Below are 288358 nucleotides of genomic sequence, written 5' to 3'. Positions count from 1 at the left end.
TTTCTCCTTGGCAGGCTCATTGCCTTTTCTAAGCCTCAGTGTATTCCACGGAATGGGATAGAATGAGAATTGCCGCCTCTGAGGGTTGCACTGAACATTCTGTGTGATGATGTATGCAAAGCCCTTAGACAGGGGCTGCCAAGAGACACATCCTCCATAAATGACCTGGGATCTGTCCTGGCTGCACACAAGCTTTTAAATTCCCACACATTGTAGGAGAGCCTAGTGTTTTGAAGTCCTTTGTGTTTGGACCATGGTAAACAGGGTAGGAGAAAGTTGCGTTACCAAAGTCCCCAAAGAAGGCTGAGTGGAAGAAGGACTAGGTCTTGGATCATGGGTTTTCCCTGCCACCATCCCCCCCAGTCCCATCCTTATTCTGAGTGCTGGCCACCAAGTGACCAGCATAGACCCTCCACAAGTGAGGCAGCCTCGAGCACTGACTGGGGCCAGCCTGGGAGCTGGAGCCAGGACTTTCCTGAGGGAGTATGAATTGGAGTGGGGGTGGGGGTGGGCTGAACCAGGTCTCCCTGAATTTGGGGGTAGCTGTAGCTGAGGGAGGAGCTTCCCAGGTGGCACTAGCGGTAAAGAGCCCGCCTCCCAATGTAGGAGATATAGGAGATGTGAGTTCGATTTCTGAATCAGGAAGGTCCCCTGGAGAAGGGCATGGCAACCCATTCCAATTTTCTTGCCTGGAGAATCTCATGAATGGAGGAGCCTGGCAGGCTACGGCCCATGGGGTCACAGAGTCAGACACGCCTGAGTGACATAGCATGCATGCACACACATGGCTGAGGGTGACTACAGGGATGTGACCACCATTCTATCTAGAGAGGCCAGTAAATAAACTTGAGGATGATTCTGAAAGGGTTAGAACCACTAGCAAAGAGAGCTGGCAAACATCTGCTTCTCCCAGATGAGCTTCCTTCTGGAACTTAGTAAGACATGCACACCTGCCCCAGAAGACAAAAGTACCCATGGGCCACCAGAGGCCTCAGGGTGGAGAACACTCAGAGCCTGAGAGAAATCATTTGAGGTGCTGGAGGGACCTGGCCAAGGTTAAGTGACAACCAGGACACTAAGTCCAGTCCCTTGCCAAGTGAGTGTCTAGGTGGGGCAGGGCCCATGCCCAGGGTGAGAGTATGTGGTGATGTCCAGAACTTCCCCCAGCTGGCTGGACCTTTGGGACTGCACCAGTGCTGGCCAGCTGGGTGGCCTGTTGGAGGATGGCTGGGAAGCAGCCTGCCGGCTTCCTGCTGGTCCATAACCTTGTGTGCCCCTGCCTGGGCCCCTTCTCTCCAGGGCTGTTACCCTCACACTGAGCGAGGGGTCCTCTGTGCCTGGGCTTCACTTAGGATGCATAGAGAGGGACTATGCCAGAGCTAGAAACTACAGCAGCCCCAGACCCTGGCTAATGGAGGCGGTCTTGAAATGGATGTTTTTTCTTTTTGGCTAAATTAACATTTGGCATTTCAGGGTGCTGGCCCCACGCCCGGCCACTCTGGCCTTCTGCCTGTCAGCTCCTTTGAGGCTATTTTTGCCATTCACTTATTTATTAACTATTATTGCTCCCCAGGACAGATGGGCGTGCGTGCATGCGTGCACACACACACAGATTCTCTGTCTCACACACACACACAAACACACACACACTCTTCAACCCAGAGCCCATTGGAAAAACCATCCTGCACCCATCAGGTTAAGCATGGGAGGCAAAAGAGGGAAATGATAGTCTGTCTGAGTCAGGGTAGAGGAAGGGCTGTGGGATGATGTGAACCAGTGGCCTCCCCATGCTCATCACTCCCCAGAAACACCTCTTCTCCCAAAGCATCTCCATTCCTGTCCTCTCACCCATAGGGGTGTTCAGCCCTGGGAAGGGGCCATGTGTGTGAGAAGGCTGTGGGTCCTGCGTGAGCCATCTTTCCAGAGAAACCAGCAGGAAGACCTGGGAAATCTAAGGGTCCCTTGCTAGGGTGCAGGAGGGCCCAGCTTCCTTCTTAAAGAAGGCCTGTTCCTCTGCCCTGCCCCACCAAACCCTCACCTTCCAGAGGAGGGGATCTTGGCTTCTGCCTTCAGAGAGCTCCAAGCCTCCTGGGGACAAACCTGGGCTCTGGTCATCAGATGAACAGGCCCCACTGAGAGCATGGAGCATCAGGAGGAACAGGTCCCACCTGAGGGGCAGTGTGCACTCGGCCCTGACCGTCATTCTCTCCCTCTGAGAGCAGGTTGTTAGAGCAGGTGCCGGCCCCGCCAGCCACACAGACCTGCGTGCGGGGCACCGTGTGTGGTACAAGTGAGCAGTGTGAGATGATCCCCACATTTATATCCAGACTCTGTGCCTCAGGGCAGCTCACCTGCTCTGAGGTTGGAGCCCCAGCTGTGCTCCTGGGGCTCCCCAGAACCAGCGTGGCACCAATGGGAGAAAAGAATGAGCAGGGACCCTCCTGCTTCCAGAGGCTGCCCTGGGGCCTTTTCTGGGCCTTGGTTTGCACCTGTGAGAATTGGGAATGCTGCTTCTGCCACCTCCAAGGCAGGGAGCAAGGGGCTCAGGGGCTGGAGTGGTGGCGACCAGGCCTGAGTCCCAGCATGGCTCCCTCTTTCTCCCACTTGGCTGGCCAACCCACCCTACCCTCCCTAGGGTGTGTGCTGTCTACTTTCCTTATGCCCTCAGGAAGACACCACACTCCTGGACTAGAGACTTACTGCACAGGGACCACCAACTGCCGGGCTATGTCCTGTGGAGCTTTTCTGCTGTGGGACTCAATGCCATCCCTTTTCAGACTCAGGGAACTCCTTGTGGGCAGAGGGCCCCTTCCATCATCAGACTGAGAGTGAGGGCAGGGGCTGCATTTCCTCGACTGAGGCTAGGAGCTCCTGAGGACAAGGACCACGTCTCCCTCTTCAGACTGGGAGCCCCCTGAGGGCAGAGACCGAGTCTGTCCCCACCGGACTGGGAGCTCCCTGAGGGCAGAAGGTACTACCACTTCCTTCAGATTGGGAGCTCCCTGAGGATGGGATCAGGACCCACACTTGGTCCTGGGTGCCTGGAAAACTTGAAAAGAGGGTAGAATGCTGGGGGCCACAAGGCTGTAGCTGGGGACGTGGAAGATGAGAAGCTCCCCAACTCCCTACAGGAAGTCCAAACCAAGAAATCCATCTCCTTAATCAGGAGCCTCCTTCCACTTCCCCTTCTCTCCAGGGGTGCGGTAGGGATGGGTTTTATAGCTGGGGTGGGGGTGGGGGTGGCAGAATTTCACAAGCCTAAGAGTCAGTTGAGCACTGAAGGTTTGTGCTAATAAGCTCATGGAGTGAGTCCGGGTGGCAGGTGAGGGTGTGGGATGGGTGGGCACTCAGGGAGGGCTGGCCTGGGGCCCCTGGTGGTCTCAAGACTAAGTGTCCTCTTGAGCTGTTGCCTTGTGTGACCCTCTTCTGAGCCAAGGGCCAGTGCAGCCCTGGTAATTGGCCTGTCCCCTCCCTCTGAGGTGCAGGGAAGTGTCATCTCCTGTCTTCAAGGTCAGCGCTGATGTTTCTCCCCGGGAGGCAAGGCTGGAGAGTCCTGTCTGGTCTGTGCATCCAGATTGTGCTGGCCCCTGACAGACTGTGATGTATCTGTCCTTCTCCCCTACTTGAGAGGGACCGTCTCATTAATTGGTGTGTTCACCTCTCTCCTGGACTCAACCCTTGGACTCTTCTGGAGTGCGGTGATTTCTCAGGGCTCCCAGCAGCCCAAGAAGGGGGACCAAGCCTGCCGTTGGTGGGCCCCACCTGGAAGCCATTGTCACAAGGTCTGGAAAGAGGTGGGCCCTCCTGGGTAGCTCTACCACCTACCTGTATACAAGTTACCCTGGATGAGTGACCCTCAGTGTCTCCATGTGACCACCTGAGGCTGTTGCTGTCTGATGAGTGGCACTGTACACTCCTCTGTATAAAACACCCTGCCCTTCCCCACTGCCCCGGAAATCCCACAGACAGACTGGGAGAGGAGGTGCGTCACCGCGATGTGGAGCTCCTCTGGCCACCGAGCCGCCCTGACTTTCCCATGGTCTTGTGTACTTCAACTTTTGGCCGCTTTAACTACTCCTCTAAATCGAGGCTCAGCTCTGGTGCTGCTTTGCTGGAAGAAGTTGGAGAGAGTGTGGCCGTATTAGGAGCTGAACAAAACCCTTAGAGGGCCCCTTTCTGCCAGGGAGGAAGCTGGCAGTCCCAAGCCTGAGTGGTTTTCTGCTCCCAGTAAAGACTACAGTAATATGAGCTAATGTCTGTGCTGTCCCCGGAATAGCCAGGGAAGAAACCTGGAGTAATATGATTAGTACAACAGTAATAATAACAGCAACAACATCGATGAGCACACACAGTTACAGAGAAGGCTGAGACTTGAAGATCTGGCTCCAGGCCAGGGCTGTGGTGAGTGTACCAGGGATGGTGTATCAGGATGTGTACCAGGATAGTTGAAGGCAGCAGATTTCCGGTTTTCATGCTCAACTCTTTTACCCACAGCTTTCCCCTATTAAATAAAAAGCCTTCTGGACAAACCATTAAGTCCCTTCCACTACAGCACAGTATGGTCTTGTGCCCTTCTAGGGGGCAGATGGCAAGGTCCCAGAAAGGGAGGCAGTGGGGCTCCATTTGTTTCATGTGTCCCCAGCCCCCTGTTCTTCACACCCACATAGAACTCCCACCTATGCATGGCCCCCACTGCAGGCCTGTCTGCCCTGTTGAGTGGCAACTTGAGCTCAGGTGCAGGGGGCAACTGCCCTGGGAGAACTCCGTCCATGGCTCAATCTGATTTACAGAGTGGACTGCACCCAGGTTTTGGATTTAGAACAAGGTGTCATAGTGAGATGGTATCTGTGTTACCCAGAACTGGTGCAATGCTTACATTGTATGATACAATTATGATCGTGCAACGGCTAGGGATCACCTGCATTAGAATCCTGGCTTTGTTATGCATAAACTCTGTGACCTTGGGGGAAGTTCTGTAACTTCTCTGGGCCTCAGCTTTCTCATCAGGAAGTAGAGATAATAAAGCTAATTTCATGCTTATCCATGCGTATAGTGGTATGTGGTACATGGTAAACCCACCAAGGGTCAGTTCTTTTTTAGTTACTATTCTTTCAGCAGGAACAATAGCCATACCTTCAGCAGCTCCCACCCTTGGGTTCTGTTATGTGTTGAATTGTCTTCTGAAAAGATGTTGAAGTTCTGATTCACAGTACCTTTGACTTTATTTGGAAATAGGGTCTTTACAGATAGTCTGCAGTCTGTGGGGTTGCAAAGAGTCGGACACAACTAAGCAACTGAACTGAACAGATAATCAAGTTAGATGAGGTCGTTAGGGAAGGTCTTTATCCAGTGTGACTGGTGTCCTTAGGAACAAGGGGAAATTTGGACCTAGAGGTGGACATCCATTGAGGGAAGATGACCTGAAGACACAGGGAAAGTGCCGTCTACAAGCCCGGAATGTCTGAAGCTGCTGGAAGTTGGGAGGGGTCCTGAAAGAGAGCCTCCCTCGCCACTCTCAGAGGCGCCCACCTGCTGATTTCTTGATCTTGGGCTCCTGGCCACTAGAACTATGAGACAATTATTTTTGTCATTTGAGCTACTCAGTTTGTGGTACCTTGTCAAGGCAGCCCTGGGAAATGAAGGCAGGGTCTGATGGGGGTGTGGCCCATGGCCTCCCACTGCTCCCCTGAACTGCCTGCCACCCCCAGGGGAGAAGAATGAAGGGGGATGGGAGTGAGCAGGGCAGGGTCCAAGCCTGCCGTGAGGCTTCAGCTGGCTCTGGGCCTCTGGCGTCCTTCTCAGATGACCTGGGCTTTTGGCCATGCAGCTAAATGGAGCTGGAGCCATTTATAGGGTCTGGGGTCCACATAGCCCATCCTCCACCTCCCGCCCTGCCTTCCTGCCTCTTGTGTCCACTTCTGGGAGCACTCCCTACCTCACCCCCTGCTCCAGGCAGGAGGAAATGGAGAAAGCAGACAATAATCCCTGGAGAGGACAAGCCAAAGTGGGCTGTGAGTCTGAACATCTCTGCCTCTCTCCTGCCCGTCTCCTGGAACTTCAGCTCTGATCTCCGTGTGAAATGGTCTATCTCTCTGGGTTCTATCTGTGTGTGTGTGTGTGACAGAGTGTGTGTACCAAGAACATCCCTCATTCTGCTTCTGTGGCCTCTTGACCACGACTCATACGCGTAGTCAGGCTTCCCTGGCCAGAGAAGACCTGTCCCCGGCAGGTGATGCCGGCTCCTGAGGCAGTAGCCAGCACCAGGACCCTCTGAGGCACGCCTTGGCAGCTCTCCCCTGCTTGCTGTCTCCAGAGAATGGGCTATGCTCATCATCTGGGGGAACAGGCAGGTCTGTGTGTCTGTCGGCATGGCATGGGGATCCAGCGATGGGGAAGATGCCGGCCTTGTCCTCCGGGAGCTTGTCATTTATGCAGGGCGGAGGGGCGGGTAGGTGTCTAAGACAAGCACAGAATAACTCTTAAACCAGGGGAATAAAGCAAAGAGCATGAAGAAGTGCATGCTGAGAGTCAAGGTGGGGGGCTGGGGAGGAGGGGACCCTCAGCACAGGCAGTTAGGATGTCCTGTCCCGTGGGTGGGGGGGAACCACAGGGAGGGGGCACTTCACGAAGGAGCCTCTGAGGCCTCAGCATTGCTGCAGGAGGCAGTGAGGAGGCACAGGCCTGGGAGCTGGAGGGACAGGTGTGTCTGGTATAGAATCTTCCCAGTGACCCACGTGCAGGGTCCTGGGTCAGGTGGGAAGTGGGGCCTCACAGGCTGTCTCATGTAGCCACATAGCATGTCAGAGGTGCTGGGGTTGTGGGCACAGGTATGTGGTTTAGGTCACACCTTAGAAAGGGGGTGGACAGGGAGAGTGCATGGGGTGGGGAGCATGTAGCCGGGGGCGCCCTGGAAAGGGGTGAAGTGGGGCTGAGAGACCGTGATGAGGCCTGAGGTGAGGGAACAGAGTGGGAGAGGAAAGAAGGGGTGAAGGGAAGACTTCTCTCTTGGAAGACTGACAGGATTCGGCAAGTGAGGAAGTGGTGGCCAGGAGGATGAGACAGTGTAAGAGAATGGTGTCGTCATTCAACGAGAAGTGGGTGGGTACTGCCCCCAGGCCTTGGGTGTGTGGAGGAAGGGGCTCTGTGCCATCCATCTGTGCCTGGGGTCGGCACTGGGCCCTCTGGTGCAGTGGTGGGCAGGTCTCTGGGGAATCACTGTGGGGCAAGGGGGATGGAGGGAGCACAGCCAAGCAGTGAGGTGGGATCCTGGGTGAACAGGTGCCACTGGCCTTTGCAGGAAAGAGTGACCAGCTTGGGTCCTGGCTCCTGGGGCCCTGGGTGTTTGTAACTCAGACCTGCCAGTGGGCCCAGTGACCAGGGCTCCCCAGGAAATGGGCCCACTCTGATTCCTGAGCATGGCTATCTCCTTGCTCACAAAAGAGTTGGTGGCCATGGCTAATCCAGGGTCTTACCGTGCTAGAGGACTGCTCTGGAACTTCCTCCAGCATGCTTCAGGCACCTCAAGTCATCTTAGCCCACAGGTCTTCATTTGTATCATTTTTCTGAACTTTGCTTCATGGAATTCTAGGTGGAAAGAACTTTCACAATCATCTCCAACTCTCTTATTTTCAGTGGAACAGAGGCCCAGAGAGATGAGGTGACCACCCAAGGTCACAGGGCTAGTCCATGGCTGATTTTGCAGCTGTTGTTTAGTCACTCAGTTGTGTCCAACTCTTTGCGATTCCATGGACTATAAACTACCAGGTTCCTCTGTCCATGGGATTCCCCAGACAAGAATACTGGAGTGGGTTGCATTCCCTTCTCCAGGGGATCTTAGTGACCCAAGGATCAATCCCAAAACTCTTGGATTGCAGGTGGATCATTTACCACTGAGCCACCAGGGAAGCCCATGGCTGATTAGATGCATATAAATTGTTTGGGATTTAGACATGCCTTCTGACTTGAGGTACTGTCCTCTTTCCCATGTCGCTTCCTTTATTTATAGATTTTTGGCCTCTTCCAAGTCAGAAGATACGTGTTCATCTCTAGCACTCAGCAAACTGGACACAATAAAAATTTGTTGCCTGAATGAAAGAAGGACAGTGCTTAGTAGTGTAAGTTGCTCAGTTGTGTCTGACTCTTTGTGTCCCCATGGACTGAAGCCCACCAGGTTCCTCTGGTCATGGAATTCTCCAGGCAAGAATACTGGAATGGGTTGCCATTTCCTTCTCCAGGGAAACTTCCCAACCCAGGGGTCAAACCTGGGACTCCTGGGGCTCCTGCCTGCATTGCAGGCAGATTCTTTACTGTCTGAGCTACAGGGAAGTCCAAGTGCATATATTTGTTCAGTTAGGGGGTGGCATGGGAAAGGGCTTAAGGAAGTGTCCTTTCTGGGGACCTGGCTGGTTCTGGCTGGCTTGGCCATCAAGCAGTGGTTTCTTTCACTGCCGGGAGGGGAGCCTGAGAAGAGGACTGAGGAAGAGAGGGTTACATTGTTACAACTCCTTGTCTTCCCTGGTAAGGCAGACCCATTGCAGCCTTTTCATGCCTCCTGGCCCAGATTGTGCATGGTGGGTTGAGAAGGGAGGAGGGAACCTGTGCCTTTGAAAGTGCTAGGCAACCAAGGGCACTTGAGCCATACAGGTATGCTCACTGGGTCACATGGAAACACTGTGTGCTTTTAGGGTTCATGTCTCTGAGGGAAAGTCAGTTTGGGCTGCCCTAACAAAATGCCACAGACTTGCTTTAAACAAGGCATCTATTTTTTCACAGTTCTAGAGGCTGGAACTCCAAGATCAAGGTGCCAACAGATTTGGTTTCTGGTGAGAACAGTTTTCCTGGCTTGCAGACAGCTGCCTTGCTGCTGGGTTCTCACATGGCCATCCGTTTATGTGTGAGCTTGGAGTGGGAAAGATCTCACATAATCTCTTCCTCTAGCTAAATGGGCACTAGCCCTACTGGATGAGGGCGCTACCTTTATGACCTCATTTAATATTAGATACTGCCCTAAGACCCTATCTCCAAGTACAGTCACACTGTGGGGTGAGGGGGACCTGTCAATTTTGGAGAACCTAATTCAGTCCATACAGAGAGGGTTTGCATCTTTCTCAATGTCAGGATGCCCTGTCTGTGGGTGTGAAAGACCTGATTGGTAGGAAATTTACTCAAATCTCAAAGTCTCTACAAGTTTCTATGAGATAGTAGTCACATACTGCCATTTACCTCAGATGAGGGGGCAGAGCCCCAGAGCCCCTTGTCTTTAGAGCTCCCTCTCCTCCTTCCCAAACAGATTGGGGTCAGGGAAGGCCCTTGGGAGGCTGGCTAGGCCACCTCTCTGTGGGGAAACCTGGTGTATTCCCCAATCCAACTGGAAAGAATGCCCTAATGATAAAAGTTCCAGAGAAGGAGTTTCTTGAGAGCTTGTTTGGAGGTTCTAGCAGGCAAGCCCAGCTACTCATACATCCTTGACTGAAGACCAGTCTTCCTCTGTTGGGGATGGTCATTCTCTTCAACCGAGTGGGCAGCTTCCGTAGGGACACACATGGAGTGGTGAGGGAGGAAGGGGACACTAGCCTAACCAGCCAGATCAGCTGAATCAACCCTGGTGGTCAATGGGGTGACAAATGTCTCAACCAGATCACCCTCACATCCGAGGAGGAGATTCTTGCCATTGACTCTTTGGAGGAAGAGGCTGGAAGTGAGTCCTAAAGAACGAAATCTCAGAGAGCTGTTGAGGGGGAAGTGACCTGCCCAAGAAGACAGTGGGTCCTGGACAGCACCACCCTCTGCAGGAAACAGCATCGTTGCTTCCAGTCCCCCTGCACCATCTTTTCCTTCCTCCTATCCCTCTGGTTCCTTTTCCCCGAGCCCTCCCTGAGCACCTCACCTGGGTCTTGCATTATAACTTCCTGCCCCTGGGTGGGGCCTTTGTCCCAGGTTTTCAGATACAACCATGACAAAGTAGAGAGAATAACCATGAGTTTCCATAGACCCATCGTTCAGATTCAACGATTGGCATGATTTTTCCCTCATTTATTCCCCGCTCTTGCTGAAGTCTGTTAAAGCAAATTCTAGCCATCATGTGCATATAACCTGTATATGCTTAGTCTTTTGGGGGAAGAAAAAGAAAGTGTGTCTGAGTTTTTGATTTCTGCCTCTCTGTCCCATCCAGGTCAGTCGACAGTGCCCTCATCACTCAGTTTCTTTGCTGTGAATTTTTCCCAAGGGTGTGGTGTCGGGTAAAATAAAGGAGAACTTAAAAAGAACAACAATGTAGTAAGAAGGTGTGCCAGATTGAACCGGAGGCCTGGGTTTTGTAATTAAGCTGCCTTCTCCCTGGTTGGGGCTCCTCCTGAAGGCCACAGAGGCGCTGTGGGATGTACCTCCCCCTCTCTCTGGTCGCAGGAGAAGTAATCATTTTGTAAATGGCCCCGCAGATACTGAAGAGAGTCTCTTAGTCCTCCCGGGGCTGCCATCACCTCTGGGAGGACAAGTGGCCCAGCTCAGAAAGAATCTGGGTCGCTTTATCTTGTACCATGAAGATCTCCCCAGGGTTCTGGTAAGAAGTGGCCCGACCAGCGAGACCCCAGGCATGCTGGCATGTGGCCTGGAGGTGCATTAGTGGGTGGCGGGGCCATGGAGAGGCGGGTTAAGGCTCTGTCCAGGGCTGGTTCCACCCTGTCCCCTGGTCCCTGGCTGAGTCAAAGGAAGTTTAATGGTTGCGTCTCATTCCTCTCTAACAAATGAATTTCTCTCCCTCTCTTGGCAACCAAACCATGTTTACAGAAAATATCAGAGTCTAGAATAAACAGTTCCTGTCAGACTCAAGGGCCAATGGGGACCATGGGAGGACCTATGGATCTCCTCCCTGGTGACTGTGAGGGGGCTGCAGGACCCGCCATGGCTCACCCCTCAGCTCCTCTCTCTGGGGGTCCCAGAGGCTGGTGTCAGGGAAGCTTTGGAGTTAGACAGCCCCACATTCAAATCCTGCTTCCTGCCTTGGTTACCCCTGGGACCTTGGTCTGGCTACCTAGCCTTGCAGAGGCTGTTTCCTCATTTGTAAATCCTCATAAGGGTTGCTTTAAAGATGAGTTGCAAGTCAAACCCCTAGTTCAGAACTGGTCCTCCTCAAAAATGATGCTTTGTCTTCCCTCTGATCTGGAGCTCCCGTGTCCCTCTGGCATTCCATAGTGGACACAGAAAATCCTTGGCGAAAAGTGAAAATCATTGTTGGTACAGTTTCTGAGGAGCACTTCCCATACATTATCTCATTGGGGTGTCAGTGAAATAGAAATTATCATCATTCCCACTTTGCAGATTTGAAAATTGAGGTTCAGAGAGTCTAAGAAAGTTGTACAAAGTTGCACAGTAAGTGTGGGGGTTGGACGTGGATGTGACACAGGCTAGTGGGTGAAATTGGTGTGGAGTGGCCCAAGGGCTAGGATTGTCCACCCAGGAGCAGAGAAGGCTGGGGGTGGAATGAGAAGTTGTTCAGACCTTTGAAGATTCAGTGTCCTCTCAAGACCGTTTTCACTAACCCATCCTGGGTAGATCCTCTGGCAGATTGTACACCTTTGCTGCTGCTGCTGCTAAGTCACTTCAGTCGTGTCCGACTCTGTGCGACCCCATAGACGGCAGCCCACCAGGCTCCTGTCCCTGGAATTCTCCAGGCAAGAACACTGGAGTGGGCTGCCATTTCCTTCTCCAGTGCATGAAAGTGAAAAGTGAAAGTGAAGTACCTTTAGCAGGCAACATACTGTCTGGACCACTTTTTTTTTCTTTTTTAAGATTTTTTTGGGGCAAGGAATGTGGACCATTTTAAAAGTCTTTAATTTGTTACAGTATTGTTTCTGTTTTATGTTTTGGTTTTTTGGCCCCAAGGTATGTGGGATCTAAGTTCCCCCACTGGGATCGAACTTGCACTCCCTGCATTGGAAGGTGAAGTCTTAATAACCACTAGACCACCAGGGAAGTCCCTGCCTGGACCACTCTTCAATCTCCCTCCTTTTTTTCCTCTTTGTGTATTGTTTTCTTTGAACCAGAGCCCACAGGGACCTTGGGGGTCACCTCCTCAGCTCTGTCTGAAAGTGAGGCTATATGCACAGAGGTGAAATGTCCTGCCCAGGGGCACACATCTCTTACAAAAGGTGCTAGTGGTAAAGAAGCCACTTGCCAATGCAGGAGACACCAGCGATGTGGGTTCAGTCCCTGGGTTGGGAAGATTCCCTGGAGTAGGAAATAGCAACCCATTCCACTGTTCTTGCCTGGAAAACCTCATGGAGAGAGGAGCCCGGTAGGCTAATAGCCCATGGGGTTGTAAAGAGTCGGTACACAGTCCCCGGTGGGGCTGGGACTCCCAGACCTCAGTTTTTGCTGCTTATACGCTCCTTTGGGCAGATCCTGGGTTTCTGTCTCATGCACCCGGCACAATCATGTTTAATAAATACTGATTGAACAAATCAAAGGGGAAGGGAACTGCTTCCTGTGTTCTTTCTGAGATGAAACAGAAGATGCCTCAAGTTGCAGCCAGAGGCATTTAGGTTAGACTGACAGTGAGCTCAGGCAGGTCCGCTTCCTGTGGTGGCCCTGCTGTTCGCGTCTCTGGAGGCTATGGACTCAGTGGCCTCCTCTGCTGAGAGCCGTACCAGTTTGGGTTTGTTTGGTAGAATTCAAGGCAGGTCTGGGTACAGAGTTGATTCCTGATCTGGTCTCCCAACTTCAGGCCTCAAGCTTCTGAGCAGAGGCCCTCCCCACATGCATTTTTCTTGGGTTCTGTTCCACAAATTCTATCTGGGAGGGAGTGTCTCTCTCCCTCCTTGGACGGAGATCAGAGGCCTCCCAGGCACGGACAACCTTGCTCGGGCCCCAGCCCACCCATGGGCCTGAGCTCATGGCTCTGGGATCTCATCAGGGACGGGAAGTGCTCCCGCTGCCTGAGATTAGGGTTCAGGGAAATGTGACGCGTCTTAGGCACGCTCAGTGCCTGCCTTTGGAAAGGTCACTGCTTAAGAAAACAGCCAGGTCCTGGGTTTGGCCCATCTGCCGGGAAGCAGGGTCTGCAGTGCCTCTCCCATAAGCTGGCAGCACTTCTCAGATGAGACGGGAAAATAGAATAGGCAAGAGAGGCTCATCGTCTCCTGGACCAGCCCGTGTCGTGAAGTCTGCTGACACTGAGGACATATGTTGCTGGGGGAACCATGACTTCTCACGAATCTGGGTTTCACCAGAAGATAGAGTCCATGGCTGAGCTCTGATGCTCACTCTGGAGGCTGTTCTGGGCATCTGTACCTGGCGCGTGACGGTCCCCAGCCTTTGTGATGGGCATGTTCGTGGACGGGCTATTTAGGGCACTCGTTGGCGGAACGTGTGACCATGACTGCCCTTTTTGTTTGTGTGTTTTGTTTTTAGCCCGAGGAAGGATCCAGATGTTTCTAGTTCTCCAGCTGTCTTTTGTGGTAAAGCTGACGACTAGAGATAGAAAATGAAGGATGTTGCGGGTGGGGGTCGGTGGTCCCAGAGCCTACCACATAACATAAGCAGCTGATAATTTGTCTTCCCTGGGGGGCTCAGAGTGCCTTTGCTCTGGACTCCCACCTTCAGCCTGACTGTCCAGCACAGCCCCCTCTTAGGTTTGTGTTTTTACCTTCTCTCAGAGCTCTCTGCCACTGGCTCTGGAATTGCCATCTTCCTTCCCTTATCATGTCAGCCCACGAACCATTCCTGGGGCCCTGGCCCCTTTGGGAATCACTCTTTAAGAAGTACCTGGATGTTGGGGAACATTGTAGTTGCATATTTGGCATTTCTTTGGAGTAAGAGACACACAAAGACAGTCCCATTAGGTGTTTTTTTTTGTCCCTCTGGTCCTGTCTCTCCCATCCCCCCATCCTAAGGGTGGTCTGGTGGCAGGAATCTGAACTAAGACAGAGTGCCCAGGCTGGGCCCAGTAGAGCCCATAGGGGAAGATGCTTTCTCTCCTCCGTGACGTTCTCCTTTGGTCAGGAAGCCTCCCAGAGGTCTGGTCTCCTTCCCTCCTGTTGTCTCTTCTGACCCTCCCCTGTGTGAGGTGGAGGAAGATTTTTGTGAGCGGAGGCCTTGTCGGCACCTTGCAGACAGGCGGGCAGGTGTCCTGAGCTCCTGGCTTGGTGTTCCAAGGCTGTGCTGGCCGTGCGGAGAGGGCGTGCTCCAGACGGTGGGAAGTTCTGTTTGGGTAGGTTTGGCAAGCGGGCCCACAGGCTGCAGGGACAGGAACTAGGCCGTGTGTGGGGAAGGGTGGTGAAGGCTGCAGCTGTCCACCTGGGACTCTGTTGTGCAGTCAGCAGGGACTGAAAGCCACACAGGGGCCCCTTCACCTGTATTGACATGTCAGCGCAGCTGTCCCTTTATGTTGAGCCCTTTGGGGGCAGGCTCAGCAGCCTGGGTCCCCAGGCTGAGCTAGCCTCAGAGTGTGAGCTCAGGAGCAGCTTAACTCCCTCCCCGCTTTGCTTTTAGGACTTGGACTCAGTTCTGGGGGCGGAGCAGGGTTGGCTGGCTGTAATGCACCTCTGGCTGGTGGGTCTTCAGCCCAGGGATGGGGGTCAGGTGAGGAGAGAGGGTAGTCGCTGGCACCCTGGACTGGGCTCAGGCCTTTGTCCTCTGTCCCCTCGGGGCTGGGTCAGTGTCTGTTGTCTCTGAGTGTTTCTGTCTCAGGCTGGGAACTCTGAGGGCATGGCCTCAGAATATGATTCCTTGCCCCTTCCCAGGTGCCCAGGACAGGGCCCCTAGCACAGTCACCTGACTGCTCGGACAGCAATGGGAGAAGGTTGGTCGCTAGCCGGCATCCACTTGCTCCATGCTTATTTAAGGCTCTGCTTTCTCTTCTGAACCTGGAAGGATTCCATTCAATCTTCCAAACATCTGTTTTGCTTGGTCAGCCCTCTGCAAGGGGACCCCGTGATGGACAGCAGGCTCTCCTCGAAGCCAGCGCTTATCACTGGCAGGCCAGGGCAGAACGCTGGGAGAGGGGCCACAAGGCAGGAAAGAGGAGCTTTCTGACAAATAGAGCCAGGAAGGTCATGAAGGTCAGGCTTGGTGGCGAAAGGCATAATTTGACAAATTGAGAATGTTGTACTGCTGCTGGTTTGGAGGTGAACAGGAGCCAGAATGGCCAGTGCTATAGAATTTGAGCTTTACCTAGTAGGTGACCATTAGCTACTGAAGGTGTTTACATAAAGGATGGCTGATGGTGGTGATGAGAGTAAGAGCTCCCATTACTGAGCCTTTCCTCCTGTGCTTTTTGTTGTTTTGTGCTTTGATTTCATCCTCACTGCGGCCCTCTAAGGAGGGTATTGTTACTCTGGTTTTCCAGAAAACCGAGTCTCAAAGGTCATCCATCTAGCAGGCGGTGGAAGTGTGATTGCCAAGCCAGATCAGGTACAGGGTGTGGCCAAGGGCCTTGAAATATGGGAGCATGAGCTGACAACTCGGAGGTGAGGGTGGTCCCAGGCTGCTCCCTCCAGGAGAAGGAGGGGGAGAAGGGGAGGAGCACTCTTTCACAGGGCGGAGATGCCCTGGAAGGGAGTCTTTGTGAGCTGTTTCCTGGGGAGCTCTAGAAAGGAAACTCCCAGTCACCCTGCCGCCCTTAAGAGTGATGAGCTGTGTTCCCACCCCCATCCCTCCGTCCCTCCCTCCCACAGCCTCCCAGCTCTGGAGGGGACCCTGGGGGCAGATGGGGGCTTCCCACGGAGCTGATAGGTTACCAGCCCTGGGCCCTGTGGGGAGAACAGAGGAAGATCCCTGTGCCCCCTCCTGTGTGGGGACCTTGAGACGATGGGGCCACTGTCCTGGGGTGGGGGATTGGGTGTGGGAGGGGCTATGGAAAAAGCTGGGCGGCTGCAGCAGACAGATTTATGATGGCTGTCCCTTTAGGTGTTTGCTTTTCCCAAGCCAGTGGGCTGGTGAAGAGAGGGAAAGTTAATCTATATCCAGGTGATGGATTAGTTCCTCTAAAGCCAGGAAACTTTCTCAGCTGGGGCCTGGGGGTTAGGCGGGGCCAGGCCAGGAAAGGGTGTCTTTCTGGGGCAGTTTCTGCGTTGTTAAGGAAGGAGGTGCCAGGGAAGCAGTACTTTAATCACCTGGAGGGCTTGTGGGCAAGGGAGCGGTGTGTGGAGGGGCTCACCCCAGAGTTTCCAGGATGGGGTGCAAGAATTCACATTTCTAGCCAGTTCCCAGATGATGCTGCTGCTATTGGATTAGGGATCCCACTTTGAGAACCGTGGTGCTAGACACTGAAATGAGAGTTTATGATGACTCTTCACTCACCCCACCTTGCTCCTTGGACAAGTTTGTGGTTGGGAACTTGCCTTCTCCACCTGAGAAATCCACATCCTACCTTGAGGCCCTGACTCAAAGGATACCTTCCCCCATGGCCAGACTGAGCTCCACGTGTGCTGGGCCATCTGTCTTCACTTTCACATTCTGCTGGTTTTACAGTACTGTTGAACATTCCCTCAGCACCGGGAGTCCCTCTCACTAATTCCCAGCCCCTGTGGTGCTTCAAATAGGGCCAGGCACATAGAGGAACTGGGATCAGTGGGTCTGGTGAACCTGGGAGGTTGTCATGATTAGGTCATTCTCAAAACCAGGAAGTCGAAGTTCACATGGGGAGGGCATTGCACAGAGGCCTTCTACGCTGGTTAGGGGCAAATCAGAGCTAGAACCTGGCTTCCCGGACTCCTACTATTTGCTCTCTGTATAGACAATTTGACCAAAACAGTTTCATAAGCTTAGAACATCAGCTGGTTCTCAGGTCTCTTCTGTATCTACAGAGATGCATTGTGTGTATGTAATTGCAGTCTGCATAGCTAGAATTTTGTGGCTGCTTTTTTTTTTTTAATTAACATTTTGCATACTAATTTTCTTCCTGAGTGTATAGACGAAATGTCTTTCGTGTGATGGCCTTACATCATCTCATTTAATTCTCACAGCAATACTGAGGGTAGTATTGTGACTGTATTCATGGGATAGACTTTCCCATGGAGGTGATGTTCTCTGGTTTGCTCAGTGCTTTCCAAGCATCATGAACATGGAATTGGTTTTTGGAGTTTTCACTGTAGGCCCAGGGCTCTTTGTACGTCCGGGACCACCTTTTATATTTCTTTTTATGTGCCCACTCTATACTGTGTATCACGGATGAATTATCTGATCTGATTCTTTTTTAAAAAACTGAGGTGAAATTCACATAATATGAAATTAAGCATTTTAAAGTGTACAATTCAGTAGCATTTAGTACGTTCATCGTGCCTTACAATAATGAGCTCTGTCTAGTCTGAAACATTTTTGTTACCCCCTAAAAACCTCATAGTCATTAGAAGTCGTTCCTAATTCTCCCCTTCCCTCAGTCCTTGGCAACAACCTGTCTGCTTTCTGTCTCCATGGATTTACCTATTCCGGATATTTCATGTAAATGGAATCATGCAATATGTGTCTTTTTTTGTGTCTGGCTTCTTTCACTTAGTATAATGTCTTGTGGTTCACCCACGTTATAGCATATATCATGTACATTGTTCCTGTTTGTGGCTGAATAATATTCATTTGCAAGGATATATCACATTTTGTTTATCCAACCACATTCTTTTTGGTAACCAGGGAGATCCAAGAGCTAATGTTCGATATTGGAGTGTGATGCTAATGTTTGAGAAGAGAGGGGGTGTAGGAGAGCAGTTTATCAATGAGGGCTACATGGGACATGGGGGGAGTGGTTGGGGGTGTTGAGAAGGTTGGAGGTAAGAGATGAGACTGGGTCTGGGCCCTTGAGAGGCCGAGCTGGAAGATCAGAGTGCTAAAGGTTGGCAGGGAGGGGCAGCTGAGGGGGTGTCATATTCCTAGAAGAGAGGAGCAGTTAGTTCAGGGAAACGTGTGGCTGAATTCCAAGGATGTCCCCAAGCCTGCATGTGAATGGCTTCAAGTGGGAGAATTTTGATCCAAAACCAAGGCATGACCTGATGCCCAGATGGAAAAGGTCCTGGATTTCCTGGGAAACAGAAGCAATAGCTGGGACCTGGCTTGCAGGCGGGTGTTCGAGTGACTGGCTGGCTGAGCCTGGCGTCATTGTGTCCTGGAGAGGAGCAGGGCCTTATAAGGAGCCTGGCTGGGCGGAGTTGTGGGAATGCCAGGTTGCTCAACCCCAAGTCACCGGAGTGCCCTTGTCCCTCCCAGCATTATAGTAATCAATGTTCATTAGACCATTGTTTGTACCATTTGGGTGATCATGGGAGAAATGGAAAGGGAAGAGCCCCAAGTCTCAAAGCACAGTTTCAGAAGGATAGAAAATCCCTTTCCTTTCCTTCTCACTCCCTTGAACTCAAATGAGACACCACTTTGTTGGTCATTGGCACCAGACAACTATCTTTGTAACTGACTGGAGGACTATAGGGTGAGCATTTAAAATGTACGTGTTATTATCCAGGTATGGTGAGGTTGAAAGAGCAGGAGACGTTTGCCTTTGAAAAGAGAGTTTCTTACAGGCCCTGAGAGTTGAGGGTGCCATACCCCGGGAGGGCCACACAGGGATGCCCGGGGGTCTTTTAGGAAGTAGGGTGATGAGAAATGTGGGCAAGAGCCTCAACCGTGGTTTCTGCAGGAAAGAATGGATGAGGCAGTGTCAGCAGGCTTCAAATTGGCTAGTTTGAATGATGTCAGCAGGTTCTGGTGCACAGGACTGTCCGAGTTACCCGTTGTCTGTCCCTGGGGTGATTTAGTGCAGGGGAGTGGTGTGAGAGTGTAAGAACTTGATAAAGGAGGTGGTTGGGGGTAGGGCTTTTGACTCCTCAGTTTGCATGTGGAAGCAAGTCATTTACTATCTCTAGGAACTGACTAGGTCCCAAAGTATGAAAGTATCCCCTGCATGCCTAGGGTAATGACCCCAGAACTTAACCTGGAAGTAAAAAATTTAGTATAATCTAAAGAGCATATTCTTTTTAAACTTCCCCAATAAAAGTTAGATTTAGAATATGTGTGTGTGTATATATATATATATATATGTATTGCAATATTTATATACAAATAGATAACAGAAACAGATACAATATTGAATTTACATTTTGTGTTGGTCATCTTACAAAAAAAAACCCTAATAAACTTTTTGGCCAACCCAATATTTGATGCCATGTTACACACAGACTTTTTATTTTAACATTGCAAACTTTAGTACTTGATTATATCTCTCATTAATAATTCAAATTTTAAATATGACCAGCATCATTGCCATCTTGCCTTTGTATAATAAGACCCAGACTGCTTCAGTATAAATGAATTTATTGCAACACCCAGCCATACGTTATTTTGCTGCGCTTTCTTTGGAGAAGACAAAGTAAAATCATGCAGAGTGTGGATTGTTTTGGTCCTTAGGTATTAAGCATCTCTGGGAGCAAATAAAAAAGTATTAAAAATAAATAAAAATGCAAAAAAAGAGAAAAGAAATACAGAAGAATAAAAAGTTATGATTGGTACAATTAGGAACCACAGGACTGTGTTCACAGCATAGTCTGGCTCAGGTCTGGCATGGGCGCGTCTCCCCTCATCCCCTGCTCTCCTCCTTGCCTCTCTTAGCTCCAGGTCCTAGAGAAGAGAACAAAGTTGGAGTCTTCTCCTCCACCTGGATGGACTCTTGGAAGCATTTGCCTTCCAGGAAGAAGGAAGAAGAGGACTTGGAAGATGTCCACACTCTGGCCCGAGATGACTGGTGTCTGCCTGTCCATCTCTGTCAGTTCCAGGCTGATGCTCAGAGCCTTGAGCAGAGATGCAGGGAGGAGTGTGCAGGGTGGGGCCACTGAGGGCCTGGGTCTCACCACAAAATCAAGGCCACGGCAGCAGGAGGGCAGGACTGGAAGCTGGCGCTGGTTGGACCTCAGGCCTTCACCAGGCAGCTCTGCTTTCAGATGCCGTTCTGGGCAGTCAGCGCAGCAGTCATGGGTCCCATTTCTGGTGGTCCTGGCGTGCTTGTCGCACCGCCCCCTTCTGTCATCTCTGTGTTGTCCCAGCAGCACCCTCCACGTCAGAGAGCATCGGTCTAAGTCTCTTTGTAGTGCATAGGAAGATGGAGGCTCAAAGGAGGCCAGAGTTGGGCGGGGGGGCTCAAACCCCAAAGTGGACACATTTACCAGGCCCTTCAGACAGGGTTTCTCTTTGAAAGCCAGTTGAAGATGGAGTGTAAAAAGATGGAATAAGACAGAAATCTGTCAGCCACCTTCCCTTGCAGCCAGGGGCACTCATGCCCAGACAAGTCCAGGTTCAGCTTGACTCCTCCAGGGAGCCCTGGTTTTGTGACTCTCCTACAATGCTTGCTCATCTGGTCTGAAAAATCCCCTCGAGCTGAACTCAATGGCTCTGGTGACACCCACGCAGCCCACAGAGCTGCTAGGAGCCCTGGTCTGATGGGGGTGGAGGATCCCACTTTCCTGAGCTGCCTTCCCACCCAGGAGGTCTGTGCTAGTGTTTGTTCTGGGCGTAGTACATGTTCTTCCCTCCAGAACACAGCTGGAAAGACAGGGCAAGGCAGGAAGCAGGCCCTAAACACAGGCGGGGGACGTAGGCTGACTGCTGGCCTTCTGGCCACATCCCTCTGACCTCTTTGGAGTTTGAAGTTTGGATGGGGGTTGGTGAGGCAAGGGCCGAAGATACCAGGAGGTCCTCTGCTTGATGTTCAGAACGGACCGACAGCTCCAAAGTGACCATGTCCTTCCCCTGGGTCTGAAAGGACAGTGTTTTTCCAAGGTCAGAAGCTAGAGGAAGAGGAACCTGACTTCATTAGGGTCTTGTGTTATCAGCACTCAGGTGCTTGGCAGTGCTTGTTCAACCAGCCATTCATGCTATACTTTGAAGTCCCTTTCTGGGACTTCTCTGGTGATCCAGTAGCTGAGACTCTGCACTCCCAATGCAGGGGGCCCAGTTTGATCCCTGGTCAGGGAACTGGATCCCACATGTCGCAATTTAAAAAAAAAAGAAACATCCAACATACAACAACGAAGGTCAAAGATCCCACCTGCCACAGCTGAGATCCGGCACAGCCGAATAAATAAGTAAAATATTTTTAAAAATAAATAAAAGCCCCCTCTCGAAGCCGGCAGCAGCGGCTCTCTGCTTGGCCTGGACAGGCTTGTGACTCAGACACAGTGCTGGTGTGCTGCTCTTGCTGGCACTTTGCAGTTGGCTGTTCCGCTTCATTTGGTGTTTCCTGGGGTGGGCATGTCTCTGTCCTTCCTTGCTGTGTTTCCAATGCTTCGAAAGGAGTGGGTTTTACTTCTTTCTTTCCAAACTCCAGCTGTTGGCTAAGTCAGGAGGGTGAACCCCTTCACATAGCTGACTCTATTTAGGCAGCGTGTGACAAGGTGGTGGGAGAGAGAATCCTTCCTGGCTGGGGTGTGTGTCAGAGGAGACCTCACGGAGGAGGGACTGTAGGTGGGTATGGATTCCACAGAGAAATGGGATCAAAAGCAGAAGGATAGAAAGAGGAATGTGGCAAGAGCACATAAGAAGGGATTTGTGTGAGGAGAGGCCCTGTGGGCTGGGAAAGACTGGTTCAGAGGTTCATTCTTAATCTCGTGGACAGTGGGAACCCTCTGGGAAGCTTTTGATTGATGTGGCTGGTTCATTCATCTGGTGGTGGTATGGGGGTGGGTTGGGAGGAGGAGAAGGTGGCGTCCTTAGGTAGAGGGAACTGAGAATGGGTTCCTCACTGCACTGGGACACTGCCTGAGTTCTTCCTCCTAGTGATTCTGATAGCTGAATGTTACTACCACCCCCATCTCACTGACAAGACATCTGGACATGGGTCATATCTTCTGTAGGTGGTGGAACCATGATTCAAAACCAGGTCCTCTAGCTCTAAATGTGTGCTCTTCATGTTAGTTAAGACTCAGCAGGACATGGAGGCCCTGGGAAAGAAATCTTTTGATTTCGTTGTTCATCGCATCAGTGCTTTAATGATTTGTTTTTTTATTGCCAGTCTTTAATTAGATAATAAATATAAGTACATCTTCCCTGCCTAAAAGGAAAAACTAGAGTTGTGACTAGAATCCCATTTGAACACTTTTCCCAACCATGGTCCTGTGAACTACTCTGCCTTAGAATGGAGTGCTTGGAAGACACCCTTGTTTGCATTACAAGGCCCCCTCTTGCCTTCTAACATCCTGCCAGCATTGTCAATCAGCCTGTCACCGGGCTTACCAGCAGTCCAGTGCTGTCAGGCAGCCAGATTGGATCCCAAGAATAGTAACTTTGGATTGGAGCCATGCTCTGCAGCCCTAGCATTCCACATCTAGGCCTGGCCCAAGCCGTATGTTTGGAGAGTGGAGCGTTGTCCTCCTTGCCATCAGCCTTAAAAGGCCCTGCTTGTGGTCCAGGCATCCCTCGTGTCCCTTGATAACCAGTTGTGATTCTGCCTTCTCTTTAATTTATCTGAACCTTCCACAAGCCTGTTCTGTCCTCAGCCTATCTCAGCTTTTAGAGAGATGGAGGCCAGGAATTCCCATGCAGCTTGTAGAATGTGCTTCTTTCTCATATCCTAACCATGCTTCTTTAAGCCCAGGTAGCGCTAGTAGTAAAGAACCTGCCTGCCAAATCAGGAGACATAAGAGACATGGGTTTAATCCCTGGGTGGGGAAGATCCCCTGGAGGAGGGCGTGGCAACCCACTCTAGTATTCTTGCCTAGAGAATCCCGTGGACAGAGGAGCCTGGTGGGCTATGGTCCCATAAGGTCCCAAAGAATCAGACATGACTGAAACAACTTAATACACACCCTATCCCCATTTAGCACTGGTCTTGGAGGAGCTGATACACAGAAAACCTGCCTTTTCAGCCCTTGTCTACTTGGCAGCTTTCCCCTCAGGGCCCACTCCAGCCCAGCAAGGCCTTTTCTGAGGCATTGCCTACGGATTCCAGGGCAGGGGCAGGCACTGTATGATCATCTGGGGTCATCTCAGCCTCCTGATGTGTTTCTAAGGCCCTCTCTGAGACAGGCCACGATCTCTAGGTTGGTTTGGTTAGAGCCACACATCTCAGCAGGGGCCCGGGAGAACAGCTGGAAAGTTTGGGAGCAAGTTATTCCTGCCATGAAGAATGCTGACAACAGAGAGAGAGAGATCAGAGCTCAAGTTGAACCCAGCTTTCTTCCCCACCCGCTCAGGAAAGTTGCCTTGATCTTAACCACCGTTTGTTTCAATGAAATCTTATATAGGTCTCCCTGGGAAAAACAGTTAATGGTCACTTAGGTTTCCATCTCCCATTCCTCTGCCCAGCTCCCCTACCTTGACCCCAGCCACCAATTGGACGGCAAGGAGCACAGATGGAAAACCATCTGCTCTGGGCTATAGAGTCAGACATATGCTTGTTTTTACCCTAAGTGCCAATGGCCACGAAATGCTCTTTATTTTAAAGTAGAGGGATGGGATAGGGACAGTTGTTCCCACCAGCATGTGAATTTTGCTGGTCCCTGGTCTCACGGTCTTTTGCTTTTCATTTGGAGGAGTCCTCAGGTGCTGGGTTTTTCCTTGACCAACCCAGGCATGTGCCTGGGCTTAGCATCCAAGCCCTCCCTCCCCATCTACCTGATCTATCCACCAATTGGAGTCAGGAGTATCTGCAGTTTAGTTCAGTTCAGTTGCTCAGTCATGTCTGACTCTTTGCAACCCCATGAACCGCAGCACGCCAGGCCTCCCTGTCAATCACTAACTCCCAGAGTCCACCCAAACCCATGTCTATCAAGTCAGTGATGCCATCCAACCATCTCATCCTCTGTCATCCCCTTCTTCTCCTGCCCTCAATCTTTCCCAGCATCAGGGCCTTTTCAAATGAGTCAGCTCTTCACATCAGGTGGCCAAAGTATTGGAGTTTCAGCTTCAACATCACTCCTTCCAATGAATACCCAGGACTGATTTCCTTTAGGATGGACTGGTTGCATCTCCTTGCAGTCCAAGGGACTCTCAAGAGTCTTCACAGTTCAAAAGTACTCTTGGGGAACTTCAAATCAGGACCCTTGTTGTGTGTTTTTTCCCCAAAATTATTTATGTACCTTCGGAAAATGAGAAAAGAAGAAAAAAAAAAAAAAAAACGAACACCCCTATTCCCATTGCTCTATAAATAGTCACTGTTGGCTTTATGGTGAATTTCCTTTGAGTTTTTGTGAACATATAGGTGTTGAACCCTATATAAGGATACACAGCTTCTTTTTTTGAAAAATTTAATTGCAACTATACAGTACTAGCCTTTTAGTACCCTGCTTTTTTTAAACATGTGGCCAAAAGCACATTCTGTTTTTTCAAATAATTGCATAATGTTTTATTAGATGAATTTGCTATATCATAGTTTCACCATTCTCCTACTATTAGACTTTAGCTCCTTTAGTATTTTAGTGTCATAAGTAGTGCTGAGTTGAAGGTCCGTGCACATAAAGCTTTTTGCTTATTTAGGATTATTTCCTTAGGATTCTCAGAAATGGAATTACTGGGTCAAAGAGTTTGAACATTTCTAAGGCTCTTGACACATATTACCAAATTTCTGTACAAAAGGATCTAGCCAGTTGGCATTCCCAATAGCAGGGTAAGCGGGTGACTATCCAGCTGCTTCTCGAACATCCAGCTCCTTTGTTACAGATGAGGAAACCGAAGTGCAGAGACATGAAAGGAATGGTGATCCAGGGTCACACAGTTCCTTGAGAACAGAGGTGATTCCGGAATCGAGGCCTGCAGGCTCTCACTTTAGACATCTTCAACTGTCCTCATTGCCTTCTTCTGTTTTTATAATGTTTCCTTTCCTTTTTCTGAGTTGTGTCTCAGTCTTTCCTATGGAGGCAAGGAGAGCATGTAATTCTGCTGCTTCTGAACCATATGCACTGCCCTTCCTGCATGTGTGAAGTGGAAGGTGTCTGGGTGTCAAGGATTTGGGGTCCTAGTCCTGACACCACCTTTGCACACTTGACTACCCACCCCCACCCCCCGCAACCTCTGTTCCCTTACTTCTTTTCCGGGGCTGTCAGTTCATGACCTTTCCTCTTCACAGAATCAGTATGCAAAAAGTATCACAGTACAGTAAGGAACAATCCAAATGAAACATGCTATTATGATTATGGTTTATTCTGGAAGTATTCCTGGGATAGGAGAATTCGGCATTAGGAAACTAAAGGTCTAAATTAATTAACTCACTTGTAATACCAGTTTGTTCTAGAGAGAATATGAAGCATCTGTCAGACTATACATGAAGATACATGAAACTAAAAAAAGTGACCCTGTACAACAAAGTGCATGAAGTTAACAATACCATACTGTACACTTCTAATGTTGAAAAGGTTGCTTTCATGTTAACGATATTTTTACCACATTATGCAATATGGAGATGGAGGGGGGAAAAAAAACCTGAGACATGGGGACAGTTCAAAGGAACACTCATTACACCTTACAGAACTAAAAGATACAGACCAGTAAGGACAGCCAGAGCTCCCTAGACTGTTACTCTCCAGTAGGTACATAATGTTAGCTGCATGTGTAATTTAAAATTTTCCCAGGAGCCACATTTTTAGAAAATGAAAAGAAACAGGGAATTCTCTGGTTGTCCAATGGTTAGGACTCTGTGCTTTCACTGTGAGGGCCTAGGTTCAATCCCTGGTTGGGGAACTAAGATTCCACAAGCTGTGTGGTGAGGCCAAAAAAAGAAAAGAAACAGGTAAACTTATGGTAGCACTATATTTGATGTAACCCAACAAAGCCAAAGTATAATTTTAATATTTAGCCAGTGTGGAAAACTATCAAGATATTTTACATCTTTATGAAGTCTATGAAGTTAGTGTCTATATTATACTTATATTACATCTCATTTTATATGTCATTTTAGACTCATCACATTTCAAGTGGTCAATAGCCACATGCAACTTGTGGACAGCTCAGCCACACAACATTTCTAGCACTGCAGAAATTTCCAGTGGATAGCACTGCTCTACACTTTCATCCTCCACGTTGCTTTGGAAGCTTTGGCTGCAATGTAGAGAAGCCCATGAGGAGCTGAGGCCTGGGGGAGGTGGAGGGATGACCAGCCCCCCAGACCTGTCCCTGCAGAACTCTAATGCAATAGCTGTGGTGCTTGTCTTGTGAGTACCTAGTAATGGAGGAAGACTTGTGGGCCCTCTGGGGGCTCCCAACTAACAGGGGGATATTTCAGCCTAATGAAAGAGGAGGATCCCCCCTGAGGAGTTTGCAATGAAGTTAGAAATTTGGAACCTACAATCAAATGGTCATTTATAGGAACATCATGGTAGATGCAAGTATCTACAGTGACAGAACACAGCGTGGCTTGTTGAAGGAGGGGAAATGTGAGCCAGGATGCAAGGATGTGGTGGGAGGGGGATAATGGCATAAGCAGAGAAAACGTGGCAGGAATAAGAGAATTGAGACAGAGAAGAAATGGGTGTGGCTGTTTTCAGAGAGGAGGGTCTGGATTTGGGGTTGAGTGTGTGGGGGTGTAAATACTGTAAAGGTTTAGACATGAACTGATAAGCTGGGGCAGGCTATTTTAGGTGCTTGAGCTGAAGGGTGATTGGATAAAAGTGGAATTTGAAGAAGATTATCCTGGTGGCAGTGGCCATGAGTGTGATTGTTTGAAGCAGGGCAGACTGGCCTGGAATCTGGACCAGAGGTGACAAGTGGATAGAGGGTGTGGTGATGATGGATGGGTAAGGCATATTTGGATCCATCCTTGCAAAATCTCAGAGAACTGAGCACCTCCCAGTGTCCCTGTGTCACCTCAGCCTGGGAATCCCTGAAGCAGGCCCCCAGACCATGTGATGGCCTGAGCGGGGGTTATACACTGGCCTCTTCCATTACTCTAGCCGGGGAATGTGGGTCTCAGCTGAGGGGCAGGTAAAGCCCCTGATTTTGGTGGGAAAGGGGCTTTGCTTGAGGTCAGTCAGGGGCCTCTTTGCTGATGAGACCCACTCTCCAGGTGCTGGGAGAGCTGGTTGCCATGGCAATGGGCACAGGTTGGCAAGTGCTATGAGGAGGAGGGCAGCAGACAGCTGCTTGGGTGCTACGGGGCTGAGGAGGTGGGCACCCAGACAAGGCGGTGTCTGAATGCCAAGAATACCTTTGAGTGGTTTGTTGGTGCCCAATAGTCAGCTAGACTTTGAGACAGGAGGATTAACCCCTAAACTTTCCTTCTTCCTCTTCTCATGTCCCCTCTTCTTCACTCTCCATAGTGGCCTCTGCTGTGTCTCCTGCACATACCCCCTTCACGTACCCTCTTTCTTGTTTAAGCCCTAAGATCAAACAGTTGAGCCAGAGATACACTTGACTGAGGCCCCCTTTTCTTCATCCCTCTTACTCTCTGGTTTAAAAAGCCCATCACTTAAGATCAGAGGGGAAAAAATGGTACAGAGTGGGAAAGAAGGTCATTCCCACAGAACAGAAGAAGGGGTTTAAGCTAGACATCAGGAAGAACTTCCAGACCTGAAGATTAAGTGCTGGAATGGCTGCATCAGTTGTTCCTTTCTATGGCAGTCTCAGCATAGGGGAGACTCCTGCTTGGTCACGTAGGAGAAAAGAGGGGCCTAGTGACCCTAGATGTTTCTGTGCCTGTCCCCCACCATGCCGCAGCAAAGAGTAAGGAAAAAGTCAGTTAGGCAAGGCACAGAGGGAGTTGTTGGCAGGGCCCCCTTCCCTTCCACCTAGTTCCACCCATTCTCAGGAACACCAGAAGAGAAACAAATTTAGCCCTTCTATTTTTTTAGAGTTTATGGAGAAAAATTTAGCATAAAACCTTTCTTGGGCAAGAAGGAATTCCTTCCCAGCTGGACCTCCTTTTGTCCTTCCCCCATTCTGGGAGATCATGTCCTCCATGCGTTTCCCCAAAGAGGTGGGAAGTCATGTGTATGAGGGTGCCTGTGGGCATGCACGCCTGTGTATGATCCACAAAGCAGGGCCCCGATCTGTTGTGGTGTGGACATGGGTCTTCAAGTCCAACAAAAGTCTAATGGACACTCATTGGGTGCTGAGTGTGCTGTCAGCTGTGGGGGACCAAACAAGCTGCGTTCTGTCTGCACACGGCTTACCGTCTAGCAGAGCAGGGGAGGCGGGTGTGCAAGCAGGTCCCATCAACACGGGATAGGAAAGAGCTCCGGGAAAGCCCAGGCCAGGGCCTGCGAGGGTGATGGTGAGGAGGACTTCAAGGGCTGGTAGGACTTTGCTGGGAGAGAGGTGGCAGGCTGTGTGAGGGAACACTGCAGGCCCTGTGGGGGTGGGTGGTATGGTTAGGGAAGAGGAGACTTGGGTGGGAGCGTGGGTATATTGGGGGCGGTAAGCCCTCTGGGGCCTCAGTAGACCCCAGTTTGGGGGTTACTTCATACCCATGTGGCCCGTTTGTCAGATGACTGGCCCAGGGGATGCTGAGATTCTCCTGGACACTGGGCACTGGCCTGATGGATCCTTTGAGTGGGGATAAGTCTAAGTCATGGCTTGGGGCTTGGGGAGCCCCTCTGCTCACAAGGCTACTCAAAGTGGGGAGGTCCAAAGGGTAACTCACTTAAAAAGTGAAGTTTGCCCAGTAAACCCCTTCTCTCCAGAACCCTTGGGGAGTAGGCCATTTCTAGATAATTAAGTATTTATGCTGACATTTATTATTATAACTATTTCTGATGAACTCTTCCTAAAATATGTATAATTCTTTGTCCTCTCCTTAAATAGTCACTGATGTAATATAACCTTTTCTGGGTGACTCGAACCATCATTGTGTAAGTTAATTATCGTCTTCTGCTCTAGTACAGGGCAGGCCTGCTTAGGGACTGCAGGAATGTTTGCTCCTACATGAAATAGTCTAAGTACTGGATAAGTTTTTGAATAACTTATTCATACTTGAGAAATCATTTTCTGTCTTCTTCTTTCTTGGTGAATAGACTGTCACTTGTCACTTCTCAAAATTATCACGGTGCCTTCCCAAGCAACTCTTCACCTCTCCCACCCCCTTCCCACCCCACTTCTAATTGACTATTTCCAAACTGCATGAGCTTGGCAAATACATTATTAGAATTTGTGGACGCTAACAGTTATCAGGGACTTAGTGATAACCTGAGATTTTCCCTTATGGGTAAAGTTCATGAATGTGAATACATAGTCTAAGTAACATCTGTTTTGTCCCATGTAGGGTGTCTTTGGGGCTATTTCTGGGTTCTCAGCTGTGCTACATAACAGCAGTCCCCAACCTTTTTGGTACCAGGGACCAGTTTCATGGAAGACAATTTTTCCATGGAGTTGGGGTGGGTAGGTAGGGGGTGGGGGGGTGGTTTGGGGATGATTCAAGCACATTATATTTATTGTGCACTTTATTTCTAGAATCTAGTGCCGCCTCTGATCTGACAGGAGGCAGAGCTCCGGTGGTAATGGTGAGTGGCCACAGGGACAGATGAAACCTTGCTTCTTGCCTGCTGCTCACATCCTGCTGTGTGGCCCGGTTCCTAACAGGCCACAGACTGGTACTGTCTCATGGCCCGGATGTTGGGAACCTCTGCTATAGAAGGCTAGTGTAAATATGCATTCTTTTAATTCATTCAAAAACAATTAGGGACCTCCTTGCTGGTCCAGTGGTTAAGAATCCTATGGCCAATGCAGGGGTCAAGGGTTCAATCCCTGGTCCAGGAACTAAGATCCCACATGCCATGGGAGAACTAAGCTGGTGTACTGCAACTGCTGAGCCTGCATGCTGTAGAGCCTGTGTTCCACAACAAGAGAAGCCACCGCAGTGAGAAGCAATTAGAGAGTAGCCCCGCTGACCCCAACGAAGACCCTGCACAGCCAATAAATAAATAAAAATGAACTGTCTTTAAAAAAAAACAAACAACTATAAGATCCCTGGAAGGGAACAGAAAGCAGTTGATTGCTTAAGTATTGGAGGAAACATCCTTTATCATATCTGATTTGGGTGAGAAAAAAATAATTTTAATTAAGAGAATAAAGAAAAGGTATATACCTTTTAAAGTTAGAAAAGTAAATTTAAAACACTACCATCTTAAAATTAGCTATTGCTATTGTAATCATCTCTGAGGGGCCTCAGCAACCAGGGCTGGAGGGAAGCAAGGGAAATTGGGAATGGGCCAGCCCAGGCCTGGGGCTGGTGTGGAGGTGGAAGGTGGGTGTCCAGAAGGCTCAAGTTTATGACAACAGTAGCTGCCAGTCAGTGAGCACCTGGCCAGGCCAACTCAAATTGGCACTTTGCTTATGCTGTCTGGTTTTCATATGATACCACCCCCTAGGAGCTAACATTCTTGTCCTGATTGTACACGGGGGCTCAGAGAAGAGGACTCATGTGCTCACAACCGCCAGCTCTAAGAAAGTTCTCTTAGAACTCAGCTCTAAGAGAAACAGCTTGTTCAAGGTGCATGTTGGTGCAGTGGGGTAGGGAGTGGTTCAGTTGGAAGCAGCATGGGTTTCTGTACCTGGTTACTCACTTGTCTGCCTGGTGTGGCCTGATTACAGGACCTGAGTCTTCCTACTGGATTCCATTGTCCAGGCCCAGAGCATTTAGAGCCACGTGTCAGGGATTGAAACTGCGTCTCTTATGTCTCCTGCATTGGCAGGCGGATTCTTTACTGCTAGCGCCACCTGGGCTAGCAGTAAAGAATCTTCCTGCCAATGCAGGAGACATAAGAGACGCAGTTTCAATCCCTGAGTCTGGAAGATCCCCTGCAGAAGAGCATGGCAACCCACTCCAGTATTCTTGCCTGGAGAATCCCATGGACAGAGGAGCTTGGAGGGTTACAGCCCATAGGGTTGCAAAGAGTCAGTCACGACTGAAGTGACTGAGCACGCACGCACGTCCTTTGAGCCACTTGGGGTGGGGGAGACTGGTGGCCTCCACCCCTTCCACACACGCACACACACAAAGAATTCGTCCTATTCAGGCTGGGGGGTGGGATAGGTAAGGACAGTGCGTGTGCATGTGTGTGTGTGTGAGAGAGAGAAGCAGAGACAGAATGATGCAGAGCAGAGTAACAACACCTTCCTCTGCCTGGAGATCAAGAGGCCTGGCTTCAGACTCTACTTGGCCACTCCTCCTGGCTAACAGACCTTAGGCCAGCCTGGTGGCTCTGGGCCTTGGGCCGCCAGTCACGAGCTGAGAAAGTTGGAAGTGATTTCTTGGTCTGTAACTCTGCGGATTTTGAGAACCTCAAGGAGCATGCCCTTCTGTGATACCTGCAGACACTAGCCTGTCTCCACCATTCCTCAGACTTTCTAAAAACTCAACAGATTTTATCCTACCTGGAACTCACAGAATTTTCCACTCAGGTTTCTCTGAGGAAAAAAAATCTTTATTGCATGCATAGCTTTCTTTCTCTGATCATAAAAGCTATATATATCCTTTGAAGAAGTCTGGAACATAAAAAAAATGTATAGAGGAGAAAATGTAAAATCCCCCTTAGTTCTGCCACATTTTGATATTTCCTTCTGATCATTTAAAACCTAAATTAGTATAATACAGGATATACCATTCTGTAACTTGCTTCCCGCACTCCTGTCTCTACATAGTGCATCTTTCTTCATTATGTAAAGCAAATTAGACATGAGGAGGAGGCTTTTGTTGGGCTGGCTGCCCTTCAGCAGCCTGTGTCAATGACCGTGCTTCTGAGTCCTCTGGAAACCCGTGGCCCTACCCTTAGCCTCAGAGCCCTGGTCAATCAAGGAAGCCGTGACAGAGGTGCCATGGCGGGCACTGTGGGTGCCCCAGGACCTGGCCAGCCATCAGCCTGCAGGGCTCTGGGGCAAAACCATCATAGTCTGCATTATGAGTGGCACCCCCTGCGTTGTGCAGTGAGAGGTTGCACCAAAGCCGGAGAGACTGCCTGTGTCACCCCTGTGAGTTAATAGGAGCCCTGGGCCCTGGAAATGGCTCAGCACATTTCACGGGGTGAAGTTATTTTGGTTGTGTTTCCATCCTGTGGCATTTGGACCCTGGGAAGGGGAGCGGGTAGGGGCTGGGCTGAAGCAAGGAGACCAGGGACAGTCCTGGGGGTGTGTTGCTTCTTCTCAGCCTCATGGGTTGGGTGGGGGCCACCTCTCAGGAGGGACATGCCCATTGTCCTCCTCAGCCCCAGGGTCTCTCCCTCCTTCTGTGTGGGAAGTCATAAATTGTAATTTATAGCCTCTCTTTCCCAAGAGATGATCTTTCACTTTATTTTGTCCGAGCTGCACTTGCTGTCCCCTGTACGGCCCTCACGGACATCTGGAAGTGTTTAGACAGTCTGTGGTCATCACGCAGTGGTCCTGCGAACTGGCTGGGGAGGGTGGGTTTGGCCTAGTTCAGTGGCCCAGCGGCTTCACGGGTGGCAGGCACTTTGAAATTCTCAGAGTGTAGCTTGCTTTTCGCATCTCAGACCCACACACTTTTGCTTCCTTTCCTGTCCATCTTCTCCCATCCTACTCACCTGGAGGGATCAGTGTACCTGCACATCCTTCAAGCTTCCGGGCACTGCTGGCCAGTCTGTCTGGGCAGCTGGTCCCCATGTGCAGGTGTGCTGGGCAGCCCCCAAGCCCCTGGAGGGTCGATGGGAAGTGTACTGGCCCCCACCCAAAGCTGGGTCAGCACAAAGTGCTTCAGTGTTTGTTTCTGATTTTCCAGAGTCATTCCAAGGGAGGTCTCTCCATCTCGAAATGTCCCCTTCATGCCCTGAGTCTCTGTTAGCAGGACTGAAAGTTGAACAAGTACCCTATTCTCAGGTAGAGATTTTGGGGGACAAAGACAGACCACAGAGGTGAACCTTCATGGATACAAACTCCAGCCTGCTGTCTTGAGCAGATGAAGGGGTGAGAAGGAGCAGGACAACTCCATTCCATGGATGGGACTGGGTGGCCTCACTTTGATGGCCCAGGACCACCACCAGGGGGGTGGTGAGGAAGGTGTTTCACCCACTTCCATGGGAGTCTAAGCCCAGCTCTCATTCCTTACTTCATGGCACCTCTTATTTCTCTGAAGCAACTGTTCATCCTCCTTTGTGTCTCAGCCTCTTGGAAAAAATCTAAGGAAAGCTATTCACCTTCCCTGCAGGGAATTGTACCATTTGAGGGAGACCTGTACTCCTGAAGACCACTCCTGAAGCCTCGGGGTAGAGCCCTGCTAACCAGATCTCACAGGGAAGCTGACTCTCATGGCCCATTCCACCAGCATGCATGGGGGAACGGGCTTGAGGATGCGGTGGGAGACCTTGAGAGCAAGCGCTAGACTGACGCCCAGCTGGGTGATCAAGTGGATTCTGAAGTCTGCTCTGCCTCTGCCACAATGACAGCACTCAGGGACCACCAGCTCCCTCTTCTCTCCCCACTTTTCTTCAAGCAGCGAAAAAGTCAGGCTTGGCTGTAAGCGTGCCTGCTAGGGATGAGTGGTAGGCAGTGGAGTCTGTTTTCTGATCTGATGGTTCAAAGTGTCTGTTCAACTTCCCAGCTGGAGCCCGAAGCTGGAATCTTGGTGGCTCAGGGATTGGCAGCCACCCTCACCCCTATCACCAAGGGCCACCTTGGTGGCCTGCTCTGTGCTGATGCCCAGCTATGTGCCAGAACCACTCCCCAGACCCTCCCATGGCTCTGCCCTCAGCGTACACTCGCCCACCCTGGCTCTGCTCTTGAGGAAGCATGCAGGCTGTTTTGGACATCTGTGTACACTCCATGCAATTAGGTTCTAATCGTATGCACTTCACACTAGAGTTTATCCTGCTCTGAGTCATGGACTGAGAAGCACTTATTCTGGGAGAGTTGATTGACCCTGTGGTCAGCGAGGGGGAAAGTTACAGGGTTTTCTAACCTCAGGGTCAGTGTCCCTCACATCTGTTTGTCACATGCCTCTCTGCATGTGGTGCTCTGCTGGGGGCATCACCAAAAACAAGAAGCAGATGCGGGCCTATGCTGGACTAGAAGTTCCCAGCCGGGGTGTGCAGGGCGTATGGGGACGGGGGTGGGGAGTGGTTCGCTGTCTTTTGTGAAAACTCTCCACTTGCCAGTGAACCCTACTGGTATTGGGAAAAAGGAACAGGCTGTAAATCTTGGCCCCGAGGAAACTCTTCAAGCTGTGTTCCTAATTCTGAACCAGTTCCCCCTCCCTCCAGGGCCAGAATTTCTTGCAAGGATTTTCTAATGAGGTTCACAGTTTTATTCATATCCTCTTCGCCAGAGTTGCCAGGCGGAACCCTTCCCACTGTCTGTCTCTGACTTCTGGTCCTGTACCACCACCAAGCCCTCATTGTTTCTGGATGTACTTCCTGCCTCACTGAGGACCCCTCAACCCCTGTCCCTGTCTGTCTCAGCTACCTCCTGGGTACCCTTCCCAGCCTCTCGGAGTCAGCCCTGACCTTCTCCTGCCCACAGTGCTCGCTGCACTAGCCAGGCCTCTGTTACATCTCTTTTGGCCCCCTCCCTCCCTCCCTCCATCACTCCTGGCATTGTTTGGCCCCTCCTCCCTCCGATGCTGAGTGAGAACACAGGTTCTCCTGCATCAAACCCATCCTGTCTCTTCCAGGCTTGCCTCCACCTCATATGTTTTTTCTCCTCTTCATCACCACCAGCCCTCTCAACAGGGTAGTTCTCCTTGAACCCGGAAATCCCCACCTGCCACCCACGATGAGAACAGCCATTGCTGTTCACGCTGGGGTTCCTTGGCTACCGTGCAGTTGAGCCCCCTCAGCCACTGGTCTCCTGCCTCTCCTCAGCCTGGCCCTGCCTCCTTCCTGGCGCTCCAGGTTCTCCTCTCTGCCTGCTCCCACTCCATCTCCTGTCTTCGCCCCTGGTCTCTCTTTCCACCTTAAGCGTTGAAGTGTTTCCCAGGCTCCACAAAAAGCTCCCTTCTTCCGGCTGATCTTGCGCTCCTTCGTGATTCAGTTAGTTGTCTGCCATACCTATCCCTTTGGCCCAGGTATTTCTGGAGATCCACTCTCAGATTTCAAGCTGTCTGTTGCTCCCAGGCTCTTCATCCCAGGGAACATCAAAAACCCATCGTGTGCACAGCCTGATCCATCTACCCCACTTCCTTGGCAAGGCTAGCTTCTCTTCCACCTCTCTTCTCTGTCTTGTGTTCTGGCATCAGCATTCCTTGTTGCTCAGTTAAAAACTGGGAGTTATCCTCGGCCACTCTTCGCCTCCCACTTTCACCTGTAGCTGGTCACCTGGTGCTGACTGTTGGAACTCTGAAAACTCTCTCTCTGTGCCTCTACTTCCTGCATCCCCTCCCAGCCTGCCCTGGTTGGCCCCTAGCATCTCCCGTCTACATCATTGCAACAGCCTTTTAACTGGGTCCCCTGACTCAGCTCTTTCCCTCATTTGTTCACCTTCCGCATAGCTGTAATGTTGCACTTCCGTAACTTCAGGACTGAGCACATCGCTTCCAGGCCATTCTGGCTCTGCATGTGGCTTCCCTCTCCCCATCTGCCCCTCACAGCTGCCTCTCCAAGCTTTCTTGGAAGGCTTTCAGTCCCTACAAGTGCTTCCGACTTATCTTGCATTTCAGAACCCAAGTCAAACATCACCTCCTCCAGGAAGCCTTCCTGGGCCACACCCCAACTTGCAGGCATGAGCTCTTTTTTTTTTCTCTCCCTGGGGCCCCTCTGTGACCTCCTGGTTTTGCCTTTCTCCTCCTAGAGAAAGACACACCCAGTCTCAGGATGTGTGTGTCTCAAGATCAGAGATCAGCCTTTATTTATTGCTGATTTCTCCAGCTCTAGCAGAGTGCCTGGCCTGCCGCTGGCCTCAATACATGTTTGTCTAATTAATGTTGTATGAAGATACATTCTCTCTTACATATGCTAATAAACCTTTTTAAAGGAGGTTACTGTGTCACTTGGTTTGAATGTCTCATATTTGTGACAGGCCTGTGCTGAGATGAATGTCCTCCTCAGCTTCTCGAAGGATTCCTCGGCTGTGTTCAGGCTTCTCTCTGCAGGCTATTGGATTTGCCTATTTTTTTTTATTCTTACCGCCGTTTGCATGTCGTTTACCTTCAGCCTCCTCCATGTTTGTCACATCCTGGTCAATTAACACATACTTCCAGAATGGTGTGTGTTTGTGTGCATGCACACGCTTGGTCATGTCCAACTCTTTGCAACTCCATGGACTGTAGCCCGCTCGGCTCCTCTGTCCATGGAATTTTCCAGGCAAGAATACTAGAGTGAGTTGCCATTTCCTTCTCCAGGGGATCTTCCCAATCCAGGAATCAAACCTGCATCTCTTGTGTCTCCTGCTTTGGCAGGTGGATTCTTTACCAACTGCACCAGCTGGAAAGCCCATCCAGAGTGATAAATTTGGTCAAACTGATTTTTCCCCCCTGGCTAGCTTCCCCAAACCCAGATGTTTTCTGGAAATGTAGAAGAGGTCTCAGAATCCAAGCTCATTTGAATAACAATATAGTATCATATGGTCTGAAATAGTACCAAGGAGATACAGGTATTGAAAATAAAATCACCTAATGCATTTTAAAACCTGATTCCAGTGATTTTCAGATTATTCATGGGGATACCTCACACCTCACAAACACAAATAACTAAATTTTACATATGCATATGTGTATCTCCACCCTATTTCTGTAGGTTGTATATATATTTTAATTTTGTGGGTTCTGGTCTGTTGACTCTAGGACCTAGCCTAGAGCCTGGCTGATGTCTACTCAATTTTTGTTGAATGAACGAATAAACAGATGAACAGACTAGAGCTTGAAGGAGTATGTTTTCTGTTTGAAGGTACAGCAATTTCTCATGGATCCTAACGCTGGGCAGTGCTGGGTGACACTTCTCGCTGTCTCCTTTCTCTGTCTGGAGTGGCCTTTTCTGCTGACTCATGACCTTCGGTCACTTATGTGGTGTTGCAAAAACCTAGCTGGGCCCCTTCTAGAAGTCACAGGCAGAGGTGGCTGGCAGGCAATGTGGGAAGAAAGTTTCTGGCTGGATGGCATCACCGACTTGATAGGTATGAGTCTGAGTAAATTCCGGGAGTTTGTGATGGACAGGGAGGCCTGGCATGCTGCAATTCATGGGGTCGCAAAGAGTCGGACACGACTGAGAGACTGAACTGAACTGAAAAGAAAAGGAAGGTGGTCAGAATTCTTGAAGGTCCTTAGAGCTACCCAAAGAGGTAGCAGATTAAAAAAAAAAAAAAAAAAAGAGGTAGCAGATTTAGGCCCAGTGCTCAGGAGCCTTAGGGGGTCAAAGTATGGTGTTCATATAATTTAGCATTAAAACCAGGCTCCTTTTGGCAGTGAAAGGGAAAGGGAGGAGCACTGTGAATAATTTGCCCAGGACTGTCCTGGACAAATCAGAACAGAAGGTCTCCCGAATGGAAGGCAGGCCTGCTCTAGGAGCCCTGTGGTTCCATCCACAGGGCGCCGATGCAGGCTGGTCATCATGGGAAGTTGAGAGGCTGGGGTGGGAGTTGGGATCCTGTGGGGGTCCTTCTCTGAAACTCAGGGTCCTGACAAATGTTGGCAGGTCTCCCCTTTCACCCTGTGCACACCTCTGTCTCACCAGCTAGGTCTCCAGAAAGTAGAGGAGTCATGATTTCTGGCTCAGACACTGTGTATCTGGCTGGAGCTAAGTGGGACTTATTTATAAAAGGTTTTAGTAAAATAAGCCTTTTGGCTGTATTGACGTTCCCTCTCTTTCCTTTCTCCACTGCTTCCCTCCCCCGCCTCTTTCTCTCTCTCTCTCTCACACACACACACACAGATTATAGCCCTGGTTGTGAGTGTGTGTATGTGTGTTTGTATCTGCAATGAACATTTTTTGCCCCTAGAAGGAGTGGAGTGTGATGCAGGCTCCAGGGTGACCTCCGCAGGAAGGGCAGATAGCCTGGCTCCAGCGGCTCACTTGTTTGTTTGTTTACCGGGGGTGTGGTGGGGTGTGGAGCGTAAGGAGGGGGCGCTGTGTTCACATTGTTCAGAGACATCTGCTGTTTGCAGTAACTTGCCAGCCAGGCAGAGCTGCTGGGGTGGCTGGCTTTGCAGTGTTGCCTGTAAATATTATGACTTCGAGGACCAGGGTGGGGTCCCATCAACTGACTTCAAGGAGACCGAAGGGCTGGCCCTGCACTTGGTGGCTGCATCCCTGAGGTCTCATGTCCCCTCCTTCTCAGAGCTGAGGCTCACAGAAGGAGTGGTGGCTTTAGGAGCAGCAAGAAGGCCAAGATAGCTACTAATGGCCTCTGGGCTCCTCAGATTAGAAACGTTGGGGTTCAGGGACTGTCCCAGAGTTGAGCGTCAGAGTAGGCGGTGGGGAGAGATGTCCCCAGGTGTCCCTGGGCTTCGGGTCAGTTCCTGTGGCTTTAATAGGGAGGAGGCAAAGAAGGAACAATTTCTCAGGCAGTAAATTTAAATGGCCCCTGGAGCCTGGTTCTGGGGTCAGAGAAAGGGGAGTGCATGTGACGGTGGACAGGCTTTACTGGGATACACCTGGCTTCAAGTCCTAGCTCTGGTTCTTACCCACTGTATACCCTGAGGCAAGGCTCTCAGCATCTCTGAGCCCGGGGCGATGTATGGAGAGTCACAGCAGGTGCTGGTGCAAATACAGCTGGTGTTGTCAAGGCCATCGAAGCCGCCCCTTGTCCACAGGCAGGCCACACTGGGCCCTGCTAATGACACTTCCGTGATGTAGTCGAGCTCTGGGACCAGACTCCGGGACTCCGTGTTTTAGATTTCCCTTGGTGGGACGGCTCATCTTCAAATGCGACCAAATTCCTTGATAACACGTACTGTTGAGCCATCCTGCTCAGTTCTCAGAGGAGACAGCTGGTCCCATCTGCAGCTGCGGGCTAAAGGCTGTTTATTATTAAATCTCCCTCAGGATCTTTTCTTGGGTTCTAGCCACCTCAGGCCCTCTGACCTGGGAATCATAAGGCTGCGATATCTGGTGGGGCCTTACTAGGTTCAGAGCTGCAGGGAGTAAAGAATCCGTGGATTCCCTCCCTCTTACAAGACAGGAAGGGGCATTTCCAAGGCCTGCGGGGAGGAAGGGTGTGTGCTCGGGCGCCTGTGTGTACATGGACATGTGTACATGTTCACTGGAGCGGATGCATGTACATGTGCATGGACATATGTGTGCGTGTGTATTTGCATGCCCTCTTGGGTGGTCCTGTAGTGTATGTCTCTTAGCTGACTTTCACAGGGGCCGGTGCACGGGGAGCTGCAGCTGCTGCTGTGGAGCCTAAAATTAGCCCCATGGGCGGGCACTTTTCCATCTGGTTTTCCTCTCCCTGAAGAGCTTGTCCATCTCAGGAAGGTGGGAGCCTGGAGCTCAGCTGGGCAGCTCCTCCCCACCTCACCCCGGTTTGGGGGCAGAACTCCGAGCATTGCAGACTTCCCCAACGACCAGAAGAATCACTCTCTCCCCTCTCGGCCTTGACCAATGGCTGGTAAAGCCCAGGAGCCACACGGACCCATTTCACATCCCTGTGGCAGCCGCAGGGCAGCCGCTGGGCTGGGCTGCGGAGGGGACAGAGGCCCCCACCTTCCCTTCTGTCACATGCTGTGGCCATGCCTGGCCCTGACGTGGCTTTACGGAAGCCCATGGTCCTGGAGGCAGAACCAGGGTCCCTGGACGCCTCTCCCTTTGACTGCCTTTCCCTTTGCACTTTCCACCTCTGCACAAAACCACCTCTCCTCAGCAAGAGACCTCCCGTGTGTGTCTGCGCCTGAGCATCCCTCACAGAGCGTCAGTGGGGGACGAAGCAGACCTGGAGCACCGCCTGCCCTCTCCAGGACAGGGGTGACGCTCGGCCCCCTTGGTGCACGGTGGTCAGTGTCACCAGGTAGCAGCATCAGACCTTGGGGTGGTGAGGAGGCAGCGGAGGGCGCTGAGGGGAGGGCAGGGGCCCAGGGTAGATTCCAGATGCCATCGAGCCTTCTACCCTCATGCTTTTTTCCTTTTTTTGTGTGTGTGGCAAAATATAAATAACATAAATTTTATCAATTTTAACCAAATTTCTGTACAATTGAGTGTCACTAAACACATTCACCATGTGGTAAAGCTATCACCTGCTTCCGTTTCCAGACCTTTTCCCATACTAAGCAAGAAACTATGTACATATTAAACAGTAATTCCTCATTCGTCCCAATCCAGCCCTGGTAACCTTTATACTACTTACTGTCTTTATGAATTCTATTTTAGATACCTCATTTAAGTTTAATCATACAATACTTGTACTTTTGTGTCTGCCTTGGTTCACTTAATGTAATGTCCTCAAGGTTCATCCATGGTAAAGCATCTGTCAGAATTTCATCCCTTCTTAAGGAATATTGCATTATGTATATACCACATTTTATTTATCCATTCATTCATCCCTGTATATTTGAGATGTTTCCACCTTTTGGATATTGTGAATAATGATGCTGTGAACATAGGTGTACAGATAGCTATTCTATTCAATTTGGGGGGTATATACCCAGAGGTTGAATGGCTGGATCCAGTAGTAGTTCTTTGTTAAGTTTTTTGAGGAACTGCCATACTAGTTTCCACAGTGACTGTATATTTTACATTCCCACCAGTAACACACAAGAGTTCCAGTTTTTCCACATCCTCACCAACACCCTATGCTTTTTAAAGGCTGGATTAAGAGCAGTCCAGCTTGGGGACATAGGATGGATATGACTTAAGAGGACTTTTCTGGCTTGAAAGGGATGTTTGGTCCTCTGTTTGGGGAAGGATATCTGAGGTAAGTGTGTCCTGTGCACAAATGAAAGTAGAAGGACTGTTTTCTTCAGTTACTCAGTTGACTAATATCTCGCTCATTCATGTGGTTTGGGATTGCAGTGCAACAACCGAGTTGCTGCAAATCAGTCTGCATGCATGTTGAGTCATTTCAGTCGTGTCTGATTCTTTGCGACCCCATGGACTGTAGCCCTCCAAGCCTCTCTGGTCATGGGATTCTCCCGGCAAGAATACTGGAGTGGGTTGCCATTCCCTTCTCCAGGGGGATCTTCCTGGGTCACCTGGGGTCAAATCTGGGTCTCCTGCATTGCAGGCAGATTCTTTACCATTTGAGTCACCAGGGAAGCCCTGAAATCAGTCTACTTAAAAGCAAAGGGAAGGATATTCAAAGGTCACAAAAAGGGAAAAGGAAAGATGCTATATAAGATGGAGAGGGGATACATGTAAAAGTCCTTTGAGTAAATAAAGAGTAAATGATTAGGATGGGGGAAGATAAATTTTATAAATGGCCCCAAAAGCCATTGGAATGCTTGTTGAATGATGAATATAATAAATATTAATATAAAAGCCTAAAGAAGAGTGTCCTGTGCAGGGGGAATAGCCAGAGCAAAGGCCCTGGGGTTGGAATGCGCCTGGTCAACAAGGGAAGGAGAGGGTGCAGACTGTAAGGGAGCTTAAGACCACCGTCATGATTTGGCCCTTCATTTTACTCTGAGTGGGATGAGAGCTCTATTTATTGGCACTGTTAGTACCTTATGTTATAGTAACTCATTTAATCCTCAGGCCAGCCTGGAAGGTGTCCCCATTTCACAGGAGAGGAGATTGAGGCACAGTCAGGTCCTTGCCGTGAGTAGAGAGGAAACACCAAGGGAGGGGGCACCATGCTGTTTGCACTTCTCCTGGGGGAAGGACAGGATCTGAGGAGAGCCCATGGAAGAGACCCCAGGCCTGGCGTTGTGGGTGTGTGCTCACCCAAATTTGGGGGAGGTGGCTTCCCACAGGGCATCCTGACTCTATGAGAGGGAGCCAACAGTGTTCACTGTAACAAAGAGGGCAGTTTGTAGCACATGGTTTAGGTTGGTAAGTGAGCTGACAAAACTCACCTAGGTGTCACCTTCTATATCTGCACTCCCTGCTCTGGGGGCCAGGATCCACAATCCCCTGAATGCTGCTCAGAGTTGGGCCTTGGTTGACAGGACCAGAATCAAGTTGAGGGCAGAGGGTAGTACGGTCATTTTCCACCCACCTCTACTCAGCTTGTTCCCCATTTCCATGGCTCCTTATAAATGTTTGTGGTTGATAATCATACTGAGGCATTGATAGTTGTAACTGGGACTTTTCTGGCTTATTTTTTTTCCTGGGAAACCAAAATGTACTCAAGCCTGGATTTATTTTGAGAAGAGAGGCGAGGGAAGTCCCTAATTACTTCTAATTAGGGAAGTAGCCCTAACTAGGAGAGTCTGGCCTATTGATGGGAGGGGAAGTCCAGACCCAGAGATGGCTGGCTATGTCCTTTGGGATTAAAAGGTCCTAGACTTGAATTCTCACCCTGCATTTAATATTTCGTCTACATATCCTTGGGTTGGGGCTTCCCTGGTGACTCAGATGGTAAAGAATCTGCCTGCAATGCGGGAGACCCAGGTTTGATCCCTGGGTCAGGAAGATACCCTGGAAAAGGGAATGGCTACCCACTCCAGTACTCTTGCCTGAAGAATTCCATGGACAGAGGAGCCTGACGGCTACAGTCCATGAGGTCACAAAGAGTTGAATACAGTGGAAGCGACTAATACTTTCACTTTTATCCTTGGGTTGAGCTTTGGTTTCTCCTTTGAGTCTCAGTTTCCTCTTCTGCAAAAATGAGGATGGTCTGTTCAAGTTGATGTAAGGACCTGCAGGTGAGATACCTAACAGGAAGGAGAAATGCAATTCTGGAAATGCTTTTAGTCTAGAGTCTCTTTGCTGCTCAGACAAAGTCTGCTCAAAAGTTGACAGAGCCTTCGGTTGGGTTTCTCAGCTTTGCAGTTGTCACTCACCCCCACTCCCTGCTCCACTCTGAAGTCCCTATGTCTCTGAGCCCCCACGAAGCGACCCTGCCCTCACCCACACGCCCTTCCCACACTCTGTGCTGTCACAGAGCCCTGCTGACAGCCTCCATTGTCTACGTCACCCACTCTCTTCTCACACCTTCTCTCCCCCTTGCCTTCGCCCCCACTTCTGAGGCCCCCACCCCCCTAGGCTGCAATTGCTGTTCAGGATCCTCTCAAAGTTCCTGCAAACCCACCTACTCTATGGGCCTGAAGATGCTCACCTCCTGCCCTATGTCAGTTCATTTCTTACCTCATATGACTCCGGCTTGAGACTCGGTGCTGTTTCAAACAGGCAGAGAGGACTGCCTCACAAGTCTTCCAGGAGGGGAGCTGATGGGAGGTCTCACCCCAGGGAAGCCAAAGCGTGCCCCAGGCTCAGTCTCAAGGGGTCTCAAACATGCCCCCCCCAACACTTCTCATCCTGTCTATCAACCCCACCCTTCAACACCAGAACCTTTGCCTGCAAAAGACCAGGCACTAAGGTAAAGTGGTCCTTACCCTTAGTAAGGGCACAAGTGGTCCTGTGCCCCTCAGCTGGAGATGGTGAAATATCTGTGAGCAGGTGGGTGGGTGGAGCATGTAGAAAAGTAAACATTTGCACCTGATGCTCTTTCTAAGGACCACGGGACAATAGCCAATACCAGGAATTCACTTCACTTGGAGAATTTCAGCCTGAATTCCTGGAAACGGAGTTGCACACTCTGAAAATGAGAGTGTAGGACAGGGCATTGACAACACGGGCCTTTTTGCAGAGTCAGAGGACAGCAAAGAGAAGGAGCTGGCCTGGAGCTTTAGAGGACTGTCTCTGTTTATAGCAACTGATGTCATTTTCACCTGAACATCAGTCCTCACCTCCTCTCTTGAGTCTGTAACTAACCCTCAGCTGTGATGGGGGGATTTGGTGCTGAGTGTCTCCATTTTACCTTTGGGGAAACAAAAGCATGAAGAGACACAGCTAAGACCTTTGGCCAATCAGAGCAAGCCACATCTCCAGCAGTGACAGGAGTAGGAGCCTTCCATCTCAACATGGTAGTGAGACTTCCCTTGAGTGGCATCAGGCTGCCCTCCTGCAGGACAGGGCCAGCTGGACCTTCTGGAACCTCCGAGCAGTGAGGTCAGAGTGGTCGGAGCAGGAGGGCATGGTCTCAGTATCACCTTGGCCCTTCTCTGCAACTTCACACCAGTCTGGAGGACCACCTGCTGATCTCTGCCTGGGACTCCATGCTCTAGGAAACTGGACTCCTGGTCAGCATGTCATCTCAGGACAGGAGGCTTTGTTCTCCCAGCAGGGACATGGGACCACTGGGTCAGTGGTGGCTGCAGGACTCTTCAGGACTGTGGACTAAAGTAGCTCTAGGTAGGGTCACACAGCAGTGTGGAAACGTGCTCTCCACATCATTCTCTTTTATGGGTACTTGGTAAGGCTGTGTACCTGAGTCCTCCCTCACTGTTAATTCAAGGCCATGTGTCTGAATTGCCCCCAGCGGAATGTGGGTGAAAGCCAATTACACCTCGATGCATACAACTTCCAGACCTGGTCTATGAAAAGTCCAGTGCCTTCCCTTCTCCCTTTCCACAGGGACCTGATACGAACCCTCCACATGGTCCAGATCACATTTCTGGATGATAGTCCTGCATCACTTTTCTTATGAGCCAGAACTCAACTTTTATGGAGCTAAGTGCCAGAGTTGTCAGGGCGTATTTGTTCCTGAAGCAGGAACCTATTCCAACACAGCAGCACATTAGATTCAAGGAAACTGGGACTTCTCTTGTGGTCCAGTGGTCAAGAATATACCTTCCAATTCCAGGGATGTGGGTTCAATTCCTGGTTGGGAAACTAAGATCCCACATGCTGCAGGGAAACTAAACCTGCATGCTAAACTACTGAGCCTGCACACTCTGGAGCCCACATGCTACAACTAGAGAGAAGCCTGCCACAGTGAAAGATCCCGACTGTGGCAACAAAGATCCCACATGCTGCAGCTAAGACCCGACGCAGCCAAATAAATAAATTTTTTAAAAGAGTTATAGTTGTGCTATACTGCTACCTCAAAGTGTGGTCTTAGGCACTGAATCCATGCCCTCATATGAAAAAGTAGAGCGCCAAGCCCTCTTGAGTTCTGAAATTTGGTGAGGCTGTGAAGATCAGAGTTGAGTAAACATACTGGAGAAGGAAGGATTGATTCCTGGGCTTGGGGTGGAGTCAGGGCAGTTGGCTGCTTTGCCCAAGTTGTTTCTCAGCTTTGTTCTTGAGTGGAGTTACAGGTGGCTCTAACTTTTGAGAATGCCCAGCACATTACTGGTTTGATTTTCTTGTCCATTCATTTATCCACTCATTCATGCAAAATTCCTTGAGCATTTAGTATATGCTGCCACCTTGCTAGGTGCTGCTGTTTTGCTAGTGAGCAGGTGGGGCTCTCCGTCTAGGAGGGAGGTTGTACACTGATGAGAAATCACACTGGTAATGGTGAAATTACCATACTCACCACAAAAGGGAGAGAGGCATGGACTATGGTAGCTGTTGGGGGCTGTCACTTTGGGAAATCAGAAAAGGCTTTTCAGAGGGATTGGCTATTTGGCTGCAGTCTAAAAGAAAAGTAGGAGGTAATGAGGTAAGGAGGGGTGGGAATGGGGCTTTCTTGGGAGAGGGACCAGTGTATGCAGAAGCCCTGTGGCTGAATGGAGTGGAATTGAACTCACAGTAGTGATGGCAAGAGATGATGTGAGATGAGGCTGGAGATGCAGGAAGAGGCAGATGACACAAGCCCAGGGAGCTGAGTTAGGAGGTTAGCTTTTACTCCAAGAGACTTGGAAGTTATCAAAGTTTGAAGTGGGAGAGGATGTGTAGTTTACATGATCAGATTTGTGTTTTGAAAAGATCATCTTGGCTGCTGTGTACAACTCCAGTTCTTGTCTGCTCTGTGCTTGTCAGATGGAGGTGGACAGGTGTGTGTGTTTGTGTGGGGGAGCATGCGTACGATTTTAGAACGCCTGCAGTCCAAGGTTGCCTGCTGCTTGCTGGGGCATGTCTCTCCCCTGGCCTGCCCTAGCCCAGATCAGATGCATGGTGTTCCATGCATGAAACACCAGAGGATGAAACTTCCCCAGGGGATGGCAGGAATTCACCAGATGCAGATCCTAATTCTGAGAAGAATGCTGGTGAAGAAAGGAACTATTGTCTAAAATTAGGCTTTGGGAATATTTTAGTGAAATTTCTTCCTGCTCTTTCCTTGCTGAGGGCTTAGCTCTGGTTCCTTCCTCCTGCTTGCCTAGACCTCTCTTCTCCAGCCTGTCTTCATCCACTTAGCTCAGCCACCCCCTCTGCTCTAGGGTTAAGGTTGAGGGGTTCATTGTTACTTTTTTTTATTTTTAATTTTTTTGCTATACCGTGTAGCTTGTAGGATCTTAGGTCTCCCGACGAGGGATTAAACCTGAACCCTGGCAGTGAAAGCACTGTCCTAACCACTGGACAACCAGGGAATTCCCCATTGTTGCCTATTTAAGACCTTTCTGGGCATCCAAATAGTGGGCAGACTGGCTATTGGCTGATTATGATTTTCTCTTAGCAGGTGTCCCCTCCTCCTAATGAGACATTTCTCAGGAATATGTAGCCTGGACTGGGAGGCACCAGGCAGAGAGAACTTAGAGTCCTCAGATGAAGTTCTGATTTCTCTTATGGAAATGCCAAGACCTACAGCCTGCCCCTGGACCCCTTAGCTTAACCGTGACCACCTTGGCTACAGTCTTGGCATTTCCACGCTTTTCAATCCTGTGGGCCCCCGGACAAAAGAGCACTTTAGCCACAGTCCTGCTGAGACAGGCAGAACTGCCAAGCAGTCCTTGAGTCTCCCCTCCCCCCACTGCAGCCCCTTGCCCTGGAGAGCAGACAGATTGTGAAATTCCAGGTCTGCTGCACACATGCCCCCAAACAGCCATGAAAAAACTCAGCTTTTGGTTTAAAACCCCCATATCACCATCGCCACCATGACTCCCACCACCACTCTGAAGGCTTGCATGGAGCCCAGCTGTGGGACTGTGTGTCCCTAAGAACCTCCAGGACAGATGCTTATGTGGACAAGAGAGCAAGGTGTTCTCTTCTCAGAGTTAAACGAGGCCTTTGAAATCACCCTCCCAGCCTTGCAGCTATCTACCTGCTGGGCCAGTGCCCTGTCCAGCTTCCTCAGATGCCTGAATGCCCAGCACACAGTGGCCCCTGTTAACACTGGAGGGTGAAATCAGCTCTTAGAATGGCTGGCCTGCCAGAAGCCTCAGGTCCCTCTGACCCCTCATGTATTCTTGGGGCAAACTTGTAGCTGCTGACATTCCTTCTCAAGAAAGCAAGATGGTGCCTGCTGACCTTGGTTTGTAAATATCCGTTCTCCAGATTTCTCTGAAAACTGGGAGCCAGAGTGGCCTGTCTGACATGGGTGGCTGAAACCAGAGCAGGATAGGCTGGGTTGTTGAGGTGATGTCTTGACACTTAACTGTCAGGGCCCAGAGTCTCCAGGAAGGACACCCTGTGGAAAGCCCTCTTGGCTGAGATTACTGGCAGTGGGACCTGGGAAAGCTCAGCGCCTGGTTTATCTCTGTTTGTCGTCCACTGAGGAAAAATGAGAGTGTGCTTCCTTCTTGGAGGCAGAGCTGTTTATATCTGTAGGATCTTGACACATGCATGCATGCTTTCACACATAGAGACTTGGAAATATTAAGTCCCCCACTTTGGACTCTGTGGCAGCGAACAGACACTAAGCAGATCCTGTCTGTTTCCCCTGGGAACAGATATACTTCCCTGGAGAAGGGACATGGTAGGGTGTAGGTTTGTCACTGAGACAGGGCCTGAGGAGGGAATGAGGGATGGTCGGTGCTCCTGTCCCTGGAGGGTGACCTGTGAAGACCTGGGCTGCAGGTGAAGGTTAGGCTAGGTGGGAGAAGAACTTCACAAGGAGAGACACGTCGGTGTCCACTCTGTGGACAGTTCATAAATTCTTCATACTGGATTCATCATCTGCCCTATACCTTGTGCCTTTCTTAACTTTCCTTCTCTGGCAAGCGTCCCCTAAATATCTGAGTCTCCCTGGGGCTTGGGATGAGTTGGTCCCAAATTTTGTCAGTACTTTCCTCATGGAATCTCCTGAATTTAACTCCTCTCCAGCCTCATTCCTATCTTTAAACTCGTAATGCAACAGGATTCCTGCCCTGGAGGCCCAGGCTCCCAGTGGATGCTGTGGCTTCTTCCTTTTGCCATCTCCAAGCCTCTTGGCAACTGCAGACAATGTATTCTTCCTTCTTGGGGGCCAGGGAGCATAGCAGTTAGGCCATGTCCTAGCTGTGTAGACTTGGGCGTGTTGCTTAACGTTGCCATGCCTCACAAGTTTCCTTGTCTGTTAAATGGGAATTCTAATTGTACCCAACTCATTGGATTGTCCAGAGAATGAAAGGAGGATATATCTGCACGTTGTAGTCATTCAGTAGACAGGAATTGTTGCTAAAGATCATTTCACCAACCATCATGGCTTCTTAAGGCTTGTGATCCCAAGACAAGCTTCCGATCCTGGTAGACGTTTACTTCTGAGCCACAGCTGGCTGCATTGTTATACCTGTCACTCTCTGATCCTGCTAGGTAGTCCCTTCACTGCCTCAGCCATGCCAGGATTTTTCCAGGACTGTCACTTACTTCCATCTGAAACTTTCACCTTCCCACCCAAACCTCACCACTTCCTTGAGCCCGTCTTGGCCTCTGTGACCCACAGAGGTGTTTGTAGTCTGAACCCAGCCATCTTGCTCTCCATCACTTATTCCTGTGATTGCCGTGAAGATGGGGGCCTCATCTTGAATGTCCCCAGCCTGTCTCATGGGGCCAGCCTGTCTCCTCCCCTAATATGGAGACCTGGGAGTTGATCCTAAAGATCAGTAGAAACTTCTCCATCAATTATATGGAAGTCCTATCCTGATTTGATAGGAGCCCAAAGGTCAAGAGCTATATTCTAAGCTTCCTAAGTGACCATGCAGATGCAGTGGGATTGGACTCCGGCCCAGGTCCTGTGCACCCTCAGGCCTGAGCCTCTGTTACCTGTGGGGGAGGGAGGATCTTGGCTTCTTGGCCAAATTCCACAGCTCAGCAAGCGGCAGTGATAAGAGCTGGGACCAGCCCTGTAGTGGTCTGTTTTGACAGGGCAATTTAGCTTATGTGACTTGCTAGCACTTGAGGTGCTCACCAGAACTGCCGCCCCAGTTGCCTCCCCAGGGCCGTTTATGGTCGGCAGAGGGGGGTCACTGCTGTGAGACCGTGGGGTGGGGTGGGGAGAACTTGTCCCCCTCAGCCCTCATTCTTCCAGTCCCATTCTGGCTCCTGGAGCAGCCCCAGCTGAGACTGGTTGACTCCAAGAGAGTTCTCTGTGCCTCTGGGTGTTCATCCAGTTAGCTCCATTAAGCAAGGAAGCCAGAGGCATGGATAATACCAAACAGCAGAGGATTTCTAAATGCATTTGATAGTTTGGAATGCGTTGGATGATTTGTAGCAGACTTCCTCTCTTAATTATTTTGGGCTCATGCTGAGGTCAGATCAATCTGTATTCCTTGTGTACGTATTGCTGCCTGGAAATGGCCATGGTGAGGGTGAGCCAGTCTTTCCTTAATGTGTTTGCCCATTCACCTACTCACCCCGCATTTCTCGAGGACCTGTAGTGTGCTAAGCATGCTGTGGGGTGCTGAGGCTCTGAACGATGTAATCCCTGTGCCCCGAGAGCAGCCTGGCTGACCCTGGGTAGTGGACTGCTGTGGATGATTCATTCCCACAGTGGATGAGGACCTGAACTGACCTGGAGAGAACAGGTGGCCGAGTGGTGCAGTGTCCACCTTTCTGAGCACCTCTGCCCCCTCCTCTGCTTGTCAGGCTTCAGGCTGCTGGGGTCTAAGGTGGCTTTGTTAGACTTTGCTTTCTGCTGCAGCTGTGGCCCTCCTTGAGAAAGTGGAGTTGACAAACATCCAAGCTTGCTGAGCTGAGTTATTAGGGGAGTGGCCCTTTGCATCACATAGGGCACACCCCCGGCTTCCTTTCCACAGCAGCTGCCTTGTGCAGACCTTGAACCGCAGAGGACTGTCAGGTGGCTCTGCTGCCAGCCACAAGCCTGGTCAGGCTTTCTTGCCTCTCTGCTGGCGTGGGGCAGGGCTTTGGGGGGGTTAGTGGTGGGGAGACAGGCTGCTGTGTTCCTCTCTTCTCTCATTCTCACGCTCTGTCACTCCAGGCACATGCATGTGGCCAGGGAATGGAGAGCATCTGGTGTTGCTGGCTCGGGTTCCCCTCCAGAATTCTTTCCGAGGACTCAGTCTCTCTCCATGCACCTCTGAGTCTCGGGAAGGACTCTGCTTCCCTCAGATGGAGAGGAGAAAGGACTCTTCTGGCCCCTCTCATCCAGCCACACTCAGGATGGGAGTGCCATTCGGGGCTTGGTATCCTATCTCACAGGGCATCGTGACACTTCTCCAGATCCCAGGGCGGTCCCAAGAAACGTCCTGTCTGCCCGTGTTCTGGGGACAGGGCAGAGTGCCGCTGCTGGGTGTCTGGGGAAAGGTGAGGAGGACCAGCCAGGACAGAGCTGGGGCTGAAGTGGGTGTGAGCAGCGGGGACTCAGAGGGCTTGGTGTTCTAGCAGGGAGCATGGGGGTGAACCGAGGCAAGAGAAGAGGTGTTGTGTTGGTGTGGCAGCTCACCTTTCAAGGCTCCCAGATGAGCCCTGGGACAGAAAGACAGAGGGTCTGCAGGAGGAGCTTGTCTGCTGGTGATGCTGGGGTATCAGGGTCCCCTGCAGGACCGGGCAAGGGCTGAGCTTGAGTTCACTTTTTTCTACCAACTCAAATCATTTTTTGAAGAAAGAAAAGAACTTGGATTATAAAAGAAGAGGAATAAGAATGTCTATGTGTATAACTGAGTCATTTTGCTGTACACTGGAGATTGGTACAACATTGTAAATCAACTGTACTTTAATGAAAAAATTAATAAAATTAAATTAGAAGAGAAGGAAGGAAAAGGGCTCAAAGATGAGAAGGGAACCGCTGGGCCGGGTGTCCCAGGCCCTCTTTCTAGCCTCATTACAGACCTGGGAGACCTTGCTGCCTGTCTGAAACCCCTCATTCTTACCCAAATCTGGCTGAGGAGCAGCCCAAGGTCCAGCTCCTTCTGAGACAAGGCCCTCAGGCTTCTTCCACTTTCCTGTACTTTGCTGTGTGGAAGTGCTGAGGGGACATCAGACTGGAAGCTGAGATTCCAATGCTTGTGCTGGTCCCGGCCTGGCAGTTTGCCAAGAGCCCCATGAGAAGAGAAGCTTTGGTCTTTGCTTTCACTACCCGTCAAGGCCTGTCATCTCCAGGCTAGAGCCTGCAGAGGCCACTGGCCTGAAGAGGGGAGCCCCCTTGTCCAGCGTGGATGGTTCCCCATCTTTGGAGGCCTCTGCCCCCAGGCCCATGCCCGGTCCTCCAGGCGTGGTTGAGAGAAGCCAGGCTGCCTGTGCGCAGGGTCCCAGGGCTCCAGACAAACCCTCAGGGAGTTGGTCATGTGTCACTTTCCCTGGGAGATGCTCTGGGAAATGCTCCCAGCCGCGTTCTTGGTGCTTCAACATGCCTGACAAACGCTGATCCTTGTTCTAGCCTCCCTTCCCCACTCCCCACCCGGGGACTGGGCATAGATTAGTTGGGGTTCTCAGTTTCTTGCTTTCACTGTAAAAAGAATAATTGCTTTTCAGACATTTTACTATTATTGCACAATTTAGTCTATCAATAGTCCTTGAGTAGTAGATAGTTTCTCCCTGTGTTCTAGGAGAAGAATCTGAAGCTGACTAAGGTGACATGACTCAGTCCACACCACTCATCTCATAATAACCTAAGCTGGGACCTGAACCCAGGTCTTCTGACACCAGGTCCCATGTCCCTCACCCCCCCCCCCCCATACCACACATGCTTCATCCCTTGAGATAATGCAGAGCCCATTTATTCTTTCCTCTGGGCCTCCATCTCCCAGCTTGAGGAGTGCAGCCACTCTACTTCCTTCCGACCTTGAGAATCCAGCCAGTCTGTCTGCTTTGCCTCTGGTCTTGTTTCTGGGCTCGGGCCCAGTACTTGTCAGGACCACTGCTTCGGAAGCCTTCCACTGTTTTTGAAGTGGTCTTCCCACTTTCACACCTCCTGCCGCATCCTGCCTTCCCTCATCTTCCGTGCTCTGCATGTTGTGGTTTCTCCCTTCTGTGCTGGACGAAGTGATGCGAGAGGAGGGGGAAGGATGGGATCAGGCTGCCAGTGGATGTTCCAGTCTAGAAACATCTGCTGTTTGCGGGTATGTTAGTGTAACAGAGAGCCGCCAGGATGCAGTCACTTTTAGAAGATGAGCGTTTCTTTCTCTGTCTCAGGTAGTTGTCCCAAAGTGACCCACTCTGGTCCATCCCATGAGGTTGTCCCACTACCCACAAGGCCGTTATCCTCATCTGTATGTCAAAGCTGGGTTGGGGAGCTGTCCATGTTCAGCCCAGAAGATAGTAAATAAAGTGCTGGTCCAGGTGGGACAAGGGGCTTATCTGATGATGGAGAGGGAAATGGCATGGAAGTTGCACACATCGCTCTGTTCACATCCCTTTGACCTGAGCATAGTCACATGACCACACCTGACTGCAAGGGTGGCTGGGAAATACTCTAGCTGGGCAGCCTTATATCCAGCTACTGTGCAGTGTTTTGGTAAAGGGAGAGAATGAATTTAGGTGGACAACTAACAGTCTCTGTCATGATCTTTGAAACTATTTTTAAATATAATTTTTATTGGAGTATAGTTGATTTACAAGGTTGTACTAGTTTCTGCAGTACTGCAAAGTGAGTCAGTTATACATACACATCTACTTACTCTTTTCAGATTCTTTCCCCACATAGGTCATTACAGAGTGTTGAGAAGCATTCCCTGTGCTCTGTAGTAGGTGCTTGCTAGTAAACTGCTTTACATACAGTAGTGTGTGTCTGTCAATTCCAGTCTCCCAAGTTATCCCTCCCACCCCTCTTTTCCCACCAGGTAGCCATACGTTTGTTTTCTACATCTGTAACTCTATTTCTGTTTTGTAAATAAGGTCATTTGCACCATTTTTTTTAGATGCCGCATATTAATTTGAATGATATCATATGATATTTGTCTTTCTCTGGCTGACTTCACTCAGTATGGCCATCTCTAGGTCCTTCCATGTTGCTGCAAATGTAAAATTATTTTTTAATTAAAAAGTTAACTGTTTACTCTAAAGGGACATGGTGGGAGGTTGTAGTGTGATCATCTATAGTCTACCAGATGGCCCTCGAGCTGAAAGTATGTTTTTAGGAGTTGGGGGGTGGGGTGGTCAGTCTGCAGGTGGATACTTGCTGCCTTCTTCCCACTGGGTGGGGGGAGCTTTTTATAGGCTTGCATCGGTAATGGTTGAGTTTAATTGCTCACCCTCTGCACTCAGATCATGTCTCATGGGGAAGGAGTCTTAACTCTTTTGTCCCAAGAATTGGGCTCTTGGTGCCAGCCCTTCTTGGTGGGACAGCTGGGAGTCAGCATCGCCTGGGGCCAACTCTTGGTTTTCTCTCGGGGAGGCTGTCATGTCACAGAGAAGGCCCCTGAGTCCTAGGATGTCAGGGTCCTTACAAAGCAGCTGAGAGACACAGGGTCATGTTCTTCTGGTTTACGTAAGAAGAAACCTCAGGGGACCCAGCAGACTTGCTGAGGCGGCCCAGCCTGTGAGGAGAAGGGCTGGCCCCGCAGCAGTCCAGGTCCTGGCTCTTCATCAAGCCTCATTTCCACATTATCTCATTTCTCCTCCCAGGTTCCGCCTCCAGGGCTTCCCCAGTGATCTGATCAAGGCGGGCCAGCCAGGCAGGGACCCACCAAGAAGACACCCAAGTCTCCTGGGTCCCAGCCTGACAGAGCTGTCCAGCCACTCACAGGGACATGTAGACTTGCCTCCTCTGGTAGAAACCATCTCCAAGCCCTTCGCAGCCACGGCAGTTAGTGCCACATTTGTCTATCTTTCTTGGTCTTGTTTGTGTTTTGTTTAATTCTAACTCAGGCCTTTGCGTTCCCGTGGGTAGGGGTGTTGTAAACTCCTCTTCCACCTTGTGCCTGTTGCTCAGTGTCAGAGGCAAAGACTGGGAGTCTGAACTGTCTTCTGACATGAGCTGGGATAGTCAAGGCCTTGAAAGTGCCCCACAGCCTTCAGTGTGCTGTTCACCCATTTATTCATTTAGCAATCATTTACTGGTACCTTTTTTGTGTCAGCCTCTGCCCTGGAGGACGAGGATGTACTGGTGTGCAGAAGGAGGCATGGCCAGTCCTGGGAGGGCTGTCATCTAGTTCTCGCCCCTCCTGGCTACTCAGGGCATTGCTAGACCAACTTGTATTGCTTTACACCTGTAACATGTTTGCATCAATAAAATCAGCAGGCATTTTAGAGTTATCTGCAGAAGTTCTGTGACTTGCCCAAAGTCACAAAGCTAGCACCTGGGTCCCCTGACTCCCAGTAAAGCACTCCTTCCGTGGTATCTCCTTGCCTGTCATTCCAGGCAACCTCTGGGGTAACCCCTGGAGCTGCCTGAAATCCCTGCTGCGGGATCTGGCTGAGCTGGGCAAGCCAGTGGCTTGTTCTGAACAGCCACAGGGTGACCTTCCATCCTGGGTCATTCACAGGGTGCCCAGGCCTTCCACACAGATAGACATAGCCCCATACTTGTTCTGTACCCAAACCGAGGTTAGGTAAGCGGCTTGTTGGCAATTCCAGTTTCTCTTTGGCGTTTCTTTCTTCCTTCCAAATTCAGCAGACCTAAAATGGGGCCCTGGATGTGAGGATTGGAGGTGAGGACAGGCGGTGGGTGGGGAAGTTGGGGGGGGGAAAGTCACACTTCACCTGTGTGGGGTAGAAAGCTGATCTCAGTATTGGGGGAGGGGGTGCTCTTTTCCCGCCCCTGGATCCGATTCCAGCATTTTGTCAGCCCCTTCCCTCCACCTCCACAGCCCGGCGTCATCCTCAGCTGTCACCAGTGCTCACCTAGAACAATGAAAGCTTGTCTGACTTTCCTGGAAGGGGGAGGACAATGCTGAGGGTGGAGGAACTTGGGGAGGTGGGGCTGGATAATTGTTCTCCAAGATGAGATTTTTGGAGGAGAGAAAGTTCATTTGCACTCAGATTATAAATAAACTTCTAGCCCACAAAACTTCTTGCCAGGCCACAGAGCAAACTCTCTCTTACCTTGGAGGTCAGAGACCTGCATGACAAGCAGTTTATGGGTGGCAAAGCCCCACCCAGCTTCTATAGAAAGCTTTGCCAAGGCATGCCCACCAAGCCAGCCTGTCCATCACACCTGACCCCACTGCCACAACTCACATCCTTGCTTTGTGTGGGAACATATTTGTGTCTCCACGCTGCTTTGCACATGTGATTTCCCACAGCTTGGGGGGTGTGTGGGAGGGGTCCTTGCCTGGCCTAGATTCTGAAGGACTCTGGCCTCCTCTGGGATCCCCCACAGATTCAGCCTGGGTCAGACAGGAGAGTTGTGTATGACTTACAGGTGTGACTGGCTGTCTTAAAGCTGTGGCTTCCATGCTGAAGTGTTGGGCATTTTACTGCATTTCAGGAGAACGTGGGACAGAACATCTGAAATCAGATTTCCCAGAAAATCCTGCATGTGGCATCTCCATTCACAGTGCTCAGGATGGCTATGCTGCCAGAGTGCCCCAGGCCACAGCCACTCCATGGACTGTCCCAGTTGGCAGAGACAGTGGCCATCACCCATTGACACTCCAGCTTTATAGACAAGGAAGCTGAGGTCCATAGAGGAAAACTGACTTGCTTAGAGCCATAGTGCTTTTAATTTTTTTTTTTTTTTTTTTTGCAAATCCAGGAAGAGAACTTAGCTGCTGAAATCCCTAGTCCTTTCTTTACACCGTGCTACCTCTCGACATTCACTCATTGTTCTTAGGCTGCTCTCTCTTCCCATGGTTTTATTTATTTATTTTTATTATCTGTTTGACTGTGCTGGGTCTTAGCCGCAGCACATGGGATCTTCAATCTTTGTTGTTAGCATGTGGGTTCTTTAGTTGCAGCATGTGGGATCTAATTTCCTGACCAGGGATCAAATGCAGGCCCCTGGCATTGGGCATGCTGAGTCTTAGTCACTGGACCATCAGGGAAGTCCCCTCCCCATGGTTTTAAATTCATATACTTTCCCAAAGCTCCCAAGTTTCATGACATGATACAAGCATTGACATCCTATCTTAATATAACCTTTTTTTAAAAAAGATTTTTTATTGGTGTACTGTTGATTTACAATATTGTGTCAGTTTCAGTATACACAGTAAAGTGAATCACCTATATGTGTGTTAAACATATATTCACTCTTTTTTAGATTTTTTTCCCTATATGTGTGCTCGGTCACTCAGTTGTGTCTGACTCTTTGTGACCCTCTGGGCTGTAGCCCACCAGGATCCTCTGTCCATGGAATTTTTCAGACAAGAATCCTGGAGCAGGTTGCCATTTCCTAATCTTTGGATCTTCCCAACCCAGGGACTGAAATCTGGGAAGCCCCTATACTACACTATATCTTAGCCAATAATAGGCCATTACAGAGTATTGAGTAAAGTTCCCTGTGCTACACAGTAGGTTCTTATTAATTATCTTTATTTTATACATAGAATGTGTTTATTTTATACATAGAATGTGTTTATGTCAATCCCAATGTCCTAATTTATTCTCCCCCTTACCTCTTGGTGTAATACCTCAGTTTGTACCTAAGACCCCGTGTGAAAGCTTCCAGTCCCTTGGGATCTTATGGTTGAGTCTCAGCCCCTAGAAACCCTCTCCTTTTCTCCTATGGATGTCATACTCCCAAAAGCCAGAGGGAGTGGTTGTCATGGGCACACCATCTGAAGTCTGCTCTGAGCCTGGTAGATGAACAAATCTGAGTCTTTGGAAAGTGACCCCCTAAAGGGCAGGGAGGGAGGCCAGTCCCTCTGTGACCCAAAGGTGGGGCTCTAGGTCAGTTCAAGTGTCGAGTTCCAAACAGCAGTTGGGTAGTCTGCAGATCAGCCTGTGGTCTCTCCCACGTCTGCTGTGCCGCCAGCCCCTATTGCTTTGCTTCCCTTTGTTCTACAGATGTGCTGTCCAACAGAAATATAATGAGAGCCACATATGTAATTTTAATTTTTCCAGTCACCAAAAAAGTTTATTTTTAAATGGGTGAAATTAATTTTAATAATGTATTTTTACTTCACCCAGTATCTCAAGAAAATCATTTCAACAGGTAATTAAAATAAAAAATTATTTCAGACTGGTGTGTATTGCTCAGTCATGTTTGACTATTTGCGACCCCATGGACCATGGAATTCTCCAGGCCAGAATAACTGGAGTGGGCAGCCGTTCCCTTCTCCAGGGGATCTTCCCCACCCAGGGATCGAACCCAGGTCTCCTGCATTGTAGGCGGATTCTTTACCATCTGAGCCACCAGGGAAATTTTGCACTCACAGCACACCTCAGTTCAGATGAGTCACATTTGCAGTGCTCACAGCCACGTGCAGCTGGGGGCTGCCAGTGTGAATGGCGCTGTCCTGCAGCTCAATAGATTCCTGTCCTCCTTGTGTTGTCATCCTCTCCTCCCTCTGCCTTTGGGTAAATCAAATTCTCTCTCCTTTCCCTTCACTCTGTGCTCTCTCCTAAGCATCCTAAGAGTCACCTTCTCAGCCCCTATGACTTGAAGTGAAGTGAAAGTTGCTTAGTCTTGTCTGACTCTTTGCAACCCTGTGGACCATAGCCCGCCAGGCTCATCTCTCCATAGGATTCTCCAGGCAAGAATACTGGAGTGGGTTGCCATTCACTTCTCCGGGGGATTTTACCAGGGATTGAACCTGGGTCTCCTACATTGCAGACAGATTTTTTACTATCTGAGCCACCAGGGAAAACCCTTTGCAGCCAGGACCCCTATTCTATCCTGTCTCCCTCAGAGGTCATGCATGGGGCCCTGAAGACCTTGGACTCATAGTGCCTCATCCACCTCTTCCACAAACTCTTCCAGTTTAATGACTCCCTTCCAGTTAGCTTTGGTGACACCACCTCACTCACTCCACTCACTGTGCAAATTTGCATTCCCCTGGAGAGCCATTCCTGGTCCATGCTTGCTTGGGACCTCCCAACACACTGCTCCCCCTTCCCTTTTCAGGCCCCCAGCCCCTCTGAGACCCTGGTCCTTCTCATCTGTGGCATTCCCCACCTCTCTCTCACACTGCGAGGCTTGTGGAGATCTTAGTTTCTTGACCAGGGATTGAACCCATGCCTCCTGCAGTGGAAGCATGGAGTCATAACCACTGGACCACCACGGAATTCCCATCCCCACCTCTTTAGTGGTCTCTCCACCACTTGCACCTTGCCCTTGACTACTTCTTTCCCAGCTGTCCAATTATTCTTCCCCAACTACAGCTCTGACCACGTTTCCCTGTTGACAGCCCACAGCATTAGAGATTGTAAGAACAGGGGAACATGCTTATGCTATAATGTTGAGTGAAAAAAAGCAGGTCTCCAAATTATAGAAACAGTAAGATCTCAGTTTTACAAAAGCAAAAACAAAAAACTGTGAGTAGATTATAGAGGAAGGAAGTGAGGAAGCAGACAACATTGGTTGTCTTTGGGGGTAGTAAATTGATTTTTTTTCCTATGATTTTGAAATTTTCTCTAATGAATGCACACTTTATAAATTGAAAAATTAACACACTTTTTATTTTGGGAAATGCAGCCACCAAGAGGTTTCAGTGCTTCCTGGATTATGTGCCAGCTCCTTACCCTGACATGGATGTCCTTTGTGATAAAGCTGTGAACCCCACCATGCCTCAGTTCCCCCTGAGGGCTCTGTCCCAGTCAGGGGTGACTTCTTCTCATTCCCCAGACAGCCTTGCACTTTCCTCTCTCCACCCCTTAACTCAGGTTGTTTCTGCCTCCTGGATGCACCTCTGCTATCATGCTGGTTGCCCAGATCCTGCCCACACCCCAAGCTCCATCTCCAGGACTAGCCTTCCTAGTTCCCACTGCCCAGACATGACTTCTTTTTCTTTTCCTGTTTGACTTATTCTGGCTGGTTGTGTAGGCATCTGAATTCTCATCTCTTCTATTTAGAAAAGAAGTTCCTTCATCCTGCCATGCTCAGAGTAAACCATGTATGTTTTTCCTCTTTTTAAAATAAACATATCACTTTTCTCTTTTAAGATTCATACACACGGTGAAAAGTAGGAAACTATTCAATGATCTAAAGAAAAAAGTAAAAAATACCTATAATCCCACTACCTAGAGACATCCTACCACTATTAACATACATATAGTTTGAGATTGGGATCATGCTGAATTTGCCATTCTGTATTCTCTTCTTATACCATGTGACATTGTATTTTGAAAACCTCCCCGTGATGTTGAATCTTCTTCAAATGAAACATTTGAAAGGCCTTGACATATTCCAGGGTATCAAAACATCATAATTTATTTAACTATCCTCTAGTTGTTCAACATTTAACCGTTCCCCATTTTTAAATTTTCTAATTATCCTTGGCTGTAAAACCCTGCCCGAGCTCCTGTGTCTCTGCAGCACAGATTCCTGAGAGGAGACTGAATCTGGGTCATGGAGTGTGAACATTTTTAAAGCTCTTCATACACATGACCAAAATGCTTTCCAGAAGGATTGTGTCTTCACATCCCCACTTAGGTACAGGAGGGTGCCTGTTCTATTGCATTCTTGCCAACATTATTACCACAAAAAAATGCTTTGCTGGTTTAATGGGCAAATATTGTTTTCATTTTGTATTTTGTTGCCTATTGGTGAGGTTCACGTATCTCATATCATATCATGTGTTTATGTCATTTGTAATTTTACTTCTTGGAAAAGCTTCTTCATCTACATTATCTATTTTTTCTGTTGAATTTTCCCAACCCAGGGATTAACCCAAATTTTACTTATTCTTCGTTAATTTATAAGCCAGTTCATATATCAATAGTAAGAGTATTGTGTGCTCTGCCATATTTGTTGAGTGTTTGTGGAACTAACTTGGGGTTAGTGACTGCAAAACCTGCAAAGTTTGTGTCCTCCCAGCTGCTTCTGTGCATGTACTTGCCTCCGCCACCAGATGTGGTGTCCTGGAGGCCAGGGGCTGGGTGACCGGAGTCCAGGTTCCCCAATGCCCTGACACTGTGCTCTGCACTGGGTCCTCAGTCAGTAATTTTTTAACGAATTAAGGGAATGTCCTGCTCAAGCAAGTACTGTTACACGAAAGCTGCTTTTTTTCCTCTGGCTATGTGCATAAGGTCTGGGCGTTTCCTAGGAGTCAGTAACCAAAGGTGACAAAAATAAAGTTTACAGTGTGGCCATTTCTCTCTAAGAGCACAGCTGTTCAAGTTACAGAGTAAACTACCTCACTCATTATTGTCACTGTTTGTTCTGAATTTTAAGGGAATCTAAATCACAACGTAATACCACTTCACCCCCACTAGGATGGCCATAATAAAAAAGATAGACACAGCAAGTGCTGGGGAGGGTGTGGAGCATCATCAGCCATTGCTGACAGAAATATCAAAGGTGCAGCCCCTTTGGAAAACAGTTGGGCAGCTCCTCAAAATATGTAACATAGAGTTACCGTGTGACCCAGTGTCTTAGTCCATCCAGGCTGCTATAACAAAATAGCAATACTGTAGCCTGAGTGGCTTAAACAACATTTATTTCTCACATTCTGGAGCCTGGGAAATCCAGATTCAAGTCACCAGGGTCTGGTGAGAGCCCACTTCCTGGGTCATAGATGGTCATTTTCTCACTGTGTCCTCACATGGTGGAAGGAGATTAGAAAACTCTATGAGGTCACTTTTGTAAGGGTGCTAATCTGACTCATGAGTGTGCCACCCTCATGACCTAATCACCTTCCCAAAACCCCACGTCCCCAAACCATCACATTGGGTGTTAGCATTTTAACATAAGCATTTAGGAGAAGGGGACATGAACATAACAGCCCATAACATCTAGCAATTCCACTCGTAGGTATATGCTCAAGAGAACTGAAAACATATATAGAAACTGTACATGGATGTTCATAGCAGCATTATTCATAACAGTCAAAAAGTAGATACAACTCAAATGCCTATAACTGATGAAAGAATAAACAAAACGTGGCATACCTGTACTGTAAACTATTACTTGGCCATAGAAAGGAATGAAGTACTGATACATGCTAACCAGAAGAATCCTGAAAGTATTATGCTATTTGAAAACAGCTAGACACAGAAGGCTATTACATGATACCATTTATATGAATGTCTAGAACAGGCAAGTCCATCAAGACAGAAAATAAATTAGTAGTTGACAGGAGCTCGGGGCGGGGGTGGAGGTAGAGGTGGGGAATAGGCAATGATTAATGGGTGTGGGATTTCTTTAAGGGATGTTAATAACGTTCTGGAATTAGTGGTGAAGGCTGCACAACCTTGAGAATACATTAAAAGCTACTGAATTGTATACTCTAAAAGGATGAATTCTTTGGCCAGAGAGTCCCCAACCTCTGGGATCTAATGTCTGATGATCTGAAGTGGAGCTGATGTAATAACAATAGAAATAAAGTGCACAATAAATGTAACGTGCTTATTAAATCATCCTGAAACCATTCCCTCAGCCTCCGGTTTGTGGAAAAATTGTCTTCCACAAAACCGGTCCCTGGTACCAAAAAGGTTGGAGACTGCTCTCGTGTGGTATATGATCTCTACCAATGAAAAAATAATTAAAGAAAGCTCTGCTGGAGTAAGAATTGATCTTATTAAGACAGGCGATGGGCCGTTCTCACTCACAGTGGCGAGTTCCTTGGATAGAGCTGGGTTAGAGGCAGTGGCTGTGTGTAGGTCCCTAATCAGCAGCATGTTATGTGACCAGGATCTATAAAGAAGGCCTAAGGCACCTAGGAAGAGGGTGAAAGAAAGTTGAGTGTTCCTTTATTAAATAGAATCAAACAAAAGTGGACCTAAATTAAGTTGGGATAAATAACCTCTTAGTACAGTAGAACAGGACATGCTCTGAACTCAGAATGAGAATCTGATTGAGTTCTGCTGCCATCCTGCTGAGCGGCCGAGGCTCCTGCCTCGAGACTTAGTTCCTGCATTAGCAGGAGGAGGTGATACCACCCAACTTGCTTCTCTTAGAAGGATGCAGTGAGGATGCAATGAAATATGACCTGTGAAGGTGTTTTGAAGGTTGTAAATTGCTGCACCTAATCATTCTTAGATACATGTCCTATTTTAGTCTACTTTGTCTTTTCTAAATATGGATTAAGCAGATGCTAATTATTAATTTGTTTTTAGTAATAATAAAAGTATATTAAATAAACAATATACTTTTGGAATCATACTGTAGATTGGTGATTTCCAGAGGCAGTAAGTAGCCCTTATGATAGGAGTAGTAAGAAGAAGGGGGAATGTGGCCCATGATGAGACTTGTAGAATCTTAATATCAACACAAGAGTCTGGGCTTTATATTACTGGTGGGCATTTGATCAGAAAAGTGTCTTGATATAAGGGGATATGATGATCTCTGACATAGAGGATAGTTGCAGAGAGGATTCCAGTCTGAGTAAGATTGACAAGCGCCAGGCAGCTTTATCCTAGCTGGAATGGAGAGGAGAAAGGGGTGCCACCTGGGCAGAACCCCTAATAGGAATGAAGAGAGCAGAGAGCCTGGTTTTGCTTGTCCAGAGCCGCTGAGATGGACCAGCCACCTCCATGAAACAGGACCTCATCACAAAAGCCCCCAGGCAGAGATAATGTGGCTTTGATGGCAAAAAAAAAAAAAAAAAGCATACAGCAATCTTTATTCTTTGTAAAGGAAAAATTTTTAAAGGTGCATCACTATGATGAAAAAAGTTAAAATATATATTATTTTTTAAAGTCATTTAGCCTCTAGTCATGCTTGGTACAGTATACAAGGAGCCCTGCTGATATGCCTTCTGAGTATATATATTTTAAGATTATCCTTCTTTGATTTATTTTGTATCATAATGGGTTTCCACTGAGGTCCCCCAAGCTTCCCACCAGCACCGTTCAGGAGGAATGAAATCTGGGGCAGGAGGAACCCTTCTGTCTTGTCAGCTCCTTTTATTGGGGAGTTATTTGGTTGCTAGTTTTGTGTGTTTGTAAACAGAAAAAGGACTAGAACAGAAAGGATCCTGCCTGTCTTTAGCATGGAGTCCCAGTCACCCTTGCAGAGTACTGCGGAGCTGGTCCTCAGCCCCTAGGGACTCTGAGGTGCTCTTGCCCCTTGTGTCCAGGTGGGTGGATTTGAACAATCAGATCCCAACTTTGGCTTGCACTTAAGTGAGGTGATTTCAGACCCTGATGTGAAGAGGAAGCACTGTTGTCTGTCTGTGCAGGAGCCTCTGAGAGTGGGAGAGGATCTGGAAGAGGGAGTGGGGTGGAGAGGAAGCTGGGTCACCCTTAGTGTGCAAGGGCTCGGCCAGTTCTGGGGGGTGTCAGAGCTCGGGGAGGACAGGTTGGAAAAGTCTCCCTGGTAAGGTTGCCAGTGAAAATATGGTCGCTCAGTTAAACTTGAATTTCAGATACATAATTTTTTACTATAAGTATGCTCCCACTAAGGACTTCCTTGTAACTCAAATGGTCAAGAGTCTGCCAGCAATGCAGGAGACCAGGGTTCTATCCCTGGGGTGGGACAATCCCCTGGAGAAGGTAATGGCAAGCCACTCCAGTATTATTGCCTGGAGAATCCCATGGACAGAGGGATCTGGCAGGCTATAGTCTGTGGGGTTGCAAAGAGTCAGACACTACTGAGCAACTAACACACATGTTCCCACTATCGCACAGGACATACTTTTAAAAAAACCTATTGTTTATCTGAAATTCAAATATAACTGAACATCTTGGCCCCTCGCCCCATTCACCTAATCTGGCTCCCTGGGGAATTCTGGTTCTCTATCTCCTTAACCCCCATTAGATAACCCTGTGAACTACCTTGCAAGGCAACAGCTGACCTGTCCAGAACAGAACCCGTGCAAAATAGTAGATTGTGAAGAGGTCCTCCTAGCTTATTTTCTTCTGTTCCAAACCAGTTCATTCCTCATTCCTCTTTGCCTCTAACCTTTCTCAGTACTAGCAAACAGCAAGCCTATGGCAATGGGCCCGTGGGGTCCCCTGAATACTCAAGGGAGAAGAGGCAGCAGGCATGGCAGTGCCCAAGGCAAGCTGCTGGGAGCCCTTTCAGGCCTCAGCACAGCGACGCTGCACACCCTGAGCAGTAACTTCACTCGTGGCCAAATCAAGCCTGCAGCCTGCAGACAGGAGAGATTGGGTTTCTGAAGTGCTGGGGATTTAGGAATGCCAGTGGACTTGTAAATATGCACAGGCACCTCCTCTGGGTTTCCACTTGGAGACCAGAATTCCAAACATTCCCCTCTCCTGGGGTTTCTCCTGGTGTGGTCCTGGGACCTCCCAGACCCAAACCATCTGCAGGGCTGGTTTTAAAAGCAGATGCTGAGGCCAGTGTAAGGCCTGAGGTTTGTTGTATTGTCAGGTGTCCCTGTTACTCCATCTGGTATGATGTAGGTATCCCTTCACACACACACACACACACACACACACACACGTCTCTTTCATGTGGTTGGACATGTCCTGTGAAGTGTGCACAGGGAAAAGCAACAAACCCTTAATTAGGCCTTGTTTACCTGTTGTTGTGACTGATACCTGTTATTATTTACTCGTTAAGTATTTTGCATAAGCATGTATGAAGGGGCTCAATATTTGATCATCTTTGTTAGTGGAGAAGAAAGCTGGTTAGCATTTAATTAGGACCCTCCTGCCTGAGGTGTGAGATCATTTTTAAGGTACAAACTCCTTTCTGGAAGACTGGAAGCAGAATTCCATCAGCTTTTACTGAAGCTTTCTCTTCATTCATAACCTTTGCGTCTGCACAGGGATCTTAGCATCTATTAAGACCTGGCACACAGGTTCTCGCCTTTTTGGTGGGTGTAGGTGTGTTTGATGTATTAATCTCTTATGTTTTCACTCTCAGGTCCAGTTTGCCAAAATAACCCTCTCCAGCAGGCCTTTCTGAAGGCCTCTCTAACACCCCACGCTCTCTTCTTGCTCACCCCATTGTATGATTAGTCAATGGGAGAGAGGAACACTGAGGCATGCTAAGCTCAGCTGAGCCATTTGGACCCTACTGGGTTACAGCACATCGTTTTACCTGGATTTACACCCTCTGTTGCTATTGGCCTTCTGGCTGCAGGAAGAGTCCGATTACAGCAAGAGAGGCCAGGAGGATTGATGCCGAGATATGCAGAGGCCAGCTGATAATTACTTCGAGGGTCATGTCTCAAAAGAGACTCTGGTTCCTCTTTTTGGCCTCAGAGAGGAAAAGCTGCCCTTTCCCTGTCCAGCCGGCAACTCATGTTCTCTCTGCTAGTCCCTCCTGGACTTTTACTCTTGTTCTTTTTTTCCCCTGCTGGCTCAGTGGTAAAGAATCCAGCTGCTAATGCAGGAGACGTGGGTTCAATCCCTGGGTTGGAAAGATTCCCTGGAGGAGGAAATGGCAACCCACTCCAGTATTCATGCCTGGAAAATCTCATGGACAGAGTAGCCAGGTGGTCTACAGTCCATGGTGTCTCAAGAGTCAGACAGTTTAGCAATTAAATAATAACAATTTGCATATAGTAGAATTTGGCTCCTCTGGTGTACACACACACACACACACACACGCACACACACACATGCTCAGTCGTGTCTGACTCTTTGCAACCCAGTAGGCTGTAGCCTGCCAGGCTTCTCTGTCCATGGGATTTCCTAGGCAAGAATACTGGAGTGGGTTGCCATTTCTCACTCCAGGGGATCTTCCAGACCCAGGGTAGAACATGTGTCTCTTGTGTCTCTTGCAGTGTTAGGCAGATTACCACTGTGCCACCTGAGAAGCCCTCTCTGGTGTATCATTCTTTGGATTTGACAAAGTATATGGATGTGTAAGCACCAACACAATCATGGTATGTAACAGTCCCATCACCCCGAAAGATCTCCTCTAGCTGCCCCTTTTAGTCAAACTCGCCCCTCCCCCTGGCAACCACTGATCTGTTTTCAGCCCCTGAAGTTTTGCCTTTTCCAGAATGCCAAATAAATGGAGTCATTTACAGTATGTAGCCTTTTGAGTGTGGCTTCTTTCACTCAGCATAATTAACTTAAGATTCATCCATGTTATTATGTGCTATCACGAGATTGTTCCATTTGAACATAACTTTGCATGTGATTTGGGCAGATACTAGAAGTGAGCTTGCTGGTCAAGTGTATGTATGAGAAATACCAGACTGTTTCCGAAATGGCTGTACCATTTTTCGTTCCTACTAGCAAGGTATGAGAGTTCCAGCTGCTACACACTCTTATCAGTACCAGTGTTGGCAGTTCTTTCTTCTTTTCATTTTATAAAAATATTTATTTTTATTTATTACTTATTTCTGTGCACTCTGTGCTCTGAGAAAAACTGGCAAAACAGGGCTTCATATAGTTAGATCTTTTTAGGAGACGATTTTATGAGTCCCAATTCTTGCATATTCTATACCTAGAGAAACACTGAAAAGTGAAAGTGAAGTTGCTCCATTGTGTCCGACTCTTTGTGACCCCAAGGACTGTAGCCTACGAGGTTCCTCCATCCATGGAATTTTCCAGGCAAGAGTACTGGAGTGGGTTGATGTTTCCTTCTCCAGGGGATCTTCCCGACCCAGGGATTGAACCCTGGTCTCCAGCATTGCAAGCAGACGATTTTACCATCTGAGCTACCAGGAAGCTCAGAGAAACACTGACATAATTAATGGTGACATCTGCTTTGGCTATTAAGGAGAATTTTACAATTAAAAGTCAAAATAGAGTAGCTATGGTTCAGATATCCAAGGAAATAACTAGGTGATACTATGGGTGTAATTTCAGACTAGACCTTGTATTTCTAAACACTTGAGTTTTCTGAGTGTTAGGCTTGGATGCCACAAAACATTCTCAAAACAATGTCTGCTGACAGCTAGCAACTACAGCCTTACTTTTTATAGAACTAGGCAACTGGCTACCTAGCTACAAGTCTCCCTGAAGTGCCTGGTCCAGACTGGGTTTCAGACCTATGCTTCTGTAAAGAAATGAGATTTATTCTGTCAGTTAAAATTCCAGTTGTCATTCCTCCAGGTACTTCTAATTCTGTTACACCAAAATGGCAAACCAAGGGATTGAGATTTTAATCATACAAGACTCGGATCTAGAACTTGGAACTCAGAAATACTTCCAATTCTGTGTCTATTCTCCAAACTGAGGCAGTCTTATGCCCCATTTTAACAGGAAGTTATCAGAGTCCTGGGCTTCCCTGGTGGCTCAGATAGTAAAGAATCTACCTGCAATGTGGGAGACCTGAGTTTGATCCCTGGGTTGGGAAGGTCCCCTGGAGGAGGGCATGGCAGTCCACTCCAGTATTCTTGCCTGGAGAACCCCATGGACAGAGGAGCCTGGCGGGCTACAGTTCAGGGGGTTGCAAAGAGTCAGACACGACTGAGCAGCAAAGCACATTATTTATTTGGCTGCTTTTGGTCTTAGTTGTGGCACACGGGATCTTTGTTGCATCATGAGGGATCTTCTATTGAGGTGTGCAGACTCTCTAGTTTTGGCACGTGGGCTCAGCAGTTACGGCATGTGGGCTTAGTTGCTCTGAGGCTTTTGAGATCTTAGTTCCCGACCAGGGATCAAACCCATGTCTCCTACATTGCAAGGCAAATTTTTAACCACTGGACCACCAGGGACATCCTTATTTTCATTTTTTAAATTTAATTTTATTTTAACCATTTTAATAGTGTTTAGTAGTATCTCATTTTTTTTATTTGCATTTCCTTAATGGCTAATGATTTCCATCTTTCTCTGTATTTGCCATCCTTATATCTTCTTGGTAAATTGTCTACTTAAATATTTTGCTCTTTTAAAAAGTGGTTTGAGGATTTTTTTATTTTTGATTTGACAGCTCTTTGTGAATTTTGGTTACAAGTCTTTTAATCAGATATGTGATCTACAAATAAAATTTTCCATTCTATGGCTTGTCTTTTCATTTTCTTAACAGTGTCTTTTGAAGGCAAATGTTCTTAATTTTGATGATGTCTAATTTACCAATTTATCTTTTCTTTTATGAATCATGTTTTGCTGTGGTATATAAGAAATTTTTGCCTAATCCAAAGTCTTATGTTTTCTTCTGGAAGTTTAGTAGTTTTAGGTTTTACATTTAGGCCTATGAACTGTTCTGAATAAATTTTTGTAATGTTTTGTGAGATTTGAGTTAATCATATGGATATTCAATTGTTCTAGCACCATTTGCTGCAAAAGATTATCCTTCTCCATTTAGTTGCCTTTGTATATTTGTCAAAAATATATAACACCTTTATTTAGGTGTGATAGATGATTTGCAGGCATTCTCCCCCATTCTATGGGTTGTCTTTTCACTTTCCTAATGGTTCCTTTTGAAGCACAAGTCTTCTTAATTTTGATAAAGTGCAATTTATCTTTTCTTCTTTTATCATGTGTGCTTTTGATGTAATGTCTAAGAAATCACTGCCTAATCCTAGGTCATTAAGATGTATTCCTATGTTTTCTTCTCAAAGTTTATAGTTATAGCTTTCATATTTAGGTCTTTGGTCCATTTTGAGTTAATTTTGTATATAGTATGTGGTAGAGTCTCCTATCTCATATGGGATAGCAAGTTTGCTGAAAAGACTATTCTTTTCCCATTGACTTGTCTTGGTATCCTAGTCAAAACCCAGCAAGTCATAAACATAAGGATTTATTTCTGGACTCTCAATTCTGTTGCACTGATCTATATTTCTTTTGTTAGAACAGTACTGCACCAGTTTAATTACTGTAGCTTTATAGTAAGTCTTGAACTTGAGTAGTATAAATCTTCCAACTTGGTTCATCTTCTTCAAAATTATTTTGGCTATGCTAGGTGCTCTCTCCAGGGATACTCTGTCTCATGTCTGCCAGCCTCACCAAACATGCCCCTCACCCCAAGCCCAGGTCTCCCAGAGATCTCTCCTTGCCCTGTGCCCCCCTCTACTCCCTTTTGCTTGGCATGATTCAGTTTCTGCTTCCCGTTGCTGGCTCTCTGTCAGTCATGACCACTTAGCTCTTCAACTGGACTGTAAGCTTCTGTATATCCGAAGTCTTTTTTGCTTGTAACAAACTGGTTGGATTTTTCTCTGTGACGTGTTTATATGAAATGACAGTGGTAGGATTCTGGGGTGAATGGGGTTGGAGTTGGGGGTTATGAGTCATCAGCCGAGTTGATAGGACTGGTGATGAGTCTGCCCCCTCCCTGGAGGCTCCTCAGGGAGGTGTCTGGGGGTGTCCAGGAGGAGCTCGAGGGGGGTCCACAGTGTCTTTCAGCCAGAACACTAGAGTCTATCGTGCAGTTGAAGACGGAGCAAGACAGAGATGGGAAAGGAAAGGTCTCTTTGTGTGTCGACTGGGGACAGACATGGTATGGGTCGTCTCCAGGGAAAGATGGCACTGCCTCCAGCCTGGAGCCTACATGGCTGTGGGCCTGAGAGCCTGGGTGGAAGTCAGGGCCACCTCGGAGGGTGGGTGAGGTGGGGAAAGCCTTCAGGTAGAAGGCAGAGCAGCGCCAAGGACAGGACTTCTACATCCAGAGAAAAAGAGGACCCTGGAAGAAGCGTGTGGGAGCTGCTGCCGATCACTGCCTGGCAACTGAAGTCTCAAGGGGAGGCTCTTTGGGATCCAAATGGATAAGTGAACTGGAGATCAATGCAGGGCTCCCACTGAGGATAGGGTGGAACCACAGCAAAAGGCGAAGGCCCAGCCGTGCTCCCCTGCAGCAGTTGGGACTAAGAACTATATATTTGGAGGGAGAGACTGAAGCCTAGAAAGCTGAGCCTGTGTGGCTTCTGTCTGATGTGGCCTGAGTCAAGGGCAGGACCAGAATCCCTTCATGCGGACTACCCAGGAATTGTACCTGCCAAGAGCAGTTTTGGCCAAACACCACCTTTTGTTGTTCAGTTGCTCAGTTGTGTCAGACTCTTTGCAACCCCGTGGACCACAGCAACCCAGGAGTCCCTGTTCTTCACTATCTCCTGGAGATTGCTCAGACTCATGTCCTTTGAGTCAGTGATGCAATCCAACCATCTCATTCTCTGTCATCCTCGTTTCCTCCTGCATTCAATCTTTCCCAGCATCAGGATCTTTTCCAATGAGTTGGCTCTTCGCATCAGGTGGCCAGAGTATTGGAGCTTCAGCTTTAGCATCAGTCCTTCCAGTGAATATTATGGGTCAATTTCCTTTAGGATTGACTGGTTTGATCTCCTTGCTGTCCAAGGGACCAGATCTGGAATGTGCTTTGCCAACTAGCTTTTGTGGGTTGTGTTGTGTTTTCCCTTATTTTTTCAGTGAGTATTGCTTTCAAAAGAACTCCAGCCTTATCTCTGTGACCTGATGACAATGGTGTCTCTCTGCACACATCTCTGACAACACAGAGATGGGTGTCTGTGTGGAGTGGGGGTGAAGGAGGATGTCCAGCAACTGGTGTGTTGGGGGGAGGGTCATCAGGAGGCTCTGGTGCTGAAGTAGAGAAGGAGATGAGACCTGTGTGGACCCTGATCCCCGCTGGCTGGGGGCCTCGTCCTCCCCTCCATCTCCAGAGGACTTGACACAGTGCTGTGCATCAGCAGCTATTTGCTTCTTGGAGCTGATCCCTGGGGAATAGCCAGCTAAGGCTTCTCCGTGAAAGAGCAGTCCTTTGACCTGTGTGGACCCTGTCACTCTTTCAAACAATGAAGTCCTATCCCCCTCAAGGAAACTTCCTTGCAGTGGCCTTGCCACCCCAACACCCACAGCTCTGACACAGCATCCCCAGGACACCTAACCTTGTCGCCTTTGGTACTATGGACACAGCCAGGGTAATCATTCTGTGACTCAGCATCCTTAGGGCCATATTCTATCGCAGGCCAGCCAAGCTCTAGGCTCTGAGGACATCAGGGAGCCCGACTGATTGCACTTGGCTTCTCCCAGTAGTTGGCTGTAGGTGGGAGCCCTTGGCATCTGTTTGCTGGCAACTAGATGTGTGTTTGCTATAGTGGGACCTGGGGGCTCTGAGCCCTGGGAGTGGGAGGGTCGTGGTTGGGGCGCCAGTGCCTGCTCCAGGCCTCAGCTCATGTCCTCATCTCTCCCTCTGCAGCTCGTCTCCAATGTCCTCATTTTCTCCTGCACCAACATCGTGGGTGTGTGCACCCACTACCCGGCTGAGGTCTCGCAGAGACAGGCCTTCCAGGAGACCAGGGAGTGCATCCAGGCGCGGCTCCACTCACAGCGGGAGAACCAGCAGCAGGTGGGTGAGGCCCTCCTGCCCCGCGCGGCTGCCCAGCTGCTGCCTGCCCGCCAGCGATGCTCAGGGCAGCTGTCCAGCCCCTCCTGGGCGGGGGCCCAGGCCGTGGGGGATGTTTCCTCTGGAGGGTGCCCAGCGTTCTTGGCTCTGTGGGAATGCTCTCAAGAAGCTTTGGAGAATGAGCTTTGGGCTGAAGCTTTGGGCTGAGAGTGCCTCCTCAGCCTCCTTGTGGTTTGCACTCAAACTGAGCACCCAGGCCCTGGGAGGCAGGAAGCAGCCCTCCCTCCTGCCCCCGGGGCTGATGAACTGGGTGATGAGAGCATCAGCATTCCCTCCTGGGATGAAGGTGCTCTCTGGGGAGGGGGAGGGAGGAGGAGAGAAGCTGTCAGCCCCGTGATGCCCTCACTAGGCACTTCCTGTGTGCTGAGTTCTGGGGTCTGGTTAGTTCGAGAAAGGAAGACGACCATGTCTCACCCTAAACCTCAGCCTCAGGACTCCAGGGCCAGGAGGCAGGTCACTCATGTGGGCCACAGACTCAGGGGCTCCTCTCCGTGAGCCCCAGGCAGAGGGACCTGCCCCCCTGTGCCCCTCTGGCTGAGGGTGGGGCGGGGACTGAGGACTTGTCAGGGTTCCCTGCCTAGCATCCTGGGGGCGTCCTGTTTGGTGTTCAGCTCTGGCCAGGTCACCCCTGTGTCTTCTCATGTGTGTGAACTGGATAGAAGCTTGGAACTCTGAGGCTGCACAGGGTACACTGCTCCCAAACAGCAGGCCTGGAGGGAGACCTGGGGGCAGGTGCTGGGGCTGCCACTGGGCTGGGACTCATCCTGGCTCTCAGAGGTAAGGTCACTACCCAGGCCGGAGGGGCCTCGCTCTGTTCTTAGGCTGGCGGCCCCCCACAGCCTGCCCAGAAGCTGGCGGAGCTCTGTTCTGTGCTGCGCACCGTGTCGGGTGGGTGTAAACATGGAAGGTCCGCCTTTGATCGAGAGGACAGGGAGCCAGACGCCTGGCCAGCAGCGCAGGAGTCATGTGCGCCCTCCTGCCTGGGTGCTCCATGGGCCCCCCACGAGCTCAGTCCCCACGAGTGCAGCGTTCATCACAGTGTGAGGCACCCCTCTGCCTCTGTCTGGGTTCAGTCTAGGGACTTACAGTGACCTGGCTGGTGACATTCAGACGGCTGAGCCAGGGGGCAGAGTTCCACGGTATCTCTCCAGGCCCCCCACCCCAGTCATCACCTGCCCCCGCTTCCCTTCCAGCCCTGCGCCTGGCCGCTGTGCCTGGCCAGGCCCCCAGCTCAGGCTGTCCCAGCTGAGGCCTGGCCTTCCCATGCGTTCTCTTGGTCCCATCTAGGCTCCCGGCCCAGCTCTTCAATGAAACTCATGCCCAGGGGTGTCCCTGAGTCTTCCCACTGTCTGTTCTTGACACGGCTACCTCACTTCTGCACCCTGCTCACCCCCAAACCCCTGTCTGCCTCAAAAGCCCCTTCTCTCATGCCCGTATCAGGCCCCAGCATCACTTACCCGAGATCAGGATACCTTCCCGTCCCTTCTGGGTTAGGGAGTGCCTCCTGCCCCCCTGCCCTCCCACTCCTGGACCTTACCCTTTTGCAGTAAAATTAGCATTTATAGCATTTACAGTTCATCACAGTTTACTTGTGCTGGCCCTGGCCAGGCTGGACATTCCAGCAAATCCACAGGGATCTTGGTGGGGGGGGAGGGGAATATGTTCACCGTACCGTGTTTCAGGTCAGGGAGGGGAGGCCTGCTTCCAGGGGACAGGCACTCCTCACCCAGCCACGGCCCAGAGTCCGGCCTCCTCTGCCCTCTGCAGAAAGGGGTGCTCTTAGATCCGAGGATGCTCCTCAGTGCCACCTGATGAGGGGATCCAGCACTGTTCCCCACCCATCCCCTGCGCACTTCTCCTGGTCCTCAGCCCAAGAACTAGTTGGAAATGTAGGAAGGTCTCTCATGAATCTAAACAATTTGTTGCACACTTTCTCCCAGTCATTCTATTTTTCCACACAATTGTCCTTTCATTTGTATTTTTATCACCAGTAGCTGTTTATGGAGCGTTCAGTGAATAAGAGATGGCCTGTAATGGCCGTGTCCACTGATGGAGGTCCTGACTGGAGGTCAGGCCGGTCCACAGAGAGCACCATTCCTCACTAGTTTACCAGAGCTTCCTGAGCATAAGACTATCTGCTCTAAGCCCAACAAGACACATTCCCACCCTCAGGAAGCCCCAGTGACAGGCTGAAATGCAGAGTAATGGGGGACTCTACAGGAAGGCCCAGGGTGGCAAGGGAGGCTGGCAGCTGGAGCCAGGACCCTCCTTCTGGGAAGGGGGTGAGCCCAAGGAGGGGTAGCAACATGTGTGAGGATGGTGATTCTAGCTGAGGAGCAAGGCCTTGACCTTGGTGACCCGGAGAATGGAAGTGCCGTGGGCAAAGGCAGGGGACTTGAGAAGAGCCACCGGGAGGGTGAGCGTGGTATGGGCATGAGGTCAGGTGCTGGTGGCAAGGTATCAGGCGGGCAGCTGAAGACTTGGGGACCTGGCCCAGGGAGTGGCTTGGGAGGTGACCAGGGGAGGTACTGGAAGTCTTGCTCCCTGAGGCCAGGAGTGAGCAGGAGGAGGACAGAGGTGGGGCAGGAAGGAGGGAGGGGAACTACACAGGTGCAGGAGCAGAAGTCTTAGGGCCTCGGGAAGGAGTGGCCAGCTTCCGGTGCTGGGGGATGGGAGGGAAGATGGAGGGGCTGCGGGCAGCCAGGAGGAAAGGCTCCAGATGAGAGGATTCGTGAGTGAGCCTGGCAGAGCGTCTGGCATGGGGGGGAGGCTGCAGAGGATGCAGGTGGAGGCTGCATACCCTGGGGGCAGCTGAACCTCTCGGAGCAGGCAGGGCCCAGAGAACTCAGAGAGGAGGCCACATCCAGACTCCATCAAGGGCTGACGTGACCCTCCCCCACTTCCTACGGTGGCCCTGGCCCTTCTCCCTGCTTCCCTCCAATTTCCCCTTCAGCTGATCTTAATTTCCCAGTTTCTCAAGTCAGGGAGCTTTCCCATCCTCCTGGGCCAGCATCCCGTGAAAATGGAGCGCGTCATCCTCCGGTCCCCACGAAGTCTTCTGTAACCACCCCACTTCTCCCTAGCCTCAGACAGGTCCCCCTGCTCTGTGCCCCATAGGACCTGTAATTCATGAGACTAGGAATTTGTGAAGGGGGAACCTGGCCTGTCTCCTTCACAGTTATCACTCCTGGCACCCAGCATGATGCCTGGAACATGGTCAGTTCGCAGTGAATATTTGATGACTGAATGAATCTAATCTAAAGCTCCAACACCCCTACCCCCATTTATATAAGCAACTGGAGGCTCAGAGAAGTTCAGTTCTTTGCCCAAGGTCTCTGACCCAAGGTGCTTAGTATTACAGGCTCACCAGGAGTGCTTTTCCCCGTGTAACCGAAGAACCAGGAGGTGTCCCAGGGAGATGGGGGCCAGGTGGCCCTGAGGCATGTCTCTGCCCCCAGCATGTGCAAGTGTTAGCCCCCTGCATTTGAGGAGAGCCTGAGAGGTTTTCCAGGGCCCTGCAGTGGGGACACAGGTGTGAAGGAGTGAAGCCTGGGGAGGGGAAGGGACTGCCAAGTTGGGGAGAGGCTATGATGAAAGCATCTGGTTCCCCTCCAGGAGCGGCTCCTGCTGTCTGTCCTTCCCCGTCACGTCGCCATGGAGATGAAAGCAGACATCAATGCCAAACAGGAGGATATGATGTTCCATAAGATTTACATCCAGAAACATGACAACGTGAGGTAGGGGCAAGGCTGGGGGGTGAGGGCAGGGTGGGAAGACTGAATCCCATAGGAGGTGGCATGTCCCTTCCCTTCACTTCAAGAGGGCACACCCAACCAGGAGGTCTGGTGGCTTTGGAATGTGTGTTGTCTGGGGCACCCCAGCCCTGCCCCTCTAGGTCTGTTAAGTGAATTAGTACTGTGGGGAGGAGGTGAGGCTGTAGGAAGGAGGAGAAAGGAGAAAACAACACCACCAGCTGTTGGAGAAACCCCTTAGCCTAACAAGGGAGGCAGAAAGCACAGACTTGGGACCTCAGTGTCACCATCATCATCTCAATCTCCACCAGCATCCGGCATCTCTGGCAACCTCCATGCTTTCTAAGCCAGTGTGTGCCAGGCACTGCACCAGGCGTTATCCACCTCGTTGCTCATCCTGTCAGGAGACTGACAACCCTTCAGGGTGGGGACCCTTATCAGCATCCTCTGTTTAGAGAATGAGCTCAGAGTGGCTGAGACCCTTGCCCAAGGTCACTTGGCAGGGAGCGATAGAGCAGGGTGCACTGAGATCGCCCCTCCCTGCCAAAGCCCATGTTCCTTTTACTGCCTGCTTGCTGCTTCCCTAGACAGAAGCGCTGACAGCAGGGACATGCAAACAGATGTAGATTAATAGAGTGCAAAATCTGCTTCTGCGTTCCACGGGGACATGAAGTGATACAGTGGCCTTCGTCCAGCATGGCTTCCTGGAGAGTATGCTAATCCTCCCATATGCCCAGAAAAGGAGCTGCTGTGTTTGCCTTTGGGCGGGTTCTTCCCTCCCTGCATGAGTTTTCCTAGTCCTTGAAGGCTGACACAAAGACAACCTTCTGGAGCTTTGGGCTGAATTTTCAATAAAGGGGTTAAATAAAATAATCAAACCATTGTGCATGGATAAACACACAAACACACACTAATATGTATCCATAGAGTCAGATGAGGCTGATGGTGGGATGGGGAGTAGGCATGTGTTGTCCTGTGGAGTGGGCAGAACTTCGCAGTTCCCAGTGTGCCCCAAGACTGACCGTCCTCCCGGTGTGTCCTCCATCCACCTCCCAAAACAGATCTGAAGCCTTTGGAAGGAAAAAGTACATGCAGACCATATTTGTCCTCAGTTTTCAAAGTATCCCACCCCCTCTGACGCCCGTCCACACTTCACCTTCAGGCAGGGAGATTGTGGCCAGCGGCAGCCTTGGACTCTCAGGGAAGAAAGCCACCCTGGCTGAGTCTCCACGCCCAGGAGGTGTCCTGAGGGGCTGTGGGCTCGGGTGTGCTCTGTTCAACATGATGGTGGGGTCCAGGCCTTGAAAGGTGGTGCTAATTTGAGGGTTTCTCTGCTCATCTCCTCATACCTGTCTCTGTCCTCATGTGGTAGGGTAATCACTAACAACAGCTAATACCTGTACAGAGTTTTCATTAACCGAAGCATTGTTCTAAGCACTTTTGTATATTCACTTAATCCCCACAACAAATATAAGATGTTGGTACTATTATTATCTCCTTTTAACAGGTAAATAAATAGGCACAGAGATGAACTTGTCCAAGATCCATAACAGTTAAGTGAGGGAATTGCCCCCAGAAAGTTTTTTGATATTGAAGTTTCCACCTGGCCCAACTACTAGACAGATGTTTTGTATCCACCCAGCAGGAGGGGTTTGTATAATGGTTCTGTGGGAAGGAGGCCTGGGGAGCCCTCAGGAGGGAGGGTACTCGGAGAAGAGGAGGAGAGAAGTTTGGCCAGAGGAGAGGTTTTCCACCTGCGTGTGTATGACTGAAGAGCCAGAGGGGCCTTTCCTGCCTGATGGCTACCCCTCAAATGTGGGGGTCCCCACCTTAGGACAGGTAAAGAAACAGCCTTCGCTATCAGAACAAGTCCCAGAGACCCAAGGTTCAGGGGGTAAGGGGTAACCCACCAAGCATTCCAACACATACAAACCCCTGAGCTCCTCTGGAATTTTCTCTCTTGGTCCTGTCTTCACCATCCCGCTGGTCCCAGCATGGCTCTGTTCCAGGCAGAGCATGGACAAAGGGTGCTTTTCTTGACTTCTCTTAGCACAGCAGAGCGTTCAGCAGATTTACTAAACTGTAAAGTGGAACACAAAGGAAATCCAGAAAATTCTTTGCCCAGAAACAGTCTGGCATTCAAGGCACAGAGTCTCAGCCTGGCCTGGCTGCCACGGCTTTCACACCTGACCACCTCTGCATCTCTGCCCAGCACTTTGCCCGCTCACCCCTCTGTCCTCCCACGTGGAGGGGCAATTTCTTACTTCCCACCCCTCTTGCTGGCTCTTGGGCCCCCAGCCCTCCAGCAAGAGGCTTTGGTCAGAGAGGCTGACTCAGGCCTCTTCCACAGGGACTGCCCCATGGAGTGGCCCACCCTCTGGGGAGCACCCCCGCTCCCTCCACTCCCAGAGGCTCTCTGGGTCAATGCAGGAGTCCCAGAGTGGCGAGAGCATCTGCATGGCAAGAATCAGAATCAGACCCCAGCCACACGGGGGGTGGTGTCTCTTCTAGAATGTACTCAGGATCAATGACAGCAATCAGGAAAGAGATGAAAGGAGAGAAAAGCTAAGAGGCCATCATTTTCACAGCAACAGACATAAGTCTGGCTCTGAAACTGCCAGGGCCAGGGGTGGCTGGTACACATCAGAGGCCAGCCGCAAGCAATCATATGCAAATATCCCACTGGCCCCCTTCCCTGTTTCAGCAGCCGCTGCCCAGTGCAGCTCTTGGGGGGAAACATGTTGCTTGCTCTGTTTGGCCTCTGGTTTGGGGCTGAACCTTTGGCTTTGGTTAGGGGTTGAGTAGTAGGTGGAGGAATGGCTTTATGGTATAGGAATGCATGTTGGGGCTTGGTTTATGGTCCAGTGATTGGCCCTAGGGGCCGAACTAAACTGCCCTTCATGACATTACAGCCCTGCTGTGACCAGGGCAAGTTACAGCATTGAGACACTCTGAACCTCAGTTTCTTCCTCTGTGTAGTAGGACAGAATGGTTGTTAAAGAGTAAATGAAATAATACGAGGAAAGCACTTAGCACACTCTCTGGCACAGAATGAGTGTTCAGTAATTGGGAGCAGCTATTATTGTTGTTACTGTTATTATTATGATTATGATCACACTCCTATCAACAAAGAATGGTCTGGGGATTCTGGAGCTGGAGTGGAAAGGTGATAAGTCACATTCATCAATTCTCCGTGGAGTTGTAATGTTTAGAAAGGGCGATGACATGCTGTTCTCTAACCCCACGAAGAGCAAGGCCACAAGAATAAATAAATCAACTGTGCGGTGTGACAGTTTGGGCCTGGACCTAAGGGAGGGAAGAGACTAATGGGTGGCCGGAGAGTTTGGCCCTGGCAGAGAAGGGTGACAGATGGGCTCCCATCACTTTCCATGGCCTCATTCTCCCTTGGGCCTGAGGAGGATCCTTTTATTGCATCCAATTCCTGGGGTTCTGGGGAGGCCTGTTGGATGTGCTAGTCCTGTGGATTGAGGCTGGTCAGAGGCCACGGAACCCTCAAGACCCCCGTGGAGTCCCCAGATGCTTCTCACCTCTGATGTATGGTAACAGGTGGAGATACCTCTGCCACTCTTGCTGGACAGGCCAGTTGGGGCTGGGGCCATGGCTGGGTTCAGACCTGCGGCTTCAGAGCCCTCCTGCTGCAGCCACAGTGCCAGGGTCAGTGGAGGGCCATGCTGTCCTCACTCCTGGGACAAGGGCCTCCAGATCATGCCAGTGGAGGCTGCTCGTGCCTGGGAGCCCCTGGTGCTCTGCTTTGGGAGGAGGAGATGGAGACTGGAGGAAGAGGCACCTAGAGGAGGTACCACTTGGGGAAGCAGAATGAGGGTGCTGATGCAGCCAGAACTGGGATGCAGCCGGGTTACCTTTGCCAAGAGGTCACTGCTGTGGAGGAAGAAGAGCATCTGTGTTGAGCAGGCTAGTTCATAACCCCCTTGCCCCTTGGGAGCTGTGGGGACTTGGGCAGGTCACCGAGTCTCAGCCTCAGTTTCTTCATCTGTGACATGGGCATGATGATGTCCACCCACTCATCCATTCAGCAGAGGTTTCATCTCTATCTCCTCGCTGGGAACCGCTGACTGTGCTCTCAGACACTCAGCTAGAGGCAGGAGCCATGGTGGGAACTGAGGGGGACTCTGGCTCTGTCATCAGGAAGCTCCCCTTCTGTTTGGGAGGACACACAAACAACAGAGAGTGAACTGGAGACATATCACATGGGGAGTGGAGCTACTGAGCTGACACACGGACTTTGCCTTCTGGCGGAGTACAATGCTAGACAACCCACCTCTCAGCCACTGAGGAGCAGGGTCTGTAAGAGGGGGCCTGGGGCTTTGCAAGGGTGCTGGGAGGGTAGAGGAGGTGCAGGGTGTAAAGCCCCGGGCCCTGGAATGGGCTGCAATGTCTGCCCTGCAGAGGCAGAGCAGGCTCCCGTGTGTGGAAGAGGGTGTTAGCTCACTGGCTTGAATGAGAGTCTCATTCTCAGAGACCCAGGAGCCCTGTGGGGCTGGAGTTGGGGGTCCTGGCAGAGGGTTGCTGACCCAGGATGGAGGTGGAAGTGAGTAACACCTCCTCACTATGCAGTGGGGGTGTAGCAGGATCTGGGGAGGGCTGCTTTTACCTCAGCCCTTCCCACTCCCTTTCCTTCTCTCCCCGTCTATCCCCAACCTCCCCCTTTTAAGGTTATCATCTCCTCTGCCATCTCCTTCAAGGACTTGGCTGCGTCCCCAGGTCGCTCTGGCGTCTGGCTCCACTACGGCATGGTTCTGAATTATAATGACCACGAGACAATGTCTGTGATGCTCAGATACCCATGGGTGGACTGTACACCCTGTGGGCAGAGAGGGGAAATGTTTACTTCCCCAAGTCCCTAGCCAGTGGACAGACAGAAGTGTGGTCTACAAACATACAGGTTTCCTGTCTCCAATCTGATATTAAGAAAAGTATTCTTTCTTGTAATGTGCATGCGTGTGTGCTAAGTCACCTCAGTCATGTCTGACTCTGCAACGCTATGGACTGTAGCCCACCAATCTCCTCTGTTCATGGGATTCTTCAGGCAAGAATACTGGAGTGGGTTGCCATGCCCTCCTCCAGGTGATCTTCCCAACCCAAGGATAGAACCCACATCTCTTGCATCTCCTGCATTGGCAGACAGGTTCTTTACCACCAGTGCCACCTGGGAAGCCCTTTTCTTGTCATACTTCCTATCAATTATAGATACAAGGGGTCTTTATGTTATCATCTCATTCATGACACAAACATTTTTTGAGCTGCTACTCTGTGCCAGGCATGACTCAGAGTAGATGGAAAAGACATTGCGTTGCCCCTTAGAGAATGTCCAGCCCTCGCCAGTGAGGTAAGGCAGAGCCAGATGCTATGGGTTGATGACCCATCTGGTCCCACTGGTGTTGAGTCTTTTAATTAATCAATCAGTTGATTATTTTAGTTGCGGTAAAATATGCACAGTATATGATTTACCATTTTAACCATTTTAAGGGTACAGTTCAGTGGCATTAAGTGCATTCACATTGTTGTATCAGCCATCAGCCCATGCCTCTCCAGAAGTTCTTTCCTCTTGCAGAACTGAAACTCCGTACTCATTAAATACTAACTCTTCATTCCTGCCCTTCCCCCAGCCCCTGGTAACCACCATTCCACTTTCTACGAATTCGTCTATTTCTAGGTACCACATTTAAATAGAATTATGCAGTGTTGGTCCTTTTGTGTCTGGCTTATTTCACTTAATGTCCTTAAGGTTCATCCATGTTGTAGACTATATCATGCTTTTCCTTTGTTTTTTAAGGCTGAATACCATTCCGTTGTATGTATTTACCACATTGTGTTTTCCTACGCATCCATTGATGGACTCTTGGGTTGCATCCACCTCTTAGCTACTGTGAATAGTGCTGCTATGAACATAGGTGTACAAATATCTCCTTGAGTCCCTGCTTTCAATATTCTTGGGTATACACCTAGAAGTGAAATTGCTATTTCATATGGTAATTCTATTTCTTTTTTAAAAATTGTATTTATTTAATTTTGGCTATGCTGGGTCTTCGTTGCTGTGTGGGCTTTCTCTAGGTGCGGTGAGCAGGGCTGACTTAGTTGTGGTGCATGGGCTTCCAATGCAGTAGCTTCTCTCGTTGCAGAGCACAACAAGGGTACTTGGGCTCAGTAGTCATAGCGCACAGGCTCAGTTGCCTCACCGCATGTGTGTTCCTCCCAGGCCAGGGATCGAACCTGTGTCCCCTGCACTGGCAGTCAAATGCTTAACTGGACCACCAGGGAAGTCTCAGTAATTCTGTTTCTAACTTTTTCAAGAACCATACTGTTTTCCATAGTGGTTCACAATTTTACCTTGGCACCAACGGTGCACAAAGGTTCCAATTTCTTCACATCTTTGCCTGGGGTTGGGTCTTGACAACAGACCTAAGTTTGTCCTGGGGCATAGAATGGGTATCAGTGGGGAGTGGAACCAGCACCTCTCTGCCTCTCATAATGGGGGGCCCTGGAGGAAACTGGAAGACAGAGAAGTCAGGGTGCAGAGTCACTGGCCAGTGAGACAGGTCAGGCTGCCTTTGAAACAGCTGAAATCACTTGTGCTTTGTGATTCTGATTCTAATAAGAATTCAGACACAAGAAGGCTGATTCTGGGCAGAGCGAGTCAAAGAGGACATCGTGAAGATGAAAGGGTTAGAGTCAGGGCCTGAAAGAAGAATGTGATTTACTTTCCATCTTTTAAAAATTAACATTTTTATTATACAAAGGACATATGTTCTTTGTAGGAAAATTGGAAAATAAAAGCAGCATGAGAAGTAAATAGAAAGCACCCGTCTTGTCACCCCTGAGAGGTCCTGACTATGCTCCGTCCTGGTGCAGGGCCCCTCCCTTTAGGAAGCGTCTCCCCAACTCTCCCCAGACTCTGGAAACAGAAGGCCTGCAGCTGCTGTGGGCTTCACTGTCTGGGGAGGGAGAAAGGCCTGGGGGCAGAAGCAAGAGCAAGGGACTTGCGGGTGGAACTGAGGTCTGCCCGAGACCCTGAGGTCGGCAGTGGGGATCCCAGGACATACCTTGATCCCAGTCCCCCTGGACCCAGTCTTAGTAGTCAGACTTGTCTCAGGACCCACACTTTCTGAAGGCAGAGGTTCCATCTGTGGGTACAGAGAGGGCACGGCCATCCCGGAGCAGCTTCTCCCCCTAGGTGGGTGTGTGCCGACACCCAGTGCGCTCAGATCGTCTGCTTGGCCTTCCCCCTTTGCCCTCCCAGCCTGCGTAGTCAGACGGTCCTCTGGCTGCTCCGTATTCTGATGCCCCACTTTAATCATTCTCCACTGCCCCTCGGGAAATGCCCAGTCATCTGGTGCCCATTCTCAGCCAAGCGTTGATAAGACCACACTTGATTGTGCTGCTCACCTAGGGCCTGAGGGTGGCCCATCACCCCCTCCTTTATATAAGCGGCATGGAGCCGTGTGGCTCTCTGGGTTACAGGGCTTGGAGCAAATGGAGAGACGCTGAGGGGGCATCCCTCTCCATCTAGAAGAGACCCCTGGCCTGTGGCTGGGCCTCCCCAGCCTGCACACTCAGGGCCTACAGGGCACTTCCTGCTCTGCTTCCCCAGAACCTTCTGCCTCCGCTGGGCCCACCACCCCAGGATTTGGGCTGAGACCTGGCTGTGCTCCTTTCCCAACCCCCACCCCATGACCTCTGTTTCCCCAGGCCCACCCTCCTCCTGGGCTCACCTGGACAGATGGTTTTCTTCTTGGCATTTCTCAAGTTCCCTCTCTGCGCCAGATGGGGAATGCTGGAGCTCAGAGGGCTGGGCCCTCCTGCTGCTGCCCGCCCAGACACCCCTCTCCCCGCTCCCCCACCTCCTGGCTGCTCAGATATGCTGTGGGATGCGGTTTCAGCATAGGAATAGGATCAGATGCTGGCAGCTCCATCAGGTCCTAGGGTCTACTGGCAGCAAGAGGGAACAAGAGAGGAAACACACTTAACCAAGAATGCGCATGGTAAGGCTGCGAGGAAGGGCCTGTTGTGGTAGTTGGGGTGAAAGGCCTGCCCACTCTTGCCCCTGGAGTAGAAGACAGGCTACTTGAACGATGGATGGCATACAGTTAGGGAGGAGCGCACAGCCGGGGTGGGCCTACCCAGCTTCTGCACGCACCAGCCACGAGGGCCTGGTCGCGTTGCCAAGACAAGCTCTCAAGTGGGAGCTAATGGATGAATTAGTGCCTTAGTGCAAGTCTGGGCCCTGTGCTGTTGTAAAATGGCCTTTGGAATCACTGAGGAGCAGATCAGGAAATCTTGGCCAGCAGAACAGACAGCCTGCCATTGGGTAAACCTCATAAACCAGAGGAGTCTCCAGAAGTGACAGACGCTAAGCAGATTCATCCCCCCATCCCAAGGCAGCGGAGGAGTGTGACTTCCCCTCTGACAAGAGGTGGGGGGGATCATGGGGTGGTGGGTATCATTTCCGTCTACGTGGAGGACAGGTTGCAGGGCTCGGGCTTGGGACCATTCCAAGCTTCCATGCCAGTTACAAGTCTTGCTTTGAGCCACCTCCTGCCTGGCTGCTGGTCACTGTCACTCCGTGTGAAGGAAGGGAGCAGGCCACTGCCCCTCCCTGATTCCTCAGCAGCTGATGCAGGAACTTCTTTTATGGAAGAGTAGATCCCAGCAGGCTGGAGGGAGGGTCAGACTTCCCAAGGCACCATCCCCATGGATGTTGTTTCTGATGTCCCCTAGCATAGACCAGGAAGCTGCCTGGCCTCCTCTGTAACTATTACACCATTTATTCTATGAACACTGCTGAGTGTCAATGGGGTGACAGGCCGAGGGTTCCCCAGGCTCGTGTCTCAGATGACGTGCTTGGGACCCCAACAGGCCCAGTGTGATAGAAGGACAAGCTACTGGAGTTACTGAGCCTGCTTCTTCCTTGCCTTAAATTATAACTAATCTCTTCTATTCAACAAATATATATTAGACATTGTGTAGGTTGAATTGTGTTCTCCTAAAAGATGGTGGCTCAAATGGTAAAGAATCTGTGGGCAAATGCAGGAAACCCAGGTTCAATCCCTGGATTGGGAAGATCCCCTGGAGAAGGGAATGTCTACCCACTCCAGTTTTCTTGACTGGAGAATCCCATGAATAGAGGAGCCTGGTGGGCTGCAGACCATGGGGTCACAAAGAGTCAGATATGACTAGTTGACTAAAACTAAAAGATACGTAGTCCTGACCTGTGAACGTGAACTGAGTTGGAAATAGGGTCTTTGCAGTGAAGTCAAGTTAAGATGAGGGCATGCTGGAGGGGGTGGGCCCCTGATCCAATATATGTGGTACCCTTATAAGAAGAGTAAAATGTCATGCAGACACAGATACACATGGAGAACTCCTTCTGCAGGGAGAGACAGAGACTGGAGTGACACAGTTGCAAGCCAAGGAGTACAGGGATTGACATCCACTCCTGAAAGGTAGAGAGGCAAGGAAGTATTCCATCCAGAGTCTCAGAGAGAGCATGGCTGTACTGACACCTTGACTTCAGATTTCTCACCTTTAGACTTCTAGCCTCCTGCCTGCTGGGCAGAACTGAGAAAAGAAATGTCTGTTGTCTTAAGCCACCCAGTTTGTTGTTCTTTGTTATAGAAGCCCTAGGAAGCTAACACAGGCACCTACCATGTGCTGGGTATTGTGCTGGGTGTGTGGGTGTGTTGAACTGGGCTGGACAGAGAAGAGGGCATGGTGGATGTGACCTGTCCTCATTCACACAGTCATTCCAAATTTCACTGAGCAGTTCCTCTGTCTGCCAGACGTACTAGGGGCCAGGATGTGGCGCTAAATGAAATAGACCAAAACTCCTCTTTCAAAGGCTTTACATTCTAGTGGAGAGAGACAGGAGCGTGACAATAAATAACAATAGCAAGAATAGCTAATAGGTTAAGTGGTAAAAATGCAGTGGAGACAGATACAGAAGGGAAGGGGGATAGACGTATGGGAGGAGTTGTAGATTTAAGCAGGGTGGTGGAAGCCTTGAGAAGGTGTAACTTAAACTAGTACAGTGGTTCTTAACCCTGGCTACATATAGAATCACCAGGGAAGATTACAATGAAATAGAACAAAAACAATCAATAGCAGAGCCCTGTCCCAGACTGATGAAGTCAGAGTCTCTTGGGGTGTGGCAGGACTTCTCCATAGAAAAGTGCCCAGAGGATTCTGATGGACACCAGGTCTGAGAACCACCAGTTTAGTGAATGAGAGCTGCAGTGGAGAAGGGAGTTCTCCAAAGCCCAGCCAGGTGCCTGTGGAGGAGACTGGTGGCAGGCCTGCCCGTATCCGTACGCGGCAGGCAGAGGCCCTCCTGGCTCAATGGCTGGGAGAGCTCAGGCAGCTGTGGGCTGAGGATGCAGTGAAGCAAGACCCCCTGAGCCCTGGTCCACACATGTCTGCCTCGTGCTTGTCCTCCTCCCCTCTCCTCCTGAGCCTAGTGCTGTGGGTTACCCTGCCCAGCAGCAATCCTGCCTCTTCCAGGTTGTTCAGTTGCTCAGTCGTGTCTGACTCTGCGACCCCATGGACGGCAGCACAGCAGGCTTCCCTATCCTTCACCATCTCCCGGAGCTTGCTCAAACTCACGTCCATCGAGTCCATGATGCCATTTAACCATCTCATCCTCTGTTGTCCCCTTCTCCTCCTGGCTTCAATCTTTCCCAGCATCAGGGTCTTTTCCAATGAATTGGCTCTTCACAGCAGGTGGCCAAAGTATTAGAGCTTCAGCTTTAGCATCAGTCCTTCCATTGAATATTCAGGGTTGATTTCCTTTAGGATTGACTGGTTTGATTTCCTTACTGTCCAAGGGATTCTCAAGAGTCTTCTCCAGCACCACAAGTCGAAATGATCAATTCTTTGGCACTCAGCCTTCTTTATGGTCCAGCTCTCACATCTGTACATGAATACTGGAAAAACCACAGCTTTGACTATACGGACCTTTGTCGGCAAAGTGATGTCTCTGCTTTTTAATACACTGTCTAGGTTGGTCATAGCCTTTCTTCCTAGGAGCTGAGTTAGGAATTATTTTTCCTTCCCACCATGGCAGAGACTAATCAACCCCCAAAGTCAGGCTTCTGCTGTGTAGCCTGGGATCCAGTGTGGAACAGCCCATGGGCCTGGTGTCTGCCAGCTTTGAAGTCAAAACACTGGTGCTTATAAAGGTGTTCCTTGACTGAGCAGTTGATCTTGACTCCAACTTCCCCTGGTTTTGATTTCTTGAAAGTTAAAGAAGAATTTCCAGAACAGCTATATAACGGTTCTTTCACATAGACTGGGAGAGACCTTTCCCTTTTCCTGGGTGGGGTGGGGCTGCCGGAGAGGCTGAGAGCCAGGGAGGTGGCTGGTGGGCCGAATTGTGGTCAGCACTTACTTAAAGAGCCGGGATCATCATCAGTGTGGATTTCCAGGTGCCAGGCATCAGAGCCTCATGGGGGCTCCGAGCCCCTGCCCTGCGGCTGCCCTCTGGAGCTGCTGGACTGATTCCTGAGTCCTGTGGGCTCACCCACAGTCTCTCCACTCCTCTCACTCCTTACCTTCTCTTCCTTCCCCTTCATTTGTCTCCTCTCGAACCAGCTCCCCCAGGTCTGCCACCCTCTTTGCCTTTCCTTCTGAACTTGTCTGCTGGTCTCCACTGGGATCAGAGTGGCTGGTGGAGCCGGGAAGCTAGGAGGCAGCACTGAACTCCAGCCCAGGGGCTGCCTTCTCACACTCTTCTTGTACTTGCCTGGCCCAAGCCCCAGGAGGCGCTCCCACTTCCCATCGTGTAAACTGGTGCCCAGCGTGTCCCCTTGTGATGGAGTCCTGCACTTGCCCACCTGTGGCAGCCCACACCCACCCCTCCACCTCCCTCCACCCCATATACAGTGCCAGACCAGAGCATTATGCTTTTACTCACTTAAGATGATGGTGGGGTCAATAGACAGTGTAACGTTTATTGGCTTAACACCTGGCCTGTGGAGCCAGGTTCCTGTGTGGCCTTGGGCAGCTGACTTGACCTCTCTCTCTGTTAGTTTTTTTACCTATAAAAGGATTCCTACCTCATAGGGTGGTGATGAGGCTTAAATGAGTTAATACATGTAAAAGGTTTAGTACAGTGTCCAACGGTTTTAAGACCTGTGTTATTATCCAGGTACGATGAGGCTGACAGATCAGGAGACAGCTGCCATTGAAAAGAGAGTTTGTTACTCACAGGTCCTGAGAAGTGAGGGTGCACTGTGCCGTGTGGGGGGAGCACTCGGGGATACACAGGGATCTGTCAGGAGGTAGAGTGAGGAGAAACGTGGGCAAAACCTCTGCTGTGGTTTCTGCAGGAATGAACAGGAAGGGGAGAGTCAGCAGGCTTCTGATCGTCTGTTTTAGAATAATGTCGGCGGGCTCTGGGGCACAGGACTGTCCCATGTCACCTGGCATCTGTCCCTGGGGTGATGAGGGCAGGAGAGTGATGGCCCAGGTGTGAGGACCTGACTGGGGTGGGAGGCTCTGGACTCTAAGGCAAGTGGTTAACCATCTCTAGCACCTGACTGGCCTGGGAGGGGCAGGCTCCCCAGGTCAGCAAGGCCCCAGATGTCAGACAGCAGAATGAAAAGACATGCTTCATGCACAAACACACAGTATCCAAATAAAATGACAAGATATGTTTAGTTCTACATTCTGGTGTGAAGTGAGACTGTCGGTCTGGAGCCTCAAGAGCTGCGTGGATCAGAGAAGAGAGCACAGCCACGGGGAGGAGCCCCCACGCTGCCGTCCATAGCTCCTCTCGAGGGTCCACCCGCTTGTCCTGGGACGGGGACATCGGGACCTCCTTCAGTGCTGCCTCGAGGGCCCCAGGCCCTGAGCGTGGCCACCAGGAAGAGCTTGGCTCACAGGAGCTACTATATTTCTGTGTCGGTTTTAAGAAAAAGCTCTCAGAGCCTTTACACGTGCTGGCCTGGGGCCTCACCTCTGAGCGTCTGTTTTGAAAGAAAAGGAAGACATGTTGAATCTCAGGAACAGATGAAAGATCACACCACACAATACAGGGACCAGCGGGCACACCCGAGGGGCTTAGGGGTGAGACCGAAGGAGCTGGTGGGACAAGGTGGGGGGCTTCCCTAGGTGCTCACTGGCTGCATCTCCCTCTCCCTCTTCCCTTGGCCTCTTTGTTCTGTCTCTGCTAGAGCAGGGGTCCCCAACCTCTGGGCTGAGGACAAGCACCTCCTGTCAGATCATGGCAGTATTGGATTAGACATAAAGTGCGCAATAAATGCAATGTGCTTGAATCATCCCGAAACCATCCCCACTCCCCCTGGTCTGTGGAAAAGTTGTCTTCCATGAAATTGGTCCCTGGTGCCAAAAAGACTGGGGCATGCTAGAGGACTCCCTTGGGGTGGAGGGCCTGGGCTGGGATTCCCTTGTGTATGGGGTTGGGAAGTGAGACATCTGTGTGGCTCCCATTAGGGCCTGAACACTTTCCAGACAAGAGGAACCAAAGATCCTCTCCTGGACCCAACTACCTTGAGGGCACTGCCCAGGAATCAGATGGGGGGCCCCAGTCCTGTTGGTGTGGCCTCAGGCAGAAGCATACATTCCCAGGCCTCTGCCTTCCCTTTCCTCGTGGGTTGGGGGTTGAGGGTGCAGGGAGATTCAGAGAGAAGGGCTGACCCAGCATTTCCCCGCCAGCTGGCAAAAACGGCCACCAGTGTCAGCTGTGTCTCTGTCCCCTCCCCAGCAGCCATTCGGAGCTCCCAGGACTCTCACCGGCCAGCGGTCCTCCTAAGGCAGAGGGTGACCCTGGCTGTGTCCCCCCCCGACCTTCTTCCCTCACGGGGGTCTTCCCCCCTGTCTCCCCAGCATCCTGTTTGCTGACATCGAGGGTTTCACCAGCCTGGCATCTCAGTGCACTGCCCAGGAGCTGGTCATGACCCTCAACGAGCTCTTCGCCCGCTTCGACAAGCTGGCTGCGGTGAGTCCCCCCCATCCCCCTGCGCCCACCACTGCCCTGGGGCCCCTGTGTGCCTGAGCCAGGGCCGGAAGGGTGGCCTGATTCGGGCTGCCTGGGGTAGGGTGCTGCGGGGCGGCCACTGGAACTGGTGAGCAGGGCTGCACAGGCTATGGCTGCGTGTTCTCATTCCCTGCGTCGTCCCCAACCACACGCTCAGAGGTGCTCCCATGGTGTCACCAGCCAGAAGGGAATGAGCCCTCCATCAGCAGACAGGAGGTGAGGTCTGCAGGGATCGTGACCCAGACCCCTGAATTTGTGGAATTTGTGTTTGGGGGAGCAAATTCGGTGCCACACAGTCACTTTCCTGATGAAGGTAGCCAGAGTGATTAAAAAAAAAAAAAAAAAAGAGTCTGAATCTCTACTGGCCTGCAAACAGCTGTGTGTCACCCCTGGGACTTCCAGAAAGAGGACTCCTCCACGTTGGGACAGATTAGAAGTGCCCCCCCACCCCCCGCCCGGACATGGAGTGCAAAGGACACATTGTTTCATTAGTCCCTGTCTTACTCTGTGACTTTGAGTCACGCTCTGCCTTTGGAGTCCTATATCGGGGACACTGCAGTGTCCACTGGCATGTGGACATGTCCCTGGGCAGTCACAGGATGCCAGGCCAGATCACAGCTGAGAGCTGGTGCCAGGGTCTCTGAGGGCATTGACAGGGGGCCTCACACCTCCCGGATTTTACCACTGAACGTGGACAAGGTGAACGGCAACAGGCTCGGCCCTTGGGCGTGGGAAGGGCCTTAAAGGAGAGTCCAGGGCACACAAATACTTGGGTTCCAGCATCCCAGCTTCATGAAATAACTTCTGGGATGCAGGTTTGGACAGCTCTGAATTGGTGATTAATGACGGTCCATCTCAATCCCAATTACTCATCAGTTGCAGACTGCGGGGTGACCCTGCATCTGGCGGGGGCTTCCGCTCATGGTGGTCTTAGCACACATGTGCTCACAGGCTTAGCAAAACTCCCTTGGATAAAAGATTTCAGGCTGAGGGTCAGCTGAGATTTAGTTAAATCTTGTTTCTGCTTCAGTCTTTCATAAAAGGAGAGTCACAAAACTGTTAGTAGAACCTTCAGCCAAGAGTCGGAGCATGCCCCAGGGCTGGAGTGGGATGGGGCCCTTGCTCTCAGCTCGAGGCCTCACACTGATGAGTCTGCCATCTTTGCTGCCACACTGAGCCAGTTGTATTCTCCCTGGACCTCAGCTGTGGCCATAAAAGTGAGTTCCTGAGCCTGGGGGGCTGGAGTGCTTCTCTAGGGCTGTTCGGCCTGTCCTCCGTCCCCTACGGCCCCCGATAAGCCTGTCCCAGTGCTGGGGCCTCACCTCGTGCCAGCCCTGGGTCTGTGCTCGCTGCCCTAAAAGGCAAGTTATTCCAGGCACAGGGTGAATCTGTTTGCTTCCTGTTTCTTTCCCTCCCACTTCTCTTTCCTGCTATTTTTAATTTTTAAAATTAATTTGCTTTCCAGGAGAATCACTGTTTACGTATTAAGATCCTGGGAGATTGTTATTACTGTGTCTCAGGGCTGCCTGAAGCCAGGGCTGACCACGCCCACTGCTGCGTGGAGATGGGCATGGACATGATCGAGGCCATCTCGTAAGTGCCCGTCACCAGGGTGACTGCCCGCCTGTAAGGACATGTCCATCTCCAGGGGACTGCCCGTCTGCTGTCCCACAGCCTGAGTAACTGACTCATGTTGAACTGGTGGATGCAGGGAAACAGTGGGGCAAAGCCACGTCCCAAGGACCCTGGCTACCATGGAGGGTTGATCCACACCTGCAGGGCTTCTGGGCTGTCCGCAGCAGCCTGGGAAACTCTGCACACAGGGACCTGTCCTAGGAGAAGGGAGGACTTTGCAGACTCCAGGGCAGCAGGAGATGTGGAGCCACCCCCCAGGAGAGGGGGACTGGCTGGCAGTCGCGCTGTGCCCTGTGCTGTGGGAGGGCCTACCACTCTAGCCCCTATGTCTTCTCAGAGCCACTCAGACAAATAAGAAGTAACCAGTCCCATTTCTTCCCAGATGAGAAAGGTTGGGCTCACAGGGGCTAAATAGCTCCCCTGGGTAATACTGCTAGGCAGGTGGATGCAGACACAAATTTTCCATTTAAGAAAATCCATCCTTCCTGGGAACAATAGCAAACAGGATCTTTGGGCCAGTTCTTGATCACTGCTGACCACAGAAGAAGCCCCAGTCATTAAACGACATGGACAATCCAAGCTTACAGTCAGTCAAGGGAGAGGATCAGAGATTGCATCCAGGATTAATAATTGTGAGTTTTAGAAGTAGCCTGGGTGGGGCAAAAGAAAAACCACAGTGGGCAAGGTCAGAGGTCAGAGTAGCTGGCCCAGGAGGTGGCTGGGTCCATCCTGTTTGGCTCGCTTCCTTTCGGTGGTGTTTTCCGAGTTCCCCTGCGTGCCTGGGCTAGACACGGGGCCAGAAGCATGGAGTCTGTTGAGGGAGAGAGACCAGGACTCCCGCTGCTCTGATACCAGGCATGCGCAGTGGACCCCATCAGGTAAGAGAGGCAAACTGCAGCAGAGGGCCCAGGATTGGGCAGTTGATTCCACTGGGAGGACCAAGGGAGGCTTCATAAAGGAGGTGGCCTTGGAGTTAAGCCAAAAAGGCAGAATGAGAGACATTAACCTAAACAAGTGTCCAGAGGTCTTGTGGACGGAAGACACAGCTCCAGCAAAGGTATTGGCAGAGTTGATCCCCGGAAGAGAGAAATGCTGGGTGACCTAAGTATTCCCTGTGGTGGATATCAGCCTCTTGGTGGTAGGATGGGGCAAGAGCTGGAGTCCACATGGTGGTCCTGCCCACCAGGCCAAGTCAGACTGCTGGCCCCACGGCTGGCTGAGTGGGCCCGTATGCAGGGAGTCAGGGAGGGTCCAGGCCCCTAAAAAGTGCAAATGTGAGCCTCCCCCCAGAGTACTGGCTTTCTCTCCTGTGCCCCAGACACACACCCAGAGCTGCAGATCTTCCATCCGACTCCCCCTCCTACAGGCAGCCCACCCATCTACTGGGGACCCCCGGGTACATGCATGGTGCATGTGGTGGGGTTGGAGCTGTCTTCCAGCATGTGGAGACCCCTGGTCCCCTGCACCTGCCCCAGTTTCCTTTCTTTCCTGGGCAGAGTCTGTGTTCTCTTTCTCCATCATCCTGCTAATGTTGAAGAAGCAGCAATGTGGATAAATCTGACAATTATATAAATGGAGTTTGGAGTGACTATAACTTTCCTGTTAACTCAAATTGGCACTAACGTGCGCATTTTCAGAACACAACTTTGATGACTGAGCTGGCTCAGGTGTCCTAGCTGTGGGGGGAAGCAGTGGGGTCTGGATTCTAGTGTGAGGTGCTGCGCCACTTTGTGGGCAAGATGGGAAACAGCGCTCTCACAGTTTAGAGGTTGAACAGTTTCAGACACTGGATCGGGGCTGGCCCAGAGAGAAACGACCCTTTGACCCCTGCACCTTCTCACGCACCCTGGCCCCATGGCTTCCAGCCACCCCCACTCTCTGTGCCTGGCCCTGACCCCTTCCCAGCCTTACCCCTGCTCCATCCCCAGGCTGGTCCGGGAGGTGACAGGTGTGAACGTGAACATGCGTGTGGGAATTCACAGCGGGAGAGTGCACTGCGGTGTCCTTGGCCTCCGGAAGTGGCAGTTCGATGTCTGGTCTAACGATGTCACGCTGGCCAACCACATGGAGGCTGGAGGCAAGGCGGGGTGAGTGAGGGACGGCAGCTTCCTGCCTGGCCCACCCAGGTCGCTCCTGTGGGAGGGGGCCAGGATGGGCATGACCGGGTAACTGTGGGCCTGGGGGTGGCAGAATTTAAGTGGGATTCCTCTAGTAACTGAGCACTGATACCACACACGGCAATTTGTAGGGAGCATGTCCCAACCCTCACCTAAATATTTACACAGAACCTGGTGGCTTGTTTTGAGATGCAGGAGGTAGGGGAGACTTCTAGATGGGGGAGGATCCCTGGATACTTTCAGGGATGGCCAGGACATACGGAGGTGGAAGGTGAGCTGGCCTGGCACAAGGGGCAGTATGGGGACAGGTGAGGAAGGCGGGGTTGGGGGAGGTGCTAGGTTGAGGACAGGAACAGTTGGAGGGAAACACAGTACTTCCAAGGAATGCAAGTAGAGCAGATGGCCTTTTAGGAACCAGTGGGAGAAACAACATGTCTGTGCAGAGGACACTCACGCCAGGCTGGAGAATTTGGACACAATCCTGTAGTCAGCAAGAGCCACCGCTGGCTTCTGCAGGTTTGTGAGACTGGAGGCCATGTTCTCCTGGCAGGCTGACATGTTACTTTATTATAATAACGTGATGCCGATGTGCTATGGTGTAGTCTCGTCGGACGCGAGCTGGGGCGGGGCCCACCAAGCCATCTTGATGACTTGGAGGGGTACAGTCCCTTGAGGGACCCAGGTAGGGGTGAGCATTTGAGCCAGAGCTCTGGGATTTGAATGATGACTCAGTTGGTGGCAGTTTGGTTCTGCACAGGAGCGGGGGTTCTGAATTCATATCTACTGCCCTGCTCTCCCTGCTTGCCTCCCCACCCTAGACGCATCCACATCACCAAGGCCACACTCAACTACTTGAATGGTGACTACGAGGTGGAGCCAGGCTGTGGGGGCGAGCGCAACGCCTACCTCAAGGAGCACAGTATCGAGACCTTTCTCATCCTGCGCTGCACCCAGAAGCGGGTCCGGGGGCCAAGGGCTGGGGCGGGGTTGGGCGTGGGCAGGGGCCTGCGGTAGAGGGGGGGACGATGGAAGAGCTTCGTTCCTTGGGGGAGGAATGTTTCTTGGCCTGCTGCTTCCTTCTCCTCTTACTCTTTCGTTGAGTCAAGTCCCGATGCAGTTGTGGTTCCTGCACCTCCAGAAGGACATGCGAGACACAGAGGCTTAGCAAAGGCTGATGGCAAACAGGAAATGTTTTCGTTTTCCTTCTGTTGCAAAAATGCAACAGACCTCAGATCAGTTAGTAACAATGCAACAATGACCATGAGATGGACATGAAGCATCAGGGTATACAGTGTCCTTTATTTCCATCTCGTTCCTTATCTATTGCCTAACTAGGTTGATCTTGCTCTCTCTCTCTGCCTGTACTTATATATCTCTGTTTCTTCATACTCTGTCCTTCCCCCCTCTCACTTTCTAGTCTTTCTTCTTCCTTCTTTTGTCTCAGCCCACACTTGCCAAAATATAAAACAGAATTATTAGCAGACTTCAGTGTTCTATTTTTAATAGTGTCATGTTCCATGTTCTTAATTTTTAAAGCAAACGAGAGCATTTTCTATTTTACCCACTTTATATTTCTCCCTAGATTTAAATGCCTTTTACTTATAAATTTTCCAATTGAATTAATCTGTTGGTCAGAGCCCTTTGATAGAAAAAACTTCCCTGTTTCTTTCATTAGGAGTTAGACTAAAGACAAAATTAAGCTGTGAGAAAATTTCAGCGAAAGTCTTGGAGACAGCAAAAGTAGATTTTTCAAAGTGGGCAGAATTGTTTGAGGCAGGCGCCCACCCTGTGAGGGACATAAGAGGGGTACCCCACCCTCTCTGGGCAGCCCAGCACATGGATCCTGGCTGCAGGGAGCGGGGTGTGGGGGGTGTTGAGGAGGGTCCCCGAGGGAGCTGTCTCAGGCCTGCCACAGACACCTGGGAGAGGGATGGGAGGGTGTAGGTACTTTGGGGGAAGTGCCTTGTGGTTTAGTTGACTCATTTTAAAGCATTTGCTTGTTGTTTGGCTGGAGTATAAATGAACTGAAATTCTCCCAGGCCCTCCTCCCACACCCTTCCTCTCTGCTGGGCCCACAGGCCTCCTCATCCTGCCCCCCTCCCCCCCAGGATAAAGGATTACCCTCTGCCCTGGGTTCTCTGGGTCTGGTTCTTCTAGCTTGACAAGTGGTCCAGAAAAGATGAAATGGGACAACCCCCAACCCTAGCCCCAACCCAGAGCCATGTCTGCTGGAGCAGGCTATATCTCTCCCCTCTGCCTCCCTGATCTGAGCAGCTGCCTTCCCAGGCTCAAGGATGGAGAACAAGGGAAGGCCACCCTGTTTCTCCCAGGACCTCTCCAGCCCTCCACCTCTAGCTCGTTTGGATGGATGAACAGATAGATCGTGGTTGGCACACAGGGAGCTGGCTGAGGCCCCGTCTGTGTATTTGTACAATGCATGTCAGCCCTTGAACCTCACGTTCTGATGACCCAAACCTCCCGAAGCTGCCTCTGAGCAGCAGGACCTGTTCTACTGTTCACTGTGCTAGAACAAGCCTGTTTTGGGGTAGAAATTGGAATCTCGGGTTTCTCTCCCTGCATCACTCCCAGGTACTTTCAGACCCAGGCTCTAACATTCTGTGCCAATGACAGATGTTCCCATGCCTCATGGCTTCCCAACAAGACCAACCTCATCATCCTGTCCTGCTGCTCCCACCTGAGGCTCACAGCCCCCAGCCAGCGCTGGTCTGGGGAGTCTGGAGGGACTTAGGATGATTTCCTGGGTGCACTTTAGGGCCCCAGGCTGTGCAGAGAAGGAAGAGGCCTCTGCCACAACTCCTACCTGGCCAAGCATTGGGAGAAATGAAACTTTGCGTGGGCTCACCCGATGGGCCCTGTCCATGGGCTGATGCCTTTCTGTTGCTCTCCCAGAAAGAAGAGAAGGCCATGATTGCCAAGATGAACCGTCAGAGAACCAACTCCATCGGGCACAACCCGCCTCACTGGGGGGCCGAGCGCCCTTTCTACAACCACCTGGGTGGCAACCAGGTGTCCAAGGAGATGAAGCGGATGGTGAGTGGCTGGCGGGGCAGTGTGTGGGCCTTACTCTCCAGGGCTGGGGCCTCCTGTGGGTGAGGGGACTGGGTCAGGCCCCTCATGTGGCCAAGGGAACCTGAGGAGCCACGGGAGGAAATGTCGGAAAGGGGTTCACCCTGACTTGGAATCAGGAGCCAGAGCACCTAACTTCCAGCCCCGGGCTTTCTGTGTGGCCCCCATCTCTTGGCATGCTGGATTTGACTTTGGAGCAGAGCGGCAATGCCCCTTCTTGGCAGAGCTTGCTGGTGCAGGCTAGACCCAGGGTCCCATAGAGCCTCCAGGGGTCTCTTGGAACTGTCTGAGGACCCCTGGGGAGTTAGGTGGGCACCAGCTTTTCAGACACCTTCCAGCATCTGGTACATTTCCCAGACAGCTGAAACATATACTCTGGCTCAGTCACCCAGAAAAAATCCCACTGCTTTTTGGCAGGTGCCAGGAGATGGTCTTTTTGCCCTCAGGGCTGAGAAACACCCTGCTAATTCCAGTCTCCCTGTGAGACCATCCGGACTGAGTGTGGGCTGAGTGAGCGGAGGCTGTGGTAGGGGCGCTGCCTCCATCTCAAGGGACCCTGCCTGCCTCGGGGGACAGACACCCTCAGCCGCCCCTGCACACACCGGGACAGCTAATTCAGAAGGTGCTGCCAGGATTCTATCAGTGAGGCTGGAAGGAAGACATTAGCGGGTGGGAAGAAGAGGGAGAAGGGTGACAGGAAGTCGGTTTCAGCAGCAGTGTTTCCTTTCTTTTTTCCTGAGAGCTTAGCCTCTACATCTGAACACACAGGGCAGCCTGATTCCCAGGCAGGAGTTGCCCACCCTGAGAGAGGGATGGTGTGTGTGTGTGTCCATTTAGTTCCCACAGATTCTGATCAAGGAATGAGAGGCATGCCACCCACACGAGGACCCCCACGTTGGGATCTGTGGCTCAGACTGGGTTTAAGTTGCAGCTGCAGTGACTAGAGACTGTAAGAGTCCAGCTGAGTCGGCAGACAGATCCAGGGGTCTGAGGGAGGGGACAGTCTGGGGACCAGTCATTCTGCTCCTTGCCAGCTAGCCAATAGCAAATGACGAAGTTTTAACGAAAATGCACCGAAGTAGAAAAGTAAGTTGAGTCAGAACCACCACTTTAACTTTTGACAGTAAAGAGGCAACTTGCAGGACACCAGGGTCATAATATAAGGCACAAAGTAGAGGAAGGCTGGCCTCTAGCCTCAGTGCTTTGAACTTGGACCTGGTCAGTGCCACCCAGGGCTCCAGGTACCACTCCAGCTCCCTCCAGACCCCTCTGCAAAGCAATTACTGGACCTTCTCTCTTCTCACCCCGGTTCTTTAACCATCCTCTGCAGACTCTGTACCGTGTGACCAGGATGGCCAAGAGGTGAAAGAGAGGGTGAGAGGAGAGAGAGGGGGAAGACTAAGAACAGGATGCAAAGAGGGAAGCTCTCATGCAGGTGGGAGGAAAGAGAAGCACAGGGGAGCAGGAAGACTGGAGAAAGGGTAAGGGGGAGGTGGAGAGATCCGGGAGAAGAGAGAAGAAAGCCATGTGGCGGGACAGAGGTGAGGAGGGAGAGGTACCAGCAGGCAGGCTGCCTGTCCATTCTCTGTTTAAAATCTTTGCAAAGTTCTTTTCTCTAGTGATGTTTGGTATAAGTAGACTCTTCAGTTATTTCAGAGTCTCAGAGGAGCTAGTTTGGACTATAAGCACCTATTTGGCAGACACATTAATCATTGTTAGGACAAGAAGCCTTGGAAGAATTAGCAGAAGGGCCGTAATTGGGAAAGAGTCTCAGGGGAGACTGGCTGCAGGAAAGGTTCCTCGTGGTGTTAATTGCTTCGCCCAGAGGGGAGGAAATGGAAAGTGAGCAGAAGATAAGTGTTGAGGACACCCCTGTAGAAGGAGAGAAGAGGCTCCCCACCCCCCTCCTTGCTGGGCAGAGTTACCCAAGAGGCCAGCATCGAAGTACCATCTCCTGGGCCCCTGCTTGCCCAGTCAGAGTGTCCTGTCTGGAATACCGTTGGCTTTAGGTGTTAAACCTGCCCAGAAACCCTGGAGAAAGATAGGCAAAAAGAGAGCTTCTTCCTGGACTTTCACTGAAGATGGGGTGGAGATTAGATTGAGGAATTTAGATTGAGGAGTGACCGAGAGCAGTTAAAGGGTAGTAACTAGCAGTCAGAAGCTTCTTTCTTTAAATCTTGATCCATCTTTTACCCAGCTTGTTAAGCATAGTGAGGAGCTTTAGGCATGTCGTAAAGTCTCTAAGGTTATGTATTAATACAAAGGTTGGCAGGGGAGTGTGTAAGGTGAGGACTTGGGCCCCAGACAGAAACCCTGGGCTGAGCTGCTACCCAGAAGTGCTGAGGCAGAACTGCAGGAACCCATCTGAGGACCACCCCCCCCACCACCTGGGCTGAGGACCACAGTCCTAGAGATGGTGAGCAGGTCAGGGACTGGAACCCAGCCCGCTGGCCTGTGGGTTGTTTCTGTGTTTGTTTGTTTTTGCCATACCGGGTCTTCCTTGTGGCAAGCGGGCTCTTTGTTGGGGCACACAGGCTTTCTCTAGCTGTGGCTCGTGGGCTTTTTGTCATGGTACACGGGCTTCTCTTGTTACAGGCTCTGGAGTGGGCAGGCTCTGTAGTTATGGCATGAAGGCTTAGTTTCCCCAAGGCAAGTGGGATCTTAGTTCCCTGAGCAGGGATCAAACCTGCATCCTCTGCACTGGAAGGCGAGTTCTTAACCACTGGACCATCAAGGGAATCCTGGTTTGTGTTCTCAGAGGCCTTTTGCTATGATTCATCCACCAAAGTGTTTTCTGACAGTTGTCAACTCACCACTCCAACCCGGCACTCAGGGAGCCTAGAGCGGACACAGCCCCCAACAGCAGCCCATACACATGACCAAAGGAATGCTGGAGAAACTCAGAGACAGGTTTGTTAGACACATGTCGGCTCTAGTTCTGAGCTGTAGAGACCAGTATAGGCATAACGTGGGTTGGATGTCCTCTGAGGCACCGTGGCCTATGGAGAATAGGCCTTGTACCCTGAGGGGTCCCGCCTGCCCCCAGATGGGGCACTCACCTGAGTGACCCCGGCTCCTCAAGTTTTGAGCAGGGATGGTTTGATGGGCCAGATCCTGTAGCCGGGACGGAGGGCTTGGAGATTCTGAGGACAAGGAGAAGGGAAGAGCTCCACTGGGCAGCCCAGGAGGCTCTCAGAGCCCACGGTCAGGCCCTTGGATGTGGCACTAGGGCCTGCCGAGGCCCCTGCGGGCCCCGAGCTGGCGAGGAGAACAGACACCTCAGTTCCCATGGGCCCCACGTCTATTCAGAGCCGGGAAGCTCTGACTCCTGGGGATCAACGTAAGTCCCCCTCCTCAGCGGGAATGAAGAAGGATGTGTTCCTCTGGGGTTTGGGCCCCCTTGATGTTTACCAGCCCCCTGTCTGCCCAGCAGTATGTTCCACGCTGGATCGCAGGGACAGGAGGTCATGCTCTGCCCTCGTCCTGGCAGCCTGAAGCTGCCTGCCCTGGGTGCTTATGTCTCCCTCACTGCCTCCCGAGTCCCACCCCTCCCCGTTTAGGGACCCCTCCCTCCATTCCATCACAGTCAGACCCTGACACACTGCTCTCCTTTGTGGACTTCGTAGATGGACTCTAGGTAGGGCCTTGAGTTTGGTAACTCGTGAGGGCCCCTCCCACCCTCACCCCTGCCCTGTGTGAGTGAACATCAGAACATCAGGACAGTAGTCAAACCGGGGCAGGTTTGACTACAGGTATCTCACCTCCTGGGTCCCCAGCCACCCCAGCCTGACAAGAACACAGATTCTCAGATACCAGAAAAGCTGTTTCAGGTAACCAGAGTTTCATGTTCTTAAGCACAAAACTTGTGAACTCCCAGATTCTCTGTGTGCTTGGCAGTGGGGGCAGTGAGTGTCCATGAGCTGTGTGTGCATGGGTGTGCACAGGCATGTGGGGATTCACTGACTTAGCAGTTTCTCTTATTTCCATCTAAGTAAGTGGGAGAATGGGGAGGGTACCCACCAAGCCCCTGGTGGCTCAGATGGTAAAGAGTCTGCCTGCAGTGCAGGAGACGTGGGTTCGATCCCTGGGCAGGAAGATCCCCTGGAGAAGGGAATGGCTACCCATTCCAGTACACTTGCCTGGAGAATTCCATGGGCAGAGGAGCCTGGTGTGCTACAGTCCATGGGGTCACAAAGGTCAGACACAACTGAGCAACTAACACATATACACCACCAAGCCCATGGTCCAGGAGGAAAGTGACGGGAGGTTTGGAGAAAGATGAGGAATCAGGTGTGGGGACCAGAAGAGCTCAGACACATGGATTTTGCCAGTGGAGGAAGTGAAATCACAGTGCACCCCCAGTGTCCAGCACGGAGCCTGTCCCAACCCCAGCTGTGTTCACCAAACGAAGGAAGGAGCGGACGGCTGAGTACAGTGCTGTCTGTGTCCGAGCTCTGGGTGAACTGTGGGCAGAGGATGAGCTGCAGCCCCCCTGACTTCATCCCCTCTGTTCTCACGCTCCTTTCCTTCTCTCTCCATCCCTCTTTTTCAGGGCTTTGAAGACCCCAAGGACAAGTGAGTCATGTGCCCTTCACTCCTGCTCCTCCGTCTGGGGGCTACCTCCAAGCTGCCTGGAGCTGGGTTTCTGTGCTCTGGAGAGGATGAGCTCAGGACACGCAGTCAGAGCCCATTGCACCTGAGAGACCAGTAGCTCGGGAGCCCAGGCCCCGTAGAGAGGCTGGGCCTCGGGACCACCCGTTTATAATCTCCACTCCACACACACATGTGCACACACACAACTGTACACACACACACACACACACTCTGCATGTGTACTCGCACCTACACACACGTGCAGCTCCCAGGCTGCGGCGGGCCTTATACATTGGTCGCCAGCTCCTGGCCCTATCCCAGCGACCAGAGGGAGTATCCCATTCTCTCCCCTCCACTTCCCCATCTCTGGGGCTGTCAGAAATCCCACTCGAGGACTGGGCTTCACTCTAGAAGTAGAGTGTTTAGTTCAGCACCAAAAGATTGTGCACCATGTTTCCCATAGAGTCCCCAGAGTCAGGCAAGAGCAGCCAGGAGGCTCCCAGGTCTTGTGGCAGAGGTCTTGCCTTCTGGTCTCAGCCTTTGATTTCAGGATGATGGTACAGCTGAAGAGTTAAGAGCAGAGATTGTTACCTGCAGGGGAAAAAACAAACCTTTGATGATAATTCATATTATCATTATCATATATAACATATATGGGCTTCCCAGGTGGTGCTAGTGGTAAAGAAAACCCACCTGCCAATACAGGAGATGTAAGAGACGCAGGTTCGACCCCTTGGTTGGGAAGATTCCCTGAAGAAGGGCATGGCAACCCACTCCAGTATTCTTGCCTGGAGAATCCCATGAACAGAGGAGCCTGGTGGGTTACATGTTTTATCATTATCGTATAATAATATATATACCAATAGAGTTAGAAAATCCTTATGGTCGGGGGCTTCCCTGGTGGTTCAGATGGTAAAGAACCTGCCCACAATGCAGGAGACCTAGCTTCAATCCCTGGCTCGGGAAGATCCCCTGGAGAAGGAAATGGCAACCCATTCCATTATTCTTGCCTGGAGAATCCCATGGACAGAGGAGTCTGTCAGGCTACAGCCCATGGGGTCACAGAGTTGGACACTACTGAGCGACTAACACTTTCATTTTCACTATGGTCAGTGAAGCCCCCAAAACCCGCGGGGGCAGTTTTCTGAGACTTGGGAAGTTTTCTGCGCATGTAAGCACTTAAGATTCTGGCTGTCCTGGAGTCACTCTCAGCTTCCCACCCCCTAATTAGGGTTGATCCAGCCCCTCTAGTGGGTCTGGGTACGGGGCTGAGCCCGCAGTCCGCCCCCCCCCCCGCAGTAGCGCCCCCTGGTGGCCAGCCTATCTTGTGCCTGCGGTTCCTTGCTCACCAGGAACGCCCAGGAAAGTTCGAACCCTGAGGATGAAGTGGATGAATTTCTGGGCCGTGCCATTGATGCCAGGAGCATCGACAGGCTGCGATCTGAACATGTTCGCAAGTTCCTCTTGACCTTCAGGGAGCCTGACTTAGAGAAGAAGGTACAGCACCCCATGTGGGAAGGAGGGGCCCCAGGCAGAATCAGGACCACGGGGAGGGGGGTCGAAGCAACAGGCTGGCTCCCTTCCCACTTCCATTACCATGGAAAGAGCTCCTCCTTGTCACCTCCATTTCCCCAGCTCTGACGCTGTCCTAACCAGGAAATGGGGCTTTTAGGGAGACTTTCTCAGTGGAAAAAGGTAAATCTTAATTTCTTTGTGCCTCAGTTTCCTTATCTGGAAAACGCAGTAGGTATTTACCTCACAGTGTCAGTGAGGATTAAACAAGTCCATATGTGTAAAACACATGAAACAGTATCTGCCACATAGTAGATGTTCAGTAAATACTGCTATTTGTATTATTGTTATTATCATCATAATGATAAATGGACCATCAGCTGCCTTTGGCACACTGGAACCTCAAAGTATTCGAGTTGGAAGGGGTGGTCAAGAGCTCTTGTCCCCCCTCCTTAAATTGTGACTGAGAAAGTAAAGCTCAAAGTAGTTGGGTGACTTGCCCTAGGCCACCCAGTGAGGTAGAGACAGAACCGGAACCAAACAGAGCGGGTCCAGGGTCTCTGCTACACGTCACAGGGTCTCCCTTGTGTTTGGGCAACATGGGATCATGTGAACTCATGATCGTGGCCAAGTGAGGCACACCAGATCAGGAGGGGGGAGCTATGAGAAGGGAACTTAGTCTGCTTACCGGCATAAATGGAACTGACTCATGCATTACCCTCTCTCTGCCAGCACAGCCATCCTTGCAGCTGGTTGATGTCATGGGAGGGGTGGGAGCTGGGAGTCAGGACCTTGGAGATGAGCTCTGTGACTCTTGACAAGCCGCCTGGCTTCTCTGAGACCCAGTATGCTCATCTCTGAAACAGAAACAGTAGCAGTCCTATACCTGTTTCCTGGGACTCTTGTGAGGATGTGCAGTGATGCCTGTAGGCTCCGGCACATGTCCTAGTGTGTAGGTGGTGCTTAGGAACGTGTGCCATGATCGTTATGGATTCCTCTCATGGTGACCCAGCCTGCAGAGTTTCTGGTTTAAGACAGTTCAGCCGCCCTCCCCACGGCCACCTCAGTGTGGTGAGTGGACTGATTTCTTGAGAGCTGTGGCCAGTGCTGCTTCTTGACCTGGCCTTCCAGGTGTAGGGAGTGGGCAGTCCCAGCTGTGTCTCGGGTGAAGGGGGCTGGAGCAGACTGGCCGGGTGACCGCCCCCTCACCCTGTCCATGTCCTCTCAGTACTCCAAGCAGGTGGATGACCGATTCGGTGCCTACGTGGCATGTGCCTCACTCGTCTTCCTCTTCATCTGCTTTGTCCAGATCACCATCGTGCCCCAGTAAGTACCCCATCCCTTCCAGGCAACCTCTTCTGGCTGTAGGGGCTACAAGGGTAAAGAAGAGGTCATAGGAGATCAGAGGGGGGTGGGATCTGAGCTGAGTTTGCTCAGATAGGAGAGAAGTCTCCAGTTGTGTGCTCAGGGGAACCAGGAAGCCGAGGTCTGCCTCCTCCCTGATGGGGAGGTGAAGTGCTCTTTGTGGGGAACTTCTATTTGGGCGCAAGCCAGCGCATGGGACACCCCTTCTCTCCACTTCATCCTCTCATCCTGTTTTAACACAGACCACTGTTGCCCACTGAATCACCCAAAGTATTCACCATGTTGGTTTCTGTGTGACCTTTGGTTCTTGCAAAAAGTCAAAGCATCTTCAAAAGATAAACGTTGAACTTCCCCATTGGTCCAGTAGTTAAGATTCTGTGCTTCCCACGCAGGGGGCACAGGTTGGATTTGGACTGCTGTTTGGGGAACTAAGGGCCCACGTGCTATGTCGCACAGCCAAAATATAAAAAATAAGTAATTTTTTTTTTTAAGATAAGGGTTTTCTGCTACTCTGGATATTTCAAAGAATGGATCTCAGATTCTGAAGGCTTCTCTCAAAGAGATGTTCCTGAACTTTTCTGAGGACTGGTCATGTCCTGAGAGAGGCTTGTGTTTTCTGAGGGAACCACTCGGAAGTGGGCTGTTGGAAATGAAGTGTTTGTTAGACAGTCAGTCACTGTAGGTTCACAGCTAAGTGAGAAAGATAACCACTCCACATATGTGTTTATGTGTGTGTATATATATATATGCGTATATACACATCTTTTACTTTTCATTAAGCAATATTTCAAGCATACAGAGAAGTAATTAATGTAATCAACACCCACCCCATTGGTAGAACAACTGTTAATATTTTGCAAATTTTGTTTCATCTGCTTTTATCTGATTTTTAAAAATTGAAGTATAGTCGATTTAGAATGTTGTGTTAGTTTCAGGTGTATTTCTGATTTTTTAAGGTAAATTTTAGACACAGGGACATTGTGCCCCTGATGAAATGTCAATCTACACCTGTTTTAAAGGCATTTTGCTTTTTAACCACCATGCCTCCTATACCAAACCAAACTAACCCCAGTTCCTCTGCAATCATCTAATACCAAGTCTATGTTCAAATCTCCAAAACTGTACCCCTAATGTCTTCTGCTTCTAATTTATTCATAGCCAGGATATCCTCAAGAGTCACTGGTTGCATTTGGTTATGTCTCTTAAATCTAACAATCTAGAAGTGTCCCTTCACCCCAACACCTTCTGTTTTTCATTTTGAAATAATTATAAACTTATAAAAAGGTTGCAAAAGTACTGTGGAGGGTTTCTGTACATCCTTTATCTAGTTTCTCCTATTGTTAACAACCCACATAACTATAGTATGGTAGTCAAAATCGGGAAGTCAGCATTGCAACAATACTATGAACTAATCTACAGGCTATATTCTCAATTCATCAGCATTCCCCCAAATGGCCTTTTTGTGTTCTAGGCACTGGGCCAGGACCCCACATTGGATTTAACTGCTGTATCTCCTTAGTCCCTTCTAGGCTGTGATGCTTCCTCAGCCTTTACTGATCCTTCGTGGATTTGGCACTTCTGTTGAGTACTAGCCAATTAATGTGTAGAATGTCTTGGGCTTCCTGGTGGCCCACTGGTTAAGACTGTATGCTTTCAATGCAAGAGGCCCAGGGTTCAATCCCTGATCTGAGAACTAAGATCCCACAAGCTGCAGGCAGCCAAAAAAAAATTTTTTTTTAATGTGTAGAATGTCTCGATTTAGAATGTCTCAATTTAGGTTTGTCTGATGTTTCCTCATGATTCGATGGAGGTTATTTTTGACAAGAATCCCACAGAAGTGTCCTCAGTGCATCATATGGGGAGGTGCACACGTCATGGTGTCTTATTACTCAATGCTTTTTATTTTTTAATGGTGCTTATTGTTGAAGAGATGGCCCTTGTGTTTGTGTCTGCCGTGACCCTATCAGAATACTGCAGGTGAAAACCAAACACCAGCAGCCAGTTGCTCCCTGGCTAGGCAGCTAGTGCTCATTGCCCCCTGCACTGAGGCTGTGCAGAGCTGGTGGGATTGTGGGTCTTTATGGCAGGGACCTACGTTCAGTAATGAAATGGAGCTATAGCTATAATAAGCAACCTAGACTTTCTGTCCCATTGCAGCTGAGAGTCCCCTTCGCTTGGGTGCACAGTCCGCCTCCTTCTGCTTCTCTTTTTCCGCAGCGTGGCTTGGGGCTGGGATTTTGCAGATCCCTGCTCTGCCAGCAGCAGCTTCCCTCCCTCCTGGCCACAGCACCGAGCTGCTAAGGCATGGACAGAGGTCGTTATCTGGCTGTCCTCTCTCCAGGGAAGCCTTAAAAGCTACTTTAAAGGTCTTTCTTTCCCTCTGAAGAGAGTTCTCTCTGCCTGTTCTATTTGTTTAAGGCAGATAAGTGCTGGCTCCTGGGAGAGCCTGGAACAAAGACGCCTCCCTGGAGGTGTCCACCTGCCCTCTGTGTCCCCCACTTGCCTCTAACCTGTGGACAACGCCTGGCATCTCAGGCCATCTCACTCCCCGAAAGGGAGAAGGAGTGTCTGAGGCTCCTGTGGTTGGTGGAGAGTGCCGTGCCTCGGCCAGCCCCTGTCCCAGGAGAGCCGAGGCAGGCCCCAGATGGAAAGTCATCTGCAGTTCTCTCGTCCAATGATTCTGGCTCTTGGTGAACATTAAGCTCACCTGTGATCTGCTCCTGTAAGGAGTGACAATGTGGAGAGCCTGGAGGGTTTTATGACTTGTTGAGCTGGGTGGGAGTAGGGGAACAGAAGGACTGAGCAGGACTGTTGTGCAGCCTGACAGTGGGCACAGCTTTAGGGACTCTGCCCTCCAAAGGGACATGTCACTACTGTTTCTCAGAGTGGCTGGTTGTGTTGTTGACAAATGCATTTCTATAAATGATGGCCATTTATCAAATCAATGTTCCATCTTCAGAGTTACTTGTCAAGCCATGAGTGACTACCTGGAGGGAACAACCAGGTGATTTTTAAAATAGGTCCTTCCCAGTTAAACAAAATGAGTCTATGGATAGCTAAGGATTAGGTAAAACATTGAGCAGGTGTCACCAGTTCTCCATTCGGCCCTGCTGTGGGCTGTGCTCCCCCAGGAAAGTGACAGGACCAAGAGGAAGGGCAGGAGCCAGACCATTACGGAGGAGGGTCCTAGATCGGCTCACAAGGCTCTAATCTCCCCTCGGTGAGTCAGGGGCCAGGCACCAAAGGCTGGGCAGTGGGTGCAGGAGAAATGAGCAAGTTCTGCTTCCTTCGCAGGGCCTCTCAGAGCCCTGGAATTCCCACCTCCTCTCTCCTTCCAGCTCCGTGTTCATGTTGAGTTTCTACCTGACCTGTTTCCTGCTGCTGACCTTGGTGGTGTTTGTGTCCGTGATCTATTCTTGCGTGAAGGTGAGTCCAGTTTACAGTTGATCCCCAGCTGCCTTCTCCCCTCGCCTCCCAGCCCTCTGATAAGCTCACCGCGATGGAGCTGGAGGGTCACGCTCGGGACCCAGGTGCCTGATGCTGGATCATACCTCTTGATTGGCACTGGCAGCAAGCCAGACTGCAGGGGCCATAGTTTGTCTGGGGGTGTTTATTTGTACAGGCTGTTTCCATTAGCCCTTGCCCATCTCTACAACAAGAAGATTCTATTGCCATCTCTTCCATCTGTCCTCTGGGTATCAGATGGGCCAAAGGAAGGGCACCCAGCACAAAGCCGAGAACAGAGCAGTGGTCACTAAAAATCTGCTGAAAGAATGGCTGAAAGAGGTCACACCTCTTCTGGGTTCCAGTGTGCCCCAGAGATGGCCCTGGAGGAGGCCTTAGAGATGATGGCTTTTGAGCTGCCCATCATATAGATGAGAGGGAGATCCAGAGGGGTCCATTGTTTCAACTAGGCCACATGGCTAGGGATATGGATGTGAGACCCTGCTCTATATTTTTCTCCCATGTCTCCTCTTAAGCATGCCGTGTCTCCATCCAAGCTGTGTCCTTTGAGGTGACCTGACCATAGGTTATTAGGGTCAGTTGTAGAAATCAGTCAGGTTCCCATTTGCTTTGCCCACCAACCTCTTCCTCCAGTTCGTTCCCACTGGTTTAAGAATTCCCTGGGCTTCCCTGGTGGCTCAGAGGGTAAAGCGTCTGCCTATACTGTGGGAAACCTGGGTTCGATCCCTGAGTTGGGAAGATCCCCTGGAGAAGGAAATGGGAGCCCCTCTAGTACTCATGCCTGGAAAACCCCATGGATGGAGAAGCCTGGTAGGCTACAGTCCATGGGGTCGCAAAGAGTCGGACATGACTGAGCGACTTCACTTTCACTAAGAATTCCCTGATGGGGCCAGTCTGGTTCTAGAAAGCACTCTATCCTGGCAGGGAGAAGCCCTGTCCAGCTTGTGCTGTAACCATTTCTCTGCTCCTCCTGGACACTCACGTGGAGCCAAGCCCCTTGGGGCCTTAGGCCCTGCTACCACTCCCTACACCCTCTGCAGGGGGCACCCTGTTCTCCTTCCTGGGGAGTTGGGCCTTTGTCACCTCCAGAGTCCTCTTTCTCCCTCCACCCTCCAAACAGAGTCCTTCATTGGGCTGTTCACTGTTTCATCGCCTGATGGTCAGTATCTGAAGGATTGATGGTCAGACCTGGAAGGACCTTACAACCATCTGGTGTGCTACAGCCCTGCCTCTGAGTGGGTTGAGGGAGAGGCAGGGCTGGCCAAGGTGACTTGGCAGATTGAGCTGGGTGCTCAGTCTGTTGCTGTGCTGCAAGGCAGGGGTTAACCCTGGCTCCCTGCCTCTCCACCGGCTCCTTCCCTGAGGCTACAGCCTCGCTCCTGCTCTGTGTTCAGTCCCTCTTGCCCTTTGGTCTTGCTGTGGTCAAGCCCGCCTCCCCCGAACCTATTTATCCCTCCGTGGACAGTCCCACTTTCTTCATCTCATGCCTGTAAAAGCACACCATATATTCACAAGAGCCAAAAGGTGGAAACAGCCCAGGTGTCCATCAACAGATGAACAAATAAACAAAGTGTTACCCATACAATGGAGTATTATTCTCCCATAAAATGGACTGAGATTCTAACACACGCAACAACATGGATGAAGCCTGAAGACACTGCGCTAAGTGAAAGAAGCCAAACACAAAAGGCATATATTACATGATTCTGCTTATATGAAGTATTGAGAATAGACAGATTGACAGAAACAGAGTGTAGACTAGAAGGTACCAGGGGCCGGGAGAGGGAACATGAAGAGTTATTGTTTACTGGGTTCAGAGTTTCTGTTTGGAGTGATGGAAGGGTTTGGGAAATAGAAGTGCTGGCTTCACGGCATTTGTGCAGGTAATTCATGCCACAGACATGGACACTTAAAAATGGTTAAACTGGCAAGTTTTGTGTTATATATACTTCACCACAACATTAAAAAAAAAGCATACTGTAGCTAAAAGGGCCTCTTAAACATTCTTTTGCTGAATGCTCAAAAAAGAATCTTTCCTTCTTTGAAGTTATAAACTGAGGCAAAGTCATTGTTTATTTGAGGAACTTAATGAGCCTATTCAAATCAGAATCAAAGTTTTGTTCACAATTTTTAAACTGGAACCTAGATTTATCTCTTTTCTGTTAGCTGCTGTGGTAAGCCTGAGCTACACTGAATTCATCTGGGTTGTGTTCCCTGTTTTGAGTGTGTATCTGCTGGTGGGGGAGGGGGGGGAGAGGCGGGGTCGGGGAGGGACGGGGGACAGACCCATTTCCCCACCCGCACTGCCATGTTGAGTTAGTTCTCTGGTCTAGTGAATTCTTGCCATTGTTGGAGATTATTTATAAAAATCTTCCCTGCCTCCTTGTGTTTTATTGAATCTACCTATTTTGTAATCAACGTCACATTTAATCAGCTTGCTCTCAATTCCTCTATCCACCTTAGCGATTTTCTGACTGCTCTGAGGCCTCAGTTTTCCTGAGGGGGGGTTGGGGGGCAGGGGGTGGTTGGAACACTTACATCCCCCACCTCCACCTCCCCACACCCTTCTACCAGGGGAGCCTGCTTCTTCCATCTTGCAGATGTAGAGTTTCTATAAAGAGGATGTTTAGGAAAAAAAAGTACTCTGTGACTTATCAAGCCTGAAACCTGCTGATCTAGGCCAAGAAGCAAATAGACTCTAATACCCATCTTGGGGTCCTGGCTGCATCTGTCTCTCACAAGCCTCTGATAATCCATCTTCTCAGCATTTATCCACTTTCTGTAAAGTAGACCCCAACCTGAGCAATTGTCTGTAGTATGAACTCCTCTTCCAGTTAATCTTCCAGTTAATCTTTCCTCTTTGTGTTGTGCATGAACTGCACAGTAAGATGTGAAGGGGGTTAAGTCTCCCCTTTGGTGTCTCTGTAGCAGGGCAGGTTGGCCCTCCCTTCCCCCCACACTGCCTGCAGTCTGACTGACTGAAAGTTGATTATATCACCTTCTCAGGTATTGCCATGAAGCTGACTGAACTGGAATTTTCAGTGTCATTCTGCTTTTCTCTGTGAAAAGATTTGCCAGAACTCAGACATTTTTCATCTTATTCCCACAGTTTCTCAGATGTCATGGCTAGTGGCATTATGAAGAGATAGAGCAGTTCCTAAATCACCCCCGTCACAATGGGCTCCTCAGATCCAAAGCCAGGCGGTTCTGTCAGACATGGTCTCTTTCTCTGTTTCATTTACTTTTCCATTTCCCCAAAACAACTTGGACTTGGATGATTTCTTAAACCATCCATATTTTATTCCTTTTGAAGAGAGAAACATGAAGAAAGTGTAGTCTGAGTCAGTTGACACAGTCTTCTTAGCCATCTGTCTGGGAGCAATTCCTGGGTCCTTTCTATTGGAAGGTTTTTCTGAAATGTGCTGCTCACCAAGGGCTCTGAGTGTGTTTTCATCTTGGGCCTGTGTGGTCTCTTCCTGACACAGCTTGGTCCAGATCACACACACACCTAGATTTCTCAGCAAGACTGATTTGGAGCCTTGATCTTCCTCTTGTCCCAAAGTCCGGTCTCACTGCCCTCTGGAGCTCCTCTGCCTGGGGTACCTTGTCCTGAGGAGCGTCCCCTGAGCGCCTCTTTCTGGTGAGGCTCTTAGAGGGCTTTGTGGACACCCAGACACTCTAGTCCTTTCTCCCCTTGGCACTGGTGCTGATCTGGGCCCCAGAGCTGCTCAGAGAAAACCATGCTAAATCCCTCCTTGCATCACACGTGGTCCACAGACTCAGAGAATCTCAGATTGGAAGGTTCCCAAACAGTGAGACAGTCCAGACAACCACCTGAGCCTGGAACCCCTTTGCAATAACCCTGCCAGATCCAGGCCAGCCTCTGCTGGGTCCCCTCCAGAGGTGCAAGCCTGTTATATCTCCTGAGTGCAGTCCCTTCGCTTTTTGGCCGGCTCTGCCTGGTCCATCAGTCTCCCTGTCCCTCCGTCCCGTCATCATCCAGTGAAGGGGCCAAGGCCTGCACCCGACAGCACTGGCACTTTTGCCAACGCCGCCACCCAGGTGGGTGGAAGAGTGCGCCTCCCTTCTGTTCCTACACTTGATCAGGGTTCCCTGTCTCTCCTGTGGCTCCTCATCATGTTCGATCTCAGAAGGCCAAACTCTGCTTTCCTGCAGTTTGGGAGCTGGGTACAGATAGGCCCAGAAGGCTTATCTGACCGGAGCTTCCTACAGGCCCTTGTCTACCCTGTGCAGTCACCAAAAGGCCCCCTGTCCCTCTCCCTGAAGCCTGAATGTAGCCAAGTCTCACCTTGCCAGCTCTCCTTCCTACCACTCCACCCTGACTCCTGCCCACAACTTCTGAAGTAAGGTCTTACTCCACCACCAGTACCTCTCGCCTCCCAGTACCTCTGTCCTGTGACCACTGCAGAATCCCACACTCACGTTTCCAGATGCTTGGGCTCGCACTCCGTCTACTAGAAGAGGATGTGCTGCTGGCGGGCACAGGTCCTCTAGGGGTGGAGAACTCTTCATGCCAGGAAGCGGATCTTAGGTTCCTCCCGTGGCTTTTCAGTCTGCTGTCTTGGGTCCAGAGCCCAGCTGTGCCACCTTGCCTGGCGTTTCCCAAACCTTGAAGGCAGCTTTTATTATATTCACTTTGCAGATGAGACGAATGAGGCTCCAAGTGGTTAGACAGCTTCCCCTAGATCCCAGAGCTAGAAAGTGGGGTTGTTGTTGGTGTTTAGTTGCTAAGTTGTGTCCAACTCTTTGCAATCTCATGGACTGTAGCCTGCCAGGCTCCTCTGTCCGTGGGATTCTCCAGGTAAGAATACTGAAGTGGGTTGCCATTTCCTTCTCCGGTGTATCTTCCCGACCCAGGGATCGAACCCACATCTCCTACATTGGCAGACAGATTCTTTACCACTGTGCCATCAGGGAAGCCAGGAAATGGGGTATCTGGGTTTTATATGCAGATGGTTCTTGACTCCAGAGCCCACAACCCTTCCCTTCCAGGACACTGTCTTTGTTAATATGTCCAATTGACCCCTGAAAGGCCAGGTGATGAGAGCAGTAGTGTGTCACCTGGTCACTGCCTGCCTGCTTTGTTCTGAAATTTTTGTATCTTTTAAAAAATTTTTTTCTGAAGCAGGAGCCACTGCTTCTGTTATTAGCTCCTTGTCAGAAAGTCTGTTTTCTTAAATGTTCTGCTGTCAGATTGCATCCAGATTTCATTCCTGGATACCCTGGCCCCACATCACAGTAAGGAACCAGGACCCCAGGGAGGTCATTGATTTGCCTGGAGACTTCCAGAGAGGCCAGGATCAAAGCTGTCCCTCACCCAGTCACGGTTTATTAATTGTGTCGCCATTCCCGTTTTTCAAGTTGAATTGATTTGAATTAATCAGATTGGGAATGTACTGGATGGGAAATTTTTTTAATTGATTCTTTTCCTGAGCTCTGCTGTGAACAGGCATTGAGCAATTGGTTTGCACAGATATAATCATTCTGCCAGGCAAATGCCCTCCAGGATCTGTTTGCAGCTGTAGGGCAGCCCCACGAGGAGATTCTACTCCAGGTGAAAAATCTTATTGTTTACACCAGGGTTAGTACAGGTAGGATTTCGGGTCAATATACAGGGGAACTTTTTATTACAGGAGGTGAGATATTCCATAAACCTTTGCCAGGCCAGGATGTCAAATCTTCTGCAGACTTCAAAATATCAGCAATTACTGGGTTCCTGCTGAGATTTAAAGTTAAGAGAAGATCTTTTGAAATGGTGACAAGGAAAATTGGTTTGTAGCAAGCCAATGCATTGAGGTAATCATTCTTTAGCTGTTACAAGTTTATTCCTGGTTGAATTTTGTTTAATAGCCTGCAGTTCTTCTCTTGGCCTCTGGGTGGCCCCCGTGGGGCTCCTGGTCCCAGGTTCACCAGGAAGCCTCTGTGCACCTAGTGTTCCCCAACCACATTTCTGGACATGAGTTTGAGCAAACTCCAGGAGATACTGAAGGACAGAGGGAGGGTCGGATACGACTTAGAGATTGAGCAGCAACAACCACCACCTTCTATGGACTTCCCTGGCAGGTTAGTGGTAAAGAACTTGCCTGCAATGAAGGAGACGTGGGTCTGATCCCTGGGTCAGGAAGATACCCTGGAGAAGGAAATGACAACCCACTCCAGTATTCATGCTTGGGAAATCCCATGGATAGAGGATCCTGGCAGGCTACAGTCCATGAGGTCACAAAAGAGTCGGACATGACTTAGCAATTAAAGAACAACAAAACCACCTTCTATAAAGGCTTTAGCATCTAGTGATAACTTGCCTAAATCAGTCATTACACTGGTAATGAAAGAAGCCATTCAATTGATGGATAGGGTGATCAGAACTGAAATGGTTTAAGCAACATGGGGGATGGGAGGATGAAATGGCAAAATTTTAAGCAGGCAAAGATTAGAAACCATCTGTCATACCGTTTCAGAGTAAGTAAGTGCCTCATGCTCCTGCCAAAACATTTTCCACAGCTGTGAAACCAAAAATTCCTTTAATGAGAAACAAGGACTTTTGTTCTTATTGGCAACATAGCTCTTTAAAATGAAAATATTAACTAAATTTTCTACTGAATTTAACAGCTTTCAAAGCACTTTCAAATGCATCGTTTCATTGGGTCTTCATGACCACCCTAGAATATCTACTACCCAGGAAAGTAGATATTCCCTGTTTACCAATAAGGAAGCTGGGACTCTAAGATCTTAATGACTTTCCCAGGATCACACAGTAAGAGGCTGAGCAGGAATTTTTAAAATAAGCACTTTTTTGAGATATAATTCACATACTAAAAAATTCTCCTTAAAAAGGTCATAAAATTATAATTCAGTAGCTTCTAGCATATTCACAAAATTCTGCAACTATCACCACTAATTCCAGAACATTGTCATCATCCCCAAAAGAAACCTTACACCTATTAGCAGTCACTCCTCATTCCCGGTTCCTCTCATCTGCTAGCAACCTCAGATCTATTTCCTGTTTCTATGAATTTGCCTGTTCTGGGCCTTTTGTGTAAGTGGTATAATATAAAAAATGGCCTTTTGAAATAGGCTTCTTTCACTTAACATATCTCAAGGTTTGTTCATCTTGTACCATAAAACAGCACTTCATTCCTTCATCTGTGACCAAATAATATTCCATCATGTAGATTTACTACATTTGGTTTCTTCCTTCATCAGTTGATGGACATCTGGGTAATTTCCACTTTCAGGCTATTAATGTTGCTCTGAACATTTGCATATGAAGTTTTATATGGACTTAAGTTTTCAGTTCTCTTGGGTATATACCTAAGAGTATAAAAGAGTGGGTTCAGTCAGAGTTCAGATTACCCTCCAAAGGAAGTGTTTTCTCAGAAAAAAATGCCAGACTCTGCTCCACGAGCACAGCTGAGAGGCACCTCTGCTTGGCACATGAAGTTCAAGGTCTTCACCACTCAGCCTAGAGCCCAAGTGGGTTGTAAGCCTCTGTCCCTGCTACAGTCCTTCTATGTGGTCCCTTCTTTCCCTCTGCTGAATAGGAAATGGACTTGGTAAGGCAGAGGGAGATTTGGAACGGAAAAGATATACAGCTTCCCTACATGCATACTTAGCCCAAAGCCCAAGATTCAGGGATAAGCAGGGCACTTTCTTGGTGTCAAGAACTGTGAAGGGTCTGAGATTTGGTTTTACGCTTGTTTCTCTTTCACAGATGCTAGCAGAAGTTACCAGACTCTTGGTTCAGAGACAAGAGACTTTATTACTCATGGCATAGCAAGCACTACAAGCATCAGCATATTTGTTTTGGTTTGCCAAAGTCTCATGGGGGCAACCTGATGGGCCCACATGGGACCACATGTAATAAGTTTGGGTCACAGCTGAGGAACACTGGACCAAGGGCCTGACACTTGCTGGCCTTAAACACTGTAGCACGTGAGCCAGTGTTCTCCACATTGGGAATGAGCAGTCATATCACGGTCACACTGTGTGCCCTCACCTACCTAGCTGTCTATGTTACTCTCTGAAAGAGTGGGTGGCTAAGCCTTGCATCCGGCACGCTCAGTCAGAATGTGCAGGTATGCTCAGGGTCACCCAGGAAAAGCCACGCCCAGAACCCAGGCCTCTGGGTGCTTTTCCACCAGCTTCCTCTGCTTGTAGGGGTTTCCGTGGGACATGGCAAGCTTGAAAATCAGCCTACCAGGAGGCATTAAGGTAGGTGGGGTGAGAGAAACAGGTCCACCACTTTGCTTTTCTGGGTCTGCCAACTTCTTTGGGTTGCTTAGGAGATGAAGAGGACGTGGTGGCCAAGGCCAGTTGTATCAGATTTGGTAGACCCAACCATTTAATTACCAAAACTGCAGTGGGTCTTTGTGGACATACAGTGTGTGTGGTTGAAGGAAATATAGGGAGGGTTAGGAGAGGGAAATGGCAGACCCATGGGCATCCTGCTGAACAAACTCAGTTCATGTGACCAGGGTGCCACCCTCTTCTCACAGGTTGTTCTGCCCCTTTACACATGCCCATCCCCTTCTTCCAGATACCAGGCTCTCCCTGAGCCTTCAGATCCACAGCTCCCTGCTTTGTCCCAGAAACCCTCTGACCCTCCTCGGAAAGTTCTGCCATGACTCTTTCACTGCTGCCTCCTGCCGCTCCCTGAATGTAACTCTAAGGGGCCCAGCGTTCACACAGTTGGTACATGGGCTTTTCCTCTGCTTCCATGTTGGGGTGAAGGTAGCATCTTTCCTTTCATCCTTCCTTTCTCACCTGTGAGCTCCTCAGGCGGACCCCTCCTGGCCCCCTGCAGAATCTAACTGTCGTTGGCCTGGAAGCAGAGATTGGAGGCTCACACACAGGGAGGGGGGTCAGGAAAGCTTTCAGGGTTCTGCTGGTGACAGACAAAGAGGGGGAGAGCCTTCACAGCCTCCTCTGCGGCGGTGTGTGGAGTCCATTGAATTCTGTTCCGTCTCTCTCTCCCTCCCTCCCTCTGCCCCTGGGACAGCTCTTCCCGGCCCCGCTGCAGACCCTCTCCAGGAAGATCGTGCGGTCCAAGATGAACAGCACCCTGGTGGGGGTGTTCACCATCACCCTCGTGTTCCTGTCAGCTTTTGTCAACATGGTGGGTGGCTCCACCTCCCCAGCACCTCCCCAGCCCATTGGGGCCCTGAACCCCATAAGCATGCACTGGGAGGAGACTTCCCTCAGGCCCTGGGGTTCTCCCTCCCTGGAAATTCTTATTTGGGTCTCACCTCAGGCCTGGAATCAGATTTAGCTCCTAAAGCCTCTCACACAGCATTTAGTCCTCACTCTCAAGGCCAGAGGACCAGAGGCTCTCGGAAGTACACCCCCCACAGGGAGGTTTATGAGCCTTGCCCTGGGTAGTTGGGCAAGTCTTGCCTGTTCCTCGGCCTCTTCCACGCTCATCCCCTGCCCTGGTCAGGGTCAGACTGCACCCAAAACCGGGAGCATGTGCTGCCTGTGGAGATGGGCTGCTCTGGCCTGGCCCCCATGGGCTGAGCCTCTCCTCCCCGCCCCCAGTTCACGTGCAACTCCAAGGACCTGTTTGGCTGCCTGGGGGACGAGCACAACATCAGTGCCAGTCAGGTCAACGCATGCCATGTGGTGGAGTCGGCCGTCAACTACAGTCTGGGTGATGAGCAGGGCTTCTGCGGCAGCTCCTGGCCCAACTGCAACTTCCCCGAGGTACTGGGCAGGGTGGGGCAGGATACAGATGGGGACCCGCCACCAGCCCCTCTCCACCCTCAACTACTCTGACGGACAGTCAGGGGCCCTCGGGCTCACTGCCATTCCAGAAACCTCCTTCCCCCGAAATCTGTCTCACTCTATGTGCCAGACACCAGTGAGCAAGGCCAACCTCCCTGTATAATATTACCAACAATAATAGCATAGCTATTGCTTATAGGGTGCTTACCATGTACCAAATACAGTGCTAAGAACTTCACATTTACTCATTTAGTCCTCAGGGCAACCTTGTGACAAAGATGCTATTATTAGCTCCTTTATACAGATGAAATTGAGGCACAGAGAGGTTAAGTAATGTGCCTAAGGTCACACAGCAAGTGGCAGAGCCAGAGCTCCCACCCAGGTCACCTGACCTAAGAATTTTTGCTTTTAACCTGAAGGCAGAGCTGTTTCTGTACCCTCAGCCTCAGCAGCATACCCCAGTGCTGCCCTGGGTGGCCTGCCTGATCCCTTTGCTGTAGGTCAGAGAGTGGAGGGGAGCGAAAGAAACTATCCCAAACCAGTACTACCACCTGGCCCACCCATTCAAAGTATAGTTCAGTAGCTTTTAGTGTATCACTGGGTTGGGTTCTCCTACTAACTCACTAGCGCCTCCCTGGTGGCTCAGATGGTAAAGCATCTGCCTGCAATGCAGGTAGACCTGGGTTCAATCCCAGGGTCGGGAAAATCCCCTGGAGAAGGGAATGGCAACCCACTCCAGTATTCTTGCCTGGAGAATTCCAGAATTCCATGAACTGAGGAGCCTGGGGGCTATAGTCCACAGGGTCCCAAAGAGTTGGACGCGACTGAGCGACTAACACACAGTATATTCACAACTTGTGCAGCCGTTATTATAATGGGATTCTACAGCATTTTTGTCACCCCAGAATGAAATCGTGTACCTACAGATCATTGGATTTAAAAATTCGGTGTCGAGAACCCTTATTGAGCAGCATGCTGAGTGCTCCGCCACCCTGCTGGGCCTCCTCAGGGAGCCATTCTGCAGAGAGCAGCAGGATCAGGCTTCCAGCCCAGCACATCTTCTCCCAGCACTGGTCACTCCCACAACCCGACTCTCTACCAGGGCGCCCATGAAATCTAAGATGATGGTGGTTTTTGCCCTTTTCTGGGGAGAAAGCCCATGCTTTCATCCAACTCCCAAAGGGCCCATGACTCATAAGAAGTCTCCAGGATGGCAGTGAGGGCCCCCAGGGACTCTCACAGTGCTGGCCACCTTCCCCACCCCAGGGAAGGGGACTGATCTACCTCCCCTGTATGGATGGGATGAGGGAGACTCAGTGAGAAGTGGGGCGCCCCCTCACAGTGTCACCTGGACTGCCTGTCCCTGGGCCCCACGATGCGCTCACTCTGCCCTGGAAGCCATGCTCCAGTGCCTGCCCTTGGCTCTCCACCTCTCTTCCCTCTCACATCTGGCTGACAGCCTCTAGGAGATGCTGCCTGAGGGCTGTTGGCTGGAAGCCGAGGCCGTTTTTGGTCTTGCACGTGTCCTTTGGCGGCTGCTCCACGGGCGAGCAGGGGAACAAAGTGATGGCAGGGCCTGTTCTGGTTCCGTGTTTGTGGGAGACGGTTGATTACAGCCCTCAGCTCTCACCAGCCTGACCCGTTTTGGGCCCTCAGATCCCAGGACTCACCAGCTGCAGACCACTCAGGCTGACCCCACCCCACAAGTGTTGTTCTGATTCAGCAGTTCAGCAACTCCTCCGAGACCTGGATGGACCTCAGTATTAAGCTCTGGCCTTGTCTGGGCCCAGGGTCTGAATGGGCCTCCAGGCTGGTGCTGTGTTCCCCTCCCCACCCACCGAGGACACAATTATTATCCTTGAGGCTGATGTGTCTACTCCTTCCTCTGCCCCTTTCCTGCTGGTGAGCTGAAGCAGGTCCCTCCCTCTTCCAGTCACCAGGGGCTACCCTCACTTCCAGCCACCAATACTTGGCCTCCATCCCAAGGCAGTGGCAGTAGTGGGTCTTTTTGCCTGGCGCAGAAATAGTGATGCTAAATTTAAAAGAAAGAGCAAAATAATAGATGCTGACTGTCTTGGATTAATATCAGGGGACAACAGAACAGAAACTGACCTCTGAGATGGCCTGGTTTGGCCCCTCAGACGATTGTCCGAGGCTCCGAAACTGAGGCTCTGAGATCAGGAGGGATTCCCCCCAAAGTACAGGGAGGCACAGTCCCTCATCTGAAACCTTTCAGATCAGATATATTTTGGACTGTGAAACTCTTCAGAGTTAAAAGGTTACCTCACACCTCGGTGCAATCTGGGCAGCACCTGATAATGAAACACAGAAACATTTCTGCAGCAAAATGTATGAATAGTCACAGGAAGCAGGACAAAGGTGGTACTTCACATCATGTCAGTAGATCAGTTTGGCCACCAAATAAAGCAGTTCAGATGTTGCCACCACATCAGTTATGAAAACACTTTCAGTTTTTAGGACTTTGGATTTAAAGTTGTCGATCCAGGGCTGGGGCCTACACTCTCATAGTTATGGAAGGCACCACACACTGTGGCAGGGGGCTTCATATCATTTTTAATCATCACAGTAAGCCCAAGAGAGAAAAGGTTTTGAATGCAGGGAAACAAGCTTAGGGGCTTTCCTGGTGGCTCAGACGGTAAAGAATCTGCCTGCAATGCAGGAGACCTGGGTTAGGTCCCTAGGTAGGGAAGATCCCCTGGAGAAGGAAAAGGCTACCTACTCCAGTATTTTGGCCTGACTGTATAGTCCATGAGGTCGCAAAGAGTCGGACACAACTGAGCGACTTTCACTTTCAACAAGCTTAGAGAGGTTGAATAAATGGCCAAAGTCACACGAACAGTCCATAATGAATCAGGGCTGAAACTCAGGTTTGCCTGAGCTGGAAGACCTGCTCTAACCACTAAGCATCACTGCTGGAACTGGTGGTATTTATCCTGCCAGCCCCATCTCCTGGTTTCTACCCACGGCCATTCACATCGCAGTACAAGTTTGCATCAGCAGAAACATCCCCAGACTCGGTTTCACCTGAGATCAACTCAGACTGGAGAGAGGCTGGGGGGCGGGGCCAGGACCGGTTGGGCCTGGGGCGCTAAAGCTGCCTTCCTCTCTCCAGTACTTCACCTACAGTGTGCTGCTCAGCCTGCTGGCCTGCTCCGTGTTCCTGCAGATCAGCTGCATCGGGAAGCTGGTGCTCATGCTGGCCATCGAGCTCATCTACGTGCTCGTCGTTGAGGTGCCCGGTGTCACGCTCTTTGACAATGCCGACTTACTGGTCACAGCCAACGCCATGTAGGTGGCACCCACCTCGGACCCCAAACGGGGTCTGGAGCATTGCAGAGAGACAGGAAAAACGGAAGACTGGGGTCCTGGGCCGCAGGGGGCTTCCAGGGGAGTATCCTTTTGCTCCCAGCTCTGACCACCTAGGCAAAAACAGTTCAGTGTCTTTTTTCTTTCCCTCTATCCCTCTCCCAGTGATGAGGGTGGCCTCAGGGCTACTAGGTCCCCTGTCCTTCTGCCTCCAGACTCTTACTCAGTCCTGACTTCAGGCTTCAGTGATTTGTTCCTCATCTGTCCCAGGCAGCCTTTGATGGGCTATTTTCACCTCACTGCCTTGCAGCCTCAGGCCCAGAGGGGTCAAGGTCCAACAGAGCTGGAAAGCAAGGTGTGTGGGAGCAAAGGAACAGCCTCGTTGTTTGTGGGCATTTGTCCTGCCTTAAGCTAGACACGTGGACATACTTTATCCCTTTCATCCTCATGGCAACTCAGCAAAGTAGAGAGGGTCTCCCTGGACAGTTGGGTAGTTTGTGCACTGTTCAAAGGCTCCTGACTGTGATGGTGAGCAGTTAAGTCCCACAGCCAAGAGGTGGCACGAATGAGGATTGTGCCCCGGGCATTCTAGCTGGCAGTCCGTCTGGTCAAATAGTGACAGATGTCAGATTTCCCAGGGAGGTGGCTCTTTGAGGGGAAAGAGCTCTGATTTGGGGTCAAATTGAGTTTGAATCTCAGCTTCAGACACACATTTGGCTATTTTTCCTGAATCTCTCATTATTTTTTCCCAGTAGAGTGCGAATAATAATGCCTATAGCAGCAATATGCATGTAAAGTGCCTGATACGTAGTACCCTTTTCTTCCCATTACCATCTCTGTCCTCCCTACCCCAACACATACACATCAGGAAGTGCAAAACATGTGAGCTGACAGGTCTGTGTTCCCTGAGAAAATGCAGCACTGTGCTTTCTCTGAGTTAGAGGAACAGATTCATTCATCCATCTATCCAATCACTCAAAAATATTTACAGAGCACCTACCCTGTTCCAGGCACCAAGCTTGGCAGCGGAGGTACAGTCAGGGATAACATCGGCCATTCCAGTGTCAGAAATGATGTTACCTTCTTGTGCAGAGAGTGTCACCTGAGAAAATGAAGATGTAGTGAAGGATCTAAGGCAGATGCAAGGAAGAACTTCCCAGCGGCTGTGCAGGGCTGTGGGCAGATGACAGGGAGACTGTAGCATGGGGAGCCATGCAGGTTACAGTCTTGTGGGGACGGGAGAAGGAGGAAGTCGACCCTTCTACCCAAGGATGGGGCAAGAGCGGAACTCTGCCTGTCTTTCTCTCCTGTCCTGCCCCTCCCCCCAAGCCCCACCCAGAGAGTGGAGGTCCCTTCTGGGTTGAGAAACCCTGGCATGGCTCTAGGGCAGCACTGTTTACTAGAAAAATCATGCAAGCCACAGATGTAATTTTAAATTTTCTAGTAGCTATATTAAAAAGCAAAACATGCAATTAATTTTAATAATATATTTGTTTAACCAATATGTTCAGAATATTATTTTCACATGCAGTCAGTTCTAAATTATTAATGAAGTATTTGATATCTTTCCGCACTAATTCTTCAAAACCTGGTATCTATTTTACACTGATAGCACATCTCAACCTGTACTAGCCACATTTTAAGCTCAGTAGCCACATATGGCTAGTGGCTACTGTACTGGACAGTACAAATGTAGTGTTTCTCCTCTGGGTGGCAGCAACGGGCTGGGGTGGGAGAAAAGGGTCCCAGGAAAGGACCGGTGATGTGTGGTCCTGGTGACCAGATGCTAATAGGGACCAGGCTTTCTGCAAACCTCCTATCCTGAAAGTGTCCTTGGACTGGGGAGAGGGATGCTGGGGGGATGGCAAAGGAGCAGCAGTTGTGGGGGCAGAAGTATGAGGCATGGGGACGCAGAGCTGGGTGTAAAGGGTGAAGAGGGGCAGTGGCCGCAGAGAGGCCTGGAGGCTGTGAGGCGGGAGCAGCTCTGAACAGCCCTCTCCACTCCTGTTCACAGAGACTTCAACAACAACGGGACCTCCCAGTGGTGAGTTGAAGCTCTTTGTCTGAATTCTCTACCAGCCCAGCAGAGAAAACAGCGGTGCACAGGTGGGAGGGGGCCTTGGTGGCAAGGTGGGTGATGGAGGAGGTCCTCCCCTCTCTAAGTGCCAATGGGGCCTCCCTGGATAGGTACCGTTCTTTTACTATCTCCATCACCCCAAGATGATTTACAGACTCGGGACCAAGATTATCAGGACTCAGAGGCCATTCCACAGGCCTCCAGCTCTCCCTGGGGGCATATGTGAGACCCCAGGCAAAGGAGAACATGTGCCCCAGAGGGGAGGAGCAGAGGCCAGGCCTGCAGGGTTGGTTGGTTAGGTCTTGCCTCCGGGCCACTGCTGCACAGGGAGTATGCAGCCTTCAAGGTTTGGGCTCTTTGCTGGGACAGGAGAAGGGTTTGGGACAGCTGTTTTTTATTAGGAGTATTAGTAATGTCAACAGAAATATAATCAGACAATAATTGCTACCAGTTTTGGAGTTCCTACTGTTTCTCAGATACTATACTGGAGTTTGCATACAGTATCTGTAATTCTCGCCACAATCTTGAAATGTGGGTATTGTTATCCCATTCTACAGATTAGGAAACTAAGATTCAGAGAGGTTAAGAGATTTGCCCAAGGTTGACCAGAGACAGTCAGTATGGCCTGCCTGCCTCCCTTGTTACAACCCCTGTCTTGTCAACTGAGAGAGACCTGGGATGTATACATTGCCTTGTATGATGGCCCGGTTCATCCCCTGCTGTAACCAGAGGGAAGCTCCCCGGTGATGGGGGGTAGTGAACCTCAGGGGAGGAGTAACATTTGCTGAGCTGCAGGGCAAGCAGGGGCTGCGACGGGGCTGTCCACCAGGAAGACGGCACACCTCAGGCAAAGTTAGAGAAGGAGGAGGGAGCTGGAGTGGGAAGAAGACAAACAGGCCTGAGTGGCCCTCGGAGCCTGGCATGAAGCATGGGGCCTCTGCCTCCTGCCTGCAGCCCTGAGCACCCGACCAAGGTGGCGCTGAAGGTGGTGACGCCCATCATCATCTCCGTCTTCGTTCTGGCCCTGTACCTGCACGCCCAGCAGGTGGAGTCCACCGCCCGCCTCGACTTCCTCTGGAAACTTCAGGTGGGTGGCCAGGGGCTGGGGCAGGGGACGGGAGGAGGTACCCAGACTTCTGGGCACTTTCTGGGCTGGGCTGGGCCTGGGTTCTGCACTGACGAGGTGTCCTGCTCAGGCCTCGCCCCAATTGCCTGGTACTTTGTGTCCCGGTGAGTCTGCCTCCTGCTCTCTAGGGCCAAGAGGCAAAACCGCAGAGCTCCAAGCAAACCCACCTGCAACAGTGCCCAGTGCTGGGACCCTGATGGACAGGCAGGAGGAGAGGAGGGGAGCAGGGGGTGTGCGGTTCTGGGGCCTCAGAGGCCTGAGTGCAGGAGCTGGCACCAGAGGCATCTGAGCAGGGCTCGATGTGACCAGAACTGGACTTGAAGCCTCCTCCAGGGGAAGACAGCTGGAAGGGGCATCAAAGATCATTGACAGGATGTCCAGCCAGGTGGCTATGCCCTGGCCTTGATGAGCAGTGGCCCAGGCAGGGGCAAAGGTGCTGGGTGCTGGGTGCCCTGGTGGAGCTGAAATCCAGCCAGCACTCTGCTGTCCAGGCTCTGTGCCCTGCATGCTGACTGTGTCCACCTGGAGGAGGGGGTGATGTGGGCCATGCACAGCATACTCCAGGTGCTAGCAGCAGCCCCTGTGTGGCCCCTTACTACCTGCTGGACCACCTCAAAAGGTGCAGGAGAGGGTGCCTAGGACCTTTGAGAAAGCCTGGCTTTAGGTAGGAGTAGGGGTGGGGCTCAGACCTGTTGCTCCCACTCAGCTGCTTGTAAGGCATAGCTTAGCCTGGCCTCTTTGCCTCCTTTGGCCTGACCCCTGTGTGTAGACCACTTCTCCAGCTCATCTGTAGCTTGCTTAGGTTTCCTCCATCCTCAGCTTCCTAGTAATGTCGAGATTGAAGTCTTTGGGCCAGGGCAGGAAGCCTTGATTTTCACTGGCTGCTGAGTGAAAGTGGAGGCATCTAGCTGCACCTGCTATTGGGAGTTTTGTGTGAGGGCTTGCTGAGGTCCCCACTGAGGTCTCCCGTGAGAATGCCCTGAGGCTGGGGAAGCATGTTTTCCTGCAGAACGCCCCCCTAGGCCCTAGGTCGGGAGGGGCCTCAGGGGTACCCACTGTAAGGCTGCATCTTCTCTTCTCAGGGAGTGGCCTCCCAGCCTCCTCCCCGCTGGTTCGCGCCCCTCTTCTTGGGGAAGCTCCCAGGAGGCCCCCAGCTCTCCCCTGGGGGCTGACCAGACTCTGTGGAGCCTGAAGTCAATTTCCCTCCATTCCTCTGCTCGCCCCCTCCCACCTCCCCCATGAGCCCTCCAGAAGCCCCTCCCAAGGTAGTTGCTGCTGTGTGACTCAGTTGTATTGCAAAGACCCTGAGAAAGGGGTGGAAGCCAGGGACGGGGAGCCTGCCACTCCGCTTCTTATGACTGACTACCCCTTCACCCCCTACCCCCGGACCCTGTCCAACTTGTGAAAGTACAGGTTCAAACAGAGGCTCCCACCAGGTTTCATCTGCTTTTATGGCATTAAGTTGTAAAAAAGTTATTTTAAACTTACAGAAAAGTTAAAAGAACAGTGTAAAGAACTCCACCAGTCCCTTCATCAGATTCCCCAATCATTTTTCTGCATTTGCTCCATCACCCTCTCTTTTCTGACACCCCCTCAGTTCCCCACTGTCTACCTCCCCAACCAAAGCAAAGACACTCTCTGCATTATTCCCATGCAAACCCCCAGACAGAAAATCAACACTGTCCACCCATAATACATCCACTCACAGAACCATTCTGTTTTGGTCAACTGTCCCAGTTCTGGCCCAGGACTCCATCCAAGGTACCCTGTGCATTTAGTCATTATGTTTCCTGTCTTTGTCTCTCAGTTTGTCAGTCTTAAAGAGGTCCTTGTTCTGTGGCCCTCAGTCCGGGGCCCTTGATATTTCCTGTGTCCAGCCTCGGGCCCCGCCTTCTGGGAGGAAAACCGTGGAAGTGACACTCATGAGGCACTTCTCAGAGCATCACCTTCAGGATTCCTCTGTGTTGGCCTGTCCCACCCCTGGCGACGTTAACTTTGATCACCCTCTCAAGTGGGCATCTGCCAGATTTCTCCACCATCAGGTCCCCATCTTCCCTTTTGTAGAAAGATGCTCTGGCATTACACCAATATTCTGATTCTCAGCAAACCTCACACAGCAGTCTCAGCAATCCATCACTGACTCTTGCCTGCTGGGTTGTGATGACCTATGTCTGTCATTCCTTCTGCATTTGCTTTTTTTTAAAATTAATTAATTTATTTGGCTGCATTGGGTCTTAGCTGTGTCACACAAGATCTTTCGTTGTAGTTGTGGTGTATGGACTTAGTTGCTCCACAGCATGTGGGATCTTACTTCGTTCCAGGAGTTGAACCCGTGTCCCCTGCCATTGCAAGGTGGATTCTTAACCACTGGACCACCAGGGAAGTCCCCCTTCTACATTTGTTAATCGACATCCTCCTTTAAGGCAGAGCTTTCCTTGTGTCTGTTAGTTACTCAGTCATGTCCAACTCTTTGCAACCCCATGGACTGTAGCCCACCAGGCTTCTCTGTCCATGGAATTGTCCAGGCAAGAATACTGGAGTGGGTTGCCATTTCCTTCTCCAGGGGATTTTCCTGATCCAGGGATCCAACCCAGGTGTCCTGTGTTGCAAGGGGACTCTTTACCATCTGAGCCACCAGGGAAGCCCAGAGCTTTCCTTATCTTCCTCTTATTTACTTCATTCACTTATCTACATCAGCCTACACTCATAGATTCCTATCAGATTTAGTGGGGCTTATACTCTGCTCCTCTCATTAGTTATTTTAATGTTTCATGTGTCCTGGCTTTGGTCAGTGTGTCTTCAGGTTGGCCTCCATGTTCTTTGACACGTCTCCATCATTCTTTGAGCATTTTTTTTTACTTTCTGGCACAAGATGATGTCTGGGGCTCATCATGTACTTTCCCTTCAAAGCGCCCCAATTGTTCTTCATGGAGAATGGTGTTTAGAAACCCAGATCAGGGCACCCAGTGTGCACACTGTTCTAGGTTCCCTCTGTGGACAAAGCTAGGAAATGTATGTAAGTATATAGGAAATACACACATATACACCTACATATGAATGGATACTACTGCAGTAACTGTCAGTTGATATTTAAAACCATGAGTTGGTAGCAGTACCCCCATTCCCAATGCAATACCTCAGGCTTCTTTCTAGCCTTCCTCCTTCCATGCATGCAAATATTATCACTGGCAGTAAGAACTTCCCCTTCTATTTCTTTCACATATTTACTCATTTGTTCAATGGAACTGACCTCCCCATCACCCCAGCCCCCTTCTCTGCCCCACCATGCCCTCCTCACCTCACGGCCCTGCTTCCTTGCTGGATACACCACATGTGGCACTCCTTCCTCTGATCACATCCTTCCTCTGATCACGTCCTTCCTCTGATCACATCCTTCCTCAAGCACAAGCACTCTGTACAAGGTTGGGAAGGAAGGGAAAATTGAAAAGGAAGTGGCTATCCACTCCCCATTTTGAAAACATGCACATGTATGTGAGTGTGGGGGTGAGTGTGTCTCTACCTGCCAGGTGTGTCAGCCTGTCTCTACTGAAGCATCTCATGATGCTCCCACATCCTTCCATCTCCCATCGTCCTCCAGGGCTTTGGGGAGGGGTAAATAATAACCTGAACATGGGTTATTCAGGATGGGATGGGTTGGGTTCTTGGGATGGATGAGTGATGGTCTGTTGCCCCACCCCCAGTCTCGCCTAGCAGCCTATTTAGCTGTTGGATCTATGGTCATGGTGGGGGTGTAGTGCTGACAGGGAGGTGGGGAGCCTGGGGTCCCTAGCTTCCCTGAAGCACCTGCAAAAAACACACACCTGCATGGCCCCCTCCACTGGGCGTTGGTTCTCAGGAAAGCCCATTCTTGTCTCCTCCCACAGCCTTGACCTTATTAGGACCAGCAAGCACCTGTGAACCCCTGAGCCATCCTGCCTGAGCAGAGCCCAGCCCTAGAAGCAGCTGGCTGTGCTGACAACTGCCCACATGTCTTGGGCAGAGTTCCCAGAGGTGGCAGGTGCACCTGACCAGCGCCTCTGTGTTTGGCTTCTGTTCCCAGCAGCAGCTGTGCTCCCAGCGTCCCCACCCCCAGCCTCCACTGCCTGACACTCTGGGCAGATGCTCTCTGGGAAAGCATTCCTGCCACCTGTGGGCTGATCAGAGGAGCTGAGGTGCTCCTGGGTCCCCAGGCGTGTGGTCTGTGTAGGTGGTAGGGGCAGGAGTAGGGGCAGCCTGGTGTATCTTCAAAGCATCTGGGGCCCCTCTGCAGGGACAGCAGGGAGGAGAGGGACTCCCACACCAGCCTTCTCCCTCTGGAACACCTGTTCCAGAGCAGGAGCAGGGGGCCCTTATTTATGGGAGTTGTTTAGTTGCAAGGTCGTGTCTGTTTTTGTGACCCCATAGACTGTAGCCCACCAGGTTCCTCTGTCCATGGGATTTTTCAGGCCAGAATACTGGAGTGGGTTGCCATTCCCTTCTCCAGGTGATCTTCCTGACCCAGGGATAGAACCTGCACCTCATGTATTGCAGGATTCTTTACCACTGAGCCACCAGGGAAGCCCAATTTAGGGGAGGGGGGTGGTCAAAGTGTCCCACCCCACAGGAGCCACCTGGCAGGAAGACAGCACATGCCTGCTGGACCCCCCTGGCATCTGAGGGTCCAGGAACTTCCTTGGGTGTGACCCACCCATCCCAAGAATAAGGTGGGTCCTCTCACCTCATCCCTCAGCTTTCTCCTTTCCCCCTGAAGCCAGACCTGCAGCCTTGATGGGTGTAGCAGCTCCTTCTTCATGAGCAGCCACTGCCCACCTGGAGACCTGGGGCCCTGAGAAATAGTCCTGGCCATTTTGGAGGTTCTAGCTGCAGTGAATAGAAAGGCCTCCATGTTTAGTTAAGGAAGGCCCAAGAAAGCTGGCTAGATCTTTTAAACTGCTAGTGATGCTTGGCCTGCTTGTCTGCCTGCCTTACCTACACTGTTGGTTGCCCCCATTCAAGGGACCATTCTGTTAGCCATTGAGGGGAGGAAGCAAGAAGACTCCCCCTTCTGGACCCTGTGCCCCTTGAACACTCTGGTCAGCTGGCTCCTTGCACACCGACGTGCAGGACTACCTCCGTGCTTCAGCTTGTGGGCCACTGTTGGCCTCCTGACTGAAGGTTTTGCACTGTCCCTCTATCCTGGATGGTGAGTTCATCCCAGGCCCAGGACCCAAGCTTGGGGACATCAGTGATGTCCCTGTCCTGCCCAGGTGGCACCTCGGGGCACCTGCACCCTCTGGTCCTGGGGTAGGTCAGCTCTCGGGGAACCAGGGAGACCAAGCAGGGCTCTGAGCAGGTTTCCCTGCATTCAGTCTGCTAAAGTGGTTTTCATAAAATTGCTTTTCTGTGTGTGTTTCCTCATACGAAGAGGAAAATGGACAATCAAGGAGCACTTGGGTGGCTAGAGGTCCGTGGGGGTTTGGATTTGAACCATCCTTTTATCCTCCTGCCTCCTTTTCATCTGGGGCAGACAGGATCCGTCCAGCTTCTCCTCTGGGACCTGTTTTCACTCAGGGTTCTTCCTTCAGGATCAACGCTCTCATAGGTGTCGCTTTCCAAGAGGCAGGCAGGTGCTCGCTTCGGCAGCACATATACCAAGAGGCGGGTGGGAAGAGTTAGCCACTTACAGAGCTCTCTTTTCTGATGGTCAAAGTAATAGATACTCTTGATAGAAAACCTGGAAGTAGAGACAGCAGTGAGGATGCAAAGCTGGCACTTGGTGAAATCTTGGACCCATGTAGGCATGTAGGAGGGCTGCACTGCCTTTTTCTAAGCAGCCTGCTGCTTGCCCTCCCTCTGACCGGGCCCTCTGTCCCAGGCCACAGAGGAGAAGGAGGAGATGGAGGAGCTGCAGGCCTACAACCGGCGACTGCTGCACAATATTCTACCCAAGGACGTGGCAGCACACTTCCTGGCCCGCGAACGGCGCAACGACGAGCTCTACTATCAGTCGTGCGAGTGCGTGGCCGTCATGTTCGCCTCCATCGCCAACTTCTCCGAGTTCTACGTGGAACTGGAGGCCAACAACGAGGGTGTCGAGTGCCTGCGGCTGCTCAACGAGATCATCGCAGACTTTGACGAGGTGCAGCTGGGCCCTGACACCCCCCCCTTTCCCATCACCAGTGTGAGCGGAGACGTCAGGAGCCCTGACTGTGTCCCAGGCACTGCCATAGGCACCTGCGTGTATTTCTTCCCCATCACCATGTCACAATGGGGAGGCCCAGACTCACGGACATTAGTGTCTTGCCTTGGGTCACTGCCTGTAAGCGGCAGAGCTGGGGTTTCAGGCTCAGCTGCCCCATCAAGGCCCCACCTGGCTGACTCGCCAACCACCCCCATCACCTGCCCTTCCTCTTGTGCCATCTCGGGTTGGGCAGGGCCTCAGGCTGGGGCTCAGTGTTTGAGAGAGTCCAAGGGAGGAGGGATTCCCAGGCTAAAGGAGGAGGTGGGACCAAGTTGCAAAGCCTTGAACAGCAGAAGCAGAAGCAAAGACATTTTCTTTGTTGAGTACCTAGTGTGTGCCAGACCCTGAGGAATACTGTGCCCAGTAGAGCAGTCTCGGTGCTGGGAGTGTGAGCAGGACAAACCCAGCAGGAATACAGGGGCCGGGGCATGGAGCACAAACCCTAGTGAGATGGCAGAGCTGGGACCAGGCAGTGTCAGAGCAGCCCCCAAGACTCCCGGGCATTGTGGTTACTGGAGTTGGCTGAAATGGATATGGACAGGCTTCCAGCAGATCCTGGAGATAGGAGAAGAGTGGCCTGCTGGACAACAATGAGGAGGTTTCCCTGGGAGGGCTGGGGCCCTTAGCCAGCAAAGGGAAGGGCAGCTGCCAATCCATATTATGGGAAAGAGCCCCAGAGGTGACTCGTGACCTGGCCCCAGGGGCTCTTGTATGTGGCTGGGCTCATAGCCCACAGCCCCTAGACAGCCAGCGGGTGACTGCCAGAGGAGGCCTGACTGTTGGGGAGCAGCGAGGCTTTACACTGAGTTGGTGACAGAGATGGGCCCCTCTGTGTGAACAAGGGAGCCACGAGGGGCTGTGCTGCTACACTCCCCTGCAGACCTCAGTACCCAACTTTGGGGTGACCGAGGTTTGGCCTCCTTCTTCCCAGATCATTAGTGAGGACCGGTTCAGGCAGCTGGAAAAGATCAAGACCATTGGCAGCACCTACATGGCCGCCTCGGGACTCAATGACTCCACCTACGACAAGGTGGGCAAGACCCACATCAAAGCCCTGGCCGACTTTGCCATGAAGTTGATGGACCAAATGAAGTACATCAACGAGCACTCTTTCAACAACTTCCAGATGAAGATCGGTGAGCCTGGCTCAGAGTGCTGAGGGCTTGTAGGGGCTCCCCAACCCCCCTCCCATCCTGCTTCCATGAGCCAGTCCAAGGAGGCTGATGTTATAGTATGTCCCTGCCCAAGGGGTGGGGGATGGTACCCATCACACAGCAGAGTTCTTCTGGGGCCTAGAGGTGCCTCCTCTGCATGGTGGTGAGCATGGGATACCATTTTTCTCAGTTCCTGCCTTTTCTACTCACTATGCCCACCAGAGAGGCTCTGTAGGGGATGCTGTGTGCCAAGGGCACACACAGGGCACCCCATGGGAGAGGCTGGAACTCAGAGGTTATTGCTGAGTTCTAAGTGGTTTTTGTGTGTGTGTGAGCAAGATCTAGGTGCTATGAAGGTCCTTCTAATCTACACAAACTGGGGAAAGAAATGGTGAGGATGTGGAGATAAGTTGAGTCCATGTATCTTCCTTGGAGTCCTTCTTTGTCAAATGCTTTGGCCCTTGTTGGGTGGCTTTGAGGAGCTTCGTAGATGCTGTGGTATCTGGGGGGCAGGGCTGCTGCAGGAGAGAGGGGGAAGTTTTGAGCAGAAGCCCTGGGCCAGTTTCAAAACAGGCAGAGCTATATTCTACTTGTTTAGAAAACCTTTGAACCAAAACCCTATATAATTTTCTTCAATTTTTGTATTTATTATTTTATTTCTTAATTGAAGTATAGTTGATTTACAATATAATATTAGTTGTGGGTATACAGCATAGTGATTATACTCCAAGTAAAGTTATAAAATATTGGCTATATTTCCTGTGCTATACATCTTCTTTGTATTCCTTTTGTTGTTTATTACCCTAGTCTTCTAGTCTTCTATTCTACAGAAGAGCTGCAAGAATAGTGCAGGGAAAACCCATGTACATCAGCACACTTGCCTATTTGCTCCGCCACTGCATCCACTAAATGATCTGAGAAACACAACTCTGTGTTGCTTGATAAGGTTCAAGGTGTCTCAGTGGCTCGTTTTGTCCTTATCTTGTCAAGGATACCCAGGCTTTCAGAATAAGAGTTACTTTTTCAAAAGAAACAGCTTTGTCGAGCACTGCTCTCTGCCTCTTGAGGATGGTGGAGATAAAGAATGCTTTCCGAAAGAGCAGTCCTTTGTCAAAATTTTAATGTATTATCAGCTCCCTCCCAGAAATGTCTCAGGCCAAAAATGATTCAGATTTCAAATTTTTAAAAAAGGAACAGTGATTCACCAGCAAAGATACTGGTATTTCAGTTCTCAAAATTAGCACGTTAAACTGAAATATGGATTCTTAAAAGTCAATATTGTGATCATGAAGGTCCTCAGGAGATCTTTTGTTCTGGCCTGAGTGCTGGGAACTGTCTTTCCCTGAGGAGCTGGCCATGCGGGCTAGTGGGTACATGCCTGCAGACTGGGCCAGGTTTTCATTTTGCATCAGGTGCTCTAAAGCCAGACCAGAGCCAGCTGGGGGGTGGCTTTAACTGATGAGCCATTTGTGCTTCTGTGTAAACATCACCTCTGGTTTCCCATGATGTTGCCATCCTTGTTTTTCTTCCACTCCACCTCCCCACCTCCACTGATCTGCACTTCTCTCCTGGCATGTATGTTTCTGTGAGCTGCCCCAGCTCCTGCGCTGGACCAGGACTGGGGACTGAGTGGCAGGCAGACAAGGAGCTGGGCAGGCAGCTGGGAGCCTCATGTGGTAGATCCTGCCCTACAGACGCAGGGATGTCTTCCCTGGGGAGCATGGCTGTCACCAGTGAGGGTGACGGCCCAGCCTGGGAATAGCACGTGGGGTAAAAAGCTACCTGTGGCTTGATGGACCCAAAGAGGAGGTTGGTGGAGGGAAGGGTTTGAGAACTGATGACATCTCTGATTTAGTGAGTGGTCGAGGAGGGTGTGTGAGAGCTTCTGCTGTATTTGTGGTCACACGCTAAGAAATAGTTAAGCCACAATTAGGCTTAATGAGGCCCATCATGAGAGACAGTTTATGTAATAGGAGGCAGTGCCCTGGGCCTTGGAGATGGGGCAGGAAATATCCAGAGAATGCTGGTTGAGGCAGATGTGTCTGGGAAGGACTTTGCTGGGAGAGGAGAAAGGGCATTTGAGGTAGAGACCAGCACAGCAGAGGCTTGGGGCAGGGCTGCTCAGTGCTGTCTTGGGCAGGACTAGGAAGGCAGACAGACTGGAGCAGAAGTGGAGGAGAAAGACGGAGAGGGAGAGTTCACATGGATGCAGCAGATTACTTCCCGGCGTCAGTCACTGCAGCATCACTGCCCTGGTGCAGAAACCTGGGGGTGAATTACTTGGAGAGAGGAGACACTGGGCAGGGAAGTGAGTTAGGAGGCAGGTTCTGAGAACAAGAGTGATGGCACCCCTGGAACAGAGGAGCGAGGTTAGTCTGGTATGCTGAATCTGAATTAAAAGTGGAAACTTAAATGCCACCGGGAGAGGGGTGATTAAAGAAAGGCAACCAGAATATGCAAAAGGTCACCAGATGCTTAAAGAGGGCAGTCTAGCGGTGGATTTGCAGGAGCTGAGTGCTGCCTGGGTGACAAGGACACAGGAGTAGCGACTATGTGATTGGGTTCCTGTGGTCTCGAGTCAGGAAGTGTGCAATAGAATCAGAGCAGTGGCAGGTGTTCAGGGTAGGTACAGCCTCAAGCCAGAAGGACCCTGGATATCTTCAGGCCAAGAGTCAGGGAGAGAATCTGCCAAGAATAGGGGGAGGAATAATATCGAGGGCAGGCAGGAAAGAGTTGGTCTGAACCCTGATGAGAATTCTGACTTCTGTCCCCTGCAGGGCTCAATATTGGCCCCGTGGTGGCGGGCGTGATCGGAGCCCGCAAGCCTCAGTATGACATCTGGGGCAATACGGTGAACGTGGCTAGCCGCATGGACAGCACCGGTGTGCCCGACCGCATCCAGGTGAGTGCAGGGGCGTCCACCTCCATGTCCACTGGGGGACCTCTGTGTGCTGCTAAGCCTTCTTCCAGCAGGCTGCTCACAGTTCCTACTCGGAATTTCTGCAGCCACATTTGAGGCAGATGGGGTGGTTGGTGGTGATGCAGTGGAAACTTGGAGAACACAATTGTGTTTCAGGCCGTCAGTACCTTGGACAGATCTTCTAGCCTGCGCAAAGCCCTCTACTGGCCACAGGAGGAATTGTTGGGAATGGCACAGCCAGCTGCCCATGCCAAGCCAGGAGTGCTAATGCCACACTCCAGGCACACAGAGCAGACACAAGGCAGGCACTTTAGGGAGCAGGATTTGCTAAATGGAGCCCAGAGCACTCAGGGCCTGGTTCTGAAAACGAGACAAGGCCACTGGTCCCTGGATGGTGCCCCCACCAGTCTTAACAGCCAAGGAGCCTGGCCAGAGACCTGGAGACTTTCTCGTCTCTTCATCCTGTGCAGGCTGGTTGGTGCTCTTCAGCTGCTTTTCTTTGTTTTTCTCAGGCCTTGCTTGATCTGACACAGAGAGGCCCTGAACCGTGGAACCTTGGGTAGCCTTCCTGGTCTCGGTTTTCCCAACTGCAAACTGGGCCATTTTAAAGGTCCTAGTTCACACTGACACTGCATAACCATCCACTAACTTCACTCCCTTGTGGGGCCTCTGAACAAAGGGACTGACCCCAGCACAGCCCGGGCTGGCCTATGGGTGTTGCCTGAGGGGCCTGGCCAGATGGCCTCCTCTCACCTCCATCCTGGGAGGGGGGGTGTGGTGGGGGGAAGAGAGTGGGACAGAAAGGTGGGAGTGGGGGTCCTGAGGAGAGATGGAGAGAGAGGAGGAGTGTTTACAGAGCTTCAACCCCACCCCCCGCACACACACATACGCAGATGTGAGGGACTCAGTCAGTAACCGACAGCAGGGCACCTACCTTTACATAGCGCTTACCTTTCACAGAATGTGCTGCCCCTTCCTCCCTGACTGGACAGCAGGTGTGGATGCGGGCCCTGGAAGGGGCACTGGCCATACTCAGAAATGGCTCTTGGATTACCCTGTGGTGAAGCTTTAGTCTTACTGCTCCTCCTGTCACCTCTGCTTGGCCCTTTGCCCTGCAGTAGTGTCCTGTCGCTACTGACACTGCCTGTGAGTCCTCCTCTTTGTTCCAAAAGCCAAAGCAGAGGTGGGCAGCACAATCTGAAGTGAATCTGGGCTCTAGCATTTACCAGTTGTGTGACTTCAGGCAAGTGGCATAGGTTTTCCAAGCCTGAGATCATAGTTCTCACCTCATAGGAAGATGAAATGAAATCAGCAGTGGTTCTCAAACTGTCTGTGGTGGAAAACCATTTTCTAGAACCTTCTGAAAGTTCTGGAGTGAGGCTTTAGTAAAACACTTGGGCACGGATTGTGGAGAGTGGGAGGGCTGTGAGCTCCTGAGAGTTCCCCTCGGCTTCTGCAGTTCTCTCATTGTGGAGGAAGGATAGGCAGTGCGTGGCCACAGGCGCGTTGAGGGGCTGGCCACCCTACCTGGCCGCGAGTGGGTGCTGCCTCCTTCTGGGTTCTGAGGCCCTTCCTTGGAGGAGCTGCCCCACAGTGGGGCTGCTACCCACCCTTCGGAGTCAGGGGCAGTCAGGTCATGGCTGGCCTGTCCTCTCTCCTCCTTTGCCTCTTAGGTCACCACAGACATGTACCAGGTGCTGGCCGCCAACACGTACCAGCTGGAGTGCCGGGGTGTGGTCAAGGTCAAGGGCAAAGGCGAGATGATGACCTACTTCCTCAACGGAGGGCCCCCGCCCAGTTAGCAGCCACCGCGGACGCCAGGCAGCCTGGCCTCCAGAGACACGGAGGAAGCCTCGCTCCAGCCCGCGAGGCCGCCCTGAGATTTCCCACTTTGACTCCAGAAGCAGCCTCTGCCTTTGCGGGCGGGAGGGCTGGCGGTCTCCGTCTAAGGCCCGGGGTGCCAGCGTCCTGCGAGCACCAAGCTGACCAAAGATGTCTCCCTTTGTTGAAGGCGCCGCCACATGGGGTCGGAACCTCGAGTTTTCTGACTGAAGGGAGCTGCCGCGCGCGGAGAGGAGCGGCAGGAGGGATCGGGCTCTGCAGGGCAGGCCGCCTGGGCGCAGGGCCGCGGAGCTCGGCCTCCGGCGGGCGGGAGGCGGCGCCACTCTGGCCCGGGCCTGGGGCTGCTTTTCTATGTGAGCCTTTACACTTCAGACCGAGGCAGCGGCTCTGCAGGCCTCGGCAGGAGTGCTAGCTTTTGGATGGACCGTGGCCTTCAACGCGGGCCCCTCCCACAATCCACAGCCGGTGCCCCTGGAGGGGGCAGAACTAACTGCGAGGGGGAGGCCAGAGGACTCGGAGCAAGGAGTGGTGGTTCTGAGAAAAAAAGAAAATATTTATTAAATAAAACAAAACACGTTTCTGTGCCCTTCTTTAGACTATGCTAGTTGTATGCGTGTAAGAGACCCACAAGCAAACCAGGATGCCACTGGGGAGGGAGGGCAGGGATCCCAACTTGTCTTTTTGTATTTTTTATTTTGTATTATTGAAAACCTTGGAGATCTAACAAATATACCAAATTCTATATTTTGTAAATTCTCTATATTAGAAAACAGCTGTGCACAGCAGGGCGTTCGTGCTCATTTGTACTGTATGTATGTTGATGTATGTACTAGAGTGTGTGTGCGTGTGTATGTATGTGTGTGTTTATGCTGTGGAACTGGTCTCATTCAGGACACCTGTTTCCCTCAACTCAGATTTTCCCAGGTCCAACCATAGCAGTGAGCGTGTCCTTTTGGGGTACTATATGTAGGAAGATGCATGCACACGTTACCCCATCTTTCTCCCTGTCTCTCTCTCTCTCACACACACACACACAAACGTGTCACCTCTCTTAAGTAAAATGCAAACAGAATATAAAGAAAACAAAAGCCTCTTTCCCATCTCAGGCCGAGCTGGAGTCAAGGGAAGCAGCTTCAACCCATGGCAGACAGCCGGGCCTCCTTCCACCCTTCTGCTCTCAGAGATGTCAGCTTTTGCTTTGGGCAGAGAGGCACCCTGAGAGCTCAGCTGGTGTGGGGGTGTGGGGAAGGCTGGGCTGCCTGGCTTCCTATGCTGGCCAAGGTGCAGGCATCTCTCTCTGGAGCTGATCCCTCAGGCAAGGAAAGGATGGTGTCTTTGCTCTCCATCTACAAACCAGACAGAGGAAAGAGTGGAGGCCAATCCATGGGCCAAAGCCAGCAGAAACTTCGTTTTGTCTGATTTCATTTCGGGGGTGGGAGCAGTCAAATATACCAAGAAAAATTGCTATTTTTTATGTCCTATGAGGGAGGAATTTGGAAAATGATATACTGTCATACAGACCTTATTCAAACAGAATCCTTGGGTCCTGTGCCCAGATCTCTTCACTCTGTCTCAGGGCAGCATTATTCTCGCCTCCCATGTGAGCTTGAAGGAGGTGAGGAGGCAGCTATATGCCAGCTGCAAAATGTTACTTTGACACCCCCCTGCACCACCTCTCAGTGGACACTAGCCCCGCCCTCCCCTTTCTACACACCACCTCCCACTCCAATCAAACACAATTCTGAGAAGCAAAGCTTATGGGCCTAACACTGGCAGCCTTAGTCTATCTGTGCTTTTGCTGCTCCATCCTCTGAATTCTGCATCACCCCTCTTGCATCTGTCACAAGGGGCTGGCATTCTCCATGGTGTTGTATTCGAGTCCCTGACCTCTCCATACGGCCCGCCAGTGGTGCTGGGTTTTCATTTGGCTCCCAACCTGAGTAATGTGTGTGCTGGTTTCTCCATTGTTTCCCCTGTTGGTCATGGCCTCCCTGGCCTTGTGGGGCCCTCCCACCCATCCCGGCAGTGACTGGTGACCACGTGCAGTGCTAGCTCTTCATTCCCTCCAAGGGGTGTGCACTCTTTTTATCCCTGCTCTTGCAAAAATGAATACAATTATGATTTCCCATGGAAATGGAAAAGTCTATTTAAATAATTTAACTATTAAACACTTTCACTGGTAATGTGTCTTGGTCTAATTTGCGTCTTGGGTGGTGGGCCTGGTTCCAGTGGGAAGAACAGTGCTCTCACTGCAGGACAGGTCCTGCAGAGGGCACCTCAGAGGGCAGAGAGCGCCCCTGAGTGGGGACAGTGCCCTGCTGAGGTGAGAATGTTGGCCAAAGACTGCAGTCGTTGTGGCAGCAGGTAGGAGAACACTGGTGACCTTGGACGTGCCAGGGTGCAGGAGGCCATGGGATGGAGAGATAAGCAGAGGGACCAAGGGAACAAGCAATGAAGGACAGATTCAGGACCAAGGTGAGGATGTTTTAAAACAGGTGAGCCAAATGTGTTTCAATGCTAAGGCAATGAAAGTTGAAAATACAAGAGGGAACACAGATCATAGAAAGGACCCAAGTAGGTGGCAGTGGGGGAGATGTAGGCAGGAGGTGAACTGACCTGACTTGGATAGCTAGGAATATTTATCAGGCAATCTGTGTGCCAAAGCCTGGGGAAAGCACCCTACAAACATGGCTTCATTTAATCCTCCTGGCCACCACATTTCACTGAGGAAGGAACAGAGAGGTTGAGTCATCTGCCTAAGTCCACACAGCTGGTAATTAACAACCAAGATTAAAGTGGGCCTGTCTAGTAAGCCCACACAGATGAGTAACTTCACATGTGTCCAGGACTCCTCCTTTCCCGAGAGGAAGGGAAAGGTGGTAGGCGGGCTGCTGCTGCTGCTGCTAAGTCGCTTCAGTCATGTCCGACTCTGTGTGACCCCAGAGACGGCAGCCCACCATGCTCCCCCATCCCTGGGATTCTCCAGGCAAGAACAATGGAATGGGTTACCATTTCCTTCTCCAATGCACGAAAGTGAAAAGTGAAAGTGAAGTCACTCAGTCGTGTCCGACTCTTAGTGACCCCATGGACTGCAGCCTGCCAGGCTCCTCCGTCCATGGGATTTTCCAGGCAAAAGAGTACTGGAGTGGGGTTGCCATTGCCTTCTCCAGTAGGAGAGCAGGGGACCCTTTTCAGCAATTCCCAGCTGCTGCTTCCATTAAATGCAGGGTTATATTTGGCTTTAGGAAATAAAACCAGAGGAGCTTGGTGAAATAAAATTGAATACAAGTGAGAATGAAGGAACTATTGAAAGACACTTCACTGGGGGTCATTGCAATAATGGCCACAGAGAGACACAGATATGGTACTCCTGGTTCTAGGTAGGCCTCCTGTTCCAAAGAGAATAGACATCATTAGGAATTCAAATATGTGTGGAAAATAATGTAATTGCATAGAGCTAAATTTTATTTATAATTAATTCATTCATTATTTTTGGCTGTGCTGGGTCTCCATTACTGCACAGGCTTTTCTCTAATTGTGGCAGGCAGGGGGCTACTCTGCAGTTGCAGAGTGCCAGCTTCTCACTTCAGTGGCTTCTCCTGTTGCAGAACGTGGAAGATCCCACGTATCTTGGAGCAACTAAACCTGTGCACCACGACTATTAAGCCTGTGCCCTAAAACCTGGGAGATGCAAATACTGAAGCCTCAGCATTCTAGAGCCATGCTCGCAACATGGAGCTAAATTTTAACTTAGAGATCTTTCAGGATCTGTCAGGAGAGCAACCATGGGAAATCATCAGTCAAATCCATTTCATCTGTAACCTGCCTTCACTAATCATTTTAACTTGCTACAAAAGACTTGCGTGTCCTGCAATCTGCATGTAGCCTAAACAATGAGATATTGGTCCGAGTTGTTTTCCAGAAATTTAAGAGTTAGCTATGTACTGTTTGAGATGGGCCAGCCAGTTCAGACTCTTAACCACAGACGCCTCAACTAGGCAGGCACAAGTGACCTTTTGAACAGGCAGAGGCCTGTAGCTTAGTTATGCTTGTGCAGAATGAGGATTTTTGCATCTTTTCCCAGTCACCTTTCCCCACATTCCCTCGTCCTCCAATCGCCCTGTTTCTTTGCTATCCTAGATCAGTACCCCGTGTCTCTTGCACTGGGGAGGTGGATTTGAGATGCCTTCTCCTGTCTCCTTGCTTGGCTGCATTGCAAATAAATCCTCAGTTTGCTGCAAACCTTGGCGTCTCAGTATTTTGGCTTGCTATTCTTCAGGGAGGGTGAACCTGATCTGGTAACAGGTTTGATAAGCCTGCCAGAAGAGAAGTCCAGAGGGGGCTCTGCCCATTGTTTGTCAGCCCCTTGCCTGTATTGAGAGCCTGTGAGCAAGTTCAAGCAGCTTCCTGGGCCGTTTGTTCCTAGGGCTACCCACCCCAATTTCCTCAGGGAGGGGCCACTGACCTCTAGCATTTAGTTTTGTTGTGTAGCAAAGAAGTGGCTTTGGGGTTTGGAAGCTGTCTTTGGGTGAGAAACCTTGTTAAAGAAGTATACCTATGTAAGACTGACCATATAGATCATGGGTTAAAGGCCCACCTGGTGGAACTGTGGCAGACAATGGGTTAAAGGCTTGGGGACTCCTGGTTTTGTCTCATTTTATTTTGGTTTTGCCTTGGTTTTGGCTTGGTCTTGTTTGTCCACGTCTATGTCAGGTTGTCACTTATTAAGAACTGGCTATTGGGGACTAAGCTTCTTGGTGACCACAGTAAGCAGTGGTTGAAAGACTTGGTTGTTGTGACCACCTGGAAGTAAAGCGCTTTCAAAATCAAAAATGTTAATTCAATTCCCTCTTCAAGCCTTCTAGGCTGCATTCTCCAAAACTAGGGAGCTTTCAGTTATGAGTCCATGGAGAAGAAGATGGTAGTTTTTGATAGCACAGCTTGGCTTTAGGCTCAAGAACAAAATGGCCTAAAAATGGATCTTTAAATCATAATACAATTTTGCAGATAGACTTATTTATTAAGCAGGAAGAAAAGTATGACGAAAATCTAATGTAATTTTTTATGTCATTGTGTCGGAGTAAACCTGTGCAAAGAAAATAAGACTACAGTTCAATAGGAAGGGAAGGCAAAGAAAGCTGTTCTGCCTGATCCTAATGAAAAAGAGGACTTGCTTTTAATTCAGTAGAACACTCTGCTTGTTCCTCCTCCACCCCCATGTGATGGGGCTGCTACTCCTTCCCTGCCAGTGCCCAAGCCACAGCCTCTGGACCACAGTTGCCCCTGTCTCAGAGAATCAAGAAATAGGAATGGTCTCCCCTCTCATATCCACCAGAAAGTGAAAGTTAGTTGCTCAGTCATGTCGAACTCTTTGCGACCCCGTGGACTATAGCCTGCCAGGCACCTCTGTTCACAGAATTCTCCAGGCAAGAATACTGGAATGGGTTGCCATTTCCTTCTCCAGGGATTGGACACAGGTATCCTGCATTGCAGGCAAATTCTTTACCATTTGAGCCACCAGGGAAGTCCAATCATATCCACCAGAGAGCCACCCAAACTCAGGTAGGGCAATCCTACAATTAAGGCAAATCCACAATGAGGGTGTAAATGCTGAGACTGGGCAGTTGATGGCATTGATTTCGTTCCACTCTTTCTTCAACTTCAGGTTTAATTAATCAGAAGAACAATATGCCAGAACTTCCTGGGAGTCCAGTGGTTAAGACTCTGCGCTTCCACTGCAGGGGGCACCAGTTCCATCCCTAGTCAGGGAACAACAATGCTGCATGCCACACAGCACAGTAAAAAAAAACACACACACAAACACACAAAAAACACGCCAATTTACAGAGATGACCCACAGAAAATGAAAAGTGTCTTTTCAATTTCTGCAACCCACAACCCAATCTGGGCAGATGTTGAAAGTTTATTAAATACCACCCACACTTCAGCAGAACATAGAATGGTGCTGAATAAAGCTAGGAGGAGGCAGATGGGCTTCATACAGAAACCCCTGGTAATTCAGTATGTGCTGCTGCAAGCATAGCTACACCAACAGTGGGTCCTAATTGGGGCTTGAATTCTGAACATTATCAAGATTGCATTCTTGCAGGACCCAGGGTCAAAACAAAGAAGTCCTAATAGAATCAGGGAGGTAAAACAGAAACTGAGTAAGAACCTTCAGAATTTCTAGAAAGAGTATTTAAAGCCTATAGGCAATGTACAGATACAGATGCTAAGACCCCAGAGAATTTTAAAAAATGGTTAATGGCTTTTATTGGTGAGAGCAACCTCAATATACAGAGAAACTGGAAAAGGTGGAAAGGGCTTTAGGAATACCTGTGTCTCAACGTGCTGGAATTGCCTTCAAAGGTTTTAACGGCAGGAACCATGTTCAAGAGAAAAGAGAACAGTGGAGAGTGAGACAGGCTGTGGAGCTGGCTGCTGCCTTAACACTGGGAAGAGCTAGACCAAATCGAGGAGCCTCACAAGGGACTCAGCACAAGGTGGGAGGCCTCAAGCCCCGAACTTCCACTTGAATGGGGCACTCGACAGTGGGACCCCTCAATGTGCATACTGCCAACAGGAGGGACCCTGGAAAAGACTGTCACATCCTAAATAAGATTCTTGAAGGTAAACAGGTGGCACATCAGGTGTGTGAGCTGAGAATGACAGCTAACAAGAATGACAGGGCCCAGGACCTCCTCTCAATCCTGCATCCATCAATATCCCCATATGGAACCGCAGGTGACCATGACCATGGGAAATCAGCTTTTGAATTTTCTGATTGATGCCAAGGCCACTCACTCTGTTAAAAATAGTTGGCTTTCTAAACTTTCTTCTGAAGCTAGGATGTCCAGAGAAACCTAGAAAAAGCCTTTTCTCCTGCTACTGGACAGTCAGATGGGGGAGACCCATCTGAAGCATGGCTTTCTATACATGCCTTAAAGGCCTCATTCCCCTTCTGGGTTGAGATTTACTGAGTTAAATGCCAAGGGTACCTTTGCACCTGCAAGAATGGATATTAAAATACCACCAGGGCAGGCTTGCACATTGCAGGCTCTATGGCTCTGACCCTGAAGAAAACATCTAGCAACTATCCAAGGAGAGAGATGGCAGAAGGTGAGCTCAGAGATGTGAATGGATGGGAGGCAGGGAGAACAAACACAGCTATACTTCTATAGGTTAGGCTTTGCTCTGGGGCAAAACTCCCAAACTTAAAAACATTACCCATTAAAGGAACAGGGGAAGTGTGGAAGTCAACCCCTGCTAATAGCCTTCCTTGAATATGATTTAATACACCTCTGCCTGTCACCTTCTAGAACTCTAATTTTACTGGTCAGAAACCAGACACAAACTGGTTTGTGCACAAACCAAAGCACGATTATTCAAACTGTAGAAGATATTCATCCAGTGCCTAACCCATACACTCTGCTCACTACTTTGGAGATTTTTGTTGGTTTACCATTTTGGATTCAAAGAACGCCTTTTTTGAGTATACCCTTAAGTTTTTGAATCCCAAGAGTTTTCTGCTTTCAAACGGGAAGAGCTAGATACAAAAGTTAAACAAAAATTTAACAGTACTGCTGGATGGTCCTTCCTCATAAAACTACACAACTAGTCTTGGGACTTAGAGCATAGGTTGCCAAAACCCCAGAATGCATCTCAGGGCTAAATGAAGCTCAGGTTCTTTTGTCTTAGTGCAGAAAGAATTCTGCAAGAGGCAAAGGGTCAGGCAGGAAATAATTTATTAGTATAGCACGCTTGAGAGAGATATAAGCAGGCAGGAAAGGGCATGCCACCCTGAGAACTTAGCGGGCTACAGTTTTATAATAGATAAAAGGTGGGGGAGGAAGAAGAGCATTTTCTTCCTCATTATTTTTTTTTCCATTTATTTTTATTAGTTGGAGGCTAATTACTTTACATCATTACAGTAGTTTTTGTCATACATTGAAATGAATTAGCCATGGATTTACATGTATTCCCCATCCCGGTCCCCCCTCCCACCTCCCTCATTCTTTAAAAAAAACATATTTATTTATTTGGCTGCACCAGGTCTTAGCTGTGGCCTGCACGATCTGGTTCCCTTCCTAGGGATTGAACCCTGGCCTCCTGCATTGGGAGCATGGAGTCTTAGCCACTGCACCACCAGGGAAGTCCCCTTCCTCATTCTTGAGTAGACATCAAACTTCCATCATCAGCTCCCTGTCCATATACGGCAGAGGAGTTTTCTTGACCCTGCGTGGTCAAACTGGGACTGTTATCGCACCACAGAAATAAGCAAAAAGGCTGTAACCTTCCTAATATTACTCTGAAAGCAGTCTCTACTACAGACAAAGAAGACAAACAACGTTGCAGCCATCAGTCACTGCAGCTACCCCTGACTGTGCACCCTGAGGGGATTCAGGGTGGAGAAAAACAGGACAGATTGTTATGGTGCATATCAAAGGGATGATTTCAATGAGCCCAGACTCTTGCATCTTCCCACACAAAGAAAGGGCTTCCCTGGTGGCTCAGATGGTAAAGAATCCACCTGCAATGCAGGAGACCTGGGTTCCATCCCTGGGTTGGGAAGAGGGCATGGCAACCCACTCCAGAATTCCTGGAAAATTCCATGGACAGAGGAGCCTGAGGACTAGAGTCCATGGGGTTACAAAGAGTTGGACATGACTGAGCGACTAAGCACCCATACAAAGAAAAGTGCAAAACTTGAGATGTCTGTTTAAGTGACTCTTCCAATGTTTGACTACCAGGTTTGTTTTTGTTTTCATGTTTTCCTGCAAAATCTCCTGTATGTCCTGGCTCCTCCTTTTCCTCTTCAGTACAGCCCCTCAGAGCTATTCAAGAGACTGTACCCCAGGCTATGTCCTCAGTATTGCCCTCAACATAATTATCAACTTTTGGGTTGTGAATTTTGAAGTTGACAGGATGTTCACAGATGGAAGCAGCTTTAGGGACAGGGGCCAATGTAAGGCTTGGTATGTGGTGTTGACTCATCAAGAGGCACTGGAAGCTGAAGCCCTTCCGAGGCACCCCCCACTCAAAAGGTGGAAGTTCACAGCCCTGATGAGAGCCCTCCATCTAATAAGGATAAGAAAATAATGATTTTCACTGATGCCAAATATGCTTTATTGGTGGTCCAAGTCTGTGGGGCCATTTGGGGTAAGGACTGTTAACTGCAGAAAAGAAGGAAACTAAACATGCCAAAAAATTTTAAACTTAGAAGCTGTCACAGAGCCAAAACAACTGGTTGTTGTCCACTGTGCAGGACATTAGAAATCAGGTTGTCTGACTGCTTGAGGGAATAATCTAGCAGTTCAAGTGGAAAAGCTAGCAGTTAGGACTAAAACCCCTGGGCCCTTACCCTTGACAAAATGCTATCCAAAGTAGTCTCCTGAAAATTCAGAAGGGGCTAGTGAATAGGGATTTGACTGGAGTCCTCCTGGCCATTCTCAGGAGGCTGACTATAAAGGTACAACAAAGAAGGATGGGTTTAGAATAGACAAGACAAGGTGCCTGCCCCTGAACACCTTATGGAAGATCTAATAAATTATTTACATAAGCGCATCCACAAGGGGAGAGATGCCACCCTGCAGTGGATTCAGAAATTTACTATAGGACCAAACATGAAAAGGACAATTCAAAAGGTGATACAGAAATACACTGTATGTGCTAAATAACACTATCACTGGGTTACTGCCAATCAAAGACGTTGAGACCGGAAGTGCTGGACTGGGAGAAGATTGGTAGGCTGAGTTCACTGTGAGTCCAAGAGTAACTGGAAACCTTAGGTACCTACTAGTATTTGTGGACCCTTTTACTGCCTGGTGAGAAGTATTTCCCTGCTGGTCTGAAAAAGCTTCTGAGGTTGAAAAATCCCTACTAAAAGAAAGATTCCTAGGTTTGTGTTCTCTTTGTCCATTCAGAGTGATGGTGGAGGGGCCTTTATAGCAACTCAAGTATCTGGAGCTTGAAAGCTTCATTGGGGTTGCCATGAAACGTGTAATTTTTCTTTTGACATGTACACACTGCTATATTTATTTTTTACCTATTTTATTTTTGGCTGTGCAGGGTCTTACCAGTTGCCCTGCTTTGGGTGAAAGCAGTCCCTAGAAGCAAGCTCCAATTGAGCCCCTATGGAATGTTCTATGGGAGACGATTCCTATTTTCCAGAAATAGTTTAGGAGACCAGGAGGAAACTTGATACAAGAAACCAGACATTGTCGAATATATACAATTACTGGGAGCTACTCTGCTATAAGTGTCTTGCCTAGCAGGTTATGTTTCCCACTGCTGATTTATTTCTTTGCTGATTTATACCCTCTGTGGTAACCATAAGTTTGTTTTTGATATCTGTAAATCTGTCTAAATAAGTTCATTTGTATCATTTTAAAAAATTAGATTCCACATATGAGTGATATTGTTTGGTATTTGACTTACTTCACTTAGTATGATGATCTCTAGGACCATCCATGTTGCTGCAAATGTCATTATTTTGTTCTTTTTCATGTCTGAGCAATATTCCATTGTATGTATGTACCACATCTTCTTTATCCATTCCCCTGTCAGTGGACATTTAGGTTGCTTCCATGTCCTGGCTATAGTAAGTAGTGCTGCAATCAACATAGGTGCATGTAACTTTTCAAGTTATAGTTTTCTCTGGATACATGCCCAGATGCGGGATTGCTGGATCATATGATAGTTCTATTTTTAATTTTTTAAGGAACTTCCATACTGTTCTCCTCAGTGGTTGTACCCAATTATATTCCCACCAACAGTGTAGAAGGGTTCCCTTTTTCCCACATCCTCTCCAGCATCTGTTGTAGACTTTTTGATGATGGTCATTCTGACTAGTGTGAGGTGATATTCACATTGTAGTTTCGATTTGCATCTCTCTGATAATTAGTAATGTTGAGCATCTTTTCATGTACTGTTGGCCATCTGTATGTTGTCTTTGGAGAAGTGTCTATTTAGATTTTCTGCTCATTTTTTGATTAGGTCCTTTTTTTTAATATATAGAGCTACATGAGCTTTTTATATATTTTGGAGATTAATCCCTTGTGAGTTGCTTCATTTGCAAATATTTTCTCCCATTCTAAGTGTCTCTTTTCACTTTATTTATGGATTCCATTGCTGTACAGAAGCTTTTACATTTTTTTTCAGTCGTGTTTGTTTTTGTATTCATTGCTTTAGGGGGTGGGTTGAAGAAGATATTGCCATGATTTATGTCAGAGAGTGCCTATATTTTCCAGTAAAAGTTTTATGGTGTCTGGCCTTACATTAGGTTTGAGTTTATTTTTTATGTATGGTTCATTTTTTTTTTTTTTAACACATAGCTATCCAGTTTTCCCAGCACCATTTATTAGAAGAGACTATCTTTTCTGCATTATATAGTCTTGCCTCCTTTGCCATATATTAGGTGATCACCATTTATTTCTTGGCTTTCTATCTTGTCCCATTGATATTTCTGTTTTTGTATGCAAGTGCCATATTTTTATTTTTTGATTACTGTAGCTTTGCAGTATAGTCTGAAGTCAGGGAATCTGATGCCTCCAGCTCCATTTTCTTCCTCAAGATTGCTTTGACTACTTGGGGCCTTTTGTGTTGCCATACAAACTTTATTTATTTTTTTTCAAAAAACGCCATTGATAATTTGATAGGGGTTGCACTGAATCTATAAATTGCCTTGGGTAGTCTAGTATGATCATTTTATCAGTACTGAGTTTATATTCAAAGACTGGCAGGTTGATTTTACTATGATGCTGAAGAACCACTAGAGTACTCAGGTACTTATTGGTTTTCTTGGACACTTAAACTGGTTGTTTAGAAGTATTTTCCTGCTGTTCTGAAAGTTTTTGAGGTTAAAGCCCTACTGCAAGAAATAAATCCTAGATTTGGTATCTATGTCCATTCAGAGACAATAGGAGGGCCTTTGTAGGAGGGCCTTTGCTGGAAATTACATGCTTCTTGTCAACCGTGTCTATTCTGGAGATTGGGTCCTATTGAAACCTTGGAAGAATAAACATCCAGAAAACCAGTACCATACTTGCTGGACTGGGCCTTACAATGTGTCCCATTCCACAGTGACAGAGGAAGAGAATTAAGACATGGCTTCATCACACTCATGGTAAGCTCATTTTGCAGAGATCAACAGAAACCAGGCAGTAGAAGACAACCTTGACAGAGATGATCAAAACGTGGCTGTTCCAGACCCTGGCACTGGCTTCTCCAAGTGGGCAAGTGGACCCCTAACCGTTCCTAAGTTGCTTTTCAGAAGGAAGCTACAGGAAAGAAATTGAGGTGAACAGCATCATTGCAGTGGTAACTTCGTAAAGTAAAACTTCTCAGAAGGCAGTATAAATAGTTTGCTAGTTTACCAGAATGATTATTTTCTTTTATTTTGATTTCTCTTTGTCTCTAACTTTCCAGGCTTGAAAGAACAATGATGAGGATTTCTCAGACTTTGGCAAAAGCAGGTAATCTCTCAAGCTCTTGATATGTCATCCAAAACTATTTTCTGTATTTCACATGTTGACCCCTTGGTTGTGCCTGTCATCAATTTTCAACCATCCCTAATGTCACTGTGACTTACAATAAAAAGCCCTTGGATATAACATACCAACTTAGGCAAGTCAACAGAATTTCCTGTCCCCTGTTTTATTGACTAAGTTGAAATTTGGTCCTCAGATTGGAAAAAAAAAAAAAAAAGACCTTGGTCAGGATATTATAGAAACAGTACCTATTTTTCCCAGCCTATGTCACTTCCATGTTTGATATTTAGGTGTCTGAGACAAACTGAGAATGTTGAGAAAGTCCAATAAGTAAAGGTAAGACACAGATCCCTAACTAGACTGTCTCCTAGGAGTCTAATGTCTGGCATTCTGTGTGCCCCTTCAGGGTATGTCTTTTTGTCTACCATTGGTTTGATTACCAGTGAAGGCCTCGACAGTTGGCAGATATGTGGTATTGATTATTGAGATTGTGAAAAGGGAATGTTGCCTGCCATTCCAGTTCAAGGATCAAGCTACCAGTCACCATAGCTACTGCCCATTGCTCCCATGGTGTGTGCTGAGGGAAACTCAGTATGGAGAAAAATAGGATGTATGTTGTGCTTTGGATGGTGGACTTACATAATTAAGATGCATATCTAAGGAATAATTTGAATGAGCCCAGACTCAAAAGACCCCAAACAGCCAAAACAATTTTTAAAGAACATAGGTTGAATCACACTCTTGACTTCGCACTATACAATGAAGCTACAGTAATCAAAATAGTATGGTCTAGCAGAAAAAGACATAGATAAATGGAACAGGATAGCCCAGAAATAAACCCACACTCCTATGGTCAATTAATCTACAACAAAGGAAGCAAGAATATACACTGAAAGCATCTCTTCAAAAGTGGTACTGGGAAAACCGGATAGCTACATGTATAAGAAATTAAAATATATTCTCAAACCCTATAAAAAAACTCAATAGATTAATACCTAAATGTAAAACCCAAAACCATAAAATTTCTAAAAGAGAACACAGGTAGAACACTCTAACATAGACCCTCCACAGATTGCTATAATTTGTCTCATAAGGCCAAAGACACAAAAGCAAAAATAAATGTGATTTAATTGAACCTCAAAGGCTTTTGCACAGCAAAGGAAACCACTGACAAAATGAAAAGGAATCCTACTGAATGGGAGAAAATACTTGGAAATGGCATGACCAATAAAAGGTTAACATCTAAAAGATATAAATTATACAACTGAACATCAAAAAACTAATTAAAAAATGGGCAGAAAATCTAAATAGACATTCTTCCAAAGAAATATACCAGATGTTCCAGAGGCACATAAAAAGATGCTTATCATCACTAATCATCAGGGAAATGAAAATCAAAGCTACAATGAGATGTCACCTCACACCTGTCAGAACAGCCCTCATCAAAAAGAACACAAAAAACAAATGTTGGCAAGGATGCAGAAAAAAGAGAATCTCACATAACAATCTGTAGGCACCAGTGTTGGGATACTGAAAGTCGCTCGGTCGTGTCTGACTCTGCAATCCCATGGACTATACAGTCCAAGGAATTCTCCAGGCCAGAATACTGGAGTGGGTAGCCTTTCCTTTCTCCAGGGAATCTTCCCAATCCAGGGTTTGAACCCAGGTCTTCTTCACCAGCTGAGCCACAATGGGAGCCCAAGAATACTGGAGTGGGTAGCCTATCTCTTCTCTAGTGGATCTTCTTGCCCCAGATATTGAACTGGGGTCTCCTGCACTGCAGGTGGTTTCTTTACCAACTGAGCTATTAGGGAAGTCCTGGTGTTGTGATGCCTCAGACCAAACAACTAATTGGGTATGGACAAGGTCCCACCCATCAGCAGAGAGGCTGCCTTAAGGCTTCCTGAGCCCACGGCCACCTCTAGACATGTCCACAGACACAGCCCTGCTCACTAGAGGGCCAAGACCCGGCTCTATCCATCACTGGGCAGGAAGAAGCCCCACTCTAGAAGAAGCCTACGCTTGCCTCTAAACCAGCCTCCCCCACCAGGGAGCAGACATCAGACAGGGGAAAATTACAGCCCTGCAGCCTGCAAACCCAGTCCATCCACAGCAGGCCAGACCCTACTCTGTGACCATCTGGGCCCTTGCTACTAGCAGGCCAATTAAAGCTTCAGGACACCCCAGACCCCATTACTCAACAGGGCCACTCTGGGTACAAAAGTCCCTTTGTGTCCCTCATTGCTTGTTTGTAGATAAAAGATTTTAATTTCTAGGCCTTCCCTGAGTTCCAAAGAGCAGACTCAAGCAGTTACTAAGTATGGAAGTGAGAGAAGGTAGAAACCAAGGAAAAGCAGTGAAGCAAGTTAAGTAACAATAGCTTAAACAAAACAGTCCTACCGAGGTCCTCCTCAAGGGATACACACACACACACACACACAACAACTTGATGAACACCTTGGAGTTGTTCTGAAGAAATTAAGACTCCTACCCAAGGGGACAATAGTGATTACCTAATGACCACAAGCAGTAGAACACGTACTGGTTGGAACCAGAAGGATGATGATTAAAATTCCTGAAATGATATCCTGTTACCACACCACCAACCAATCAGTAGGTCATGCCCTCTACAACCTTCACCCCAAATGTTGCCTTTAAAAACCCTTCCCTGAAAGCCATTAGGGAGTTTAGGTCATTTGCACACAAGCTGCCTGTTCTTACTGGGCACCCTGCAGTAAATGCTGTACTGTCTACCACAACCATGTGTCAGTAGCTTGACTATGCTGTGCTGTGGGCTAGCAGACCTAAGTTTTTTCCAGTAAGAGCCCCTTTTCCCCCAAGACTGAAGAATGATCAAAAGCTAAGGGGAACTGAAACCATGGGTTAAATGCATTTCTCCTGCTTTCACTAACAAGGTAGTTTGAAAACTTGCATGTTTTCTTTGTACCCCTTCTTCCAAGGGGTACATAGCCTAAAAAACAAGATGTTCGCAGCTATGCCTAGTTCAGTTTAGTCAGGAGTCAGCTGTGTTCAATTCAAGCTGAGCTGGTTAAGACTAGGCAGGATCACCAATCTTTCAACTGGGCACATGTGAGCACCCTCTCAGTGACATTTTGATATCAGAGGGCTGAAAATTCCATCCTCAGAACACACCAAGGCTGGTAGCCTAGTTACACCTGCACAAAATATCAATTACCACACCTTTCCCCAATCACCTCCCCCCATACTCCCCACGCCTGTCTGTCTTCTTTCTTCATCTCATAAACACCCTAAGGCCGTTGTTTTGGGGAAGATTTCAGATTTGTTCTCTAGTCTTGCTCGACTGCTTTACAAATAAACCCTCTCTTTGCTGCAAACCTCAGCATCACAGTATTTTGGCTGGCTGCACATCCAGCAAAATGAACCTCCCACCCTGCAGTGGGTGGTGGAGAGCAAGCCTCCGGCAGGCACTGAAATCACACACCCAGGCATGCATACACACCCAGGGCACACAGTGACAACAAAGGACACAATTCACACCTTCCCATCTCCATCTCCACTGAACTAACCCAGAGAACATGCTTGTTTCTCCCAAAGGTTTATACTTTTTTTCAAAAGCACATCCATACTAGAATGTTAATTAGCAAGAGCATCATTATTATATAGAGTGAGTTCTGAACACCATTTTAATGCTCACTGACAGGATCACAACAAACTGTGGAAAATTCTTAAAGAGATGGGAGTACCAGATCACCTCACCTGCCTCCTGAGAAATCTGTACACAGGTCAGGAAGCAACAGTTAGAACTGGACATGGAACAACAGACTGGTTCCAAATAGGGAAAAGAGTATGTCAAAGCTGTATATTGCCACCCTGCTTGTTTAACTTATATGCAGAGTACATCAAGAGAAATGCTGGGCTGGATGAAGCACAAGCTGGAATCAAGATTGCCGGGAGAAATATCAATAACCTCAGATATACAGATGACACCACACTTGTGGCAGAAAGCAAAGAACTAAAGAGCCTCTTGATGATAGTGAAGGAGGAGAGTGAAAAAGTTGGATTAAAGCTCAACATTCATAAAACTAAAATCATGGCCTCTGGTCCCATCACTTCATGGCAAATACACAAGGAAACAATGAAAGGCTTTGTTTTATTTTTTTTTTTATCCAAAATCACTGCAAATGGTGACTGCAGCCATGAAATTAAAAGACGCTTGCTCCTTGGAAAGAAAGTTATGACCAACCTAGACAGCATATTAAAAAGCAGAGACATTACTTTGCCAACAAAGGTCCACCTGGTCAAAGCTATGGTTTTTCCAGTAGTCATGTATGGGTGTGAGAGTTGGACTATAAAGAAAGCTGAGCGCCGAAGAATTGATGCTTTTGAATTGTGGTGTTGGAGAAGACTCTTGAGAGTCCCTTGGACTGCAAGGAGATCCAACCAGTCCATTCTAAAGGAAATCAGTCCTGAATATTCATTGGAAGGACTGATGCTGAAGCTGAATCTCCAATACTTTGGCCACCTGATGCGAAGAACTGACTCATTTGAAAAGACCCTGATGCTGGGAAAGATTAAAGGCGGGAGGAGAAGGGGACAACAGAGGATGAGATGGTTGGACGGCATCGCCGACTCAATGGACATGAGTTTGAGTAAACTCCAGGAGTTGGCAATGGACAGGGAGGCCTAGCGTGCTGCAGTCCACAGGGTTGCAGAATCAGACACGACCAAGTGACTGAACTGAACTGAAGTGACAGCAAAGCAGCAAAGATCGCTAAAACTAAGACCTGATTTCATCCAACAGGGGGATGACTTAAGGGTGGTAGTGATGTTAGCAGGAAGGCACAGTGAATTTTGGTGCACTGAGGAAGCTGAAGCTAAATGTTCATCAGGTAGCCATGTTACATTAAGTGAGTGAAGTCGCTCAGTTGTGTACGACTTTTTGCGACCCCATGGACTGTAGCCTACCAGGCTCCTCCATCCAAGGGATTTTCCAGGCAAGAATACTGGAGTGGGTTGCCATTTCCTCCTCCAGGAGATCTTTCAGGGATTGAACCTGGGTCTCCCACATTGTAGGCAGATGCTTTACCATCTGAGCCACCAGGGAAGTCTACGTCACGTTAAGACTTTCAAAATTACAAGTACATTTACAGAACTTTTCCTAAAATGAGTATCACCTGAGAGGCACACAGATAAATCATGTCCTGAACTGTGGTCTTTACACAATAAAGCATGGATGTTTCCACAGGCAATCTGGCCATGAGTTACTAATTGATAGAAAATGAGCTTCCCAGACCCAGAAAGAGATGCCGGGCTTGTGTCATCATGGGGCAGGAAAGCATTCTTGGACATAAGGTACATGTTCAAAAGCAGTGCTGGGCAGGGTCTCCCCGTCACTGGACAGAACTGCACTGGCAAGGATGAGCACACCGGAAAAGCCACAGCATTTGAGTTTGCCTAGACTGAAACAACGCCACACGGAAGGGAACATCGTACAGGTCACCGTGTCCAGAAGGGAAGGGTGACACAGCTGGGCCATTCTGGCTGTGGCAAGCAGCGTGGAGCACAGGTGTTAGGAGGAAAGTTGGAAGCACTGGTGTTACTTGTGGAGCTGGGGTCAGGCGAGGGCACAGACAACCAGAGGATACCAAGCCCCCTCATTTGGATGAACTTCCCAGTGTATAAAGAGCTTTCATGTGCACTTTCTCACTGTGCTACCCCATGCCTAGCAGGCAGTGGGAGAAATGATCAGTGCAGCTCCTGCAGTGGCTTGGATACTTAGGGACAAAAGCTGTGGCATTAGCCCAGAGGCACTTTTGTTCAGTGTACCCACCTGGCTAAGTACCAATGATCCTGGCAGGAACAGAGGGTCTACCCCTCTCCAAGGTTGACAATAGATGAAATGAGATCCAATTGCTATAGTATTCTGTAGATTTTATCATTCCAAAATTTCTAAAAAGCCTTTTGGTGGGTTTTTTTCTTTCTGTCTTGGGAGGAAAATTTTTTTGCTGTCTTCCTCTAGCCTATCTCCCCTTCTCACTGGCAAAGTCACTGCTTTGCAAGACACACACAAGAACAAAGCCAAGTGAGGCCACTGGAATGGCTGACCTCCAGGGTTTCTTTCTTCTCTGGCATTCCCTAACTAAACAATTGTGCAACTCTTCATCTTACCTTCAAGTGCCAGACTACAAGGATGGTGCAAACATAAACACAATCAAAATAGGGTTTTAAGATGTTAGACAAAAACAGAAAGACAAATGAGGTGAAAGCACATTGCCAAGGGGGATCTGTAGGAGGATCACCTTTAAACCAAAATCGGAAGCAGCCTTTGTTCGGTTCTTCTCCTGCCAACCCAGCAGGAGCAGCAACCATGCAGGATGGATACCCTTTTCTATCAAGGGCCCTGGTCCGGGGAGTGAGGAGAGGTGAATGCAGGTCAACCTAGGGTCACAGAGCAAGCAGAGATCCAGAAAGGCAGGATGATGGTGAGAAGACAGAGAAAGAAAAGGATTGTTTGGGGCTGAGGGTTAAGTAGGCATCCTGTCCCCACTGGCTTGTCAGCCCCAAACCTCACCTTCTGTTTCTAATGAGCAGAGCTGAGCTGCCCCCTCCCTTGTTGAGGGCATCTTCATTCCTGAGGCCCTTTTTATATTGCTGGCCTATTAGGCCTGTGTGAATTTAAAGAAGTCTCACTGGAATCCATTAGAAAGAAGCCTCATCACTTTTTTCCCTTCAACCAATTTCCAATGTAGACCCACCCACAATCTCCAGTTTGTCAGCATCTCTGGTTATTCTCTTAGACTATTTTCCAATTTTGCAAACTGTGCTGCTCCGCTCTGACTCTGTTAGCTAGACAGGCATTTCCCTGGCTCACATGGGATTTTTTTTTAGGGGGCAGGGAGAATGCTTTTCTCTTCAGATTACTCTCTTGAAAGCCATGTTGCGTTTGCATGTTTGAAGAGTGCCTTGAACGGTCACATCCTCGGCATCTACATGTTTCCATTCTGTGCTAGAAGGCTGCTGGCTGCCTCCTCACCCCTTTCTCCCGTCCAGGCACAAACCACATGTACACACACTCCACTCTGTGGAGACCCTGCAGAGTTGTAGGCACTAGGTGGCAGCCATCCAGAAATATCCACTAGACCAAAACAGGATGTTCAAAACAAAGAGGCAGCCAAAGGACCCATGCCACACTGTAGCAGGAGCGGTTCCCAGAGGCACTTTCCCCATCTGACAGCAGTGGTCCAGTACCCAGGACACTGAGGGGGCCCAGAGACCAGTCTACTTCTTCCAAACTGAGTGACGTTCAATAAAGTGACAACTTAATCCTGTTTACTCACCTCAGATGGATTTTGTTAAGCTCACATAAATCCTGTATGTAAAACACCCGATGTACAGCAGGCATATGGCAAATGTCAGTCCCTCAATTCCCTTCTCTGACTTTGAATGCATCCCCAGCGCACTGCCCTGAATTCTGCACACAAGTTTGCCAGAGCAGGTCAACGGCCCACCAAATATTTCAACAGCATCCTTCATCTGTTTTTGTTTTTGAATTAGGATCCTTTCTTAATTCACAATTTCTGAAAAGTTATGGGCAATGATATATTTGGGGGCATTTGCATTGCTGTATGTCTCAGGGAATGCAAACAGGGGCTCTGTATCAACCTAGAGGGGTGGGATGGGGAGGGAGATGGGAGCGAGGTTCAACAGGGAGGGGATATATGTATACCTGTGGCTGATTCATGTTGATGTTTGACAGAAAACAACAAAATTCTGTAAAGCAATTATCCTTCAATTAAAAATAAACATATATATACATATACATACACACACACACACACACGCACACATATATATAAAGATGCCTATTATCTTGAAAGGAACAGCAATACCTATCAGAGAGACCACAATAAGGCAGAAAGCGTTGTCCTAGCACTTGCTGTGCCCAGCTCTGGGTGATTTACATTTATTGACTCATTCAATTCTCACAACAATTTGCCCAAAGCACAGTTACCTCTACTTCATACCTAAGGAAACTTAGGCAGAGAGGTTACATGACTTGCTGAGGTCACCATGCCAGTGGCAGGAAGAGCCAGTGGAGTAGAAGGCGCAGGGGAGACGGTCTGGCTCTAAATTCATCATTACTACTTTTTGATTAAGCAATTAGTTACCTTCTACCTTTTGTTTAATATTTTCAGATATAGGAATGACTTAAAGCAGAATTCCTATGAAATTTTTTTCATATCAAAGAGTCAACCTATGCTGCCCTTCAGCTAGAAAAAGGAAATGTTTGTAACATTTACATTGGTTTGTAACACCAATGAAGCGTTAACATTCTATATCAAGAATCATTAATTTGTTAGTTTTATGAGAAAGAATAAACTTTATACCTCCTTGCCCTAAAATCTAAGGCACACCTGAGGTTCACCATACCTATGGCAACCATCTGTCCTGACCATTATACATGTAGGGATTTTAGGAAACAATTTTACTAGGACATCTATACTGCAGGAATTAGCCATGACTTCACCTCTTTCCAAAGTAATGTGCATTACTTGTATATATATTCCTTATATATTTCAACATATTTCCATGTTGCCTAGCTTAATATTATAGGGTGGTTGGTTAAGAGTGTGAGTTTTAAGGCTGATGTGGATTGAAATCCTGGTGCCACCACAAAGGTTAGACTGTGACTGTGTTTAAGTCACTTAACTTCTTTGGGCCTCGGTGCTTCATCTATAACACAGAAAGCCTTCATAGAGCAACCTGTGAGGATGTTTAGCACATACACAGTACTGTTTTCCCCCTCCATGTTGGCTTCATTTGTTCTCACTGCTGCTGTAATAGTAAGAGCCCGGTGTTGTCAGTAACACACACATGAAGAACATGCTCTCTGAAAGGCTCTGCAGCATGGAAAAATAAGCACCAACTTTTTAGTCATTTAATCTTGAATCCTAGGTTTGACTCTGAGCCATTGTTTCCTCAAATGAATGTGAAATAGTGCCACCCTTGTCCCCTAAGGCTGCCAATAAGGATTAACTACATGGGCACTGGCCCACAAAAGGTGCTAATGAGCATTCTTTTTACATGAGTTGTAGGTATTGTTGCTGTTGTTCAGTTGCTAAGTTGTGTCCAACTCTTTGTGACCCCATGGACTGCAGCATGCCAGGCATCCCTGTCCTTCACTATCTCCCAGAGTTTGCTCAAACTCATATCCACTGAGCCATGATGCCATCCAACCATCTCGTCCTCTGTTGTCCCCTTCTCCTGCCTTCTATCTTTCCCAGCATCAGGGTCTTTTCCAGTGAGTGGGCTCTTTGCATCAGGTGACCAAAGTATTGGGAGTTTCAGCTTCAGCAATAATCCTTCCAATGAATATTCAGGCTTGATTTCTTTTAAGACTGACTGGTTTGATCTCCTTGAAGTCCAAGGGACTCTCAAGTCTTCTCCAACACCACTGTTCAAAAGTATCAATTCTTCTCCACTCAGCTTTCTTTATGGTCCAACTCTCACATCCATACATGACTACTGGAAAAACCATAGCTTTGACTAGATGGATCTTTGTGGGCAAAGTAACATCTCTTTTTTTTAATACACTAAGTTTGTCATAGCTTTTCTTCCAAAGAGCAAGCATCTTTTAATTTCATGGCTGCAGTGACTGTCCACAGTGATTTTGGAGCCCAAGAAAATAAAGTCTGTCACTGTTTCCACTGTTTCCCTATTTGCCATGAAGTGATGGAACCAGATGTCATGATCTTTGTTTTTTGAATACTGAATTTTAAACCAGCTTTTTCACTCTCCTCTTTCACTTTCATCAAGAGGCTCTTTAGTTCCTCTTCACTTTCTGCCAATAGAGTAGTATCATCTGCATATCTGAGTTTGCTGATATTTCTCCCAGAAATCTTGATTCCAACCTGTGATTCATCCAGCCCAGCATTTCCCATGATGTACTCAGCATATAAGTTAAATAAATAAGGTGATAGTATACAGCCTTGATGTACTTCTTTCCCAGTTTTGAATGAGCCTGTGGCTCAATGCCTGGTTCTAACTGTTGCTTCTTGACCTGCACACAGGTTTCTCAGGAGGCAGGTAAGGTGATCTGGTATTTCCATCTCTAAGAATTTTCCACTGATTTTTGTGATCCACACAAAGTCTTTAACACAGTCAACGAGGCAGATGTTCTTCTGGCATTCTCTTGCTTTTTCTATGATCCAACAGATGTTGGCAATTTGATCTCTGGTTCCTCTGCTTTTTCTAAATCCAGCTTGTACACCTGGAAGTTCTTGGATTACATACTACTGAAGTCTAGCTTGAAGGATTTTGAGAATTACCTTGCTAGCATGTGAAATGAGCATAACTGTACAGAAGTTTGAATATTCTTTGGCATTGCTTTTCTTTGGGATTGGAATGAAAACTGGCCTTTTCCAGTCCTGAGACCACTGCTCAGTTTTCCAAATTCACTGACATACTGAGTGCAGCACTTTAATAGCATCAGTTTTTTTTAGCATTTTTAAATAGTTCAGCTGGAATTCCATCACCTCCACTAGCTTTGTTCATAGTAATGGTTTCTAAGGCCCATTTGATGTCACACTCCAGGATGTCTGGCTCTAGGTAAGTCACCACACTATCGTGGTTAGGTCCAGGTCACTAAGACCTTTTTTGTATAGTTCTTCTGTGTATTCTTGCCATATCTCAATCTCTTCTGCTTCTGTTAGGTCCTTGCCGTTTCTATCCTTAATTGTGTCCATCTTTGCCTAAATGTTCCCTTGGTATCTCCCAATTTTCTGGAAGAATTCAAAGTGCAAGGGCAAAATGTTCTTTGTTCACCTTTAGGCAAGGTCCCCTTGAAAACCCAGCCTCAAAGAAATTCACCAGCACAAGAAGGCAGGTAACCAAGGCAGAGCTGGAAAGGGGCTGCTGGGACCAGACAGGAGACAGAACTGATGAGCCCTATTTCCCACTGTCAGATGGAGCCTGAATGTGCTTTTGTGTGTGACACTTGCACTGCCAGACTGTGAGATGTAGAAGAAAAGGGCAAATGTAAACTGTGGGTGGGGTTGGGCTAAAAACACCACTTGTTGCCAAGGAAACACCAGAAACAATTCATAAGGTTACGGTATTGATTTCAGGAACTCTTTGAGGATGAAGCCTTTTCTCTTCTTGAGATTCTTCAGCCTTCACTGTGTTGAGACTATTCTTTACACACCAGCACCACCAATGCAGAAGAAAATGCTTGCACTCATGTCAATGCCGCTCACTGTAACAGGCAAGGAGGATACAAGCCATGTGGCTTCCAGCCACACACTGCTGTGGTACTGTGACTTCACCTGTTGAATAAAGAAACCTAGAAAGCTTGGCCACCCAAGGAAGAGATGTTACAAGAGTGGCAGCCACAGACACCACTTCTCTTTGAAAAGCTCACTGCTCAAACAGAAGGCTGCAATATGCTAGCATTCAACAGCAGTCCCAGGACATTGATGAAGATCATCAGACCCTACTCAGTATGACCAGAGGAGTAAAATCCTCAGCTGACATGGTCTCTGCACAATTCATTTATAACCCTGGGAGTTGGAAAGGTTTCTTCTATTAACTTTAGGCCAGGATATTCCTAAAGCCAATTTAACCCCAAAATTAGGTTTGACTTTATCACAATATTTTTAGAAAGAAAGACTCCATTTCCTTAGAGATATAAAGCAGAAAAATACAAAGGCTTGACCACAGACAAAGAATGAAGCCCTGAAAAGAAAGTGAAGTCACTCAGTCATGTTTGACTCTTTGCGACCCCATGGACGGTAGCCTTCCAGACTCCTCTGTCCATGGAATTTTCCAGGCAAGAGTACGGGAGTGGGTTGCCATTTCCTTCTCCAGAGGACCTTCCTGACCCAGGGATCAAACCCAGGTCTCTTGCATTGCAGGCAGATGCTTTACCATCTGAGCCACCAGGGAAGCCTTGAAGAGTGACCTATAATATGTAGTAGAGCTAAGTGTTCAATTTGGTCTGAGTAGTGGCTGATTTTGAAATAATTTGTTCTTTTACTACATACTCTATTAAAACTATTTTAAAGTGAATAAAATGTCTGTTAAAACAGCAAAAAGAATAGTGAACACATGCATACACTTTGCTGGAAATTTGTTGGAAATTCAACAGCCTGGAATGGGTTCTTCGGTTACTCAGTAAATCTTTTGTAATAAAGGCCAAGTGTCTGCCTTTTTGGTAGGTTGCTAACCCCAGGAGGAAGTACTTTTGTGACAGGAGAGTTAAAGGTTCACCTGACAAGTCTGGTCTCTGTGGAGGCTTGACAAATCAGAATTCTAATGAGATTCCACACACAGTCCAAAAGAAAAAGAAATGGAGCTATGCATTTCTCCAGACTGGATTCCACTGTGAAAAAGACCGTATTTAATACCAAACAAATGTGCTAACCCAGAGGTAGCAGATTCACTTTATAGAAGTCATAAAATTACAAAATTGGGTAAAGGTTTTCCAAGTGTCAAGGCATTTGTCTTAAATGGATTTCAAGCTTTAACACGGATACTTGGTTTTAGCTTAAGAGCAGAATTCTTACTGGAACAAAATCCTCTATTAAACGCATAAAAAAAGACCTGAAATGAAAGCCTTTGAAAGCTGGTACAAAGTTGAAGATCCAAGGCACAATTGTAATATGGAAATGTGTGTAAAACAACTGATGATTTTGTTCCTTTTAGCATTTCACAAGACCCCCAAGTGCAAACATTTTTACCTGAATTCATCAGGAAGATGTCTTCTCTGAGAAACACGCTTTGACTTATGGATATAAATCAAGGCAAAACTTGTTTTCCTTTTTCTAGCCTTGACTTTCAAGAAGTTCAAGAATCAAATTTTATACTCAGTAACAGCAATGTGTTCACCCTTCCTTCCGGTCTCATTGGTTTTGCTTTTCTTCCCTTAATGTTCATATTTTATTACCATTATTGTGTATGTCTTTTTTGGATGTGCTTCCCAAATTCTTTTGGCAAAGAGGACAGGTATACTTCAAATACACACCCGAAAAAAGCAAGCAAATATTGCAAATACTTTTAGGATATAAAAGGGAGTATCTTTGCCCTCATAGCACACCTTAATCAGAAGCAATATTTCAGAATTACCTTAAGTAAGATAACATACACCTACATACAATAGTGGGCTAAAGGTCATTATTTTAAGAAGTCCCCAGGACTTCAATTTTATCAAGAATAGACATATTTCCTGAATATAATCTTAGTTATCTTCATTTATATAATCTTAGCTACCTTCATTAGCCCAACCCTGGGCTAAGAGATTAGAAATTGTGTGTGCTTTGTTCTTGACCCTAGGTAAGTCATTAACACTTGGTTACCATAGTGTCCTCTTTCCTATTGGGAAAATAGTACCTCCTCGACAGTAGAAGACCCATTATGATTAGGAAGGTGCTCTTAGAAATAAAATTGCAATATAAATGCAACGTGTCACCATCATACACATTAGAGGCCTAAGTGATTCTTTCTCATGAACTTAAAAACTTCTTTACATTCATGGCAAAAATTTATCTTTCTAAATTCATACTTTCTTTGGCAACAACATGACAGAGGCAGGAAAGCTATATAAACAAACAAAGATGCAGGCACCAAATAATGAAAGAGAACATTTCTATACATAAAACATTATTTATACCTGTTTTCATTTTTTACATTAAAATATAAACATCCCCTTATCCAAAATAGCTGGTGAAAAAACAAAACGAAAAACAAATGAAGCCTTTAAAGATAGCTGGTGAGTTTTCAAGTGTCCTTGCTGAATACCAAACATTATGACTCAATAATAAAAAGAACCAAACTGGTAAGAGAGCTATAAAGTATCAATATACAGCAAAATCTTGATAAACCAGAATACTCCAATCTCCTGGTTAATCAACTATTTACAAGAAAACTCTTCTTGCTTTAACCATTAGTTTATAAAAAACTTTCTCAAGTTTTACTTTCTAAAGTAAAGTGAACCAGTTAACTTTCTGGTTTAGTAACTACAAAACACCAAACATCATTTTGATGATTTAGGATCATGTGGTACCTTGGGGTATCTCTCAGAATATTCATAATTTCTTTGCAGTTTTGTTAGGGGCAGAATATTGGAGGGAACTGGAGTTTCTTGTATTAAATAAATCCCCAAAATCGTAAGCTTTCACTGTCTTCTTTTGCCCCATTCTCCTAAAAAGGAGAGTATAGCAAAAAGGTTGTAGTTAAGCAGGATTTCTCATTGTAAGCATACCTATATATACTGGTTCTGGAAACAATGCAGTTTGGTGACTTTACCCCTCTTGACAATTTTTTCTGCATAATTAATATACCCAGTAACATGAATTATATGTAATGAGTCCACTTTTTTCTGGATATCAAATTTCAAACCTTATGAATTCCTTAATTGGAATCTTTCCTCAAGAAAATCACTCATGAAGATGATTTCAAAACCAGAAAGTGAGAGTGTTAGTCCCTCAGTCCTTGTCTGACTCTTTGCAACCGCATGGACTATAACCCACCAGGCTCCTCTGTCCATGGAATTCTCCAGGCAAGAAATATTGGAGTGGGTAGCCATTCCCTTCTCCAGGGGATCTTCCCGACCCAGAGATCAAACCAGGTCTCCTGCACTGCAGGCAGATTCTTTATCATCCGAGCCGCCGGGGAAGCCCTCAAAACCACAAGAGTTGTAGATTTTGCTAAAAGAACCAAAATATGCTTCCTCTAATAATTCACAACTGCTTAAACAATCTTTACAAAGTTATCGAAAAGCACCACTTAGATGGTAGGTGCTTAACTCCTTGAAGCCATGAAATTATAAGAGGAATAATAAGAAGTGCTGAGAGAAGAGTTACCTTCTGATTCTTTTAGAACAACTCAGTGTTTCCACAGGGCAGGACCCATAACACTTGGTGGCATGTGAGATGACTTTAGGTGATACACAACACAGAATTAAATAATGCTGAATCACAATGTGAATGTCATTCCCTTTATAATTTTCTTTTAAACTTCTGATAATTTCACAGAGAGAGCCCATTTTGGTGCTAGGTAACATCTCTCACTGCAACAAAGAAAGAGTAGGCTTCTTGGATTCAGGGCCTTGGCAGTCATTAGCATCCAGTTAGAATCTAACATCCTGTTTTATTTTTAATTTATTTTGTAGTTCTCTTTTTTAATGGCAAACTGATGCTGGTTTTTCACTTGGAGTAGAGGTTAGTTTCTTTTTAAAATATTTTAAAATTTAAAAGATAAATATTAAGTAAATAATAGTATATGAAACACTTAAGTGATTGAAGTTTGGCAAATAACGGCTATAGCCTAATGACATATTTTTAAAAAGTAATTTCAAAAGAAGGTATAAATGCGGTCTAGGAAAGAAACATGTGTCACTGTGTTTTCAATACTTATGACACTCCAGGGATGAACTCACCACAGCCTTCTCCTACATCAGGTGATTTCCAGAGTTAAGATTCAAGCAAAAATATAAAAGGAAAAAGAACCCACTCCATACCAATCTGGACTTCATAAACTCATGGTACAACAAATGTGCAAATGATCTAATATTTAGTAAGTCATTTGTTTTACACATAAACTTTCCAATTCATTGCAGCATCTTTTATTTGGTCTATACTAATGCCTTACAAAGGCAAACCGGGGTTGTAGAGTTCCTGCTTGGTTCTCAGAGCAAGTACCACACACACTTTTTGACTGAATTCTCCAGCCATGATTCAGAGCTGCTGGCCAAGTCTTCCAATGGCATCTGACTGTTCTTCCACTGCCATTGCCCTGTAGAGAGGTCTCCTTATCTTCTTCTGAATGATAATCATAGACAACAGTCTGTTGAGAAGAGTTTGCCTACCAGGTATTGCATGCTCACAGGCATGCTAGGCTGACTTAAAAAGGACAGCTGCAGAGAAAGAAAGCGGAGCTTCTCATCTGTGGTCAACAGTTTCTTCATCACAGTGGTGGTGTCCTTCCTTTTCCTCCTTAAGGAAAGGCAATATGTCTGAAGGATGGTGTCAGACATCATAATCAGGAGCTTTGCCCTGGGCTTGCCTTAGCCAGATCTGTAGTGTAACAAATGCTCCCACAGTCACGTGAAAAAAAAGCTGCCAGAGATTGCGCAGTTCATAGAGATACATGTTGCATAGACAAATTAAACCAAAAGTCAAAAAAGATTTGACATTCCGCCAGCTGGTATAGTAGACAAGTAAATAACACTGTTGAAAATATAAAAATGAATGATGGTTAGGGTTACAGGAAGAAGAAACAGATGCTGCAGCTATAAAACTTTAACAGGCCACAGGGTGAAATATGAGAGTGCAGTAAGGGGATTTTTCAACTACAGATAAGACAATGTAACATCTTTAAGACATTCAGTTATGAAAGCTCCACAGCTTAAGAGGGAAGTAGGGGTCTCCTTTTTTGTTTTTCACTTTTCAAAAGAAAAAGCGTTTTGTATCATATATAAAATAGATAACCTTCATGCAAACAAGCTAAACAAATTCCTCAAGATGACAGGCAACTAAGAAGCATTCTTAGGATCTTAAGGGTTCTTATCCCAGAAAAGTTAAAAAAACTCATACAAGTTATTCAGCAAATGGGCTCATATAACCTGAATCTGTATATTAATGAAATCAACAAACATTTATTTGTGTCCCAGGAGTTAACCTAGGTGTAGGGCCTGAGAGAAAACCTGAGGGAGAACTTATTCAATGGAAATTTATTTATCTACTTAGTGTTGTTCTTTACTTTCAATTTAACAAACACCTCACTCAGATGGAGCTTACATTCTACTGGAAGAAGGCATATTATAAAGTTTATATATAAGTATATATATATATGTGCATTTATATATATAAAATCAAGTAGTTATGTTTTAAAAAAGATTTTTAAAAATGGGACACAGAACGCAATGAGTGCTGATTTAGAAGATAAAGTACTCCCCTGCACCCAAACCCTGGCATTCACCTTTCCTCCTTTATTTTTCTCTACATTACATTTATTAAAACACTTCAAAAATATGCTTATTTTATTTGTCATCTATATTCTTCCAATGAAGTCCAAGCTTCATGAAGGGAGAGGTTTTTAACTGCCTTGTTCACTCACTTTTCTCCATTGCCCCAAACAGTGCCTGCTATGTATATAATAAGTGCACAATAAAAATCTGTTGAATCAATGAACTGTTTTCTAGAAGATATCTAAAATTCCAAGTCTGGGATATATAGGAATTACATATGATCACAAAGCCTTAGGAAAGAGGTGCAGGTCTCTGTGTGAAATTATATCCAGACTTCAGAACAGGAAGAACATTACAGTGTTTGTGACAATACAGAAAGAATGTGATGTTCTGCTTAATATGTTTAGTTCTTATACAAATCAGGACTGTGTTTGCTATCCAAGCAAAATTTAATTGGAAAAATTTATTTTATTGGAGTTTTGAATTTAAAAAGTTGAAAAAAATAGGAGAAATTTTCTTTTGAAATAATTTTAAATGTAAGAAAAGTTGCAAAAGCTTTTCACCCCAACCAAATGTTATCCTCATATAACCACAGTATAATCATCAAAACAGGAAATTAACATTGATTTTAATACTATTAAGTAACCTAAAGACCTCACTTCAGTTTTGCCAGCTGTCCCATAAGACCCTTTTCCTGGTCCAAAATCCAATCCAGGACTCCATATTTCATTTAGTTGTCAGGTCTCCTTGAATCTTTAACAGCTCATGTCTTTCTTTGTTTTCCATGACTTTAACAATTTAAAGAGTACTGATCAGTTATTTTGTAAAATGGCCCTTAATTTTGGTTCGCCTGATATTATCTCAAAATTGAATAGAGGATATCCAATTTTGGAAAGAAGAATACCAAAGAGGTAGTGTGTGATGTGTCAAATTACTTAACTTTGACCTTTTGGTAAGGTGGTATCCAACAGGTTTCTCCACTAGTTACTATTTTTCCCTTTGTAATCAGTATCCTGTGGGAGGATACTTTGAGATTATGTAGATTTCTATCCCATCATACTTTTGCCCACTAATTTTAGCATCTATTGATGATTCCTGCCTACCAAAATGGTTTGCAAAAACGTTTGCCAAATGGTCACTTTCAATTTCCATCATTCTCTACATTTATTAACTGGAAATTCTACTATGAAGAAGAGCTAGATTACCTGGTATTTTTTTTAAATAAATATTTAATATGTGGTTTTCAAAGGCTTTAAAGATAATGGTCTGTACCCCACAGATTACTTATTAATTACAAAGAGGGAAAAGATACTTCTGCAATGGAGATATCTGTTAGACATCACTTAATCGAATGATCAAATTTATTACATACCTCTTGACTTATGTAATTAGAGGTATACAGCATACTATACTACATAGTATGGTCGCTGAAATAATTAACCTGAATCTAATCAGAAGAGACACATCTAGATTATGGAGCATTCTATAAGGTATTTGCCTGGACTGTTAAAAAACGTCAAGGTTATGAAACACCAAAACAAAATAGAACAACAAAAAGGCCAGGAGATGGCACTGTAGGTTAAAAGATACACAACAACCAAACACTGCATAATTTGAAATCAGAGGAAAAGAGCTATAGAGAACATTTCGGAGACAACATAATCTGAATACGAATCCTATGTTAGGTAATATTGTATCAATGTTAAATTTCTTGGGTGTGATAAAGGTATCACTGCTATGTACAACAGAAAGATGTCTCTGTTCTCAAAAGACACATGCTGAAGTTTCCAGAGGTGAAATATCTTGATGTTTGTAACTTACTTAAAAAAAAAAAAAAAAAAAAAAACTGCAGGAACTTCTGCTTCGGGAAGATGGAGTCGATGTACTTTCCTCTATTCTTCCCACTAGGTACAACTAAAAACCCTGGACATTATATATCAAACAAGTATCAGATGACTCTGGATGATAAAGAGAAGAAGGCAGACAGGCTAAGGACCTTAAGTCTCAAGGAATGACACATTGGTAAATTACCTAAGTTTGTTTGCTTATTTTGCCTCATATACCCCAGACTTGGAGCTGAAGAAGCTGACAACTAGAAAACCACTGGATGCACACCAACAAAACAAACAAAACTCAATAAAATTTTGCTTTCTCTAGCCAAAAGACCAAGAGTGATGTGATTTTCCACGACAGAAACTTGTACATAACTATTCTACCTCAGACAACCACCACCAAAACCAAACCAAAACAAACCAAAAAAGCCAACACACACACAAACACACACACAAAAACTGTGACCACCTACATTCACCCCATCAAAGCCTATGTGGGGAGACTATAATGCTGTAAGGAGATGTTCTAATTCTCCAGGGCTTCAGAGAAGGCAAGTGGTAAGCCAGAACTTTGATTTCCACTGGATGGTAGGAGTCCCTCAACCCCACCCCATGGTATATCACTGGAGACTAAGAAGGACTGCAGAAATTCACCTCTACTTGGCATTAAAAAGGCAATGGATTTCTCATCAGAAGCTATGAAGTTCAGGTAAGAGTGGAACAACATTTTTCAAGTGTTGAAAGAAAATTAGCTGTCAATCCAGAATCCTATATCCAACAAAAATATCCTTTAGGAATGAAGGAAAAATAAAGACATTCTCAGATGACAGAAGATGAACAGAATTCATCACCTACAAATATACTCTAAAGGAATGGCTAAAGGAAGTTCTCTAGACAGAAAGGAAACCAAAAAAAAGGAACCTTGGAACACTGGATAGAAAAGGAATATAGCAAAAATACATGTTAATGACTAGCTTTGCCTTTTTAAGAATTTTCTAAATTATGTTTAATGATTGAAATAAAAATTGTAACAGGTCTGATATGTTTCTAAATATATGTAGAGGAAATATTTAAGACAATTATAAATAGAGGAGGACAAAGAGATATAAAGAGTTACAATCCCTATGCTTCACCTGAACTAGTAAAATGATGACACCAGTAAACTGAGATGAGTAAGTAAAATGTAATACCTACAGCAATATTTAAAAAGGCATACAAAGAAATACATTCAAAAACATTACAGATAAAACAAAATGGAGTTCTAAAAAAATGTTCAAGTAATCCACAGGAAGACACAAACAATAAAACAGAAAAATGAAAAAGCTGAAAACAAAAAATAAGATGGCAGACATAAGCCTTAACATGTTAATAGCTACACTGGATATAAATGGCTTAAGTATAGCAATTAAAAGATAGAGATTGGCAGGATGTATTAAAAAGCATAACAAACTCTATGTTATCTACCAGAAACTCACTTCAAATGATACAGGCAAGTTTAAAGTAAAAGGACGGAAAAAGATGTAGCATGCAAACACTAACCAAAGGCAAACATGAATGGCTATCCTACTATTAGATAAATATAAAAATACTTTGGGACTTTCCTGGTGGTCCAGACTCTGTTTCTACTGCAGGGTGCACAAGTTCCATCCCTGGTCAAGAAACTAAGAACCAGAAAGTAAAGCCAAAAAATAAAAATAAATAAGTAAAAATATTTCAAAGAAAGTAAAAATAACCAGGGACAGAGAGGGATATAATGATAAATGGATCAATCAAGTAAGAAGATCCAGCAATCCTAAATGTGTATGAACTAAACAACAGAGATGTAAAAACTGATAGAACTCAAATAAGAAATACAAAAATGCACAACTATAGTTGAAAATTTCAATATTCCTCTGAGTGTGCATGCATGCTAAGTTGCTTCAGTCATGTCCAGCTCTTTGGGATCCCATGGATCCCATGTAGCCCACCAGGCTCCTCTATCCATGGGATTCTCTAGGCAAAGATACTGAAATGGGTTGCCATTTCCTCCTTCAGGGGATCTTGACCCAGGGATCAAATCCGCATCTCTTATGCCTCCTGCATTGGCAGGCAGGTTCTTTACCACTGGTGCCACCTGGGAAGCCCAATGATTGAACTAGCCAGAAAAATCAACTAAGACATATAAAAACTGAACAACACTATCAACCAACAGAATCTAATCAACACTTACAGAACACTCACTTAACAACAACAGAATACACATTCTATTCAAGTGCCCATGGAATATATACCAAGACAAAACATATTCTGGGCCACAGAACAAACCTCAACAAATGTAAAATAACTGAAATCACACAGAATATGTTATCAAACTACAATGGAATCAAACTAGAATAATGGAAAGAAAATGAAAATATCCAAACACTTGAAAACTAAGTAACACAATTCTAAATAATCCATAGGCCAAAGAGGAAACTGCAAGGAAAAAAATTTTAAATACACTGAATTAAATGAAAATACAACATATCAAAATATGGAATGGAACTAAAGGAGTGCTAAGAGGGAAATCTGTAATATTAAATGTACACATTACAAAAGAGAAAATTCTCAAATCAAATAATCTAAGCTCTCACCTCAAGAACCCAGGAAAAGAAGAGTCAAATAAACCCAGAGCAAACACAAGGAAAGAAACAATGGAGGTGGTACAGAAATCAGTAAAATAGAAAATAAGAAAAAAAATAAATAAAGCAAAGAATAGGCTTGGCGAGAAGATCAATGAAATTAATAAGACTGATCAAGAAGAGAGAAGATACAAATGATCAATATGAGGACTGAAATAAGAAATATCATTACATATTCTATAGACATCAAAAGGATAGTAAGAGAATACCACAACCATCCAACACACAAATTTGATAACTTAAGTGAAATGGACAATTTCCTCCTAAAACGCAAACCATCCATTGTAAACAATTATGTGAATAGCTCTATAACTATTAAAAAAAACTGTAAGACTTATTAGGGTTTTCTTGGTGGTCCAGTGGTTAAGAATCCACCTTGCAATGTGGGGACGCTGGTCCAATCCCTTGTCCAGGAAGACCCCACATACTGCAGAGCAACGAAGCCTGTGTGCCATGACTGCGGAGCCTGCGTGATGCAGCTACTGAAGTCTGCACACCTGGAGCCTGTGCTCTGCAACAACAGAAGCCATCACAATGAGAAGCCCGCACACCACAGTGAAGAGTAGCCTGTGCTCACCGTAACAAAAGAAAACCCGTGTGCAGCAACGAAGATGCACCACAGCCAAAAAATAAAAATGATCTTTTTTTTTTTAAAAGACTTACTAATAGCTGAAGTAATCAAAACTGTATGGTACTGGCAGAGGAACAGACACATAGATCAACAGAACAGAACAGAGGATCCAGAAACAGATCCACATAAACATGCTAAACAGATTTTTTCAATGCAAAAGCAATTCAGTAGAGGGGAAATAAAAGGAAAAACTGATACATTAAACTTCATAAAAATTTAAAATACTTGAACTACAAAAGACTCTTAAGAGGATGAAAAGACAAATTAAGACTGGGAGAAGATATTTGCTACATATCTGACAAAGGACTAATATCTAGAATATATAAAGAACTCTCAAACTCAACAGTAAAAGACAAACAATCCCATTAGAAAATAGGCAAAAGACATGAAAAGACATTTCACCCAAGATGATACACAGGTGACAAACATGAAACTATTTTCAACACCATTAGCCCCTAGGAAAATGAAAATTAAAACCACAATGAGATTATCACTACACATCTATCAGAATGGCTAAAATTAAAAAATTCAGGCAACACCAAATGCTGACAAGGGTGCAGAGAAACTAGATCACTCACACAATGCTGAATCTAAAATGGTACACTATTAAACTAGGTCACTCACACAATGCTGAATGTAAAATGGTACACTATTCCGGAAAACAGTTTGTTTCTTAATACTCATGCAATTACCATGACCCAGTCATTGTACTCCTGGGCACTTAGCTCAGAGAAATGAAGACTTTTTTCACACAAAATCCCACCCATGAAAGTTTATAGCACTTTTATTTATAATAGCCAAAAACTAGAAACAATTCAGATGTCCTTTAAATGAGTGAAAGATCAAACAAACTGTGGTACAGCCATACCATGGAATACGATTCAGCAATAAAAAGGAACAAACCATTGACACATGCATGGATAAACCTTCAGAGAATTACGCTGAATAAAAAATGCCAACAACAAAAGGTTATATACACTATATGGTTCCATTCATATAACACATTCAAAATGAGAAAATTATATGAGAATACAGTAGTGGTTGCCAGAGATTAAAGAGGGGTTGGGGTTGGGGCAGAAGGGAACTATAAAAGGCAACATGAGGAGTCTTTATGGTAAAGACTGTTATATACTTGATGGCATCAATATGCATTGTGATGTTGTATTACAGCTTTCTAAGGTGGTTACATTGGGGGGAAACAGATAAATGTTATACAAGCATGCTTTATGACTCCAGGTGAGTCTCTCAAAATAAAAAGTCTAATAAGAAAAACAACTTTACACATTCATTTTATCTGCAATTTACATTATAAACAATGAGTATATACCCCATATACATAAACGCACAAAAAAGAACGAGATAAAGCAAATGTTGTGAAATGTTAACAACTGGTGATTCTAGGTGTACCAGTTTCCCAACTTTTCTGTAAGTCTAAAGGTTTTCAAAATAAAACACAGAGGGAAAAGTACAGTATCTAGTTTCTTCAGACTTCCTCTGATTTCCTATTTTATGTTTCTGGTCATGCAATGCAGCTTGCAGCATGTTAGTGCCCAGATCAGGAATTGAGTCCATGCCCCCTGCTGTGGAAGCATGGAGTTCTAACCACTGAACTGCCAGGGAATTCCCAGATTTCCTATTGTAAATGTTCCATATCAAGATGATCTCTATCTGACTGAACCCTGTGATTCTGTAAGTATCCAGAGCCTGGAGGAAAAGGCAACAAACAATGTAGTAGTGGCCTTTGAGGTCTGATCTAAAGGAGATTAAAAAATATCCTGAAATTGGGGATACATCACATGGTAAAACCTAATCACTTAATTTTTCCTATGGGGAAAAACAACATTATTATCACTCTGCTAATCATATTTGGGAAGCATTCAGTTTCAAGCCTGTCAATATAGGACATTTTTTTAAAATTTTCTTTTTTAAAGTATGTATCTGTTTACTTCTCAAGTTAAAAGAAGACCTGGGTGACATTGCTCTACCATGAGACTACTCTTAAAACTATCAATACTTTCATCTGTTCTGAGAAAGTTAACAGAGGTATGCCTATCCTTGGCAAGAGAACTGGTTCTAAGATCACCTAGATTCAAGTCACTGACTAACTATAAGAACTGTCTAGGCTGCAGTAAAAAATGGTGATAATAATAGGATTAGTGCTGGACTTTCTTTGAGGATCAAATGGCATAAGGAATGTAAAGGGCTTACCACAAAGGAAGAACTCAACACATTTTTGCATTATTATTAGCATTTAAAATTATTTCATTAAGGTAAAATAGCTAAAAGTATATTTTGTAAGGATAATCATTCATGAAACTATTTTAAAGTCAATATTTACCTCACATTGTTTTAGAATATGAAATAGTGCATATAAGTTATTAAGTTATAAACTCATAGCATTATAAAAGTCATGCAAATATAGGAATTTTGCTTAGAGATAGCATGATATAGTGGAATGAATATGACATTTAAAATCTGAAGACCCAGTTCAGTTCTGACTCTACCACTTGCTGGCTATGTGATCTCAGGATAGTATTGAAACTGCTTCAGATTTCTCTGTTTCAAAAAAGTGAGGATAATATACCCTCTGTGATAGACTGTAGAGATTAAATGACAAAATCTGCACAAGAATATTTCATAAAATTAAAGTACTTGTGACACCAATGAAGACAAGCTTTCACATCTCCTGCACGAAATGTCATTCATTATAACTCAATCTGTCAAATTTGACAGAAAAACAATTTCTAAAGCTAATATAAATGATTAAGAAAAATTAGGGGATTTAAAAAAATGGGGCCACTGAAACTAAAATTTCTAATATGTCTTTAAATAAAAGTCAAACGTGTATATTTAATATATTTCTCTAAGATTTCTTCTGAGTTTTAGGTACCCTTTTTTTGCAGTACTGAATCTAACATTTTTCTATGCAAGACAGATAAATGTGTCACCTGTAAGTGTTAAGTCAAAAGGCCTTGCTTGCTTTAACGTGTTTCAGCAAAGACACTTGAATCTGGGTAATCAGCATGGTTAACTCTCCCTTCTCTAACACATCTGTGCCTCCTCTAGTCTTGAAAATGGGAGTATGTATCTCCCTATCATTCAGGTACAAAACCTCCTCTCTCCTGAAGTCTCAGATCTACTCGGTCTTCGAATCTCAGGGAGTATTCCTTCTCAGCGTCCTTTCTTTTCCTATTCCTACTGCCATTACCTGGAGAAGGGGTAGGCTACCGACTCCAGTATTCTGGCCTGGAGAATTCCATGAACTGTATAGTCCATGTGGTTGCAAAGAGTCGGACACAACTGAGCGACTTTCCCTTTCACTGCCATTACCATAATTTAGGCTTTCATTACCTTCTGCCTCAAAACTAATACCCTTGCTTGTAGTCTCTTTGCTCTGACAATCTACACTATTCACTGCTAAATTAAATATCTTAAAACCCTGCTTTTGCTGTTCCCTCTTCACAGACCTTCTCAAAAACACAAAATCCTCAACCTGGAGTAAAAGCAGAGATTGCAAGTTGAATAATAAGTCACCGGAATATCTAGACATAGCCTTTACTGCCACAGGCTGATGACCTGCTGCCAATAAAGCCCCAGAACAGGAAGAGGGCTAACACTGAATTCACTGGGATCTATGTCCATTCAAAAGGGTCACAAAGCTAACAGAGGCTCAAATTGAAAAACGAGGCGAAGAACTTAATTTTATTTAAAGTGCCCAAAAAGTTAATTAGAAATGACACCTGAAATGAGCAATAATAGGAAGGTATTTCTTACAAATGAGAGAGTACATACCTGGTAAAGGCAGGCTGCTGTTCCAAGAAAAAACGCAACGATGTAATTAAAGTCCTCACCATCACTCTGCAAAAATAAAATAAAAAGTTACTCTTTCTGTGGAAGCCCATTTCCAAAAACAATCCATTGGGATAGGATATGACGTTTATGCACAAATGGTCAAAATTTTCAAAAGTGGCATATAAAAATACTCAAGTTGTAAAAGAGAAACATAAAACACATCATAAGAACCTGGGACTGTGAGGTAGAGGAAGACTACCAGTGTTCCTCTAGGTCTGGGCTTCCCCATCAATTATATCTTACCCAAGAGAAAATGAAAGCCAACGGAAACAAGTTTCCGTGTAACATTAAACATGTCTCTACTTTCCACTAAAGAAACCATATGAAAATATACAACACCCCAGCAGCCTATAAAGTTAGGCCTGCTTGTTAGGATTACTACTTGACTCAAATAAATACTGACAGTTTACATCTAGAATTAGCACATCACTGAACTGTCCAATGAAGTCATTTGACATGATTAAAATTTTTTTAAAAACACAACCAAAATTGAAAAGCTACTGTCCACTAGAGTGTGCTAAATCCCAATGAGGAAATTCAGTCACATGTATTATGTTAAAACCACTCAGAGGAAAAACAGAGATAGATTATGCATAAAAGTATTTCTTTTAAAAGAAAACTAATGGAGACATGTAAAAACCCATTTTTTTCTACTCCTTTTTGGTTCCTTTTAAATATTTGTATTTCTCATGCCTTTTGATGGAGTAGAACATAAAGCCCAAGCAGGAGAATCAAATTTCTTTTCTTCTAGATAGAAACATTAAATTTGGCCCTAATTTCAGGGAAAAGAAAAATCTCCCTATACAATAAAAATTTTCAGAAGACATGGGAGTGTCTCTTATGACCATGAGTGCTTGAAATAACATAAAGTGAACATTCCTTTTCCATTGCTATTGGGCAACAGAAGTGCCTGTAAGGCAGAGAGAAAATGGCTTATCCTAGTGAGAGGATCTTAAAATAGAAACCATTAATCTGTCTGGGATGGTTAGACCAGTTCTATCCCAGAGACAAGGAAGGTCAAGAAAAAGCCCTTCTACTTTAATAATTCTAAGACTTTTAAATAAGTTCTGCTTGATTGTTTTTTCTTCTGTCCTTTCAATGATCTTTTTTGATTATAAAAGTTCATGTTCATTGTAGAGAATCTGAAACAAAATGTTACAAAGAAGAAACTCATATAGTACATAATATCACAATTTTGGGAGAATTCTGCTAACCATTTATGTACTTCCTTCTGTACAAAAATATATGTACATTGAAAAAAATGGAATCATACTTTTATGTACTACTTTTTAATACTTCACACTATGTCATGAAACATGTTCTCAAGATACTAAATATTTCTCAATCACTTAATTTGTAATAATTACATAACCTTTAACTGTGGGGCTATACAATAATTTCATTGTCTTAAAATCAAATATTATATTTTCCCTAAATTAACACTATCACTTTATAACTCTCTTAACTGCCTTTGGAACACTTAACAGGATGTTTCTGGAGTAGATAAGAACTGGGTTCAAATCTTTACTTATTAGCTAGCTGTATGACCATGGACTATTATTAATATTTAACTTCAATTCCCTTTTTTGAAAATAAATGTTGTAGAGATTCAATGAAATATCAATTATATTGGCAAACACAAAGAACAGTAACTGACACAGTAAGTATTCAAAAACATTCACTAACTTCTCCTTCCCAGAGGTTACTATGTGCATCATTGATCAGATAATTAGGATTACATTTTGATATTGTTTAAATCTCTAATGTACTAGCCTTGTCTTCTCAGTGAGATCCTAACCTTCCTTCAAGGCAGAAAATAAATCTTACTACTTGCAAGAAACTGTGCACAAAGTAGGAATTCAACAAATGAATGCCAAATTGAGTTGTGCTTTGGAAAATCTTTATTTCCACTTACTAAAGAGAATATCTATAAACATATTCTTCCATTCAAAAAATAGTCATTCATTAAACACTGATAGCCCAAGTACTGTGTTATGCAACCAAGGACAGAAAACAAGTCAACACAAAATGAGGAAGCTCAACTCTAATCAGGAAGGCAGAGACTGGTAGAAAGTAACAATTTGCATCCAAAGTGGTAACTGATGGGATAGGTGTATGTACAGGGTACTAAGGGAGCCTACTGGAGATGCATTTAATTCTGGAGAAAAAAAGGATCAGGGAAGGTTTGTCACAGAAAGTAAAGCTTAATTTGCATCTTGAAGGATAAACCAGTAGACAAGGTAGGACAAGAATTCCAGGCAAACAGAGTAGCTTATGCAGTTTTAAGAGGAGGATAGGATGACTCCAAGGTCTCCTATTTAGGCAACATTTGAATGATACTAAGTTGGGCTTTCCTGGCGGTTCAGATGCTGCAATGTGGGAGACCTGGGTTTGATTCCTAGGTTGGGAAGATCCCCTGGAGGAGGGCATAGCAACCCACTCCAGTATTCTTGCCTGGAGAATCCCCATGGACAGAGGAGCCTGGCGGGCTACAGTCCATGGAATCACAAAGAGTCGGACACGACTGAGAGACTAAGCATACACAAACACTAAGTTGGGAATATAGGAGGAAAAAATGGGCTTGAGAGAAGAAAAAATGAGTTCATTCTGGACAAGGTATTTTGGAGTTGCTAGTGAGATATCCAAATAAATAAGTTTAGTAGACATTTAAGTCAGCTTCAGGGAAGAGTTTAACCTAGAGGTCTAGTTTAGTAGTCAAAATGAAATAAAGGAGTATGACAACGAAATGCAAAATATATTTCTTGACTGGCTGAAAGACTGGAGAGAGGAAAAAATATAAATATAAAGGATATTTGGGGTCAAATATGAATTGTGAAATCTGAAAATAGATTTTATTATTAGCTAATACTACATTGGTCTTCAGTTTCTTTGGTTTAATAAAGGTATTGTGATTATGCAGGAGAAAATTCTAGTCCTAAAGACAGACATATTGAATAATTTTGGAATAAATCTGTCATAATACTGACAATTTTACTTTCCAATGATTCAGAAAAAAAAAAAGAAAATAAAGAGAGAAAGTAAGAAAGAACGGTAGGTATGTAACAGCTCAGTTCAGTCACTCAGTTGTGTCCGAATCTTTGTAATCCCATCGACTGCAGCATGCCAGGCTTCCCTGTCCATCAACAACTTCCGGAGCTTACTCAAACTCATGTCCATTGAGTTGGTGATGCCATCCTACCATCTCATCCTCTGTCGTCCCCTTCTCCTCCCGCCTTCAGTGTTTCCCAGCATCAGGGTCTTTTCAAATGAGTCAGTTCTTTGCATCAGGTAGCCAAAGTATTGGAATTTCAGCTTCAGTCCTTGCAATGAATATTCAGGATTTATTTCCTTTAGGATGGACTGGTTAGATCTCCTTGCTGTCCAAGGGAGTATCAAGAGTCTTCAACACCACAGTTTAAAAGCATCAATTCTTTGTCGCTCAGCTTTCTATATAGTCCAACTCTCACATCCATACATGACTACTGGGAAAACCATAACTTTGACTAGACAGATCTTTGTTGGCAAAGTAATGTCTCTGCTTTTTAATATGCTTTTAATTATGGTCATAGCTTTTCTTCCAAGGAGCAAGCGTCTTTTTAATTTCATAGCTTTTATTCCAAGGAGCAAGCATCTTTTAACTTCATGACTGCAGTCACCATCTGCAATGAGCCCCCCAAAAAAATTTTTGGAGCCCCAAGAAATAGTCTCTCATTGCTTCCATTGTTTCCCCACTGATTTGCCATGAAGTGATGGGACCAGATGCCATGATTTTAGTTTTCTGAATGCTGAGCTTTAAGCCAACTTTTTCACTCTCTTCTTCCACTTTCATCAAGAGGCTCTTTAGTCCTCCTTTGCTTTCTGCCATAAGAATGGTGTCATCTGCATATCTGAGGTTATTGATATTTCTTCCAGCAATCCTGATTCCAGCCTGTGCTTCATCCAGCGCAGCATTTCTCATGATGTACTCTATATATAAGTTAAATAAGCAGGGTTACAACATGCAGCCTTGACATACTCCTTTTCCCTGATTTGGAACAAGTCTGTTGTTCCATGTCCAGTTCTAACTTTTGCTTCCTGACCTGCATACAGATTTCTCAGGAGGCAGGTCAGGTGGTCTGGTATTCTCATCCCTTTAAGAATCTTCCACAGTTTGTTGTGATCTACACAGTCAAAGGCTTTGGCATAGTTAATAAAGCAGAAATAGATGTTTTTCTGGAACTCGTGCTTTTTCAATGATCCAACAGATGTTGGCAATTTGATCTCTGGTTCCTCTGCCTTTTCTAAAACCAGCTTGAACATCTGGAAGTTCACAGTTCACGTACTGTTGAAGCCTGGCTTGGAGGATTTTGAGCATTACTTTGCTGGTGTGCGAGATGAGGGCAATTGTGCGGTAGCTTGAACATTCTTTGGCATTGCCTTTCTTTGGGATTGGAATGAAAACTGACCTTTTCCAGTCCTGGGGCCACTGCTGAGTTTTCCAAATTTGCTGGCATACTGAGTGCAGCACTTTCACAGCATCATCTTTTAGGATTTGAAATAGCACAGCTGGAATTCCATCATCTCCACTAGCTTTGTTTGTAGTGATGCTTCCTAAGACCCACTTGATTTTGCACTCCAGGATGTCTGGCTCTAGGTGAGTGATCGCACCATCATGGTTATCTGGGTCATGAAGATCTTTTTTTTTAAATAATATGTCAATTTATTAAAAAATGGAGCATACTGAACAACAAACTATCTTACATCTTTAAGGAAGAAAAAACACTAAATTTGAAAAGACATCACCCACTGAATTTGGACACAACACCTCTACTCAATTAAGAGAAACATTTGTACAGTTCAAGTCTTTATTTTTACACCCTTCAGGCCATGAATTCATAGGGAATGGGTTCCAACAGTTCAGGTTCCTTTCCATTGGTCCTCACAAAGTGTGCTTCTCTGGGTGGAGCAGGCTGGCACTTCAGCTGAACCCAAGTCCCTTTATCTTTGGCTTCCTTCTTTTTCTGATCATTTTCCTTCACACGTTTTAGGAAGCTATCTCGGCTCTTAAGAGTGCTTAATATGCTCGATACGCACATTAATTCTCTTGGCAAGTATCTTGCCCTTAACTTGTTTGTTTACAATGATGCCAACAGCATGCTGGGTAACATTGTAGACTCTCCCAGTTTTGCCATGGTAACATTTGTGGGGCATTCCTTTTTGAACAGTACCCATTCCCTTGATATTTACAATATCACCCTTCTTGTAGATTTGCATGTATGTGGCCAAAGGAACAACTCCATGTTTTCTAAAAGGCCTAGAGAACATGTAGCGGGTGCCCCTCCTCTTTCCCTTTGCGTTGGTCATTTTGGCGAATTACTGGAAGATGGCGGTTCCGGCCGAAAAAGATGGAGATCTTTTTTGTATACTTTGTCTGTGTATTCTTGCCACCTCATCTTAGTATCTTCTGCTTGTGTTAGGTCTGTAACATTTCTGTCCTATATTGTGCCCATCTTCGCATGAAAATTTTCCCTGGTATCTCTAATTTTCTTGAAGAGATCTCTAGTCTTTCCCATTCTTTTGTTTTCCTCTATTTCTTTGCATTGATCACTTATCTCTCCTTGCTATTCTTTGGAACTCTGCATTCGAATGGGTATATCTTTCATTTTCTCCTTTGCCTTTAGCTTCTCTTCTTTTCACAGCTATTTGCAAGGCCTCCTCAGACAACCATTTTGCCTTTTTGCATTTCTTTTCCTTGGAAATGGTCTTGATCACTGCCTCCTGTACAGTGTCACGAACCTCAGTCCATGGTTCTTCAGGCACTGTCTAGCAGATCTAAACCCTTGATTCTGTTTGTCACTTCCACTGTATAATTGTAAGGGATTTGATTTAGGTCATACCTGAATGGTCTAGTGGTTTTCCCTACTTTCTTCGATTTAAGTCTGAATTTGGCAATAAGGAGTTCATGATCTGAGCCACAGTCAGCTCCCAGTCTTGTTTTTGCTGACTATATAGAGCTCCTACATCTTTGGCTGCAAAGAATATAATCAATCTGATTTCTATATTGACCATCTGCTGATGTCCATGGTAGTCTTCTCTTTTGTTGTTGGAAGCAGGTGTTTGCTATGACTAGTGCATTCTCTTGTCAAAACTCTGTTGGCCTTTGCCATGCTTCATTCTGTACTCCAAGGCCAAATTTGCCTGTTACTCCAGGTATCTCTTGACTTCCTACTTTTGCATTCCAGTCCCCTATAATGAAAAGGCCATCTTTTCTGGGTGTTAGTCCAGAAGGTCTTGTATGTCTTCAGAGGACCATTCAGCTTCTTCAGCATTGCTGGTGGGGCCTAGACTTAGATTACTGTTATATTGAATGGTTTGGTAGCTGTTAATTGTATTTCTTTTTAAAACCTTTCTGTAAGTTTGAATTCTTTCAAAATAAAATGCTGTGTGGTGGGGGAAACAGGGATACAAATGAAAAAAAAATGCTATTCAGTCACTAACAAGAATCTCTATATACTGTCATGAAATGATTTACATAGTTAGATGGAAAAAGATTCAAATCAATATGAATAATATACTGCCATTTACGAAGGAATAATTTTAAAAGAATATATAAGTAAATATATAAATATACACGTATTAACATATGTGGGCTCCCCTGGTGGCTCACTGCTAAATAATCCACCTGCAATGCAGGAGACCTGGGTTTGATCCCTGGGTTGGGAAGATCCCCTGGAGAAGGGAACAGCTACCCACTCCAGTATTCTGGCCTAGAGAACTCCATGGACTGTATGGTCTATGGGGTCACAAAGAGTCGGACACAACTGGGCGACTTTCACTTCATTTCACTAACATATGCACATAGCCTCTCTAGAAGGATACACCAGTGGTTGACTCTGGGGAGGAGAAATGGGAAGAGAATTGCCTATTATGAAAATTACAGGCTTTGAAATTTACCATGTACATATTTTACTTGTGTATGCATGACTGTTGATGTCCTAGATATACACGCATTAACTTTTTTCAAGTCATTATGATAATATCCAAGAAGATGTAGACTTAAAAGAATATAAAGCCAAGTACATGACACAAACCCTACAATTTAAAGGACAGATGGAGGAAGAAACTTACCAAATAAACTGAACAACAAGAAGAGAAAGAAAAAAAAATACAATAGGAAAAATTGTTTCATGGAAATGAAGGGATGAGATTATGTCAAGAATAAAGTAAAACATCAAACTATTAAGTGAAGTGAAGTCACTCAGTCATGTCCGACTCTTTGTGACCCCATGAACTATGGCTTACCACGCTCCTCCATCCATGGGATTTTCCAGGGAAGAATACTAGAGTGGGTTGCCATTTCCTTCTCCAGAGGATCTTCCCAACCCAGGGATCGAACCTGAGTCTCCTGCATTGTAGGCAGTCGCTTTACTGTCTCAGCCACCAGGGAAGTTTTTAACAGTGATCTATTTATTTGTTTCCAAGTTTTCTAAAATAAACATTATTTTTGAATTTAAACAATGAATTATTTTCCAAAGCAAGCACTGAACAACATGTGTGATGAGACAGAGAGGACACATAAAACAAGGCCTCTAGCATGGCTGCAATATCTGGTGACCCAAAGACACTGGTGAACTTAATTGTCACTGAAAGAATTATAAGGGCAGAAAGAGATCATGGTAAACCAAGAGAACAGAGCTAAGGGAATAGGGGCACAAGTATAGTTTATGCTTTCAAAATATTAGAAGGGAACACACATCAAGAAGTTTTTTAGGGGTTTTTTTGTTTGTTTTTTTACAGATCAGCAGGCTATAACATGCTTACGAGCTGCGAGAACAGAGCCAGTAGAGAGGAAGCATATTAAAAGCAGATGAATAGCTACAGGTTGGAGAAACATGGGGCAGTGGTTTAGAGAGAGACAAAAGTGGGAGTCAGTGGGGGCAGGGTGGACAGGAGATGGGATTAAGGGTGGGTGGGAAGAAAGGGCTGAAGTAAAGAGTCCAAATTTTTAAAAATCACATTCACCTTCAGAGGATGCTAGGGTACCAATATATTGCTTGGAAAATAACTAATAAAGGCAAAGAATTTTTTAAAATGAGGATGTCGAGGTAAGCAGAAGCTTCCTATGATAGCCACAAAATGTATTAGAATGATACTATTTAAATGTCTGTAATAATTGAGAAACATTCACTTTTTAAACTTCAGTGAAAAAAAGGACACAAAGTTACATAATGGTATGATATGTGTGTGTATATATATGGTAGGTATTAATAAAATAAGAGAAAATTGGGGGATTTTTCTTTTCTTCTTTATACTCTTCCTTCCAACTCTTTATGCACAGAACACACGAAAAATGCATTTTTTTTTTGAAGAAAGCAATCACTGCATCTTAACATAAATATAATGCTACTAAAGAAATAAAAACTTCCATTGAGCTTTAATAGGTATGTAATTTGTTTAAAAGATAGTAACAAATCTATGGGAAATAAAGAACTCCAGGAATAAAAGCAAGTTGACTTTTAGTTATAGTATCCATTACAAACAATTTTAGACTCAGAGATGTAGTAATGAAGTGATCCTCAAGCTTATGTAGTCTAAAACTTTCCTCTTGCAGAATAGAAAAATGAAATCCAAGAAGGTAAAATAACCCATCCAAGGTCGCAAAGTTTGCTACTGGCAAATGTGACCCAGGTATTCTGACTTCCAGGTGAGCATGTATCAATTCTTATTGATTAAAAAAAAAATCACTTTTTTCTAGTGCACCACATGTGAATTACTTCTGGCTGGCATCAACCTAATTAAGATCATTGTTCCAAAGTTGATCCTTAAAAGGACTCAGGAAAAATAAGCCCTATGTGATAAAAGCTTATGCATTCGTGAGGTGTCAATTCACAATAACATCTCTAAACTCAGAACAAAGTATGGAAATAAGCGAAAATAATCTAATTTACACGTTACTGTGAACACCAAATCAAATTTACCAACTTGAAAAAAAGCTGTACTCATCCTAAACCTCCCCCAGTCTGAACTTAGATACCAAAGAAAAACTTCAGTACTTTGGCATTGTAATAAATTGCTCGTTATCACCCTAAGAATCAGTTATTAATCTAGAAGAAACAAACTCGTGCTGAATCTTCAAACGACATTAACTACACAGGAATGTTGATTCCTGTGGGTTCTCAAATTTAAATTGCCTCAGGCACCAAGTTACATACTAGAAGATAAACGTGGCAATCATTTTTAATATTTAAGGAGAGTATTTAGAATTCACAGCCTTAAAAAATCAAATTTGAAATTAATATCAATATATTGCTCACACTCAGGACACACACTATACATTTTCAGCTAGATCTAAAACTATGGCCCCCAAATAAACCTTTGCTCTTAAATCAAGTATTAAACAAATGCTGAGGCCACTTAATCTAGGTACTATCTTTCTATCTCCTCTGTTACTACCATGATCTGAGTTAACACCAACACGGGTAAGTTCAGAGCAGATAAAGGTTTAAGACTCATGTTTGGGATTTTGCACTCAAATTTGCACAGTGGACCACCTCAAAAAGATTACTTTATTGATCAAAAATTATCTACAGCAACTGTAGAGATTATCCCACACATTATCTCTGTGATGAACAGAGAAAAGATTAAGAAGTATGTCTTAAGTTCAGTGGCTTTAATGAAAATAAAAAGAACCTTTTAGCCAACACAAGTCATATACAATGATAAAAGAAATGCTGAGGGAAGATTAAAAGAGAGAGAACTCAGTTCCCTAATGTTGTATATAGTTTCTTTCAGGTTAATTCAAGCTATAAAGGATGTACTGTTGAAATTAATCTAGTTTGCACGACTAATCTCATCCTGGTAAGAGCTCTTAGTTTATCACAGTGCTCTCTGCAATCTGACATTTTTCTCCACTTGTTAGCCTATTGTCCATTCCATCTTTCAGGAATTCAACACTACATGGAATCCAACACTACATAGCACTCCTTCATTATTTTCATAACAAGACAAGGAAACATATCTCCAAGCTCCAGTCACTCACCAGAACACTCTCTCTATACAGACATAAAAACCCCAATAACTGGAACAATGGGAATCTCTACTTTTGGTCCAGTGAATTTCCAAAAGCAGTAATTCTCATTTAGGTGAGAGGATCAAAATTTGTTGGAAAATACCTTAAAACTACTGATGAGTGACAAAGTACCTGTAGATTACATTCCCCCAACTTTGTACTCTTTTCTTTCCTCACTCTTCTCTTAAAGCATCACTGTTTCAGGAACCTCAACTGTTGATGAGTATATTTGGGTTATGGCAGAACAAAGACTTAAAACAATGCTAAGAGAGTAACATAACCAGGTGTCCCTAGCCTCCAGATAGCTAAAAACCCCACATGGAACAATTTACAGTTCCCTGGGTCAAATGAGAAAGCAATGTTGTTGGGGTGAATTTAATCTAGGATGACAGCAAAAAAGAATTCCATGTCAATTATCAGAAAGACACATCTTCAAAGATATAAGCATCGAGGGAGGAGCCAAGATGGCGGAGGAATAGGATGGAGAGACCACTTTCTCTCCTACAAATTCATCGAAAGAACATTTGAACGCTGAGCAAATTTCACAAAACAACTTCTGATGCTAGCAGAGGACATCAGGCGCCCAGAAAAGCAGCCCATTGTCTTCGAAGGGAGGTAGGACAAAATATAAACGATAATAAGGGAGTCAAAAGAGCTACGGACGGAGACCCGTCCCGGGAAGGGAGTCTTAATAGAGGAAGTTTCCAATCACCAGGAAACCCTCTCACTGGCGGGACTGGGGGAAGTTTTCGGCATTCTAACTGGGAGGAAAAATTAAACAAGGCCCACAGATTACGTGCCTAAAAGCAACTCCCAGCAGAAAAGTACCCCAGACGCCCGTACCCGCCAGCAACAAGCGGGGCGGAATGGAGAGGAGCGGGCGGCATTGCTTAGGGTAAGGACCGGCCTGAAGACCCTGAGAGCAATCGGAGGGAGCTTTTTTAAACTGTGGGATAGCAAGGGACAAAATTAACTGGCCTGAACACACTGCCGGTGGTTCGCAAAACAAAGGGACTGAGAATCTCCAGAGAAGAGCCGGCCCATCCCCGCTGGAGGTAGGAGGCAGGGGGGAGGGGAAAAGGGCAAACTTAGCCCCTGAGAAGCCACCCCCTCCCACACTGCAAACAGGCCTCCGGGTTCTAGCTAAAGTCTTCCTGAGACCCGACTGGCGGTGCGTGCTGGGGCCGCGGAGGGAAAAAGCGCGCCGTACCCGGGGAGAGTGCGCCCAAGCCTCTGGCTGCCTGAACCTCTCAGGCCGGGGAAGGCACAAAACGCAGGAGCAACCGAATCTGCGCTTTTGTGGAGTACTCGAAAACTGGAACCGCACTCAACGCAGGGCCCGCTCCATATAGAGCAGCCGGGAGCCTGAGCAGTGTAGACGGCGAAAGCACAGACACCCGTGAGCGGGGCAAACCCAGTGTGGCCGGAACATGGTGAGTGCTATCCACACAGCGGTATCTGTCTGAAGCGCCCCGCCCTCCCCATAGCAGGACTGAACTGAACTAGAGAACCTAAATGGGAGATCACCTCCGCCCGCCTGTGTCAGGGCGGAGATTGGACACCAAAGAGACAGCAAACAGGAGCCAAATAAACGAAGGGAACCGCTTCAGAAAGGACCGGTGCAACAGATTAAAATCCCTGAAGGTAACACCGACTACACGGGAAGGGGCCTACAGATATCGAGAAGTGTAAGCTGGAAAGAGGAGCTATCTAAAATTGAACTGATCCTACGCTGACCCCAACAACTCCAGAGAAATTCCTAGATAAATATGTACATATATTTTTTTTAATTTAAAAAAAAATTTTTTTTCTTTTTTTTTTCTTTTTTCTCTTTTATTTTCTTTTATAATTCCCTATTACTCCCCCATTATTCCTCAACTTTCATTTTCATATATTTTTACAATTTTTTTAATTAGGGAAAAAAATTTTTCTTTCTTTTTTTTTCTTTTTCTTGTTTTTCTCTCCTATTTCCTTTTAAAGTCCTCTAATACTCCTCTATTATTCCTTAACTTTCATTTTCATTTCACTATAACCTTGCCAAAAAAAAAGAGAGAGAGAAACCCTATTTTTAAACCGAACTTCATATACAGTTCTAAATTTTTTGTGTGTTTTTGTTTTTGTTTTTAAATATTGTATTTCAAAGAGCCTAACCTCTACACTAGATTTTCAATCTTTGTTTTTCAGTAGTATGTGATATAAATTTTGGACATTTAAGAATCCAATATTCAGTTCCCATTTCTATTCAGGAGTGTGGTGATACTCTCCCACTTTTGACTCTGTTTTCTACCTCAGAACACCTCTATTTCCTCCATTCCCCTTCTCTTCCCAATCCAACTCTGTGAATCTTTGTGGGTGTCTGGGCTACGGAGAACACTTTGGGAACAGATAACTGTGTAGATCTGTCTCTCTCCTTGTGAGTCCCCCTTTTCTCCTCCTGCTCACCTCTATCTCCTTCCTCCCTCTCCTATTCTTCATGTAACTCTGTGAACCTCTCTGGTTGTCTCTCACGGTGGAGAATCTTTTCACCATAAACCTAGAAGTTTTATTATCAGTGCTGTATAGTTGGAGAAGTCTTGAGACTATTGGAAGAATAAAACTGAAATCCAGAGGCAGGAGACTTGAGCCCAAAACCTGAGAAAACCAGAAAACTCCTGACTACACGGAACATTAAGGAATAAGAGACCATCCAAAAGCTTTCATACCTACACCAAAACCAACCACCACCCAAGAGCCAATAAGCTCCAGTACAAGACATACCACGCAAATTCTTTAGCAACGCAGGAACATAGACCTGAGTGTCAACATACAGGCTCTCCAAAGTCACACCTAACACAGAGACCCATCGCAAAACTCATTACTGGACACTCCATTGCACTCCAGAGAGAAGAAATCCAATTCCATGCACCAGAACGCTGACACAAGCTTCCCTAACCAGGAAACCTTGACAAACCAATCGTCCAACCCCACCCACTGGGTGAAACCTCCACAATAAAAAGGAACCTCAGACCACAAGAATACAGAAAGCCCAGTGTTTAGATAGACACAGCAATCTAAACAAGATGAAAAGGCAGAGAAATACCCAACAGGTAAAGGAACATGAAAAAAGCCCACCAAGTCAAACAAAAGAGGAGGAAATAGGGAATCTACCTGAAAAGGAATTTAGAATAATGATAATAAAAATGATCCAAAATCTTGAAAACAAAATGGAGTTACAAATAAATAGCCTGGAGACAAAGATTGAGAAGATGCAAGAAAGGTTTAACAAGGACCTAGAAGAAATTTTTAAAAGTCAATTAAAAATTAATAATGAAATAAATGAGATCAAAAACTCTGGAGGGAACCATGAGTAGAATAACAGAGACAGAAGATAGGATAAGTGAGTTAGAAGATAACATGGTGGAAATAAATGAAGCAGAGAAGAAAAAAGAATCAAAAGAAATGAGGACAACCTCAGGGACCTCTGGGACCTCTGGGACAATGTGAAACACCCCAACATTCGAATCATAGGAGTCCCAGAAGAAGAAGACAAAAAGAAAGGCCATGAGAAGTTACTCGAGGAGATAATAGCTGAAAACTTCCCTAAAATGGGAAAGGAAGTAGCCACCCAAGTCCAAGAAACCCAGAGAATCCCAAACAGGATAAACCCAAGGCGAAACACCCCAAGACACATATTAATCAAATTAACACAGATCAAACACAAAGAACAAATATTAAAAGCAGCAAGGGAGAAACAACAAATAACACACAAAGGGATTCCCATAAGGATAACAGCTGATCTATCAATAGAAACCCTTCAGGCCAGAAGGGAATGGCAGGACATACTTAAAGTAATGAAAGAGAATAACCTACAACCTAGATTACTCTACCCAGCAAGGATCTCATTCAGATATGAAGGAGAACTCAAAAGCTTTACAGACAAGCAAAAGCTGAGAGAATTCAGCACCACCAAACCAGCTCTTCAACAAATACTAAAGGATCTTCTCTAGACAGGAAACACAGAAAGGTGGTATAAACGTGAACCCCAAACAACAAAATAAATGGCAACGGGACCATACCTATCAATAATTACCTTAACTGTAAATGGGTTGGATGCCTCAACCAAAAGACAAAGGCTGGCTGAATGGATACAAAAGCAAGACCCCTATATATGCTGTCTACAAGAGACCCACCTCAAAACAAGGGACACATACAGACTAAAAGTGAAGGGCTGGAAAAAAATATTCCACGCAAACGGAGACCAAAAGAAAGCAGGAGTCACAATACTCAGATAAAATAGACTTTCACATTAAGTCTGTGAAAAGAGACAAAGATGGACACTACATAATGATCAAAGGATCAATCCAAGAAGAAGATATAACAATTGTAAATATATATGTACCCAACATAGGAGCACTGCAATATGTAAGGCAAACACTAATGAGTATGAAAGAGGAAATTAATAGTAACACAATAATAGTAGGAGACTTTAATACCCCACTCACAACTATGGATAGATCAACTAAACAGAAAATGAACAAGGAAACACAAACTTTAAAGGACACAATGGACCAGCTAGACCTAACTGACATCTATAGGACGTTTCACCCCAAAACAATCAACTTCACCTTTTTCTCAAGTGCACACGGAACCTTCTCCAGAATAGATCACATCCTGGGCCATAAATCTAGTCTTGGTAAATTCAAAAAGATTGAAATCATTCCAGTCATCTTTTCTGACCACAATGCAGTAAGATTAGATCTCAATTACAGGAAAAAAAATCATTAAAAATTCAAACATATGGAGGCTAAACAACACGCTTCTGAATAACCAACAAATCATAGAAGAAATCAAAAAAGAAATCAAAATATGCATAGAAATGAATGAAAATGAAAACACAACAACCCAAAACCTATGGGACACTGTAAAAGCAGTGCTAAGGGGAAGATTCATAGCATTACAGGCCTACCTCAAGAAACGAGAAAAAAGTCAAATAAATAACCTAACTCTACACCTAAAGCAAATAGAGAAGGAAGAAATGAAGAACCCCAGGGTTAGTAGAAGGAAAGAAATCTTAAAAATTAGGGCAGAAATAAATGCAAAAGAAACTAAAGAGATCATAGCAAAAATTAACAAAGCTAAAAGCTGGTTTTTTGAAAAAATAAACAAAATTGACAAACCATTAGCAAGACTCATTAAGAAACAAAGGGAGAAGAACCAAATTAACAAAATTAGAAGTGAAAATAGAGAGATCACAACAGACAACACTGAAATACAAAGGATCATAAGAGACTACTACCAGCAGCTCTATGCCAATAAAATGGACAACTTGGAAGAAATGGACAAGTTCTTAGAGAAGTATAACTTTCCAAAACTGAACCAGGAAGAAATAGAAGATCTTAACAAACCCATCACAAGCAAGGAAATCGAAACTGTAATCAGAAATCTTCCAGCAAACAAAAGCCCAGGACCAGATGGCTTCACAGCTGAATTCTACCAAAAATTTAGAGAAGAGCTAACACCTATCTTACTCAAACTCTTCCAGAAAATTGCAGAAGAAGGTAAACTTCCAAACTCATTCTATGAGGCCACCATCACCCTAATTCCAAAACCAGACAAAGATGCCACAAAAAAAGAAAACTACAGGCCAATATCACTGATGAACATAGATGCAAAAATCCTTAACAAAATTCTAGCAAACAGAATCCAACAACATATTAAAAAAATCATTCATCATGACCAAGTGGGCTTTATCCCAGGAATGCAAGGATTCTTTAATATCCGCAAGTCAATCAATGTAATACACCACATTAACAAGTTGAAAGATAAAAACCATATGATTATCTCAATAGATGCAGAAAAAGCCTTTGACAAAATTCAACATCCATTTATGATTAAAACTCTCCAGAAAGCAGGAATAGAAGGAACATACCTCAACATAATAAAAGCTATATATGACAAAACCACAGCAAGCATCACCCTCAATGGTGAAAAATTGAAAGCATTTCCCCTGAAATCAGGAACAAGACAAGGGTGCCCACTCTCACCACTACTATTCAACATAGTTTTGGAAGTGTTGGCCACAGCAATCAGGGCAGAAAAAGAAGTAAAAGGAATCCAGATAGGAAAAGAAGAAGTGAAACTCTCTCTGTTTGCAGATGACATGATCCTCTACATAGAAAACCCTAAAGACTCTACCAGAAAATTACTAGAGCTAATCAATGAATACAGTAAAGTTGCAGGATATAAAATGAACACACAGAAATCTCTTGCATTCCTATACACTAACAATGAGAAAACAGAAAGAGAAATTAAGGAAACAATACCATTCACCACTGCAACAAAAAGAATAAAATACTTAGGAGTATATCTACCTAAAGAAACAAAAGACCTATACATAGAAAACTATAAAACACTGATGAAAGAAATCAAAGAGGACACAAACAGATGGAGAAATATACCGTGTTCATGGATTGGAAGAATCAATATTGTCAAAATGGCTATACTACCCAAAGCAATCTATAGATTCAATGCAATCCCCATCAAACTACCAACGGTATTTTTCACAGACTAGAACAAATAATTTCACAATTTGTATGGAAATACAAAAAACCTCGAATAGCCAAAGTAATCCTGAGAAAGAAGAATGGAACTGAAGGAATCAATCTGCCTGACTTCAGACTATACTACAAAGCCACAGTCATCAAGACAGTATGGTACTGGCACAAAGACAGAAATATAGATCAATGGAACAGAATAGAAAGCCCAGAGATAAATCCACGAACCTATGGTCACCTTATCTTCGACAAGGGAGGCAAGGATATACAATGGAAAAAAGATAACCTCTTTAACAAGTGGTGCTGGGAAAACTGGTCAACCACCTGTAAAAGAATGAAACTAGAACACTTTCTAACACCATACACAAAAATAAACTCAAAATGGATTAAAGATCTAAATGTAAGACCAGAAACTATAAAACTCCTAGAGGAGAACATAGGCAAAACACTCTCCAACATAAATCACAGCAGGATCCTCTATGACCCACCTCCAAGAATATTGGAAATAAAAGCAAAAATAAACAAATGGGACCTAATGAAACTTAAAAGCTTTTGCACAACAAAGGAAACTATAAGCAAGGTGAAAAGACAGCCCTCAAGATTGGGAGAAAATAATAGCAAATGAAGCAACAGACAAAGGATTAATCTCAAAAATATACAAGCAACTCCTGCAGCTCAACTCCAGAAAAATAAATGACCCAATCAAAAAACGGGCCAAAGAACTCAACAGACATTTCTCCAAGGAAGACATACAGATGGCACAAAAACACATAAAAAGATGCTCAACATCACTCATTATCAGAGAAATGCAAATCAAAACCACAATGAGGTACCATTATACTCCAGTCAGGATGGCTGCTATCCAAAAGTCTACAAGCAATAAATGCTGGAGAGGATGTGGAGAAAAGGGAACCCTCTTACACTGTTGGTGGGAATGCAAATTAGTACAGCCACTATGGAAAACAGTGTGGAGATTTCTTAAAAAGCTGGAAATAGAACTGCCATATGACCCAGCAATCCCACTTCTGGGCATACACACCAAGGAAACCAGATCTGAAAGAGACACGTGCACCCCAATGTTCATCGCAGCACTGTTTATAATAGCCAGGACATGGAAGCAACCCAGATGCCCATCAGCAGACAAATGGATGAGGAAGCTGTGATACATATACACCATGGAATATTACTCAGCCATTAAAAAGAATTCATTTGAATCAGTTCTAATGAGATGGATGAAACTAGAGCCCATTATACAGAGTGAAGTAAGCCAGAAAGATAAAGACCATTACAGTATACTAACACATATATATGGAATTTAGAAAGATGGTAACGATAACCCTATATACAAAACAGAAAAAGAGACTCAGGTGTATAGAACAGACTTGTGGACTCTGGGAGAAGGCGAAGGTGGGATGTTTCAAGAGAACAGCATTGAAACATGTATATTATCTAGGGTGAAACAGATAACCAGCCCAGGTTGGGTGCATGAGACAAGTGCTCGGGCCTGGTGCACTGGGAAGACCCAGAGGGATCGGGTGGAGAGGGAGGTGGGAGGGGGGACCGGGATGGGGAATACATGTAAATCCATGGCTAATTCATTTCAATGTATGACAAAAACTACTGTAATGATGTAAAGTAATTAGCCTCCAACTAATAAAAATAAATGGAAAAAAAAAAGATATAAGCATCCAAACTATAAAATACCACTATAGCTTTTTCCCCATTCATAATTCACCCCATGCTGCTTTCATACCCCACCACCACAATTTTAAGGAACTGTTTAAGACAAAAAACCCCTGAAGCTCCTAGGGAAACTGTAGACTTTAAGAGGCAATAAGAAGCTTCAAAAATGTAGGGAAAATGCTCAGCTTCCTCTTACCCTCCATGAAAATATATACCTTTACTCTGCCTGAAATTTCTGTTTCTTGAAAATCTACCTATTAATTTGGATTAATAAAAGTGTTTTCCTGCTTACATAATAGGTGCTAATAAATAGTAATTTTTAGCATTTAAAATCTGAATGTCAAATATTTATACAGTTCAAAAAGTAAAAATCAAGAAGATATCCATTATGAAGATTCCCAATCCTACTTTGCTTCCTATCTATCCAGTTCCTACTACATTTATTAGTTTCTTATCTTTCCAGACTTTCCTTGTGCAAATTAATGCAAACTATAGTTATTTCCCAGGACATCTTGATGAGGGGAGCTGGGGGCCAAGCTGAGAAAGACTGGTGGGTGCAATGGCAGAGAACCTGCTCTGTCTCTCAGTGGCTTTCTCAAAATGGCCATAGTTCTCAGACAGCAAAAATTTGTACATCTATTAAACACAAATCAGACTCCTGAACCCTGGCTCCATTCTGGCTAGGGCTCTGGTGTCCCTACCTGGCCTGTGTGAGGGGGAACGCTCTGCCACTCTGTTAGAAAAGAAAGCCCCATCCACCATTTCTTAAGAGCTGGCCAAGTGTAACAAGCTGTACTTTAACTAAGTAGAGCCACACCTAATGAAATATCAAAGTCCAGAGAATGTGCCTCCAGGCTTTGCTTTAATCTGGGGGTGATGGGGAGGTATGTGTACATGTGAACAGACTGCCATCTTCAAAGCGGTTTCACGTTTACAGATAATTTAAGCAGATGGTACAGGGAGCTCCCATATAGCCACTCTTTCCCCTACTCAGTTTCCCCTATCATTAACATCATGCACTAACATTGCAACTGAGGAACCAATAGTGACATACTATTTTTAACTGAAGTCCACAGTTTACATCAGGGCCCACTCTTCCTGTTGTACATTCTACTGGCTTCGACAGCTATATATTGACATAGGGCTTCCCTGGTGGCTCAGACAGTAAAGAATCTGCTTGCAATGTAGGAGACCCAGGTTCGATCCCGGGGTTGGGAAGATTCCCTGGAGAAGAGAATGGCTACCCACTCCAGTATTCTTGCCTGGAGAATTCCATGAACAGAGCAGCCTGGTAGACTACAGTCCTTGGAGTTGCAAATGAGTCAGACATGACTGAGCAACTAACACTATATATGTACTATAATGACATAACCACTATTATAGTACAAACAGTTTCACTGCCCTAAAAACCTCATGCTCCCTTTCTCCATCCCTCCAAATCTTTTCACTTACTGTCTTTAGAGTTTTGCCTTTTTCAAAATGTCATATAATTGAAATCATTTAGTATATAGTTTTTCTTCAAACTGGCTTCTTTCATTAAGCAATATGAACTTAAGGTTTAGCCATGTCTTTTTGTAGCTTGATAGCTCACTTCTTTCTATTACTGAATAATATTCCATTGTATGGTTTGCTGAAATCTGCTTATCCATTCACCATTCACTTTTTTTTTTTAACATGATGGATTTATTTGGATGTATTCTGCCATTTTTTTTTTCCTTTTTTTTTTTGGTTATGCTGCACACCATGTGGAAACCTTAATTCCCCTACCAGGGATTGAACCCATGTTCCCTTGCATGCACTGGAAGCATGGAGTCTTAACCACTGGACTACCAGAGAAGTCCCCTTCATTTTTTAAGAAATGAAACTGAGGAACCATAAAGTAAGGTGAGCAATTCAAGGTCACAGAACTAATCAGTAGCTCAGCTGGAGTTAACCCTCTCTCTCACTCTTCCACAAACAAAACTCAGCTCCCACACTTCTATGCTGCTGTTCTTTCCACTATATCAAGTTGTTTTTTTTTTTTTTTTTTTTAAGGCAAGAGAAGATCTTATTTATTAGCTTTTTCCAGTCAGCAGTCTCCAAATTGCCTTTGTTTCTTTTTGGCAGGTTGTTTAAGTGGTTTGAAATTGATGCCCTACTGGAATAAAGCTAAACAGCTAAGCAACCAGGGCAGGAATGCCCAGAGAGAGCAGCCAGCTGCCCTATGCCTGAAAGGGAACAGGGGCTTTACCTGCAGGCCCGGGATGTTCAGGAGAGGAACTGGGAAGCCATAAGAACACCCTCAACCCCACTGGAGGGACAGCTCGGCTGCCTGAAAGCTGTGATGTCCTCTGCTCTCGGCTTCCTATGGCTGAGGACTTTCAGAGGGTACTCAAGATGCTACTCTCTTGCATATTCCGCAAACTAACAGCAATTTTAAAACAGAATATAAAGTGTCTTGATTGGGTTCTTACAAATGATATTTTTAGCATAATACTGGCCAAAGAAAAAAGAACTAATTTACAATGTGTAAATGTCAAAAACTCTTCAGAGAAAGTGAGCAAAAACAGGGAAAGGAAAAGGAGAGATATGTGTAAATTCAAGACAGGAAGTTTCAAAAGTTTACAAAAAGAGTAAGAGAAAAAGTATGTTCTGATAGCTATAGTCTCTGGAAATAACTAGGTATGAAACCCAAAAGAAGGACAAAAACCTGCCTTTGAGTGCTCTTCTCTTTCTTCTGTCTACTCAGGTCCTTCCAGGTCCTGCTCACCCCCCGCCCCCAGAGCTTCCTTCTTGTATCCCGACTCCTCTTTCAAACTCTCTGTACTTGACATTTATTTGTGGACTTCTCTGCCTCCCAATTCAATTCCAGGGCCTGAGACTGCAGGGCCCTTGTCACACATATCTTGGTTTCCCCACAATACCTCTAAACAGTGCCTCCTGCAAAGCAGATAATAAATAAATATGTATTAGTTAAGTCGAAGAAGCCAACTAGAAAGTAGTGTTTTTAAGGGGAGAGGAAATTATAGTAGTATAAAGGATACAAAATCTGAGCACAGTAAGTTGTATTAATAACCAAATCAATCTAAATCAATTGTGTAACAAGTAGTATCAAAGGCACAGTCACCTGAAATTGCAAAAATAGCACAGTACCTGCAGGAGACTTTCTATGGCATGAAAGCCTCGAATTAAATTCAGAGCAGCACATAAAAGACTAAGGATAAATGCCACAATCCCTGAAAGAGTTGCTGGTTCCAGTCTCTGATGAGCTGAAAAATAAAAGAAATGATCAGAAATGAACATCAATACCTCACATCAATACCTATACTTACATAAAACGAAATTCACTGCTCAATTTAAATGGATCAAATATTGGTGAATCTTCATAAAATTATTTAATAAGATACCTTACAAATTAAATATTTTTTAAAATGCAAAATGTCTGATATAACAGCTTCATTCCCTTGAACTCAAGTTAACTTTTTTCCTACATTTTTAACAAAGATACCTAATTTGCATTTGGGGTACATAGTGCTAAGGAGTTGTCACATTTGCCAGTAAACCATATAGGAAAAAATCTTATTGCCTAAATATGTCTACCATTTACAAGTAGCTGCAAATATGTATATTTTTTTAGCTGCAAATATTTGCTAAGGTGATTTTGCTCAAAAATTCACTGCATAATTCCTATTTTTTCTGAAAATGTTTAGAAAACATTTTAAAGGACAAACATAGCTTGCTTTTAAGCAAAGCTCTTCCTTATTTGGTTTCCAGGGCTATAAATACCACAGGATATATGTGAAAGCTCATCTATAACCACTGATCTGAACTCTACAATAGAATGGACTCTTACAGTTATGAGGTTCCTGGTCTCTGAAGACCACTTGAAGGTAAAACAACAGTTGATGAAGTGACCAGTTTATTTTACAAACACATGCCCTATCCATTGGGGCTTCACAGTGTAACACATTTAGATATACAATAGCTTCCCTTCATCATCCTGCAGTTAACAAAATTAACTATAGAGTCTAAATGAAAGCACAAAATTAAATACATAATCATCTAGACCTCAAAAGGGAGAGAGAGGGAAAAAGAGGACAACAGAACTATATTTAGATCATTTTATTTTAAATCACTGAAGTGTAAAAGCCCTAACAATGAAGTTAATGAGGTAGAACATTAATATAAAGGCTTAAATCTCTGCAACTTATATTCAGCCATTACAGCAGAAAAGTGTCCCTAAATAATTCATAAAAACACAAAAACCCACATGTCACGAAAAAAAGTTATTCCTCAAATTCAGTAGAAATCCAAATATAGGATATATTTTCTTAAATTTCTTCTGTGCCAAAGCTAACTGCTTGTTCTCCCAGTTAATTTCCTTGAGATTAATATGAAAGCAAAAACTAAATGTCTTTGTAAAGTATTAGTACCAAATTTTCTATCACTAGAGAAAAAAATCGCACAACTTAAGAATCTATCCAATGGTCTACCAATTAGTCCTGTTCTGCATCCCTCCCTCCATCCTTCCCCACTCCCTCTGGGTAGTAAGGGGGAACTGACCTCCAAGTAAAAAAGAAATCCTTAGCAAGGACCTCAAGCACAAAGCCACCTGATAACTAAACAGACTACAGAAATAACACTTCTAAAGTATACAAGTTTATCTTACCAAAAAACCAAATAGTAATCTATACTATAATTAAGAACCAAGGCTTTTGTGGTCAAGTAAGGAATGGCCACTCTTGAACGAAAAAATATTACCATTTTAATGTGTTGATCAATACCTATTTAAGAAATAAATAATAATATTTACCAAGTTTCTAGCATTTGCCTCTTAGGCCCTTGGAGCACTCTCTTTATAATGACAGTATACAATTTAAAACTTATTTCAAATGACTAGAAACATTTTTAAAGGCATGAAAGCCTCCTTTAACAAGCACAAGGCACAAATTATGCTGAAGGACAGGCTGGTAAGGCGCCAAATCACTGCAAGAAAGAAAATCTCAAGTGGAGATTCCCCTACTCCCACCCCATCCCCTTCCTAAGACCTGTGGGAACACTTACTAAGAAAAACTACATCTGCACAGAATGTGAGGCTGACACTTTGTAAGGACACTTTCTCATTTTAATGAACTGAATGAGATATTTAATCACATTTCAATGAATTATATTACATATTTTTTTATTTTATAAAACAGATTTTAGATGAATTATCCACAAATGCTTACTTCACACTTCAATTTGGCACCATGATAGGTACTATTAGGTATAAAGCAGGTTTGGAACAGTAAGAAATGAAGAAATGAGAGGTAATGTAGAAAATAATAGTTTTGTTTAATTCAAAATAACACTACCAGGTCACTTTTTATTTTTTTAGCTATTATTGTCTTCTACTATGATTTTTTTTTAGATTAGTCTCCTTGAGCCCAGTAATTGCATTTTCACGTCAAAATTAAAATTTTAATGTGCCAACAATTAATGGAAAGTTTTAAAAAATTCCTAAAGAAATAAGAGCAAATCCCTTGGAACAAAAGGGCTATTGCTTATAGTGAATATTTATATTTATTCAGCATACATTTTGGGGCGTGATTCTGAGTAAGATGCCGTGCGTTACAGGATTTAAAAAAATGAATTACCCAATCTGCCTGCAAGGCACTTCTAGTCTTCTACAGTGAAATGGACAGATAGCTCATGGAAGTAATAAGCATTCTAAATTAAAAGAGTTAGGGAATTCTGAAGAGGAAAGATAACTAGGGGAAAGATGGTGACACCAGAGTGGTAAGAGAACCAAGGCAGGTCTTTAAAGATGGTTAAAACTTAGACACATACAAATGGGAAGAACTGTACTCCATGCATAGAAAAGAACATTAGGAGCCTGGAGATGAAAATGGGAGAACCAAATTATAACAGCATCAACAAAAACCACTGCCACTACTAATTCTAATCCTTCTAATAGTGGCTGCTCTCAACATACCAGGCACCAAGTGCTTCATATATACGATCTCATTCTATCCTTCCAAGAATTCAATGCAGTACACACTACAGTTGTTGAAGCTTTTTCTGACAGGAAACTATGGTTTCGGGAGATTGAGAAATTTGCCCAAACTGAATAAAGGAACTGGGATTTAAATTTAGGGGGGTCTTCCCAGGTGGCACAGTGGTTAAGATGCAAGAGACCTGGGTTTGATCCTTGGGTTGGGAAGATTCCCTGAAGTAGGAAATGGCAACCCACTCCAATATTCTTGCCTGGAAAATTCCATGGATAGAGAAGACTGGCAGGCTACAGTCCATGGGACTGCAAAGAGTCAGACACAACTGAGTGACTGGGCACACACTCAGCCTGACTCTAGAATTCATGCTCTTCACCACTTTGTTATTGGGCACTGCTACTGGCTTTGTTTTGCTCAAAAAGATGTTTGTAAAAGTAGAAGAAATTAGGTCAGAAAGGGAGGCTGAAACAAATTAACAGTCTGAAATATGAGGCTAAAAATTATGAACACACTCAACAACAGGGAAACATGGAAGAGCAAGATTGATGATTAAAGCTGTTCTTAAAGAATATTAACCTGTAAATGGGTTGTAGAGATTAAAAGGAGAGAGAGAGATAAATAATAGTTTCTTAGTACCTTCTCACTAGGGATACACAGTCCCATTTATCCTTCAAAACAGTGTACTTCATGAGGTAGGAATGACTAACTTCTTTGTGTTTGAATTTTCTCACCTACAAATTGAGGTTAAATAATTTGCTCTAAGATGGCTAGTAAGTTCCATCTTCACAATCAGCAGTTGGGTCTGAAAATCCCATGCTTTTTCTACAACTCTGCATTAAGAAATTCATGAGTGAGTCATTATAAGATATTGACTGAATTTAGGGCCTGAATTAGGATAGAGAAGTAGAAATGGAGAAGAAGAAAGAGGTGAGAGAGATTAGAGAGTCTTAAATTATTAGACTTAGCAACTAACTAGATGTGGGAAACAAAAAGGAAAAAAAATTAAGGAAAATGCCAAGCTTTGGAGTGCAGGTATTAGAAAGATAAGGGTACTATTAACAGATCCAGTGGAAGAAACTCAGGTTTGATTGAGAATGGAGACATTTTAAACATATCAAACTTGAAGTGATGGTGAGATATGTTTAATAAGCAACTGAAGAATGCAAGAACGGTGAGCTGGAAAAACAGATGAAGTCTGCATCTGATGGGAAGGGTTTGGATGAGATTACACTGAAGGAAGTGAGCCAACAGCAAATCCTTGGTAAACACTACCTTTACAGAAAGGAAGAGGAGGCAAGGAAGACAGATGTAGAACAGACAGAAGAGGAGGGAGCAACAGAAGCTCAGGAAGGGGAGACCATCAAGAAGATGTGGCTTACAATGCCTGTAAACAGGCCAAAGACAATCTGAACTGAAAAAGAAAAAAGATTAGATTTACCGACTAAGATACTTCAGAAAGTATTCAATGGTTTAAGAAGAGTGACTGAAGGCAAGATTCAGACTGCAAGAAGTTAAATAACTAGTAAAGGTAAAAGACAGAAGCAGTAAGTGAACACTTCTGCAGTTACAGGAGAGGAAAACAGGACGACAGCCTGCCAGATACAATAGGATTGAAAAATAATTATTTTTCCCCAGTAATGGGGTGGAGGAAGGAGACTTTAACACATTTACAGGTGGAACAACAAATTCAGTGAAGAAGAAATAGAAGAATCAAGAGAAAGGAAAAATAACTGGTGAAACAGAGTACCAGAAGAGTCATAGTGAGTATTCAAAAAGATGGTACCATTCTAACCTCAAACCTCATCATAATACCATGTCTATGCTGAGTCAAAGACAAAGTTCAAAAAGGTGCAGTCATTCAATGATGTCCAAAACACCTGGAGACACAGGTTTTAAAACGCAGAGAAATTTCAGGTCAGTTCTATCTAAATGAGCAAACTTATTACTAAATTAAGACTGAGACTAACTGTAAGATACAAAAACAGACTATTTTTTTCACTACAAGACCCTTTCTTTATCATTACCACTTGTCAAAAACCTGCATGTCCTTCAGGTTCCGAGGTCTGAAAGTGTTACTTCCTTTTTATTTTAGAGCATGTATCACATTCTACCTTGTATTTTACTTATTGACTTTTACTTGCTTTTACCATCTTGAAACCAGACATGTGCTTATTGTCTTTATAAAATGCCCTAAAATATTTAAACATAATACTTTGGAGCGAAAAAAGCAATAAATATTTGTTAGATTATGAGGGGGTGTGTGTGTGTGTGTGTGTGTGTGTGTGTGTAAGAGAAAGAGATTGGGAAATCCACTTGCATTGTGGGACAACAGCTAAATACAGCCACATTTGTAGGCAACTAATAAATTGTCTAGAAAATTACATAGATTGACAAAACGCTGATTAACCACCAAGTATTTATGCTAAAAACAGAGGTATTAAAGGAACTGAGAAACGTGTATTAAATTTAGGGTTTCATAAATTTGTTTTGAAGGATATAAAGTTTAAAAGAATAACAACATTAAATGTTGGTAAGGATAGAGGGCAATCAAAACTCTCATACATTGCTTGTGGGAATGTAAAATGGCACAACTACTTCAAAAAACTGGCAGTTTCATAAAGAGTTAAACACACACCTAAACTGTGACCTACCAACTTGACTCCAATACTTACTTGAGAGACATGAAATCAATGTATGGCAAAAACCACTACAATATTGTAAAGTAATTAGCCTCCAACTAATAAAAATAAATGGAAAAAAAAAAGAAAGAAAAGAAAACACACAGCAACAAAAGATGAATGTTTATAACAGGTTTATCTACAATAACCAAAACCTGGAAACAAGCCAATGTCCAATGTCTGCCCACCCTGGATAAACAAATCGTGGCATGCCCACACAGTGACTACTACCCAGCAATAAAGAGGAACAAACTACAGAGATGTAACATACACATATGACATTGAACAAAAGAGGCTGAACACAAGAACTATACTACATAGTCTTATTTATATAAAGCTCTAGAACAAATAAAACTAATTTAAAGTGAAAAAAATCTCAGTAGTGGTTGTCTGGAGTGGGACAGAGATTGACTAGGAAAGGACACAAACTTTCCAGGGAGATGGAAATAAATGGTCCACACTGTGATAGGGGTGTGTACTATTATGGTTTTTACTCTGTATTGTTGATGCTTTGACATCTTGGGGCCTTGCAGACATCAGAGGACTGCCTCTCCTAGGACTATTTAAATCCTAGAGATGGCAAACAACTCACCCACAAGCATGTCTTTCATAAGCAAACCCCACATCTGGAGCCCACACTCCTAACTACAGGGTTCTCATACTCAAGGCCACTATTCCCCTGCCTGAAGCACACCAGGGGCAGGTATCACTACAAGTATTCAAACTAGCCAATCTTAAATGTACTTTCTCTGCCTCTCCAGTTCCTTCCTGGGGAAATCACAGCAAAGACTCTTAACTTCCTAATCTGTTGGCCATGCCGTGCCATACGTGAATAAGAGTAAAATCTATATTTTGAAACAGAGTGTGGTTTATACATCTGTATCCATTTGTTGAACCATACAGCAAATATATGTGCATTTCAGTATGTGAAAATTTCCCTTAAAAAAGAAAACTATGGCAAACTAGTGGGTATAATACAGGCTCAACAATGTATTATACAACATGGGAAATATAGACAATATTTTATATTAACTGTAAATGAAAAACAGCTTTTATAAATTGTATAAAAACTTGATTTAAAAAGAAAAAGAGAAAGAACTATAGAAATTATCAAGTGGATAAGTGGGGAGTGAGGGGAGGTATAGATTAAACAAGAATGTCAAAATGTTGATATAGCTATAACAGTTGTATGATGGATACAAGTGTTAATTATAATATTCTATTTACTTGATATATATTTAAATTTTTCTATAATAAAATGTTTAAAAAAGAAAACAAGTAAAAGTGGGACATAGTATTTAACATATTGACCCCAGCAGAACATCTGTAGAAAAAAGATACCAAAAGTAAGAGAGAAAAAGGCCTGTAAAATAATGCTTATCAAATAACTATTAATCAGATTCTAAAATAAATTCATTTAGGAAAGAAAACTGCGAAACAAGAAAGTATATTTAAACTGGGAGACTATACAGAAAATATTATGCAGGCCTAATCTGAATTTAAAACAAATTTAAAGTTAATATTATGATAATCTCCAATTGCCAATTACTTTAAATTTTTCTTTCTTATGGTTTTTCTCTCCCTTTCTTAAAACAATAACAAATTCTAGATTCTCCCCATTTTCCAAGTATCTCCTATTTGGTGATCCAAGATACCATTGCAATCTAAACATCAGAGTGGAGACTTATGGAAGTCAAGTAATACAAGGAGTTTCTAATAAAGTCTTCCTCCTAGTAGGTCAAGTTGAACCCCTACCCCAAATTAAGGTAATTCTCCTGAATCCTGAGTGTATATTTTAATGAACATATATTATTAGCAAGTGCCAGACCTATGGAATTAAAACTACTGGAGAAGGAAAGACCAATGGAAATCCTGTAGCTCCCTCAACCCAAATATCATCAAAAAATTAATCCCAAGGTTAACTGCAGAAATTGGTGTGACCACCCAAGGCTTGCTTAAAAAGATGCATGGGTGATGATTCCTATCATACTCCATTTTAACTTTCTAATTTGTCTCCAAAATAGGTGCACCGTAGAGGATGACAACAGATTACTGTAGGTTCCAATTGCACATGCTTTTCCAGATGCGGTCTCCATGTGGAACAAACCAATTAATTCCCTGGCACAGAGGTACTAACTTTTGCACACTTCTTTTCTCTATACTGAAGGCAATGGCACCCCACTCCAGTACTCTTGCCTGGAAAACCCCATGGAAGGAGAAGCCTGGTAGGCTGCAGTCCACGGGGTCGCTAAGAGTCGGACACGACTGAGCGACTTCACTTTCACTTCACTTTCTCTGTACTAAAACAGAAGATCAGAAGCATTTTGCTTTTACTTAATACAGATATCAGTAAATTTATCATATTGCCACTAGGTTTTACCAACTGTGTGCCACTGATTTGTCTATAGCAGGGGTTAGCAAACCATGACCCACAGACCAAATCCAGCCTAGCACCTATTTTTGTAAATAAAGTTTTACTGCAAGACAGTTTCAGCTATTCTTTTACTGCATATGGCTGTTTTCATACTATAACAGCAGAGTTGAGTAGTTATGAGAGAGACCACATGGCCTGTAAAATCTAAAATATTGACTACCTGGCCTTTTACAGAAAAAGTTTGCTACATCTTGGTTTACAAGCACTTAACATTTTAACACCTCATAGAACATTATATTAATCTACTTCATTGAGGACCTCATGCTAACAGGACCTGAAGAACAGACAGTATATGCTTTGGATTAGATACCTTGAGATGACATATATGCCAGAGGGTAAAAAATAATCACAAGATTATAAAAGTCTACCACCTCAGTCAAGTTTTGGGTGGTTATAGAGAACACTGAAAGTAAAGATCAAGTTGCACCTTTCCACCCATACCACTAAGAAAACATATGTTGCTTAATATGCTTTTCTAGATTTGTGTACAATGCTACAACATGTTTACTAAATGACAGTGGTTGAGGAGGGTCCAAAGCAACAGAAGGATCCAGACTTCAATACAGGACATTTTGTTACTCAGCACTTATGACCCAGGGATCCAATGTTGCTAAAAAACATCTGTGGGACTTCCCTGGTGGCACAGAGGAAAAGAATCCTCCTGCCAATACAGGGAACACGGGCTTGATCTCTGGTCCAGGAAGATTTCATATGCTGTGGAGTAACTACGTCCACGGGCCACAACTATGGAAGCCTACAAGCTTTTGGGCTCTTAAGCCACAACTAACAAGAGCCCCTGTGTCACAACTACTAAAGCCCACAGGCCCTAGAGCCCCCAGGCCATAACTGCTGAGCCCATGTGCTGCAGATACTGAAGAGTGTGTGCCTAGAGCCTGTGCTCTGCAACAATTTCAAGAAGCCACAGCAATGAGAAGCCCATACACCACTAGAGAGTAGCCCCCAATCTCCACAACTAGAGAAAGCTTGTGTGCAGCAATGAAGATCCAGTGCAGCCAAAAATTAAATAACTAATTATGTAAAATCTGTGGATAAGAGGGATGATGTTTTGAGCCTGCAATAAACCTGGAAAGAAAAATCATAAAAGAAGCTCCAGGTATTCTAAAGCAATGACACAGCCCTTAGGCAAAAATTGTTTTCATTTTTCAGAACTAGTTTTAGGCTTGCTTATTAGCCACCGCAGAACCTAGTGTCCCTACCATAAAGTATCAGATATATATTAATAATCTCTCTTTTTTTTCATTTTGTCAAATAGGGCAGGTAAGGCATGAGAAATTGTATTTTCAATTACTGTCTTATCTCAATCAGAAGTTACCTTGTCAGCTTATCCATTGGAAAGAAAGACTACAAAACCCAAAAGAACCACAAAAACTGACAGAAGAAACAAGGAGGTATAATAAGGCAACAAAGAACAGAAAATAGATCAAAAGTAATCAATACAAAAAGAGGCAGAAAAAGAGACAAGTGATCAAAACCCAAAAGAACAAAAACAAATAGCCAAGATGATGGGTTTAAACCCAAACATATCAATAACCACACTAAACATAAATGATCTGAATACATAAGTAAAAAGGCAGATATTGTCAAATTGGATTTTTTTCCCAAAAGACCTAACTACATGATACCTAAAAAAAACAACTCTTTAAATATAAAAATATAATAGTCTCCCAAGGCAATATAAATAAAAGCAAAAAAAAAAAAAACAAATGGAAGCTAATCAAACTTACAAGCTTTTGTACAACAAAGGAAACAATAAACAAAACAAACAGACGGCCTATGGAGGGAGAAAATGTTTTCCAACAAAGGCTAAAACTCCAAAATACACAAATAGTTCACACAACTCAATAACAAGAACAAGGAAAAAGCCCAATCAAAAAATGATCAGGGAAAAAAAAAATGATCAGAAGACCGTCTCCAAAGAAGACATACAGATGGCCAACAGGCATGTGAAAAATGCTCAACATCACTAATTATTAGAGAAATGCAAATCAAAACTATAATGAGGTACCACCTCACACTGGTCAGAACAGCCATCATTAAAAAGTCTATATCAAATGCTGCAAAGGGTATGAAGAAAAGGGGACCCTCCTACACCCTGGTGGGAATGTAAGTTGGTACAGTCACTATGGAGAAGAGTATAGAAGCTCTTCAGAAAACTAAAAATAGAGTTGGCATATGATCCAGCAATCCCACTTTGGGGCATATATTCAGACAAAACTATAATTCAAAAATGTTCACTGCAGTACTATTTACTAGACATGGAAGCAACCTAAATGTCCATTGACAAATGAATGGATAAAGATGTGGTACATATATACAATGGCACACAACAGCATGGACTTTGAGATTATCATACTAAGTAAGTCAGAAAGAGAAAGACAAATACCATATGATATCATTTATATGTGGAGTCTAAAATATGACACCAACAAGTCTATAAAACAGAAACAAACCCACAGACACAGAGAACAGACTTACAGTGGCCAAGGTGCAAGCAGGGAAGGGAGGGATGGCCTGAGAGTTTGGGATTAGCAGGTGCAAACTATTGTATATAGAACGGAAAACAAGATCCTACTGTATAGCAAATGGAACTATAGTCAATATCCTGTGATAAACCATAATGGAAAAGAAAATGAAAGAGAATGTATAATATAGATAGATACATATAACTCAATCACTTTGCTATAAAATAGAAATTAACACAACATTGCAAATCAACTATATTTAATTTAAAAATATATAAGTAAATATATATTAAAATATATAAATGTATTTAAATTAACTAATTTATTTAAATATTTTTAAAAAGATTTACCTATTTAAAAATATGTTAAAAACAAATGTTAAAAGAAAAAAGATGGTAAAATATATACTAGTTTAAAAAAAGATTATCATTGCTATATTAATAAAGTAGCCTGCAGACCTAAAAATATTACTGGATATAAAGAAAGTAATTTCAAAAAAAAAAAAACCAAAAAAAAAAAAAAAGAAAGTAATTTCAAAGGACAAAGGAGTACATATACCAAGAGGACAATCCTAAATATTTAACAAGATTTAAAATATCCAAAATAAAAACAACAGACCTAAAAGGAAAAAAACATAAATTTGCAAATACAGTGAGAGATTTCAATACCCCTTTCTCAATAATTAACAGAAATAGACAGAAAATCAGAAAGGTATAAAAGACTTGAACACCATCAACTAGCTTGATCTAAATGATATTGATCACCAATATTGATATATGATCATCTAACCAGTAACAGTAGAATACATATTCTTTTCAAATGAACACAGAAAAATGACTAAGATATACTAGGAGAAAACAAAACAAGCTCAATAAATGTAAAAGGATTAAAATTATACAAAATTTGCTATCTGGCTACAGTGAAATTAAATTTGAAATCAGAAACATAAAGGCATCTGAAAAATCTCTATATATTTGAAACATGTAACATATTTCTTTTTTTTTTCCATTTATTTTTATTAGTTGGAGGCTAATTACTTTACATCATTACAGTAGTTTTTGTCATATATTGAAATGAATTAGCCATGGATTTACATGTATTCCCCATCCCAGTCCCCCTTCCCACCTCCCTCTCCACCCGATCCCTCTGGGTCTTCCCTTCTAACAAATCCATGGATCATGAAAGAAATCAAAAGGGAAATTAAAAAGCATTCTGAACAGAATGAAAGCGAAAATGCAATAGATTATAATTTAAATTTACGAAATGTAGCTAAAGCAGTATTTAGTGGGAAATACACAGTACTAAATGTCTGTATTAAAAAAGAAAGTTCTGAAGTCAACTACCTCAACTTCTACCTTAATAACCTACAAAAAGAAAACTCAACTAAACTCTAAGAAAGAAAAAGGAAGTAATAAACATCAAAACATAAATCATGAAACAGAAAACAAAACAATAAAAAATCAAAGTAAGCAAAAGCTAGTTTTTTAAGAAAATCGATAAAAATTATAAACTCTATGGGGGAGAATGGATACATGTATATGTATGGCTGAGTCCTTTTGCTGTTCACCATGAAACAGTCACAACATTGTTAATCGGCTATACCCCAATACAAAATATATTTTAAAAAAAAAACAAAGAAAAATTATAAACTCTAAGAAGACTGATGTCAAACTTTATGTCCCAAAATTCAATAAGTTAGGTAAAATGGACAGAATTCTTAAATAAACTACTAAAACTCACTCAGGAAGATAAATAACCACAGTCACTAAAGAAACCAATCTGGATAAAAATCTTACCACAAAGAAAACCAGAAGCTCGAAAGGCTCCACCCACCAAACGCTTAAAGAAATAAAACTTCTACAGAAACATTTCTCAGACTTTGAAAAAGAGAGAATACCTTTCCATTTATTCTATGAGGCCAGTTTTTTCGTGTTAGCAAAACCAGACAGCCCCCAACACACACACAAAAAATCACAAAAGAGGAAAACTACAAACCAATTCCCTGATGAATACACGTACAATATCTTAAGAAAATTTTAGCAAATTCGATCTGACTATATAAACAGGATAATACAGGATGACACAGTGGGGTTTATCATAGAACCATCAGATTGATTTAACATTTGAAAAGCTACAATCATCTCAATAAATGCAGACAAAAAATGCAGACAAAGCATTTAGTTTCTGATAAAAACCACTCATCAAACTGGGAATATAAGGGAATTTTCTCAACCTGGTAAAAAGGTATCAAATATAAACCCTAAGTTAATACCATATTATAAGTATTTAACTGTTTGGACTGAGCTTTTCCTGGTAAGATCAAATTCAGGAACAAAGCAAGAATATCCATTCCTGCTCCTTTATTCTTTCAGGATATCCTTGTTAACCACAGCATTCTACATTTGCAGTTATCCTTTTATTATTAAGTTGCCTTCTGGCCTCCACAGTTTCTGTGAGAGGGACAGAGAGAGAGAGAGAGTGTGTGTGTGTGTGTGTGTGTCTAATGGTTTGCATTCACATAGTCTAGTCTCCTCAAGGAATCTGGTTATTTTTGATTGCTTGCCAATCTATTTTCAAAATAGTATTATAGACATCTAAAGCTTGTGAGGCTATTTCTTCTAGGAAATTTGTTTGTTTCTGCCAGGATCTTTGAAGCAAAGCACAGTGTAATCAGCTCAATTCAGTTTTAGAGACCAATATAGTTCAAAACTAAGCTTCAGTCCTGATAAAGCCTATCTACTTCATACATAAAGCCTATCTACTTCATACTCATTCCTGTCTATCCTTTTCTTACAGTACAGACATGCAAAATTCTAACCCAAAGCTGAAGAGTTGCTCATGAGTTTCACCACCTTGGTGGGTTCTGTCCTCTAATCCCTGCCTCCCAGGTCTTGAGAGGTTATCAGTAGTTCCCTCCAGAATTGGAAAAAGCCTCCCCACCAAAAAAGTAGTTCCAAACACTGGGCTCATTTTCCTGAGCCTCCATTTCCCCCTGTAACCTAGTAATTCTTAGTAATATTGTTAGGTCTCCAAAGACTTCAGGAACATTATATTTTAAATTCTATATTAGACCTATTATTCTATATAATATATACATTCCATTTAGCTTGTCTACATGTATTTCATGGGACTACTGGTCTGAATATCTTCCCTGGGGGCTCAGATAGTAAAGAATCAACCTGCAATGCAGGAGACCCAGGTTCAATCCCTGGGTCAGGAAGATCCCCTGGAGAAGGAAATGGCAACCCACTCCAGTATTCTTGCCTGGAAAATTCCATGGACAGAGGAGCCTGGCAGCCTATGGTTCATGGGGTCACAAAGAGTCAGACATGACCCTATTCCATCATTACTGGAAGTCTTTAAAGTAATAACCCCTTCATTTATTACTGATTTTAATAATTGAAATATAATCCAAATATAATAAAATTCACCCTTTTAAAGTGTACAATTCAGAAATTTTAATACATTCAGAGTTGTACCATCATTATCAACTAATTCCACAACACTTTTACCACCTTAAAAAGAAACCTCATAACAATTAGTAATTATGCCTATTTCCCTCCAGCTCCTATCAACTGCAAATATACTTTCTATCTCTGTAGATCTGCCTACTCTGGACATACTGAATAAATGAATTATAAATATGTGACCTTTTGTACCTGGCTTCTTTCACATAGCATGTTTTAAAGTTCATATGATACCATGTAATATCAATACTTCATTCTTTTTTTATTACTTAGTAATATTCTATTGTGTGAATATGCCATACTTTATTCATTCATGAGTTGATGGACATTTGGGTTATTTCTACTTTTTAACTGGTATGCATATTCATGTACACATTTTTGTTTAGACATACATTTTCAATTTCTGGGGTATGTACCAAGAACTAGAATTGCTGGGTCATATGATAACTCTGTTTACTCTTCCGAGAACTTTCAAACTATTTTCCAAAGCAGCTGCACCATTTTACAATCCTATTAACAACATAAGAATGTTCCAAATTCTTCACATCCTTGCCAACACTTGTTATTGTCTGTCTTGTTATAGTCATCCTAGTGGGTATGAAGTGGTATCTTAACACCTTGCTTTGATTTTTACTAATGACTAACAATATAATGGTGAAAGAGGAGAGTTAAAAAGCTGGCTTGAAACTCAACATTCAAAAAACTAAGCTCATGGCATCTGGCCCCATCAATTCATGGCAAATAGATGAGGAAACAATGGAATTTTCTTGAAAAAACAATTTATTTTTGGGGGCTCCAAAATCACTGCAGATGGTGACTGCAGCCATGAAATTAAAAGATTCTTGCTCCTTGGAAGAAAAGCTATGACCAACCTAGACAGCATATTAAAAAGCAGAGACAATACACACCGAGGAAACCAGATCTGAAAGAGACACGTGCACCCCAATGTTCAACGCAGCACTGTTTATAATAGCCAGGACATGGAAACAACCTAGATGCCCATCAGCAGATGAATGGATGAGGAAGCTGTGGTACATATACACCATGGAATATTACTCAGCCATTAAAAAGAACTCATTTGAATCAGTTCTAATGAGATGGATGAAACTGGAGCCCATTATACAGAGTGAAGTAAGCCAGAAAGATAAAGACCATTACAGTATACTAACACATATATATGGAATTTAGAAAGATGGTAATGATAACCCTATATGCAAAACAGAAAAAGAGACTCAGATGTATAGAACAGACTTGTGGACTCTGTGGGAGAAGGCGAGGATAGGATGTTTCAAGAGAACAGCATCGAAACATGTATATTATCTAGGGTGAAACAGATCACCAGCCCAGGTTGGATGCATGAGACAAGTGCTCGGGTCTGGTGCACTGGGAAGACCCAGAGGGATCGGGTGGAGAGGGAGGGGGGAGGGGGGACTGGGATGGGGAATACATGTAAATCCATGGCTAATTCATTTCAATGTATGACAAAAACCACTGCAATGTTGTAAAGTGATTAGCCTCCAACCAATAAAAATAAATGGAAAAAAAAATAAAAAGCAGAGACATTACTTTGTCGACAAAGGTCCATCTAGTCAAAGCTATGGTTTTTCCAGTAGTCATGTATGGATGTGAGAGTTGGACCATAAAGAAAGCTGAGCGCTGAAGAATTGATGCTTTTGAACTGTGGTGTTGAAGACGACTCTTGAGAATCCCTTGGACTACAAGATCAAACCAGTCAATCTTAAAGGAAATCAGTCCTGAATATTCATTGGAAGGACTGATGCTGAAGTCCCAACACCTTGACCACCTGATACGAAGAACTGACTCACTGGAAAAGATCCTGATGCTGGGAAAGACTGAAAGAAGGAGGAAAAAGGGATGACAGAGGAGATGGATGGATGGCATCACCTACTCAATAGAGTTTCAGCAAGCTCCGGGAGTTGGTGATGGACAGGGAAACCTGGAGTGCTGCAGTCCATGAGGTCACAAAGAGTTAGACATGACTGAGTGACTAAATGATGTTCAGCATTTTTTCATGTGCTAATTAGCCAGCTGCACATTTTCTTTGTAGAAATATAAGTTTTCTCCTAAGAATCTCACAGTTTTAGCTGTTAAATTTAGATCTTTGATTCATTCTAAGTCAGTTTCAACACATTTTGTAAGGTAGAGGTCTAATTTCATTCTTTTTCAAGTTGGTACCCACTTGCCCCAGAATTATTTGTTGAAAAGACTATTCTTTCACCATTGTCTTGGCATTTTTCTTAAAAATGAATTGACTACAAGGATTTCTTTCTGTACTCTCAATTCTAGTCTGTTGATCTGGATGTCTATCTTTACACCAGAACTACAGTCCTGACTATCTAGCCTGGTAGTAAGCTAGAAGTGTGAGTCCCCCAACTTTATTCTTTTTCAAGATTATTTTGACTATTCTTAGTTCCCTACATTTCCATACGAATTTTAGGATCAGTTTGCGAATTTCTGCACACACACACACAAAAGCTGGAATTTTCAGAAACTTCACTGAAGCTGTGTATCAATTTAAGAGTATGGCTATGAAAACAATACTGTCTTCAAATCCGTGAACAAAGGACTACTTTACTTTCCGCTAATTTAGGTCTTCTTTAACTTCTTCCTATGTTTGGTACTTCTCAGCATATGGGATTTTCTTTCTTTCTAATTGCAAACAGTAGAATATATCCATGTCTGTCTTGTTTTGGCCAGTAGTTGTTAGGATCTTCTTAATTTCCGTTTCAGATTATCCACTGTTATTATTTAGAACACAAATAAATGACTTTTCTATTTTGGTCTTGTACCCTACAACCTTGCTTGATGCATTAGTTTAACAGTTTTTTGGTGAATTCTTTAGGATTTTCTCTGTTGAGAAAAGCATATGTATTTAAAACTGTTATACCCTAGTATATTGATTCCTCTTATTGTTATAAAATGTCCTTTGTTTCTAGTATTGGTTTCTGTTTAAACTCCATTTGTCTGATATCAAAATAGCCACTCCAGCTCTCTTTTGGTTGTCGTTTGCAATATATATCTTTTTTCTTTCTTTTACTTTCAATCTATATGTATCTTTGAATTTTGGTTTTTTAATCCACTTTTAAAATCTCTAACTTTTGACTGGAATGTCTCATCCATTCACATTTTAAAAAATCCATTCACAAATGATGTGATTATTGAGACAGAAGATTTACACCTGCCATTTTTACTCATTTTGATATCCCTCATACTTTGTGCTCTATTTCTTACTTACTGCTATACTCAACATTAAGTGAATACTGCAGTTTTTCTTCAATGATTTTTCACTCTTTATTTGCTTAGTGTCTGCTCTAGAATTTACCATATACATCTTAACTTATCAGAAACAGCTTCAGATTTATACTAACCTAATTCAAATGAGCTATAGAAAACACTACTCCTATATGGCTTTATTCCCTTTCTCCTGTTTTAGTGGCATTGATCTGTGTGTATGTGTATGTCTTTTAAAGACATTAAGAGGAAAAAGGACTGCAATTATATTTTTGCAGGTTTTTGTTATATGAATTCTTATCATTTCTGGCTTTCTTCATTTATTCCTGTGGAATCAAATTACTACCTGGGGTATCAAATTACCATCTGGGGTCATTTCTTTAACCCAATGGAACTTTGCCACCATCTACCTACTTTGCACTATAGAAACAGAAAATACATTATATTTCTATATGTCATAGGTAGCAAAATATACACAGTTTTATTTTTTATTAATTTTTATTGGAGTACAGTTGCTTTTCAAATTGAGGTGCTGGAGAAGACTCTTGAGAGGCCCTTGGACAGCAAGGAGATCAAACCAATCAATCCTAAAGGAAATTAACCCTGAATAATCATTGGAAAGACTGATGCTGAAGCTGAAGCTCCAGTACTTTGGTCACCTGATGCGAACAGCCAACTCACTGGAAAAGACCCTGATGCTGGGAAAGATTGAAGGTAAAAGGAGAACAGGGTGGCAGACAATAAGATGATTGGGCAGCATTACCGATTTGAAGGATATGAACCTGGCAAACTCTAGGAGATAGCGAGGGACAGGGAGGCCTGAGGCGCTGCAGTCCATGGCGTCACAAACAGTTTGACACAGCTTATCGACTAAACAACAACAAATAGCTGCTTTAGAATGTTGTATTATTTTCTTGCTGTACAGCAAAGTTAATCAGCCATACATATACATATATCCACATTTTTATAGATTTCCTTCCCATTTAACTCACCACAGAACACTGAGAATTCCTTGTGCTCATTATCTATTTTATACATAGTGGTGGTTTAGTGGCTAAGTTGTGTCCAACCCTGGCAACCCCATGGACTATATGTAGCTTGCCAGGCTCCTGTCCATGGGATTATCCCAGCAAGAATACTAGAGTGGGCTGCCATTTCCTACTCCAGATTTTATACCTAGCAATGTACATATGTCAGTCCCAATCACCCAGTTCTTCCCTCTCTCTCATTCTCCCACCCCTTGGTGGCCATATATTTGTTCTCTATGTCAATGTCTTTATTTCTGTTTTGCAAATAGGTTCATCTCTACCATTTTTCTAAATCCACATATAAAGTGTTAGTTGCTGCTCCTCTGTCCATGGAATTCTCCAGACAAGAATACTGGAGTGGGTTGCCATTTCCTTCTCCAGGAGATCTTCCCAATGCAGGGATCAAACCCAGGTCTCCTGCACTGCAGGCAGATTCTTTACCATCTGAACCACCAGGAAAGCTGCAATATTATACAACATCTTTTTCTGACATACTTCACCTGTTATGATAATCTTTAGGTCCATCCACATCTCTGCAAATGGCATTATTTCATTCCTTTTTATGGCCAAGTAAACACACAAGTATTCTACTGTGTATATGTACAGTAGAAAGAATAAAGAAGCTATTCTTTATCCGTTTCTCTGTCAATGGACATTTGCATTGCCTGCTGTGCTGCAATGAACACTGGAGTACATGCATCCTTTAGAAATATGGTTTTCTCCAGATATATGCCTAGCAATGGGATTGCTGGGTCACATGATAGCTCTATTTTTACTCTTTAAAGAAACCTCCAAAAAAAAAAAAGAAACCTCCATACAATTCTCCATAGTGGCTGTACCACTTTACACTCCCATCAACAGTGTAGGAGGGTTCCCTTTTTAGCATATATTGTTTGTAGAATTTTTGATGATGGCCATGCTGACTGGTGTGAGGTGATATCTCATTGTAGTTTTGATTTGCATTTCTCTAATAATAATGTTGAGCATCTTTCTATGTATCTGTTGGCCATCTATATGTCTTCTTTGAAGAAATGTCTATTTAAGTCTTCCACACTTTTTTGATTGGATTGTTAATTTTCTTTCTATATTGATCTGCATGAGGTGTTTGTATATTTTGGAGATTAATCCCTGCTGTTGCTTCATTGGCAAATATTTTCTCCCATGTGATGGTTGTCTTTCTGTTTTATGGTTTCCTTTGCTGTGCAAAGCTTTTAAATTTAATTAGGTTCCATTTGTTTATTTTTGTCTTTTTTTCCATCACTCTAGGCAGTAGATCAAAAAAAATCTTGCTGTGATTTATGTCAGAGAATGTTCTGTCTACATTTTCCTCTAAGAGTTTTATGGTATCCAGCATTTAGGTCTTTAATCCATTTTGGTGTGTGTGTGTGTGTGTGTGTGTGTGTGTGTGTGTGTGTGTGTGTGATATTAAGGAATGTTCTAATCCATTTTGGTGTGTGTGTGTGTGTGTGTGTGTGTGTGTGATATTAAGGAATGTTCTAATTTCATTCTTTTATCTGCAGTTATTCAGTTTTACCAGCACCATTTATTGAAGAGACTGTCTTTTCTCCATTGTATATTCTTGCCTCCTTTTTCATACATTAGATGGCCACAGGGGCATGGGTTTACCTCTGGCCTTTCTATCCTGTTACACTGATCTATATTTCTGTTTTTGTGCCTGTACCATATTGTTTTGATTATTGCAAATTTGTAGCATAGTCGGAAGTCAGGGAGCCTGATTCCTCCAGCTCCATTCTTCTTTCTCAAGATGCTTTTGCTATTCAGTCTTTTTTGTTTCCATACAAATTGTAAAATTTTTTCTTTGAATTCTTTGAAAAATGCTCTTGAATAGGGATTGCTTTAAATCTATAAATCACTTTTGGGTAGTATAGTCATTTTGACAATATTGATTCTTCCAATCCAAGAACATAGTGTATCTTTCCATCTATTTTTGTCATCTTGGATTTCTTTCCTCAGAATCTTACAGTTTTCTGAGTACAGGTCTTTTACTTTCTTAGATCAGTTTATTCCAAGGTATTTTATTATTTTTGATGCAATGGTAAATGGAATTATTTCCTTAAACTCTCTGATCTTTCATTGTTAGTGTGTAGGAAAGCAAGATATTTCTGTTTATTAATTTTGTATCCTGCAACTTTACCAAATGCATTGATGAGCTCTAGTAGTTTTCTGGTAGCATATTCAGGATTTTCCACGTTTGAAAAACTCAGCAGTGGCCACAGGACTGGAAAAGGTCAGTTTTCATTCCAATTCCAAAGAAAGGCAATGCCAAGAATATCCAAATTACCATACAATTGTACTTCTTTCACAGGCCAGCAAGATTATGCTGAAAATCCTTCAAGCTAGGCTTCAGCAGTACATAAACCATGAACTTCCAGATGTGCAAACTGGATTTAGAAAAGACAGAGGAACCAGAGATCAAATTGCCAACATCCACTGGATCATACAAAAAGTAAGGGAATTCCAAAAAACTTCCACTTCATTGACTATGCTAAAGGCTTTGACTGTGTAGATCACAACAAACTGTGGAATATTTTTAATGAGAATGGGAATACCAGACCACATTACCTGTCTCCTGAGAAAGCTGTATGCAGGACAAGAAGCAACAGTTAGAAACGGATATGGTACAACAGACTGCTTCCAAATTGGGAAAGGAATACATCAAGGCTGTATATTCTCACCTTGCTTATTTAACTTATAAGCAGAGTACATCATGCAAAATCCCGGGCTGGATGAATCACAAGCTGGAATCAAAATTGCTGGGAGAAATATCAATAACCTCAGATATGCAGATGATACCACTTAAATGGCAGAAAGCAAAGAGGAACTAAACAGCCTCTTGATGAAAGTGAAAGAGGAGAGTGAAAAAGCTGGCTTAAAACTCAACATTTAAAAACTAAGATCATGGCATCCAATTCTATCACTTTGGCAAACAGATGGGGAAAATGTGGAAACAGTGTCATTTTTCATTTTCTTGGGCTCCAAAATCAATGCAGATGGTGACCACAGCCAAGAAATTAAAAGACGCTTGCTGTCTTGTTCTTGATCTTAGAGGAAATGCTTTCAGCCTTTCACTATTGAGTATGATGCTACCTGTACATTTGTCATCAGTTCAGTTGCTCAGTTGGGTCTGACCCTTTGGGACTCTATGGACCACAGCACGCCAGGCCTCCCTGTCCATCAACAACTCTTGGAGTTTACTCAAACTCATGTCCATTGAGATGGTGATGCCATCCAACCATCTCATCCTCTGTCATCCCCTTCTCCTCCCACCTTCATATCCTTCCCAGCATTAGGGTCTTTTCAAATTAGTTAGTTCTTCGCATCAGGTGGCCAAAGTATTGGAGTTTCAGCTTCAGCATCAGTCCTTCCAATGAATATTCAGGACTGATTTCCTTTAGGATGGACTGGTTGGATCTCCATGCAGTCCAAGGGGCTCTCAGGAGTCTTCTCCAGCACCACAGTTCAAAAGCATCAATTCTTTGGTGCTCAGCTTTCTTTATAGTCCAACTCTTACATCCATACATGACCACTGGAAAAACCATAGCCTTGACTAGATGGACCTTTGTTGGCAAAGTAATGTCCCTGCTTTTTAATATGCTGTCTAGGTTGCTCATAACTTTTCTCCCAAGGAGTAAACGTCTTTTAATTGCATGGCTGAAATCACCATCTGGGGTGATTTTGGAGCCCAAAAAAATTGTCTATCACTGTTTCCACGGTTTCACCATCTATTTGTCATGAAGTGATGGGACTGGATGCCATGATCTTAGCTTTCTGAATGTTGAGCTTTAAGCCAACTTTTTCACTCTCCTCTTTCACTTTCATCAAGAGGCTTTTTAGTTCCTCTTTGCTTTCTGCCATAAGGGTGGTATCATCTGCATATCTGAGGTTAGTGATATTTCTCCTGGCAATCTTGATTCCAGCTTGTGCTTCATCCAGCCAAGCGTTTCTCATGATGTACTCTGCATATAAGTTAAACAAGCAGGGTGATAATATACAGCCTTGACATATTTCTTTCCCTATTTGGAACCAGTCTGTTGTTCATGTCCAGTTCTAACTGTTTCTTCTTGAGCTGCATACAGATTTCTCAGGAGGCAGGTCAGGTGGCCTGGTACTCTCATCTCTTTAAGAATTTTCCACGGTTTGTTGTGATCTACACAGTCAAAGGCTTTGGCATAGCCAATAAAGCAGAAATAGATGTTTTTCTGGAACTCTCTTGCTTTTTCAATGATCCAACAGATATTCGCAATTTGATCTCTGGTTCCTCTGCCTTTTCTAAAACCAGCTTGAACATCTGGAAGTTCATGGTTCATGTACTGTTGAAGCCTGGCTTGGAGAATTTTGAGCATTACTTTACTAGCATGTGAGATGAGTGCAATTGTGCCGTAGTTTGAACATTCTTTGGCATTGCCTTTCTTTTTGGGATTGGAATGAAAACTGACTTTTTCCAGTCCTGTGGCCACTGCTGAGTTTTCCAAATTTGCTGGCATACTGATTGCAGCACTTTCACAGCATCATCTTTTAGGATTCGAAAGAGCTCAACTGGAATTCCATCATCTCCACTAGCTTTGTTTATAGTGATGCTTCCTAAGGCCCACTTGACTTTGCATTCCAAGATGTCTGGCTCTAGGTGAGTGAGCAAACCACTGATTATCTGGTTCGTGAAGATCTTTTTTGTATAGTTCTGTGTATTCTTGCCACCTCTTCATAATATCTTCTGCTTCTGTTAGGTCCATACCATTTCTGTCTTTTATTGTGCCCATCTTTGCATGAATGAATGAAGAGATGGAGCCAAAGCAAAAACAACACCCAATTGTGGATGTGATTGGTGATAGAAGCAAAGACTGATACTGTAAAGAGCAATATTGCATAGGAACCTGGAATGTCAGGTCCATGAATCAAGGCAAATTGGAAGTGGTCAAACAGGAGATGGCAAGAGTGAAAGTCGACATTTTAAGAATCAGTGAACTAAAATGGACTGGGATGGAGGAATTTAACTCAGATAACCATTTTATCTACTACTGTAGGCAAGAATAGGAGAAGGCAATAGCACCCCACTCCAGTACTCTTGCCTGGAAAATCCCATGGACAGAGGAGCCTGGTAGACTGCAGTCCATGGGGTCACACAGAGTTGGACATGACTGAAGTGACTTAGCAGCAGCAGCAGTAGTGGGCAAGAATCCCTTAGAAGAAATGAAGTAGCCATCATAGTCAACAAAAGAGCATGAAATGCAGTACTTGGATGCAATCTCAAAAACAACAGAACGATCTCTGTTCGTTTCCAAGGCAAAGCATTCAATATCATGGTAATCCAAGTCTGTGCCCCGACCAGTAATGCTGAAGCTGAAGTTGAACGTTCTATGAAGACCTACAAGACCTTCTAGAACTAACACCCAAAAAAGATGTCCTTTTCATTATAGGGGACTAGAATGCAAAAGTAGGAAGTCAAGAAACACCTGGAGTAACAGGCAAATTTGGCCTTGAAGTACAGAATGCAGCAGGGCAAAGGCTAATAGAGTTTTGCCAAGAGAACGCACTGGTCATAGCAAATACCCTCTTCCAACAACACAAGAGGTTTGTCATATATGGCTTTTATTATGTTGAGGCAGGTTCCCTCTAAGCCTACTTTCTGGAGAGCTTTCATCACAAATGGTTGATGAACTTTGTCAAAAGCTTTTTCCACATCTACTGAGACTATGTATATATATATATATATATATATATATATATATAGCTTTATACTATTGCTTTTAATTGACTTAGAAAAGAAGAAAATACATTTTATTGTCTAACTACCTTTACAATTGCTCTTTGCTTTTTTTCCTTTCAGTATGGATTCAAATTATTGTCTGGGTCTTGCTTTCAAATATGAAGAACTTCCATTAGTATTTCTTTAAGGTGAGTCCACCAGCAACAAATTCTCTCATCTTCTGCTTATCTGCAAATATCTTTATTTCACCTTCATTTTTGAAAGACAGCTTTGCTATATATAGGATTCTTGGTTGAGTTTTTTTTTTCCCTTTGAGTTTTTTGAGCATATTATCCCATTACCTTCTTGTCCCCACTGTTTGTGTTGAGAAGGCAGTTGTTAATTTTGTTGTGGTTAACCTTGCAAATGACAAGTTGTTTTCCTCTTGCTGTTTTTTTAGAGTTTTCCTTGTCTTTCAGCATTTTTAATGATTCATCTATTTGTGAATCTCTTGCATGTATCCTATTTGGAATTCCTTGAGCTTCCTGGAGGAGTAGATTGACATATATGAATAAGTGGAAACTTTTCAGCTCTTATTTCTTCAATGCTTCTTCTGCTCCCCTCTCTCTCCTTTCCTTCTGGTTCTCCCATCATGCATGTGTTAGTGTGCTTAATAGGGACCCATATTTTTCTGAAGTTCTGTTCATTTTTCTTCACTTTTCTCTCTGTTCTTTGGATTACATAATCTCTATTGATCTTTTTTCTGCCTGTTCAAATCTACTGTTGAGCCCAACTAGCAAGTTTTTTATTTCAGCTGTATTTGTCAATTCCAGAATTTCCATTTGGTTCCTTTACTTTAAAATTTCTATCTTTTATTAATACTATCTATTTGATGTGACATCACTATCATATTCTTTAATCATGGCTTCCTTTAGTTCTTTGAAAAAAATTATAATGGCTACTTTGAAGTCTTTGTCTGTTAAATCTGACATCAGATCATTCTCACAGGCAGTTTCTATTGCCTGCCTTCCCTACCATACCCCGTCCTCAGTGAATGAATTATACTTTCCTTTTCTTTTGAATGTCTTGTAATTGTTTTTATTGGAAACTAGGAATTTTAGAAACTATATTTTAACAACTCTGGGTACTGATCCACCTCCTCTCCCCCAGGGATTGTTACTACTATTTGTTTACTTGTTTTCTGACTAGCTGGATTATTTTAGTAAAATCTGCTTCCTCTCTCTCCCATAATTTGTATTAATCAAACCAAACATGAAACATTGTGTTCAGCCTTGAATGCCACATCTGAAGAATACTAACAAACAAATGCATATAAAGAGGAAGCTTCCAGGATGAGGAGGGTTTCAAAATACAATAGACAAAAAGGGTAAGGAAATTGGGGATATTTTACATGGAGTTAATCAGACTAACAGGATAAAAAGGACACAAAGCTGCTGATTTCAATGTTTTGGTACAGCTGAAGCCAGGGAGGGAGAGGTCACAGAACTTAGACAAATGTAGGCATTATAGGGAACAGATTTTAGCTCAAAAATACAAGAAAGAATTTTTAAAATAAGCAATTCAACAGTGGCATATACTACCTTATAAAATAACAAGGGTTTTACTTTTAAGCAGAAACTTTCAACATGTCACAACTGTTGAGAATGGCACTCCTTGTTTGAGAGGGACCTCTGAGTAGATGATCATATTTTCCGTGACAGTCAAGAACCCTGACCTCAAATGTAGTCATTTTTACACAATGCAAAGCACTTTACATGCCTATAGGTATACACTGCAAATAAACTATTATTCTTTTCAAGAAAAATGTGTACAAAGAAACCTTCTTAAATGTTTCTCTAGCAAAGAGTTCCTTTGAGATTGCTGTTTAAAAGTATTTTTCTGACCAATCACATATCTGAGAGATAACTATATAAAACATTGGGAGAAACGATTAATTACTTTGAGCTTCTACATTCTCTCATGTACTTGCTTTAAAATTTTAGAATAAATTAATTCATTTTTTAAGAGTCTCTCAGTTCTTAGAAAACACTTTTTTAATGAAGTAATTGAGATCCAGAACTCACCAGAAGAAATCTTACCAGCACCTTTATAGTCAACAGAAAATGCGGATGTGACTCCATTGGCTGACCCCAGCTCACCCATGGAAATTTGATAAGGGGGCCTCAGTTTGATTTCCATCTGCATGTCAGACAGATTTATCTTTGTTGAAAGAGACCTGGGATTATTATATCGCTGCTTGGTCCTCTGAATGAAGTTATCTATGTAAAATAAAAAATAAATTTCCTTGCAGTCATTTGTTAATTAAATCATTTGAAAGTGTGATGTTTACGGACAGTAAATTTGGTAATAAACAGTTTGTTATCCTAAATGTTCAACCTGTCATGGAATGCCCTAATATTATTTGTGTTTAATGGTTAATACATCATGGCATCATCAGTTTTTCTCACTAGAAATTATACTCTAGAAACTAGTAATTATAAATAAACTAAGGATTTAATATTACATGATTGTGAGAATACTTCTACAATTATATCCACTTCAAGGAATTACTCTGAACTTCTAAAAAAACAAAAAACTGAAAACAGCTCCCTTTAAATTTGAACCAAAGCCTTAATTTGTACAGGGATTCAGATCTCATAAAATACTATCTGTAAGTATTACCAGTTGTAATTACATTAAAATATATACTGTAAATTGCATGTTCATATAAATGTTTTCTTATTTATTGCTTATACAATTAGAACATATGCTTTAAAGAACAAATTTAATGAAATGAATAAAAGACATTTCTTAAATTTCTCCCAATTTTATTTCCACTATTTGCACCTTGAATTTACCCTTTTCCCCCTTCTGCATCAGGAGTCAAGCAAACTAATGTCCACAGGCCAAATCTAGCCTGTTGGTTCTATTTGTGAATAAAATGTTACTAGAATATAAATATTACTCATTCATTTATGCATTGCCTATGGCTGTTTTCAAGCTATAATGGCAAAGGCTGAGACAGTGAGAAAATAATCCTTAAAGCCTAAAATTGTACTATCTGGTCCTTTCCAATAAATGTTTGCCAACTTTTGTTCTACATTAAGCAGCCTAAAAATACTATCACATAAACACAAAGCTCTGGATCTCTAGCTTATAAATTTCTCACTGAGAAATTATCCTCTGGGATTAATTCTTTGAGCCAATAATCACGATCCTCTACAGAGTTCAAACAGAACCTTTTCTAATAGGCATCCAAGTGAAGAAGCTGCCATAATATATAGACTGTCAAACTATTCTGTCAAAAGCAAGTTAGTAGAATTTTCTGAGTTTTCTCTCTGTCCCTTAGTATTAGATGAAAAATCATTTAAGACTAAATAGAGACAGGATAATGAAAAGGGGGAAAAAAAATTCAGGCCCTTACCAAATTCAATGAAACAGTACGGTCTGACAGCAGTATTTGTCTTCATCATGTTATAAGTAGTAATGAACTCCTTCTGAAGCTCATCCAGGAAAGAGAAGGCCAGAACATTTGGGTAATTTTCAGTGCACAACATCATGTAGCTCACTCCCATAGAGCTAATAAAACTACAGTGTAAAAAACATCGGATTTAAAATTTCAAATTAAATCAAGGTAATTCATTACTTCACAAGACTGGCTCTATACACCATACACTGCTGCTACAGAGGCATTGATGATATTAACACTTATTAAATATTTTAGCAAAAAATTAAAGGAATTGAAATATAATACTAGTTTCAGTTGCGGTTTAAAAACAATAGACAAAAAAGTGGAATGTATTCACTTTTCTGTACAGCAGAAACTAACACAACATTGTAAATCAACCATACTCAAATTAGATTCATTTTAAAAAAGCAGAGAGGGACACATACTGTGATTCGAACACCTCAGTTACTTATCATTTGGGGTAGAAAGCAGGAAAGACTGTGCAAATAGATAAGGGTCATAGATAGCTTAACATTTCAGTCCTTCAACCTAGAGGAATTTAACACCGAATCAAGAACTTCTTAGAGGTTCTGATGAAAGTTATAGACACTCTTTGCAGAAACAACACAGAATTTGGCAGACAGTTTCAAAATGATTACTGACCTCCTAAAGTTATCTACTGACTCCAAAATCAAATCCTCTACTTCACAAAATGAATTATGTATCATTGGGGGAAAAAGAGAATTTATGAGTTCATAACAACAAATAAAAGGGAAGAAAGGAAGACTCTCATTCACAGCAGAATGCTGAATACCACCTGGTAAATGTGGAGATAGTGGTAGAACTGGAAAACTTGGCACTTTGCAGCCTACACAGTAAAGATTAAATCCATTTATAAACAGTGGATGCTAAATCTAGGTAGGTACTTTGGTAAGGAGCAGGAAATTGTGCATGGCTTTAAAACGTCTTCTCATGGATTGCTTATTGGCTGCAGGGGAATTCTACTGTATTTATCAAACAGCAGAAACTAGATACCACCTTAACCAAGTACTCTAATATCACTAAAGAGGGACAGATGGCCTTCCCATGCCTCCAGATGTGATCCTCAGTAAGACCTATCAGTTCTGGCTGAGAATGCATAATCTGAATCTAATCATGAAGGAACACCAGAATAATCAACATTCTGTTTTATTTAAAAGGGAGTGGGGCGGGGAGCTGTATTCTTCAGCAACCTCAATGCTGTAAAAAAAAAAAAAAGAAAGAAAGAAAGAAAGGCTTTGGAAATGTTTCTGACCACAGGAGGTTAAAGAGACACAACTAAATGGCAATACCTAACACTAGTCTGGATTCTGTGTTAGAAAAGGGGAAAAATTCTATAGAGGACATCCCTTGGTCAACTGACAAAAACAGAAAACAGCCAGTACAATAGTTTAGGTAAAAGCATGGTATCAATATTAAATATACTAGACCTGATAACTGTACTATAATTAAGTATAGAAATATCTCTAACCTTAGAAAATACACTCTGAAGTAGTTAGGAATAAAAGGGTATGGTATTTTGGTTTCTCTCAAATGGTTTGGACAAAAGTAAATCAGATAGATAGATAAAACAATAAAGTAAATGGGTAAAATGTTAACAAAATGTGACTCTGGGTTCCAGTATTATTTGTAATTTTCATATTTGTACAACTTTTCTGAAAGTTTGAAATTATTTCTACATAAGTTAAAATTTAAAAACAAAAATGTTTAAAGTAACCATCTTCCATTGGAAAAAAAATTTCTAAAACAAAGTATACACTGCCCTATAACATGCATAGTATGGGACACTAATTGACAGTTTTTAATGAGTCATTAAACGTTCTTGCATGGTACTGTCAACACAGTTCTGGTCTAGATCAAGGGAAGCAAACAGAGCGTACAGGCTGTAACCGCCAATCCCATGCCAGACACTGCTAATCTGTCACAGCAATTTTTACTACCGAACCCTGATCCATATCAGAGGCCCTCTCTCCCCCTTTTTCTCTACTATTATAGAAGCAGAATTTATTTATTAATATCATCTTAAATTTAACTTTTAAAATATTCACATGACTCAAATTTTAAAAGAATGAAAAATGAAAGGAAATATATACTTGAAGTGTCTTATCCCCACCGCTGCTCTCAGATACTCAGTTCTCTGTCCCTCAAGCAACTCATGTTACTATTAATTTCATATGCATCCTTCCAGTGAGAGTTATGCATATGAAAACAAATATACATCTATCTTTTTTAAAAGACCACCCAAGGAAGCCAAATGATGTGAGGTTGGCACCTATTAATCATCTGTTATTAACGGTGTGGGATACACTACTAGGGAAACTGCTGATCTTGTGCTTCTGAAATAACCTGAAATTCCTTTCTGAAGTTCCACTTAACACACAGCCATTTGATGCAATGTTTTTCAAGCTGCAAGTTATGACCCCTCCCCAGCAGATCATAAAATTAATGAATTACACACAGCATTTTCTTAAAAACTGAAATAGAATATTACAGAAAATGCTGGAATGCAAATTGTTTCATAAAACTTTGGTTTATCCTATTTGTATGCTAAGTAACGGTCACAAAATAAAATGTATCTCTTCTTATGGGTCACAGTCAAAAAAGTTTAGCCATAATGTACTGTACTTTTCTACAAAATTGTCAAGAAATTTATCAATTTTTCAACTGTTAAAAATTGAAAAATCAAAGTATGATTTCCCCAAATACTTTTCCCTGTCCAAAAAAATCTTCACTATCAAAATTCTTCAACATGTCATTAGCATTCAAATATATCTCACAATAACTCGAATTGCGATAGAACACAATTGGTGATTGGCTTCTAAACACTTGGAACTTTCAAGTAGCTACTGAGACATTATTTCACTACCCTTCAATAATATGATGAAAACTTCTACACTTCAGTTTTTGTGCTATAATAGGGTTTTACTGTACTTCCATATTAATAACAGAGTGAACCATAGACACCTACATGTGTTTATCTCAAATGGTTTCTCTTGCTTGCACTCAATTTACCTGGCAAATTATTTGTGAAATAAAAAAAGTCCTGTTTTTAAGATGGTATATTAATGTTTTCAAGTCTTTATTACAAAGTCTTTATTTTATTATAAATGCTAAATATTCTCCAAAAATGCTATATTCTATAGTATTCTGACTTTTCATAGTGAATTTACCCTTACAATGCTGTCTTTTTTTTTAAATGCAAAGCTGGTTTTCCAAAATTACATACAACTCTGTTATCAGAGGTTCTACTTTATTATCAAAGGTTCTACTTTTTCATATCACTGGGACAAACTCAAAGACTACTACCATTGCACTGAGGACAACTTGCAATGAAATAGTCTAAAGTCACTAGAGGCAAGCAAGTTTGTGCAGACTTTAGCCTGTCCATCAAGTTCATTTGGCTCACTTGTTACAGACAATCCAGCTGTTGTTCTTCTGCCTCAATGAGGAGGAAGAGAAGTAGTAGTAACAGTAATAGTAGCAGGTACGGTTTACTGATCAACTGGTATGAATCAGGCCCTTTGCTAAGCATTTTACATATTTTATCTAATTTCATTCCTACTTAATGTAAATAAAGCATATGTTATCTATCTTCATGTAATTAACCCAGTTTATACTTACATATTTGTATGTTTGTTGTCATGTCTTTCTCACTAATATTTATGCTCCATGATAGCAGAGATGATTCTTTATGGTTCACCACTGTATTCTTAATATCTAGAAACTATGTCCAGTACACAATAAGTGCTCAATAAATTTGTAAACAAGTGCATAGATGGAATCATTCATTTATACCTAACTGGTTTAGATACTATACACAGATAACTGCACAGCTCAGTGGCATCTACACCAAGAAGCTCAATAAACACCTGACTAACGACAGAAGGGAGCAGAACTTCAAATACCTCTTCCAGGTCATTGTTCCCAGAAGGCTTGAGTTCAAGTCACTAAATTTTCAACATCCCCCTATTTAAAAGACAGAGCTGGTCTCAGAGATCATGTAGAATTACTCACCTGTGCACTGAGTACCTCCAGATGGTTATAAAGGTCCAACAAGTTCGTCAGCTTTCCTCTTATCACGGTCATTACTAATCCTCACAACAGAAAGTCCTCTTTTCTCCACCTTGAGTACAATTCTTAAATTGCCACTGTTTTCTTCCTACTTCACTCTAATTTCCTTTTCCTTTTTTATTTCCTTCCACTTCTGGACTTTGGGATCCATGGGATTTGATCTCTATAGCTACTGCCTTTCTTCTGACCCAGGAATTTATCTAACCTCATTATATCTTTGATTCCTCGCCATGGCACATATACTAGAAACTTCTTTAGGGAATTCCAAGAGTCAAGAGAGTTTGGGACAGGTAAGGCTGGCTGAAGTTCAAACTACACATAAGGAGACTTTATCACTTTCAGTCACTTTGTTTAAAAGCTAATTTTAACATGTATCCAAGCAGGCCACACCTCAAGTGATTCCTAAAGTCCAACAAAATGAATAAGTGGTTTAGACATTAAACTTTTCCTAGTACCCAATTTTATTTATGAAATGTCAAAAAAATTTTTTTTAGACATCACCAACTAAACATCAACATTATTAGGACTTGTTGGCTTGTTGTACCAAACTAAAATGATAAGTGAAGACTATGATCTTTCTCACAGCAAATAATAAAGCACCCAGTACATATCCAGCATTCTACTCTACAGGCTTTAATGTCAAAGACCAAATCCCTGCCCACCAGGCACCTGTAGTTAGGTACTGGGAATATACTTAAAATGATTTACAAAGCAAGATTAAAGAAACAAAACTGAACCTTTTAGCATGCTAAATGAAAAAGTATAAAAATAGTTATAAACTGAAATGGTAATAATATTTGTATTACATATAGTTTTCAGCCACAGGACTGGAGAAGGTCAGTTTTCATTCCAACCCTAAAGAAAGGCAATGTCAAAGAATGTTCAAGCTACTGCACAATTGCACTCATCTTACATGTTAGCAAAGTAATGGTCAAAATTCTCCAAGCCAGGCTTCAACAGTACATGAACCATGAACTTTCAGATGTTAAATGTGGATTTAGAAAAGGCAGAGGAACCAAAGATCAAATTGCCAACATCTGTTGGATCACTGAAAAAGCAAGAGAGTTCCAGAAAAACATCTACTTATATTCTATTGACTATGCCAAAGCCTTTGACTATGTGGATCACAACAAACTGTGGAAAATTCTTAAAGAGATGGGAATACCAGACCACCTGACCTGCCTCTTGAGAAATCTGCATGCAGGTCAGGAAGCAACAGTTAGAACTGGACATGGAACAACGGACTGGTTCCAAATCAGGAAAGGAGTACATCAAGGCTGTATATTGTCACCTTGCTTATTTAACTTACATGCAGAGTATATCATGTGAAATACCAGGCTGGATGAAGCACAAGCTGGAATCAAGATTGCCAGGAGAAATATCAATAACCTCAGATATGCAGATGACACCACCCTAATGGCAGAAAGCAAAGAAGAACTAAAGAGCCTCTTGATGAAAGTGAAAGAGGAGAGTGAAAAGAGGAGAGATGGCTTAAAATTCAACATGTAAAAAACTATGATCATGGCATGTGGTCCAATTACTTCATGGCAAATAGATGGGGAAACAGTGAAAACAGTGACATATTTTAGTTTCTTGGGTCCAAAACCACTGCAGATGGTGACTGCAGCCATGAAATTAAACGACACTGGCTCCTTGGAAGAAAAGCTGTGAGCAACCTAGACAGCATATTAAAAAGCAGAGACATTACTTTGCCTTTGTCAAAGGTTTGTCTAGTCAAAGCTATGGTTTTTTGAGTAGTCACATATGGAGTTGGACCATAAAGAAAGCTGAGTGTTGAAGAATTGATGCTTTTGAACTGTGATGTTGAAGACTCTTGAGAGTCCCTTGGACTGCAAGGAGATCCAACCAGTCCATCCTAAAGGAAATCAGTTCTGAATATTCATTTGAAGGACTGATGCTGAGACTGAAACTCCAATAATTTAGCTATCTGATACAAAGAACTGACTCATCTGAAAAGACCCTGACACTGGGAAAGATTGAAGGTAGGAGGAGAAGGGGACGACAGAGGATGAGTTGGCTGGATGGCATCACCAACTTGATGGATATGAGTTTGAGAAAGCTCCAGGAGTTGATGATGGACAGGGAAGCCTGGTGCGATGCTGGCCATGGGGTCACAAAGAGTCATACACGACTGAGTGACCGAACTGAACTGAACTGATAGTTTTCATTCTGCAATTGTACCATTGCACACAGAAAATCTGCTCATCCTTTGTAGCCATGTTTACCAAGTAAATAGCTTTCCTAGGTGAAGAAAAGTTCTCCAGTGGGACATGAAACCTCTAATCTACATTTAAAACTCCTAAGAAAAAAAACCTTCCACACTGCATTCCATTTCCTAAAATAATGATTTTAAAGTTTTAAACATAAAAAATGGTTTGATGTTATGAAATTGAGTATACCTTATGAATTTGTTATCACCAAATATATATGATAAGAAACAAAGTGAAAACAAGACTTTCTACCAGAGGGACAGTACAGTGACAGTACGATGACAAGAACCAGAAAGAGAACTAAGTAATAATGAGCATCTGCCATGCTCCACATTCTACCAGGAATTTCATATTTTCTTACTCCTCTCTTACGTAACCAACCTTTAATTATCCTCCAATGGTGAAGAGCTAAATCATAAATACACTGTCCCATAAATAAAAGACCCATTTTCATTACTAACTTAAACCTCATTATATAAGAAAATATGTATTAATATGTAATATGTCAGGTGATAGCAACTTATAACAGTAAGCTAAAGAAGAACTGGGCCTTCCTGGTGGCTCAGTGGTAAAGAATCCGCCTGACAATGCAGGAGACACGGTTCAATCCCTGGGTCAGGAAGATGCCTTGGAGAAAATAAGTGAAAGCGTTAGACATTCAGTTGTGTATGACTCTTTGCAATCCTATGGACTGTAAATTGCCAAGCTACTCTATCAATGGAATTCTCCATGCAAAAATACTGGAGTAGATTGCCATTCCCTTCTTGGATCTTGCTGACCCAGGGGGTCATCTTGCAAGTCTATGGGGTCACAGAAGAGATGGACATGACTTAGCAACTAAACAAAAACAAAAGGAGAATCAGATGATTTTAAGTGACTGAAGATGATTACACCATCAGAACCTTGAATACAAACGTTGCCTTTGACAGCCTTCATTTTCTTTTTCTGCAGAGTTAATCTATCTCCTGATTTACCTGTTCCCACTAACCCTAACACCTTTACACCTTCACATTCCAGGGAATAAAGATCCTAACTTCTTTTAGATAACCAACCACTGACAGCCTCTTATTTGCCTGTTAGCTGTATTTCAGACGTTTACTACACCTACAGAAACTGCACTGTAAGAGTAACTAGATTTCTAGATCAGTTCATAAGAGCCTATTTAACATACATGGAGCTGAAAAGCTGTGGATCTTACCATAATAAACAGTAGAAAAGTAATATGATGCTAGTAATGAGACTAAACACAGGTTATCTTCTTCTCCCAAGTAGCCTGGTAACTACTGGGTGGCTTGCATTCCCCTGCTACATCCCCCGCCCCCACCAAACACCTAAAATTGATGTTTTCTCATCAATTTTAGACTTTATATATGCTCTATTCCTCACTGTTTTTCAACCAAAAAAGGGAGGGGGGATAGTTTCACTTAATACTCTTCCCTAGTTAATTTCTCTGTCCATAAAATGAAAAGAATTAGGAAGGCACTTTGTCAAGAAAGAGGTTAAGGGTAAAGGGAGGTAACTCCCTCTTTTACCAGAGATTAATGTGAATAAAGAAAAGAAAAAGAAAGTGAAGTCACTCAGTCGTGTCCAACTCTTTGTGACCCCATGGACTGTAGCCTACCATGCTTCTCCATCCTTGGGATTTTCCAGGCAAGAATACTGGAGTGGGTTGCCATTTCCTTCTCCAGGGGACCTTCCTGATCCAGGTATCAAATCTGAGTCTCCCTCATTGCAGGCAGACACTTTACCCTCTGAGCAACCCTAAAGACTGTACGTGAGGTATACAATTTATTAGCTCTGTGTCTTTGAACAAGTTTCTTTACACCCCTAAGTCTCAGTCCCCTCATCTGTACAATAGGAGTGGTAGTACTATACAGCTATCTGCCCAGCATCCCTTCACCCCTTTCCTTTGGGGAACTACCTCCAGCCCCACTACCTATTCCATATGGCTTTGATAAAGTTCCCCACCAACCAGATGGGTATGTACCAGATCAGCCAACTAAGAGTACCTCCAAGGACAAAGTTAGTCCAGAAATGCGCCACGACACAACAAGGCCAATTGAGGTTCTTTTCTTGAAACATGGAGGCGGCGGGGTCACCCAGCTGTAATGAAGTAAGCCTGAAGCTACCGTACAGTGTTTTCCAATATGTGCAGAACATCTATCTGCAAAAGAAAAGACTGGAGAAATGAGAGAACAATTCCTGGTAACATCTAAGTCCCTGGCTCCATCCAACTAGGAATCTGGCCTATCCTGCAGAATACCATTTTTTGCGTAAGCAAGTGTGAGTTGTGTTTTTGCCCTTGACAACGGGGAAAAGTTCTATTTAAAAGTCATTCACAGAGCAGCTGCCAAATTTAATGAAAAGCACAGTAAATCCCTTACATACAAACCTTCAAGTTGCAAACTTTCAAAGATGCAAACGTGCTTACATGTCTAATCATGTAAGTTAGTTCACATGTCTGCATACAATGTAATATGCATGCATCCTCTACAAGTGGCTGGGTTTTTGTGTATTTTAGAGTACAATAGTATAGTATCTTTACTTCAAGTTGAGGATGTCCAGAAGCAAGCATAAAAGCAGTGGTATACAGCTGATTGTGTTAGCTGAGTACCTAGGCTAACTTTATTGGACTCACAAACATGCTTTCAGAATGGAACTCATTCACATGTAGAGGATCTACTGTAACTAATTGTGCCTGGCAACTGCAGGTACTTAATAACTGGGTCATTGATGAAGTTGTTACTCCTGTAATCAGAAAATACAACCAAAGTATGAAAGGAATGCCAGAAATAAAAACAAAAAGATAGATAAGTCTAAGACAGCATTCCTGGTTGGTAGCAGCAGTTTGGGGACAAATATGAAGAAAGTGACTCCACAGGTAAGGAGAGAACCTATGAAGTTCACAGCCAATAGCAGACTTCAAATGAATTTGCTATGAAAGAACTAAGGAATTTCACTTGCACTAAACTCACTTCAAAGTATGACTGACCTTCCAAAGGGTTTGTCTTTTCATGAGATCAGTGTCTCAACGTTTAAAGAGATTTCAAAATGTACAACTATACTTTTTAAACACCTAAACCCAATTTCAAGTTTTAAGATTTCATAAAATACAACTTAATTTCCATATGGTTAATAATTATTGTGTGAGTCACTGTTGTTCCCTAAGTAGTAATATAAGTTTATCTATTAAACACTATAATTTAAGGAAAGTATCCTTCAATTAATAAAACAGATGAATTCCTTAAAATTTTATACAGAGAATTATACTATCACTATGCAATGCGAAAAGAAATCACAAAACTGGATTATACACCCCCCACCCCCACCCCAATCAATTAGTCAAGTTGAAGAATTAAGAGAAAATGAAGACTTAACCCCATTGCACTCTGACTGCTGCCATGCCAAACAACCGCCCCTCATGTAGCAGCTACTATGATACGTGCATGGCACTGTGCCACCCCAAGCCAGGCTCCACAGAACCATTAGCTGAGCTGCATTATTCAGATACTACAATCTATTGAAATTTATCTTTTATCCAATACATAGGGGGAGAAAATTAAAAGAATTTTCTCAGTTTTAAATGTTATTCACCTATTTTTTTCTTAAAACTTTGAACTTCCTCTACCTATTCAACTAGAATCTAAGGTGAGTACCATCTGATTTAGCACATAATTTGACACTTGGTTTGGCTTCTCAGGGGTATTCTGCAAAGAGCACTTCAATTTCTGTAAAAATCTGAAAACCACAATGCTTAGAGGTGAGGAATCTAAAATAACACAAGCCAGGGCAGGTCAATTATCTCAATGAGTTACAACGTAGTTTTAGAGTGGATATAGAAATTCTAAAAAATATTAATAAGAAAAAAAAATGGTGAAAAGGCCAGTCAACAAGTTCTACAGGCAATCTGTGAAGGTAGTGAGGTTACTAGAGAAATCAAACACTAGTAATGAGGCAGGTGACTCAAAAGACACAGGCTATAGGTGGAGCTTTGAAAGAAAGAGAAGTATTTAGAAATATGGCTAAGAAAGTACAGAGTGGGGGGGAGGAGCCAAGATGGCGGAGAAATAGGACGGGGAGACCACTTTCTCCCCTACAAATTCATCGAAAGAACATTTGAACGCTGAGCAAATTTCACAAAACAACTTCTGATCGCTAGTAGAGGACATCAGGCGCCCAGAAAAGCAGCCCATTGTCTTCAAAGGGAGGTAGGACAAAATATAAAAGATAAAAAGGGAGACAAAAGAGCTACGGAGGGAGATCCGTCCCAGGAAGGGAGTCTTAATAGAGGAAGTTTCCAATCACCAGGAAACCCTCGCACTGGCGGGACTCGGGGAAGTTTTCGGCAATCTAACTGGGAGGAAAAATTAAATAAGGCCCACAGATTACGTGCCTAAAAGCAACTCCCAGCAGAAAAGTACCCCAGACGCCCGCACCCGCCAGCAACAAGCAGGGGCGGAACGGAGAGGAGCGGGCGGCATTGCTTAGGGTAAGGAGATTACCCTGAGAGCAATCAGAGGGAGCTTTTTTTAAACGGTGGGACAAAATTAACTGGCTGGAACACACTGCCTGCGGTTCGCAAAACTAAGGGACTGAGAAAGTCCAGAGAAGAGCCGGCTCATCGCCGCTGGAGGTAGGAGGCAGAGGGAAGGGGAAAAGGGCAAACTCAGCCCCTGAGAAGCCACCCCCTCCCACACTGCAAACAGGCCCCCGGTTCCTATCTAAAGACTTCCTGAGACCTGACTGGCGGCGCGCGCTGGGGCCGCGGAGGGGAAAAGCACGCCGTACCCGGGGAGATTGCGCCCAAGCCTCTGGCTGCCTGGGCCGCTCGACGCGGAGGGAAAAGGCGCGCTGCACCCAGGCAGAGTACGCCCAAGCCCCTGGCTGCCTGAACCGCTCAGGCCAGGAAAGGCACAAAACGCAGGCGCAACCGAATCCGCGCTTTTGTGGAGTACCCGAAAACTGGAACCGCACTCAACGCAGGGCCCGCTCCACATAGAGCAGCCGGGAGCCTGAGCAGTGTAGACGGGGAAAGCACTGACACCCGTGAGCGGGGCAAACACAGTGTGGCCGGTGAGTGCTAGCCACACAAAGCAGTATCTGTCTGCAGCGCCCCGCCCTCCCCGTAGCAGGACTAAACTGAACTAGCGAACCTAAATAAGAGATCACCTCCGCCCGCCTGTGTCAGGGCGGAAATTAGACACGGAAGAGAAGCCAAAATAAACAAAGGGAACCTCTTGAGAAAGGTCCAGTGCAACAGATTAAAATCCCTGAAGGTAACACCGACTACACCGGAAGGGGCCTACAGATATCTACAAGTGTAAGTTGGAAAGAGGAGCTATCTGAAATTGAACTGAACCTACACTGACCGCAACAACTCCAGAGAAATTCCTAGATATATATATTTTTTTTTTTAATTAAAAAAAAAATTTTTTCTTTCCTTTTTTTAAAATTTTTTCTCTTTTATTTTCTTTTAAAATTCCCTATTACTCCCCCATTACTCCTCAACTTTCATTTTCATATATTTTTACGATTTTTTTTAATTAGGAAAAAAAATTTTTTTTTCTTTTTTTATTTTTCTTGTTTTTCTCTTCTATTTCCTTTTAAAGTCCTCTAATACTCCTCTATTATTCCTTAATTTTCATTTTCATTTCACTATAACCTTGCCCAAAAAAAAAGAGAGAAACCCTATTTTTAAACCAAACTTCGTATACATTTCTAAATTTTTTTTGTGTTTTTGTGTTTGTTTTTAAATATTGTATTTCAAAGAGTCTAACCTCTACACTAGATTTTTAATCTTTGTTTTTCAGTATGTGATATAAATTTTGGACATTTAAGAATCCAATATTCAGTTCCCATTTCTATTCAGGAGTGTGGTGATTACTCTCCCACTTTTGACTCTCTGTTTTCTACCTCAGAATACCTCTATTTCCTCCATTCCCCTTCTCTTCCCAATCCAATTCTGTGAATCTTTGTGGGTGTCTGGGCTACAGAGAACACTTTGGGAACAGATAACTGCGTAGATCTGTCTCTCTCCTCTTGAGTCCCCCTTTTCTCCTCCTGCTCACCTCTATCTCCTTCCTCCCTCTCCTATTCTTCATGTAACTCTGTGAATCTCTCTGGTTGTCTCTCATGGTGGAGAATCTTTTCACCATTAACCTAGAAGTTTTATTATCAGTGCTGTATAGTTGGAGAAGTCTTGAGACTATTGGAAGAATAAAACTGAAATCCAGAGGCAGGAGACTTAAGCCCAAAACCTGAGAAAACCAGAAAACTCCTGACTACACGGAACATTAAGGAATAAGAGACCATCCAAAACCTTCCATACCTACACTAAAACCAACCACCACCCAAGAGCCAGTAAGCTCTAGTACAAGACATACCACGCAAATTCTTTAGCAATGCAGGAACATAGACCTGAGTGTCAACATACAGGCTCTCCAAAGTCACACCTAACACAAAGACCCATCGCAAAACTCATTTCTGGACATTCCATTGCACTCCAGAGAGAAGAAATCCAATTCCACGCACCAGAACGCTGACATAAGCTTCCCTAACCAGGAAACCTTGACAAACCAATCGTCCAACCCCACCCACTGGGTGAAACCTCCACAATAAAAAGGAACCTCAGACCACAAGAATACAGAAAGCCCACTCCAGACACAGCAATCTAAACAAGATGAAAAGGCAGAGAAATACCCAACAGGTAAAGGAACATGAAAAAAGCCCACCAAGTCAAACAAAAGAGGAGGAAATAGGGAATCTACCTGAGAAAGAACTTAGAATAATGATAATAAAAATGATCCAAAATCTTGAAAACAAAATGGAGTTACAAATAAATAGCCTGGAGACAAAGATTGAGAAGATGCAAGAAAGGTTTAACAAGGACCTAGAAGAAATTTTAAAAAGTCAATTAAAAATTAATAATGAAATAAATGAGATCAAAAACACTCTGGAGGGAACCATGAGTAGAATAACAGAGACAGAAGATAGGATAAGTGAGTTAGAAGATAAAATGGTGGAAATAAATGAAGCAGAGAAGAAAAAAGAATCAAAAGAAATGAGGACAACCTCAGGGACCTCTGGGACAATGTGAAACGCCCCAACATTCGAATCATAGGAGTCCCAGAAGAAGAAGACAAAAAGAAAGGCCATGAGAAGTTACTCGAGGAGATAATAGCTGAAAACTTCCCTAAAATGGGGAAGGAAGTAGCCACCCAAGTCCAAGAAACCCATAGAATCCCAAACAGGATAAACCCAAGGCGAAACACCCCAAGACACAAATTAATCAAATTAACACAGATCAAACACAAAGAACAAATTATTAAAAGCAGCAAGGGAGAAACAACAAATAACACACAAAGGGATTCCCATAAGGATAACAGCTGATCTATCAATAGAAACCCTTCAGGCCAGAAGGGAATGGCAGGACATACTTAAAGTAATGAAAGAGAATAACCTACAACCTAGATTACTCTACCCAGCAAGGATCTCATTCAGATATGAAGGAGAACTCAAAAGCTTTACAGACAAGCAAAAGCTGAGAGAATTCAGCACCACCAAACCAGCTCTTCAACAAATACTAAAGGATCTTCTCTAGACAGGAAACACAGAAAGGTGGTATAAACGTGAACCCCAAACAACAAAATAAATGGCAACAGGACCATACCTATCAATAATTACCTTAACTGTAAATGGGTTGGATGCCCCAACCAAAAGACAAAGGCTGGCTGAATGGATACAAAAGCAAGACCCCTATATATGCTGTCTACAAGAGACCCACCTCAAAACAAGGGACACATGCAGACTAAAAGTGAAGGGCTGGAAAAAAATATTCCACGCAAACGGAGACCAAAACAAAGCAGGAGTCGCAATACTCATATCAGATAAAATAGACTTTCAAATAAAGGCTGTGAAAAGAGACAAAGATGGACACTACATAATGATCAAAGGATCAATCCAAGAAGAAGAGATAACAATTATAAATATATATGCACCCAACATAGGAGCACCACAATATGTAAGGCAAACACTAACGACTATGAAAGAGGAAATTAATAGTAACACAATAATAGTAGGAGACTTTAATACCCCACTCACAACTATGGATAGATCAACTAAACAGAAAATGAACAAGGAAACACAAACTTTAAAGGACACAATGGACCAGCTAGACCTTACTGACATCTATAGGACGTTTCACCCCAAAACAATCAACTTCACCTTTTTCTCAAGTGCACATGGAACCTTCTCCAGAATAGATCACACCCTGGGCCATAAATCTAGTCTTGACAAATTCAAGAAAACTGAAATCATTCCAGTCATCTTTTCTGACCACAGTGCAGTAAGATTAGATCTCAATTACAGGAAAAAAATTATTAAAAATTCAAACATATGGAGGCTAAACAACACGCTTCTGAATAACCAACAAATCATAGAAGAAATCAAAAAAGAAATCAAAATATGCATAGAAATGAATGAAAATGAAAACACAACAACCCAAAACCTATGGGACACTGTAAAAGCAGTGCTAAGGGGAAGATTCACAGCATTACAGGCCTACCTCAAGAAACAAGAAAAAAGTCAAATAAATAACCTAACTCTACACCTAAAGCAAATAGAGAAGGAAGAAATGAAGAACCCCAGGGTTAGTAGAAGGAAAGAAATCTTAAAAATTAGGGCAGAAATAAATGCAAAAGAAACTAGAGAGACCATAGCAAAAATCAACAAAGCTAAAAGCTGGTTTTTTGAAAAAATAAACAAAATTGACAAACCATTAGCAAGACTCATTAAGAAACAAAGGGAGAAGAACCAAATTAACAAAATTAGAAACGAAAATGGAGAGATCACAACAGACAACACTGAAATACAAAGGATCATAAGAGACTACTACCAGCAGCTCTATGCCAATAAAATGGACAACTTGGAAGAAATGGACAAATTCTTAGAGAAGTATAACTTTCCAAAACTGAACCAGGAAGAAATAGAAGATCTTAACAAACCCATCACAAGCAAGGAAATCGAAACTGTAATCAGAAAATCTTCCAGCAAACAAAAGCCCAGGACCAGATGGCTTCACAGCTGAATTCTACCAAAAATTTAGAGAAGAGCTAACACCTATCTTACTCAAACTCTTCCAGAAAATTGCAGAAGAAGGTAAACTTCCAAACTCATTCTATGAGGCCACCATCACCCTAATTCCAAAACCAGACAAAGATGCCACAAAAAAAGAAAACTACAGGCCAATATCACTGATGAACATAGATGCAAAAATCCTTAACGAAATTCTAGCAAACAGAATCCAACAACATATTAAAAAAATCATACACCATGACCAAGTGGGCTTTATCCCAGGAATGCAAGGATTCTTTAATATCCACAAATCAATCAATGTAATACACCACATTAACAAATTGAAAGATAAAAACCATATGATTATCTCAATAGATGCAGAAAAAGCCTTTGACAAAATTCAACATCCATTTATGATTAAAACTCTCCAAAAAGCAGGAATAGAGGGAACATACCTCAACATAATAAAAGCTATATATGACAAAACCACAGCAAGCATCACCCTCAATGGTGAAAAATTGAAAGCATTTCCCCTGAAATCAGGAACAAGACAAGGGTGCCCACTCTCACCACTACTATTCAACATAGTTTTGGAAGTGTTGGCCACAGCAATCAGGGCAGAAAAAGAAGTAAAAGGAATTCAGATAGGAAAAGAAGTGAAACTCTCTCTGTTTGCAGATGACATGATCCTCTACATAGAAAACCCTAAAGACTCTACCAGAAAATTACTAATCAACGAATACAGTAAAGTTGCAGGATATAAAATGAACACACAGAAATCTCTTGCATTCCTATACACTAACAATGAGAAAACAGAAAGAGAAATTAAGGAAACAATACCATTCACCACTGCAACAAAAAGAATAAAATACTTAGGAGTATATCTACCTAAAGAAACAAAAGACCTATACATAGAAAACTATAAAACACTGATGAAAGAAATCAAAGAGGACACAAACAGATGGAGAAATATACCGTGTTCATGGATTGGAAGAATCAATATTGTCAAAATGGCTATACTACCCAAAGCAATCTATAGATTCAATGCAATCCCTATCAAACTACCAACGGTATTTTTCACAGAACTAGAACAAATAATTTCACAATTTGTATGGAAATACAAAAAACCTCAAGTAGCCAAAGTAACCTTGAGAAAGAAGAATGGAACTGGAGGAATCAACCTGCCTGACTTCAGACTATACTACAAAGCCACAGTCATCAAGACAGTATGGTACTGGCACAAAGACAGAAATATAGATCAATGGAACAGAATAGAAAGCCCAGAGATAAATCCACGAACCTATGGTCACCTTATCTTCGACAAAGGAGGCAAGGATATACAATGGAAAAAAGACAACCTCTTTAACAAGTGGTGCTGGGAAAACTGGTCAACCACCTGTAAAAGAATGAAACTAGAACACTTTCTAACACCATACACAAAAATAAACTCAAAATGGATTAAAGATCTAAATGTAAGACCAGAAACTATAAAACTCCTAGAGGAGAACATAGGCAAAACACTCTCCGACATAAATCACAGCAGGATCCTCTATGACCCACATCCCAGAATTTTAGAAACAAAAGCAAAAATAAACAAATGGGACCTAATGAAACTTAAAAGCTTTTGCACAACAAAGGAAACTATAAGCAAGGTGAAAAGACAGCCCTCAGATTGGGAGAAAATAATAGCAAATGAAGCAACAGACAAAGGATTAATCTCAAAAATATACAAGCAACTCCTGCAGCTCAATTCCAGAAAAATAAATGACCCAATCAAAAAATGGGCCAAAGAACTAAACAGACATTTCTCCAAGGAAGACATACAGATGGCTAAAAAACACATGAAAAGATGCTCAACATCACTCATTATCAGAGAAATGCAAATCAAAACCACAATGAGATACCATTACACGCCAGTCAGGATGGCTGCTATCCAAAAGTCTACAAGCAATAAATGCTGGAGAGGGTGTGGAGAAAAGGGAACCCTCTTACACTGTTGGTGGGAATGCAAATTAGTACAGCCACTATGGAAAACAGTGTGGAGATTCCTTAAAAAGCTGAAAATAGAACTGCCATATGACCCAGCAATACCACTTCTGGGCATACACACTGAGGAAACCAGATCTGAAAGAGACACGTGCACCCCAATGTTCAACGCAGCACTGTTTATAATAGCCAGGACATGGAAACAACCTAGATGCCCATCAGCAGACGAATGGATGAGGAAGCTGTGGTACATATACACCATGGAATATTACTCAGTCATTAAAAAGAATTCATTTGAATCAGTTCTGATGAGATGGATGAAACTGGAGCCCATTATACAGAGCGAAGTAAGCCAGAAAGATAAAGACCATTACAGTATACTAACACATATATATGGAATTTAGAAAGATGGTAACGATAACCCTATATGCAAAAAAGGAAAAAGAGACTCAGATGTATAGAACAGACTTGTGGACTCTGTGGGAGAAGGCAAGGGTGGGATGTTTCAAGAGAACAGCATCGAAACATGTATATCTAGGGTGAAACAGATCACCAGCCCAGGTTGGATGCATGAGACAAGTGCTCGGGCCTGGTGCACTGGGAAGACCCAGAGGGATGGGGTGGAGAGGGAGGTGGGAGGGGGGACCGGGATGGGTAATACATGTAAATCCATGGCTAATTCATTTCAATGTATTAAAAAAACCACTGCAATGTTGTAAAGTAATAAGCCTCCAACTAATAAAAATAAATGGAAAAAATAAAATAAAAAAAAAAAGAAAAGAAAGTACAGAGTGTTGCCAGTTTCATGTTGTGCTGCAACTACTACTACAGATCTTTGGGTTTTATCTGGCAAACTCATGGTGGTTAGAAAAAGAGGTGTCATGTGAGAATTTTAAATATGTCAGGTAACACATAAATTTCCAATTTTATGTATTTCAGGCTAAATTTGTTGTCATAAAGCATTAAAAACCTCAGTGAACTAGAAATCAACTAATAAGACTTCTAATCAGTAAAAGAAAATATATGAAATCCAGGTTGTCAGGAACTAGAACTAAAAATTCTCTGTTATTCAAACCTTTCTTAAAACTTGGCTATAAAAATACACAAAGAGATTTTTCTATATGTGGTTCTGGGGGCCATGTAATCTATTTAGTCCTTTAGACATTTCTAAATTATATTCTTAGATCAGGCTGATTAGACTTCTGCTGATTCACCTGACTCCTAATGTCCCTAATAAATTGCTTTTTGCATCAAACTATTTGCTTACACTAAGGAATATTATAAGAAAAATCATAAAAAGCTCATGGTATGGCTGCTGGAAGAATACAATCCAAATTCTGTCTCTATGTACATCAGGTTTCAGCAACATGAGAAACAATGTTTTTATCCAATGGATACTGTGAATCCCATAAAAGACCCATATCCCCCGTTGTTTTGGCCCCAAGGAAGTTCAGAACAATGTTTGCCATCTTTTTCTAAAAAAATGAATGGACTATGTAGTTTGCATCTCTAAAAGGATATGTTACTTTAGTTTATTAGTCTATCTTTATTTTTTCTTTCATATGATTCTCTTAACTGTACTCTTGAATTTTTTTTAATTGCCTCACATCCTTTGTGGAGTAACATGCATGCAAATAATACAAAATCTAGAATTCACAACAATTAAACAGCATTGAGCACTAGAAGAGTGCTAAAATGTCACCACATTCTACTCTCCTTTTAAACCAATAAGGCAGAGGAACAAAAAGCATTTGCAAACAAGCTTTTGGTTTTTTTAGAGTCCAGGATATCTGCTAGAATTAATACATACTCAAACCAATCTATCTTGGCACTATACAACAACTGGAACTCAGGATGATAAACCCAGGACACTAAAAGAGCCTATGAAATATTTTAAGGTTTCAGGCTTTTTCTTTAAAATATAGAAGTAGACTAAGATATCATTTTAGATGTATTTTAGCCACCATGACCACCACCACATTTTCTAGCTAAAACTCTCAGAAAGACCAAGTAAAGACAGTGCTCATGATCCTAGGTAATCCAAGTAAATAAGGACCTTCTTTAAGGTTCTCTTCTGGGCCTCTCTGAAACTCAGTAGGCATGTCTACCTTCACAGTTTCAGTTTCTATGTAAATAACTCAAAAATATCTCTACCACTTCAACTGAACATCTTATCATAACCTGAATTAAAATGATCAAAATGGAGCTTCACTGTCTCTCTCTTCTTCCTCACCACATAAGCAACCCTTTCCAAAGATCTCATTCTGTCCTATTCCAATTCCAGGTCAACTTCATCCCTTTCTTCTCTTCATCTCTGATATTCTATCTTATCAGGCTCAACCATTCTTCTTCTGAAGTATCTTTCTGGCTGGCATTTTCTTTTTCATTTGCACTTTTATGTTACTAGTTCAGGCCCTAATTACAAGTTGACTTCTCTCCTCTGCTCAGACTTTCCATTTCATCCTATATTTCTTTTTTTGTTTTTGTTTTTGTTTTTTTCCATTTCACCCTATATTTCACTGTCTCAGTGTTGTTTTTTATAAAGCCATTTTCCTCAAACCTGCAATAACAGTTTCCTAAACTTATTACATCATAATCAAAGTGACATCCCTCGACCTGAACTTTCAGGGAGATCTAGGATATGGCCCCACACTAATTATCTCACATTTCCCATAACTATCCCTAAATCACCATTCACTACTCCAGGCCAGGTTAATGCATCTACCACACTTTGATCTTCAACCACAGCATTCGTAAGACTGTCTTTTTTCATGTCTTCTAGATCTCTGTTCAAATGTCACCCTCTCAGAGAGGCCCTTGACCACCAAAAAGTCACTATTCCACTGCTCATTATTTATTGGGCATTGTGTCAATAAATAATAATGATAAGCACTATCTCCTCTCACTAGGATATAAACCTTGTAAGTTCTTTGAGGGCAGCTATCAAGTATGATTTTTTATATTTCCCATGAAAGTTTTCCTGGATATGTTAGAACACCAATAAATACCTAATGATCAGTTTACTAGACAGAATATTTGCAATCTGTAAAAATATAAAATTTTCTAAAGCCAGACATAAACACAGAGAAACTACAAAAAGGGTAATGACATAATAAATATTATTTAGTGTAAGTTCAGAATCACATCACTTTTGACTTGAAAAGTTTTCCTAAACTAATCAAACATTAATTTCTATTTCAACAACTAAAATTTCATTAAAATGACAACCACTAAGCAAATGATTCTAAGGGAGCAAGCTGAAGTCTTACTTAATATTATAACGTCCAGTTTTCAGTGTACATCTATCAGGAAGCTGAGCCAGTTTTCTTGAGAGCACTTTAAAATACTTTCTGCACTCCTGCATGCCTGTGCCTTGTTCATAGTCAGTAGAAGCAGAAAGTGGCAGTCCATCTCTGACACGAATGACTGAGGCAGATAAAATCATAGACATTTCCACCAGCAGAGAAGACCTGAAACAAAATGAACAATTTGAGTTAGGTAAGAAATTAAATCCAAGGCTGATAAACAGTGCAAAAAATGTGCAACTCACTAATAATCAAAGACATACTAATTAAAGCAATGACACATCATACTTTCCTTCACAAATTAGCTGTTAAAAAAACCACTTGCATCTCATTAGAACTGATTCAAATGAATTCTTTTTAATGGCTGAGTAATATTCCATGGTGTATATGTACCACAGCTTCCTCATCCATTTGTCTGCTGATGGGTATCTGGGTTGCTTCCATGTCCTGGCTATTATAAACAGTGCTGCGATGAACATTGGGGTGCACGTGTCTCTTTCAGATCTGGTTTCCTTGGTGTGTATGCCCAGAAGTGGGATTGCTGGGTCATATGGCAGTTCTATTTCCAGCTTTTTAAGAAATCTCCACACTGTTTTCCATAGTGGCTGTACTAATTTGCATTCCCACCAACAGTGTAAGAGGGTTCCCTTTTCTCCACACCCTCTCCAGCATTTATTGCTTGTAGACTTTTGGATAGCAGCCATCCTGACTGGAGTATAATGGTACCTCATTGTGGTTTTGATTTGCATTTCTCTGATAATGAGTGATGTTGAGCATCTTTTCATGTGTTTGTTAGCCAGCTGTATGTCTTCCTTGGAGAAATGTTTGTTGAGTTCTTTGGCCCATTTTTTGATTGGGTCATTTGTTTTTCTGGAGTTGAGCTGCAGGAGTTGCTTGTATATTTTTGAGATTAATCCTTTGTCTGTTGCTTCGTTTGCTATTATTTTCTCCCAATCTGAGGGCTGTCTTTTCACCTTGCTTATAGTTTCCTTTGTTGTGCAAAAGCTTTTAAGTTTCATTAGGTCCCATTTGTTTACTTTTGCTTTTATTTCTAAAATTCTGGGATGTGGGTCATAGAGGATCCTGCTGTGATTTATGTCGGAGAGTGTTTTGCCTATGTTCTCCTCTAGGAGTTTTATAGTTTCTGGTCTTACATTTAGATCTTTAATCCATTTTGAGTTTATTTTTGAGATGGATGAAACTGGAGCCCATTATAGAGAGCGAAGTAAGCCAGAAAGATAAAGACCATTACAGTATACTAACACATATATATGGACTTTAGAACGATGGTAACGATAACCCTATATGCAAAACAGAAGAAGAGACTCAGATGTATAGAACAGACTTGTGGACTCTGGGAGAAGGCGAGGGTGGGATGTTTCAAGAGAACAGCATCGAAACATGTATATTATCTAGGGTGAAACAGATCACCAGCCCAGGTTGGGTGCATGAGACAAGTGCTCGGGTCTGGTGCACTGGGAAGACCCAGAGGGATCAGGTGGAGAGGGAGGTGGGAGGGGGGACTGGGATGGGGAATACATGTAAATCCATGGCTAATTCATTTCAATGTATGACAAAAACTACTGTAATGATGTAAAGTAATTAGCCTCCAACTAATAAAAATAAATGGAAAAAAGAAAAAAAAATAAATAAAAAAAATAAAAGAAAAAAAAAAAAACCACTTGCTTCCTTCTAGCATTTCTGTAGGTATACATGGAAATAAATATTGGAATAAATAGCACTCTCAAAACAATCTGGTGATGCTCAACAAGAGTTTAAAAAAACATATGCCCTTTGACCACAATAAATAAATATATACATTTATCTCCTTATCCTAAAGAAAATAATCAGATTTAGAAAAAAAATTTAAACAGACATTTTTCTCATAAAAAGAGCTGAAAACAACCTAAACATTCAACAGTGGGGGACAGTTAAACAAATTATTGGTACACCCCATGATGGAATATAATGCAACTAAAAGTTATGTTTGTTAAGAACAGTTTAATGATATGGTAAAATGTTTATATATTAGGTATTAAAAAAGCAGGATCAAAACTGTATATGCTGTTTTCCATAAAGACACAGAGAAGGAAGAAGGGAGGGATAAATGGCGGAACAGATACTGGAAGGAAACATGACAAAATCAGAATGCTTATTTCCAAGAAACAGTATTATGGGTGACAGTTATTTTACAATTTCCTAAGTCTCCACAATAGTCCACAATGGGCACATATTATTTTTATAATCAGATAAATGTTTTATTTAAAATAAGTCTTAAAGCTAAAGGAATACTAATTATACTGTTCTCAATCTTTTTGTCAGAGAGCAAATTATAATGTATGGATGTGAGAGTGATGTATGGATGTGAGAGTGGACTATAAAGAAAGCTGAGCACTGAAGAATTGATGCTTTTGAACTGTAGTGTTGGAGAAGACTCTTGAGAGTCCCTTGAACTGCAAGGAGATCCAACCAGCTCATCCTAAAGGAAATCAGTCCTGGGTGTTCATTGGAAGGACTGATGTTGAAGCTGAAACTCCAATACTTTGGCCATCTGATGCGAAGAGCTGACTCATTTGAAAAGACCCTGATGCTGGGAAAGATTGAAGGCGGGCGGAGAAGGGGACGACAGAGGATGAGGTGGTTGGATGGCATCACCAACTCAATGGACGTGAGTCTGAGTAAACTCTGGGAGTTGGTGATGGACAGGGAGGCCTGGCATGCTGCAGTCTGTGGGGTGGCAAAGAGTTGGACACGACTGAGTGACTGAACTGACTAAACCATAATGACCTGTTTTATTATATTCTAATCATGCTTTACAAAAATAAATAAAAGACCATAGGTTTATGCAGGTCTGAAAGAAATCAGGTAAACAGTCAAACTTTGATAAAATACACACACAGTGGTTCTCAAATTTTAGCCTGTATCAAAACCACTGGAATTTTTATTAGAAATGCAGATTTCTGGGTCCTCCCCTCAACAAATTCTGATCCATTGACTTTGGGGTGGAGCTTGAGCATTTTCCATTTTAAGCAAATTCCCCAAGTAATTACTATGCTTATCTAAGGACCATACTTTGAAAAAAAACTGAATTACAACATATTAACAGTCTAAAATTAAGTGATAACTCTTTCCTGCCAGGCCATAGAGCATAATGCCACTAAATATGTCTCCTTCACTAGCAGCAGTAAAACTGAAAAATTTGGTAACAATGTCATAGGTTTTTTTCAAGATAATATATCTCAGAGACTAAATTAATCCTTACCTGATCAGCTTAGTTAGTTCAATATTATCTCACTCCAAAAATGAAAAACTGAGTTAGTAATATATCAAACAATAACAAAGAAAACCAATTGGTACCAAGTTTGGAAACCAGTGGCCCCTAATTTTTGTCACTGTGTCAAATCGAAATCTGAGTGCCCAATCATGATCATAACTGATAACAAAGCTTAACCCAAATAATAAAGCTAATGCATTAAATTTACTTCCCCCTTTACCTCTATTCATGAGGGAATGAGAAGAAAAGCTAGGTATTAATATGTCACTACCCTTTAATATTTTTCTTCTACATTTATTTGAAAGGAAAAAAAAACCCAGCAGGAATTAAATTAGTCTTTACCACAATGGAATCTTCAAACAAAAGTTCCAACATGACATATCCAAATCATTTTTTTTCTTCTTATTCAACCAGCTCCTTTTTCCTTCTGAAGGCAGTAGCAAAAGAAAGCTGGGATCAAGGGATAATGCCTATACTATAAATCTCTTTTTAAAATTATTACATTTATTAAACCATAATTGTAACATTTATCCTAAGTGTAAGAAATTAGGAAAATGGCTTACTTTATACCCTTACAATTCATGATTTAAACAGAAAATTTCATCTTTCCAGAAGTATACTGAAACACAATGACCACTCAAGGACTTAACATGAGGGCAGGATTGTGACTTACATTTTCCAAACATCCATATTCTTAGTACTGTTTAAAAGAAACTGCATTCTTTATGTTCGATCTTTCTAGGATCGCAACAGAAATATTAGGAATAAGCTTTACTATACAGTGCCAACTTTCACATAACCTTCAAAGCTACTCTTTTCTTTTTATATGACTTAAAAGACAGAAATGTATGATTCATACTTCCTAAAAGAATACTAACCTAGTTAAGTTCCATTCATTTAAGAAACATTTATTATTTATGCCAGGGGCTATGTTAGACATTAGGAATAGATAGTTCCTACCACTGAGAAGCATTGGTCCAGAATTAAAGAAATTCAGATGGAAAGAGCAAACATAACAAAAGCTATATTGCCAACTGCTTTACTAACTGGAAAACTAGTTACACAAACTTGCCTTTCAGATATTCCTAATATACAGCTTTAGGCTTGTAACCAAAAACAAAACAGTAGTGATATTCCCTTTCTAAATTCTTGAAAGGTTTTCAGAGAACTACTTCAATAGATCTACTGATAAGATTTCTCTGAGGAGAAAAAAATTAAACCTCTTCCTTTCAGAGTCATTTAACCTAGCATTCAAACCACTGAACTAACAAAAGAAATTGGGATAACTGCCCAGTGGACAATACAAGCCTTGACTAATTTGTAGACTTTAGTCACCTTCAGTTCAGTCCAGTCATGTCCAACTCTTTGGATTAGCAATCTTTCCTTTATTAACTCAATAAATACACCCCCCCCTTTCTTCTTTTTACCTTGAATTCAAACATCCCACCCTTGCCTTCTCCCAGAGTCCACAAGTCTGTTCCATACATCTGAGTCTCTTTTTCTGTTTTGCATATAGGGTTATCGTTACCATCTTTCTAAAGTCCATATATATGTGTTAGTATACTGTAATGGTCTTTATCTTTCTGGCTTACTTCGCTCTGTATAATGGGCTCCAGTTTCATCCATCTCATTAGAAGTGATTCAAATGAATTCTTTTTAATGGCTGAGTAATATTCCATGGTGTATATGTACCACAGCTTCCTCATCCATTCGTCTGCTGATGGGCATCTGGGTTGCTTCCATGTCCTGGCTATTATAAACAGTGCTGCGATGAACATTAATACAGTTCCTTAAACACACACACACTCCAATCTTAATCTGGACTGTGGCAGTAGAAAAAGGAATCTGTTGACATTAAGGCCAAGCTCGGGTTAGGATACCCTTAAAGTCTAGGCAGGGTGGTGGCTGGAGAAAACATGGAAAAGCTGGTGGGAACTGAGAAAAGGGAGTGGTTAAGACACCTGCATGGGAAGATTCAAGAGCAGTAGTTTTATTGTGGTTATAGATAGATTTTTAGGACACTGGTCCATTCTCCCTTACCTTTAACAGGAAAAAAAAAAAGTAACATGCCTTTACACAGCATCAGAAAACTCACAAGAAATCTGAGTGCTGGCTTATATATTCTTTGCCCAATAGCAACTGCTAGAGGAAAAATTTTCACAATACCAAACTCCTACTGCAGTGGTTAGCAGCCTTTTAGACCCAAGACAAGACGCTGGCCTCTCTTCTTCAGAATGTTGTGGGGTAATGACTGTGGGTCCAAAGTTCCAGAAAGGCAATCTCTCAAAATTAATAAACAAAACCCAACACGTAAGTACATTTTATATCTACTTTCCAGCAAGATGCTTTCATAAATGCCACTTTTAAGGGGAAAAAAAATTTCGTAATAGGTTGATCACTCATACTTTTAGTCTGTTATTTCCCAAACTTCCATCATCCAAGTAGCATTTTCAGAAGTCATATTACCATATCTGCATCCCACCTGTACTGTTTTTTACCTAATACAGGTCTTTCAATTGATTTATTTTTTGCCCTATGCTTAGCAATAGCATCTATGAAATCAGTTTTGAGGTGTTAGGTTTTCCTTCTAATTTAAATTAAAATATATAAAGAACTTTTGCCTCATCAAACATGTGTGGGAAAATTTTTGCAGAATTTGTTTTATGTTTATCTGCTTATCATTTGAATTATCTTACCTATCTTAAGTTACTAAAGTTTGGGAAACTCTACTTTGGTACATACTGTTTTATTAAAAGTACTAGCTGAAGATCTGTCTCTCTCCTTTTGACTCCCCCTCTTCTCCTCCTGGTCACCTCTATCTCCTTCCTCCCTCTTCTCTTCTCTACATAAATCTGTGAACCTCTCTGGGTGTTCCAGGCTGTGGAGAGCACATAGGGAACTGATTACTGGCTAGATTGCTCTCTTTTGATTTTCCCTCTTCTCTTCTCCATGTAATTCTGCGAACCTCTCTGGGTGTCCCTCACTGTGGAGAATCTTTTCTCCATTAACCTAGATGTTTTACCATTGGTGCTGTATGGATGGAGAAGTCTTGAGGCTACTGTAAGAATAAGACTGAAAAACCAGAGGCAGAAGGCTTAAATCCAAAACCTGAGGACACCAGAAAACTCGTGACTCCAGGGAACATTAATCGACAACAGCTCATCCAAAAGCCTCCATACCTACACTGAAACCAAGCTCCACCCAAGAGCCAACAAGTTTCAGAGCAAGACATACCACACTAATTCTCCAGCAATGCAGGAACATAGCCCTGAGCATTAATATACAGGCTGCCCAAAGTCACACCAAACCCATAGATGCCTCAAAACTCACTACTGGACACTTCATTGCACTCCAGAGAGAAGAAATCCAGCTCCACCCACCAGAACACCGATCCAAGCTTCCCTAATCAGGAAACCTTGACAAACCACTCGTCCAACCCCATCCACAGGGAGGAACCTCCACAATAAAGAGGAACCACAAACTTCCAGCATACAAAAAGGCCATCCCAAACACAACAATCTAAACAAGATGAAAAGGCAGAGAAATATTCAGCAGGTAAAGGAACATGATAAATGCCCACCAAACCAAACAAAAGAGGAGATAGGGAGTCTACCTGAAAAACAATTCAGAATGATAGTAAAAATGATCCAAAATCATGAAAACAAAATGGAGTTACAGATAATTAGTCTGGAGACAAGGATTGAGACGATGCAAGAAATATTTAACAAGGACCTAGAAGAAATAAAAAAGAGTCAATCAATAATGAATAATGCAATAACTGAGATCAAAAACACTCTGGAGGGAACCAACAGTAAAATAACTGAGGCAGAAGATAGGATAAGTGAGGTGGAAGATAGAATGGTGTAAATAAATGAAGCAGAGAGGAAAAAGAAAAAAGAATTTTAAAAAATGAGGACAACCTCAGAGACCTCTGGGACAATGTTAAATGCCCCAACATTTGAATTATAGGAGTCCCAAAAGAAGAAAACAAAAAGAAAGGCCATGAGAAAATACTTGAGGAGATAATAGCTGAAAACTTCCCTAAAATGGAGAAGGAAATAGCCACCACAGTCCAAGAAACCCAGAGAGTCCCAAACAGGATAAACCCAAGGTGAAACACCCCAAGACACATATTAATCAAATTAATGAAGATCAAACACAAAGAACAAATATTAAAAGCAGCAAGGGAAAAACAACAAATAACACACAAGGTGATTCCCACAAGGATAACAGCTTATCTTTCAATAGAAACTCTTCAGGCCAGAAGGGAATGGCAGGATATACTTAAAGTGATGAAAGAAAAAAACATACAACCCAGATTACTGTACCCAGCAAGGATCTCAATCAAATATGAAGGAGAAATCAAAAGTTTTACAGACATCCAAAAGCTGACAGAATTCAGCACCACCAAACCAGCTATTCAACAAATACTAAAGGATCTTCTCTAGACAGGAAACACAGAAAAAGTTTATAAGTTTATAAACTTGAACCCAAAACAACAAAGTAAATGGCAACAGGATCATACTTATCAATAATTACCTTAAATGTAAATAGGTTGAATGTCCCAACCAAAAGACAAAGATGGGCTGAATGGATACAAAAACAAGACCCCTATATATGCTGTTTACAAGAGACCCACCTCAAAACAAGGGACACATACAGACTGAAAGTGAAGGGCTGGAAAAAGATATTTCACACAAATGGAGACCAAAAGCAAGTAGCAGTAGCAATACTCGTATCAGATAAAATAGACTTTGAAATAAAGGCTGTGAAAAGAGACAAAGGACACTGCATAATGATCAAAGGGTCAATCCAAGAAGAAGATATAACAATTATAAATACATATGCACCCAACATATGAGCACCACAATATGTAAGGCAAATGTTAACAAGTATGAAAAGGGAAATTAACAGTAACACAATAATAGTGGGAGACTTTAATACCACACTCACACCTATGGATAGATCAACTAAACACAAACTTTAAATGATACAGTGGACCAGTTAGACCTAATTGATATCTATAGGATATTTCACCTCAAATCAATGAGTTTCACCTTTTTCTCAAGTGCACACAGAACCTTCTCCAGGATAGATCACATCCTGGGCCATAAATCTAGCCTTGGTAAATTCAAAAAAAATGAAATCATTCCAAGCATCTTTTCTGATCACAGTGTGGTAAGATTAGATGTCAACTACAGGAAAAAAAAAAACTATTAAAAATACAACATATGGAGACTAAACAACACACTTCTGAATAACCAACAAATCACAGAAAAAATCAAAATATGCATAGAAATGAATGAAAATGAAAACACAACAACCCAAAACCTATGGGGCTCAGTAAAAGCAGTGCTAAGGGGAAGGTTCAGAGCAATACAAGCTTACCTCAAGAAACAAGGGAAAAGTCAAATAAATAACCTGACTCTATCCAGTAGTCATGTATGGATGTGAGAGCTGGACTATAAAGAAAGATAAGGGTCAAAGAATTGATGCTTTTGAACTATGGTGTTGGAGAAGACTCTTGAGAGTCCCCTGGACTGCAAGGAGATCCAACCAGTCCATCCTAAAGGAGATCAGTCCTGGGTGTTCATTGGAAGGACTGATGTTGAAGCTGAAACTCCAATACTTTGGCCACCTGATGCGAAGAGCTGACTCATTTGAAAAGGCTCTGGTGCTGGGAGGGGTTGGGGGCAGAAGAAGAAGGGTACGACAGAGGATGAAAAGGTTGGATGGCATCACCAACTCAATGGACATGAGTTTGGGTAAACTCCAGGAGTTGGTGATAGACAGGGAGGCCTGATGTGCTGCGGTTCACAGGGTCGCAAAGAGTCGGACATGACTGAGCTGAGCTGAACACCTAAAGCAGCTAGAAAAGGAAGAAATGAAGAACCCCTGGGTTAGTAAAAGGAAAGAAATCATAAAAATTAGGGCAGAAATAAATGAAAAAGAAACAAAAGAGACCACAGCAAAAATCAACAAAGCTAAAAGCTGGTTCTTTGAGAAGATCAATAAAATAGACAAACCATTAGCCAGATTCATCAAGAAAAAAAGGGAGGAGAAATCAACAAAATTAGAAATGAAAATAGAGAAATCACAACAGACAACACAGAAATACAAAGGATCATAAGAGACTACTATCAGTAACCATATATCAATAAAATGGACAACTTGGAATGGACAAATTCTTCGAAAAGTATAACTTTCCAAAACTGAACCAGGAGGAAATAGAAAATCTTAACAGGCCCATCACAAGCACAGAAATCAAAACTGTAATCAGAAATCTTCCACCAAACAAAAGCCCAGGACCAGACGGCTTCACAGCTGAATTCTAACAAAAATTTAAAGAAGAGCTAACACCTATCCTACTCAAACTCTTCCAGAAAATTGCAGAAGAAGGTAAACTTCCAAACTCATTCTATGAGGCCACCATCACCCTAATACCAAAACCAGACAAAGATGCCACAAAAAAAGAAAACTATAGGCCAATATCACTGATGAACATAGATGCAAAAATCCCTAACAAAATTCTAGCAACAGACTCCAACAACATATTAAAAAGATCATACATCATGATCAAGTTGGCTTTATCCCAGGGATGCAAGGATTCTTTAATATCTGCAAATCAATCAATGTAATAACCATATTAACAAATTGAAAGATAAAAACCATATGATTATCTCAATAGAAGCAGAGAAAGCCTTTGACAAAATTCAACATCCATTTATGATAAAAACCCTCCAGAAAGCAGGAATAGAAGGAACATACCTCAACATAATAAAAGCCATATATGATAAACCCACAGCAAACATTATCCTCAATGGTGAAAAATTGAAAGCATTTCCCCTAAAGTCAGGAACAAGACAAGGGTGCCCACTCTCACCACTACTATTCAACATAGTTTTGGAAGTTTTAGCCACAACTCCAGGAGTTGGTGATGGACAGGCAGGCATGGCGTGCTGCAGTTCATGGGGTCTCAAAGAGTCACATGACTGAGTGACTGAACTGAACTGAAGAGGAAAACATAGGCAAAACATTCTCTGACATAAATCATAGCAGGGTCCTCTATGACCAACCTCCCAGAATATTGGAAATAAAAGCAAAAATAAACAAATGGGACCTAATTAAACTTAAAAGCTTTTGCACAATGAAGGAAACTATAAGCAAGGTGAAAAGATAGCCTTCAGAATGGGAGAAAATAATAGCAAACGAAGCAACTGACAAAGAATTAATCTTAAAAATATACAAGCAGCTCCTGCAGCTCAATTCCAGAAAAATAAACAACCCAATCAAAAAATGGGCCAAAGAACTAAATAGACATTTCTTCAAACAAGACATACAGATGGCTAATAAATACATGAAAAGATGCTCAACATCACTCATTATCAGAGAAATGCAAATCAAAACCACAGTGAGGTACCATCTCACACCAGTCAGAATGGCTGCTATCAAAAAGTCTACAAACAATAAAGGCTGGAGAGGTTGCGGAGAAAAAGGAACCCTCTTACACTGTTGGTGGGAATGCAAACTTATACAGCCGCTATGGAGAACAGTGTGGAGATTCCTTAAAAAACTGGAAATAGAACTGCCATACGACCCAGCAATCCCACTGCTGGGCATACACACCAAGGAAACCAAAACTGAAAGAGACACATGTACCCCAGTGTCCATCACAGCACAGTTTACAACAGCTAGGACATGGAAGCAACCTAGATGTCCATCGGCAGACAAATAGATAAGAAAGCTGTGGTATACACAATGGAATATTACTCAGCCATTAAAAAGAATATATTTGAATCCATTCTAATGAGGTAGATGAAACTGGAGCCTATCATAGAGTGAAGTAAGTCAAAAAGAAAATCACCAATACAGTATACTATTGCATATATATGGAATTTAGAAAGATGGTAAAAATGACCCTATAGGCGAGACAGCAAAACAGACACAGATGTAAAGAACAGTCTTTTGGACTCTGTAGGAAAAGGTGGGATGATTTGACAGGGTAGCATTAAGACGTGTATATTATCATATGTGAAGCAGATCACCAGTCCAGGTTCAATGCATGAGACAGGGTGCTCAGGGCTGGTGCACTGGGATGACTCTGGGGGATGGGATGGGGACGGAGGTGGGAGGGGGGGTTCTGGATGGGGAACACATGTGCACCCGTGGCTGATTCTTGTCGATGTTTGGCAAAAACCACTACAATGTTGTAAAGTAATTCGCCTCCAATTAAAATAAATTAATTAATTTTTTTAAAAAGTACTAGCTGAGATCTGGGAACTGGGGTGCAGTTTTGGAGAAAGCTATACTAATTGTGATGCACTGGGCTGGGGCAAGATTGAGTGAAAAGAGAAAGACTTCATGCAGCCATAGGTTAGCAGGAAGGCACCTGGGAGATAGAGCCTGAAAAGAGGTGTAAAGGGTACCAAGAACAAGCAGAGTTTATTCTGCAACTTTACCTGTGCCTCCCACCTTATCAACAGACTTTGGTATTTTCATTATAGGTACTTATACTGCATAGTATGCATAAGAACTCAGGCTCCAGAGTAGATCATACACACATCTAGGAAGAAGGCCTTCAACACATACTCAATTGCATCAGTAATTTGTGTAACACCTCACAGTTCACGAAGATTGAAGGAGGTATAACCTCCATTTTACAGATGAGGAAACCTTACTCAGTGTCACACTGCTAATATATGGCATTGCTTAAACCTAAGTCTCTTGTATATCTCTACATAACTGTGTTCCTCCTATAATCAACAAGGGGCAATAAGCCAGTGATACAGGAATTAGGAATTCTGAAATAACAGTAATTTTTAAAAACAGCATATATACTATATAGTATAGTATTATAGTTAACAGGGTGTACTCTGGAACCAAATTGCCTGGGTTCAAAAACTGGCTCTACCATTTAGTAACTGTGTAAACTTGGGCAGACTTTGTCTTTTTATGCTCAATATCCTCATCTGTCAATTTTGACTACCAATAGCACCCATCTCATAGGACTGTTTAAAGATACTAATAGTATCTACCACATAAGAACATGTAAGGAACCTGAACATCACCGTGCAGACTGAAAGTGCAATATTAAGTGTTTATTATTATTATTATTGCCTGTCCTCTATTTACCATTTTATACACATTACCTCACTTAAGCCTTCCAATAACCTGTGAGGTAGTTATTATCCGTTCCATTTTATCTCTGAGGAAATTCATGCCCAGAAAAGTAATCTATCCAATCCTGAAACAAGCAAGTGACAGAATTAAACTCAAGCATAATTCTAACCACACTCTGAAATGTTGCCTCTCAACATATTTAAGCTTCTTACTCAACTACATTGGAGAAGGAAATGGCAACCCTCTCCAGTGTTCTTGCCTGGATATTACCAGGGATGGGGGAGCCTGGTGGGCTGCTGTCTATGGGGTCACACAGGGTTGGATATGACTGAAGCAACTTAGCAGCAGCAACTCAACTACATGGACAGGAAGGTCAAAAGTACCCGTCTGTTAAGACCTAGACTCATTAGAAAAGAGCCTGATGCTGGGAAAGATTGCAGGCAGGAGGAGAAGGGGACAACAGAGGATGAGATGGTTGGATGGCATCACTGACTCAATGGACATGAGTTTGAGCAAGCTCTGGGAGTTGGTGATGGGCAGGGAGGCCTGGTGTGCTGCAGTCCATGAAGTCAAAAAGAGTTGGACATGACTAAGCAGCTGAACTGAACTCCAGGCTCCATTAATACACCAGCATAAAATACACTAAAGATTTTTAAGAGTCAGTTATGTACACACGGGCTTTCCTGGTGGCTCAGATGGTAAAGAATCTGCCTACAATGCAGGAGACCAAAGCTCGATCCTTGGGTGGGGAAGATCCCCTGAAGGAGGAAATGGCAACCCACTCCAGTATTCTTGCCTGGAGAATCCTATGGACAGAAGAGTCTGGTGGGCTACAATCCGCGGGATCACAAAGAGTCAGGCACGACTAACACTTTATAATCACTTTATACACACACACACACACACACACACACACAAGCACTAAACTAATTATGGTTCTCAATACAGGAAATGCCCAGATGCCCCTTAAGTTAGGGTTGTGTTATGTGCTTGGTCGCTCAGGCCTGTCTGACTCTTTGCAACTCCATGGACTGTAGCCCGCCAGGCTCCTCTGCCTATGGGATTCTCCAGGCAAGAATACTGGAGTGGGTTGCCATTCCCTTCTCCAGGGGATCTTCCTGACCCAGGGATCAAACCCAGGTCTCCCAAGTTGCAGGCAGATTCTTTACCATCTGAGCCACCAGGGAAACCATTATCTTAGCACCTGAACAAATGCCAGTAACCTGCAAAGTGACTCAGAGAGTTTTAAGAAGTGGCTGTTCCACCTGTTAGCTGGGATCCCATCATCTCCCTCCTGGTGGCTGACACTTCACCCCTAGGCTTTGCCTTGGCTGAAGCAAAGCAAAGAAGGAACTGATTCTCAAGCTTTCCCACTGCCCCAGGTGGATGATCCAGGAAACTAACCGGGGGCGGGGGAGCGGGGGAGGCGGGCCAAAGCTGTTTTTTCACTGGCAGAGAGATTAAAGGCAGCTGGGGCTCGGCCTCCTATTCCGGAACCTTCATCTACCTGTCGAGCCAATTGCTTAGGTCTCCCTTATGCCACATCGTTTCCTAAGTACCATTAACAGGACCTTAGGTTTCTGTGAGCCAACGCGGGCAAATCTCTGGGTTCAACGCTTGAATTAGCATTGAGGTTGGATTACCTCACAAAAAAGCAAAGTAACCCTGACTAAAAGAAAATAGGAAGTGCCATGTCAAGCTCTCTGGGCCACCTAAACAGCCCAGGAGGACCACCGTGTTTCTGACACCTGGGCGCCAGGGAATACCGCTTAACCGCTGGCAGCTCAGAGCGACTGTCCCTCCCTCCTCGGTGCCCCCGCCCAAGCTGCCAGATATCCCGGCAGGTCAGCCGAAGGGCAACCGCCGTTCGCGCGGCCCCAGTCATCCCTCAAGTTGAAGGGAACGAAGTCCCAGCAATCCCACCCCTCCAAAGCTCCACGACTCCGACGACTCCCGCTCCCACGCCACGAACTTAGTTCCCGCCCGAGGTAGGTAGGTCTGTAGTCCCAACGGCGAGGGTCAGGACCGTAGCAGGAGACCGGGAGAGAGAGGGGAGCGGCAGATCAGGGGTTCGAGCGACCCCAAGAAGGGACGAAGGAGAACTGTGGGGGGCCGGGTCGTACCTGTCGAGCCGAGACCCGCCGCTCCGAGTGACGCGCCTCGCAGTGCACTCTGGGGCCGGGGAGTGGCCTCTCCGCGGGGCAGCCCCGCGTGCAACGTGGCTGGCACCCAGCGGGATCAAGCCCCGCCCCCGTTCCATCTTGCTCAGGCCAATCAGGTTCCGAGGGAAGAACACACTTACCCGCCCGCTCCAGGGGAGATTGACAGCTTTTCATGCTTCTACGCCAAGAGAGTGGCAAGTCCTGTATTGACTGATTATACTGTCCCTCGCACATAAGGCTGATCTCCCGTCTGCCGCCTGTGCCTGCAGGTTGTTTGTTTCTTATGCGGCCCTGCAGGAAGCACTTATCGAAGGAGCATGAAAGCCCCGCTCTGAGTGAACAAGAAAAGGACCTGTCCCATTATTACCACTCCGGGGAAGGCATCCAACCTTGACAAAGAAATGCCAGATGCTGTTCCTGCAGTCCATCCCAGCTTTTGCATCGGTCATGCATTATTAAACAAGTACTTACTGACTACATACTATGTGCCAAGCACAGTGTTAGGCATTGGGTTATAGGAGTGAATGTAACATTCAGTGGGTCTAATGTGTGATAGGAGCAAGAGATGTTAAAGCGTAACATTACGTAATTATAAATTGTGATCAGTTCTATGAAGGAAAATTAGGGAGTGCAACGACAGATTAATCAGGACTATGGGGGCAGAGCTCTTTGAAGAAGTGCCTTTGAAGCTCCAGGCACATGAAAGAGCCTTTAAGAATGTTGCAGGCATAGGGAATATTATGTTTGAGATTGTTGGGGCATGAAAGAATTTCATGTGTTCTAGGAACATGTCACTGAAAGGAAGTAAATGGGTTTGAGGTGTAGGAGCAAACGAGTTGAAATGAATCAGAGGCCAGACTATGCAGGCTCTTCCTGGCCACATTATAAGTTTTAGACTGTATTTTGGAATGTATCTTAAGGTCATTGGGCAGCTAATAGAGTGTTAAGTAGGGTCAGATTTACATATTTATTAATAAACTCTCACTTAGGCTGTTTGTGGGTAATAGTTTGAAAGAGGAGAGAAGGGCTTATTGGAAGTCCAGTTTGGAGGCAGTTACATTAGTCAAGGCCAGAGATGACGGTGGCTTGAACTAGGGTAATGACACTAGAGACACAAAGATTTGGATAATTTGAAATATTTATTTATAAATTAGCAGTGGAATCCAAAGGATGTAATAATGAATTGGTTTGCCTAGGATGATAAAGAAAAGAGGAGCATTAAGGATGACTCCATAACTTACTAGATGAAATAAGAACCCATTTACTGACTCAGGGAAACTAGAAGGAGGAGTAAATGGTCTTGGACTTATTAAGTTGGACATGCTTGTATATGGAGATGTCAAATAAATTTGGAGATGTAAGTCTGAAGTCCATAAGCAATGTCTGAACTAATTATATAAATTTGCTGGTTGTTGGAGTGGGTTAACCAAGCAGTTCCACTCCTAGATATATATGCAACAGAATTGTATTCATATGTTTACCATAAACATATATAAAAATATACCACATATATAAGAATTCTCATAGAATAAATAAACTTTAGAATATTCACATAGTAGAACAGTATACAGGAAAGAGAATGAACAATCAACAACTACATACAAAACATGGATGAATCTCACAACTGTAAAACTGACTGATATAAGCCAGACACAGAAACTGTATACTACTTGATTCTACTTATATAATATTCAAATAGAGACAAAAATAATATTTGGTAATAGAAGTTAGACTGTTGGTTACCCTTAGGTGGCATTAAGATTTGGAAAGGGCCCCTAGAGGGCTTCTGGGGTTCTAGAAATGTTTGCTCTGGATGTTAATTACACTAGTGTGTTTGATTAGTGAAAATTCATGAGGTTGGGAATTCCATGGCAATCTAGTGGGAACTCTCCCTGCTTCTACTGCAGGGGGTACAGGTTCAATCCCTGATCAAGAAACTAAGATCCTGCATGCTACAGAGAAAGCAAAAAAAAAAAAAGAAAATTTGTCAAATTGTACACTTAAGATATGCAATTTTTAGTATGCATCTTATTATTCAATAGAAATTTTATATTTTTAAAGTGTTATGGTGATCCAGCCATAAATAAGTGACTGGTACCAAACTAAACTAACTTTCCTACCACAAACAATAGAAAACTGAACCAAATCTATGAGACAAGTGTCTTCAGACATTGGACAGTAGGCACAGTAGAACTGTGATCCTAGAAAGAAGGAAAGCAAATAAGATGAGCCCAAATATGTCCCCAGATTTTCTTTCTGGTGGTATTTTCCAAAGCACAGGATTGAAGAAAGCTAAGCAGAATACAGTACTCTCTCTAACTGAGGAGAGTGAAATTTGAATTATGAGAGATGGAGGCAACTGAAATTTGCAGGGCAGAGAACCAGATTAAGAGTTTCAGAAATATACATGAGTCTCCTTGAATCTTTGGCATAGCTTTAATGAGACTCCAGGAGACTGGTTAAATAATAACCACTGTGGGAACTACAAGCTGAACAACTACTAGATCTTAAATAAAATTTGGAAACATTGAAGTTCTGACCAACTAGAATGGAAAAACCTTATTAAACAAATAGGGCATTTGGTAAGAAAACCTCAGAAAGGCCACAGTTTAGAGATAAGGCTAAATTAGCCCAGGAGTAAAAGCTATTCTAGACTCACTCAAACAAAACAGAAAACTTACCTGCAAGTAAATTAAGTGCTTCATTGAATGAAACTTAATAATCTTTAAGGACAGCAAAATCCAGACACTAAACAATGTAGCACCCATAATATCCAGTATCCAAAGGTCTGTTTTCATTCCAATCCCAAAGAAAGGCAATGCCAAAGAATCCCAAACTACCGCACAATTGCACTCATCTCAAGTGCTAGCAAAGTAATGCTCAAAATTCTCCAAGCCAGATTTCAGCAATACATGAACTGTGAACTTCCACATGTTCAAGCTGGTTTTAGAAAAGGCAGAGGAACCAGAGATCAAATTGCCAACATCTGCTGGATCATCAGAAAAGTAAGAGAGTTCCAGAAAAACATCTATTTCTGCTTTATTGACTATGCCAAAGCCTTTGACAGTGTGGCTCACAATAAACTGTGGAAAATTCTGAAGGAGATGGGAATACCAGACCACCTGACCAGCCTCTAGATAAATCTGTATGCAGTTAGAACTGGACATGGAACAACAGACTGGTTCCAAATAGGAAAAGGAATATGTCAAGGCTGTATATTGTCACCCTACTTATTTAACTTACATGCAGAGTACATCATGAGAAACGCCAGGCTGGATGAAGCACAAGCTGGAATCAAGATTGCTGGGAGAAATATCAATAACCTCAGATATGAAGGTGACACCACCCTTATGGCAGAAAGTGAAGAAGAACTAAAGAGCCTCTTGATGAAAGTGAAAGAAGAGAGTGAAAAAGTTGGCTTAAAGCTCAACATTCAGAAAACTAAGATCATGGCATCCAGTCCCATCACTTCATGGCAAATACATGGGGAAACAGCGGAAACAGTGACAGACTTTATTTTATTGGACTCCAAAATCACTGCAGATGGTGATTGCAGCCATGAAATTAAAAGATGCTTGCTCCTTGGAAGAAAAGCTATGAGCAACCTAGACAGCATATTAAAAAGCAGGGACATTACTTTGCCAATAAAGGTCCATCTAGTCAAAGTTATGGTTTTTTCAATGGTAATGTATGGATGTGAGAGCTGGACTATAAAGAAAGCTGAGCACCGAAGAATTGATGCTTTTGACCTATGGTGTTGGAGAAGACTGTTGAGAGTCCCTTGGACTGCAAAGAGATCCAACCAGTCCATCCTAAAGGAGATCAGTTCTGAGTGTTCATTTGAAGGACTGATGTTGAAGCTGAAACTCCAATACTTTGGCCACCTGATGCGAAGAACTGACTCATTTGAAAAGGCCCTGGTGCTGGGAAAGATTGAAGACAGGAGGAAAAGGGGACAACAGAGGATGAGATGGTTGAATGGCATCACTGACTCAATGGACATCAGTTTGGGTAAACTCCAGGAGTTGGTGATGCATAGGGAAGTCTGATGTGCTGCAGTCCATGGGGTCTCAAAGAGTCGGACACGACTGAACTGAACTGAACTATATGAAGAAGCAGGAAAATGTGAGTCATAAACAGGAGAAAAATTAGTCAATGGACCCAGAAATGACAATAATAATGAATTTATCAGAGGACTTAAAACAGCTGTTAAAAATGTAGCCAGGAATTTAAAGGAAAACACAAGAAATGAAAACTATGAAAATAACCAAATAGAACTTTTGGGGCAGAAAAATACAGTATCCAAAATGAAAACTTCACTGGATGGCCTTAAAAACAGCTTAGTTATACAGAAAAAAAGATCTGTGAATGAGAAAATAGTACAAAAAGAATTATCTATACCAGAGCACAAAGAGAATAAAAGTTGAAAAGAAAATGAAAAGAGACTTAGTGACCTACAGGACAATACCAAGTTACCTAGCATGTATAATCAGAGACCCAGAAAGAGAGGAGAGGTGATTTTAAAATATTTGAAGAAATAACAGCCAAACTTTTCTAAATTTAATGAAAAATAGAAATCCACAGTATCAAGAAATCAAACCAACCCTAAAGAGGATAAGCACAAAGAATCCTCATCAAATCACATTACACAAAACTGCTGAAAAATAAATAATTAAAAGAAAATATTAGAAACAACCACAGAAAAAGCCACATTGTATACAGGGAAAAAGATTAGAATTACTACTATGAATCAGAGAGACTGTAAGCCACAATTTTTTTTAATTTACTTATTTTTAATTGGAGGGTAATTGTTTTACAATGTTGTGTTGGTATCTACCATACATCAACATGAATCAGCCATAGGTATACATATGTCCCCTCCCTCTTTAATCTCCCTCCCACCTACCCCGTCATCCCACCCCTGTAGTTTGTCACAGAGCCCCAGGTTGAGCTTCCTATGTTATAAACCAAATTCCTACTGTCTATCTATTTTGCATATGGTAATGTATATGTTTCAATGCTACGCTCTCAATTCACCCCATTCTCTCCTTGCTCAACTGTGTCCACAAGTCTGTCCTCTATTGCCTGTATCTCTATTGCTGCCCTACATATAGGTTCATCAGTACCATTTTTCTAGATTCCATACATATGTGTTAATATACAATATTTGTTTTTCTCTTTCTGACTTACTTCACTCTGTACGACAGGCTCTAGGTTCACCCACCTCACTAGAACTGACTCAGATTTGTTCCTTTTTATGGCTGAGTAATATCCCATTGTATATATATTATATATATGTGTGTGTGTGTCTGTCTGTCTTCTTTATCTGTTCATCTGTTGATGGACATCTAGGTTGCTTCCATATCCTGGCTATCGTAAATAGTGCTGCAGTGAACACTGGGGTGCATGTGTCTTTTAGAATTGTGGTTTTCTCGGGGTATATGCCCAGTAGTAGGAATGCTGGGTGGTATGGTAGTTTCATTCTCAGCTTTTAGAGAAATCTCCATACTGTTCTCCATAGTGGCTGTATTTATACTCCCACCAACAGTGCAAGAGGGTTCCCTTTTTTCTACATCCTCTCCAGGATTTGTTTGTAGATTTTTTGATGATGGACATACTGACTGGTGTGAGGTGCTATCTCATTGTAGTTTTGATTTGCATTTCTCTATTCATAATAAGTGATGTTGAGCACTTTTTAATGTTTATTAGCCATCTGTATGTCTTCTTGGAGAAATGTCTGTTTAGGTCTTCTGCCCATTTTTTGATTGGGTTGTTTGTTTTTCTGATATTGAGTTGCCTGAGTTGCTTGTAATTTTGGAGATTAATCCTTTATCAGTTGCTTCATTTGCAATTATTTTCTCCCATTCTGAGGGCTGTCTTTTCATCTTGTTTATGGTTTCCTTTGCTGTGAAAAAAAACCTTTAAGTTTAATTAGATTCTCTTTGTTTTTATTTCCATTATTCTAGGAGGTGGGTTATAGAGGATCTTGCTGTGATTTATGTCTAGAGTGTTCTGCCTATATTTCCCTTTAAGAGTTTTAGAGTTTCTGGTCTTACATTTAGGTCTTTAATCCATTTTGAGTTTATCTTTGTGTATGATGTTAGGATGTGTACTAATTTCATTCTTTTACACATAACTGTCCAATTTTCCCAGCACCGCTTACTGAACAGACTACTTTTTCTCATATATTCTTGCCTCCTTCATCAAAGGTAAGATGTCTATAGGTGCTTGGGTTTAACCTGTGGTCTTTCTAACTTGTTACATTTGTCTATATTTCTGTTTTTGTGCCACTACCACACTGTCTTGATGACTGTAATGTAAGCCAAAATTTAATGTAATAAATTTTGAAAGAAAAACCTCTGTCCATCTAGAACTTTATATCCAGTAAAATTTCTTTCGAAGTATGAAGGTGAAATAATGGCAAACAACAGCAGGATGTACATTCTTTTTGAGTACACATGCACTATTCACTAAGCTATACCATACTCTGGGTCATAAAAATAAATTTTTAAATATTAGTGGAGCAAAAGAAACCAAATACTAAAAAGTACATTCTTTCCATTTAAATGAGGGTCTAAACAAATAAAAGTAATATATAGTGAAAAGAAAATCAGAAAAATGCTTGCCTCTAGTGGTTGGGTTGACTAGAAAGCTATATGAGGAACATTTTTAGGGTGGTGATAAGATTCTGTTATCTTGATAGGAATTTGGTTTTCACAGGCCTATGAATTATTCAGAACTCACTAAATGGTACACTTAAGATTTTTGCATCTCATTGCATGTAAATTTACCTCCAAAGAAAAAAGCAGCATATAAATATTGAAGTCTAACTAGCAATCTGAAATTATTTTTGTCTTTCCTAGGCTTGAACAAAGAAATCAATACACTGAGAAGGATGGAAGGCAGGTCACTCAAGTCAAGAAAGGGAGTTAAAAATAAAGAGTTATCTAACGTTACTTAAAAATAATGGAGTTACCTAAAAATAAGAGAACAAAATGCCATTTCCACTAAAAGGGACCAGAAGTCTTTGGGGAAAAGGTTGATCGCTGGCCTACGGCACAGAAAGAACAATAGGCACCTGGATCATATTGTGCTGGAAAACAAAGAAGTGTCAAAGAATCACAGAGACTTATCCAAGATATAGGAGCCAGCTTGAAGGATTTCCTCTGATCCGAAGTGGGACAATATCATAGTCTCAAACTAAGCAATAGTTGTCATTTTTTATATAATTCCCCTTGAATAGAATAAATATCAGTGAAACAAATAATCTGTGAGTCTATGTGCTTAGTCATGTCTGACTCTTTGTGACCTGATGCACTGTAGCTCGCCAGCCTCCTCTCTCCATGGGGATTCTCCAGGCAAGAATATCGTAGTGGGTTGCCATACCCTCCTCCAGGGGATCATCCCAACCCAGGGGTTGAACGCAGGTCTCCAACACTGCAGGTGGATTCTTTACCAACTGAGCCACCAGGGAACCTCAAGAATACTGCTGTGGGTAGCCTATCCCTCCTCCAGGGGATCTTCCTGACCCAAGAGTCAAAACAGGGTCTCCTGCATTGCAGGCAGATTCTTTACCAGCTAAGCTACCAGGGAAGTCCGTGAGTCCACCCTGATATAAATTTAAATCATAGATGATAGATATAGATAAATGAGGAAGGAAAGCTTTTCCTTACAGTAAATGCCAAGTAACAAATACAGAAAGAATGATAGACTTAGAAAATTATTAATGGATGCCAATCCCAATCTAAGTAGACAGAAGCATAATGAGGAACAAGATATTTATATATCTTAAAACATCTCCCCAAATTGCCCACTAAACAATGGGAAAACCAAGAATTTTATGATGGAGAAACCTGGCAGATGCCACCAAATCACCAAGTGACTTTATATGCTTGCTTCCTAATGTGATGCACTGAAAAGGACACTGTCAGAAAGTGAGTTCTTTGGAGCCAGTTTGAAGTGTAAGATGTGTATTAGCAATTAACACCTATGAAGGAAAACAGAGTGGAGATGGGATTAAGAGTTTACACTACAATTCAGACCTAAGAAATCCTCTTCCGATCCAATGGTTAGCTCTGGAGTGAGTGTTGCTTATCAGAGCATCCTATGTGGGCCAAAATGACCACTTTTATAGTCCCACCTTGTTCAGGAACCAGAAGCAGGCTGCCCTGGGAAGGGTGTTACCCCAGATGAGGCCGTGCTCTTGTAGCTGATGCGGACGCTGAAGGGTCTTCACTCACTAAAGATGGGAAGCATTTTCTTCACTGGTGGGGTGGGGAGAGGGGAGATCTAGGCATCTTAGCTCTGCATCTATCACAGTCAACACCTTGTTGTCAACCAACCCACTTCTCCAGGATATGATGGATCTCTTTCAGAGGGCAAACTTAGAGGAAGGAAGGAAGGGAGACAAACTACAACTGATACATCACATCACCACCCCCTCTCCACTTTTCCTTCTAATTGTCCTTATCTTCAATTTCCAACTCTGCTGGCCTCAGTGCCTTAACAGTGGCATGACCCCGATTCTCATCTCCTGGTCATCGTGCCCTGCTCCAGCCATGGTTTTACAATGGGCAGTGCAGTACTCTGAGGCTCCCAGGTGGGAAGCCTCCATTCCACACATGTTCGTCCCTGCCTCAGTTGTGTAAAAAGGAGCCCAACCTCCTCCTGACACTCTGTGATCCCTGACAAGACAGTGACCCTCTTCTTGCCTGGTCCCTGAACACAGGAATTCGAAGCACTCAGGGAGCAGCCATAGTTCATAATCCCCTAGGACTCTTGTAATCACCTGCCAAACATGTGGAGACCAAGAACTCAAACCTCTCAGAGCCCAGGGTTATGGAGACAAGAAATAGGAGGTCCCTTGATGAGTCATTAAGAGTCATAATAAGAGATGCCAATCAACCTCCCAGTTTTCTGTTGGTGAAAGCTGAGTAGTATTTAGTCAGCTGCCCATCTATTTTGCCCCAGTGAAGGCCACATTCTATTAACCATTTTTTATAATTCTTTGCTGGAGAAGGCAATGGCACCCCACTCCAGTACTCTTGCCTGGAACATCCCAGGGACAGAGGAGCCTGGTGGGCTGCCGTTTATGGGGTCGCACAGAGTAGGAAACGACTGAAGTGACTTAGCAGCAGCAGCAGCATAATTCTTTGCAGTCAGGCCAGCAGCCTGCCACTCTAGCTTTGCAGACCATTATAGTCATCACGGTCTCACCCTGGCATTTGGCTATTAAACATCAACACTTGGCCTCTGTTTGCTCAGGGTCTTGTAGTATCAGGGAACCAAATTCTATTATGACTTCTGCTGCCATCAACCCTGGCTGACAGACAGAGATCTGCTGAGCCTCTGAACAGTGCCCCACAGCTCATTCCTCTGGGCCTTTCCAAGAACATATCATCTGGCAACTCTTGCAGTCACACATAGTGTAACCATTCCAGTGTGCTCACTTCCGCTTTCCATTCCATCCTCTCCTTCCATTCTGGTGTTTCAACTGCCCCGTGTGAACCACACTTGAAGGAGCCATTCAAGGGCTGAATGCTCACCTCCTGGCATCCTGGGCTCTTGCTGTGTGTTAAATCCTGAATCTCAGGAAGGTACTCCCAAGTCTAACTCTCCTCTATCCAATTTTATACTCTGACCCCTTAGATTAAGCAGCCTTAGAACCCAGTCACACATGGACTGCCCCGCTCCTTCTGATAACTGTTGGCTGGATCTTGCAACTCCCTTGGTGTATAGCTCCTTTCCTTCCTTCCTAGGTTCACCATGTCCTCAGCTGGGCTACACCTTCACTGAAGCCTCTTCATAGGCCTGGTGACCAATAGGATAGGCCCAAGAGCACATGCTGCCTTTGAGGGTCAGTTAGCAACTCATAGTGTGGAGGGTTGGAGCACAGCCACTTACGCAGGCTCAAAAGGTTCAGAAGAGACAGGAGTGGGATAGGGCTGCAAAAACTTTGAGGTCCTCTACACGTATGACCCTGTGTGCTATTTCCCAACCAGTGTTTCCTGACCAGGAATCTGACCTTGGCAAAGCAGTCCTGCCTTTATTGGCTTTTAACTTCTTAAACACTTGGCTTTCTCCTGGGCTTTCTCTGCAGTCCTGTTAGAGATGAGATTTTTCTCTTTTTATGTATGTAGTCAAAGTGGTCCTCTAACTTTCATACCTGGTTTTCAATTGCCTGTTATTCAACTTTAGCTGTATATTATATTTCTATGTAGAACCTCAATGGCAATCAGCAAGAGTCATCCAATGCACTACCCTCATAGTTTTTCTTTTCTCCATATATCTTGAATGTCTCATACATTGTACCTGCTCATATATATTCCCTTCCACCTATATACCTCTCAACTTACCACTGCTAAAGACTTTAACAAGTGGTACTGCCCAATTTTCCATCTATTAATATCCCCAGCCAGGTGGTAAATGATTCCATTTCAAACACTCTTTATTATTGCCTTTTTTTTTTCATTATCCCATTTCTGTTATCATCATGGGTTGGGTTCTTTGAAAGTAGGCACTAAGTAGAGTTTGGGGTATGAAATGTTTATTAGGGACCAACACCTGTGAAGGGAAGAGAAGGAAACAGTATTGGCAGAGGAATAAGTTGAACTGTGATGCAAATCTAACAAAGGAGTGCTCAGTCAGTTTAGCAGGAGTTCTGGAACAAGTACCACCTATTATAGTGTCCTGTGTCAGATCAGATGGCCAGGCTTTGATATCCTTGCCTCACAAGTCACCATATGTGGACTTCTCGAGATGGACATGACATCACACAAGATTGCTCTCTGAAACGGAGGCTGACAATAGAGCATCTATTGGCTAGAGCCTATCTTCTGATCACTCTCCCTGCAGGTACATGAGAAGTCCTCTTGTCTTACTATATCCTCATATAGTAAGAGAGTAAGCTCTGGTGTCTATTTCTTTTCTTATAAGGATAATAATCCCACCATAGGAGCACCACTCTCATGACTTTAACTAAACCTAAATGCATCATCTCCTAATACCATCACATGTGGGGTAGGTCTTCAACAAAGGGAAACAAACATTTAGTCCATAAAATTCAACAAGTCCTCCCTTGAGGCAGATTCTGGCAGGGAGTCCCTGTGTCTACAGCTGACACACAGATTTTCTGCGGGATGCTTACCAAAAGTGCAACACGTGAAAATAATCATATGGAAACATCAAAACCAAATTAAAGGACATTCTTCGTAGCAACTGGCCCATGCACTTCAAAAAATCTCAATGTCTTGAAAGGCTGAGACTATTTTCCAGTTTCAAAGAAACTAAAGAAACATGACAACTAAATGCAATATATGATTCTAAATTAGATTCTGGACTGTGGGAAGAAATAGCCATGAAGAACATTATTTGAACAACCAATAATATTTGAATATGGAGAATGGATTAGATAGTATCAATAGTACTGTATCAATACTAAATGTACCAATTTTAACCATTTTCATTTTACTTAACTTTAGTTAATTTAAGTTTCTATTTTAAAATTGAAGCAATGTAGAGCTTTAAAATTTATATGCACTGAAATCATAGTATGCTAATATGTGAGTTAAAATACATTATCATAGTTAACTTCACTTTTCTTTTCCTTAAATATGGCTACTAAATATTTAAAATTATGTCTTGCATTCTATTTCTATTGGATAGCACTGTTGGATTCCATTACTTTTTCATAGTATAGAAATCAAGATTATCTCTAGTACTGTCATCATCACATATTTTTAAACATTTTACATGCCCTAGTTTGAGACTGCTCTATTGCTTTATGAGCCAGTTCTATGGAAGGCCTGGGTTCTTTTTTTTTTAAACTGTTCATGAGGGACAGAAAAACAGTGCTGACCCTCTATGCAGCCAGCCATCTAAGGGAGTCCCTCATACCTCAAGGCTCCGGGTAGACCTGGTGGGGAAGGAAGTGAAGATTTGCATTTGGAGGTAGTGTGTCGGAGTCTTACATGGCAGCACTGCAGACCTAGGAATAAAGAACTGCAGGACAGAAGGGCTAGGGAAGCCAGAGGGCAAGGATTGCCCTGCATTGCAGTTGTGTAGTAGCTTTGCCACTATGACATCATTTCTTTGCCACTAACACTGCACATCAAAAGCCATCCTTAACGCACATACATGTCATATTTATATGAAGTTATTTTTCTTTTAGGTTAGTGAAGTCTTTGATAGCTCTATTTCTTAGAAACGGAGCGGGGGGAAGCATCTTATATCTTGGAAATTCTGAAATGACATTTTCACCACTGCAAAGGTGGTTTCCAACAATTTTGCAAACTGTTATCTGGTTTATTGTCCAAAACTGTATTTTCATTAACCTTTCACACATTCAACAAATTGTGTGCCCTCTGTGTGCTGGCAGTCACAATGATAAATACAATAGAGTCCTCCCCTTTAAGGCCCTCACAGTTAGGATGGGGAGAGAAATATGTATAAAGACAATGATAATCCAATAAGATAAATGTCAATAAATATATGACCAAGAGGCTCTGGAGGATCACAAAGGGGTGACTAAGCTGCAGGGAAACACAGAAAACATTTTACAGAAAGAGGTGATAAAGAGGAAGAAGAGAAATTAATCAGGCAAGCTGTGGTGGGTCATGGAGAAGGGACTCCATATTTGTAAAGGCATAGACACATGGGACAGCATTAACAATTCAAGGAACTGCAAGTGGCCTGTTGTTAGAATGTAGATGGGAAATAAAGCCAAAGGAAAGGCCAGATTCCAAAGAGCTGATATGCCAAGTTGCCAGGTTTGACTTTTATCCTTCAGGCACTGAATGATTTTAAGCAGACGAATAGTAAAATAAATGCATCCTAAAATTTTGTTTTTAATGGTGCTTTAAAAAATAAGCATATTTTATAGCTTTTTAAAAAAGTCAACTATTAAAGCAGCTATAGGAAGATAAAGGTGATCTGGCTTTGGGATAGAAAAGGATTTCTAAGCATGAAAACAATGAAGAAACCACAGAGAAAAAAGATTAAGAGACCAAATTAAATAAAAATATAAAATGTGTACCTGAAAGCAAGTGAAATTAAGAACCAGACAACAAACTGAGGAAAGTATATGCCAAGAGAATTAGGAACATTTTCATTGCAAATAGGCAAGGCACTAAAAAGATCATTCACCAAAGAACTATTGTTAAGTGGCAAACAAGTATTTAAGGGGTAATTAAAGGGAAAAAATGAAATATCTTACCTTCCTAGTCATTGCATTTCAGAATAAACAAGTGGTCCCGGTTGATGAGAGAAAGCTCTATTTAATAGAATAGTACTCCTCCGGTGCTCAAGGGCACCATACAGATTACTGTGCAGTTGCAAAGGGGAAATGGAGGGAGAAGGTTGCTGCTACTGTTATCAGGGGTCAACCTTAACATTCCTAATGACTGACCACAAGATGTTATTGGTCAGACTGTTAATATGATGCAATAAGAAATATACAACACTTGTGATGTATTCTTTCCAAAAATGTTTAGCTTAAATCTCATGTCTTTAGATCCAACTCCTCATTTACAGAAAACACAGGGAATAGAGGATCAAAGTGAACAACACTGCAGGGAAATAAGACAAATATGGAAAAATAAAACATTCTACAGACAGCTGACCAAATCTCCTCAAAAAAAAGAAAAGAGAGAGCGAGAAAGGAAGAAAACAAGAGGGAAAAAGAAAGAGAAATAAGGGAACTGTAGATTAAAAGAATCTTAAGAGACGTAATATTCAGGTTCAATGTCTGGTCTTGGGTTGGATTTTGTTTTAAACAAACCAGAAAAGACATTTTTCAGACAATGGTGCAATTTAACTATGAAACAAATATTGATATAATATTAAAAATTATAATTTTTATGGAGGGAAATGTTCTTTTTTAAACTACAAACGGAAGTAAAAAGTATATTCTAATTTTTCCAACTATAATAACAATCAAGTAAATACAAATTTTAAAAAGGAAAAAAATTGCCTGTTAAATAGATTCCTTCTTATTATTTTGGCTTCTTTTTATTTTCTATTTAAAGTAGAATCTAAGCTACTGGCCACAGTGGGATGGTTGAAGTTTCATCACAGGTGCTCAGTCGAGTTTGACTCTTTGTGACCTCATGGACTCTAGGCCGCCAGGGTCCTCTGTCCATGGTAATTTCCCAGTAAGAGTACTGGAGTGGGTTGCCACCCTCCTCCAGGGGATCTTCCCAACCGAGGAGTCGAACCCACGTGCCATGCATCTCCTGCATTAGCAGACAGATTCTTTACCACTGAGCTACCTGGGAAGCTCATTCATTTTGATCTCCTTCTGGTAAAAGTACAAATGAATTTAGTATTTCCAGGAACCAACTTGGCAATATGTGTCGAGCCAAGATTGCACTCCTCCTCCTTTTAGAAATTTATCCTGAAGAAGCAATCAAGAGATATAATGAAACACATTTTATATGCATGCATACATATTCTTTACAATAGCAAAAAATAGAAATTATCAAATGTTCATTATTAAATAACTATTGGTATATCCATAATGTGGCATATTCTATAACTATTAAAGTTATGCCAAATAATATAGAGAAGCACTCATAATGAAATATTAAGTTAAAAATCAGTACATAAGGGATTTCCTTGGTGGTCCAGTGGCTAAGACTTTGTGTCTCAATCCAGGGAGCCCAGGCTGGACCCTTGGTCAGGGAACTAGATCCTGCATGCTACAATAAAGATCGAAGATCTTTAGGTGTGCTGCACCTAAGACCCAGAGCAGTTAAATAAATTTTAAAACAATTTTTAAAATCAGTACATAAATAGAAATCAGTGTATGATTCAGTTCAGTTCAGTTCAGTCGCTCAGTCGTGTCTGACTCTTTGCGACCCCATGAACTGCAGCACGCCAGGCCCCCCTGTCCGTCACCAACTCCCGGAGTTTACTCAAACTCATGCCCATTGAGTCGGTGATGCCATCCAGCCATCTCATTCTCTGTCGTCCCCTTCTCCTCCTGCCCCCAATCCCTCCCAGCATTAGGGTCTTTTCCAGTGAGTCAACTCTTCTCATCAGGTGGCCAAAGTACTGGAGTTTCAGCTTCAGCATCAGTCCTTCCAAGGAATACCCAGGACTGATCTCCTTTAGGATGGACTGGGTGGATCTTCTTGCAGTCCAAGGGACTCTCAAGAGTCTTCTCCAACACCACACTTCAAAAGCATCAATTTTTCGGCGCTCAGCTTTCTTCACAGTCCAACTCTCACATCCATACATGACCACTGGAAAAACCATAGCCTTGACCAGATGGACCTTTGTTAGCAAAGTAATGTCTCTGCTTTTTAATATGCTGTCTAGGTTGGTCATAACTTTCCTTCTAAGGAGTAAGCGTACCACATCTATAATTTTAATTTTTAAGGATTTATTTTTAAAAGACTGCAAGGTAATACAGAAAAATATCTGTACCATTTATTTCTAGAGAGTGGGATTACCACTCACTGCTTTGGGCTCAGTAGTTGTGGCTCCTATGCTCTAGAGCACAGGCTCAGCAGTTGTGCCACTTGGGCATAGCTGCCCTGTGGCATGTGGGATCTTCCCAGATCAGGGGTCAAACCTGTGTCTCTTGCATTGGCAGGTAGATTCTTTACCTCTGAGCCACCAAACAAGTGCTCTACAACTTGTTTTTATGACAGTATTTCATGTACAGTCCCTCTTCCTACCCCAGTCAGTATCTGTGGATTTACTTCATTCTTTTCCACAGTGGCATATGGTAATATGGATTACTGTAAGTGATTGAATCACTTTCTACTAATGTATGTTTATGTTCCCTTTTCAGTCCATTACAACCACTGATGTTGTAAAGACTGTCATATATGAATATTTAGGTAGGACAGGTTCCTTGAAGTAGAATTTCCTGGCCAAAGGGCACACGGATTGAAAATTACTATCAGATCGCTCTCAAAATTCCTGTACTCTCTTATACTATCACCAATATTGTGTGCATTTCCCCAGTCCTCCCCAAAGCTGGACTTGTATCAGCAGAGTGTTTAACTTTTTTCCAATTTGAAAGTGAAAAAAAGTTACATTATTGTTTAGCTTGCAATTCTTATACAATTTTATTAGTGAAGATGTTAATCATTTTATGTGTTTCTTGGTCAAATGTGTTTTGTCTTCGGAGAGTTACCCATTCATCTGTTTCTTTGGCTAAACAATGTATGAATACTATTACTCTGTTGATACCCTAGATTTAAAGACGCATCTTCAAATATTGCAAACTCTGTTGACCAAGGATAAAATATTTCAAGCTAAACAAGGATTCTAATTTCCCAGACCCTTGTATTGAATGTTTGCCAGTTTGGATCCAAAAGCCCCAGAATCCTTTTGATGTTCTCACTTTTTAAAAAATAGACTCTTATGCCAAACTTTCCAGATAGTTATATTACCATAATCTTCCAGGTGGAGAATCAGAGCACAAAGTGTTGTATTTAGAGTTACAAAATGATTCAGACGTGCATCTCAAGTCCATCATTCCATCTTATTCTTCAATTACGTGCTCCACATTTTCCTTCTTCAATTCACTCCCCATCAGTCTCGTTTGTTGGAATAAAGAGCCAGTTAGTATTCATAGGTTTTATTCAAATACATAAATATGTAAGTTCATGAAAGAATGAAACAATCACACATAAGCTATAAATTACTTCTTGTTCCTGTTTACATATAGTGCTTTAATTACTGCATACTTCTTGGCTAAAGGAAAAAATGGCTTAGAAGTAATTTTCACTCCAACAAAAATTCAGTAAGAAATATGGTTTAGTACAGTGGTGTTTGCTCAAAGAGAGACCTCAATGTGACATTGCTGCTGAGGTTTAAGAAAAAAAGTAAGGTAAGCTACAAGGAAAGGATTTTAAACCTTTATTACAGAAGAGGGGGTTAGGTGCAGGAAGTTCTTGAAATCCAAAATATGGTTTCCCTAACTGTTATAAATACATCCATCATTTCTTCACCAGCCCCATATGGCAGTGACCTTGTAGGAGTGATGGAGTGGAGAGAAAAGCCTATTTCAGGAATGAGGAGTTGCCTGTGGGCTGTAACAATGCCTCCTCTTTAACCATTTCCTGGGGACTAGGAAATGTTCTATTAACACTGATAAATATGATTAAAAATAAGTATTCCCATTCCTTTATTTGGGGCTAATTACTTTGCACCCATCTCAAATAGTTTTTCTAGCAACCTATGCCTTAAATATTATAATAATTATTATCTTATAGAACTAAGTCTCCGAAACTTGACCAAGGTCCCACGGTAAGTAGATGTAAGAGCCAGGATTCAAATCCAGGCTTGCTAACTCCCGTGCTGGCTCTTTTCACTGTGATCCTTTGCTGCCACTTGCAGCTGGTAGCTCTGCAGCCAGGAAGACAGACCAACTGCATTAGGCTTGTCATCTTAGGACACTCCACATGTCTTAGGGATCCAGCCATGTCAGGGTGTGCCTCTCAACTCGGCAAGTTCAGAAAGCCAGTGTTATGTATGTGTTGGCTAATCCTGGCATGAAGTAAACTACTGGGCCACATGCATACCGAGGGAGGAAATCTAAGATCACGTGAGGGGAATGTGCATACAGACAAAATCTGCAGGTCTGTGAAGAGGGCAAAGTCCAGGGAAGGCCCTGAGACTGGAGACAAGGGTATAAAAGCAGGACAAGAGATGTCCAGTCAATGCCAGGGATTCTGTCTATTGAGAGCCACATAATGAAATGGATAAGCTTTTCCAATGGCCAGACAGATGGCAGCCTGGGACAGAAAGGCCTATAGGAGCATTGGCATATCTCACTTGGGGAGAAAACAGCCTGCGTAAGTCTGGAGGACAGCTGAGAGGTAAAGGCAAGCTAAGCTGGGGAGGCAGGAGCAGAAGGAGGCACAGTTCCTTGAGGTGCATTGGCTGACCAGCCAGGCAACTGTGCCAGAGACTTAGCCACAGCCGATTGGACCATGTGACAAAACGAGTTGGCCAGCAATCAATCAGACTCTCTGAATTTGACCTAAGAAACATAAAGAGTGGGCTGTTCAGATGCTACGTGCATGCAACTATCTGAAAGGTTATTTAGAGGGTGGGTCAGAGAGCCTATAAGTGCCACACATGGCCCCAGTCTACAGGAGAGCAGATGTTTAGAATACAGCAAAGGAAGCCCAAAAGAAGTGAACATGGCTCTATCTCAGAGAGAGATGGGGCAGGTAACTCATATTATGATTCCTAGTGAGGATAGGTTATATCTTGCAGTTAAGTCTCTACGACATTCCTCTCAGTCTTGATATCAAACCCACTTTTTATGAGCTTCTTAGAGTAGATTTCTTTCTTACCAGCAACTTCTGACTCAGGTAATGATTTTTGAATAAGAGTGCCATTGTATTCATGAACAATGGGACAATCCTTTCCAACAAGAATTCTTCTGTCTACATATTTGGAAAACGGACTTAGTAATCAGAATGTGGCTTTGTGATCAGGGTATCAGAGCCCAGCGTGTTGGTCATTTCACATTGGCTCAGGCTAAGGAAGCAGATGGAGAATGCTCCTTCCTCAGGAAACAGAGAGAAATGAACAATCTTTGAGCAACTACAAAGGGACTGTTAGTTGTTACATAGCATTACATCATTTAATTCTCACAACGCTATTATTTAGTTATAGAAAGAATCTGAAGCTCCAGTAGGTTAACTAAACTGCCCAAAGATCAAAGAGCTAAGAAGAAATTCTGTTGGGAATCAAAATCAGGGCATTTTTCCTTTTGAGCACCTTATCTCCCAGGGACCGAAACACTATTAGCCGCTCATGACAGCCCTGGACTCTTTGGGCAGGGTGATGGTTACTGTTGTGTGTCAGCTTGGCTGGACCACAGTGTTTGATGGTTGATCAAACATTATTTTGTGATGGTGTTTTGCATAAAATTTACGTTTAAATCTGTGGACTTTAAGAAAAGCAGCTTGTCCTCCATGATGTGGGTAAGCCTTATCCAGTTAGTGGAAGGCTCAAATAGAATAAAGACTGGTCTCCTCTGAGCAAAAAAGGAATTCTTCCAGCAGATTACCTTCACACTTGAACTACAGCATTGGCTCTTTCCTGGGTCTCCAGCTTACCAGCCCACCCTGCAGATATAACTATATATATATACAGCTATAGTTAAACTAAAATCCCGTGGACAGAGGAGCCTTGTAGGCTACAGTCCATGGAGTCACAAAGAGTCAGACACGACTGAGTGATGACACATAGTTAAACTATAGATATAGATATCTATCTGTCTCTCCCATTGGTTACATGTGTCTGCACAACCTTAACTAACATGGCAATGATGAAAAACTACTGCTCAGATTCACTTTTTAGTCTGTATGAGTTTGGGCTATTTCTTCTACCGTTTTTGGGCTCATAGAAAAGAGCATTCCAAACCACAAAACAGGATATGTTACAAAAACTCCCTTCCCTTGTATATGAAACCTCATTAGGTCCCATGTTAAAGAGTGACTTTCCTGACCCTGTCTTCAGATTCCAGCTTAGCACAGTGTTTCAAATAGTGGGAATATATAAATTCACCAGGATATTACTTGTCATACTTTAACACCAGCAATAATAAGCACTGATTCTGGACCTATGCTCTTCAGCACCGTCGCAAATCTCCATAACCTCTCTCCACACACAAATGTCATTGATACCTGCAAGTGCCAGAGAGGAGATGCTAATTTGAAAACTTTTATTGGTTGTAATTTGTCTGAAGATGATGAGCTGAATTACAAATCAACCTAAAGGTGTGCTTCAGCTCTCATAAGTATACAGAACTGTTGGGAAGATATGGGGAGGGTGAACTGATCTGAAATCTTAGATCAGTCAGTTAAATATATTCTATTTTGAAACATTATTTTCAGTCAACCAGTAACTGTTTTGGAGGGAAGACTGAAGAGTATATGGACAATATTTATTAAAATTATACTGTGAATCTCATAACAGTGATATTATTTTTGACAGTGATATTATTTAGATTACAAGAATTCCCATGTTTTAATAACATAAAATTAGTATTAATAGTAATAAAATAATAATTTCATATATTTAAAAATAAAAGGCAACCTTACAAAAACTTGAGTGATATAGTCAAACAGAACTAGAAGAAATACTGTACTATATAATGGTTTACATTGGGAAAAAAGAGAGGTGGTAAATTAATAAGCAAAGTGTTTAAGAATGTAGAAAAAGGGTAATAGAATGAACTCAAAAAAAAGGGAAGAAAGAAAATTAAAATAAAATCAGAAATTACTAAAAATAGAAAACATAAAATAAAATGACCATCAAAACCAAGAGATTCTTTGAAAGGCTAATAAAAAGATAAACCTCATGCAGTCTTGATCAAAGAAGTAAACAGAACAAGAAAAATCATAAATGAATATTGTATAATCAATGAATTAATGAAAAGGATGAGTGCGTGCATGCTTAGTCATTCAGTTGTGTCTGATCCTTTGTGACCCCAAGGACTGTAGCCCACCAGGCTCCTCTGTCCATGGGATTCTCCAGACTAGAATACTGGAGTGGGTTACCATTTTCTCTTCCAAGGGATCTTCCTGACCCAAGTATCAAACCCAGGTATTCTGCATTGCAGGTGGACTCTACCATCTGAGTCACTTGGAAAAGGGTGACCTAACTATAAATCCAACATAGATTTCAAAACACATTGAGAAATATATGAATGACTATCATGCCAATAATCCTGAAAACACACTTGAAAGGGAACTTTTTTTCAAAAAAATTTGTCTAGAGAAAGATTATAAATCCTAAGTAGACTAATAACAAATGTTTTAAATTGTGTCAATGATCAAAAATTGACTCCTCCAAAGGCATGAGGCCTAGATTTCTTTTTAACTTTTACTTTGAAATAATCACAGATTGCAGAAAAGTTGTAAAAATAGACAGAGTTCCAGCATAATCTTCACTCAGCTTTCCTACTGCTAACAATTTACATCACTACAGTGTAATTATCAAAACCTAAAATTGAACATTAGTGCAATACCTAAAAATGTATAGACTTATGGACAACTTTGCTAGTTTTCCCAGGAATGTCTTTCTGTCTTGGGATTCAATCTAGTAGCTCATATCGCATTTCAGTTAAGTTCAGTTCAGTTCAGTCATTCAGTCATGTCCAACTCTTTGCGAACCCATGGGCTGCAGTATGCCAGGCCTCCCTGTCCATCACCAACTCCCGGAGTTTACTAAAGCTCATGTTCATCGAGTTGGTGATGCCATCCAACCATCTCATCCTCTGTCGTCCCCTTCTTATTCTGCCTTCAATCTTTCCCAGCACCAGGGTCTTTTCAAATGAGTTAGTTCTTCATATCAGATGGCCAAAGTATTGGAGTTTCAGCTTCAGCATCAGTCCTTCCAGTGAATATTCAGGACTGATCTCCTTTAGGATGGACTGGTTGGATCTCCTTGCAGTCCAAGGGACTCTCAAGAGTCTTCTCCAACACCCAGTTCAAAAGCATCAATTCTTCAGCGCTCAGCTTTCTTTATAGTCCAACTCTCACATCCATACATGACCACTGGAAAAACCATAGCCTTGACTAGATGGACCTTTGTTGGCAAAGTAAAGTCTCTGGTTTTTAATATGCTGTCTAGGTTGGTCATAACTTTTCTTCTAAGAAGCAAGCATCTTTTAATTTCATGGCTGCAGTCACCATCTGCAGCGATTTTGGAGCCCAATAAAATAAAGTTTGTCACTGTTTCCACAGTTTCCCCATCTATTTGCCATGAAGTGATGGGACCAGATGCCATAATCTTAGTTTTCTGAATGTTGAGTTTTAATCCAACTTTTTCACTCTCTTCTTTCACTTTCATCAAGTGGCTCTTTGGTTCTTCTTTGCTTTCTGCCATAAGTGTGGTGTCATCTGCATATCTAAGGTTATTGATATTTCTTCCAGCAATCTTGATTCCAGGTTGTGCTTCCTCCAGCCCAGCATTTCTCATGAGGTACTCTGCATATAAGTTAAATAAGCAGGGTGACAATATACAGCCTTGACATACTCCTTTCCCTATTTGGAACTAGCCTGTTGTTCCATGTCCAGTTCTGTTTCTTCCTGACCTGCATACAGATTTCTCAAGAAGCAGGTAAGGTGGTCTGGTATTCCCATCTCTTTAAGAACTTTCCACCGTTTGTTGTGATATATTGCATTTAGTAACCATATCTACTTAGTCTCCTCCATCTGTGACATTTTCTCTATCTTTTCTTGATTTTCATGACTTTGATATACTTGAAAAGTACTGGTAAGTTATTTTGTAATATGTCCCTCAATTTTGAGTTTGACTGGTGTTTTCTTGATCAGATTGAGCTAATGCATTTGGGGCAAGAATATCCTAGAAGTCATGTTGTGTTTGTCTCAGTCTACCATATACCAAGGGGTGTGTGATGTCAATACGTGTTATTGCTGGTGACTTATTACTTACTGCGGCTGGGACAACTCTGGCCCTTGAAACCTTCCTGATGGCTGCAGGATGTAGCATTCTGGTCCTGGAAGACTCTGGAGAAAGGCATTCTTACAATCACAGGATTCCTTCTTCCCAGAGCAAAGTGATAAATGCCACATCCTGCAGCCATCAAGAAGGCTTCGAGGGCCAGAGGTATCCCAGTGGAGTTAGGGTGCACCCAGAGGGAGTGAGACAATGAGTAGAAAGAGGTCAGTGCAGTGCCAAGATGCTGCTGACTGGCTGTGATTCAGGGGTCTTGTGCAAAAGGGCTGTCAACTGGTCTTCCAGAGGCTGCATCGAGAGCCTGGGTGCCAGAGTTAGAGATGGCAGTCAGCGGAACTGTGGCAGCCAAGGGGAACCAGAGAGAGTGTCACCTTCCCTGTGCTCAACCACCAACACAATGCCTGCCTTCATCAGGATACTTGTCCATGTGGCCGCAAGAGACAGAAGAGAGAGCTGTACCAGAAACAGGGTGAGCAAGAAGTCCAAGCAGCCCTAAGGGAGGGGGCACTGGATGCTGTAATCCCTTCACTCCCAAGCATCAACTCTCAAGAAATGTTCTTATGTATACATAAGAGGACATGTTAAAGAATGTTCACATCAGCATTGTTTGTCAGAGAAAAAATAAACTTTAGTCATGTAATAAAACAGATGGCACTGGTATTTGAATGAATTACAACTGCACATATTAACAAGAAAAAAAAACTCCAAAAACTTAAAAAGTAAGTTACAAAAGGATACTTAGAGTATGATGCTGATTATATAAAGTTTAAAATCTGCAAAATGATACAACTGTTTTGGATGCATATATAACTAATAAAAGCATAAACGACTTACCTGAGAATGATAGATATGAAATTCAGGATGATGGTGTTTTGGCAGAAGAAAAACAGAGGGGAATGTGGTCAGGAATGTGCGCCTTCAACTGTTTGTAAGATTGAACCAAGAAACAGACACAGTGATGCTCTTCATATTCTTTTAATGCCTTTTTATATATATTGAATACATTATTTTTCAAAAAAGAAATTTAAAGGTTTATAGTTTATTATTCTCTCTACTTTTCTGGAATTTGGAGTTTCTTCAAATTAATAAAATACCATATTTTAATATACACTCTATATGCATCACTTCCCCTTTCATGTCATCTGTATTTTATTACTCATATGAATTGAAGGGAAAATGGAATTATTTCAAAAGTAGTGAACCAAGGCCTCCTCTGCTAAGAACCAGAACTTGAAATAAATTAGGTTTGGTTCAGTCTGGAGTATTAATTGGATTTAATTATTTATAAGCTAAGTGTCATATGGGTCCATGAACCTTAAAAGAACTAATCACATTTCAAAGGGCATTGAAAACCATATAAATGTAATAAAGTTGTACAGTCTAATTATCAGCACATTATCTGAGAGTCTGTGGAGAAAGTGGCCTATTTGACATTCTAGAAACTAGCCCAGACTTTTACATCAGACTTTGTGCAATGTCATTTAATACTCATGGAGAAGAAACAAATATTTTACACACACACACACACACACACACACACACACACACACCACAACACATATTTCATAAGGATACATTCATATTTAAAGAAATATCAGATGCATTTGTGGATGATTATCTGGGGGTGAATAGAGATGAATGGGTAAAAATAAAATGATATAAAACTAGAAAGAGGCCTTATGTGAACTGGTAATAATTTGCTATGAATTGAGTAAAATTGATCCAGCTCTCAGCACTTGAGATAACTTAAAAAAACCCTAAACACAACAACAACAAAAAAAAACCACACACACAAAGCAACCTGGACCTTAAGTTACTTAAAATATTAGAGAAAAAAAGATTTCATATTATAAATGTGATAGCTTGTAAGATGCTAAGCACTTCTGGATTCTTAGTCAAAGAAATAGTAATCTCTCATTACTATATCCTTCAATACTTTGTGCTCAGGTGGTGAAGAGCTGACTCATTGGAAAAGACCTTGATGCTGGGAAAGATTGAGGGCAGGAGGAAAAGGAGTCAACGGAGGATGAGATGGTTGGATAGCATCACTGACACAATGGACATGAGTTTGAATAAACTCCGGGAGATAGTGAAGAACAGGGAAGCCTGGCATGCTGCAGTCCATGGGGTCCATGGGGTTGCAAAGAGTCAGACATGACTTAGTGACTGAGCAGCAACCACAATCTCTCATTAATGCATTTGTTTACCCTAATGCATTTAGTAATTTGGTTATCACACTTTTTTTTTTCCAAAAAGGGGGTAAGACTATCATAACACATTCAGTGGAAGATATCTCATAGTTTATACTGTTTTTCATGCATTTATCTCTTTTGAATGTCACACTTGACTCCAAGTGAAGAACCAAGGCACACAGGTTAGAGGGAAGCCATGGGGAGAAAAGTGAGATTTGAGGAAGGATGTCACAGCCCTGGCATGAGTAAACAGGAATTCCTCTTTCATTTTGGTGTGAAAAGAAGGTAAAGGTAAATATCCAAGTGATGCTACACGTGACATGTAAGGATACATGTTGCATGAACACCTGATCCTAGTTATATTAATAAAGCAGAGTATTTAAACCAAAGCATTTGGTTAATGTGATATGACACTGACCATCTTATGGGATAGTTTGGGGATTTCTGTGTCAAAATGTAGGTTGGTTTTAGACAAGACAGAATAAGCTCAATACAGTGAAGTTTTATTCATTACTTATAACATGGTCTGGGGTCTCAGACTGTCCGTTAACAGCTTCTCTCCGAAGGGGGACCCAGAGATCTTAATTTCTTCATCTAGAACACATGGCATCCAAGGGAAGAGAGAGCTAGAGGAATTTTGGAGGACGTTTCAGGACCCACACTGAAGGTGGCTTCCATTGCGCCCCCTGCATTTTACTGGATAGAAGCCAATCGTGGATAGACCCACAGCATAACTGCAAGGAAGCCTGGGAAAAGCAGCACCCCCACTCCCCCAGCATCCAAGAAGAGCAAACAGAATGAGGAATGCCCTTGCTGCTTCTGCCAGACAAGTGGTATCAGGAAAATCATTGAAGAAATCAGAAATCACTACCTTCAGATGCTTGTGACCATATGCAATATGCGACCACTTATTTATAGACACCAATGCTAATCATTAAAACAATTAATCCTGATTTTTCAGGTTGATCTCGACAGCAAGTCTCAGTATAAAAAGAGCAAAAGTCCAGCCTAATTTCCCCCTAGTCATGCAGAGGCTCAGAAAAATGGTAGAATTATTGGTGCTCCTATGGGCCTGACTTGATAATAGTAAATAAACCTTATATTCCAGTAAAGTCCATTACTCTGCATCTCTTGAAGCGTAGTTTTGAACCCAACAAGGTAATCTCATTTAGTTGAAACAAATTCAAAATTCAACCATTTATTTTGATATGAATTTTAAAAAGAAGGAAGAAAAGGAGAAAATTAATTTTATATAACAGCAAGACTGGAAAAAAAAATACTATTGCCTGGCCTCCCTTCAGCCTCCATAAACCTCAGAGAAAAAAGTAATCAGTATATCAGGAATTCAAAGCGGCCAGGAAACCAAAAGAACGCTTATTTCAACATTATCTGCAAAAGCCCTGTGAGTCAGGGAAGTGGCCTCACAGCCCTCCTCACTTAGAACAACTGACCAACCTAGAGTCAGAGAGCCTTGCCATTGAGGGTTAACCATTTTGGCTTCATGAATCCCTTAGTATTACCACTGCTGGAACTAATATCACTGTAATTATGACTCTTATTCCCAGCTTGCATTTATTGATTGAGTGCACTCTGCTCTGCACTTACACAAACTCTCTATGTGAATGCTTAACACAGACTAGTATGAAGAAATATCATGATGTCCTTTTTTTTTTAAATTGAAGAATAATTGCCCTACAGAATTTTGTGGTTTTCTGTCATACATCAGCAAGGATGAGCCATAGGTACACCCATGTCCCCTGCCTCCTGAACCTCCCTCCCATCTCCCTCCCCATCCTACCCTTCTAGATTGTCACAGAGCCTCTGTTTGAGTTCCCTGAGTGATACAGCAAATTCCCGTTGGCTATCTATTTTACATGTGGTGTTATAAACTTCCACGGTACTCTCTCCGTACATCTCATCCTCTCCTTCCTCCCCTCCCCCTATGTCCATTGGTCTATTCTCTATGTCTGTTTTTCCACTGTTGCCCTGAAAATAAATTCATTAGTACCATATCTTTAGATTTCACAGATAATATTTATCTTTCTCTTTCTGACTTATTTCACTCTGTATAATAGGCTCTAGGTTCGTCCATCTCATTAGAACTGACTCAAATGTGTTCTTTTTTATGGCTGAGTAGTATTCCATTGTATACATGTACCACAGCTTCTTTGTCCATTCATCTTTCGATGGACATCTAGGTTGCTTTCATGTTCTAACTATTGTAAATAGTGTTGCAATGAACATTGGGGTACATGTGTCTTTTTCAATTTTGGTTTCCTTACGGTATATGCCTAGGAGTGGGATTGCTGGGTCATATGGTGGTTTTATTCCTAGTTTTTAAAGGAATCTCCATACTGTCTTCCATAGTGGCTGTATCAGCTTACATTCCCACTAGCAAAGCAAGAGTGTTCCCTTTTCTCCACACCCTCTCCAGCATTTATTCTTTGTAGACTTTTTGATGATGGCCATTCTGACTGGTGTGAGGTGATATCTCATTGTAGTTTTGATTTGCATTTATCTAATAATGAGTGATGTTGAGCATCTTTTCATGTGTTTGTATGTCTTCTTCATGATGTCCTTTGTGCAGAAGAAGAAACTAAGGCACTGAGAGGTCCAGGTGACTTGCCCAAGGCTGTACAACTTGTTATCAGTAGCCCGGAGCAAGGACTGTGACCCAGGTCTGTCTGCTCCAGCGCTTACTTAAGCTTTGCTCAGAAATGCCTCACTGGCCCTCTGATAGTACATAACACTAATTACTGATACACTTTATTAGGCAATGCTTATTATGAATACTGGCTAACACCAAAAAATAGGAAGAAAGTAAAAATCACCTGTCATCCTAGTATCAAGAAGTAATGGCTACTGATTTATTGCCATATTTCCTTCAACCATTTTTTAAAACACCTTTAAGTCAAAATAGAGGTGTCATTCTTTTTTTTCAACTGCTTTGTTGAAATATAACGCACATACCACATAACTCACCCATTTTAAAGCCTACGGATTCAGTGGTTTTAGTACCTGCACAGAGTTGTATAATCATTCAGTTCAGTTCAGTTCAGTTCAGTCGCTCAGTGGTGTCCAATTCTTTGCAACCCCATGAATCGCAGCACGCCAGGCCTCCCTGTCCATCACCAACTCCTGGAGTTTACTCAAACTCATGCCCATCGAGTCAGTGATGCCATCCAGCCATCTCATCCTCTGTCGTCCCCTTCTCCTCCCAATCCCTCCGAGCATCAGTGTCTTTTCCAATGAGTCAACTTTTTTTTTTTCCATTTATTTTTATTAGTTGGAGGCTAATTACTTTACATCATTACAGTAGTTTTTGTCATACATTGAAATGAATTAGCCATGGATTTACATGTATTCCCCATCCCAGTCCCCCCTCCCACCTCCCTCTCCACCCGATCCCTCTGGGTCTTCCCAGTGCACCAGGCCCGAGCACTTGTCTCATGCACCCAACCTGGGCTGGTGATCTGTTTCACCCTAGATAATATACATGTTTCAATGCTGTTCTCTTGAAACATCCCACCCTCGCCTTCTCCCAGAGTCCACAAGTCTGTTCTATACATCTGAGTCTCTTTTTCTGTTTTGCATATAGGGTTATTGTTACCATCTTTCTAAATTCCATATATATGTGTTAGTATACTGTAATGGTCTTTATCTTTCTGGCTTACTTCACTCTGTATAATGGGCTCCAGTTTCATCCATCTCATTCACATGAGGTGGCCAAAGTACTGGAGTTTCAGCTTCAGCATCAGTCCTTCCAATGAACATCCAGGACTGATCTCCTTTAGGATGGACTGGTTGGATCTCTTTGCAGTCCAAGGGAATCTCAAGAGTCTTCTCCAACACCACAGTTCAAAAGCACAATCATTACTGCTATCTAATTTTAGATTATTTTTGTCTCTCCAAAAAATGCTCCACAGGACTTCCCTGGTAGTCCAGTGATTAAGAATCCACCTGCCAATGCTGGGGAAACAGGTACAATCCCTGGTCCGGGAAGATTCCCCATACCAGGACATCTGAGCCTGTGGGTTGTAAATGAGCCCTGATGCCACAACCACAAAAAGTCCACATATAGCAACAGAGACCCAGCACAACCAAAAATTATAAAATAAATTATAAATAAATAAAGCCAACCTTAAAAAAATGCTCCACATCAATTCCCCCACCCTCCTACCTCCTGGTTATGGGCAACCACTAATCTACTTTCTGTCCCTACAGATTTTCCTATTCTGGACGTTTCATATAAATAGACTCATACAATATACGGCCCTTTGTGACTGGCTTCTTTCACTTGTCATGATGTTTCCAAGGTTCATCCATGCTGTAGAATGTATCAGAACCTCATTTCCTTGAGTCATATTTCATGATATGCATCTACTGCATTTTGTCATCTAGACATGTGCTGATGGACAATTATTAGATTGTTTGTACTTTTTGCTATTAAATATAGTGCTGCTTTGAACATCCACATATAGGTATTCTGTGTGGACACACATTTTCATTTCTCCCAGGAATGGAATTTTTGGCTTATAAGGTAAGTAAGTAAGTAAGTGTGAGTCGCTCAGTTGTGCCCGACTCTGCGATCCCGTGGACTGCAACCCACCAGGCTCCTCTGTCTATGAGATTTTCCAGGCAAGGATACTGGAGTGGGTTGCCATTTCCTTCTCCAGGGGATCTTCCCAACCCAGGGATCAAACCCTGGTCTCCTGCACTGCAGGTAGATTCTTTACTGACTGAGCTACAAGGGAAGAGGCCAGCTTCTAAGGTGACTCTATGCTTAATTTTTGAGGAAATTCTAAACTATCTTTCAAATTGAGTGTACCATTTTACACTCTCACCAGAATGAATAAGAGGTCTAATTGCATCACATCCTTGAAAGTGAAAGTGAAAGTGAAGTCGCTCAGTCAGTGTCTGACTCTTCGCCACCCCACGAACTGCAGCCTACCTGGCTCCTCCGTCCATGGGATTTTCCAGGCAAGGGTACTGGAGTGGGTTGCCATTTCCTTCTCCAGGGATTGAACTTGGGTCTCCTGCGTTGTAGACAGACACTTTACCATCTGTGCCACCAGGGAAGTTCATCACATCCTTAGCAGGGCTAATTGTTGTCTGTCTTTTGATTTTAGCCAACTGAATGTGGCTCACTGTGGTTTTGATTTGCATTTCTGAATAACCAGTAAGGTTGAGAATCTTTTCATATCTTATTTGCAGAAATCTATTTAAATCCTTTGTCTGTTTTTAAAATTGGGTTATTCCTTCTTATTGTTGAGTTATGAGTTCCTTGTATATTGGATACAAATCTTTTATCACATATCTGATTTGCAAATATTTTCTTCATTTTGTGCTTGCTTTTTCACTTTCTCAGTGGTATTTTTTAAAAAACAAAAGTTTTTAATTTCAGTGAAGTCCAATTTATCTTTTTTTTCTTTGGTTGCTTGTGCTCTTGTGCTTTTGATGTAATGTATAAGAAGTTCTTGCCTTATTTTTAATAAAAATATTTTTAAACAAACCAGAATCATATTAGAGGAAGCATTTTGTGTCCAGCTTTTTATAACATTACACTTTCTCATGTGCATTTTCACCTAAAATTTCCCCCCGAATTTTACTTTAAGGTTACGCTATTAAGTTTTATCAAGGCTTCAGAGATGTTATGGGATTGGAGAAGATGCTGGAAAACATTGCAAAAAACACTTCAAACTAGCAAATCAAATCTCCAATACAAAAAGTTTAATAACATTTATTTTTAAAGTAATATAATCATGTCACAAAAATGTAGAAAGAAGAGAAAATAAAAATAGCCATATTCTCCTCACCCTAACAGCCCCATCACTATCATTTTAATGTATTTTATTCTGGTACTTTTTAAAAAGCATATCTCTGAAAAATTACAATCATACACTATACATACATTTGCATTCTATTGTTAAAATTTAACCATAAGATTTCTTCCATGTTTCTCCCTAGTTTTCATAACTGTCATTTTTACCAGCTGCAGAATATATCAAACGAATGTACTATATAATCCACGTAACTATTATTTTATTAGATGTTTGGCATTTTTTCTGGGACATCTACTTCCTTTTTTCCCCTATTATGAGCGATGCCTAGATTAATGT

The 288358-nt window shown here is 44.4% G+C and overlaps 2 protein-coding genes, 1 long non-coding RNA gene and 1 pseudogene across 4 annotated transcripts in view; 2 read left to right on the top strand and 2 right to left on the bottom strand.

Moving 5' to 3' along the window:
• The window catches only part of ADCY5 (adenylate cyclase 5), a 156467-nt gene extending 19090 nt beyond the window's left edge, over positions 1–137377 (top strand). The window contains exons 2-21 of the mRNA XM_070466074.1: positions 71023–71172; positions 74845–74966; positions 88863–88974; positions 90479–90606; positions 92577–92735; positions 93584–93725; positions 95676–95816; positions 100405–100427; positions 101798–101942; positions 103186–103283; positions 106661–106748; positions 115807–115923; positions 116343–116507; positions 119662–119837; positions 121870–121899; positions 122887–123019; positions 128913–129176; positions 130210–130414; positions 133210–133334; positions 135026–137377. Of these exons, the coding sequence (XP_070322175.1) occupies positions 71023–71172; positions 74845–74966; positions 88863–88974; positions 90479–90606; positions 92577–92735; positions 93584–93725; positions 95676–95816; positions 100405–100427; positions 101798–101942; positions 103186–103283; positions 106661–106748; positions 115807–115923; positions 116343–116507; positions 119662–119837; positions 121870–121899; positions 122887–123019; positions 128913–129176; positions 130210–130414; positions 133210–133334; positions 135026–135154 (2652 nt within the window). The 3' untranslated portion in view covers positions 135155–137377. The remainder of the gene's footprint in view (positions 1–71022; positions 71173–74844; positions 74967–88862; positions 88975–90478; positions 90607–92576; positions 92736–93583; positions 93726–95675; positions 95817–100404; positions 100428–101797; positions 101943–103185; positions 103284–106660; positions 106749–115806; positions 115924–116342; positions 116508–119661; positions 119838–121869; positions 121900–122886; positions 123020–128912; positions 129177–130209; positions 130415–133209; positions 133335–135025) is intronic.
• A 25883-nt stretch (positions 137378–163260) lies between these two features.
• On the bottom strand, positions 163261–257620 carry SEC22A (SEC22 homolog A, vesicle trafficking protein). Of its 2 annotated transcripts, XM_020901172.2 has the most exons (8): positions 257551–257571; positions 255457–255551; positions 242998–243198; positions 222306–222469; positions 220966–221160; positions 194999–195114; positions 173543–173608; positions 163261–163887 (listed from the first exon to the last, which is right to left on the bottom strand). In XM_020901172.2, exons 3-8 carry the CDS (start codon positions 243177–243179, stop codon positions 163687–163689), a joined length of 924 nt encoding a protein of 307 aa, XP_020756831.1. In that variant the 5' UTR covers positions 243180–243198; positions 255457–255551; positions 257551–257571; the 3' UTR covers positions 163261–163686. The 2 variants fall into 2 exon arrangements, with proteins under 2 accessions (XP_020756831.1, XP_020756829.1); XM_020901170.2 differs by lacking the exon at positions 255457–255551 and having other exon boundaries at positions 257551–257620.
• LOC110142131 (large ribosomal subunit protein eL21-like) lies at positions 178446–178987 on the bottom strand (annotated as a pseudogene).
• A 100-nt stretch (positions 257621–257720) lies between the features above and the next one.
• Positions 257721–264832, top strand: LOC110142128 (uncharacterized). Its single transcript, XR_002315239.2, has 3 exons — positions 257721–258052; positions 258786–258946; positions 264453–264832. It is a non-coding gene; the product is annotated as an uncharacterized lncRNA (long non-coding RNA).
• Positions 264833–288358: the final 23526 nt, after the last annotated feature.

This window comes from Odocoileus virginianus, chromosome 4 (assembly GCF_023699985.2).
Source record: "Odocoileus virginianus isolate 20LAN1187 ecotype Illinois chromosome 4, Ovbor_1.2, whole genome shotgun sequence".
Lineage (NCBI taxonomy): Eukaryota > Metazoa > Chordata > Mammalia > Artiodactyla > Cervidae > Odocoileus > Odocoileus virginianus.
The sequence above is the reverse complement of the archived record's forward strand: the minus strand, read 5'-3'. Positions and strand labels throughout refer to the sequence as shown.

Bases quoted from the DNA above. Each gene is read 5' to 3' on its own strand.
- SEC22A (XM_020901170.2), bottom strand. From the start codon at position 243,179: ATGTCTATGATTTTATCTGCCTCAGTCATTCGTGTCAGAGATGGACTG. The intron at 195,115-220,965 runs GTGAGTTCTGGA...TTTATTTTTCAG, and splicing joins TGCTGGTAAGATTTCTTCTG to CTCATCAGAGACTGGAACCA. The intron at 163,888-173,542 runs GTATGTACTCTC...TATTTTCAACAG, and splicing joins CAGCAGCCTGCCTTTACCAG to TGTTATTTACTTGTCTACTA.